General features: G+C 38.2%; 1 protein-coding gene across 3 annotated transcripts; it reads left to right on the top strand.

The window, feature by feature from the left end:
• The first annotated feature begins 62,106 nt into the window (after positions 1-62,106).
• On the top strand, positions 62,107-258,565 carry FSTL5 (follistatin like 5). 3 transcript variants are annotated; one of them, XM_040971411.1, is made up of 15 exons: positions 62,107-62,232; positions 80,396-80,426; positions 115,705-115,953; positions 147,428-147,624; positions 153,506-153,626; positions 181,114-181,280; positions 198,568-198,688; positions 210,679-210,840; positions 213,650-213,784; positions 216,147-216,173; positions 219,477-219,595; positions 230,774-230,923; positions 238,418-238,525; positions 242,552-242,676; positions 257,863-258,565. In XM_040971411.1, exons 1-15 carry the CDS (start codon positions 62,107-62,109, stop codon positions 258,563-258,565), a joined length of 2,541 nt encoding a protein of 846 aa, XP_040827345.1. The 3 variants fall into 3 exon arrangements, with proteins under 3 accessions (XP_040827345.1, XP_040827344.1, XP_040827346.1); XM_040971410.1 differs by having other exon boundaries at positions 80,393-80,426; XM_040971412.1 differs by lacking the exon at positions 216,147-216,173.
• Positions 258,566-288,358: the final 29,793 nt, after the last annotated feature.

The raw sequence follows: 288,358 nt of genomic DNA, 5'->3' as shown, positions 1-288,358 counted from the left end.
AATTTACAAGTAGAACTGCTAGGCTATGGAGTAGATGATATTCTGCTACTTAAAAATCTATTTTTAAAGTAATTAAAAAAAAAGAATCTGTCAGCTTTCCTAAGTGATTGGACCATTTGTCATTCCTCTCTGCATTGCATTTGATATCAAAGTTTTCACACAATCAGCAACTTTTGATGTTGTCCATCTTTTTAACTTCAGCTACATTTTTAGGGATGATTTTTTAATATGGTATTATATTTTCATTGGCTCCCTCCCTAGATGGCCAAAATGGACCACGTTGTGCCAGCCCAAATCCTGGAGCAGGAATTTCTTCCAGATTTCCCATCTGGATGACAGGAGGCTAAGTCATGGGCTATTTCTTGCTGCTTTTCCCAAGCATTTGGCAGGGAGTTGGATTGGAAGTGAAGCAGGCAGGATGAAATTGGCACCCACCAGGGACGGATTTGAGAGAACTCCTTTTTGTCTTTGTCATTTAAATTTTTTTTATTTACCTGAATTGTCTTTCAAATGCAGGGGAATCCAGGGAGTGAAATGGACAGATTTTCTGTCAATTCCTCAAGAGCTAGGACTGAGTCAGGCTGAATCCCTGAGCCATCCTCAGGCGTTTCCCACCTGCGTGGCAGAGATTCAAGCACCTGAAATATCATCGCCTGCTACTTCCCAGCAGGTGCACCTGCAGGAAGCTGTGCTGGAATTTACAGTCAGGACTTGTACTGGGAACTCTTGAAATGAGCTGGGGGCATCCCAGAAGCCTAGAATCCTGTGCCCAATGCCTACTACAGATACCTATGCTATCTCCCTACGGCATGCATGGCTTTCATAGTCATTTGCCTGATGAGTAATATTGTATACCAGCTTCAATATGCCAGTTGGTATTTGTCAAGCCTTCTATGAGCATTTTACAAATTCCAACTCTTCTGCCAGGCAGGTATGTATTACAAATAATTTCTTCCTGTCTGTGGTTTTTCCTGATTTTATCTAGTACTTTAAGCAGCAAAAAGTGCCCTTTGGAGCATGTCTTTATCTGTATGTGCAGATGCCACTTTTGTGGTAAGGTTTAGACAACTTCAGGATGGGTGGCAATCCAGTTTCTCTAGGACTGTAACAAAGTAGAAAAATCCACTTTGAAATGCCTCAGTTGTTTCGGAAATGCTAGAGCTTTTACAGAAGAAATGAGTCAAAAAAGACTTGGGAGCTGCTTGGGCTGTAGCCAGGAGCAAAACGATTGGGCTTTTGACTTTTCAGACCTAGTTGGGGACCGTAGTCATCTTAATGCTGTTTCATAATCTTATTAACAAAGACCGTACAGCTCATTTTATCTAGAGCATCACAAAATGTGTTTTGTGAAATAACTTCATGCAATGCTCTGCAAATATCAACTAGATCTTGTTAGTCGCTAATGTTGAAAACAGCTTCGTCTTTTCTGAAATTTTTCTGCGTTAGAGAAAAACCTCAAGTTGTAAATGGAGTTATCTGTGTCTAAATACAAACGTATGTCCATGTCTCCATGTTTTTAGTCTGAACGACATTATGGAATTCACGTTGAGCATTATCGTTGCATGAAGACTCCACGTTTTACTGCAGTGAGACAATCCTGTATCTATCTTAATAACATTACTTGAGATGTACATCCACTTTGTGCATAATTAAAAATAGCTTTCTTGTGCTTATTGTTACAGATTTTATTATCTTATAATTGAAATATGTTTATAAAAGTGCCTGGCACATAGTCAGTAATGTATCAGTGTAAGATTAGGCAAATACACAATTGTGAGTGGTGATGTTATTTCATGTAAAACCATCTTCACATCAGTCTCTTCAAATGCTCTTCTTGCTCACAAGAATATTCTTTGTATAGAATTCCTTTCTAATTGCACGTTGTATTCAGTCTTGCCCATTTTAAATTATGTTTTTCAACAGCAGCTGATTTCCCACATATTGAGATGAGCATTCAACTAAAATGTGACCTGGAAGGCAGTCGAGGACGGCCCAAAGCCTTAGGGCCCTGTACCCTCATGGGAGACCCAGAAGAGGCTCCAGGCTCCTGGCTTTAGATCAGCACAGCTTTGGCCAATGTGGCCCCTTGGGGAGTGAACCACTGGATGCAAGATCTTCCTCTCTCTCCTCCTCTCTGTATATCTGACTTTCCAATAAAGAAAAAATAATTTTTTTAAAAATTGCTTTTGAATCATATAAACTGGAATAATTTCTGTTCCATAAAAATATGACTGATTTTTAAAACTTCAGTACATCCAATTAATTCATTTCAAACAGAAACAGAAATTTTCAGAGGATGCTGTGTCCATAAATAAACATTATGATGCAGATTTTACAGATACATGTGGTTATTTTTAACTGAAAATATCCTGGATAATTGTACATATTTCTGATATACGATAACAGTCTTTCAAGCTTTACGTTTTAGTCATTTCAATTGATTAGAAAAAACAGAGATGCAGAGAGAGACAGGAAGGGGGTGACAGCAACACTCTGCTCGTTCACTCCACTCGTTCCGGCAGAAGCCACGGCGCGCCGGGCCTGACGTGAGAACTCGGGCCTTGCCTGCTTTCCCGCACGCTGGGTCAGGAAGGGCACTGAAGCCAGCTCTGTGACACACGATACGGCTACCCCGAGCACAGTGCCAACTGCTGTGCCACTCCGCACCCTCAGTGAAGATACGATTTTCTTTTAAACCTTTTAAGTTTATTTTGTATTGGAAAGTCAGATACACGGAAAGGAGAGACAGAGGAAGATCTTCCATCCATGGAATCACTCCTCAAGCGGCAGCAACATCTAGAGCTGAGCCGATCTGAAGCCAGGAGCCTGGAGCGTTTTCTGGGTCTCCCTCCCAGGTGTATTTTAAATTGTTGAAATGAATTTTTCCTAGTATACAATGAATCATCTCCATGCATCAAACATATTTTAATTTTCTTTCAAAGATTGACTTATCTTCTTTGGAAAAGATTTACAAAGAGAAGGAGAGAGAGAAAAAAAGATCTTCTGTCTGCTGGTTCACTTCTCAAGTGGCCACAATGGTCACAGCAAATCTGACCTGATGCCAGGAGCCAGGAGTTCTTCTGGGTCTCCCACGTGGGTGCAGGGTCCCAAGGCTTTGGGTCGTCCTGCTTTTCCAGGCCACAAGCAGTGAACTGGATGGGAAGTGGAGCAGCTGAGACAGGAACCAGCATCCATATGGGATCCCAGTGCGGGTAAGGCAAGCATTTTAGTAACTGTGCCATCGCTTTTGGCCCAAACATACTTTCATTAAACTGTGAAGCTGCAGATTTATTTTCCTCAGTTTATAGATACAGGCACAGTGCTACTTAATTGGCAAAGTCAGTTCTCATTGTCAAACAAATCAACAAAATTAGGGGCTTACTTTCTGTCATAAAAATAGTATGACCTTATTTCAATACAAATAACTTCGCTAATAGGCATCCCCTAGGCAACCGCCTCGTTCTGAATCCTCATTCTAATGCAAGCTTCACTTTTAGGACTTCATTTGAATGAAAAAATTCACATCTTCTATACCAATGCTTCCTTAAAACTCTTACACTCTTAGGACCTGTGCCGTGGTACAGAAAGCTAAGCTGTTGTTTTCCACACGGCATCCTCCATAGGACAGTCCTGCTTCCTGGCTTTGGGCCTTCCCAGTCCTGGTACTGCTGCCATTTGGGGGAGCAAACCACAATGGGAGTTGTTTTTTATCTGTCTCTCCTTCTACCTTTCAAAAAAGTAAATCTATTTTTAAAGTACCTTTTTTTTTTTTTTTTTTTGCAGGGGCGATCAGCTTTGGTTTGTGATCTGGAACCTTTGACGTGTGCAATACCTATGAGGAAGTTGAGGCCGGCAAAGAGCTGTCCATCTTCTGAAGGATGGACAAGCAGCTAAGCAGGAGGACACAGGCCGTCCAGGACCCTCACACAAAATGTGCAAACTGGGAACCTGTGGCGTCTCCTCTACCTGTTTGTAACTGCTTCCACTCTGGAAAGTTCGTGTGTACCGCTACAGCTTTCCAAGCACAAGTTAAAAATAGTGCATTGTACCATATCCTATCTTTTAATTTTCACTGCTAAGAACACTCTTAAATACATTTATTCCAAATACTACCTACCTGTTAAGAGTATATTTTGTGTTCCTTATGAACCACAATCATTTCCTATTTTTATTGGGAATTATCATTCTCCCCTTGTTATTTTGAGATTGACAACTGATGCTCATTGAATAGCAAAGACAAATGTTTATTTCATTGTATTACCACACAAACTCTAAGAAGTATATCGTGCCATTTTTTAAAGATGAACAGAGTTATCTGCTTGGGCCATTCTTCATTGCCTTCCCAGACATGTTGGCAGGGGCAGGTTGGAGTAGAGCCGCTGGAGCCCAAACTGGTGTTGCACCATGGGATGTTGCAGTTGCATATAGAAGATGAACCCCTACACCACAATGCCATCTCTTACATTTTAAATAGTTAAGATTTAAAATGAACTGTATTTTAAGTCGTGTTTGAATTAAAACTACATCTGAGTTCTAAGTGGAAAATATATTTACTAAGAACATGAATATTTGTGGTTTTAAAGACAATTTTTATATTTTCTTTTTTACATGTTTCTTTTTATTTCCCTTTAACAATTCTTTCTCATGATACAGTTTCTTAGGCTCAAGGATTTCCCTTCTACCCCGCCCATCTCTCCTCTCCCCTTCTCCACTGCTTTGCCCTATGTTATAACAACAGTACAGTCTTTCAACAAAAGCAACTAATGAATAATTCTTCCACTTAAGTGTGTCATGACAACGCAGGGAAAGCCTAGCATCCTATTGCCAAGATACATTTAGCAGTTTCATTGGGAGTCTGTCCTTTATTCAGAAAGAGAGATGCAACCTTCATGCAAAATGCAAGATCAATTCATACATAGGTCAGCATGCTTACACATATGTTTATCTGGATGAACTGTATAATGATGATGAGTATACCATGAGCTGAAGATACCTCATTTATTTTTGGTATTATTCAACATCTAAAACCCACTGTACATTCGACTGCAAAATTGAGAACTATCCAGCTTTCTAGAAGCTGAAAGATTATGAAAAGTACAATGCTGCTGTAACTCATCATGTTTGTGCTGGATTAATCCAGTTGAATCATCGCCTAGATAGAGGGTGCAACATGACACAGCCATCAGCAGAGTTCCAGCGATTAGGGCACACTAGTGCAGCTGTTAATAGCGGTCATTTATAAGAGCTGAGCCTCGGTGGCTCCAGAGTCCCTGTGTTCTTGCCTGGGATTTGTTAGGGGCGTCACGGAAGAGTTCAGAGGGGGCTGCTCTGATGTGTGTCAGGCTGTAACCACCCAAGAAATCTGCAGGATGAAACCTGGCTCCCGTGCCAAGTGGTTCGTGCAGATGATGAGATCTGAGTTTACACTGGTCACATGAAAATATTGTAAACAAACTTTATACGCAACCAGAAGGAGGAGTGTGTGCCAGCAAAATAAAGCAATCAATATTTAGCACCTTCTATCGTGTACAACATTCCTATCATAACTCATTTTATGCTACGAAATGAGAAGTTTTCAAGAAACGTAGTTATGCTCTAGTATAACGTATCTTCGCTTCACAGGTACAATTGACTTAATCTCTGCAGAAGTAAAAGTGTTATATTAAACAAAAGAAGTGATGTGTCCGGATTACTTATTACCTCTGTGTTTGAAATCATGTATTGAATTGAAAAGTTATATTTAAAAATTTTAAAACATTAATTTATCCATTTATTTTAGAGAGAGGTAGAAAGAAATCTTCGACTCATCCTTTACTTTCCAAATGTCTGAAATGACTGAGGCCGAATAAGGTCGAAGCCAGGATCCTGGAACTCAGTCCGGATCAGTGACCCGAGCACTGAAGCCACACCCCATGGCATCCAGACTGCGCACCTGCAGGAGGCACAAGCCACACTGGGGAAGGCTGTGAGAACAAGAAGGAGACGTTTCACAGCCACACCAACCTTCTGCTCCTAAAATGAACCTTTGATAATCGCTGTGTTTAACAACCAGCTTCCAGCATTCTTGGAAAATGTGACTATGTGGTCTCATGAACTGCACAGCTGACTTAATGTGTGACCCTGTGGTCTGTCTTTGATCCATAATCAAGATAGTCACAAAACAGAAACACAGCACAGAATTTTGTCATAAAATACTACTAAAACCACTGAGTACGTGGCGAGACTACAGCATGGATTGCCTCCCTGGGTAAGCGCTACCGCGTAGAGCCTTCAATATCCCTTATCGTGCTGGTTACTTCGATGTAAGAGTTCATATGCTAATATTAGGCGTGAGTAATGGTCACAGATTTTCGAAGAAGTAGCCTAACCCATTTGGAGAAAGTACACACACGTTTAAAGCATGGCTGAGTTTGAAAATCGTAAATCTGCCTGGACTTTGTCCTCAAAGTCAACCCGAAGTCCCTAGCATGCCCTATCAGATGTGATTATTCTATCATGCTGTTAAGATAAACGATTCCTATCAGCTCCACTGATTTCCTGCCTACCATTCATCTTCTTGATTTCTACCTTCAATGCCAATATGTGATGTGTTCAACAAGCTGAAAATTGGTCAAGGTCACTGTATAAATGGTGCTTGGAGATGAGGGCTGGGACGGACAGTCAGACTTTGGGAGTGTGCGGATGAAGCACCTCGGACTTTTAGGAGTGACTAGTGTCCAGTTAAATTCTCACAACCTTAAACTCCCTAAAGACTGTCATCAACACAAAATCTAAGTTTTACCATTATCTTTAGTTGACACATTACTGAGATATTAATATATGTCCACATTGTAAGGAGCATACTATGAAACCAAGCCCTGTTTCTATTTTACTCCTGTCAAGTACTCATGACAATGTGTCGTCTCATATAATTACATATGGGGCTATTTTTCTCAGATTTGAAAAACCTGATGTGTTTGCTGAACCCAGGTAACAAATATCAAATACTGAAAACTGAATCCAGGGAGAGGTTCAACTGCAGGTCTTTTGCCATGCTCGTCATTCATCTGCAAAGAGGTGTTATCCTTGATCGGTTAGGAGAACGTTCTATGGAGATAAACCTTTGAGTATTAAACTGTCAAATGGACTGTCTGGACTGTCCAAGCTCATGAGACATAGCCCCATCACTGGCTTATTCCTTTATGATCAAAATGGTAAGTACCAGCCCTCCTTGAGCAGGCCAGGGTGATTCCTCAAGGAATATAGATTTTGTTTTGCTTTTAGCACAAAGACCCGGGATCTCGGTGACTGTGTGAGAAAGCCTAGATTCTACAGCTCGGGCCTTCCCTGTGATGTCCACAGACCATTTCGCCATTGTCGTTTCTTGATGTTCGTTTTCCTTTACTAACTGCTGGAGGAGGTCTCGTGTAACACTACTAAAGTATTCATTTCCATTATATGAATTCACAATACTGGTGGCTGTGATGTATTATGGGTGTAAAAAATTACTAAATCAGTAGCACGAATTAGCATTTTGACATTTAAGTTTGGTCCTGTTCCCTAACACACTGCTTACTATTTCTGCTTTTCTACTGTTTATTCCCATTCATTGGATGGCAACATTGAGGGGAGAAGTGGTTGCACTAATGTGGACTTATATATTCCTGATTTTCTGGCCCTTTAATACTTCATAACTTCCTTTTAATATCACACCTTAAAAGCACTCTGCTATTGCTTGTGCATCTATTTTCATATTGGAGTTTTCTCTGAATAGATAATGAGAATTCTTCAACTTGCTAGCTTCACTTTAAAGTATATCTTTTGATGGTCTTTATAAAAATTAATAATTAGCCTTATTAAACTAATTTTTATACCTCAAAGGATTCAGCACCACTCATCACCATACAACAGGCAAACTAGTCAGGAAACTTTCGTCTGTACTTAGATATTTTGGCTTCAAAAGACTTTCTCTGTATTTTAATTTTGTTTCTTGGTTAGCATCTCAGAATTTCAGGTCATCTTAACACTCATTTTCCTCTTCTGGATCTCAAATCAATAACTTAGATCAATTTTCACAAATATAAATCTTTCAAGCAACGAAGGTAAATAAGGGAAACTATCCAGAGATGACAAGGCCGCTGCAAAGAAAGCCATGAGAGGAGTATCAGTGCCCGTGCAATGCCATTTCAATCACCCACGCCAAGCGAAAAACGCATGTGCGGCACATAGTATAGTAAAGAGAGAATGGAGGAAGAAATCATTAAGGAGGAGCTTGTAACTACAGCATGTGGACGGTCTGGTGTCTCAAATCCTGCCATGTTTATTATACATAAACTACATTAACGTGTTGTACACCACCACTATGCTAAATATAAGGAAGCAAAAGAGAACATAGACAACAGACAGCACGCACGCACGTTCCCCTGACACGCAGGGCAGGAGGGCACATCCAGGGCCAGGCGGGCAGAGAACCAGAGCAACCGACTCAGCAACAAGAAAAGCACACTTCTCAAGACAGCCCAAAGCCATCCCATTTGGGGCTGCGCCCACAGCAGGGGGTGAGCTCACCCGGAGGAGAGGGCCCAGCAAGAAAGGAAAATAAATCCTAATCAAAGACAAAAAAATTACAATTCTGCCTTATGAAGAGCAGTAAGTGATACTTAACAATAACAAAAGCCGGCTGGGTGTAACGAGTGTACCCATAACCCGTGCTAAAATCTCAGATGTATTTTATTGCATACGTTTCTTTCATGTCTAAAATATCACACACACACATTATGCTCTAGGAAATAAAATTAACAAGTCCCTAGTTGTCAAAAGGTATTCATATTTTCAGCCATACCTCTGACATGGCTTAACGTATACAATTTTTGTGAATACATAAAGAAAACGTAGAAATAAAAATAGCTTGCAGAATATAAAGTTTTAGCAAGATGCACTGCATACAACCTAAGTCCGTGGAACTGCTTTAAAAATAACCAGAATTTTGGAAAACAGCTATTTGTATTTCCAATTTAAGTGGTATGCCTGTGTGTATTCCACGGTATTGGTATAGACAGTCACAGACCATCTTAATAAAAGACGCCTTTTGGCCTTGTACAAATTACGAAAGGATATGCTATAAAACAAAAAATACTCGTCCTCCTCGTATTTACTAATGAAGCCCTCAAAAATGCAGATCCTGAAGTAAACATCTCCCTTCCAGGTGGTTTTGGGAAGGTGGTTTGAGAGAACAGAGTTAGGCCAAGGCGGAGGGGTCCTGCCACGCACGCACCCCGCTCTGCCAGCCGGGCTCTCGGGTGGCAAGGCCCTTACAGGGTCGGGAACGCAGAAAAACACGCTATCCCCCTGCCTCCCGACCGAGTCAGACGCCAGCCGCCGAAGCAAGCCCGCTTCTGTGCAGGCCAACTCAGGTGAAGTCCCTCGCGCGTGTATCGTAAACAATCCAAACCCCAAGCCCGGAGTCCCTTCTCCACTCACCCCGCAGTCCACGCGTGGATCTCGCTCGGACTCCGCTTCTCGGCCTGCGTTTTAAAGACTCGTTTCTCACTCTCAGAAGCAGGTTTCTGGAGCCAGTTGACGGCCAAGGCCAATGGCTGGGAGGCGGTTCTCAGGCCCGGAGGACAGGGCGCCGGGCAGGCTGGCCTCCTGCTCCTCCAAAGGAACACCAGGGCTGTGAACTCGGAGTGACCCCGGCGCCTTCACGCCGCCCACGGGCGCGAGCTGTCCGCGCAGGTGCGCAGATGTGCAGGTGCGCAGGTGTGCAGGTGCGCAGGTGCGCGCTCTCGCCCTGTCCGCCTGCTCCTCCGCCTGCTGAGCTGCCACCGCCTTGCCCAGGCTCTGCAGGTAAGCACCTTCGGGCTTGTTTGTGTCTTCCCTCTGAGGAAGGAGGGCCCACCTGTGGCGGGTTCCTGAGCAGCTCCGTGGAGGTGGTGCTCCCTGCGCCGTCTCCATGAGCGCAGGTGTGTGCGCCTGTCGGTGGGGCAGGCCCCGGACACGGGTGGGCCATCGTGCAGGACAAAGCCGTATCCGTGGAGGGTCACGGCGTGTCCAGCCGCCCTTCACCTCCAGTTAGGGTGGGCCTACGAGCTGCTCTGTGACATGAACTGGGTTTATCCGGGAGGTGACAGGGCGTTCCTCCCCTTCCTGGCCAATGTCTTGGCCTGAATATCCACACATGAAAGTCGAAAGGCCGCGTTTGTAGCTTCAGGTGTAAGGATTTCAAAATGCCTGTTTTTTTATGCCAAAGTTTACTGATGTTGCCAATCCACTTTCTCGGAGCTTTTGAAAAGCTCTAATTTTCTATATATCGGAGAAAAAAGAAATTAGACAGTTGTTAAACGATTAAGGATGTATATGTCTTTTTAAAACTGGCGCCCGGGATGATACACTGCTTTGCTTTAGAGCGTTCCCCAGTTCGGGTCTTTGTTACCTACTTGACATAAAGACTGTGTGAATGCTTGGGTGGTCCTACTGAAGGACGTGCAAGCTGTACATGCAGATCTGTGTCTATAATCTGTATTAGTTCTGGTCTAAATGAAATGCTAGCCCTGGCGGTTTGTGCAGTGTTGAGTGTCAGCTCCTTGTTAGCGAGGCGCTGCTGCATCTGCTTGTGGTGGGGCCTTGCTGTGCCGGCCTAGGGTCGCACATCGTGCTGGTGGAAGAATGGCAGTGAGCGAGCAGGTGCAGTGAGTGTGGGCACTGCTGGGGGCTTGTGTGCACCTCACTCCCTGGTTCTGTTGCGGCTCGGTGCTGTCACTCCCGTCGTTACCATGAATCCCAGATCCAGTGTTCTGTGTCGGCTACGTAGGACTGACACGCATTTTCGCTTTCCACGAACACATTTTCGACTCGTAAGTGAAGCGTTTTCTGGGCTGTTTCTCGGAATACCGTTGTGTTTGTTGGTTTTTCAGCCTCATTATATGTAGATATGAATATGTGTGTTTTCTGTCCACTGACCTGAGACCTTTGATCTCTTTTGCTCTATATTATTACTGAAGCAGTTCTGCCAATCTCGTCCCTCCTGACCTGGCTAATACCTCTTCGAGCCATGTTAAATGTATGCTGCCTGCTTCTCCTAGGTTGTCATGATAATTCTTCATATGCCATTAGAGAATGATTGGTATGAATACTTTTCTACTAAAAAAATTGTGTTGTAGCTCGCTCAATCCAACATTCCCAGGACTTGACCTTGCCACTTGTGCCTCCCCGGCTCCTGTCTCTGAGCTGCTGGGTTTCGTAGTCCCTTCTGCCTGCAGGGCCTTTCCGTCCTTGGCGGAGCAGATACTTTCTGGCCAGGTTAAGTTGTGAGGGGTTCCCATTTGTTGGTTTAACAGCCAGTTTATGAAATAAGGGCAGGCATGCTGAGGAGCTGACTGTTCATCACAGTTCATGTCCTTTCATAATAGGATGTGCTCACCTTTTATGCGGATGCTTAGTACTTATGTAGATTGAGAGGAATCAGGGAGATTATAAGTATCCAAGAGTGTGCTGACCATATAACCTCACTAATTAGGAGCTTCAGATTGCTGTAAACAGATTATTTAGATTAATAACTAAATCCTGCCCAACTTCCCTAGGAGCTGGTGTTGTGGCACTGCATGTTAAGCCGCTGTTTGCGATGCTGGCATCCCACTTTGGAGTCCCAGTTCCGGCCCTAACCATTCTGCTCTCTGCCCAGATTCCTGTTAGGGTGTCTGGAAGGCAGCAGCAGAAGATGCAAGCGTTGGGATGTGAGAAAGGAATTTCTTGTTCTTGCCTTCTGTCTGATCCAGAGTTACTTTTATGGCTGATTGGGGAGTAAGCCAATTGATACAAAATGTACTTTCTCTCTCGCCTCCCCAACTTCTCCCAGTCTCTCTGTTACTCTTTCAAAGAAAGAAGTAAACACATATTAAAATACATATTAAAATAATTAACACCTCCCTGGAGAATTGCTACCCTAATAAATAAGCCTAAAGTTTAGGCCCATAGATTAGAAAAAAAACAAAGATTGACCCTCTGAATCAGTTTATAAAAGTGTCTATGTGCTATTTAAAATCTCTTCTGTGTTTTACCTTGCCTTAAGTCAATGTTGAATCGTCGTTAGTATCAATTGTCCTGAGAGCCCCATTTAAAATCGCAATTCCTCTGGCCCTCTGAAATGTTTTGGAGAACAGGCTTCCCTTTCCCGTGCAGCACAAAGGCTGCAGAGGAAGAAGAGTGTGGAAGAAGCGGGGAAGGGCCTATTTAAAGGAGGAGGTTAGGGGAAGGGGAGACAGCCTCAGAATGGCTGCACCTGTGGCTAATTCCGCCACCTGTTCCGGGTTTGGCTGGAAGCAAACTCCGCCCTCCTCCGACCCCGCGGCAGCCCTCACAGGTTTCTACCATTGGAAATGTTAACTGGGAAATAACACACTGCCATTAGATTACATTGTGCTGTCATTAGCTGATCCCCAAATAGCAATGTGACTTTTTTGATCAATGGCCAGTGGACAATACTGTTACAGATCCTATTATAGAGAGCTCTGTACCAATTGTCTAATAGTTTCTGTCTGATGAACCACTTTATTAAGCAATAAATTGCATGCACAAGAATCCTCTTAGAAGTAAGCACCATAAAAAGATGATGCTGATCAGATGCAGCTCCTGATTGGCCAGAGCTTTAGTCACTGATGGAGTCAATCAGTGGATGGAAGATCTCTCTCTCTCCCCTTCACTCTGTCACTCAGACTCTTTAAGAACAAACCTTGAACAAAAATAATAGGTCTGTAAAAAAAAAAACAACAACAACAAAACAATATTATTGGAAAGGCAGATTTACAGATGAGGAGGCACAGAAAGAAAGATCTTCCATCTGCTGGTTCACTCCCCAAAAGGCCTCAAGAATCAGAGCTGAGCAAAGACAAAACCAAGAGCCAGGAGTCCCTTCCAGGTCTTCCAGGTGGGTACAGGTTTGCAACACCTTGGGCCACCGTCTGCTACCTTGCCAGGCCAGAAGTGGTGAAGTGAATGGGAAGTGGAGCAGTCGGGACGTGAACTGGTGTCCATGTGGAGATCCCAGCACTTGGAGGTGAAGGATTAGCTAATTGAGCTATCACACCAGGCCCCTTCTGTTATAATTGATAATACACTAGTTACTCTGTATTGTTCTCTACGTCAATTACAAGTTGTTTTTATGATTAACATATGTAGCAGCTGTAATTTCCAAACTTGTAGGGACAAGTATGAAACCATTGCTAATGGGGACTGTTTTTGACAAAGTACAAAGTTCTGGCTTCAGCGTAAACTTTGCTTTGCACCTCCGTCATACTTGCTTCCTGAAATACAGAAAGTCTTTCTTTTTAAACAGTTGCATTATGTTACATCACTAATTGATATAAATAAATGCTCTGAATTAAAATCAATGTTAGCACAGTAATAATGCACATTACTTCTAGTTATGATGTACTCCTGATGGACAAGCCACATCGTTTTACGCTTCTCCACATTTACTGGAAAAGGAGATTAAAAGGCTAAATTATTAAAGTTTATTTTGGTGCAAGTGAGTCTTGAAAGTCATAACGTGTTTTTTTAAATAATGTGTACTCAATTTTTGAAGACATTTAATGTAAGATTCTGTATTAGATCACAGCTTGCTTTGGTATAGTTATAATGGAAGCAGACTACTCAGTCTGATAGATTGTAAAGAATGTGAAAGAAACAGAGAAATTGGTAAAGGATTCACATATCTGTGATGCCTTGCCAGGTGAAAAATCGCAATTTTACAGTACCCAGTCAGGGCCATATTTACTAAATAGTACTGTCACCCTAAAACTAGCCTACAAACCGATTGTATCTTTTTCTTTTAATCTGCATCTGATTAATGGAAGGCTATGTCACCTATAATGACAGCTGTATGCAGTCGTACATTTTTAGTGCAGTCAAAAGGGATGTATTAAAACAAATTGTGTATTTTTATGTATTTGAAAAAGAGGGTTAGATAGACAGACAGACAGATACATAACCTTATTGACATCCACTAAGCATTCCCCGAGTGCTGGATCTGAGTCAAGTGCTAGGTGTGAGTCAAACAGAAAGCATAAACCGGAAAATCCACCCTGGTCTCCCCAGCTGGGGCTTCAGAGCCCCAAGTGCTGGGGTCCTCCTGCTGCATTCCAGGGTGTGCATGGACACCGCACTGCATCGGCAGTGGAGGTAGGCCTCCCTCCATGGCCTCCTGGTGCAGAGTGCAAGTGCCCCAAGCTGTGGCCCTGTGGCCTGGCCCGTTGAAGCACCAGCAGCGAGCGGGCATGATACCGTGCTTCGCAACGCTGTGCTGCCTGGCCGAGCGAGCAGTGACGGGAGCAGCGGTTTTATCACTTTTGTTTCATAATTGGCAGCACTGGGGTTCATAAAGTAGCATTGGACGTGGGCTATAGCCAACTTATAATGAAATTAGTGTCCAAAACCTTCTTTCATCCAAATATATTTTTTGCCACCATCTCATACCATCTATATGGCATAAGAAATAAGAGTCAAAGCTATTTTCTGCTTTAATAATGAAAAAAAATTCTTGATTTCCCTAAGATTGTTAACCTTCGACGTGAGCATGTGCAAGCTGACAGACATTCCCACTCTTGCCCCACGAGGTCAGCAGAGTCCAGCAGTCCAAATGACTTGTGGGGAGTTTTGTCACAGCCACGTCTTTCATGTACCAATAGAATCATCCCATGCCCTACTTTCCCTAATCATATTTTTTGTATTTTACTCGAATGGAAAGAACAGCCATGCAGGAAAGTACCAATTATTTTTTATTGTTTTATTTCCCCCTCATGCATCTAACTCTTAGACTAGAGGGAAAAAAAAACTGTATCTGTAAACATCAAACTTGCATTACAGTTCTGCGAGTTCCTCCAATTACTGTTTATTTTCTGAAAACTCTGGTGATTCATATCCCTATTACCCACTCAGTGTGTGCCAGCATCTGTCATCATTCACATTTATTCTGCATCCACCACCGGCTGCCACCACTTCACTCACCTACTCCGGGCCCTGGGGATTCTCCCGTTTGTATTTTTGGGCATGGGATGAAACAACACACTTAAAGATATTTTCAAATCCAAAGCTTTTTCCTTCATGGGAAAGAAGGTATGGGGAAATCTCATTTGTATTCCCATGCTCACCCGTTGCCTGCGGAGTCCTGAACAATCCATCGCGTCTTGTAGCAGTAAGAGCAGCAAAGCTCCTCCCACAGCTGGCATTCAGTTGATTGTCTCAAGAATGTCCTTGTCCCTCTGTAAGCTCTCATTGATGAAATCTTTGACCAATTGTGTCCATTTCTATTTGTTTCATTGCGTATCTCATCGTTATTTTTAAACAGCAGGTACCTTAAATTGCACATACGATTTACTCTTTGTTGATGTTCCTGTTTAGTGCTGATAGTAGTTAGTTTTTCTCTTGCTTGTTCTGATTTTTTGGAATACACTTCGATTCTGTCTAAACCTTGTGATGATTATTCAGTATGATATGAAATAAAGCACAGACCTAAGTAATCCCAGTGGGTTATTTGCACTGCCACTATGTTGGGCTAATAATACCTCACGGGGTAATTTATTTCCTCTTTTAATGAAAGAGGCAAGATTCTTCAATAGGAGACAAAGTGCGACTGTCTTTCTGGGGTTGCTGTAACATCTGTTTACACGCACCAGTTAATGTTTCTTATTCATATTGGAGAGTGTTCTACTTCTTCTGCAGTGCCATTATGAAGTCCAGTTTAACTCATGCGAACATCCTGTTTGGTGTTTAAACTGATACAAGTATTAAGGAAATTAGTACATAAGAACAATTAATTTTTATGAACCAAAGATGCTTAAATAGTAAAGTGATAATTATTTAATTCTAAAATATGGATATTTTATGATTATATACGTTCATATAATTAAAATATAAACTTGGAGAATATGGAGTCTCATAAGTTCCGTGCATCCAACTTGAGAATGCCAAGTGTGCCAATGTTAGCTTAATGTAAAGAAAATATATGGAGAATTGAGACGTGCCTTCCTTTCAGTCATTTACAAAGAAATATATACACAAAGAATTCCACTTAACACAGTGTTGGAAATGTGTCCAGAGAGAGTTATTCCCTGGTGAATGTGATAAATGACATATCTAGCAAGGTGACCCAAACAAAGGCTCATAAAACACACAGTAAACCTCAGGAATAGGAGGAAATATGCATTAGTTCCATAGAGCTGCTACAAAAGGATAGCAAACCGCATGGCTTAAGACAACAAAAATCTGTTCTCTCGCTGTTCTAGAAGCTGGAAGTTTGAACTAGAGGCCAGGTGATGCTCCCTGCTGGTCTCATCCAGCTTATGAAAACTGTCCACAATCTCTGACATTCAAACTCCATCCCTTGCTTCTCTGTAGTCACGTGACTTTCCTATCTTGTGCCGCCCTTACTTGTTTGTTTCTCCCATCTCTTCAGACATGGTTCATTGGATGGACACTCCATTCTAGCACACTGTGATTTCATTTAAATTTGATCACATCTCCATAGACTGTATTTCCACTTAGGATCTGTTTCATGGATGTTGGGAGTGGAAATTGAGCGTTTATTTTTTATGAGCTACAATGAAATTGAACCAAGAATTCTTTGGGAACTAACGATTGATAAGACACACTAATGGGATAGTTGGAAATTACACAGTTTTCCACCCGGTTACTGCTATGGTGAGAGCCACGTGCTGAAGCTGTTAGGATGAACTGAAAGCCGAGAAGGTCCTTCTGTGACCTAAGCAGACACTGACAGACACTGAGCAGAGAAGAAAAGTAAGGATGTGTTAGCATGACAACGTAGATGTGATGAAAGGAAGGGGGAAAAAAAGGGAATTGGAAAACTTGAGGCGAAAGTGGATTAGGTAGACTTTTTATACAAATCATATTACAAATGACCAGGTTTGGAGTACTAGGTAAGAACGAAGAAAAATGGTTTGGTGTTCGTTTTTCAGTACGAAGAAGATTTGAGACTTGGGGAAGATATTAATGAACAAATGTGACTTGGAAAGTCGTAAGTTCCAATCTGGGGTATAAGAAGTAATATCACTAGATTTGAATGATAGATAATTTTTTGGGATTACATAGCATTGCTCAGTGTTACTGAAGTGGGAACAGAAAACTCAATTCTATTTTCTCAACTGAGGAATTATATGTCAACATTATATATGTTCCCAACACATGTGAATATTAACAAAATAACAGTATTGATATTGCAATTATACTAACATTAAATGTAATATATTTATAAGTAATTGTTTATGGATAACTCCTCTAGAATACCTTAAACAATTAAACACATGAAAGTAATACTTTGAATAACATATTTATGGCTGGTATATAAAAATGTCTCAGTAAATGTTTTCAATCAGTATAAATAAAGATATTAGTGCATGGGTGAAATGCCCTTATAGTGTGTATGTCTGACAGGATATTGGGCTTCTGAAGCTCATGTTTGCAATGATTCTTTTCAAATTATTTTAGACTTCCAGAAAAATGTGTTGGTAATACAGGGCTCCCACATGTTCTCTCTTCTGTATCACATATTGTCAGAAAATTACATTACTACAGTACATCTGTCACAATTAGTGAACCATATGGTTGTATTATTATTAGTGTTAATATAGTTTTTAAAAACGATTTGTTTAGTCTTCCCGTAATATCCTTTTCATGTTCCAGGATCCCATCCAAGATGCCAGGCTTAATCTAACAGAGGTATTTCTCAAGCCAGTAAACTGTGAGATTTAGACTTTTCTTGTTTTTGATGACCACATGCATTTTGAATACTATTTAATCCAATGTGTCCCTATGAGGATAATTGACCAGGATTTTCTGATGTGTGTCTCATGATTAGATTGTGTGGGGTTGGTGGAGGACAAGGACTTGCCGCTTCTGTTTCATCCAGAAGCTTGCTCCCCACCTGATTTTCACGGTCATTGACTTTGATTCTGTGTCGTTTGCAATGTTTCTTCATTGCGAAGACGCTCTTGTCTGCTTCCCCTGTGGAAACAAAGGGAGTTGTTACAGGACACACGTAAGGAACACAGAGTTAGGCTCCTCTTTGAGAGCAGACTATATGGCTGGGATTTTACGGGACTTCGACCTCTTCCCTCTCACTTGTCACTCATTTTTTATATCATTATGAGCTTCCATTTGAGACTTTTTTTTGAGCACATCTTTTCCTTCTAGCACTACACTGTACTGCACATTCACCTGGTTTAATTCCTTCCACAGTTCTAAAATCAAACATTTCTCAAAGAGCTCTGGTTCGTTTGGTTGAAGAGTGAACTTAGAAACAAATTGAGGGGTGCTTAGTGTTGTAGGTTCCCCTGGCTTCCAAATGCTGTGAGAGGATGGAACAGCAATCTACATGGGCGTTTCACGACCTGTGTGCCTAAGTGCACCTGCTACTTCTGTTTGCAACATTTGTATATATGTGTGGGTAAATTTGTGTACACGCAGTCATGTGGACATTGCTCACTGTGTTTCTTTACCGCACAGACTGTTCTGTTCTCTTTCCTTGTCTACATCTTCCTAACCCATCGGTAGGACATAGCTTCCTATTTCCATCCTGCATTTATCATGTGCATACACAGTAATATCCCGATTATGCAAAACTCCTCATGTAAGCCAGATCACAAGGCTTGTGAATTTTTGTTTGTTTGTTTTTGTCTTCAGCCTGTGCAAGTTCAATCATTTTGCAAATTAGTTAGGGCAGGATAATGCATTCCTTCCAGGTAGATCATTTTGTATATATTTGGATGGATCTTAAGATTTTCACAAAAGAATCATAAAACGATTACTAAATCCACAAAATATGTGAATACGTCAATTGATTGTGAAGGCAGTCTTCTGAATTTTGCTGGTGTCCAAATTGTCTTATTTTGACTTAACACCTGGGTTGGATGCTTGGCTCTGGTCTCCAATTCCAACTTCCTACCAATGCAGATGTTCGAAGGGATCGGTCAGGCTCACAGTATTTGGGTCCCTGTCACCCACCTGGGAAATGCAACCGAGTTACCCATGCATTGCCCTGGCCCAAAGGATAGCTCTGACCTGCAGGAATTTAGAGAGTATGGCTACAGTTCAGAGTTCTGTCTGCGTCTTTCAAGGAGATAAATAACAAAACACTTTTAATTCTAACAAGCCAGTTCTTTAAAGCATATTAACATGGGACTAACTTTATGATACTATATAGGGGAATGAGTTAAAGCTGCCTTGCCACTAAAAAACGGTCCAAAACATAATTGTGTTTAAAAATGACTGGATATGGTATTCAGATGGGTCTACTGCATACTGTTGGAGCATTGCAGCATTTTAAAATACTCTTCAAAGGAAATATATGCATATGTGTACACATTTCTACAGATATGGTAAATGTTTGATGAGGAATTATGTTGTATTTTTCTACTTTGGGAAGAAGAATACATTGAATAGATTGTGAACATTTGTGTATTAAGCATTTTACTGCTCTAAATAAAATCCAACATTTATAACTGGATGAATATGTAGGAAGGTATTTATCATGAGATGAGCAGGGATGAAGCCTACTAAATTAAGAATATCATTGAGTTGTTAAAATTGAACTGTAAAAGATACTTGCAATAATTAGGCAAACATAATGAAATGGATTAAATGCCTTTGCCACAAATCTAAGGAATTACAATATGACTAGTAATTAATGCTCAACTAGTTTTTTCATGGTAAGGTAAAAGTAGAAAGGAAAAATAGGATGAAAGAAAGGAAATTTATTCTGCTAAATCAACTGTTTAGGAAAACAAACATGCAGAAAAGGACTGTTGCTACCCTCACATTTAACTGAATAAATTAAACTTGAGGAAACAGATTCTTCCTAATTTGATTTTAACCTGTGGAAAACGATGCTTGGATGTAGGCTGTATTCATAACACAGTCATAACATGATTCAAACCACATAAAATTTACTTCATGGAAGGCTATTTTCAATAAATCTATTTATTAAATAATGAAATGAGTATGGTTTAAGGAGCTGAATATCCTTCTGACATACATCAGAGCTATTCCTTCAGGCAAGGTTTCACATTTTACTTCCTAATCAAGATATAATTTAGCATGTCTGTAATTGTTCAGTGGAAAGGACATTAAATGCCATCCTTAATTATAATGTAAGCCTTTAGAAAAAAACAAAATACAAAATTCTTTAGGAAAGCGTGATGACATATTTTAAATAAATAAATTGTTCTTTCAATTTTTTTTTATATGACACTGGTAAAATAATATGTCGTGAGGTTTAACAGAAACATTTCTGTGAATTCAAAAAATTTTTATAAATGCATCTGTCCAAAAATTACCATCTTATTGCTCTAATTTTATAATGGTTACTGGATAGGAGTAAATGTTGAAAATTTCCGCAGAAGCGTATATATCAATTATTCTAAAATACAAGCTAATTGCTTAACTATGTCAACAGGGGTAAAATTACCTTCGTGGTCTTGATGACCTGTGTTCTGTGTTGAGAGGAGCTATTCTCTATGTATTTTAATAACAGTGACTGAGAAAGCATGGGTGGCACAATTAAGAACCCGCTGTATTTCTTGTAATTTATATTTTCTTTTATCCTGCCTCATTCAAACACACTGACTTACCTGTTGTCAGGGGGTGGTTATTAATCATGCATCTCTCATAACCAAATGTCTTCCAGTTTGCATGACAAATTACTTAGTCACTGGAGCACCGTGGGACCCTGATGGCATGATATGGGCAACGCTTTAGAAAGATTAGTCTATAAGAAATGTGTGGTAAGGAATGAAGACCTGAAGCAGAGAAACCTAGGAAGTGTCTCCTGTGGTCCTAGGGGGCGTCCTGGAAATCTGAATTGTGACAGGGACGTTGGAAGGGAAAAGAGAAGGAGACAGAGGTGATCCCAGCCGTGTCACCGACGTGAAGCACGCAGGACTGTTACATATTGCTGTGAGAGAGCTTGAAGAGAAGCGATTACTGCGAGGCTTGTCCCCCGAGTGACTCGGGAAGGCTGTGTTTTTGATGTGAAAACATTTTTTTTTTTTCCTGGAAAGGTGCTTAGATGATTATGGATTCTGGGACTGAGTGCTTCTCTGTAAATTACTGCACTTCAAGTGTTAAAATGACAAATACATTTCTTCACAGAACTTTTGGCTATGTGGTTAGTTAAGCAAAAAGTAATTTTAAAACTCTTTAACATGGAAATGGATATTCTCCAATATTGGTTATTCAGCTCATTTTATTTATTTATTTATTTATTTATTTATTTTTTTAAAGATTTATTTTTATTATTTTTTCATTGGAAAGGCGGATATACAGAGAGGAGAGACAGAGAGGAAGATCTTCCGTCCGATGATTCACTCCCCAAGTGAGCGCAACGGGCCGATACTATGCCGATCCGAAGCCAGGAGCCTCTTCCAGGTCTCCCACGCGGGTGCAGGTTCCCAAAGCTTTGAGCCGTCCTGGACTGCTTTCCCAGGCCACAGGCAGGGAGCTGGAAGGGAAGCGGGGCTGCCGGGATTAGAACCGGCGCCCATATGGGATCCCAGGCGTGCAAGGCGAGGACCTTTAACCACTTGTGCCACCGCGCCGGGCCCATATTCAGCTCATTTTAAAAAGTATTTTCTTGCATAACAGTTCATTCCAGAAGAGCAGTATTTCAGGTTTTTTTTAAAAATACCGATTAATGATAATGTCTGTCCTATATTTCCACATAATCAGAATCATATGAAATAATCGCATATGGATGCTAAAAGCTCTAAGTTATTACGATCAAGCCTATTCAACCTAAAAAGCGGTAACATATTTCACACTTCATTGAAAAATCATTAAGAGGATATTAAAAAGTAAACGTTGACAGAACATAATACCTGTGAATACACAATTTAAGAGTAAGACACTACTTTTCTGTAAAGAAGGGGAAAAGATGTCTTACAATTTCATCTGCAAAACTGTTCCTTCAGGAAAGTCTTGACTAGTTGGAGGGGAGTGGATTGGATCACTGAGTGGGGTGAGGCATTCAGTGGACTCACTTGATTGGCGCTGTTCTTTCATTTGGGATTTCTCAGTAGATGTGTTGCATTTGATTGGCGCTGTTCTTTTATTTGGGATTTCTCAGTAGATGTGTTGCATTTGGTTGTTTACGTCTTGTGCTAGTTCTACTTAATTTTATCAGTTGTGAACAGGGCTTTTTAATTTTAACACATGTAAATGTGTTAAACACATGAAAATGTGTTTAACACATGAAATGTGTTTAACACATGAAAACAAAAAGGATGGGATTTTTCTCGCGTCACATAGCTGAAGGCACAGGAAGACACGATTTTAAAATAATATGCTCATTTCCAAGAAATTACCAACAGTGGACTTTAGTGGGTTATGAGCATGAGCGGTCACATAGATAATGATGGTGAATTGCTGAGTGCCACAAGAAAAACACATTATGAGGAGAAATAGCTCATTCGAGGTAACAGGTAGTGTCATTATTCTAGAACAGGTTGGTGATAAATGAAATGACCTGCTAGTAGGGGACCCAGTGGGCATGGAAAGATGTACCCAGAGGAAAGATTTGGTGCTTACAATCCCATGTTCGCATGTACTGTATAAAAAAATATGTTTGCAGCATCCATTATTATACATGATAGTATTCGGTACCAGGTAGTATGATAAATAATGGTCACAAAATGCTTCATAGTGACATTAAATAATTACATTAACTTTACATTGTACTGATGGGTAAACTTTGGAAAATGCCACATGCTGTGTAAGTCTTTTTGGCTTTGCATCATACTTCGCTAGGTCTCTCACAACAAGGTGCTAAATAGAAGGGCTGGAGTTGGGACCTTAGCAAGGAAGATTTTTTTCTATCGTAGCTCTGGAGGTTGAATGACTGAGATTGAAGTGTCAGTGGTATTTTTTTTCCCATCTAGAATTCAAAATACCTTTAATAATGGCATAGGGTACGGGCTAGTTTTGGTAAGCAACTTGGTCCATTAAGTGCTTAGCTATCTTTTCGTTTTTAAGTAATAACATAATATTATTCTTCTATTGCAGCCTTTGTCTTAAAAACTAAATGTTCACTTGTACTAGAAGTATGAATTTGGGACTTATAAAAGGAAGAATGAGGAAAATAGGAGTTTTCAGGTTTTAGTTTGCAATGAAATCTTGACACGATACATCTGTGTCTGGAATCATGACAAATGAAGGGTGTATAGGGTTTCAGTATTTACAGCACTATGAATGCTCTACTTATTAGAGGATAATCATCATGAATCTGCCATTTCCTCTGTGTGTGTTTCCATGCCATGCTCCTGGGAAACAGGAAAGTGACCCCGTGTAAAAACACACAGGAATAATCCAGAAAAGCCATTCACATACAGGACGCAAGAAGAGTCAGGAGTTCATCAAAGTGATTGTAGAATCAGGCATGCGAGAGAGAGAAAACTGCAAGGTTACATAAAAAGGAAGAAAGAAGAAATGGCAGTAGGGTGATTGGAGAATAAGAGAAAATACACATTAGATTAAGAAACAGCTATAGAACACACTTCAATGGATGGAATGAGTTGAATCTGAATTAATGAAAGCTAATGATGTTTTAATTGGGGAGCATGGCTTTTACTGACAAATAATTCAAACCAGAATTTACTCTGATTTCCTAATTGTGCTTGATGTGATTAGATGTCTTAGAAGGGAAACATAATAGAAAGCCATTTATTCTTAGACAACAGTCTGTAATGATGGAGATTAGTAGAAGTGGTCTGGAAGTCACTGGGCATTAGCTGTGGTCACTCATGACCTTTCCTTTATTGCCTCCGTCGTCCTGAAGTCATCGCAGGTGGATGTGTCAGTGTTTTATATAGATCCACTTCAATACAGGGATGAGTGCTGACTAGGATAGAGAATACGGCCAGGGTATCAGCCCCTTCAGTTTATGGGGCTGAAAATCTCTTGCGCTCATCAGCTCCTTGAGCTCCAGCAGCCACAGACCTAAGCTGTACAACCAAGCGTGTGTGTGCACGTGTGTGCAATAGTCAAGTCCTCTTAAACTTCTCTGGACTCAAGGTACAAAACCTGGTGGGTCTGTGTCCTCATCTCTGTAAAAAAAGTAACCAATTGAAAAATAGTGCATTGGACTAGTCTATATACCAACACTTTTTTTTTTCTTTTAAATTTCGGGAGGTATCCTGAAACTCTCATTATAGATGGTAAATAAATCAGTGATTGAACAAAGGCAAAGGCAGGCATGAATTCTAATTTTTTTCTTCACGAAATTCTTAAAAGTGTCCATTTGTTTCTTCAAGATTGTGATAAAGTTGATGATAAGCTTCTGAGGATGGAAAGGTTGACAAATTCTTACCATTTAAAAAGGTTTTTAACGAACATTACAGCGGGATGTGTCAATTATATTCACACTATTGTACACCAGACCTCTGAAGCATTTAGGAGACTGACACTGCGTCTGTGTTGAACGCTGACGCCCGATCTTCCCTCCTGACACACTCCCGGAAACCGATACTCTACTTCATTTTCCACGTGTTTTACTACTTTCCATGCCTCAGATAAGTAGAACCCAGTGCGTATGTCTTTCTGTGATTGACTTGGTTCGCTTTACCCGAGGTCCTTACAGTTCAGCATCCTAGGATTTGATAAGCTTTTCTTTCTGAAGCCTGAGTAATACCCATCGTATGTACATAGCACATTTTCCTTGTCCATTCATTTATTGGAAAACACTTACGTTGTTTCCACTCCTTAACCATTATGAATGATGCTTCGGTAAGCATGATTTTGCGAAGAACATTCGTTTTTTAATTCTTTGAATATACTCCTTAGATTGGGGCTGTTGGATCGTATGGCATTTCGTGGTTCTTCCGTATTTGCTTCAATGACAGCTGCTCAGGTCTACATCGCCAATGAGAGTGTACAAAGATGCTGGTTCATTCACGTTCTAGCCAACACTTCTGCTTTTTGCTTGTTTTTGTTGTGGTGGTGGTCGCTCTTACATCTGCTTGAAAGAAGATTTCTATAATGGTTACACTTTTAAATAAATCATGAAATTTCTCTTTTGTTTTTCAAGTCAAATGCATCGTCTATTGCCTTACTTTAGCTTCACTGATATGACAACGTTATTAAATGTATTCCAAATGTTTATTTTAGGCATAAAGTCTGTCTGTTTTGGAGCCCGTTCTGCCATTTGTAGGCTGTGCTTTTTAGATTCGGAAAATGGACTTCAACGTTAGTAAAGTTGAATTACAATCTTTGTACTCCGTCAAAGTATTTTATGGAAGTGCTAAGTTGGAGCAAATGCAATGAAGACTTGTAGGAAAAAATATGAACTTCTGTAATAGATGAGGTGGGGAAAGTAGAGAATATTCAGTTCTGGCTTAATTAGGATTGATTAAATGTTAAAGTGATAATGAAACAAGGGAACTGGAACAATTCGTTGAACTCAAAGATGGGCAATAAGACAAGTTAACTTGGACTAAAACTGAGAAAGGAGCTCTTTGAAATCTCTTTAGATTATTCAGGAATATAGATTGCGTTACTGAGTGAACTTAGTTGTGTTTTAGTGTGAGTACATAAAATAGTGTGCCAGTAATAGGAGCTGATCGGAACTAAAATATATAAATAACAAAAGGATTGCAGTATGTCTGTGCTGAATTGTTACTCGAGTCTAAGGCATCTGAATACTTTAATGCTTTTCATAAATTTTCTTCCCTGGTATGTCATGATATTTTATGTTTAAATAGTAAGCTTAGCAAGGAGAAGGCATTCATCTTAAAAATTCATTTTAAAATGTGTTATTTCTCTTTGCTTATAACTTTTAATTTCTTTCATTTCACTGGCTAAAAGAACACTTTTAAAGAATATAAATGTTCGTAGACTTTTCGGTAACTTAAACAACATTCTGTAAAATAACATGCTATAAAAGTGTGGGCTAAGGTTTTATGAAACAATTTAGTAGCGCAGTATTGCTATTCATAATTGCTATGCACCATTGAGGATAATTTAAATATAATTATTTTATTTACTCTAAATTTCTTTTTTATAATAAAAGCACTATTTTAGTCTTTGTTTTGAGGGAGAATAACTAATCTTTATGCAACGCATAAGTCCTACAATACAGAAATAATTATTTGTCCTACTATTTATCCTACCATTAAGTAGGGTATTGATTCCTTGAATGTATCAAAAATATATTTTGCCATTGCCTTATTAATTTTTAATGAAAATTTTAAGGCATAGTTACAGACATAGAAGGAGGATGAGAGAGAGTGCTCTTTCAATCACTTGTTCACTACCCATATAGCCGCGCTGGCTGGAGATGGGCCAGACCGAATTAGAGCTTGGAACCTGAGCCGGGACTTCTGTGTGGATGGAAGACATCCGGCCCTTGGCCCCTGCTCCCTTGCTGCTCCTGGTACATTAGCAGGGAGCTGGATCAGAAGCAGGACAGCTGGGCCTTGGACCAGCGCTCATGGTGTAGGCTGTCGTCACAGGCAACAGCCTAACCCATTGTACAGCAGTCCCCTCTCAGTTACCACCTGCTTAAAGACAGTTCTTTCTTTATTTTTAGTTTCCCTCTGAACTGTTTAAAACATTTTTTTTTTAATTTTTAATTTTGATGCTTTTTTTTACAAAGTTGATGAGGGTGAGTAGGGTATAAACTACATGAAGGTGGGTGAGATCATAATTTCCACATTCTCCTTTTGCCTTTCTCTATCTGGGGAAAGGGGGAATCAAGGAGAGAAGCCACGCCCAGCCTTCCGAATGCCTCAGCACCCTGGGATGGAGGGCAGCCACCTGTCACCACCCCGGGGTCCCGGATGTGGGGCATGCTCTGAGGGCCCTGCTCATGAGGTTTTGATAGCTCAACAGTTCTGAATTACTGCCAATCTCTCCACTCCAAGCACGATGAAATCTCTCCAGAATCCGCTGATGAACAGTCCAACGTAGAGTCTCTGATTGCCCAGATATTCACTGCCAAGACTTGGCTAGGGTAGTTGTCACTCTGGCCCACCTGCAAGCCCACGATTTGCCCACCGCTTGGCAGCAGTGGACGCGGAGTTAGGAGTCTCAGCAGGAAGCCTGCCTTGGCGTGAGTTCTCCCAGGACAGCCCTGTGGATGGGAGATTCATTTACCCGCCCGGCTGACTGCACTCCTGTTCTTTATGTGATGCTAGTCCTTAAGTAAAAGATATATAAATCAACCAGCCTGTGCATTTTGGTTAACTTATTAGAAACGAATGTATAAACAGCTTCTATGTAATAGCCATATGTCCATTAAAGATCAGTTTGAAAAGTTAATCTTTCAAAACAGTCAAATTTCATGCCATTAACAATCTAGTGTTAAAGTAAAGCTTAATTTGTATTCCTTTAGGATTGAAAAGTGCTGGTTTGCAAACATTTTCAGAACGAATTTAGTTACGTTTTTGTGTTTCAGTCTAGCATTCTTGTTTCCGCTTTCTCTCTACGTTTACCCAGAATACATGCAGACTGACAACTGAGGAAAGATGTTATAGAGAGAGGAAGCACTTCAATGGCTGCCTAAAAGCGTAAACGGACGAATCAAAGGCTGTACTTCTTACTCTGAGATAAAAAAAAATTTATATCAAAACTGCTCCAGGCCAGGCATGTAATTTTCCTAAACATTAATGAAGTATTAATTTAACTGTTCTTCAGATAACTAAGTAGGCATAATTAGCATTCCACTAATCTCTGGACATTGCTTGATAAAATAAGTATTTTAAATTATTAAAGCAGTCTTGAAAAGATTTTAGAAAATGATGGTAAGAAGAGAGAATAGAGGGCCCGGTGCAGTAGCCTAGTGGCTAAAGTTCTCACCTTGAAAGCCCTGGGATCCCATCCTGGTGGCCCCGGTTCCCATCCAGCTCCCTGCCTGTGGCCTGCGAGAGCAGTTGAGGATGGTCCAAAGCCTTGGGACCTTGCACCCACGTGGGATACCCGGAAAAAAGCTCCTGGCTCCTAGCTTTGGATTTGGCTCAGCTTCAGCTGTTGTGACCACTTGGGGAGTGAACACGTCTCCTTCTCTCTGTAAATCTGCCTTTCCATTAGAAATAAATAAATCTTAAAAAAAAGAGAAAGAAATCTTTTAAAAGAAACAAAAAAAAAGATTGTGTATTTGCTGTGAGTCAGAGATTCTCAATAAATGATAGATGTCACATATGTGCACGTGGGCTATTTTTTCCGGAGTGTCACTAAAAGTTATATAGAGGAATTAAAAAAGACCTTTGATTTAAATATGTGTAAATATAACGGTGCAATTTTGCAGTGACTTAAAGGAAGGGATTTTCACGGCCAGTTTGCAGGTGAGAAAAAGCTCCATGAAATGCACAGCATTAAATGCACTCTCGAGAACCGGCCTCCTGTGGCGCCTGTGCGTCTCCAGTGTGCGAGCTGCCACTCTGTCACGTAAGCATTTGAACTTGTGCAATGCAACACATCTAATACAATATGAATTATTCTGTACTGTAGGCCTGGCATGGACTACCATCTGAGGCCCGATAATGAAATTTCTCGTGTGGCCTATGCCTTCAGTGAGCTTGGAATGCAGCAAGCAGGAGGCAGGCTTAAATGTGTAATCATATATGATGTAACTAATGCAATAATTTTGGGGAAATGGAAGATGTAATTGCTATTATGTTGGGATGTCTGATTATTTCTGGAGGAATGAAATTAGAAATTCCTTCTGAAGACTGTAACATCTAAGCTGATATACAAAGAGGTAGAAAAGTACAGAGGTATTGGTCTTGTTCTGATAGATGAAGCTATAATTCAGTAAGAAGAAAAGTAAGAATATTACATTCCAGTGGGCCAGAAGGGTTCAACCCGGGCCATGTTGTGTTTGAGGTCCTCGTGAAGAGTTTAACTGGAATTGTTTGACGAGATGTGTGGCCAGGAAGCACTAAAGAAGGTCAACAAAATATAAAGGGTTATGGAAGCAGAAAAGATAACATGTGTGAGAAAGTGGGGGGGATGTCATCTTATTTCAGAATGGGTAGCAAGAAAATGAGATGCATGGTGATTTCAGATAAATTAACTGATATTTCAGTTAATCCAGGATTTCTCTCATGTAGGAAGCTAGAGGACTCAACAGATGGGATACGGCTCTGTTGGAGGTATTCATGCTAGCTCAGCAGCCAATCTGCAATCGCAGGGGTGTAGAACAGCCTGGATTTGTTCCTCGCTCGTGTCCTAGGTACATAGTGTGTGTGTGAAAGAACCTCGCTTCATGGCTGCGCCGCAATGCATGAGACTCACTGGACAGCCACATCTCAGCCGTGCCAATTTCTGTGAAACAGAGTACAGTCTGTGGCATGTGCCAGCAAATAAAATCTCACCTCAAAGTGGTCTGTCTCACTTCTGCTCATAATTCTTTGCAACAAGTAAGCGTGTGGCTCTGCGCAGCTACAGGGGACCATGGCATACTAAGACAGCCGTCTTCGCAGAGGTAGATCCCGATGGATTTAAGAATCCAGAATGAATGCAAAAAGAGTACGTCATACATTATAAACTCTGGCCCGTTACATAGAATTTGTTTACGTTTATTTGTTGTCAAATTTTACCTCGCTTAAGTACAAATGCTTTGTACATAACAACAAATGATAGGCATCTAAGGAGTGAGACTTCGCGAAGTAACAGATAGATTTGCTCTGGAAAGTTCCACTGCCATTTGTGGATTTGCCTGTTTGGGGAAATAATGCGGTGGGAGACTTTCTATAAAGAAAGCAAAGTAACTAAGTAACTAGGTAAATAGTAGAAGAGGAAGAAAAATCAGCAGTTGTCACTTCTCCAACCTCTTTTCTATAGTTAGGTTTCAGGATTTGTCACTTTAAACACCCGATGTTGCTAATTGTTAACTGTGATGTTTTCTCTGTTACTGATGTTTTTTTAGTTAAACCTTGATTATCTCATATTACAATTTTAGTTGTGGAAGTATTCATTTGTATTGCTTAACTTATGCTATGTCCATTTATATGTCACACATAGAGATATGAGACTTTAAATTCCACAGTAAATTAAATTCCCTTATCATTTTTTCTTGTTTTTCTTTCTAGTAGTTGTAAGAATTTTGCAAAAGAAAAGTAACTTTAGCAAAATATATCAAATCATTTCCACTTACACGATTTTATTTTGTTACACATTCTGATTGCTCCGACCTCAAGTTTCAGTTATACGCGCGATACCCTTTCACCTCCTTCTTTCAAAGAATATGAAAGATGCCCCTTTCACCCTCTTTTTGAAATAGAAAGAAAATTAGTACCTCTAATACGTTTCAAGTTTCATTAAAATGCTGATAGTGATATATCAGATTCTAAGAGACAATGTAAGTTTTTAAAATGTTGAAATGGACAGCGCGTCAAACCATTCTTTTACGATGCTGTCACCATGGCATGGTTTTACAGGTCTAGGGACTCTCCCCTCCACGTGGGTCCCTCCACCGCTCCCCATCCCCAGCACACACCGTTCTTCCTCATCGTATCACAAGAGTCACAGTTCCAGCCTTCTGCTGGGGAGGTACAGCACGGCCTTGGAGAGACACACAATGGTACCAGGAATAGATTCCTGCTGACAAGGAATACTTAACCGTTTCATTGGGAGTCCACCTTTTTGGGGGAGTGGAGCTGCAAACATTTTAGAAACCTACTCCTGTATCAAGATTGCTTTATCTTTGCTTAATACTTTAAATTCAACAGGAAGTGTTAGCAATCACATAATCTTCATTCATACGCATTTTAAGCGTTGTGAAAAAATAGGCAACTCCTTGTAGGAACTCAGATTCTTGGATGCAATACTAACATTGGCCAATAGATGCCGTAAGAGCTCTCTTAAAAGCAAGAACCTGGAAGAAGGAAAATTGAGTGAACTGCACTGTTTTCATGGTTCAATTACAATTGCGAAATGGCTCTATATTTTTAGATCCCAAAGATTCTTAAGATTACCAACTCAAAATTACTTTCCCAAACACTGATTATTAAAGTAAGAGAAAAAAAAAGTAAAGGCAACTTTTAGCAAATTGAATTTAAAAACTACGTGCAGGCGGCAATATATTTGATCTATAAAAAGCAAGTCATTTCTACTTTTGTACATGCAACCTACAGTGTTAGCAGTTACTGTGGCAAATAAATATAATGCCAGGGTTAATTTAATCACACAAATAGAACAAGAGGTAAGCTATTTTACTTAGTTGATGCATTTGGGATTTCCTGATGTCGGTATAAATCTATTCATTTCATATTACAGATTTTAATTTTTTCCCCGAACATTTATTTTATTTTTATTGCAATGTCAGATATACAGAGAGAAGGAGGAGAGACAGAGAGGAAGATTTTCTGTGTGTTGATTCACTCCCCAAGCAGTGGCAATGGCTCAAAGTTGCCTTGGAAACCAGGAGCCAGGAGACTCCTCAGGGTTTCCCACGTGGGTGCAGGGTCCCAAGGCTTTGGGCCATCCTCGACTGCTTTCCCAGGCCACAAGCGGGGAGCTGGATGGGAAGCAGGACTGCTGGTTCACGAACTGGGGCCCATATGGGATCCCGACACGTATAAGATGAGGACTTCAGCCACTACGCTATCGCACTGGGCCCCAAAATACGGATTTTTTTTTTTTTAAACAGAGAAAAGAAATCATCTTTTACTTTCATTTTCATGAACTTGTATATCAGTATTGTAGTTTGGATTCTTATGTCCCAATTTTTGGTCCACGTATGCACGAATCGGCTTTTACTTACTTGAGATAGAACACCCAAGAGGAGCTTCTTGTGAAGGGAAAGCTTATGTTGACGTGCTGTTTGGAGTTTGACGATTCAGGATCAGCCATTCCCATCAGGTGTCTGGTGACGGCCGAACAGGTGCAGAGCAATAAGCACATTGTACATCCAAACCGGCAAGACGTCCGGGTTTAAATGTCTTCGTTAACTTGGGGAGCTAAGGCCTGTTCCATCCAAAACAACGTTGCCTAAATCAATCATTTATTTTATGTGTTTCCAAGGCGGAGAGGCAAGGGGAGGAAGAGGCAGGATGAGGGAGCCTGGCACGTCATGTGGGTGTCCCAGCTCTGTGTCGGCCCTGTGGCCTGCCAGGTGCGTGAGAGGAGGAAGCGGAGCTGGAGGCAGAGCGGTGGCTTGAATCCCGGTGCTCTGATGGGATGTGTTATCGACCTATAAACATGGACACTGTGTTCTACTCAGTAACTTAATGTAAGAGGTAAATATTCTATAGCATAACAGACATGTATCTTCAATATTAAATGTTTTAAATAGAACATGAAAGCAAAATAAATGATAGCTAGAGGGTGTGGGAAGAACCAAGGATCTAGAGACAAAAAAAAAAAAACAAGCAAGAAAAAAAGAAATCCGAGGGGAACCTAAGGAAATGTTTTCAAATGCCACCTATACAATGATATGTACAGATACGTTGCGAAATCATTGGCAAAAGGCTGCATATAAAATATTTTGCTGCAACATTTGGAATCATGATGGAAAGACTAAAACGCTAAGATCTCAGCTATTTTTTGCCGTTCTGTTTCGTTAACCTGGTCACTGCATGCAGCATCCAACCCCAACAGTGTCATGTGCGCATCTTTGACCAGGAAAGGCCATGATCACCAACTGCTCACCTTGCCATAGACGCGAGCGTTACATAAGTCACATTGGTGTCTATATTGCGAGCCTTCTGCCCTCTTTGGTTAAAGAAAGCTTGGTTATTCAGAATTATGACCCCCCCCCCAACAACCACGCTGTCTGTTTCCAGAATGAGAAGGGGATCTTGTAAAGGTTTAGTCTATCTTGCCTTTTCAAAATAAGCGTGTCCTTCGTTCTGAATATGCCTTCAAAAATGGACTCCGAGAAATCAAGCATTCAGGGTTGCTATCTTTATGTATAATTGAAAATGTACACATGCACTTAAGTGGGCATAATTCAAAAGAAATTCTTAAGCTTTGAGGACAGCGCAGGAATTGTGCATGCTCCTAAGACAACAACTTAATGAGCAATACAGTTTGGTGCATTATATTCTAATATTTTCATGCAGATTATCTAAATTAAAATCCCTAAGGAGATGTGGTTCATCCATCTTAAAAGACATTTACTTACTAGTTTTTTAGTTACCTTTTCAGCCACAGGCTGTTTCTTTTCATGCTTTAAATGTTTTTGGTTACTTTTGAAATTACCTTTAGTGTCCCGAGAATGGGGATAAATATATATATATGCTTGTTTGAAAATGTTATACTATTGCTTATATTAAAATGACTGCTTTAATAGGCCTGTCTTACTTCTCTAATTTTCAGCTTGAGTAGGAGACATTTTTGGACTTCTCTTATGCTTACGGTTGAGCCGAGTCATGCCTCTTCTCTCTATACGTTCCAGCGTAAAAGGCACCTTTTGCTAAAGGTCTTAGGAACCGCACAACACATATTCTCTCTTAAGGGGAGTTCTTAAAGCCTCCAAATGTCATTCAGAATTCTGAACCCTGAGTGTGAAATTTCTTAAATGTCTGAATACAAACACAGAATCACAGAATGCCCAATACCTGGAGAACGTTAGAGATGGAGTGTACTCCCTGTAATTTTATCAACAGCTCAGTGTGTTTGCCTTTAGTCCCCCTGGACTTGGTACAGAAAATAGAAAGCCTCCATCCCCCCAGGGGACACAGCCCCCGGTGCTATCCACATGGAGACAGCATCCTTGCGCCTTGCTGCCAAAATCGCTCTCTTTGAGTTCATCCTCTGTTTTTCTCTCTCTCATGAGAAAGTGCTGTGCTTTCCCTCTCCACACTTGAAAGGTGCTTGTTCTCCTTTTGTGTCTGTTCCATCGCCTCAGGCGTTTGAATAATATTATAGCTGCTTTAATTGAGTTCATAGCCCAAAACAATATGATCACTGGAGTGAACTAAAACAGAACAGCCATTAAACAAATGACACAGATTTTGGTTAAGTTTTATAAGAATGCATTAGTGGACTCTTAACATTTCTATAGTACAGCCATAGCTTTTCTCTGACATGTTGGCGTGACTCAGACCAAGGAGGCTGTGTATTGCTTCCAAAAGGAGCATATGGCATGAGTTTTAGTCAGCCTAAGTATAGGTTTTTCAGTTTCATTATAACTGTACAGAAAGCCCACCTGCCCCCATGTGTCATCTTTCCTGTTCTGTGATGGTGGCTGGAAAAGACATTATTAAAATCACCATGGGAATTGTACTCTTAACACATGTGTATTGCTTGATTATTGTGTATTGAGCAGCAGAAAAAGGCATGGCACTTGTTCACATTTGTGAGTGTGTATGTTTGCACATCTGTGTATGAATGTAACAGAACCAGTAGCTCTAGAGAAGAACCCATTCAGTTGAGTAAGAGATATTCCAGGGAATTGTATATTTGGAGAAGAAACAAATTCTGAAGTAAAACTACAGAGAAAGTTTTATCAGGGAGCAAAACAAAAAAATGCATATACCTGTCAGAAGCAAAAATATCTTACTTTTTTCTCAATTTCCCCATTTAAGTGGCTATATAAAGAAGGACTTTGTATGTGTTTCTATACAAAACAGATATGCTTCCTTGAACAGTGTCGTAAATGTTCTAGAAAACCAAGTTTATTAGTCATCTTCTTGATGCAGAAATACACATGTATATTTGTTTCATCAGAGTTCATGGAAACCTTGATGGCAGATCCAGCCGTAATTCATAAAGGGCTCCCAAAGAGAATGGTAGGGCTGCCTTCTGATGGAGCAAGTGTTGCTGACTTTTTTCTAAACACAGGTTTTTTCTTCTTCTTCAATGCAAAGTGCTTTACCCAACTTAAGACAATGTAGACATCGTATTAGCAAGTCTTGGTGGCTGCAGGTACGCCCTGTGGCTGGCTTGTGATGATCCATCTTTCCAGCTCCCTAAAGCTGTTTGTTTACAAGGTGAAGCAGCAGTGGGCCTGGGCAGGAAAGGGCCCCTTTCCCTTGCTGCCAGGGCCTCAGAGCTTCCCTGAGCCCAGGGGCCCATCTTTCATAGAATGCCTTCAGGATTCTGACAGTGGGAAGTTGACGCTAGCCACGATGTATTTTCACTTTTTAAAATATTATTATTATTAAATGATTTTTTTTAAACCCCGGGATGCTTCCACCTCATAGAACTTGACAATACATGTAAATCATGAGAATTAACAGGGAAGGCTTTGTGGGTTATATAGGAAACCTATGCAAAGTCTTTTATGATACCACACAGCACTATATAGGTAATTTATATATAAATAGAATAACTTAATATATCAAGTTATTATATTGTATAAATATAATATAATATGTCTCAATACATAACTTAATATACATATTAAGATTCTGTTGACGAGTAATGATAACCATAGCAGGTTTGCGTTTTTTTTTCTCCAGTAACTAAATCGTTTTTTCCCCTTTAGACAAGTTTCCTCAGCAGCAACTCCCTCCAGCACCTCCATGAACCAAGAGAACCTCGCAGAACACTAAACTCACATCATTTGCAGTAACCAATGGCAGGTAGAGGGAGCAGAGTTTGGCAGGGAAGACCCAAAGGATCTGGAATTTAAAAAAAGGACAGAGGTTGCATGCACGCCTCCAATTGCTCCTTCTGCTGCTCTCCCTGCCGGCCGGCTGGAGCGTGCAGGGGCCGGCCGTCCCAGCCAAGCAGAAAGCTTCTGCCACACCGACAGCGTTTCGTTTCCTCCGGACCGGCTGGGAATGTATGTCCAAGTGCAGCGAAGCCCACGCTGGATCGGGTCTGCTGGAGTGACCCGAGCACAAGTCCTCACCTCGCAGCCAGTGGATGTGCAAAGCAGTGACGTCAGGGGCGGGGGCGGGGCGCCGGGTTGAGTGGCAGCAGCTTTTGCCCAGGGAGCAGACGCGAGCATCAGCCTGGTTCAGTGACTGAGAGAAACTGGAGGTGAGCGGAGCTGGTGCTGAACCTGGGACACGAGTGGACCTGGCTCCATCAGCAGGAGGCCACGCCCTCTTGCACCTGCTGTGCCCGGTGGGACCTGTGCCCTCAGCTGGACCCGTAGCAACTTGACAAAGGAGTGTGGTGTCGGACGTGGGAGAGAGTCCTCTGTTTGCAACCTGGGCGCCCATTCAGCCGTGACTTCGGAGATTTCCTTAGTTTCAGACCAAACAAGTTTGATTGTGTTTTTCCCGGCTAAAACGATCTTTCTGGAGGTTTTTCTGCTTTTTAAAGCTGTGATCTATTCATCTGCACCGTTCAGGAGCCTTTCGGAGGGGGGACTTCCTTGATCAAAAATAAGGTAAGGAAATGATTTTTTTTTCCCTAAATAATTACAAGTGCGGAAGAATTGTAGAGGCCGCACCAAAACATTTAAAATAAGTTATTTCCACAACGTGCAAAGGACTTTCGGCAATGACTGTCAAATATTTTTAATAATAACCATTTTAGTGTTTCTTACAAGAGCATCGGTGTGATTTTGCACTGAATTCTAGAGGGAAGTTGAGAGCTTTGTTTTGATTTTTGGTGTGTGTGTGTGTGTGTGTGTGTGTGTATGTGTGTGTGTGTGTGTGAAGTTAATGTCATTCTGTAGCATTTGCTTTAAAATGTCAATATGTTTAGAGCAACAGCTCCAGTATGGATAAGAGACAGGGAACACTGAAGGAAAACTCTAATATATATTAGCAAATGGCATTGAACAGATCAACCAACAAGTTGTTTTAAGCAAATGTGGTCTATACACATGGAATGAACTAAGCTCTGATTTCTCAGTGTTCGTCTTGTGTCTGTTGCAAGGCTGCAAAGTCTTCAGCTCCCTGAATATCTTCTGGAAGGGTGGCAGAAGGGATGGGAAAATTTGCACCATGCTGGGTTCATTTAGATGTGTTGTTATGCAGTAGATCAAAATAAAACTTGTGAAACTCGGTCTCTTAGAATTCCACACCCCAAGGTCATGTGCACTTCCAAGTTGGGGGCTGTTTGTTCTGCTGTGGACTTCTTAAATGCCATCCCCTCCCTGCCCTCTCAGGTTAGAGGTGAATGTAAATGAGAAGCTCTGATTTAATAATACAGTATTAGCTTGTATTATTGTTGCTGCTGCTGTTGGTAATTGAATGAAACTGGAAAGCGTGGGCTGAGAAAATGTCTGGCTATTTCAGCACTGCTTAACCTCTTGCATGCTTAACAGAAAGCTCTTCACTACTTAAGAGATTTTCTTTTGAAGCTATGATCCCTTCGTCAGTTGACTGTGTTCTGAATGGGTGTGGAAAAATAATCCTGTTTGAAGAACCACTGAACAGTACTTCTCATAATGAGCCATCATTACGTGATGGAAGGTGTCTGTTGCTCCTGGAATTTCTTGTCATTATTCAGGACTTCATCGACAGGAGCTGTGTCTGCTCTGATACACAGAATTGTAAAGTTTGAGTTATGTCATCTACATGGCTTTAGATTATGTGTAAATGACAGGGGAGTGGTGGGGATCTCCATTGCAGTTCAAGGAGAGTTTAGGTTGCAACCAGTGTCCAATGTTGACAGAAATTTGTAAGATGCAAAGCTGCTTCATACATAACAACTAGCATTAAGCTGATTAGGGATATGCTTTTGGCAACTGAAGACTACATTGAGTTTAATTTTTTTTTTTTTTGCATTTTAACTACAAAATGTGTACAGTAGCTACATTAGAGTTAGTAGGATGAAGTTTCATTTTGAAGTTTATGATTTAAAATAGTTCATCTGATTGATAACAGAGCCCCACCTGACACTGATTGCTAAGAGAAATGGACCTTGTTGCAAACACTAGATATAAAATTTAAATTCTTTTTAGTTGGTTCCATTCTTTAAGCATGGGTTCTTTTTAGTCATGTGATCTTACCTGAGAAATGTATATAGATAAAGATGGAAAAGATAGGCAAAAAAGAATATACACACTGCTAAGGAAGTTTATAGCAGTCAACCTCAAGTATTCATAAAATTATTGCTCAAGGCTATCAATTTAGACATTTTAGTATTCAGTGTTCAAACTGTTGAGCACCATTCAGTTACAAATAGTATTATGGGTTTTTACAGTTTTAACTATTTTGCTTGAAGTGATAATGCATGTGTTATAATAGCAATTGAAATACATGTGAGTGTCTCACTGGCCTATTCTTGCTGAGTTGTCTATGCAACTTCTTCCAGGAGAAGCAGTTCCTCGAGCTGCAAATATCTGCAAATCTTTTCAGAGATCTTTAGTGCTGTTATACTGAGGTGATCAGATACTGAAATCAGAAGATGTGGCCAGTTATGTTAGCGAGAGTCATTTTGATGAGGCTCTCCATTTAAAATAGGAAAAGGATTTTTCTCATTTTTCTACACGTTAGGTATTTAGTTGTGTAATAAGGTCACATTAGGTCTCTATGAGCCATTTAGCATGTAAAGAACAGTATTTGGACACACAAAGGATTTCCCAATGTAAACCAACTTGAAAACTCTCATGAAAGATACACCAATGTTGTGACCATCCGTTAATGCTTTACCTTACAGCCACATTTTGGAATTATGATTTGTTCATGTGAATTGCAAAGACATGTTCAGTACCAGCATTAATATTGCTAGATTGTTAAAGCATTAATTCATGTAATTTTTTCTCATAGTACTATGTGCTTCAAGATAGTGGATACTGACAAAATGTAAAGGAAATTACTAAGATAACTTCATACTACATTATTTGCTGAATTTTTTCCAATTATTTCTTAATTTTTAAGACATGTTTACCAGTGTTAAATAGAAATGGAATTAGTTGTCAAATTACTTTTCATTACAGACATTTTACATTTGTTTTGTGAAAATTAGGATAATTTTGAAACAATTTAGTTTTTTGTTATCAAGTATTTTTTTCTTTTTATAAGGGCAATATAGAATGCAGCATATAATAAACATGTTTGGAAGCATGAAGATAAATTTAAGGTGAAATCTGAGAGATAATATGATCAGTAGCTTATTGAGAATTTGTGTTGTATGATACCCATTTTGCTTGTCATTTTTAAGATTGTTTAAGAGACTCAAAGACTTTGAAACATAGTTTCCGTCATTATTTCACATGTGATCCAAATGGTCATACTAACTCTAGTATTTTTGTTACTTAGAACTCAAAACATCCAGATGAACAAACAAGCTAGGAAAAAAAAAAAAAAGCTTTCTGTTGTTTGCAGCACTCTAACAGGTGCCAGGTGGCCAATTATCCATTCCAAGCTGGCTTATCCACCTTCTGCTTCAACACATCCGATGCCCCTTGGGTATAGTGTACTTGAGATGAACCGGCTGCCCCTTAGAGGAAACATCGTCCAATTCCCATCAAGTTGCTGACCATGCAGTAGAGCAATTGATCCCTGTGTGCTCTAAGATCACCTTGATATTGAACAATTAATACTATGATAATAGATTAGACAGTGTTATGATAAACCCAGGGTTCCGAAGAGTCTCAATATGGGTTTCCTGCAGCAAGAATTAGAGAATAGTGTAAGGGCATGACATAATAATTGTATGTGTTTGTGTGTGGTTTGCTAGGTTCTACAGAAAACATGGCAGTGGGGTGATCTAGAACATGCAAGTTCAAGATCCGGCCTGATACAAAAATAATTCACATCATAAGATGTAACATGATATGTAAATTTTAGTGGCAAATGCATCTTCTAAATATTGCTACTTTTTAATTTTGACTGTCACATTTGAGCACATATTGATTTTTTTTTTCTTTCATGAAAATGCAATTCAGAACCTCTCTTGCTGATTGACGCAAGAAGGGACCATTGGAAATGACAATCTGCCAGGAAAAAAAAAAAAGCTGAGTATGTGCAAAATGGGGAGTTTACAGTAATACAAATTTTTAGAAAATATGATTTCTCATAATGACTTTGGAATGAATGTCTCCAAAAAAGATAGATCAGTTTCATTTTCTGCATACCTTCTGGTAGTAATTCATGCAATGTTAAGGAATAGAGACAGGATATCTACAAATAAAATATTCGTTCCTTATATTTTCATGTATAACATGGTAAAAATATAGGAAGAAGACTTAATTCTGACCTTTGTTTGCCCTCACACATAATAATTAATATTAACTTAATGTGGCTTGTGGTATCAGATTATGTAAATCTCTAAAGGAAAGAGGTGGCTTGGTGAGCTCATTTGCATGTCAATACAGATAATATATTCTGACTGCTTCATAGCAATGTGAACAGCTCCAAACCATAATGCAAAAGTTTTAAAAACACTTTTAAAATGAGTTTTACTCACATCCATTCATTGAAATAGAAAGTTAAAAGAAAGTTACCTTAGTGATATATTTTGGTAAAAGTACCACTGTGGCACCAATTAAAACACACAACTAAACATTATTCCCAAAAGGAGATGATGAAATAGAAATGATTTTCCTTTAGCAATTGGACTGGTTCCACAAAACTCATTAGGTAGTGTCTTAATGACCACCAGGTTTTATTTATTTATTTATTTATTTATTTATTTTGATTAGCAAAACCCTGAAAGTTTTTGCTCAGCTGGGCACACTGTGCCCACATGTCCACTGGGGTTAGGTACTGCTTTCACACAGAAAATCCTGTGACCCTTATGCCAGTTGTACTCTGGGATGCTTGTTTTAGAATTAAGGAAGGAGGCCCCTGACCTTGATACGTCGTAAAAAACAAAATAACAATAACAAAAAAACCTGACCTATTGGTACAAACTCCTTCCTCACAAAGTATCTATTGGTAGTAGAAATGGAAGAGGTAAAGTAACAGCTATTTGACATTCACCCAACAAGTAAGATGTATAGTACATGATAAGACGTAGTCCACCATCTATGTGTGTGTGCAGGTCACATATTTAACTGGATGTGTCTTGTCCCAAATGAAGCCATCTTCTTATGCTTTTTTTTTTAGTAAATGTATTTACTTCTAATTGTTTCCCCATGGCTATTCCGTAATTGCCACATTGTAGCCAAGTTGTTGTACTTCATCTACTCTTTTATAAATACATCTTAGAATACCTGAAACAAAGTCTTTTTATTTAAACACTGGTGTCATGTTTTCTCTGATACACTGTAGTTAACAGAGAAGATTAAAAATGTATCAAAATGAAATTTGCATCATTTCAAAAATATATTGTTTTCCATGTATGCTTTTATAATTATAGGGATTCTCTCTCTACTTTCCCTCCCTCCCTCATGTTTGTCTGCTCTCCTACTGCTTGCCTTCTCTTATAATAATGTAGTCCTTCAGCAATAGTTATAAGGGGTATTTCCTCTGTATTTGATGCTATAAAGATGCTATATTGTCTAACCTTATAGTCTATTGAAAATATTTGTAGTGGCTAATATTTCCTTTGTATCTAAAAAAATATGAAACAATAGAATACAGTTTAGGTTTTCTCTCTCTAACCGCCCCATTCAGACAGTCCTACTAGATATTAAAACACTAAATTCACAAACATTTGATCATCTTAAGCCCACTCTAAGCATTCATTACTTCTATGTCAACTTCTACTTATATGGAGACCATCAGACTACTTAACTGCTAGTAGTACATAAAATGGAATACAGTAATCTAAATGAAATTACCACCTTTATAATCTGCTACAACGGTGGTTTACTAAATACTTTATTAAGTACTAGCTGCTACTCTCTATGTTCATGTTCCATTTAGGTTGAGAGGGAGAACAGGTGACTGCTCTTGGCTGCAGTTACAACACAGATCCCAGATGGGCCAGAGTTGCATCACATTCCCTAGTGAATTCCCATTGTGTGGCTCTTTAGTTGACTTTTCCAAGTGAAACCCAAGAGACAAAGTTTGCTTTCTGTGTAGAAAGTCTAATTCTAATGTGGCAAGATTACAGAACCTTTTGTTTAATGTTTTACATATTGGATAGCAGTGTCCAGTGTTTCACGTTGGAAATGGATACAGATTTTCAGTGTTGACATTTGTGCATTATGTGTATTCTGTTGATTTTTACTCGGCATTTCTCATTCTCCATGGAACTGTGCAGGAAGTCCATTCATTCCGACAGCTGCAATTATCATCCCGTCCCAGATCTCTTCCAAACACGGTGCTGACCCGGATTTGTACTCCGTTAATACACTGGCAAGTTTCTGCTGGACATTTTAGCTCTGATTGTAAGGTGATACCACATATGAACTCATCATCATCCATAACAGGGTCCCTATGCATCTTTTTTTCTGCTTGCTAGTTAATGAAGCGTTATTTCCTCATTAATTTTGGTTTGCAAGGTCTTATGACATGGCATCATTCTTTCTATACTTTGTGCAGTGAATCCACAGATTTTGTCACTGCTCCACCATTTGTAATGTTGTTTTACCTAATTCTCTATTATTCGTTCTTTGCTGGTATTTACTCTACCTAGATTTAGACTGTACAGTCTCAACCAGAATTATTTTGACATTATTTCCATTGTCATCCTGTTTTTTCCTGCTATAAAAATAATTAGTAGTAGTGATAGCAGCTAAACCTTCTGCTGACTCATACTATGCTGTGTCTGGGTGTGACTAGTCTATAATTTCCTTTCAAATGTACAGTACCTTGTGCTATATGTTGAACACAACATGTACAGTTATGTCACCAACAGAGTTAGTCTGTAGACCGAGTTCCTTCTGGCATCAGCCATAGGAACAACTTCGAATCATAGTGCTTTGCTCATATAGACTCTGTACCTCCTCCACATTTTTTTAAAATTAAAATAAACTTTGTGTTAAAATTACTAATGTGTTTCTAATGGTTGTTATACTGAATTGAAATCTTCTGCTCCCTTTAAGATGTTATAATTGGTTCTACTCATTGTAAGGAACCAATTTGATTTTTAATTTTCTCAAAGGTCCAGGGCACGCATGGCTACATAAACCAAATGCAGGTAAAAATAGAAAGCATGTTTCCTCAACTCAAGAAGCGCATTACCCTTCCTGAACTGCTGTATTTCAATAGTTTTTTCTTTGATCCCACCTCTGTCTATGTAGTTGAATTTACACTATAAGAAAAGATTTTTGTGTCCATGACTGCTTTTCAAAATCTCTGTAGTTTTTGTCTTCTGTAAATTTCATGGCAATATCATTTTGAATATTACCAAGTTCTCCAGTTTTTATAAATATATGTAGGGAAGGTTTATCATTACATGGACTCTGACACAAACTTAGAGGCTTAAACTTTGATTTACCCATGGTCTCTATGAAACCTCAGGTTAAGTGGGCTTCTACTAAGAACCACACAATCAAGGTTTCAACCATGGCTGAGTTCTGATTTGAAGCTCAGTGTCCTCCAGGGTCTTGTCTTTCTTGGCAAGATCTGCTCCTACAGAAGTTACCGCTTGTAGAGCTTTGTTCTAGAGTGGCGGAACCATCTCTGACTTCTTCAGTTTCTGACCTTTAGATCCACTTTTAAATAGTCTTACTCTTGCAAGTTAGGCTTAGGAAAAATGGTTGACATCACAACATATGCGGAGTTACAGATGTTAGATGCCCGTTCCATCTCTGAAATCCCTCTTTGCCGTATGATGTGTTAGGCCACAGTGGCTGTGCCAAGCCGCCTTGGCTGTGTTCTATTGGTCAGAAACAACTGACGAGTCTACACACGCTGAGATTTTTAGACAAGACTGTGCGTAGCTGGGCATCATTGTGCAGTGGACAGCGTGTGCTTGCTCTTGAGTTTATAAATGTATCTGTGGCTGTTTTTTGTATTTCTAATATTTTTGTAGGAAAAAAAATCCAGGCTTTTTTTCATGTGTGAAAACCTGCGTAATTTAAAGTAAATGCCTGCAAATTTCAAATATCATTGAATTTTACTCCTCATTTTCTGTTTGTGATGTAGAGGTTTTTTTCGGTATATATTGAACTAAAATAGATTAATGCTAATGAACTTAGTTAATGTTTTTAGGTGCTAAAATTAGCAATCTATAAGATTTTCCCATTCTTCTCTCTATTCTCCAAACAGTCAAAACCCATAAATGGGTGTTTTTATTATTATTGTTACATTATTTCACGCAAGATGGGATTCTTCCATGCAAATCAGAAATTTGTATGTAAAACTATGCTCTATGGCTAATATAGAAATTCTATAGAAGGTAAAATATATTGTTTACTATTCTGTTTATGAAAATTAAAAGCATGTATTTTACTTTTACTTTGAAACAATAATTTAATGTTTTAAAAGAATGTATTTTGAAAAGAATACCGCCTGAGTGATACTAATATTTTTGTCTTGTTTATTTGGTCTAAAGATGGTAAATAATTGGACAGTTGCTTTCACTAACATAAGTTAAACAGCAAAATGCAATTACACTCTCATCTTTTATAGTTTATGTTTGGTTAAGGAAATATGCTCTTGATGAACAGTGAACAAAATTAAATGATGTAGAATTTCAGCCTTTAAGTTTCCATAGGAATTACAAAATTCTTTTTAAAAAGTTAAACTGATGTAAGTGTGAGGATGACAACAGCATACTACGTAACCACCTTGTCTCAGGTGTGCTTTGATGCGCTGGTTGAGCAGAGAGGAGCGACGTGAAGTACCTGCACTCCGTGAACTTGGAGTCAAGTCATGGGTGAAGACAAGAGTCTGGTATCTAGCGCTGAAAAGTCTAAACATGAAAAGTAGAAAAGTAAGAGATTTACTGGCACCAAGGACTGTCATGCGTGCTAATTCTGTCATTTGAACTACCCATTAATTAGATGTTTTCAAAGATATTGTTGCTTACCATATTTTCAATGTATTATCTTAAAAAGTATTATGGTTTTATTAATAGAGACCTGTAATGCTTAAGGGTGCACATCTGTCCTCAGAAATGCTACATTAAGTGATCATTTCTTTCTTGTGCAAAATTCATATCACATAATTGTAACTATATAACTTAACACAGACCTAGGTCATATGCTATATTTTGTTGTGCATATTTATTATACATTTTTGACCAAAACTTTGTCATGTGACATATGATGATAGAACTTTGAGGAAAAGAAACAGTAAAGTCTAATCTGGGATTTTAGGAAAAGAACTTACCATCCAGAAGAAAGGCAGTGAGTTTTTTGGAAGAATGTTGAATATGGAAATTGAGGTTTGTGGAATGTTATTGAACTATAATTTATTTACTTGGTAAGACCCTTAAAATCTTCTGGAACAAACTTTTATTTCTGAAATCTCATTTCTTCTTGATGTCAATTTGTTAGCAAAAAAGAAGTAGTCTTAAAGACTTTGTGATTTTCTTGATAATCTAATTGGCTTCCATTTTGTTTGACACTGCTGCATTATAATCAAACTATGTTATTTAGGTTAATTTGTTCTTTATTTTTTAAACCCACAATACAGAATATACGCAACAGAATTCTTGGACTCAAAGCAAATTTCTGAGAACAGATTCTAAATCTAAATACATTTATTCAGAACCTCACATTCTTTCATAGAAGATTTAAGCATTCAACTGTGTATTAATTCAAGGCAGTGGTGGAGTTATGTGGTATTTCTATCAAAACATCCATTGTCTCAGACACTATGTCATAATTATGGAATGAGAAGTATTTAGAACACATTTTGGGCTTGTGTGCATGCTGGAGATACAAGTACTTATCAGTTAATCTGTAATTATGTTCATTTTAAAAAAAGTATAGGGCCGTGTAGGAAAATTCAAAAGAAAATAATGGTAATAAAAATACATCTACTTCTTTATAAAAATGAATGCAGTAATTAAAGACACTATCTCAATCGTTTGGCAGAACATCAAAATTTAGTGTATTGTATTTACAAAGAAGTGTGGCTGGCAAGAACTAGGCACAGTGGGCCAACACTTTGAGTTATATCCATTTGTGATTTTTTTTTTTCACAAAACTATAGTTGAGCTTAAAAAAAGGTAAAAACTCAAGAGAAAAAAAATTGTAAAACACTTTGCTTTTGAAATCTGTTTATAAATAGACACATACATAAACATAAATTCATATAGTATTAATTCATGATCATCTCAAATAAATCCCACCTGAGGGACTTTGTTTAATTGTTTCCTAAGGGTTGAGAAAGGAGAAATGATTCCATTGCAATCGTTTCTGTGTTTGTGCACACATGGTATGATTTAATTGATAATATCTGAAGAGGGATTGCATGCCCCACTGTGAAAACTGTACAGGGTGCTAGAAGGATACTGGACATCTCATTAGTGGTACATGCTTTGTTGGACATCTCGGTTAAGTTAACAGCCATCTGAGGATCAGTAGAGAGACAGCTCACGGAGGCATTAAGAATATTTTGATATCGGCTTTTTAGAATTCTTGTGTTTTTTCCTCAAAACTGATTTTAAGATACAGGAAAATGAGATTTTGAAAAATAAATAATGCCTTTGTCATCAGAATTGTTCAAATACTGGGAAAAGTTACCTTTTTTTCTGTTTGTGCCCTATTCATTGTACACTACAAATATGTCTGATGTAGAACCTGATAGTAATCTCACTATGTATACCAAGGCACTTACTGCTTTGGCTTTTGATCTTAGCACCAGGTTCATGATTAAGAATAGAGAATGTGAAAGGAGATGTCTAATACTCAAGAAAAAGTATATGAAACATTTAAATTAAATGTGGAATAGAAGAATATGGCAATTGCATCCTAAAATTTTGTTGTTTACCATACTGAATGTAAGCAGTTCTTTGTCCCAGACCAGCCTCTTTTTAACTTTAACAATGGTGGTACAAAGCTCTCATACACTGTTGTGCATATTTGATGTTTTCAGCTGGAAAGCTCAAAGCTTCATATCTGATGTTTTTGGTGTATGCATATACTGGGTAAATCACAGTATGAATTAGAGTGTGCATTAGTTATTATGTAATTGTGTTCATTGTGTAATCTGCTAATTGATATAAATTATATCAGTGCCCATATATATGTATATATATGCACAGTTTGATCAATTTACAGTGACATTTAGAAAATTAAAGGTTTATTTATTTGAAAGAATGACAGAGAAAGAGCAAGAGAACGATAGCATGAGAGAAAGAGAGCCACAGAGAGAGAAATCTTCCATCCACTGGTCCACTCTACAGTTAACCGCAATGGCCATGAGTGGCCAGGCCGAATGCAGGAGACAGTAGTGTCCTTTGAGCTCTGACGGGAGTGCCAGGGGCCTAGAGCTCTGGCTGTCTTCTGCTGCTGTTCCCAGGCCATCAGCTGGGACTTGCATTGTTGGAGCAGCCTAGACACAACATAATGCCCAGGTGGGATGCCACTGTGACATTAGCAGCATTACCTGGCACTCCACAACAGTGTTCCCTATATGAACGTTTAAGTGAAAAAAACCATTTGCATTGTATCATTCAGTTATGACATAACTAAAATGAAGATATTTCATTTTAGCTGCAGTTAGCACAAACCATGTGTGGATCTCATTGGAATTACTTCACATTTCCAAATTTTTGGATAATCCTGAACACATATGTTCAACCACTTCATCTGTTGGGATATTTCTATAATATTTGGGGGAGGGGGAGGTGAGGGGAAGCTGTAGCTTTATGAATCACTGGCTGTGAACACGTAATGAATGATATGTATAAAACATTTTGGTTTTGAATATCTAATAATTGAAAATTCGGTTGCCTTGCTTATCTTGTATTAATTCTCTCGTCTGCCTACTAAATGTGGTTATTCACTTGGAACCATCATAGCAGTTAAAGTTCATTTCATGTAGCATAAAGTGCCTTAATTTGTAAAATTATTTGTCAAATTATTCATTTCTGAAGACAAATTAATAATGCCTGACAGTAAATAACATGCATTTCAAGAAATTTCATGCACTATTAATGAGAGTTTAAAGAATACATCTATATGTTTAAGCTGAACACGTTTATCATTTTAAGGTAGTGACCTACACTGTTGATAACTCATTATTGCTGATTCTCTTGTTGTGGTTACTGTGAAATATGCACTACTGTGTTTTTGTAATGTACCATGAATACCTCAAACGTTCGTGGAAATAGAACTGTAAAATACGTTTATTTTTTTTATGGGAAGAATCTTTCAAATTGTTCATACAGATCCAGAAATCACTCATACATTTAGAAATATCATGGAAATGCCTACTAAGAGCAATCTACGAATAAGTTGCCAATATTGAAACCAAACCAAGTTTCCCTTGTCTGTGAGATTTGGACGTACCCACACATGTGTTATGTCTACTAATTGAAAATGTCTCAAAGGTGAACATTCCAGACATATGAAATAATCTAAGGTGATACCATAATTGTACACACACACGAGTTGTGGACTTAAGTATTCAGGGAAATATCTGATCATTAGCTTAGAGTAGATTGATTCATTGACAAACTTACCCTACATGGGAAGTCCCTGAAAGGTTTAATGTGTTTATGTAGTTGTTCTAGACATCAATTTCATTATGTTAAATTCCATGTAACAGAGATTGTAGATTAGATAACTAAGATAGCATGGTTGCTTAGCCGTAAATAAATTTCTTTCATCTTGCTACTCTACATGCTTAGGATGCTAATTTTAAGAGAATCAATAAATGACAAATTTATTAAGAAAACAATACAAATGATAAAAATAATTCTAGAACGTGTTTTTAAAGAAAGGTTAGTGCACTGTTATTTAGTAGAACTTTAACATCGTGTACAGACACATGAATCTGATTTGGGTTTACCAGTTCATTTTGTATTTACTGATAATAAGAGAGTGGATGTTCAATTTGGTGCTACCAAAATCTTACGCCCTTATCATGGGAAGCATGTAGAAAAATCAAATATCAAAGAATGATTATAAATTTAAAATCCACTTTTTACTTTTGTCATGAAAAGAGCTTCCTGTAAGTTTTTTCTTTTTATATGTGTGTTTCATTCCCAATCATGTCATAGAGTTTGAGTGTACTATGGAATGATTAAGTAAAAAAAAAAATAATTAACCTATCCAGCATCTCACAATTTTTGACATCAGTTTGTTTAAATAACAACATAGATTTTCTTTCAGTATTGCTGAAATGTGCAGCCCTCAATTATCAGCATTACTCACGGGAGTGTGAACTAAAAAGAAATGGAAGCTAAATTTATAAATGAGTATATGCATTAAAGTGTGGGGAAAAAAGCAATGAGATCACAATTAAGAAGAGCCTGCAGAAACACAAGGACTAAACGCTTGGTTACATCCCAGTTTGATAAGCATTGGTACAGTAGATAAATCTAGGGCATTCAGAATAAAACATGGACTTTACTTAATAATAACGTTGATTCATTAGTTTTGGCAATTGGGTCTTAATAATTTAATATGTTAACAGTGAGAAACCTAGGGGTTGGACATATGTGAACCAACTAATATTGATGCATGAACTATTTTACCTACACTTCTGTAAATCTAAAACTTACAAATTTTAAAAATCATTCAAGTGAATGAGACATAAAAACACTGGACAAAAATTCCACTTTTCCTGGATGTCTATTTTGAAGATAATCAGCGCTTTATGCCGTAGATTTGCCTTTATTGTTCTCCTAACTAAATTATATACCTTACGGAAAGAGTGCAGAAAGAAAGCTCTGTGTTCCATCCCCCCATGAGAGTAGCTTCAGCTCTAAGCTTTACAGGTGCATGTGCTATATAAAGAAAAATATCAAATCAATAAGCTTTTGTAAAATTTCTTTTTTTGTTAGATTTTTGTTTCAACAAAAGATAGCTGTGTAAATTGTAGTGTAAAAACTTGGCATGTATGTATGATGTGAACACATTAAGCAAATTGATATATTCAGTACTTCAAATATTTATTCTTTCAATGAGAATATTGCAGAATGGATTTCTAAGAGATATCAGAATTCACATGATAGTTATTAATGATTTATACTGTATTGTACAGTCGATCCACATATATGGCCACAGAACCCTATTCTTTCTGATTCGTTGTACTTAATCAGTTTGCAAAGAATTCTGGTGTTCACAACCCCATCACTAAGAAGCACACCTTTTATATTTGGTGTCAACCTCTGGAGCTGTTGTTGTTTAAAAAATTAACTGGAGTCTGATTCCATACTAACCTCACACTCTACACTTAAGTGATTGTGAGCAGCATAGCCTACGCTAACGTGTTTGATTGTAATGAATGGAGTATAGTTCAAATAGCAACTGAGAAATAAATTTCTATTTGGGATAGCCTTATGGGAGAAAAGTTCAAATTAAATCCTCTTAGTGCATTAAAATGCAAATATAAGAAGGCAATCCAATTGAGTTACATCGATAATAGAACATACAACACAAATGGAAATTCTTCCCAAATAATTACGTTATAGCCATATAAATCACTGATGTGTGCATTTGAATTCTGTTCCTTTCGTGCGTGCTTGAAAGTTCATTAACTTTGGATCACATTAGAATGTGTTTTGTTTATCTTCATCACGCCAGCCACCAGGCAAAGCCCTTTCCCCAGTGAGACCAATGAAGGCTCTTTACTGCTCTTCACTGCATTCTTTCCAACCAAGGCATTAAACTATGACGGAAGGTTTTGTTCCAGGCTTAATTATGGAAACTCTAAAATTGAGGCATCATTGCAGGAAGGTCAAAGGTTACCACTTTTCCAGTGAAGTGTGTACAGTCTCATAAGAATAGTGACGTTCATTCTCAGTGTTTAGGAACGACAACAGTGAGGTTTTGGAAAGTTGTGCTTAGCAGCTCTGTGAGAGCAGGTTGCTTGTGGAGTGTGTATTTTTGAAATCGGGTGTGTTATCATCTCAGCTGCTGGGTTTCAAAGTTTAGATTTAGAATTTAAATCTCCATGTATCACCAAAAATGACATATCATAAGATAGGTCAACTAACTTCAGTAAAAGTTGTAAAGTAAATGGAAATATGCTTTGGACATTAAATTGGTAATGAAGCCACTTACATATTCAGTTTGCTTGAAGCATTGATTGTCTTGATCAACAAATGACCGTTAAACTTCCGAGAGATCTTCTGTGCACAGACCCTGATCCTCAAAGCAGTCACCTTCTTGCAAATTTAAACTACATACGGAACACAAATAAGTAATGAAACAAATTCATTGTTAAAATATTGAACAATATGAAATAATGTCAATATAAACGTAGGTAAATTCAGAAGGCATACAAATACCTGAAAGACTATCTAGCTAAAGGCAGTAGTTATGAAAGTGATTCTTTTGGATCATTCGTTTAAATATGAATGACAAATGATTAATTATGGAAAAAAGTGAAATATCTAACTTTCCTATTGTAATCTGTCATTCAATATATATTGTCTAGCAGAAAAACACTCATGTTGGAAACAAAACGAAGCCAAGACATATCAGAACTTACGGAATATAACAAAAACGAGAATCAGAGGCCTACATCAAAAACTACAAACCAAACTTCAAACTAATCGAAGGAAAGAAATAATTAAAGAAGAAATTAAATAGCAGTAAAAGCTCTGTTAAAGATCAACAAAATTAAGAACTACTTTTTTAAAACAGTAAGGAAATTTGCCGAATAATTGTCCCAACAAAAGAGATGGGGGAGACAGAGAGGAAACACAAATTAATAGATTCAGAAATGGCAAGGTATATATTATAACTGATACCTTAGAAATAAAAATAACAACTGGGAATTGTAACAGTTATATGCTAATACAATGGAAAACTTTTGAAGAATTTGATTTCTGGGCATATATAATTTATGAAAATTGAGTGATGACTTCATTTTAACTGCTGAATTGAAAAAAAATGTATTTTATTGTAAAGTCAGACATGCAGAAAGGAAGAGAGACAGAGAGGAAGATCTTCCATCCATTGAGTCACTCCCCAAGTGGCTGCAATGCCAGAGCTGAGCTGATCTGGAACCAGGAGCATCTTCTGGGTCTCCCAGCAGGGTGCAGGATCCCAAGGCTTTGGGCCATCCTCATTTGCTTTCCTAGCTTTCCTAGGCTGGGGGGCAGGGAGCTGAATGGGAAGTGACACAGCTGGGATTAGAACTGGCGCCTGGTGCGTGCAAGTGGAGGACTTTAGCCGCTAGGCTCCAGCACCAAGCCTTTCTTTCTGCTTTTTAGATACCACTGTTTCCTTTGAACAAGACATCACTTCTCCTGGATCACATTACATTTTTAATACTGTTCTAATCTCCTTGCTTTTTATCTGTCCTCTGGATGTATTATCAAAGTTGTGTCTGAGTGCCAGCTGCTCCAGCAGCGTCCTGTTTTATAGAGAATGAAATCAAATGTGGAAATGAACTGTGATGATGTACTCTAAGTGTTCCTTCTGTCTAATTCTGCAGCCTCACTGGGCTTTTCTACTGCAGTGAATCTGTGGCACTTAATTAATGTTGGTCAACACTGCATGGTGAGAAATATACACCACGGTTTTCATATTTACTAATAAATGTCTCCAAGTTGTTTCCGACACTTTAATAGTAAAACCATGTTTCTAGAATGATCCCATCAATGTACAACTGCTGAGTACCAAAGTATCTCATACTCTTTTGAAAGAAAATGCAATCTAAAGGAAAGTTTGTGCAAAAAATGTTAAATATTCAGATAATTCATAATATAATTGTATATTAAAGTTTTAAAGACCCCCCCTCTTATGTAAATGTTTTATTGTCCTGGCCAGGCCACACAATCCTCTCAAATAGTTCTGGCAGTTTCCGTCTCTACCAGCAGTGTATAATATTTTGCTTGCTTCCTGTATTCACCAATATTTGATAGAGTGGAGGCTTTTATGTATTCTTTTCATCAAACTTTTTGGTCTCATGCTCTGGATGAAAAACCTTTGCTCATGACATGTGAAATAAGAAGTCTTCTAGGCTTTGCAGATTTTTATTTCTTTGTGATGTGCTTTGATTTAGTGAAATTTTTATCTCTGTCACGGAACTTGTAATCAATTTGCTCCTTTGTGTTGCGCATTGTGGATTCTGGTTGGGAATCTCCCACGACCTAGTCCTGCAGGTAGTATCAGACATGCTCAATGCCTTTACTTTAACAACTCAGAATCGACACACCATGATGAAGGGAGAAGCACATTGCAGTCTCAATTGGAATTGTAATGATTCCATAACTGAGCTTGAGGAATTCTGATACATTTATGATAACAATCTCCAAAGGTATCACTGGTATCTCCATTGATTGAACTATGACTTATTTTTCCAATGAAATATTTTAATTTTCTAGAAAAGATTCTATTGTGTTTTTTGGCATTTGTAAATATTTTATTAACAGTTAATTTAAAAATAAATGTTCTCAACTAAATGTACTAGTTTAATGATTTCATTTTTTGTTGCATGGCAGAATTCCCCTTCCTTAGGTCAGCTTATTCAATACAATATCAAACATACATGTAAGGCTTTTCAGGTAAACAGTCACTTCATTTAAAATGGCTGTGTTTTAACTTTTCAATCACTATACCTTGTATTTTAATTATTTACCCTGCAATGAGTAGGACAGTGCCTCATGGTATTTGATATATTCTATTTGGAAGAAAAATGAAATTCGTTATGTAAAAAGGAATATTTTTCTAATCACTTACTCTTGCGTTTTACATAAGAATGAATCATAGGATAAACATAAGAAAGTAACACAATTGTGTGAACAAATAATTACAATAACAAAACCTAAGCAAATCCACTTTGAGAACTTCATTATTCTGATTAGCTTCATAATGACCCAATTAAGCTGAAAATCATGAAAACTTCAGTTGTACTGTGCTGACAGTACAAATACACCCAGCTAAGAACTACAGGAACTTTTTAAACCTGGAAAGAAAAGTTTTAATTTATGTAAGTTCTAAGCACATGCTAATGCTCTCAAAATGTGGAATAGCTCCAATTCGCACCAGTTTAGCAGCTGATATGATTATGTACATGAGTACTCTAGGAAATTGAGGCACCAGCAATAACAAGCCCAGTTAGCAAGAGAAGAAAAGGACTGCCTGGCTGACTACAGGCGTCCTATGTTTACACTGATTGTAAACATCAGTGGTGGTAAACACAGCCATTCCAGGAGATTGAGCTGTGAACATTTAGGGGAAAATGAGATGAGCACTTGTGATTCCGACCATTAGAACGATTCCTTGGAGGACGATGTAGGATAATACCTTTGTTTTTTCTCTTTCCCTCTGGCATGTGAATGGGACTGTGGAATTATACTCTCTCTCAGAGCTAAATGGTTAAAGGGTTAAATGAATTGCTTCTGGTGTTATTATATTGTTAAAAACTGCATTTTCGAAACCAAGAAGCTACTAAGCTTTCTTTTTTTTTTTCCCAGATACCTTCCATAAACAAATCAAAGTCTTTTTGATAGCTTCTCCCTTGTCATTTAATATGAAGCTTGGTGTAATTGCCAGCCTGAAGCCCATCAACCAGTTACAGATTAAAATTCACCTTGTACAATGTGAAGAACTTCAGGGGTAATGAAATCACATAGTTTCTTTTTTTTTTTTTAATTTTTTTTTAATTGTTGCTTACATTGTATTATGTAGTACAGTTTTATAGGCGCTGGGGATTCCCCCCACCCCTCCCATACCCCTCCCCCCATGGTGGATTCCTCCACCTTGTTGCATAACCATAGTTCAAGTTCAGTTGAGATTCATTGCTTGCAAACACATGCCTGGATTACTCTGAGCTACTGAGCGTACCTTTAGGTCCTCTGACTTAAAATGATTCTCTCCCATTGCACTAGTATTTTGTATGGGGGCTGGTTTGTATCCCAGCTGCTCTACTTTGCGTCCAGTTTCCTGCTTCTGTATTGGGAAAGCAGAGGATGGCCCAAAGCCAGAGTTTAAAGATCAATAATTTTGAAGCCTGAAGAACCTCCACATTTAACAGATAATAGAGTTAGCTCTTCCTGGAGATCAGATGGAAAATCCCAAGGAGAACTTTAAATGCCTGTGGTTTTCTTGAAGGCAGCTTCTCCATTTCTGCCACTGAAGAATATTTCAGGTCTTGTCTGTTATAAATGTATTCTACTCCGATTCATGAGCAACAGTCACAGGGTACCCATTTCTAGTGCTGCCAACCATTTCATGTCAAGGTGGAAAGATTGGATTTTTTTGAGTTGGAAGTATGCAATATTTTTCCTCCTAATGGATCACTATGGTACCTATTTTTTTTTTTCTGATTGTTAATCCGGTAGGTGAGGATATTTATATAGAATGAAATTTTAGCCACTTCTGCTCAGATAGAAAACAAAAACAAGTCCTCAGGCATTGAAATCCCATTATCTGTTTGTTGGATAATATTCTAAGAAGAAACATGATCAAACACAACTATTCTGTTAGGGCATTGTGTACAAATTTTAATCAACAATTTTTTTTACACTAGATCACTTGACTCGAAATGATGTGTGATTTCTGTTTAAAATGCAGCTTCTTGGATGTAAGGTACTTGAAGGAGAATCTGCTCAGCTGCATATGAAAAGTTTTAACAGGCGGTCTCGACACCTGATGCTCTGGCCCAGTAAAATATAGCAACTGTAGGGATTTTGTAAATTATGCAGATCCAGAAGAACAGAGAAATGGAAAGCCAGTGAGATGGAAAAGCCAGTGAGATGGAGATGGGTATAGAACCGTGTTGACTCAGCCTCCGTGGGGCCTTTGCTTTGCCTGAAAAGTTTGCTTTTCATTGTAATGCCGTTTCTGTCCTTTCAACCCAGAAAATCTCCTCTCAGTGAGCTGTGCATGCTGTAGTAGGCGCCTCCAACTGCATAGAGTAATGTCATGTCATTCTGACATTTGATTACTATAATCTCTGCAAATAGTTCCTCCAGAGCACCACAGCATATGCAGTTGGAAACAGTCCACCCAAAGGTTGATTTTAGAGACAGTGAACATGTCCCTGTGTGACCAGTGGGTCTTGCTAGTTTAAAATTTGCTGACTTATTAAATCCTTCTCATGTTGTTATAACCATCATCTGTGTTTCTTCATTGTGTGTATATAAATAAATCCAGTGTCGATTCATCTATTTTACATAATATATTTAGAGTTTATTAGGATCCTACACGTTGTAGGAGATTCTGCTGGATCTCCAGTGAGAAATAACATCCTGTGATTGCTCACATCACTCAATTTGAGGTTATTCTGCTATTCAATTTAAAGGGTGAATGTTTAGCAATATGCTCCTGCGAGCTTCAGTACACCGTGGTCTTCTAATGACACATATGGTTAACACACTAAGAATGGTCCATAGGACCACTGAAGAATCACATGACAATGAACAGGTTTAAGCTGTGTTCTAATTAGAATGTTGTCTATTTGGGCCGTATGTCTTTGGGTTGGAAAAATGTGGCTTTTAAAAAATAATGTTTCTTAAAATAATTTCACTGTATTCATGTATCTGTCTAGCTCTGTGTTAGGTGCTGTCACGTGGAGTGATGGAGGGATTTTTACACGGAGTATCCTAAGATTCTGAGAGTATAAATCGCATCAATGTGGACAGAACAGATGTTAAATCCAAACATTGGCCATTTTTAGTGTTTCATACTAGATCTCTATGATAACATGAAAATATGAAAGATGCACAACCAGTGTCTACTCAGTAGTGAAGCGATAATTGTTACAAAAATCCTGGGTTTTGATTATTTTGGATAATAAACTGCAAATGTTAGTTTGGTCATCCAGGCAAGTCACTACATATTTGTGTGTCTCAGGTTTTTTTTTTAATTATTTTTTTAATCATTGAAACTAAATTTAACTATTCCTGCAAGCTGCTTACTAGCCAGCCTGAGATAAAGTCATCCCTCAGGACTGGTTGTCCTTTTTTAGCTTAACTCTTCAGGGTGGGAGTTATCTGGAAGACAGTTCAATAATTCTCTTTGAGCTAATACAGCTTATAGAAACGAGATAATCAAACATTTTTTCCTATTTTGCATAATCTACTGGTTTTGGGAAACAAAAAAATGAATTAAGGACCAGAAACTTCCAATTACATTGGTTGTACATATTCAGTGTATGTGTCTTCCTAAGCAGCTAAATGAAAAATGCTTATAATATTTGGACTTGAATGAGGTTGTGTTAAAAGACTGTAGTTTCAAACCATTGACTCTGTTTGAGAGGTGAATTTGTGCTTATACTTATTTATACTTGTTTATACTTATAATTGCACATTTAATGTAGGTCATACTGGATTTAGGAGCAGAACTCCTTCCCGAAAATGAACTCCAATAGACAGTGAGAACAAAACCAAAGGGCGAGTTTTTCAACTTTTAGATTTGGATTTTTTTTTTTCTATGAAACACCCTGTGAAATGTTCAGAGACAGCAAAATACAATCATTTCACAAGACCTTCAGTTTGTTGCTTTGAATGATGGCAATTTCGGAAAAATGCTCAACACGTCTCACATGGGAGACCTGGAGTCTTTAGGATTCTGAGTTCACGATGTTCAACGTTCTGGCTTTCTAAAATGTGTCTATAGTAGTGGCGCCTTTAAGAGGATCACATAGTCACTCCTGTGATAGGCAAATCTAAAGGGAATTTACAGACTCTTCAGCCGAAGCTGTCCTATCTCTGAAGTAATAAATTCAGGGAAAATGTGCTTGACTTTTTAAAAAATGTATTGTTTCCATTGAATGTCATGTGAGAAAATTATTTAGTTTTGTTCATTAGTATTTAAGAAGTTATTCATTCTTATTTTCATTTTGTATGTATTTTAAATATAAGAGCTTTGCAATACCTCTCTCACTTATAAACACATTTTTATAACAATTTTCAGAACTATTTTAATTCCATGGTGACATGTAAATGTGTGACATTGTCCTAAAACCTAAAATGCAAATGATAGTTAGTGTTAGCACTGCAATATGCAGTGTATCAAAGCTTAGGTAAAAATGTGGGTTGAACAACCAAAATTAATTAATTAAGCATAAAAATAGCCAGATTTTGAGCTATTAGAAAACACCCTTTAATCTGTGGCTTATTTTTCTCCTTGCACATATTGGTGTGAGATAAAATGAACATGTTGTATTGATGCTGGCTGAGTAGCACCTCTTGCTGTGTTGGCTGTTCATGATTCTTTCACTGCATTAACAGTATGATGAGATAGAACAGTTCTAACAGCTTTGGGACTTTCTTTAAGTAGTTTATCTATTGTTGTGTGTTTTGCTTCATACTGCTGAGAATGCCTTAGATTTTTAATTGAATTAGCATAAGTTTTATCTCAAAGAGTGGGTGATTGTCTATTACCCAAGAAAACAGGATTTTCTTTCTGAGAAACTTTGTTTAGGAATCCCCATGCAGTCCTTTCCTCCATAATAGACTGAGTTTTGGATTCTTCTGGAAAAAGTCTTGGATCCCAGTGACTGTGTTCACCGCAGGTTCCTGTCTCAGACACTTCATGCTTTTCTGAGAATAAACTAGGATCCCACAGAGACCCAGCTGACCCCGGTGAAAAGGAAAGTTTCCCCAATGGCACTTTCCGTTTTAAATGCAGAGGTTAACCTGCTTCCTGTGCAGCATTTCATTGTTGGGCTGTGACAGATTTTCTTCCTGAAATAATAAACGTAGTTCCAAATTTAAAGAACACAGCCTGCTAGAGAGCTTGGTATGAAATAGGTCGAATTTAAAAATCTGTCTGACATTGACAAAGTTGCAATGATTTTTTTTAATAGCAAATAAAGTCCATAACATAGTACCTCTGGGACTTTAGGCAAAGTCAGTTGGAGGAGCTGCATTCTTCCTTAATTTACATTTTAAGTGCTCATCAAAGCAAGAAGCTAGAATTCAGAAGACAGAACTTGTAATACTTCTCTCTTCTCTTGAACTAGTACGTGATCATCAAGGTCAAATAAGATTGTTTTAAAACATGTTTTCTCCCAAAATAAATGATAAGCTGGTACCCTAGTAAGTTGATCAAAGTAGTAGTTTGGAATTAAAGTGGCTCCAAAGCTGCCAAAAGCTGCTACTATAGGCTTGTTTAAAGCATATTAGGTAAATCTTTGTAGTTCATACAGCTTTAGCAAGGAACGCATCTGTGATTGACAAGAGAGACAAGTCAAGAGGAGCTTAGGTCAAAACCCCAAGTTTTTATCAGGTATAAAATAAAAGATTTTACTGATAATTGCACCTTTATTTAGTGACTGATTCAACAGTAAATAAAATGACAATTTGCACACACGTAATGAATATTAAGATTCACTTAATGTACATGTAGAATTTCAAACATTTTATCTTCACTAAGATAGTGATGCCAGAATATTCATTGAATGCCTTCTGTCTTTGAAGTACTGGCTGTTGTTCACACAATGATGGTGATGATGTTGTCTTTGTGATTCGGTCTGGAGAATGTGAACCAGCCAGTGAACAGTAACGTGTCAAGTGTTGAGAAGAGCTGTAGCTTCCGGCCATCTCGTTGGAATTGTGATTTTCATTTGCCAGGGTTCTACAGTCGCCATCTCACTGTTGTCATTTTCTCTCCCTCCTAGACACATTGGACCATCTGCTCCCACTAAGCCGGCCTCAAGGATTAGTCTCTGGACCTAATCTCCTTTCTAATTGTGCTTATGTCATTCCTAGATTGTGTTATTTATAAGAGGACTAAGCTTCCTCGAGAATGATATCTGTAGCACATGTTTTGTTTCCCCAATGCCACGCTCCTGTGTTCAGTGCCTAGCTAGCTAGTATCACCATTAGAACTACCAAAAGACATGTCAAGAAAGAGGAATGGGCTCTCACACCTGTTCTTTCATCCTCTTGGTGAGATACATGCATGTGCTCAGACGTTATACTCGGATAAAAGTGTCAGAGTGTAACTTTGGATTACACAGACAGCAAGTCATCTAAAGTCAGTCTGTCTCGCACATTTCCGGGGTAGCAGAAAGGAGCACATCTTGGAGCTCGTTGAGGTCATTGCCCTGCTCGAGTGAGGCCAGGAGCGATCTGCCGGCGTTAAAAAACTTGCGGGAGTCAGACAGTATGACACAGCACACACCTGCTATATTTATCTAGGGATATTAGCCTTTCTAAAATCAGCCAACACAATGTCAGTTGAAAAGTCATGTAAGGCAAATATCTCCTTCTGTCAGCCTTCTCTTGCAGTCCTAGGAAATACCTCTTTGCCCTGTCCAGGAGGAGCCCAACCTTCCTTGGGGTTCTGCATTCAATATTGTCAGAGTTCTAAGAAACATCTTTTCTGTTACCTGAAGACGTATGGTTAACTTATTCATTTGTTAAACATCTTGTAGGTACCAGGTTATTGCTAAGCCCAAAAGAGTTAATCCTGAAAAAAGAAAAAAAAGACCAAATAAACAAAAAGAGATAAATACCATTACTAACGACAACAAGATGGAAAAACCTACGCAAATTCCTCATTGCATGAATTTAGCAGGGAAAAACACATATATTATCTCCTGGGAGGACCACGTTTCTTTAAATAATCATATTAATTGTGTGTAAGTAAAGGAAATGCTCTGAAATGAAAGACAAGTGGCTTATGGAAATGAATAAAACAGAACTAAGCTGGGTGACGTGGAGCGGGCTTCTGAAGGATGTGTTTGACATACAAAGGTTTTTATTAAACAGAGGTACAAAGTTACCCCTGTCAGAATAAAGGAATGCCAAGAAAAGTCATGTAACAAAAATGAGCTATAGAAGTTCAAATTCATAAATACAATTCATGTGTGGAACTTGGGAAACTTGCATAGAAACTGGATGTTGCAGAAGTTGGTGACGAATTTAATGTAAGCGGCAAATGGCAGGAGAATGTACAGAAACGTCTCCCCTTTCCTGGTTTGTGTAGGTAGGTGAACAGGAAGGCGGGGGGATCAGGCTTGATATGGGGGCATGATACGACAAAGTTTTTACAACAAAAACAGAACTGTTAGTCAACCTTCCTGTAACAGTGTAGGAATTAGCTGAGGAGCAGATTACGTCATTAAAACCATGAACCAGGTTGAGATAAGCTGGACTGAGTGGACAGGTAGATTAAGAAAGTATCAATGACAGAGTTTGCCAAGTCACATTGCTTACTGACAAAATAAACAAATCTGCACAAGCCCTGAGGAGTATTCACAATACCCCAACACGGAAAACAGAAGTATCACAGACTGAAAGAAACTGATGCTGTTCTGGCAGAGATAAATAAGCAATAATCCCAAAAGAACCCTTTTATGAAAAGGGGTTAGGAATGCCCACTGATTTTTGCGACAACAATGTCCCTGGTTATTAATGGAGAGTTCAAAGTTACTTAGGTAGAATCACAGTGGCAGATGCACCATGGAATTATCTTAACAATTGAATAGAATGATATTCAACTTTTAGAAAATTCAGGAAATAGAGCAGAGAAGACATCTTAAAACATAGGCAAGTCCAATGTGTATGAAGGAAACAGTAAGGAGAAGTTAGTTGATTATTAAATTAAATGCAGAAAAAAAAGCTTCTCATTATTATTGAGAAGGTGGAGTGCTGGTGAAAGTAGGAAAATTAAGTTAATGCAACTCAAGGCATATATAATTTTGTTTTGAAAAAAGAGACTAGTATTTGTATGATAATTGGCATGCGTCATTTTACAACTTCTCTGGAATATTCCCAACAAAGGGCAGTGGAAAGAGACAAATTTTTAATTCAAAGCAGTTGGAAAGCAATTTTCTAAGAAACTCTGATTAAACACTATCATGAATGTGCTTTTATAACCCACAACCCCCCTTCATAAATTCTATTGTATGCTAATATATATATGATAAAACCTACCTTATTAGCTTTTCATTAGTTATTACTGGTGGGTTTCATTTGCTATAATTTTGCTAAGATTTATTCATCCGTCATACTTAAAGAGGACTAAGGTTTATAAATATCTTAACAGTGGTATTCTGCACTGACACTTAGAAAACCAGGCATGGTTTAATGTTTTGTATATATTTTTCTGTCTTTTAAACCTGTTATTAATTTTTCCTCAGTACATTTTTATTGACTCCTGTATTTCTTCTAGTTTGTGAGTCTGGGTGGATGCGTACAAAGAGCACAGCATTTGTTATGATCCAACGGATAATCTCTATTTAAAGATACTTGCCTGTTACAGATTCAGCTCACCGCTACTGCCAAGATTTGACTAGATCAACGGAAATTTCCGTGTGATATTGAATGTGTCTTGATCTGTTTATTTGACATATATAATGCAATCTTCTAATTACATGCAATTCTAACTTTGGCAGGTGAAAAGTGGTAACGATGCTGCAGTGTTGGCCAGCTGTTTTGGTTCTTGGATTCATTCTGCTGAGGTCAGAAGGCAGGCCAACCAAGGAATCTGGATACAGCTTGAAGTCCTATCAACCTCTAATAAGATTGCGACATAAGGTACAGTTACCATTCTGAACGCATTCATGATGCCTGCCGAAAACCAACCAAGCTTTTGGCTGTCTCACTTACTGTTTACTTAGAAGTATGCATTTCAGAAAATTCTTTCTGTAGTTTCCATATAATTAAAAAAATACACATCTTAAAAATATAGGAATATGCCCTTTGGGAGTTGAATATTTTTCACAAAGAATAAAAATGTCACATTTAAAAAATATAAACGAAGTTTGTGTGCAATGATAGTAATGGGTAGCTAAAGTCAAAATGTTATCTTTGTAATTTTTCATAAACCAAGCATAAATGTCTTGCACATGTCCTTTTGAAAGGACTCTGATTTTGTTCCCATTGTCAACTTTTATTTCATAGTTGTTTATGCCTTGAACTCTCACATGTACTGTTTTATGTAACAATCTTATGAAAATGTACCTACTTTTATTCCTTTGGCAGGAAATTTATCTTAGAAATGTGAAGAAATGACTTGGGAATCGTTAGAATTTATGAATTATTAAAGGAAGTTAATGCAATGAATCTACAGCGCTAAGCATATAAGAATGTTAATATTTGGGGTTTGGGACAGGGCTATCAGCAGGGAATAGTCAAGCCTGTGAGCCACCTGCAAGGCCAGAGACAAAACCCGGGAGAATTGTATCCCAAACGACTATGAACAACAGAAACACCACAGGGAAGCTTTGACTCATCCCTTTAATTAGTCTGTTTGCCAAAGTGAGGTTTAAAAACTTTTAATGACAACTCGTGATGAAAGCAATCTGAAAAGGAGCTCTCAGCACTCTTGGGTCTACTCATACCTGTAAGAAAACTGTACTAAAGACAGAGCTGATCAAAGTTGGATATTGTGAAGCGCCACGTCTATCGCATGTTTAGATAGTCAACATTCTCCAATAGGATTATATTTCTAATTTTAAAATGTATTGATGCAAAGATTTCTACAGTATGTAGTAATACAGAGAAATAGTTGTAACAGGGAAAGGAGATAAAGTGGTGTGGAGTGCATAGTGCGAAGGCCGGTCCTTTTATCCAGGCTTTGAGGGGGAGGCAGAGTAAGTAAAGAGGACACTTGGCATAATGGTGAAGATGCGTTGGAGGACGTCCATATCCCTTAGTGGAAGGCTGGGCTCTACTGTATGATCTGCTTCCAGTGTCCACGTCTTGCTCATGCACACTGGGAAGCAGCAGACAATGACTCAGGTGTGGGGGCCACTGCCCCCTCAGGAAAGACACCTGCTCCTGGCTCCAGATTTCCTCCTGGCCCCACAGGGAAAACACATGCTCCTGGCTCCAGGTTTCCTCCTGGCCCCACAGGGAAAACACATGCTCCTGGCTCCAGGTTTCCTCCTGGGCAAGTTGCAGCTGTTGAGTGTATTTGTTGAGTGGAACAAGCAGATGCAAGATTTCTCTCTCTCTATTTCTCTTGCTCCCTGTCTTCCTTTCAAATAAATGTAAAATAAATTAGCAAAGGTTTTTTTTTTTTTAATTTGAAATTCAAGAACGACGTTGCAGTTGTTGAGGAAGATGCAGGAGTAGACATGCTCCGAATAGGGTTCCGACTACAGATCCAGGAATTCCGGGACTGTGTTCAGTCTCTTCAAAGATCAGAGACAAATGCACCAGTGAACGAGGCGTGACTCAACTCTTGTCCATAAGGGTGAACCTTTGCAAGCTTAATTCGGAAAGCGTGTCATTTTGATGTTCATTCTGTTATTCAGAGAAGGTCCTGTGTGCCTTGGTGATGGATTACATTGCTGTGATGATGAGAATTGTAAAGTCTAGCAAAGGGCTCTGTGATTGCTGCACATGTGTATCCGGTGTGTCAGTTAAGTTAGGTCTCTCTGGAGTGTAAATAGAAGAAGTTATCCATTTAGGAGCAAGTTTTAATTTTCAAATGCTCAAGTCATTTTTATATTCCTGGGAGGAAGGTCTAGTCCTAAAATATTTCTTTTCTATTTTTAACTAATAAATTTATTTTATTTTTGATGATTTCCACATAGGCATAAAGGATGCTTGCCCATGTGGACTGCCAGTTAGGGTACGGAGAGTTGACAAATGGGTGAAAGTGGATGAGATGACCTCCTCCAGTCTCCCTTTCTCCATCTCTGTCTGGGGAAAGTGGGGAGAGAAGGGAAAAGGGATCCCAGCAGCCCAACCACATCAGTACCCAGGAACTGGGGACTGCCACCCAGTCTTATCCCAGCATTCCCAATGTGGAGCGTATTACCAAGGTACTGCTTAAGTGATTTCAATGGTTCTGAGATGCCGTTGAGAAAGTCCTTCCAAGGAGTTTGAAGAAATCCTTCTAAGGTCCATTGGCTGACATAGCCCATCCTAGAGGCTCCACTCGCTGTCAAAGCTTGGCCGAGAAAGCTGTCCAGTTTGTTCTGCCCTCCATGGTACTAGATGTCCTCTGCAGGCTTCAGTGAGCTGGTTGTCCTGTCCCCCATGTGCATCTGGGCATGCCATCTGCTGCCCAAGCTTCACCAGCTGAGGAGACCCAGTACTGACATTTGTACTCCACGGTCAGACCACAGGTGCTGTAATTTTCCCTGTGGTTGGTTTTCTGAGTCCAATGAGCCACTCGTTGTGGGAGAGGGGTCCCCAATGAAACCTTGCTGGAGGTGACCCCAGTCCTGACTCTTGTGTGTGCCAGCCAGTGCGGAGTCGGCTCAGTATGTCACCCACATCAGCCTACGCATGCAGTGGTGGTTGTCACCAGATCAGTTCTGTTCGCAGCCCCGTCTCTTACTTTAAAACCTTGATCAAATTACTAGATACATTTAATTTCCTGTACTTTTGAGCATTTTTTAGGTGTTTAGTTTTCTCTTTTTATTATTAAAATAGACTGCCACTTTCTACAGTGGTATTTTTTCTTGAGTACATAAGAGTAAAGTTTTATCTCTGAAAACACATAAATATCTGTACCTGAGAAGGATAAACAGTTTGAAAGATAGTGAAACCAGAAAAGGAAAAATAAAGCCACCTGACAAAGTATGTTGGAAGTAAGTCATGAAGACTGCGACAAATACAGCATTAAAAAGTAATAAAAAAGGAATTACATTTTAGATAGTGTCAGTTTTTTAAAGCATTGCAGAGAGATATAACACTAAATGCTTAAAAAATAATAGCACTATACAACATATACATTATCTAGAACTGAAAGTTTTAAGAATGCGCTATATATTATTAACATTGCCATGGAATTCTAAGTCGGGAGAACTGAGTAGATAGTATCCATTTACAAAACAAAATATTGAGAAAGAACAGCACAAATAAAGAGGGGGGACAAAAAAGGGGAAGGGAAATGAGAGAATAGAGAGATAGTGGGGGCAGTACGGCAGGTGAAATTAGATGAAGACTTCGGAAGGTACATTTTGAGTAATCTGAATACCACAAGTGTTAGTTCCAGCCTTAGAGTCTTAAGAAATTACATACTGAAAGAATGCAGTTTTATATTGACCAGGTTAAAAAAACAGTGTTAACTTTATTAAATATTAAGGGATGACGGATGACAGGGATGCTAAATACTGCATCTGACTCCACGCTGGCCTTGTGACGACCACCTAGTTCAGCTACAGAGACCACCTGCCCAGCATGCTGTAATCTTTTAAAAAATGCTGATTATTTTTACTCTTCTATCCTACTTGAGACATCCCTATTTAACTGTGATGTAAATTAAATCGTGATGTTTTATAGAAAGAAATCACGTAATACCTGCGTCAGAGACCTCAAGGACTGAATGGCCAGAGTGTGTATTTTAGTACCAGGGACTGACTCTGGAGTTGCTTCATAGCCACCGCGTGAAGGGCGGGACTTCTCAATGCCAGAGCCACTGAAAGGACAGGAGTTCTGTTCTCACCTGCCACACAGCAACAAGTATTGTTACCATATTTGCCATATCCACACTTAAGATATTTTCTGTTAATAATAACATAATCTACATTTAAAAGCTTAAATATATGTTCAGAATATTTAATAGTTTGTACTTTTTAGTCCACGTTTGTAACAATTATAGGCTTTCTTCAAATAGCTAGTAACTTATTGACATATTTCTTGTAAATGATTTGTAGTTTTGCAGCTTCTGTTTACAGTCAATAAGTCCTTCACCAAGTTCCACTGTAAACATGATTCTAGGAGGTGGTACTCCAGTTTTTTTTAGCAATAAATGTGATATATTCAGTAATCAGTGCTTTTTTGAGTGTGTACATTATGTAACAGGTAGCTTGGCAAAACTTTGTGTCTATAACTTATAAGATTAATCCTTCTGTTTATTTTAGCATGAATATTGCAACTTTATTTAACAAGGCCTTATGGTATACTTCAATATTTGAGTGAACATATGTAGCTTCCAATATAATTAACTTTTCAGGATTCTTTCTGTCCAATTAACACTCCTGAGTAGTGTCAAATTGCATTAAATTATTAACTTATTAATTCCCCGAGAAGTTGTAGACCGTTAATTTGACTTGGACGAAGATAAGTTACAATGAATCAAAAATCTCCAGTGTAGAATAAAGTGTGTCCATAAATCTTTGGTACCTCTCAGTAGCACTTCACAGTTGTTTTGCTATTGATTCTGTGTATTTTAAATGAATGTTAGAGAGATGTGTTTGTTTTGCTCTTTAAATGGTTTTGTTTTGTCACACCTGGGTATCAGTTCTTGCCAGTGCATAAAGGCTCTAAGTCTTATTGGCTAGTTTTGTGAATAGTCAGCATCCAGTTCTCTGGTATTTTCCTTTGGTGATTCTGTGTATTGCAAGGAGGAAATCTCTTCCAAAGGTATGATTTTTCTACGTTCTTCTAGCATTTCCTGCTCTGTAGTTTTGCGTAAAATGTTTGGAAAGAGAAATGTTGTTCATCTAAACACGTGCCATCTCAAGCCAAATCCTGTTTTTCAAGAAATTGGCAACATTCTGAAGTTTTAGCGTCTCAGTTTCTATCATGCTAGGAGTGAAGTGTGTACAGCATTCATCCCCATGGGAACTTGTGCATGTCAAGTGGAAATGAGTGCTTACTGGTTTTTTGTGAATTCAGCCTTTTGAAGGCTTTCATTCTATTTCCTTAGCCATTAAATACGAAAGCATGCTCAAGTGTTGTCCACATGTTCCCTCTACATTTCCGGTGATGCCATGCTAACGCATGTTCTAAAGGTCAAGTACACCCATTTTTGTTCAGTGTTTAAAAGGGACAAAGTAGGACATTTTCTCTGCTATGCATATTTAGTAATCTATTTTTTTAAAAATATTTTTATTTATTTTTATTGGAAAGTTAGACACACAGAGAGAATGAGAGACAGGAACATCTTCCATCTGATGATTCACTTCCCAAGTGGCCACAATGGCTGGTGCTGAGCCAATCTGAAGCCAGGAGCCAGGAGCCAGGAGCCTCTTCTGGGACTCCCATGCAGGCACAGGTTCCCAAGGCTTTGGGCTGTCTTAATTGTTTTCCCATGCCACAAGCACTGAGCTGGATGGGAAGCAGGGCTTCCAGGATACAAACAGATGTCCCTATGGGATGTCGGCATGTGCAAGACAAGGACTAGTTGCTAAGTTACCGTGCTGGGCCCTTCAATCTATTTTTTTAAATTTTAAATAAATATTTATATGAAAGAATTACAGAGAGATAGAGAGACAAACATACATACATACATACATACAGAAAGAGAGAGAGACAGATTTCTTCCATCTGTTCTGGTTCATTTGCTAATTGACTGCAGTTGCCTGGTTGGTCCAGACTGAACCCAGGAATCAAGAACTTCATCCTGGTCTCCCAGTGGGTGAAGGGACCCAAGCACTTACACCGTCTTCTGCTGCTTTCACTAGTGCGTTTGGAGAGAACTGAATCGCAAGTGGAGAAGTTGGAACTTGAACCAGGCGGCCAAATGAGAGGCCCGCTCTAGAGGTGGCATTTAACCTGTGTACGACATCTCTGGGCCCTGGATAGCTTTGTTATAGCTAATTTGTAAACAAACTTTTCTAAAAATACTGCTTTGATGTACACTGCAAATATCAGCCTTTGCTTCTACAAACATCATCCATTTGGCAAACATAAAACCCAACTGCAAGATGCCTTCAAAATTTTATTGAGTTGTGTACTCAATTTGATTTGAAATTCTAATATATACTAAAACTCTTCTTTGGTGGCTCATCTCTGTGTTTGAATGCCACATGAAATTTTAAAAAGGTGAGATTTATATGTTGTTTTATCTTAAATAAAAAAAAGAGTGGAATTGAAGGACATTATATTAAATGAAGTAAGCCGGATGTGAAAGGTAAATGGTACATGCCTTTGCTCCTGTAAGAAAGCTGAGAATATTGGCTTCCTGGAAGTAGAGAGTAGGTGGTCGTCAGGAGAGGTTGGGAAAAATAAGTAAGGGATGCAAGGAGTACAGGTGACAAAATGCAGTTATTGGGAGGGATAAAGGTTAATATTCTACAGAAAACTAAGAGTGAATTCTCAGTCCAAGTAAGAAGAATTTACCGTATGTTTTACAAAAAACTGAAACAAAGGATTGTGAATTTTCCTAATATAAAGAAATAGTAAATACATAAAGAAGAGTAATCCTAAACTACATAGACATTTCATATTGTATAAATGTATCTAATTATTACACTGTATCCAATGGGTATGTGTGTGTGTACATATGATTACTATATAGGTCAATAGAGAAAAAAGAAAAAATCCTGAATGAGTATTTGTAGGTTACATTTGGTATGATTCTTAGATCAAAATGTGTGTATTTATGTATTTAGTCTGCTATGACTGAATGCTTGCACAGGTTGATGTGGTAATATTTAGAGATTGAAAACTCATGGAATTCCGAGAATCAAATAGCATAAGTTAAAAGAGGGATCTGGAAGACATAGTGGGAAACTAGAATATTCAAGTGAAGAGTATCAAGGTTTAAATATCATCATCACTAAAAAAATTGGAAAAATAGGTAAGGTTATTTCATTATCTTAAGATTGGATGAGGGATACTACTGTAAAATCCTGGATAAGGAATTGATAAAATAAAAAGCAGAGACCAGAACAACAAGGAAAAAGTCAAGTGAATGCAGGAGCTATTTATTTTTTATTTCCAAACTATTGCTTTAAAATCCTAATAAAATGCACTTAAGAACATCCTAGAATATATGATTTATAATAAGGATTGTCGGGAATCATCAGCAATTCTTACAGCAATTTCAAAATTTAGAAAACATACATAACTTTAAGAAAATGCGAAAGTGGCAGTTCTATTTGCACTGCCACAGAAGACACTGCACAGGCTAGAGGTCAATGCTGATGAATGGACCAGAACGAGATGGCTCCATGGTGAAATATCGGAGAACACAGAAGCTAGCAAAACAAATTCTCACGTTTAAATACTGTATGAAATACTTCTATCTTGAGCTATTGGAATTAATTCAAATTTTCTGATGCACGCTAGGCACAATATGATTGTGCAGATTTCATTGGCCCGCTTGTTTGAAACGTTGTAATAGACTCTCGGTGCCTGAAGTATATAGTCTTGTAAAACTGTGTCCCCTAAGAAGGTCGGGATGTGTTTGTATGTGTTCATGGAGAGATCAAGACACAGACAGGGTCGGCATGATGGGCAAGGATCAGGGTAATTTTCTGTTTTGCTCTTTTAAATACCTTCTTTTATTTACAGTGTCTATGGACAAGGTGCTCTTAGCAAATTATTTTATTGACTCTGTATATAATGATATTAATAACAGGTGGGATGCTTTTTGAGTGCCACCCTTAGAAATTAACAAATATCTTTACCAGTTTTCTACTGTCTGACATGAATGAGAAAGTAGTTGGGAGAACAAAAACACAAGATTCAATGTATTTCTGACAAGCCAAATATCAGTCCGGAAATAATTGAAAAATTAAGTTGTTTTGACCAAATCTTTACCTCCCATCTGCTTCCTGAGCAGGAGGGCGCCCCCAAGTGGCTATTAACTCTGTGTTGGGCTTTGAGCCTTTTGTGCCCCGTCAGTTCAGGTCAACCATAAAAGACTTAGCTTGTTCAATGCACTCTGCTGCCTCTAACCAGGGAAAATTTCTCTCTCTCTCTCTCTCTCTCTCTCGCTCTCGCTCTCGCTCTCGCTCTACTTTAAAACTGGCCATCACTAGTTCTAGAAATGTTGGCACTGGATGGAAATTGATTAAATATTCATTATTAAAATAAAGTGGAGTTTATTTAGAAGGCAGCCATATAGATTAAGTCCTGAAAGGAACTATCCAGCTTATTCAACCAAATGGTATGTTTCAATCTTGAAAATATCAATTCTTCTTCCAGAAAAAAAGGGCATAAACCCCATGGGTATAATTTACACAGAATAATACTGATTAAACAACAAGGCTTATTAATGTTTACTTTACAGCAGTGCTTTCAAATTTTGGCAATTAAATACACTAGGGGCCTTTTAGTCAATTCACTTAGAGCATGCTTTTTAAAGAAATTGTGCTTTAGAAGTTGTATTTAATCCAATACACACACTTTGCTTTCCAATTCCCATGAGAAAGTGAAAAAGAACACATAAGCAGATTTGAGAGAAAGGGAAATTTTGTTCAGGTTTAATTTCAAATTATTGAAATAATTAGAAACAAGATGACGAAGTGAGAAGCCGTTGCTATGGGGTGCACCATAAAAGACCACTCATACCAATTTAGAATTTGGGGAGTCTATTAGCCAAGCTCGAGGCTGCCACTACCTAGAACAGGTCTCAGCAAAACAGCCCTGAGCTGTCAGGGCAGTGAGCTTTTAAAGGAAAAAATATATCCATATCCTGGTGGCCTTTATGCTGACAAGCAGCAGGCAAGGGTACGGAAGCTGCAAGAAGCAGGTTAGAGCGAAGAACCCTTGGGGCGTGCGCCACATTGGGACCCTGGGTTGATCATGGGTGACCATTCCCTGTTTCTGAGTCCTGGGATGGTAGGGAGATTGGGCGTGGCTTTTCCACTTATCTTCCTTCAGCCCCCAGAAATGGAAAGAAGAAATAGAAACTTTTGAAACAGTGATCAAACCCACTTTTCCTTAACACTCAGTCTTCCCCACCCTGATCAAGTAAGTTAGCATCATCCAATGTAAGAATTTAAAAAAAAAAGAAAAAGGAATAGTAATTCAACAAATTAAAGAAAAACTTTACCTTATGCCAATATTTACACATGCACGTTTATGAGAAAAATGTGAATTTATTCTTATTATATTTTAACTTGTATTCAGTTTGTTCAATTATATAAATATTCACACATAATGGCAGCAAAAAAATTAATACATATTGGAAACTCGCGAATGGCACCATTTGAGGAGATGTTCAGGCCTGTCATTGACGTGTAGCAGATGAACTCATTGCTTACAAAGCCAAGAGAAAAAGAGACACGAGAAAAATCTTGAAGGAGACATTCTCATTTTGTAGATCGTTTTCAGAAGTGCAGAAGAAACCGCTGTGGTTTTCTCATCATTCCCCCACAGCTCTGCCTTACATGCAGACGTTGTCTTCCCTTCAGTGATAAGCCCAGATGTAGACATGCCGAGTGCAGTTGCTCATGGCGCACATCCCGGGGTGATATTTACTGAGTGGGTCCAGTCATACAATCTCACTGGTATATGCTGTAACCTAAGAACCAAATTATAAAGTTAGCCATTATCTTATGTAAACTGTATGAACAAGATAAATATTACAAAAGTGGTTGATATTTGTACATATGTAGAGCAGAGAGAGAAAACATAATTTATTGTCTGCAATTTTCAGCTGATCCTCATGTCTTAGTTTACAAATTTCCTACCTTTGTGTGTTCTCGTTGTTTTTTGCAGTGAGACATGGCTTGATTTTTGCCGCCCCGAAGCCCTGAGTTTTTAGTGACTTTGTTGGAATAGATTTCTGTACCTGCCATCATGTGCCCCCATGCATGTCGGAGTGTTGGAAGTCAGTCCAGAGAGTCCTCAGAGTTGCAGACGGGTGCTTTTTGCTCACAGTTCTGTTTCTGTTACAGTGATTGCTGTCCCTGTTTGCTTGATGTGTTAGTTGCATGTGGGTACTTCAACGCCTGTTCCGTGAGAACCTTCATGGAGCCACAGTGGGACTATGCCTACACTGAATGCTAAATTCGCATATTTGAAGTCAGAGAGAACAGGTCCCCCACTCCCGCCTTCTAGTCTCCGATGTACTGATATGTAAGAATGCTATCGTGTAAGTTAGCAATCTGTGTCTTTTCAGTCTCATATTGCACTGTGAACTTGCAAGTCATCATTTCTCCTAGCTGCAATATAACTGAATACTCAAAAAAAAAAATCATTGTAAAGTCAGCTGCTTATGCTGATTGGAATTTATGGTAAAAAGTGAATTTCATAGTCATGTGGATAACTTCGTATATGAAAATGAGTTATGTGGCCCAAAAGCAGCATTGTGTGCAGTAGATGGTAAATGAGGCATTTGATAGATCCCAGAAATATTACTGACGAAAGAGGCACATCTACATTCAAATTACTGTCTATGTCAGGGTGCAAATTTACTCCTGAATCCACAATGGAATCTCAGCAATGATACCAGTCTGCCATGAGTAAGTGGGCAGTCCCCCCAAGCACTGGCGTTTACCTAGGGTTTAGAGTTGATTCCTGTTGTGAAAATCACAGTGCTTCTCTAAACCATGTGGGTGATCAATGCCCCAGTGTCTTTATAGATGTGTTACAATCTGATGTTGCATGGGACATCAGTAAAGGGCTTCAATGTGTAGCTGAAGGGAAGCCTATCAACTTTACTAATACCTTGAGTCTTTCATTTAATCTTTTTGCCCTTCGTGGTGAAAGTTCAGGTCTCCCAACCTTACTTGATTGAAGGCACCTTTGAGTATAGTAGTTCAGTCAATAAAATCCAACCAAAAAATCAACTCCATCTAAAAGTATTCCAATAAAGCCAGAACACTCGTAATTCCACCTGGATTAATAGATGTGCCTTTCTCAGTACTCCATTACTCTTTATAATAAACCCCACATTTAGTCTCTGCTGATATTAGTTATTGAGATCATGCACGTATTTTTGTGTGCTGGATGTTGGACTCCTCCTACAGACTGTGCTGGAACAGGGCAGAGAAAGGTGTTGGCACATTGTTGTGAGAGAACTGATTGCAGTGAGCTCGTAATCAGGAGGGATTTTCCCACCTAAAAGGACAAGCTGGCTCCTCCTGCTCTCACGTTCTCCTGCCCATCCGCTGGCTTCAGTGTACATCCAGTGTGTGGTCAGTATGATTCTGAAGATCTGTAGTAAAATAAGCTAGTATAGTAGTTAACTTGCACCAGGTCGGTATCATAACTTGCACTGAGTTATGAAAATAAAAGGCTTAGATCTGAGAGAAATTAGCAAAAGCAGAAAGAAGGAGTGAATTTAACCCCAAACACACACGTGAGAGCAGCTTTCAAACTTCAGTTATGGTGCACGGTGTGTGCGTTTTTATTTCAAATGCATACTCTTTTCAGAAAAAAAAATATATATATATTAATTCCCATGACAAATTTGTGCTAAAGATACTTTAGATGAAGCATATTGAATCAGTTCTCTTTGGGAGGAACTGAGAAATTCGGCAGTTTAACAAGTTCCCCAGTGGCTCTTATTCCACACTAAAATTTCAGAAATACTGAAAAACGTTTTCCAGACCGGTGCACTTTATCTGGAAGTCAGGCATCTCCATATATATTTCTGATTCCCTAGACTTGATCTTCTTTGCAACTCAGCTTTCCGTATAGAGTCCACTTATATTTTGAATGGGCTCTTGACCTATTTTTTTTCTTCTGTTTAAAGGTGCAAACGTTTGCCATTTGTGTGAGCTGCAGGTTATAATACTTATGGACTGTGATGATCGTTCCTCCTCTGGGCCTCTTGAGGTTACCTGACTTCTGTCTGTGCTGTTGGTGCACTGACTTGGTAGCCTCATTGCATTTTAGCGTGCCTTGAAATTGAATGCCATTTTTCACATTGTGCTTGAAAGTACAGATGCTATTCCACTGACCCGAAGCAGTAAATGTTTTTATTTTTATTTTAATTTTCTTCTCAATAGCCAATGCGATGGTATGGTTTTGAGCTCCAGTTGTAGCAATTCTATTATAAGCTAATTTTTATTGGACTATAAAATAAAATCGAAATACTGTAATCACAGTGTGATATGTAAGGGTATATATTTTCTGTTGTTCTATGGCTAGTATTTGTGTTTTGAAGAAATTTCTGGCTGTGAATAAGAACGTGGTCGAGAATATCTGCATTATTCTTCATTTTGTTTGACCCCTTAGAGATATCAGCCTCGTAGCGTGTGTTGGAATTTAAATGTCAGATGGTTTCAGATGGTCACGGAATTTTTAGATTTTTAGAAATTTGGAGTTTTTCTTAAAAAACAATATATGAGTAGTTTTTTTTAAATGTGAAAATTTGAACTAATTTTAAAAGTTTCCTTCCTTGTTTTGAAATTGCATTTTTTTTTCCTTAAATTTGAAACGAATTAAATAGTATCTGTTAGGAAACTTAAGAGTCAGTGAAATTGTACTTCCAATACAATGATATCAATATTTGGGATGGAATAATGTACTAGAGCATTGGAAGCCTTTAGGATGTTTTTTCCGTGCGAGTTCAGCTCACCATCTTCTGCCTTTGTTCTTTGGCTAAGAGCAGGTACTATAAGGGATCTGCAGAAGTCTAAAGGAAAATGCATATTACATATAACTGCCTGCCTTTCAAAGTTTCTTAATATCAACACAAGATTACATTTTTCCCCAAAAAGTCTTTGAAAATATCCCTCATAGTTCCTTGCGTGAGTTTAGAAATCTATTTTCACTTAAACTGTATGTCAAGAATAAAATATTCCCTTGGGATAGATGACAGGTTGAACAGATCAGCTTAATTCTCACTTTTTGGAAAGTGGCATTATTTTCTGATCTATCTCCTGTCATTTGATAGCCTTGCTTTCCGTCACAGGCAATGATTCAGATGAAATATCAGTATTCCTGTTTTAGCTCTAACTCTTGAAAACTGAATGTGTGGCTTCTCCTCTGTTGACAATAGAAGGAACAGATTTCTTCTTCTCCGTCATCCTCACCTTCTTTGATCTCGTCTGAGCCTGCTCAGCCTCACAGCCGTTGTATCAGTGCTGTTCCTTGCCGATAATGTCAGTGCAGTTAAGCAAGTATGAAAACATGAGAATTGATTAGGTTTTATTTCTTCTTTCCCACGGTTGGCACCATTTTCAAGATGTGTTTATTATGTAACCTTGCCATTTCCCGATTCTTCAATAATATATCTTTCACATATAAAATGGTATTGAATATGTCATGAAGTGAAAGCTACTTTTCCAAAGAACAATAGTAGGAATGCTTAATAAGTTCATGGGTGCAATTTACTTGTCTTGTAAAGCAAAGTAGTCAAAAGAGTTTTAAATTTGTTTAACTTTGTACTCTCACGTTATGAATAACGTAAAGGCTTGTTAGTTATAGAAATACTAATTTTTCAATCTGTTAAGAATAGCTTATGGCAGTATGGATTCTTGCTAAATTGTTCCTAGATATTTTTCTGCTTTTTGTTTTTCATTTTATCCCAGGATTTTCTATCCCATAATAGAATGGGGGAAGCAGAACACTGAGTGCATCAGAATAGTAGCCATCTAGGAGTTCAGCTCTTGAGGGAATCTAGATTAAAGAGGGATAATCAGGGGAAAGCTTTGCGATGCTTCTAGACAGCTAAGATTTAATGAAACAAGGTTCCTGAAACTTGAAGATTAGGTAAAAATAGAATTGGCTTGTCATCTCATTTCATCCCTGCTGCTAATTGGGCAGATGGAGCCCACACCTCCATCGGGATGCTCTTTCCCCTTAAGACCTCTCTCCAACCTGCTGAGCACAGGCCTTCCAACAAAACTAACCGTTGACATCATCCACCTGGGAAGATACACAAAATCAAACACCTCCGTGTTTTAACACATTTTTCTCTGTGGTAATGGAGTTAACAACTGTTGGTTGAAGTGCAATAAGTTTTATTTTTAAGAGTTTGAATGTGGCAATGAGAAAAAAATAATTTGAAAGAAAATATTTGAGATACAATAATATATAGAGATAGTTTAATTACAATATGTGAATCCAATTCAAATGTCAGAAATAAAATATTGATGATTAGGCTCAGCATGTTGGCTCAGTATCTATCTCCTCAATGTCCAATCCACTATGGGCGACAGTTCATGTCCTGGCTGTTCCACTTCCCATCCAGCTCTCTTTTCCAGTCTGGGAGAAGGTGGAGGATGACCCAAAGCCTTGTGACCCTGCACTCACATGGGAGACTCAGAAGCTCCTGGCACTCATTGACTTAATGTAAATTAAGTAAATGACTTAATGTAAATAAGAATAATGAATAATATGTCCCACTGCTTGAATAAAATGCATCTAATAGTTCAACATGAAGTGAAATTTTCAGATTATATTGATGAGTTTTCAAATGTTCTAGAAAAAACTTCCATTAGTTTGCATGCTAATTACTCATTTTTCATTAAGCAGGTGTTTACTTGTTCATATTATTTTGGCATGTGATGGATTATATGTTGGATAGTGAACATCATTAATAAATTTTCTAATATGATCTCATACTTAGCACTTGCAGTTAACACAGTGGAAACACGATGCAGGTGTGTTTGCTGTAGATGTGTGTAATTGAACTTATGCACCAGTAAGTGGCATCCCTCCCGGGCCCAGGGCAATGGGCATTTGGTGTGTGGGTAGAATCAGTCCTTGCTCCACGTGTCCCTCTCCTGGATGGCTCATTCCCCAGGCGCACCCTCCCCAGTGGCTCAATCCCCAGTGGCCTGCCCTTCTCGGTCAGGGGGCCATTGATCAGGTTGTCTGGAGGTTTTTCAGCTTTGCCTTCCTTCACCACAGTTTTATGGATATTTTTTTGCCTCTCCCTCTCTCTCGGGGGGACTTCCACTGGGCGGGGGGGGGGGGGTCTTCTTGTTCCTGCTCCCTCCCCCATACTCATTAGAAACTCACCATGCTTTTGTGTGGGACTTTGAGTGCCTTCCAGTAGCTCTTCTGAGCTGCTGGCTGCAGCTGTGGAATTATATACGTATATATGTGTGTGTCTCCAGTGCTTCTCCCTTTTCAGCTCTCTGTTCCACCTGTTCAGCTCCAGAGCTCTCTGTACTCTCAGCTAGTGCTGCCTCCCCTCCTGGCCATCCTGTCATCCTCAATGGTTTCTCCTTGGGACCATTTTGTTGCAAATGGTAGCATTTCATTCTTTTAAAAGGCAGGGTAGAATTCTGTCAAGTAGATATATTGTTAGGTTTTAAAATACGGTTAAGTTCTTACGTGCAGCTAATTTCCGCAGTCAAGTCCGCTTCTCAGGATTAGTTCACCGCAAGGCCAATTACCAACCGTGATGAGGTTATTAGGAGGTCCTTAATTCCAGCAGGGTATGAATGGGAGCAGGGGCGGAGGGGGAGAAACCTAGAAGGGACATGTGTCCTGCCATGGTGGCAGGGTGGAGGGCTGCCAGGCCAGGGGAAGGGGACCATCCAGGTAAAAAGGGGAGGGAACAGGAAGTGAAGGGTAGGCACCTGTGAAGGCTCATTCCTGCAACTTGCAGGTGAGCATGCAAGGTGTGGGCTGTGTGGGGAATTGGTGGGAGGGGCTGTGGGCGGGCCCCAAGCAATTGTTGGCTGAGATAATCTGAGCCTTTAGTAGGTGGGCCTGGATTAGGAGGAGGGGCTGCAAGAGATTGGGGGCTCGGGTTCTCAGGTAAGAAACCGTGAGGTAACATTTCATTGGTGGATCGCCGGAATGGCGCGAATTTCACCAACCGTGGGGAAGGGGAGGCAGGAAGGGCGCCGGGTCCCAGACGGGATGTTTCAATCACTCCTTCATTCCTGTTTCGATGGGCACGCTTATTGTGTACTTGTCTTCACTATTGTAGATTGTGCTGGTATAAATTCAGGGTTAGAGGTCACATTTTCATGGGATATAGCTATCCCTAGAGATAGGATAGCTGGGTCATTTGGTAGATGCATTTTTAAATGTTATTTCTTAATTAACAAATGCTAGGAGTTTATTTTATTGTTCTTTCCCAAGCAGCTCTCTCGGAAAGACCTACTTTTTAAATGCCATCTTTGCTATCGGTTTTACACATTTCTGATACAGTTGTTTTTCCCTAATTTAATTAGATTGTTTCACTTGCAACTAAAATTCTGTGTTCCTATCTAAAATAAATAAGTGCATAAGCTTTACTGATTTTAGTTGTCTAAGTTAGGAACAGCTATTACTTTGAAAAACACTTCAGTGATTCTCTTCAAAGAATTTGGCAGTAAATGGAACATTTAAGCCTGAAACTCCTTCTCAACTTAAAAAACAAACAAGCAAACAAAAATACAATAAAAAAATGTTTTTTTTCCAGTCCATTCTTTAATTCTTAATTTGTTCTCTCTAATGGATTCTATTGGAACAGTTCCTGTTTGCAAAATATGAAAATATGTTGCTTTGGTAATATGATTATGTATATAATTGTATTTAACCGAACAAATAAAAGAGAAGTAACTTCAGCCTATTTGGCTCTAGTTAAGCTAAGGCGAAAATCAGTTTCCCACCTTTATGATGGTAAAACTCCTTGAGGATTGACTAAATTCCAACCTGTAGGCTGTAATTTTTTTAGCGACTTTCCCCCAAAGAAGCACATTCAGAATTGCTTCTATTTCCAAATTTGTTAAGGAATACTCTAGGGGCCAATATTGCAGTAGAGCAAGTAAAGTTTCCTCCTGCGGCCCTCGTGTCCCATACATGACCATTTAGAATTCCGGCTCCCTCATTCCCGATCTAACTCCCTAACGAAGATTCTCAGAGAGCAGCGGAAAATGGGCCGGGTATCCAGGCCCTGTTCCCGTGTGGGAAACTCAGAGGAGTTTCCTGGCTCTTGGCTCCTGGCTTTGGTCAGGCCAGCCCTGACTATCGCAGTCATTTGATGAGTGAACCCTCTGATAAATTATCTGTCTCTCCACTCCCTCTTTCTCTTTCTTACTGCAGCTTCCGAATGAATGAAAGGAAATACTGTAAGCTAAGCACTCAGCAAACTTCTACTTCTGTTATCTAAAGAAAGTAAAGCTTTTTAATGTGTCAAACCTGCACAACTCCTATATATATATATATATATATATATGAGCAAAGTATCATGTACCATTTGTTATGTTAAAGGAATAGATGTTTTATATATGCACATATACATTTGTGCATATTAACACTGATGTAATTAACTCTGAGGACAATATTGTTCAAGAACAGAGGCTGGATTCATGATGATGAGAAAATTGGGAAGTGAAGACCTACAGGATATCGTTGATCTAGCTTGTTCAGTAAATACACATTTCCATGCTCAAAATCTGAATACCGTGTTAGTGATCGTCACAAAGTCCGTTGGTTTTGTCTGTAATGAATTTGTATTGGAATTGACTGTGATTGACTTTTTATTTTAGAGTTGTATTTCAAAGTCATTTTCATTGTGAGACCCTTAAACACTGAAGGTAAACTGTGTTTGATTATTAAATATGAAGTTAGGGTGTGCACAATATCTACTTTAGAGTGTGAAAGCGAGCTGATTCTTACAGAGTTGCCTGGTAACTAATAAATATTATATCCATTTGGGAGACAGGTCTGGGCAGAGCAGAACTCAAGACAATGGGAAGATTGTTGTCAACTTTAGCCTTGCAAAGCTAAGAATGGATTAGAATCCAAATGAAATTGAAGGACAGCAATTGATGAAAGTTTCTGTCTTTTTGATGCAATTCTTTGCCAAGTTCACTCTTAAAACTTTTGTTTTCACCAGCAATTTCTGTTCGATGTAGAGCTGTTGACAACAAATTCTAAAAATATCATTTAATATCTGTTGAATTAAAACCGAATGATCCAGGGCATTTGAGAGGCTGTATTATTCATTAAATATTCATTAACTTTGTGATTATGTATAATTTTTTCATATAAATTATTATTTTTAGAGAAAAAAATGTCCATTAAGAGTTGTTAGTTTTAAGAAAATATGTTATATGATTTTTTATACTGTTGTGTTTCATGAGTGTGTGTGCAAGAGCATATCAGATTGTTGGTCAAATAGTTATTTAAGGATTTTGATCTATTTCTGTTTTAATTCCAGCAGGAAAAAAACCAAGACAGTTCAAGAATCAAAGGTAAGGAATTATTGTCTTAAATAACAGTTATATAAGTTTGTAGGAGATAGAAAATGCTGTGGTGTTCCCTTGAAAGTCAAGCGCACTCTGAGGACACAGTGACTTACAGTCCTCAGAGCGGTTCTTGTACTGTCTTGAACTCTTGGATAATTGTCTGGAACAACAGGGGTCTCTCTGGAGATCTCTTTTCAGAGACCCCTGGGGAGCCTCTGCATGATTTCTGGCGATTCCCATATATTCTGGCGGGATTGTTGTCTCTGTGAGTTTGTATGTTGTCAGCAATGTGAGTAGACAGATGCAATGTGCAAAGCAGACCTCATGGAGAATCAGGCATTGAGGCATTTCCACCTCATTTGGTTTTCCTTGAAAAAGCCAGAAGCTATTTATGGACTAAAAGTTTTTGATACTTATTGATAGAGCCACATTTGGTGAGACATGGGATGATTCACTTCCCTACAAACTGGATTTTTTCCATTTCAGTGTTGGATCACTGAGATAATAAAGGAATGTAATTGGCTTGTGACTCTGAGTGGGTGCTGGCATTGCCCTGTGGTGACCGCTGCATTCACGTGTGGCCCTGGTCCTGAGTGGGTGCTGGCATTGCCCTGCGGTGACCGCTGCATTCACGTGTGGCCCTGGTCCTGAGTGGGTGCTGGCATTGCCCTGCGGTGACCGCTGCATTCACGTGTGGCCCTGGTCACTGTACAGGCCGCTCCCCTCTCCCCGTCCCCTTACCAAAGGCTCTTTAATCCCAAACCTCACTGTGCATTCGCAAGTGTCCACTCACTATTTTCTGTACCAGAAAGTGAATGCATTAGTTTTTTTTTCTTCAAAATTCAACAAATTTAGATGTTACTAAGCCTCTAAATGTTGCAAAAAAAAAAAAAGGATGAAATGACAGTTACACGTTTCAGTGCTCAGGCACTGATGCAATCTTGCTTAATAAAAATCAAAATTAGTATTTTCTGAATGTTTCTCCGCGATAGTTTTGTCTGTGCTTTGTCATGGTATGTGCTTATTTGACCGAAGTCTGAAAAACATACACGGGTTGCCATTCCAGGTACTCATTTTCAGCAAAGTGAAGTAGAGCTTGTTATTTTATATGTAAGATTATTATTCATATTTATACTTTATTGCCTCGAGGCACATAAATCATATTAATTCATGTAGTAGAAATTGCGTGTTTTTTTTTTTTTTTTTTGCAAATGGTGCTTTGAGCATGTGTTCTTTTATAATGGAATGAAAGTTCCCAGAGGAAGCCCCCGCTCTGCACTGTTGTCATTGTCGCGCGTTCCAGCAGTCACACGTGGCTTTCACATTGCTTGCTTTGGTGTAAATCAGAAATGTGTGGTTATAGTCAGATTTGATGTTTGTGCTGAAACGTTCCCTGCTCTGCGAAGCATTTTGAAATGCTATCACACTGGCACTTAGAAACGGCTGTTCCAACATGATTTTAGGTGTTAATAATTTAAAAGGAAATGTTCCTAGCCATTAAAACCATTGCTTACCTACTGAGGGATGACAGCAATTCAGAGAATCAAATATTTTACCTTCCTTGATAATGAATTATCAAAAAGTGAATTCCATTCTCATTTAATTGTACAGCCCCTTCTCAACTCCCATTTTTACAGACCCTTAATTGTTAGTCTTACTTCTCAGGTCATGTTTCTGAAAGTGTCAGGAACATTTCTAGAAGGCTCTGATCCTCTCATCTTGTGCATGTGGCACCTTGTTCTGTCCATATCAGTGTTGAATCAGTGGTTCCTGCGTCATAATGCAGAAACACAGCATCCCTTTCTCTATTTATTGTTGCCATCATCCAGCAAATTTTGCTTTTCCAAAGTAACTGGTTATGTCTCTTTATACCAAGAAGAACTAAATAGATCATATAGTGAGATGAACTCTTCCTCCTCCTCATTTCCTAAAATTCAAAAGTTTGCCTACCCATAAATGGACTCACCTGCTGATGTGGGATTTACGGTGATTTCTTTTTCAGATTTTTGTTGCTGTTCACCAGGAGGTAGTGCTATTGAAAGATGCCGTGGCATAGCTGGGGTTGGGGGATGTTGAGAAAAAGTGGCCAAAAGCTGAGACTAATTATATTTATTACAAATAGCACTTTATTGCCACATGTAGTAGGGGATGTCATATAAACCAAAATTCCGGGGACAGTACAGAGAGAAGGAATGGTTCGTGTTGATTAGGGTATCAAGGATGCCAACTGAGGCACAGAGTGAAGTTAGCTTCAGGGAGATCGTTGGTGTCTCTTGGTCACCTAAGATTTGGGGAACTCTCGGGATTCCAGTTTGTCTGTCAGGCTGTCCAGGAGGTGTGAGATGTGGAGTTCACAGGGTTCCTAGTGGATCTGTTGTTTTACTATCATAACTAAGAATTCCTCAATCTGATGGAACAATAATTAATAAAACAATTTACTCCAATGGTATTGAGCATAATTATATATAATATATATATATATATAACCACATCTCTGAGGACTAGGATATCAGGTCCTAGGGAACTTAGCCATTTCTTCTTTAAAAATCCTTATCTAGATTTTATACATATACAAATATATACATACACATATATATATAAATTACATGTATACTTGTAGTAGGCTGATATATTTATAATATTACTTATAATTTATGTATACTATATAATATGCACATATTTTAATTTTGATTATATAAACAGCATAAATTTAAATAGTGTCCATTTAATACAATCACAATATTAAGAAATGATAGATGGAATTTGTTTCTGTTGGAATGTTAATTTTATTATTGTTTTGTGTCCAAAAGTCTTAAGAGGATGGATACTATTTATTGATCTCCCATTACATACCACAAATCTATTTATTTCCTGTGTTTCTTCAGTTCCATTAAATATTGAAAAAATATAAGAAATATGCACAATTTTCTATGTATCCAAAACAAATTCTGGAAGACTAAGTAACTTTCCTGAGATCATAAAGTTAATAAATTCCCGAAGCAGCAATAATTACTCTACTGCTTTTACTTGGAATTACTATCCCTAAATCTTAATCCTGGGCAACTTTCTACAGAGACATTGCAGTTAATTTTCTCAGGGGAAATCCATGCTTAAAATTATGACCATCATTTGCAGCCCTACAATAATCAGTATAAATTAAATTTTTTTGGTAAGATGAGAAAGTTCTATTTTATAAAAATGAATGAATCACTTATTTACACTTAAAAACGCAAATGAACGGTGTAACCATGACTGTTAGTAAAACTGTAAACTGTAAAATGGGAGACAGTCTTTTCCCCCCAAATAAATTAGATGATTATTCTTTAATGATAGCAAATAAAGCAGTAATTTGACTCGCTTCAATTTTAATTTTTAAAATTAAAAAAAACTGAAACTGTTCATAAAACCTAGAGTAATAATTGGTGTAATCAACAAAGTATATCTGATAATATTTGCTAAAATCATGATTGTTATTTGTAATGTTTTAATGTTGGCATTATTTGTGTCTCTTGATGGGGAGTCAAAGTCTGGATTAAAATCTGATATTTTTCAATGGACATAAAATTGCATGTATTTATGCTGTACAATGTGATGTTACTTAAATAGATATACATTTTAGAATGACTATATGTAGCTAATTGACATAAGTATTACCTATATAGATATAATTCTGTAATATAGGCACTGAACATGTGTTCTTTGATTTGTGAAACATTCAGTGGAAGGGTCTTACAAAGTGGATAGAAAATGTACATTGTCTCTTAATTTCGTTCACATGTGTTTTTGGAAAATTCTTTTGTCTTGTTCATAGCCATAATCACCCCGTTGTACAAATGATCTTAGCAGTCGGGTAGGGCCATGCAATGCAGAAAGCCAGGACCTCTATACTGGTCTTGAACACCTGTACCAGGGACTCCAGGACTTGGGTCATATTCCGCTGCTCTCCAAGATGTGTTAGTAAGAAACTGGATGAAAAACGGAGCAATAAAGTGTCCACCTGTCTTGGGATACTCTCCTGGGTGCCGGGATCCCAGGGGTGGCTTCATGTGCCGGGCAAACCTTCTCCTGTACCATCAGTTGTATCTGCGTGTCTTACTAAACACCCCTGCAACCGCCTTCTTCCTAAAAGATATTCAGAAAATATTTGTATTGAGTGATGCGTTAACCAAAATGTTAATCTATCAATTGCTATATATTTGTATACAAAAATATTTAATGCAAGCCCCATGAATTAGCTATATGAAAGTTGGTATAAATATATTACTGTTTTCTTAAAATTAGTTTTCACAGAATCCTGTATTTAAACAAGTACAAGCATAGTCCCTTTTCTGTCATCTTTTATGATGTGTCAGCTAAGAAAATAGTGTGGCATAATTTATAATTAACTTTTTGCATTTATTGTTATATGTTGCTTTTATTTATTTGTGAGGGTTGCAGTTCTCAGCTATGGAAGCACATATTTTGTTAAAAGTGACTTTATAGCTGGATTATACGGTATGATCAACTAAATATTCCGCACATATATTATAATCATTGTAAAGTGGTTTTGTTTTATGAGCAACTTTAGGGAATATACATGTGTTACAAAATTGCATTTCCTAGATGTAGAGTAATATATGCCTATCATAAAATCTAGCCAGTATTAGATTTAGTGAGAAAAATCCTTTCCTAGTGCTGGAGGAAGTCCAATGCACAGATACAAATAATTCTGAGTAACTTTACCAAAGGACTACAGAACCTCCAAACAGAAGCCACTTCGACTTTTGGCTAAGGTGAATGGAAGTAGAATAGCAAGGGTGTGAACTAGTCTTGTGGTAGCGAATGTGGCTGTCACGAGCTGGAACTTAATCTGAATAAATCTGTGTAGCTATTACCAAGCTAATTTTTGCAGCCATACAAGAAAGTACCTCTGTGTAGTTGCAGATCTACTTATACTGTCTATCCAAGTTAGAATTGAGCATCTCATTTACTTAGTTTTCTATTTTACAAGTAATAATATTGTTCAGTATAAAACTGAAGGAAAGGGGCCTGGTATGGTAGCCTAGTGGCTAAAGTCCTCATCTTGCACGTGCCAGCATCCCATATGGATGGCCGTTCTAATCCCGGCAGCCCCATTTCCCATCCAGCTCCCTGGAAGGCAGTTGAGGATGGATCAAAAAGCCTTGTTACCCTGCACCCATGTAGGAGACCCGGAAGAGGATCCTGGCTCCTGGCTTCAGATCAGTCAAGTTCTTGCCATTGTGGCCACTTGGGGAGTGAATCAACGGACAGAAGATCTTCCTCTCTGTCTCTCTTCCTCTCTGTGTATATGACACTCCAGTAAAAATAAAATAAATCTTAAAAAAAAGAGAGAGAGATGGAAATACCGAGGAAAACACATTTGCCTGAGATGAAGAAAGTCAGGCTGACATTTTAGCTGGGAACACCGAGAGTCCTTGAAGTAGGTCAAATCTTACTTTGGATAGAAGATTTTCTGGAACTTGAAAGGAACCTCTTACTTAACAGATGATAGTGATTTCTTTTAATACGTAAAGAAATGTAAAGCTATTGGATACAAAAACGGACATCGTGTAGCTAGGCAGAAAAACAATGAAGTGAGTTGACTTTAGGGCAAATCTACGTTAAAAGGGAGATTTTCATCAGTAGTGAAGGAGAAATCTTCTAAACTGTATTTCTGGTTTCCATGGTGTACTTAAATGTTACCCGCAGGCAACTTACAATGACTCAACTATTCTGACCAAAATTACTGCAAAAAAAGGAAATAATTATCCAGCAATTCAGATCACCTTCCCTCATTAACCACATGCTACGTATCAGTAGGGACTTTAGACATTGAGGGGAAAGCGGGTTTTCACCTATACGTGCGATTGAAATCGTTTGGATATATATTAAATTGCATAGCCTTGTTTAATGCATGTTTTACGTTTAAAATGTCTAAGAGTTTGACAGTTCAGAAAATAAAATACTATGCCCTGTGTCGTCTGCCCTCCCCCCTCTTCTAACAACTACACACTTGCTAACTCTTGGGAAAGCTAACGGCAGGCACATGAGCACTGCCTGTCCCAGAGAGGCAGCTGCGCACGCCCCGAAAGCAGGCTTATGGATCCCACCAAGGTCTGTCCTTCTGGAGATATCGTGAGCTGCGAAATATAATAAGTAAAGCCTGAAACATAAAGGAGGATGTTAGGAAGAATAAGGGTTTACATGAGAAATAATCACTTTGGAAAATTGAGCATTTCAGGAAATTGTAATTAAACCTTTATATGCTGGACAAACAAGCCATCTATCTTGTCATCTGATTCTGTTATCTATTTTTAGTGTCTTCTGACTCCAGGCTTTCCTGATCTTATTATTATACTGATTTAGTAAGTGATCTGCTGGCAGTAGAAAAACAAAGAGGGAGACCATATGCCTGTAGTGGACTCAGCTGCAATGTTTAAACTGCTCCTCACCACGGCCATGAAGACTGTCACCGAGTCCTGACACCTCTGTGGCCGATCTAACACAACTTCCACCTGACACAGCCATCCTGATCACTTAAAAACAAAAATTCCAGTGTGACGAACTAAAATCAAAGTCACTTTTATTTTATAGATATGGTAATTTGGATAGTTTATTTTTAAAAAAATCAGGTAGAGAGTTGCAGAGTTTGGCATTTTTCCGGGCATTCATGGAAGCGTACGTTGGTAGATATTTGCAGAATGACATCATTTAGCCCATCTGCTCTTTGGTCTGCGCCCCAGGGCTCCTCTGAGCTCACTTGCAGCAGAATGTTGCCTGGATAGAGGATTGCAGGGGCCCTTAGAAAGAATGACTCAAAGGTTTGGTTGCAAAAACAGCAACAGAGTGGAATATCTACCTTCACATTTGCAACAACTTTTCAGGTACTTAGTTAAATGGTTCAGTATGTGTTCAATCTATAGCATGTTCATCCTTAGAAATTACTTATAATTTTAATAGCCTAAGATTCGTCTAGTTGCTGATAATTAAAAATATAGATTTTTATCCCTAAAAGCTTTTGATATAGATTGCAAAAACAAAATAACTTTAATCTTCAGACTATTTCCTGCTAACTGAAAAACCATTCCAATTCTCTCCTACTTTACAAAACTATGTCCAGCAGGTTGCAAGCTTAATATAAAATTTTATCCAAAATTCTATAGTAAGGTTATATAACTTTGTAGATACTTTAAAGTGCTAAGAATGTCTCTAAAACACAATTACAAAACTCATTTCTGTTTGAAGCCTGGAAATGCCACTAACTAAATTTAATCAGAATACTAAAACCCTGTGCAAATTAAAATCTGAAGACACTGAATTTTAAAGGGATTAAAGCTAAAATGGATAAAAACTGTCTAGGCCCCATAAACCGCAAGAAAACAAAATGTCCCCCTTCTTGTTCAGCTCAGTGTGAGTCATGGGGAATGTCATGGCCTGGCCGTAGCGTTGCTCCGTTTAGCCGCTGCAGAGGGGAGCTGATCTTCATGGGGTTAGTACTCAGACTTTATTTCTCGTCTTTATCAACTCTAATATGTCCCTCAGTCACCCCAGAATATCATTTGCTATGTATTTGGCATTACAGAATGTCTTTAGTTAAAGGGGGGAGGCAAGTGAACAAGAGACAGAGGGAGAGACAGAGAATAGAACAAAGTAGAATGGAATAGACTAGATAGCATGGCATGGCATAGCATAGCAGAGCAGAGCATAGAACAGAATAGATACAGATAATAAAGTAAGCATACAGTCAGATCCCCTGGCTCACTTCACGAGTCCACAACAGGAATATGACTGATGGGTAGAAATATTTTTGATATACCAGTGAAGCTCCTCCACATTAAAGGGACCTTCACTTTGCAATTCTCTCTGGTCTTCAACACTGTCATGTCCAAAAGCTCAGGATTGAATGGATTGACTATTGAAGTGGCTTTTGGCAATGTGAAAGCTATAATAGAGACCTGTGTTGTTGTTATTGTATGCTATTATTAGTGAGTGAATTTTATAAAACTTACAAGCATCTAAAATTCTAATGAAATATGGAGAGGAGGGTTGGGAAACATGATTGTAAGGAAAAAAAAATCTTGAAGCTACCTCATCTCCAAGTTAATATGATTTAAGACTCAAATACTTGATATTCACATTATATGCACCTAATAAATCTGTATTTCTTCCATTTATTTAACTAAAAGCTGTATAATTAAGGAAAGCTATCTTTTTCACCATTGATAGCTGAGATTTTTTTTTTCCAACAAAAGTTTATGAGCAGCATGGAATTAAAATTCAAATGTTTAGTATCATTATCTTTTAATTAAAATTACAACAGACTTTCTTAATTGAAAGAAAATTAAAAGAAAACTTGAATTTAAATTCAGGTTGCATTATTTTGTTTTCAAATTATGATTTTCTATTTTCATTAACAATCCATGTTCACTTGAAGAATTTATATATTGTCATCTGATATCCAAGCATACATCAGGACAAGAGAAACGAACTTTACCATGGAAGTTGGAAATATGATTATTCAGCAATTGTTCTGCTTGAAAAACCATGTAGATATTTTGTTGGTAACAAGCTCTTCAGGTTAAATCTTAGCCTTCCCTTTGCCCTTGCTTGAAAGGAAATATTTGTCTATGTCACTTCAGTCTCCTGCCTAAGGGATATCCCCAAAGTAGGTTCATAAAGGTTGTGTTTCAATTTCAGATGCCGATTAGATAGTGTGTCCTTGGCTGCTACCGTTGGAACAAAGCACCTCTCAGAGTAACTTGGAATTCTACACACTTAGTGAGGGCAAGTGTAGAGACTCAGCTAGCATAGCAAGAATGTAAAAGCTTAAAATATGCTACCTTTCTTCTGGACGTTTGCGATCAATTAGCTAAGTCCGAAAAACACAGGGAGAGAAATATACTAACAAAATAGACGAAGCTCTGGAGAAGAATAATAAATGATAGGTTTCCTCTGAATGAAAGGAATTTAAGATAAAGTCTTAAATGGGTAATATTTGAAAATTCTTTATATAAAAGGGAAACACATCCCAAGACTAAGGCAGCGATACAAAGAGGAGAGAGAGGCAGAGACCTTCCATCTGTTAGTTCACTGACCACATGGCCACAGTGGTCAGAGCTGAGCCAGAGTGAAGGCCAGGAGCCAGGAGAGCCCTCTGGGTCTCCCATGTAGATGCAGAGGTCCACAGACTTGGGCCATCCTCCCCGGCTTTCCCAGGCCATGAACAGGGAGTTGGATTGGAATTGGAGCAGCCAGGAGCTGATGCCCATGTGGGATGCAGCTCAACAGGCAAAATCTTAGCCTCCCATATCACAGAACCAGCACTGTATAGCTATGTATTTTTTTTAAGAAAATATGAGTTAATATTCTACCCCATTGTTGGTCAATATACTTCACCTGATTTTCTGTTTTAGCTTTCGACAATTTTGTCTCTGGACTAGTGATACATTTGTAATTTTTATTACCAAAGTTCACTTGTAAGTGTTGGCACATACACCAGTGTAAGCCTGGCAGTGCAGTTTTTAATGACTAGTGTATATGGCTCAGTTGAAAAGTGACAAGAACGACGCTGAGCATCTGGCCTGGGGGTTTCGTTAAGTCTGAACCTTAGACGTCCAGGCACCTGTACACGCCACATGCATCAGGACCGCCAAGCAAGAAGACAGTCAGATGCTTTCTCTTCTTGGGGGCTTTTCTAACTTGTTTTGTGGTTTCTGTTCATCGGTTTGCTTACTTGATTTCTTTATTTTTTTTCCTACTTTTTCCTGTATCGTTTTCTTCTGTTGTTGGTTAGCTTGTTTTCAGTAAGCAATATTCCTGTAAATCAAATCAATTTGTCTTAAATATGGAGTTACCACATTTCCCAGCAATTTAACTCCTCAGCAATGTGCTCAAGAGAAATAAATACGTATAGCCACCCAATACTTGGACACAGGTGTTCATAGCAGTGTAATTCATAACAGGAAAAATAACGCAAGCAATAAAAATGCCCAGCAAGAGGTAAACAGATATTGACACAGTGATCTATCCTTCTTTAGAAGAAGTAACGAAGTATTGATGACATGCAGTGACACAAATGAAACTTGAGAACATTTTATTAAGTGAGAGTGGCGAGGCACAAACCTCACACATTGCGTGGTTGGATCTATAGGAAATGTTCACAAGTAAATATCAGTGAGTACAAAAATGATCTTTGTGGCTTCCAGAGCCAGAGAAGTGGCTCTGGTGGAGAGTCAGGTGGAGAGTGACTGGCAAAAGTTGTTTTTTTCTGTTTTGGTGGGGGGAGGTGGAGAGGGTGACAGAACGATACAGTGCTGGCACAGTTCTATAAACATCCTGCGATGGCTGAGCAGAGTGGTGTGTGGATCTTTTCTCATGTATCCTTCTGTCATTCTTTATTCCTAGCATCGTAATTATGTCTTTATGTAGAGCTACATATCCTTTTAACTTCTCTGTGGTCCTGAACAATTTTTTTCTTTTTTGCTCGTTTCTTAAGACATCTTTTCTATGTGATTAATTTATAATGATTTGACAAATATATAATTTAATTGATATCTTACTGTATTAAGACATAGAGAAAGAAGGAGTGCGACATATATTACGTGACACAAGTAGGTTGTTTTGAAGTATTGTTTCTTGAACAACTAGGTTCAGTATGCTGAACTCTACAAAAAAGCAAAATAATTGACAAGAACAAAGCATCAAGGATTCACTCAGAATTATGTTTAAATGCTGCACTGGTGAAGAAGTAGGGGAAATGTGGAAATATATGATACTATTTCTTAAAGTGAAACAAAACAAGAAAACAGGGACATTGGATAAAACAGCATGTCAAAAGTGAACACCAAGCGTTGAATGCCACTTTTCATCCTCGTAACCCACCATTACTATAACTAATTTCTGGAAAAGTCACCAGAAGTTTATTGAGTTGAAAGATTATTTCTACAAAGTGAAGAGAAAAACTGCAAAATGTTAAGTGATGTTGAGATCTTTATGCACGCACAAAAGAATGTGGGAATAAAATCATAATGTAACCCTTAGATTCTGTTAGCAGTTTTATTATTTTTGTTTTACTGCACCTATTAGCTTCAAGTCTATGAGTTAATGCTTTTAAATATTATCAATTATATATTAAGATGTATTATTATCTCTTATACTTTCTCCTGGAAATTTAAAAGGCCATCAGACCTCATATAACCTTGAAATATGAATCCGAGGAGTGTGTTTTGGGTGACATATTTTATAATTGTAGACTTTTTGCATTATTCAGGATTCCACCAAAACAGTTATTTTATTCATTTTGTGCTTTTGCCTTTTCAAGCCTGTGCTGCATCACATTAACAATTAAGGTCATGTTCTGCCTCGCTAGAGCTCGGTCTTTTGCCCCGTCCAGATCCTAGCATGCTATTAATAGTGCCAGCTCTGCTTAACATTTATCACAGAAATGAGAAGAGATATTACAGTGAAGTACAAATTAAAGCCTGTTAAGTCACTGCTGTCCAAAATTACACTGGGACGCTGGTACGTTTTTCATCTATTTCAATGGGTCAGATTACTATGGCTGCGTGCCATATTCTTGTAAAAGGTGCAGTGAGCTGTCCGTTTGGGTTATTGTGGAAGGAATGGTATTCACAAGGAAGCTTTGCTAAAAGAGAAGACACCTCTTACTAAGAAGTAGTTTAAATGGATGTAATTACAGACAGCTCTATAGTACGTGAGCAGTTTCTGTCGATCAAAGGCTAATTTTCATTGCCCTCTCCCATTTATCCATTTCTCTTTTCAACTGTGTTTGTTTCCCAAATTAAACGTCTTTACACAAGCTGAATAGAAGAGAAACTTTTGTGCATTCCAAAACTAGCTTAACTTTAAATGTCATACATTGGCTTATCTTCTTAAAGGAGAAATATGTGAATTGGATCCCGACTCAGACATCTCATGTCCCTAATTCAATATTTTAGCAGAAATATCTAGAATCATGGATGTTAAAGGAGGATAGAGGTAGCATTTATTTGTCTAGTTGAATGTGTTTGGTTTATTGGTGCCTGTCTCCTGGGACATTATCATTTCCTAAATCGTGTAAGCAAACACCATGGTGACAGTGTCCATCAGACTTTTTTGTTCATTGGCTGAAGAGAATGTGCGTGAGCTCTAAACCATTTCCAGATTAAGAAATCAGGAGCTTCCAGTTGTGTCGTCGTGTGTTCATAACCACCAGAAAACCATTCCAGACTTAGCAGGAGACACATGTAAGTAGAGTGTGTTTTTACCGAACTGCATGAAATGTTTCAGGCCTAATTCCTGTCCTAAACTTCAAAATAATAAAAAAGCTGGTACGTATATATACTTTATTGTAATATGTGTGTCTGTCTGAGTAGGTACTATTGCTTAACAGATTCATTTCTTTGATCTTAAATTGTTTTAGTGTATTATGCATGATAAGTATGTATTACATATGATACTTACAAGGGGGTGCTTCATGAAAATATGTGGAAGATACGTCAATTTGAACAGATGTTACTGACTTTACTACTGAAGGTTCCACTTATAGAAATGAACGCTGTAAATGGATTGAGTGATTAATTAGTCTGAAAGTAGTTCAGTTATTTTATTCATCTAGATATGCTGAATTGCTATTATAAAAGAAGAATTTCAGGAGGCAACTGTAAACCTAAGGAAGTTGTCATTTAAGCATTTCCAGGTGGTGGGGTCAATGCTGCAGCACGTACGAGAGAGAAGCAGATCCTGGCTAGAGCAAGCTGAGACGAGCTGTGGAAGCATTACAGGAAGATTTCCGATAAGTGGGTGGTGCACCCAGGAGATTGAGCCCTTGGTGTTGGTCACTCCGTGCTTATTGAAGCAAGGGTCTCATCCTCCACAGAGAAGGAGCTAGGCATACCATATTTTGTGACAATTGCCAAGTTAGAGAGACAACTTCCAGACAGAAGAAGACATTCACTAGTCGTGAGAGATTTCTGTTTCTGGAGGAGAGGAAGAATCTATAATTGGGAACATTCTAGAGAGAACCCTTTAGGAAAACGGAAATGAAGCTTGTTGTGAGGGAGAATCCTGTCTGACCCAAACATGGACGGAAACATAAGATGCTCTTAGACACTGAGATCCAGAGGATAATGTAGGAATCCTAAAGAGTGTGCAGTTAGAGTTGGCATGGTGGATGAAGTATATAAACTACCACATACTTCTGTTCGGCAAATGTGCATTAATATTATTGGAGAGGGGGTTTCACACTTTAAATATAATTGCCCACTAAAAGACAGCAGTTATTTTTACTACAAAAATAAAACCTTCCAGTTATCTGTCTCAAGAGAATGATTTTCATGACTCTAAACATATTTTCTAATAAGCAACAGATATTATTTTTGAAGTACAAATAGATTTCCTCACTTACAATCAAACCTTTAAGAGATGCACAAATGCAGTCATTTTGCACAACTACTATAGGAATAAAATCAGTTTATGTATGATACCGTCACCTGAGCCAGTGGTAGCAAACGGGGGAATAGACACAGGTGGTGCAAAAACAGGATGTATTGGGAGACAGGAGAGAGTGTGATGCTGAAAGCAGAGGAAAGAGAATGACTTCAAACGTGATCCGTCTCATATTTCAGAAAGGCAGCCATGACAGCAATGTGGAGCAGGGATTAAACGGGGAAGACAGGGAAGACAGGCTGGGGGGATTTATAAACAACGTAAACTATGGCAGTAGACGTTAGGTTAGGATGGTGGTGAGAGGACAAGACGCATGAAGCACTTGGGATTGACAGTGAACATTTAGAAGTCCAGATCACTTACAAGTGCCTGGATCATTTCTATGTCTTGTGAAGGTGTGTCCCCAAAGGAATGCCAGTTCTGGAGGCTGAAGGGTTTACCGATAAACAGCCTTTTGTTAAAATGCCTGCAGCCACTACTCATTGAAGTCATGTAGTCATTTGCTTAACATAGGTAAGTCTCAGTTCCCTGGTAGAGGTTGTAATAACTAATTCATGGAATTATTTTTGGTATTGAACCATTCCCAAAAGTCATCTTTTTCTAAGCTGTGGACTTTGCCACTCTGGTTTTTTCCGGCTTCAGATAATAAAAAAGATTATAATGTTTTATTCCTACCAATGACTTCTGCCTTGGTAACCATATCATTTATACCCTTGTGAGGTGACTGCTGTTTTGGGGTTGTTTTAGCAAACACATATTGAGCTTATCACAGGTGTTCTGAAGGTTAGTGTGTGTTTCCAGGTACTTGTCTTCGTTGGAGAATTATTGTATTTTTCTTAGATATTAGAGGAAATATAAATCCATCTGTCAACAAAATGTGATTACATATTATTAGATATTTTGGAAAACTGTTCACTTGTTTAGGGTGCTACACAACAGAAATTAATTATTTATTAATTAACAACATAGTGACTTAGAAACAATTTGCAATACTGATGTGATCTAGTATCTTCCACAAATGGATACAATTACTGAGGACTAAATATTTTATCCCTGAGTTCCGCAAATGAATATCCCTAACTGGGGAATTGGGGATGATTGGAACAATCTCTCTCTGTCTCTCTCTTAAATTTCTGCAGCAAGAGGGCATTTGCTCAAATTAGGTCATTTACCCAAAGGTCATAGGTGATACGCAGAGATTTGGTACACCAACAGCAATCCAAGAACAGGTTGTAGTTTTAAACATGTTGAGAACACTGATTCCAATGTTTGCCCACTGTGTGGCATCGGACAAGTCATTGCACTGCTGTGTTTTCTTCTTTGTAAAATGAAATAATTCCACATTACAACTATAGATAATTAAAACTGGACATGTGAATATATGTGTAACCTTCTGTAATGTGCCAGCTATTACTTTTGACTACAGAATGAGTATTTGATTCTTCTTCTGAAATTATTACATCAAAATGGACCACTTTTAATGACATGAAATAGTATTGTGAAAATTCTGCAATTCGGAAGAAGCAAATTTTTATACATTTGGACATAAACAGGTTAACCAAAGTTGAAAACCGAATAGAAGTAGCATTGGGGCTAATTCATTTACTTTCATTTCCTCCATCATTCAAACTACCCAAGCAGGAAATCGCTGCAAAGTCTTAATACAAATGTCTGGTTCTTTAGAACAGTTACTTTGTCAGCCTGTGGCAGAGGTAATCTCCTTATTAATAATGTTAAAACCTTTTAATTCAGTATACATTGAAAGAATGAAAACATTTTTTCTGTTTGCTTTTGGATAACTTACAATTACAATAAGTAAAATTAAGTCTTTCTTTTGAGAAGGGAATGTATTTCTGAATAGAGATTATGCTCTACTTTTTCAAATTAAATGGCTTTTATCTTTATTTTGTATATTTTGAAATTTTATCTATGTAAGGTGAGCATATATCACAAATTTTGCAATATGAATTTGGGGCAAAACAATGTTTTCATTTATTTGCTGCCTCATAAATATTCAAATATTTCATCCTTTTTAGTTAATCTTCTGGATATTTAGTTATAAGATTGATTTAGATGCTAAAAAGTTTTTTTTTTAAAAGACTTATTTATTTGAAAGACAGAGTTACAGAGAGAGAGGAAAAGAATGGAACCTTCCATTTGCTGGTTCACTCCTTACTGGGGCTCAGCTGTGCCAAAGCCAGAAGGCTGGACCATGCATGCAGGGCCCCAGGTGTTTGGGCAATGGTTCACGGCCTTCCCAGGTGTGTTAGCAGGGCTTGGTCCGAAGTGAATTAGCCATGTCTCCAGCTGGTGTCTACAAAGGATGAGGGCTTCTCAGGTGGCAGCTTCACGGACCACACCGCAATATCAGCCACACCATATGATTGCTTACACGAAGCAATATCTATTAACAAGGGCCTCTGAAAACAAGTTCTATTACATATGGTATAATGGTGAGTTTGAGCTGTATAACACATCACAGATGAAATCTTGAAAAAGTGAGATCTGATGTTGTGATGTGTTAGCATCTCTGTTATTTTTATAAGCTATGGACTTTCTTGTCTAATTTCATTTCCTATTTTATGTCCTTAATATGTTATTACAAATTTTATACAAGGGAATGTAATTTCTGTACACCTAAGTTTGCAACAATAGAATAATTTTGTTTACTGTATTTTCAGGTATATTGCCACTATAGATTTATCATTATGCATATCATTTAAAAATAGTATCAGTTAATAATTCCTTCATATTTAGAAGGGCAGAAATTAAATGTAACTTTTTAATGCATGAGATTGTGTTAATTTACACCTTAGAGACAAAAAATAGTACATAAAACGTGTTTAAAGATAAAGTATTTAAAATTGAGGCTTTGTCCAATTGGATCTCTTGACAGTTCTGATAACGTGAAGCCTGTTTATTTCCTCCAAGTTTTGGTTGTGTTGGTGAGGTGTATGTATCCTCTGACAGGTGTCCACTGTTGAAAGTTTATGAAAATCAGGGATTCAAATGGAATTCACCCTTGGCACAGAGGGCGTGAGGGTCACCACAACATTCTACGAAGGGATTATAATTTTCCATCACACACGTTTTCAGTCTGATCCGCTAGCTATCAGAAAAGTCAATATTTGCATTCTTTTGAATATGCATGACCACTAGTGTTTGAATAAAGGGCTACTTGATGTATGCGCTGCTGTGATTATCTTGTTTGCATTCACAAGAAATTATATGACAATCCTCTAATGATTCAAGACCTGCTATAAGGCGTAATTTCACTCTTAGAAGTAGTTTGACTTCAAATTTAAATTAAACTTATTTATTATTTTGTATTTTTCAATTAAGCAGGAAAGAAAAAATATCTAAGAAAATCTACTTCGTTAAAAAAAAGCTTGGTTTATGTGTGTAAATGCATTTTCATTATATTACTGATTTATTAATCTCTGTGGTCTATGCATAAAAGGAATTGAACTTCCCTGGGGTTGTTTACTATTTGAATAGCATCCAACTAGTTTCAGTTGAAAAATGCAATTATGGCAATTTTTAACTTACACATAACTTGCAAGTTTTATTTTTAAAGAATTTTCCCCTGAGATTTTATTGAGGCATATTTTTGAGGGAATATTGACTCTTAGTGAGGTTATTACTGGTGTTTTTCTGTTGTCGTTTTTATTCAGTGCCCACTGTTTGCTCTTTAACCTTGTGCTTGCATTCATTTCCTTAAGTCAGACGCGACGGAGATGCTTTTGTCTGCTAGGCCGTGCATGAATTTCTCACTTTCACCCTAGTGAAAATACCGGATGAAATCAAAATACCCATGTTTGCAGAAGACATGATATTGTACAAGGAAAAACCTAAGCATTCTACCAAAAACTGTTAGAATTTGATAAATCAAGGAAGTCCCAGGTTAGGAAAAAAAAATGGACAAAAACATTAACTTTTTAATGTGCGAATTCAACAATAAAAAGCAATCAATCCAGCTAATAGGCAAAAACCTATTTGAGAAGCTTGTGGGAGCATTCTTTTTCTGCTTCTCAAATAGGTTTTAACTCTCATAATTTTTATTTCAAAAATCACTATTCCACTGAGTTGGTGGAAAATCGTTCTGGAGTCCCTCCCTCCTAGAAGCACCTGACCTAACTATCAGTGCTTTGAATCCCTGATAGCAAAATTTAGGAAGGGAGCAATTCTGCTGTCTTGACTGGCTCAAGAGGCTGTTGGTATAGACAAGCGCAGCTTCCATCCTGTTTCAGTGAAAGTCCTAGTTCCCCTGGAGTCTGTTGTTCCAGCAATTATCCTTCTTAAGGGATGCTTCCCTAAGCCCTGCAGGGTTCCTCCCACCATCCCTTTGATTAATTTAACTCTTGCTATAAAACTCTTTTTTTTTTTTTTGGTCTTTAAAGATGAAAATAACAGAATAGCGTTTGATTTGTGTTTTAATAAGGTGATGTTGCCCTAGCTTCTAAAACCTAGGAATGTATTGTGTGTTGGATGGTAATTATGTTCATTGTAGTGTCTATTATCCAGTGTTACAAAAAGTTAATACATTGTATGCATTATTAAGATATGCAGAAGTTAAAGCGAGCACTGTATGGTCCGTGAATATGAGGGAGCAAAGACACTGGTGGGTTCTTTTGTAACTTCTTAAAATTAATTTTCAAAGCAGACCATATTAGAATATGAAGGACACAGTTGTTGCGCATGTAAATGAACTCCATTCTATGTAACACGAGTAATATAGGCCCAATATTATTCAGTACATTAAGGAGATAGTTTTTTACAAGTCTAAAGATTTTTTTTCTTAAAACATATTCATACCATGAATATAACCAGAAATACATAAGGATGGTAATAGCCCAGATTTGAGTGGGTGATAGTCCTGTTTTTTTGTGGCGCAACCTCATTTTCCTTGTCTTTAACTTCATGTTGCAGAAGAAATAACGCCAGGCATAGGTAGAGATTTAGTCATCCTTATGACCGCTAAGTCCCTTCAGAGGGGCCGTTTTGTTTCAAGTTCTGAAGCTGATTGGTGGCTGGAGTTCCCATGGCGATCTCAGACACAAGTTCTAATCCAAGGTACAAACAGGGCAAACCCCTTTTGTGACTTGATTCCTACAAGGTGACTACCTAACCCAAACTTTTGCCATTATCTGGACTAAGTCTCAGTTTGCTGTTTCTATTCTTATTTCTGAAGGTGTGTATAATTCCTGAAAGATCATACGGTAAAAACCCACTATGCTGCTATAACTCAGCTTTTATCTCTAATAACCACTAGAACCATAAATAAAATAAATTAGATTTTACAACCCACAAACCAAGGATAAATACATCAGAATTAAGTAATTGGATTTACTGAAGATTTTAATTGCGTAAATCTACCTTAATCCGAGATTTATCTATTTCTAACTGAAGAAAACACAAGAAATTTAAGATATCTCTATATTTTATATGATCCAATTATGTTCACAATTGCATACTTGTACAGCTTAAATGTTTAAGGCAAATATTAATTTTAAGAGCTATTGAAATATCAACCAGTAAAGTTTAATCCAAATGTGCATTTGCTGCAAAATATCTTCAAGATGAGCTAGTTCCATGTTGTGAAGGCAGATGAAAACATAATCACATTATAAGTGAAGGAAACGCATTGAAACGCATTTTACCGATTTGAAGAATAGGAGAGACGTAGGGGAAATAAAATCGTTAGGTCTATAAACATCTGAAAGTACAAAATGCTTTTCATAACTGGGACCTACATTTGCGCAGCATTCAGTAAACCTTCCAGAATTGAACATCATTAGACTAGGAACATTTTACTTGTTCGGCTTGTATATAGTTAAAGATAAAACATTTTGTCAAATAATCGCTGGAAGCCTTCTGCTTTCTTATTGGAAAATTAATATACGATGCACAATCATTATATCAGCAAAGCATTTTCATTATCTTTTAATGGATCTATGTTCTAGTATAGAATGTGTGCTGTGGATGGTAGTGCATTTCAATTCAACAGACTACAATCCCTTTGGCTATATCTTTGGCTATATATATACATATGTAAGGATGTAGCACATGTGACTTAGGTGGTCTTCTCATCAAAATTTTTTCTAGTACAGATTGTTTAGAGTATATGTATTTTATAACTAACCTGCTCATTATAGAAAAAAAAGATGGAGGGTGTGCTTATGCACCGCTTTGCAAAAATTACTCGAAACGAGTACAGTTAAGTAATGTTAATTACTATATCCCTGTAATGCTTTTCATTTACTTTAATAGAAAAGATTGGTGTCTTTAATAGGAAAACATTGTGAGGCTACAAGATAAAAATATCATTGACTCTCCTATAATTTCTACATGATGCACATGACAAATAGACACAAAGACTAAACTGACGACTATATGTGGAGAAAAAATACAAAAAAGAAGATGAAAATGCAGAAAGAGGATTTCAGTAAGCAAGGAGAAAGACAGCTGAGGGGGAAAAAAGCCAACAGCCATACTTTGGAACAAGGAACACAAAAGAACAGGTGCAGGGGTAGAACTTGTCACTCGTTCATCTCCAGCAGCTGCTTTGCCAATATCCCTTTTTGCAAATCTGCCTGTCTCTTCCGGATTTATTCGGTTTCCTTAGCTATGATGGTTCCTGCTTTCTTTTTTGTTGGGAAATCATCCAAATATATTTTGTTGAAAACGCTGTAGGCTTTAGATGGAAAACATGTTGTCTAATATTGGGTTAGTTGTTGTAAAAACAACAACAATATCATATCATATATGACATAATTGTATGATATATATGACATCATATATATAGCATAAAGTTGTCATATGTCAATTTACACAAATGATGTGATTTCTAAAATTTCATTACGATATTGTATAATTAATAAGATTTATTTTCCATGGCTGTTATCTACAAACTACATTAACCCAGCATAAAGTTGTTTCTGAATATTTACAATTTAATTCAACAGGGAAAGGCCCAGTGCCATTAATATAATTTTGACGCCATGAGAACAATGACATGAGCAATATTCAATCCCTGCTTGTTATGACAGCAACAGAATAGCCCCTAGATTTTCTGTGCGAATTCATTGGGTGTTGTATACATCATGTAGGATAATTCCTGTGGTATTGTGTAAAGCTGCCAGAGCGCTATGGAGTCTCAGTGCCCAGACTCAGAGATGTATGGAGAATATTTTATTAATGGAGCCTACTGGTCCAGTTCTGCCTTGGTGACTTGTAACCAAGAAGGGATGATGGGTTCACTTACAAATGCATTAACATGCAATGCCTTGTTCCAGTCCATCATTGGCTCAAAATAACTTGATGAATTGGATCAGTTAAAATTCAAGTAAAACAATTTAACATTGTAACAATAGCATCAAAACATATAACATAAAATTAAACAGGGTTTTTTTTTTTTTGCAATATGGAGTTCTGTAATGTAAATTTCTCTTACAATAATTTGAGTGAAGTATAAAATGTGAAAAAGCACAGATTATTTATCAGGGCTATTTTAATTCTCTGATAATTTACATATACCTTGGAGAAAATAACCATTGTGTCCTGGCAAGACAATTCATAGGCTCATATGGAATGTTAATCGTGAATCTATTCTCTTTCTAGGTAATCATATCCCTTACCCAGAATGCACAAATGAAATCCATTTGAGGTATTAACTCTGATTTTTGTATGATTCACTCAAATTCCATTGTTCAAATATCACTGATATAGTTACAGCGGCTGAGAATGTGAATGAACTTCCAATCATCTGTTGAAACCACATTATTCTTTTTGCATTTCAGGGACTCGTTGCTGGACTCTTGGGCACTTTGTAGTAGAGATTGTGTGTCTCACCTTCTGCTTTGAGTGTCCTTTTTCTTAAGCCAGGATTAATTTTTCTCTCATTTTTGAAAATTCTGTTCAGTCTTGAGGCCTCAGAGACTTCTTGCTGAGAAATCTGTCGCCTCTTTCTCTGTAAAGTGGAGTTGTAATTATTTTTCTTAGCTCCGTTTGAACACTAGGATCCTAAAAAGCTATGAATTCTAAGTGAATTACATATCTTGCCCAAGCTATACTTCCTGATGACATATAAAAACTGTACAGTTTTAGGGGAAACCATGTTATATTTCATGATATGTATGTGTTGTTAAGTGTTCAGATCAGCACAAACATATCTATCTTAAAGATTTTTCATTTCTCCATGGTGAAAACATTCAAAACCCTTTCTTCAGGCTCCAGGATATGAAGCAGCAAGTTGAGCTGCCTGCAATGCAAGCGTTCCATACAGGGGGCTGTTTGTGTATAGGCGATTCTATCTGCTGTGTGGATCCCTACTAAAGGCATGGCGATAACGACAGAAAGTGGTCCCAGCCATGCACAAGAAGGAGCTAGAAAAAGCTCCTGCCTACCAACTTTGACCTGGCTCAACCCAGCTGTTGTGTTCATCTGGGGAGTGAATCAGTAGACAGATCTGTGTGTGTGCTTCCATGCAGCTATATTTAGCTCTGCCTTTCAAACAAATAAATCAAAAACTTAAGCGCATCTTAGAAAAAAAAGAACTCATATAGAGATATTAATTGTAAGGTGCCCTTTGCAAAACACAACAAGAAACAGACAACAAAAAACCTCCCTGGTTTCGTTGCTCTTTTTCATTCCAACTTAAACTTTCCTTGACATTCAGAGTACACTGGGCTATTTTCATACTATTATTGCTCATTTTTCTCCCTGGAATATATTACTCTTATATTCAAGATGTACTTCCTATATTTTAGAATGCTTAATGTTTTGTCATTTATAGAGACAGAGGTAGCTTTTTGGGGGAAGTTCACTCCCCAGATGTGTGAGTCAGTATAGCCAAGGCCAGGAACTTAATCCATGACTCCCACACAGGGGACAGGGATCCAAGCATATGCCCCAATCACCTGTTGCATCCCAGAGTGTACTTACAGCAGGAAGCTTGCGTCATGAGCTAGTGCTGGGTTTTATACACAGGCACTCCAAAATGAATGTGGACATCTTAACTAGTGTGTTAACCACTCTTCTACATGCTGTCTTACCGTATGTGTGTGTGTGTGTAGAAACACAGATTTTCATTTTCTTGTCCTGTTTCATATTCCTGTTATATCTGTGTGCAGTATTCAAATCATAGAAAGCAATAATTGATTTCATTTCTTCTCCCTGCAAAACATCTACATTATCATGCCTTTGAACAAAAGAACCAAAAATATTCCATAATCCTTCTCTAATGCAAAATGTAATGAATCCAAAATCAGTTCATATTTTTATTTTAGCCCCGAAGACAGTATTAGGGTCACCAGTGGGCTCTTGAGCTATTATACTCTCTCTTTGTGTCTCTCTCTGTCTCTCTGTATATGTGTGTGTTTCTTGCCTTTTCCCTATATCTGTATAACTCTGCCATTCAAATCAATAAATACATACTTAAGGAAAAATAAACAGTTATAACTGGAAATCAAACTGAACCCCTTGGAGGTGGGGCCGGTGTGTCTGCACTGGTTGACCAAATACCTACTATCTACTCCACACTATGATTTTTTATTTGCTCTAATTTTGCCTCATTTTCTGTGTCTATAATGGTAGCCTTATTCATTTTTCCTCTTGATTTTTTTTTATGATTGAGGTTGTAATTTCTCTGTTAAAACACATTGCTATCCCCCATGAGAACTGATTATCCCTGCTATATCTTACAACATCGTACAATAAATGTTATCATTCTTAGTTGCATATGAAAGTGTGTCACACGATCAACTATAGTTTAGAATCGAAAAACAGGAAGAGACTGTTTAGTGGCAGGAGAAATGTTTTATAACACTGTATCTGTTCCTTCAGGCTAACTTTCCACTCCGTGGGAGGCATAGTAGCTTGATTTTTTTCCAAAACTAAACAACTGAATTGATATGTTTCTCTTTATTTGCACACTAACAAATTCTGCTCTTTATCCTTTTCCACTTAATTTTCTTACATGAATGTATAGACAGACTGCTACGTTTATCAGGGCACTCTTGGTTTTCATTTTCAATTTTTTTTTCAGATTGTTGAACATATTAACGTATATTTTAAATATTTAATATTTAATTTTAACATTTAATATTGTTATCAACCTTTTGGGAAGAGGGTAGTAACCAAAAGAAAAAAAAATAGGTAATCAGGGCAGAGGAATGACCCCAGAGACATCATAAAACAAACATCACTTAATATTTTGATCCCTTCCACAACGTTCTAGCCGGGCAATCATATCATCTGTGTTTGCACACCTGTTGTGAGAGACATCACGACACACCGCTTGCCAAAGCTTTCTCAAGCATTTCCATTATTCAAAACTAATATTTGGTTTACAAAAGCCAGATATAACTGCATTAGCCTCTACTTATTAATCCTTTCATATATTAAAAATGAAGGCTTCAAAAGAGCAAAGATGTTAGGATACGTCCTATTGCCACCCCTACGCTTACACACACCCACACCTCTGAGCCTACAGACACCTGTGTGAGGACTTCTGGTCGAAAGCAATTTACATTGCTCATAAACTCATGATCTGGCCTCTCCATCTGCACTGGGTAACCGTTATTTTGGAGAACTGGAGTAGCCTAACCATATGAAGGAAAAATGGCTTTTCCCATGTTTGCTAGACAGCCTATTAATGTATTCTTTTACACAACCTGTTAAGTTTGTACAAGTATGTTTAATTCATGTTTTCTTCTGGCTACCTTGCTATTGCCTTCACTTACATCTTTCGGTTTACTGTTCCTGAACAGTTGTTGCAAGTAGCACTTTTTATCTGCTCCTACTGAAGTCACGTTCCCAGAACGTTGACCTGATTTTAATGAACAGAACGGTCATCCAGTCATGCTTTATAACATTTCTAACTGTAGTGTGCTTTCTACAGAGGAATACTGGAAAGATCATTACCTAAAGTTGCACACCTGGTAAATCTGAAGTACAGATAAAGTAGAAAGAGACAAATAGTATTTTAAAAAATATTTTCAGAAAAGATTTATTTATTTTCACTGCAAGTCAGATAAACAGAGAGGAGGAGAGATAGAGAGGAAGATATTCCGATGGTTCACTCCCCGTGCAGCCTAAATGGCTAGAGCTGAGCTGATCCAAAGCCAGGAACCCAGAGCTTCTTCTGGGTCTCCCACACAAGTTCAGGGTCCCCAGGTTTTGGGTGGTCCTCGGCTACTTTCCCAGGACACAATAAGGGAAATGTTTGGGAAGTGGGGTTGTCGGGATTAGAACCGGTGCTCATATGGGATCCTGGCACATTCAAGGCGAAGGCTTTAGCCTCTAAGCCATTGTGCTGGGCCCCAGTGTATACATTTTTAAGGCAGGCTGTTCAGCCAATTACAGGTTCCTTACAGAGGTTTCCTTCAGTGTTTATAAATATGTCTGTAAAGGTGATTTCCTAAGCAGTTTATTTAGTATTTCTTTTGCAGTGAGCCCTCAAAAAGGAGAAATTTAATGAACATGGATGGGCAGCTAGAGATCAATTTGAGATTGAGACTTCTGCAACATCACCAATGTTCATGTCAGTGTTATGAGCCTTTCCTGTCAATTTATATATATATATATATAATATATAATATATATATATATATTTTAAATGTTGCACCACATTTCCTTTTTCTAAAGTTTCCCTGAAGTCAGAATACAGAATAAGAATGAGACAGATTGTCTTTCATACGCTGGTCCACTTCCCAGATGGCTACAACAACCAGAGCTGTGGTGGCCGGTGCTAGGGCCAAGAGAGCTGCTTTCAGGTATTCAATACGGGCAGCAGGGGTCCAATCATTTGACTATCTTTCACTGCCTTTTCCAGACCGTTAGGAGACTGGAAGAGGACCAGCTTGGACATGAACTAGTGTTGATATGGAAGCAAGCATTGCAGGTGGTGGCGTTGCTCATTATACCACAATGCCAGCCGATATTTTATTGTGATACAGCTGTGCTTGTGGCAGTGAAAACATTAAACACTTCCACACAAGAGTTAGAACTTACAGACATACATATGCTGACTTCCATGCACTGGGTACCACTTGTTCTGCATATCTTTAATACTGTCTTGGTATTCAACAGTGCATAAATTAATAAACTAATTATGTGAGAACTGGTAATAGACCACTCAAAGAACCAAAAGAATACCCACACTATTTTCCAGCATCTAAATTAATTTTTTTAATGGACTTACAAGTGGACACCAGTAGAAAGTAACAATCCTTGGAAATCTCTCATTCTGCAGATGCGTCTGTCCAGGTTGTATGAACAAGTACCTGTTGGACTTTGCGCTCCATATTGACCAAGTTGTGAGTTATCACCTCTGAAAAGACTGAAAGATCTATGTTAGTCCACATTTTGTCACTAAAATTTTTTTAAAATGGGCTTGTTTAGCTCACACTTATGGAGAAAGAGAGTCAAATAGATGACAGAATCTCCAGCAAGGGACGTTAAAAATCACGCAACAAGAGGAAGGAGCCCATTACAGATACAATGTTTAAACTTGTATGGGAATAAACATGTATTCTGGAAAAGTGCATGTTCACTTATAGCCAGTTCTTGTTTAAGACACATGGTTTTAGAAGGAATTTGAGTCATTTGATATCAGCTCAGAATGTTTTCTTTTAAACTCAGTAAACATTATTCTGTCTAATAAAATAAAGCAATGAATTCATGAGTCATCGATAAAAGTCATCCATTCTAGTAGAATTTTTACATTTTTCCTGGAGCCCTTTTATACTAAGGAATCATGACCATATCTATGTATTGCAAAGGATGGAAGTATTTCATTCTAAAATGTAACTGTTAAAAATAGAAGGCAAAAATTATGCTTCACAAATTTCTATTACTACCCTGCTGTGTTCTTGAGGCTAAACACAGGAAGCTATTAATATTTATACCCTAAGAATGAGGCAAACACTATAAATTAAATATTACCTGTTTTCCTAGGAGAACACAGTCCATTGACCAAAAATCTGACAGAATCTTTCTCATGGAAACAGCAAAGGAAAAGCTGCGGGGAATGGTTAAGATAGTTAACCTTTGATACTGCTGAATATCTCAGTTTACTCCATGCAAGGGCCTGAGATTGCTTGCATTGAATAATACACAACTGCTCATATTTTAGCTTCAACTGTGTATTTTTTTTCATTATAATGAAGCTTAATTGTACCGCAATTTCGAAAGGAAAATATCTTAATGTGTTTAAAGAGATGCTGCAAAGGTCTGTACAATCTGGCGTAGGATTTGATTTATTGATTGCTAATTAAATAACCAAAATTAATGAAGAAGTGGAAGGGCGATGAGCCAGGAGATATGCCTAGAGGTGGTCTTCATATTACGATGAAAATCACCTTCAATTTAGTGTCTTTATTTAATACAGATCATATTTCAGGATCATTTTGAAATTCAGTAAGGCTCAGATCATTGTAAGTATGAACACCTTTTCTTACTCATAACACTTAAGTAAAACCTAAGAAAAAAAGATATACTTAAAATTCTTTGTTCCAATAATTCAGATTCATATATCATTCAGAATTCGTGCATATGTATTATTACTAAATGAAAATCTCTCATAAGATTGCTATTACCACTAATATCCAAATGTTTTTATAGGTTCAGGAATTAATTAAACTACTACTCTCAGGCTTTTACAATTATTCATATATCCCACTTGAGAAACAAAAAAATGCCTTCTGAATCTATCACCATAACAATATCACGTATTAATATCTAGTGATAGTCACTGATTGATAATACTAAATATGCATGAAGCAGCAATAGTTGTGCAAACTTTTGTGCTGTCGAAAAGTAAATTCTAGGAATTCTGTCATCAATTGTTCATAAATGTTTATATTTCTTTGAAATGGAGGGCTAACGGAAGCATGCAATTTAAAGAATCCCCATAGTTTATGCTAATATTTCCTTGATCTATATGAGTGTCCAAGCACATACCCTGATTTAATTTTCTTTTATGTAGTGTTGGGATTTCTTCAAAATGGAAATGCATTGGTAAGAGGATTAGCTCATCTGAGAAGCAAGTAGACATGCTGTTGTATTTCAGTGGCAGTAATTATTCACAATCTTGCAGCTTTGGAGCTCATTATGGAATGTGACCACTTACTACATAGTGACTGATGATTAAATGGAGAAATTTGATTTCTTCTAAAATAGTAGGTAGGTTCTGTTTGCATGATGTTCTAGAATAAGAGAGATGTGGGCTTGGGAGACATAGCAGATGAAAGTTTTAAATGAATTTTCCTCATCTGGAAGATGAATATGTTTAAATGAGTTCTTAAAGTGCCTTCAGAAATAAAAGTTCTTTATTTCTACGAACATGCCTAAAACTTCAATTAGTGATTATTGAAATAGTGGTTTAAATAATGTTAGGAACCAAGTTAATAAGCAATCTCAGTGACAAAATTAAATTCAATTCATGGTGCTTACCCTAAAGGGACTTAAAATGCAGAGCCTCGACTGAAGAAACTTTAATGTCAGTAGAAGACTGAAAAAATAGAAGATGCTTGCATACTCCAATGCTGATGATTCAGTTTCCAAAGTAGCAGAATGGGAAGTTACTCATTTAAACCTCTAATGGGACCTGACATTGTGGCAGAGTAGGCTAACCCTTCTCCTGGGGGGCCCTCATCCCATTTAGGCACTGGTTCACCCCCAGTCCCCTTTCCAGGCTCTTCTTCAGTGTGTGTGAGATCTGGTAGGTCTGTAGTGTTGTGTAAGTTCTATGTTTTGTTATTGACCTTCTGTTTGCTCCATTATTCAAAGTGAGGTATGCAAGTCTCCAACTGATATCTTGAAATACACATCTCTCTAATCTGTCAATGTTGGTTTCATATATTTTGGAGCTCTGAATTGTGTGTGTGTGTGTATTTTTTTTTTCTTTTTATGTCTTTGCCTTTTTATCAACATATAACTCAGTGTTTTTCTCTTGTAATAATTGTAGTCGCTTCCTTTTTCTGCCTAATGATAGTATTACCAGTCTTTATATGGGATATTATCCCATGCCTTTGCTCTGTCAATTTGTTTCTTTTAAATTATCTGTTTATTTGAAGAGAAGAGTTACACTATGCGCACACACACACACACACACACACACACACACACACACATTGATTTTCTATCTCCTGGGTCACTTCCCAAATAGCCACAGTGCTAGGGATGAAACCAGGACCCAGAAGTTCCATCTTTCTCCCAGGCAGGTGGCAGGTGGCAGGTGGCAGCTGGCAGGTGGCAGGTGGCAGAGTCCATATACTTGGACCAGCTTTTACGACTTTCCCAAGAGTGTTAGTAGGGAGTTGGATCAGTTGTTTTCATTTTTTGGAGCTAGAATTTTTGGAGACACAGCCTGACATCTTTTTAAAAATACCACTATCAGGAATGGCAGAGGATTAAGGGAAAATAAAAATCACAACAAAATTTTCTATAATGATTAAGTTACTTTCTGCCTGATTCAGTATTCTTCTGATTTGTATAAAACTCTGTTTCCACAGAGAGTTCTTCATCCTGATTGATAGTTGCACAGTGTTTTAGAGTTTCTTTAGAGACGTAGCCCTGCAGGACCTTCTGCTCCACTATTACTGCTCATAATCTTGCCCATGCCACTAAAAGGTACCTTTCTGATTCACTGTTATCCTCATGTTAGTGCTTGCTCAATAATCCAGAATGACACTTTGTTTCCTGTCAAATGGAGCCAGTCTTTCCCAACTGGCTGTGAGAACTGATACGCTTAGCCCTTTCAGAAGCTCCTCTTGCAGTTTCATTACACGACCATTTTCATGCCTGAGTTGTGAAATGCGTCAGCCAGGTTAAGGAGCCTGAGTGGAAGCAATTGGCATCCTCTGTAAGTTATCAAGCAAAGAATTTACTCAAATCAATGGCTGCATTACCCTAATGCAGAACTCAGTTTGTCTTCCTTTGGCGTCAGAGTAGACAGAATATCTTGGAGGAGTGGTATATCTTTGGTAGAAAGAAAAACATTCATAATCTCAAATATTTCCAACATGATTATAAACCACAGATCATCTAACATCAATGAGAAAATGCATTTTAACAATCTGTTGTAATTTCTGTTCCTTGTCCCAAGCTAATATACATACAGTAATTGTCTTACCTTCATTATGAGCAAATTAGAAACATATTTTCAAAATTATTCCATTTATTACTGAATACTTTCACAGTTTTTCTAGATAAAATAGAAAGTGAGGGTACTTACTACCAAATGACAGTTTTAACCGTGACTAGTTTCAGTTGAAACTAGGAAAGTAGTCTATTGTCCTCATCTGGGACCACGTCTTGTGAATGTTTTTATTCCATTAATTGCTTTACTAGTTGAGCCTTAAAGCAATGAATGAAAACTTTTCAATTATTGATCAATAAAAGGGAACCAGTGACAAATATTTATTTTTTGTTTTAATAATTTATTTTTTAATTTGAAAATCAGATTTGCAGAGAGAAGGAGAGACAAAGAGAAAGACCTTCTGTCCACTGGTTCACTCCTGAAGCTGGCCGCAACAGCCAGGGCTGAATGGATCAGAAGCATGCAAAGCTAGGACTTAGCTACAAGGCTATCGCACCAGGCCCACTAACAAATATTTTTATGAGTTGCATCATCAACAAACTTAAATTTAGTGATAGCCTGTTCCCTATACATTACAATTTAAAGTAAATTAATACTTAGTCATAAGCATGCGACTATTAAATCACTAAAGAATCTTATAACCAAAAGGTTCAACAGAATAAAACCAAAAGAAACATTTTAATATACAAGTTGAATCATAATATGCATTTCTATGTACATGTGTATATGTTGCATTTTATTTAATAAACAGTTTTTAAAGATTTACTTATTTTTATTGAAAAGGCAGATAACGGAGAGAGGGAGATATAGAGAGAAGGATCTTCTGTCTGCTGGTTCACTCCCCAAGTTGCCAGGATGGGCTGATTCTCAGCCAGAACTGAGCTGATTCAAAGCCAGGAGCCAAGAGCTTCTTCCAGTTCTCCCACTTGGGTGCAGGATCCCAAGGCTTTGGGCCGTCCTCTAAGCCCAGGCCACAGGCAGAGAGCTGGATGGGAGGTGGAGCAGCTGGGATAAGAATCAGTGCACATATGGATCCTGGCACATGGAAGACAAGAATTTAGCCACTAGGCCATTGCTCTGGGCCCCAGCATAATACTATTAAACATTACTATTGTACCCTTCCAGTTAGCCAAAAGCTGTCCTACTCAAATAAATCATTATACAGTAAGTGATGATGTATGCCAGTGTTCTGCATGACATGTTTCCCTTTTCAATATTTCTCATAGCAAAATTTTTGCGAGACTTTTAAAGATATTTTTACTGAGAGTATGTATATAAATGCAGCCACACACAATTTTTGAAATGCTTTGTATGTGTGGAGTATGTTTATGTATGCATCTGTGTTTGCATAATTAAGTTTTTCCTGTTGCAATGCAACTGCATGATGCATTTTGATCATTTTTTGCAAACAATATAAATTTAACAAATCAGACACTTATTTACTTATTATGAATTTTACGAGATCCTTTGCCAAGTTTGGATGGTTCCGTTGCTGAATCAAGACATCATAGGTTTATGGAGATATGGATGTAATGCAAATATTTAAACAAGTGGCTCTAATCTCAACTTCATTTAGATGTCATGCAGCAAATACAGAGATTTTATAAAAGTGCCATTGTAGCGATGGCTGGAGGAAATGAAGAACAGTGACTTTATTGTAATAGAGATGGGGAGGCAGGCAGAGGTGCAGAGAAGGGCTGTGGACCACACATCACATGAGCCTTCTGTGAGTGCAAGGCCATGAGGAAACTGGGCACTTTGGTAGAATGGTAAGTTGGCTTTAGTGGAATCGTCATGTTGATAAACCTTATGGTATGTGTATTTTGCAACAAGTTGGGCAATTGAAAAAGACTTTAGTGTACATAAGCTGCTAAGAATTACAGCAGACCTAGAAGGACAAGGTGAGATCTGCATCGTTGCTTCCACACTTACCATTGCCTATTTGCCTTTTCAGGAATATGTCAACGTGTAAATATCTTTACACAGAGAAGAGTACGGTGGAGGTAGGAGCAGAGTGTGGGGAGATGAGAGTCAGAGAAACCAACACAGGTCCTTAGCCTTCCAAATTTGCTATACATTTGTCTCCTGCGTGCTTCCACCATTGAAGCTGAGAAAAGAGAACTGATTTTAATCCCTAATTCATTTTGTGAGACCGAACATTTTAGTATTCTCTTCTGAAGCTGCTAGAAAAATAATTTTGTCCTTACTATTTTTAAATTTCACAACATGTCATACCATGAGCTACCCTACTTCACTTTATTGGACACTGGGTGATCACTCTCAGTTTGGCAGTGCATGTGCATCAGTTCTGGGAAGTATTTTAATAATTTTATTAATTGTTTCCTACCATCTGTTTTTGCTCTGCCTCCATCTGGTTCTTCTTTTATTTGGACTAAGGAATTCTGAAAGTGATATCCATGCTGTTTTGTATTTTCTATCCTATGTTTTATTATTTTATCCTAATTTACTCATCCATTGGACACAGTCCAAATGGCCCCAGTGACCAAAGCTGAGCCCCAAAGCTGAGCCAAGCTGAAGCTAGGAGCCAGGAGCCAGGAGCCTCTGCCAGCTCTATCCCATGGGTGTGGGGGCCCAAGGATGTTAGCCGTCCTCCTCTGCTTTCCCAGGCCGTGAATGGGGAGCGGGATCAAAAGTGGAGGAGCTCCAGCCATTGCGAACACCGCAGAGCCAGCCAGCAGATAGACCTTCTCTGTCTCGCCTTCTCCATATAGGTCTGCCTTATACATAAAAATAGACAAATCATTTTTTAAAAAAGATCAATCATTATGTTCTACAATATTAAAAGTACCTATCAAACTGTGATTCTTCCCTCTCACTAATATTGTTGTTTTAAATAGAATGTCAGTGTGTGTTGTATACCCTGCTTATATACCCTTCTGAACTAACTCATTTTCCAAGAAAACTGCAGCTGTGACTTGGTAGATTGTGAGATTGTAGTTGATATTAATCATGTCCTTTGTCCAAATCATGTTCTGCCCCCTATAGGGCACTTGAAGAAAATGTGTTGATTCTTTGACTTAACACCACCTTACACAGAAAAATAAAGGTTTGGAAGTAATGTTGATCAACTTTATGTTAAGTATGTACATAAAAAGTGTAACAAGAATGGACAGCCAGCTAAATAATAAAATAGGAAGACAGAGAGAGATGGTAGGATTTCTATACATCCCCAATGAGAATTACATTAAGATTGAAAATCTAAAAAGGCCATCACTACAACAACAAAAAAAGAGCTCGGGATATTTATGCTGTCATATGTTGGATTTGTGTTAAAACAGCTTTGTAGTTCTCTAAAGGGATAGAAATTATAAATGGTGTACTTCTGAAATAAATAGCCAAGTTTTTGAGGTAAATTCTATTTTGTCAAGTATAAGCCAGCAGGAACCTCTTATTGATTAAAATTCCTTTAATATATTAAATAACTGAGCATATTTGAAACAAGTCTTTGACATACTGATCATGTTCATTTGGTTTATTCTCAACTTAAAGTTTAGCATTAGTCATGAGTAATTACTGTCAGCCAGGATATGTCTAAGCCATGAGGCTTGGCGTATACTTGCCAACTCAGATATGATGAATCTGGAAGAGCCATGTTGTAGAAAAACTATCTGTGTATTTCAAAATATTTTTTTCTCCAAAATAAATGTATCTTTTCATTCAATGTTTAGGAAAATTGTTTGAGGTACTCTTGTACTCTCACTGTGACCCTATGTTATATCAGACATTTCCCCAAGGCAAGGGGATTCAACAGATTCAAACCACGACCTAAAGTCATAACTAAAATATAGACCCAACTCCTTCTATGGTAATAAGAAAATAAATAAAAATACTATTTTGGCAAATATTAACTGATTATGTGAATTCAGAAAATATCAAATTCTATATTATTATTATTACCGCAGTTTCTGTGTTATAATAACAGCTTGGTTGTGGACTCTAAATGAATTGATTGGATAATCTACATATGTGTCATACAAGGTTAAGTAGATATTTTTTCTACATTCAAATCAGTCATTATTTGATAATCATCATTTACATAATTCTGGACTCTGACCTTCAATGTTTTCATTTGTTTAAAAAAAGCAATTATATAAATTAGATTTAAAAACATTTACATTAACAAGTTAACTAAATGTATTAGTCAGCATTTGGAATGAAGAGCGATTCAGAATGGCCCTGCCCGGAAGTCTGAATCAAGAACAAGAATGGATTGATTCACAAACAAAAAGGAAGACGTCCACTGATTGGGTGCAGGTGGATTTTTGCCATACTAGGACATGGCGTAATGAGGCATTCGCTCTCCTTGTAGATGCAGTATTTGTAAATGGGTTTTGTCTGATCACTGATATGCCAGTGCTTGGCTGAACCTCAGCAACTTGTGAAAAATCAAAATGCTACAAATTCATATATATATATATATATATAAATGATTATATACACACATATGTATACACACACATACGTATTCAGACTAATGATGTCCTTCCTATCTAATTTAATACACTGACTATTAAAACCAACATTGGTAAAGTAGAAAATGTATCCAATATCCTGTCAATCCACATAATAAATTTTGCTGATTTTCCGATGTCTTTTCCCACTATCTTCAAAATATTATTATCTTCTATGGTTCTTATCTTTGAAAGATCTCTTTTCAAATCTATCTGAAAATTGTTTCATGATTACTTGTCTCAATTTTCCTGACTATTTTACTTGCTCAGACGAAGCGCTAAGATCTCCTATCAGAGGCAGGAAAGTGTTGTCCTGTGGCTTGTGATACTCATTAGCTGGGTCTTTGTTCCCAAAAGAACTATGGGCTGAAAGCCAGGTATCCTGAATCAGAAACAGAACAGCTAGAAGCAAACAACATCACTTTGACTTTCCAATACAGCCCAAAGTTCAAGAACTATTTAGTGGATTACATATACTTATATATGTAATCAAAATTTATAACTACGTTTAAAGAAACTACCTGGTGTCTGTTCTTTCAGATAACCTCACTTTTGTCCCTCAAATTCTATGTTCTTTTTTGGTTGAACTTCATTCAGAGCTTTCTTAATCATTGGAATACATCAGTAAATCTTGCAGTTATTATTTGTTTTTCACAAAAGCAGTTGATAGTGTTGGTCTTTGGTATAATTTTAATGTTATTAATTCAGATTCCATTTAGAAACACATGACTAAATGTTAACACAAAGTTACTACTGAATCCGATTTTCTAAATTGTTTCTATTTACAGTTTTGTGTCCTTTGAATGATTTATTAAATGCCAACCCCTTTTGCCTTCACAGTGCTTTGAGGATGTAAGATTGCCCTCATTTTATAGAAAATAAACAGGTACAGATTTTTGAAGTGCCTGAAGTTTGCAATTACCGGAGATACAACAGAGCGCCGTATCAGCACCTGTCTTCTCAATCGCAGCGGTGCCATTGTGTAGACATAGTTTATTTCCTTAAACATTCCACTAACCTGAGAGGGGAGAACAGAGTTCAAGAGAATGGGGCTGCCTGGCACGAATGTTGTTTTAGAAAAAGCCCGATCTGTGGGTCTGCATGCAACCCTTCCTATTGAAACAATGCTGATATTGGATGAATACTGTTGATGAATCCGATGCTACCGGAACTGTGTTGAACAAGTGTTTCCTTTGATGCTTTGAGTTGCCTGAGTTCTGTAGACATATGAACAGAATGATATTCTGTTTTTCTTCATCTTCAGGGTTTCTCATTGAGGATGACCCCTTCGGATCTTGTGAAAATAAGTACTGTGGTTTGGGAAGGCACTGTGTGGTCAGCAGAGTGACTGGCCAAGCCGAGTGCACCTGCATGGACCTTTGCAAACGGCACTACAAGCCTGTGTGTGCCTCTGACGGAGAGTTCTATGAAAACCACTGTGAAGTGCACCGAGCCGCTTGCCTGAAAAAGCAGAAGCTCACCATTGTTCACAATGAAGACTGCTTCTTTAAAGGTAGGTGAAAGTTGTTCTGGAAGTGCCGGCCTACCTCAGTCCTTTCCTATTCTCAACTGACGCCTTTCATTTCAGACTGTAACATTAAGTCAGAAAATGTTTAAAAAGAAACCAGATTTAATTATGCCAGTAAGCAGCACTGTATGGAAATTTACATGAACAGAATTCTGAATTCTGATATGCACTTATGGGAATAAAGCTGGCCAAACTATGACTCAAAATTTAATATAGCTTTTGGCATTGAACTGTATGGCTTCCCAATCGTGGATACAGGGTGCCCAATGCAGTCTGTTGGGCCAAATCCACTCAGTGCGCAGCACCTGGAGTGGAACTGAAGGACTTGTGTGTGCCAAACCTGCTGTGATGTTATCTCACTTCTTCCTAATTGAAAATGGTTTCAGTTTATACAGAATAATTCAAGTGACATAGATCCTGTAATTGCTTACTGAAATAACTATAAAGAATTCATGGTAGACTCAGATAATGAATCTGAAGTGACCACTGCTTAATATCTTAAAATATTTGCATTTACTTTCATATTCTCGAAGTCATTGACTTCTGGAAAGTATTGCCAAATCAGTAATTTGAAAGAATATTTCATGTTGTTACATAAATAAATCATTGAGTCACTTTACCATTGTTAATGACGAGTTTGTAATGCCTTAGAAAGATTCTCATTAACAGTCATGAACAAGTGACTACATTTATGGAGTTACATATGTAGAAATCTCATCAACATTATTTGTAGTCTTACTCCAGTTCCAGATTTCAGTTTTGAAGAGTGATCTTACAGTATGCTTTCCTTTCAAAATGTGATTCATAGTTTTATTGTGAAATTTATGGCTACATTATCTTTGTACATTTTCACTTGCCGAGAAGTTGAAAATTTAAAAGTTATATATGTTTTCAAATATAATAGAAGAAAGTATTATTTCAAATAATCATAAATGACACACAGGATTTTTCAAAGGATGCAAGGTGCAATATTGCATACTACCAGAGTCCCTTTGATGAAATCAAGCAATATAAACACAGTTATTTATGCTGGTGCCTTATGTATACCTGAATTCTGTGGTGAGTTAGTTTATTTTGGTTAATCAAATGATCTGTTTCAGTTTCAAGTTGAATTTATTTTTTCTTTCTATCGAGTCTACTTTCTAAATAGTTGAGGTTTGTTCTGTAATGCTTCAATGTGTCATTCTAATCTGACATGGTACAGTAGAAATTAATGCTATTTTGCTGATATCATAAATAAGGTAAGTAATACGTGAAATATGGACATATAAATATATTAATTTGAAGTAATACTCTAAGGCTGAAGTTTTGTTCATTTGGTATCCACAAAATAATCATGAAGCAAAGATATATTAGATATTAGATATATGTGGGCAAATAAGCTGGTGTTTCTACTGGCTGCAAACTGAGGCATAATTCCACTCACTACAAATATCTTCCTTATCAATTGACTTTACCACAACTGCTTTAAAAATTTATCTCTTTCAAAATTAAAATAGGTTTCTTCTCAAATAGGATCTGTGCTTGCTTTGAAATACCATCTTATCATCTCAACTATTGAACTTCCATTTACATTATCCGAGCTATTTATCATATGCTAGCATGTTTCCCAGCTCTCAGAAATTGTTTAATTTTATGTTTGTTCCTTTTTTTAAGTGTTTTGCCTAAGAGCTAACTTATAAAGCAACAATTTCAGTAGGAGAAAGAATAAGCAATTGGTGAAACAATTTGCCTGCTTTATAGGTGTACGTGTGGCCAAATTTTAGATATAAAATAGGAGGCTGTAAATCTGAAGGCTGTAGTTTTGGTAGTGAAAATTAATCTGTGGTCAGATTTTGATTATTTTGCTTGGAGTTTCAACAATTATGTTGCCTTTTAGAGTAATCCAATGGAAGAAAAAATAAATTCATGTTTAATAATTCCAAAATCTGATATTCAATTACATATGTGTGTGTGTATTAAAGATTGATTTAGTTGAGTCATAGAGATGAGGGAGAGACAGAGAAAGAGAGAGATTTGCATGTTCTTTTGGTTTTTTCGAGATTTATTTATTTTTATTGGAATGTCATTTACAGAGAAGAGGAGAGATAGAGAGGAAGAGCATCCGTCCACTAGCTTACGCCCCCGAGGAGCCTTGACAGTTGGAGATGAGCCAATCCAAAGGCAAGGGCAGGAGCTTCCTTCAGGTCTCCCACGTTGGTGCAGGGTCCCAAGGCTACAAGCCTGGAGCTGGGTGGGAAGTGGAGCAGCCAGGACACAAACTGGTGTCCATTTCTGATCCTAGCAGATGCAAAGCGAGGATTTAGCCGCTGGGGCCATTGTGCGCCAGTCCCTTGAAAAAAACAATTTAGAAATTTAAAGAAAAGAGCATTATTCACATGTTAAGGATCAGGCTAAGTAATTTCACATATTAAATTGACCCTATTTGTCTTTGGCATGCCTATTTAAACTTAATAAAATAGATTACAGTTGTATATCTCCTGCATTCATTATTCATTTTTTAATTAAAAAGATTTTATTATTAATAGATGGAGAGAGCTTCTACCTGCTGGTTTGTTTTCCACATGCATTAACGGTAACACAGGAGTCAGGTCTTGCATCTGAGTCTTACCTCCTTGAGTTGGCCGCTGGTGCCTTACCAGCACATGGGAGCTCACACTCGCACACTCCAGTGTGAGACCTCAACATTCTCAAATAGAACCTCTGGGCCAAAGGCACAAGCTTGGCTCATTTTCCAGTTATGATTAGAATCCAGATTAAAATATTTTCGTCTAAGTCTCTATTGGAAATATTTGTAAATATCCACGTCTATCTGCAGTTTTTCTCTGTTAGATATTGAAATGTGCCAGCGGTGTTCTCAGCACTTAACATCATTGTCTTTGAAGTCCGCACATGAATTTACCCAGAATTTTTTGAGGAATTTGTCTTTTCTGGAGCAGTTGATAGAACAATATGTTTTGTAAAGTTTGTCTTTTGTATTTCTATTTCTATTTGATTCTGAAATAACGGACTATGCTTAGATTGTATTATTTGTTTGCCATCATTTTTTGATGAATATCTTCAAAATATAGAATGTTCTATTTTTCTGTAACTCCCAGCTTTTGTGATAACGGTCACTTTTGTGGTAAGTTAGCTTGGCCTGTGCCAGAAAGAATTTTCTAACTGCTGCAGATACAGTAAATATCCCATCTTTTCAGACCAGCATTAGGTCAGCTTGTGATACAAAACATAATTAGCTGACTTAGGATGTACGTGTACGCTGGAGGAAGACACTTGAGACCAAAGACATAACTGATTTTAAAGACGTAAGACATGCAACCTGTATGAGGAAATCTGTTGGTTAGAAACCGTTTTACCGTTTGCTGCGACTGAAACTACTATAGAGGCCGATGTTCTTTTCACTTAAATGTACATCGCAATCAGTAGCAACTTGGGAAATGCACTTGTTGCAGCTGTGAATAATTCCAAAAGTATCTGATTAGCTTTGGTTATTTTTATGTTTATTTTCTTTGAGGGTAATCTGAAGTGACGAAATACTTTAGGACACTCATAGAAATAATGTCTGTACATTTTTGCTTGAATTCTTGTCGTAGTCATTGTGCTGCTATCACGTCTCAGTACCTTGAGGTTCATCTTGTAGTATTGTCGTATGATTGAAACAAGAGCTGCGATCAGAAGGTTAATAGAGTCCATCGATGACACAGGACATTAAGTCTTTGGCTATTTTTGAAACTTTTCAAGCATGCACTCAAAGATACATGTGATATTAAGGTGCTTCAAGGCAATTCTTTAAAAATTGTTTCTCTAAAATTCTTAGTATAACAACAAGGTATTTTGATAGGGACTTAAAAGGGTAACTTTTAAATGATCTCTCTGTGCCAGAAGGAAATGAAAATTAACTTTGAATAGAATATTTTGTACCAGTCACATGAATAACGTCTTTAAATTTGGTAAAAGTGATGGCATATAAAATGTGGAGAGTGATTGAAAGAGAGCTTCATAACTGAGCCAAAAAAAAGAAAGAAAGAAAGAAAGAAATGGTCAACAACGTAAGAAAATGTTGAAGCTTGAAATTTGAAATCGTGTAGGAATAGTATCTATTAACAAAATCGTGAAGAAGTGGACTCAAGTCCACTCTCCACTCTGTCTGCAGGTGGAGTAGCCAGCATGTGTGACCTGTCAGAGCCCTTCATCCTGACGCCCAGAGGATATGCACAGTTGTCCTCTTAGCAGGCAGATGTGGTCCACTAAGCCAAAATGTCAGACAATGGGCGGGTAGGCAAGGACGCTTACAGCACTAATGTCGGCAGAGAAGTGTTCTGTGCTAATCTCGGCAGCTTTTTGGAGAAGGCATGGAGAGTAGGGAGCCAGGGGAGTCACTGCTGTCCTCAGGATTAGCTGTTTGATCTTTATCTGTATTTAAACACGTATCTGTTGCCTTCCCTGATCATTGGAAACATCATGTATTAAAAAAATAATAAGTTAAAACACTGCTCTCCACAACTGTAGCAAAGGATTCTCCATTTTCCCCTTGGAAAGCTTAAATAACCACAAGCTTACCTATTAAATTGGGTATCATATAATTTTAGATATTAAACTGATTTTGCAAGTATCACTCAACTAATTTAAAAGTTGGCAAGATATTATTGTAGATAACATGTGAGTGGTAATAATACTCCTTTGGTAAACATTTTAAAGAACCAACTGTATTTCAATTTGTCATAATATAAGTAACAGCATATATGCAAATAAACTAACAAGAAAAAAAGACGATAATTAGTAATGTTGCAATATACACACATCTTCATTTAGGTCTTCATTTGTGTAAGCCTGACCCTAACCCCGTCCTTGATTTTTCCCACTAATTATGCATCCATTTGGAAGATTTGAATGGATTTGAGAAAAGACAAGTAAAATTGTGTTACTGTCCTTCAAGTGCCTAAAGTGAATTTTGGGACCCAAAACAACATGGAGTGTGTCAGTCACAGCTGAGAAAGCATCCTGTAATCCAGCTGTCCTCTGATCCTAGCTATTTTTACAGTCATCCTGTTTCTGCTCGCCCTGTCGCCCTCACGTTCTTTCTCACTGGTAGGAAAACTAGTTCATTCCCATGAAAGACCCTGTTGCGGCCATGGGTGTGCTCATTGCCGGAGCTCTGCATGGCTCATTTCCTCCCATCATTCAGGCCTCTGCTGCTCAGACAGCCTTCCTGGGGGGCGATACACTTTTCTACATTTATCTTCAAAGTGCTTACCATCACTAAAAAATGTTGCTTCTAAATTATATCTTCCGTTTCTTAGCGTTACTTCTGATGAAAGTGTAAATGCAGATTTTACTCCATTTTACATATTTTAAAGATTGCTATCTACTCAGTAATTAAAATTAATTCCTAATAGATAAAACCAAATTGAGGACATGAACTTTTACCAGTTGTATTGGGCTGTTGTATTATTGTGTAACTTAGGTGTCAAGGCAGAAATCCGCTTCACTTGTATAATCTTTCTTGACATCCAACATTATATGCATAGATGTTTTCAGCACAATGTTGAGCCCATGCCAAAGTGGATTATAAACACTGATATTTTATTTCTGCTACTTGCTGTGGTATTTCTGTCCTGATATTTCGTACATAGCAACACAGTTAGAACTGAAGCAGCTAGAACCATCACAGATAACTCTAAAAATATAAGCTCAACTCCCAAACAAAAACATCTGTATAAAAATTCAGTTTTATTTTTCTATAGCTTAAATAACACTTAGGCTTAAAATCAGAAGTTTGTGTTACAGCACTGGCAAATCTTGCGGTTTGATTGACCTCGTCAGTTAAGTGACAGTAATCAATTGGAATTTTTCTTTAAATATTTACTTATTTCATTGGAAAGGCAGGTTTATGGAGAGGAGTGATGGAGAAATATTTTCCAAACACTGGTTCACTCCCCAAATGGCCACAGCTGCTGGGGCCGAGCCAGTCCGAAGCCAGGAGCCAGAAGTTTCTTCCGGGTGTCCCACATGGGTGCAGGGTCCCAAGGCTTTGTGTCACCCTCCTCTACTTTTCCCAAGCCACAAGCAGGGAGCTGAACAGGAGGTGAAACAGCCGGTTCTGGCACCACGACCAGCAGCTTGGGAAAGACATGGAACTTGCAGTCAGAGCCCTGCTATGGACGTAAACTGTTTGACATAACACAAACACTGAAAGTCTGTATGTTCACGGTTACAAACTAGACCTGTGTGACGACCTTCAACTCCCATCGTTCTGTAGGATAACATATCGAGATGTGATGTTGCTCATTTCTATGCTTTTCTAGAATAGATAGCATTCAAAATCCCCAGGCATTCCCTTGGAAAACTTGACTAATACTGTTTGCAAAAGTTTTAAAACAAACTAATAAACAAGAGGAAAAAAAATTCATCAGTTCCACCTTCCAGTCTGGAGTACAATTAAAGTATTTTGGCACAGGTGTGAGGAAGTCTCCAGAAAAAAAGGAGGGACATTGGTTGATAAGGACTACTGATGATGTCACTTTAGAAAAGTATCGAAAAGATTACTGGTGATAGTGTAAGTTAATAGGCAGAATGCTGTGTTCATTTATTCTGCTTCGATAAACCTAATTTAACTATTTGGAAGTTATCCTGTTATCAGGGACTACAATAAATATTTTGTTTTCAAAAACTGTTTTGAATTACCTGGTAAGAAAATAAAAATATGTATCTGCTTATTTTCTTAAGCCAAAGGCATCCAGTAATTATTTTCTATTGTTCTATTAATTGAAAGTAATATGAAACATTCTGATGCTTCTGACAGCTTAGCTGTTAAGGATGAAGCGATGGTTTTAATTTACATTGTTGGCAACAATAGGAAGATTAAACAAAATCACAAGGATGACAAGTGTAAAATATTAGAGTGGGGTGTAAAACTGAAAACAATCCTTCTAGTGTTAAAAGCTAATTATTACTTGGAAGTTCCATTATCTGTCTTAAATGGAAAACAACTGCTAAATGGATCATTTCTTGTTATTTAGCCATTCGAGCTTCTCTTTGAAACAGGCCCACGTCATCGAAATGGAACGTACAGGTTTTATTGGTCCCTAATGAAGCTGGCTACAGCTGTACGATGATCATTTGAGAGTCCAGGCTCTCCTGTTAGAGCCGCTGTCACTTGAACACGATTTCAGATGTAATCTTAAGAGTGTTTGCTTAAGCAGATGGCAAATGGCTGAGCAGGGAATCCAACTCTTTTTTTTTTTTTACTATATGACTAAGTGTTAAAACAGAAATGTTAGCTATAGTGGGAAAACACAAATGTATACCACTCCCCCCCATCCATGGATTTTCAAAAACTTATTTATGGCAAGAAAGAGATATGATCATATGAACTAAGAGAATATAGCATTATATTTTTCAAATGTGTACTGGAATATTTGAATAATGTTGGATTAAAGTTAAGCATGAAACAGTGATTAAAATGTTATAAAATTATAACACATCTTTCAAAAGAAAACATGAGGAATATTCATTTGCTGTGTTCTTCAACAGTTAAGTTAAAATAACAAATCTGGAAATCGAAATATTCATAGATATTTTGGTAGTCTGTAGTTAATGATATTTTGGGTATGTAAAAGTGATACAGTATGAGAAGTATTATGCTTACGTGAAACAATTTGGGTTCATTTGGGAGTTCAAATTGGAAAATCCGTGAATGGTATTTTCAATATGTGTAACCAAGCTTACCTTTAGAAGGTTTGCATATTTATAAACAGCTAGAAGTAAAATTTCATTCGTGAGAAATTTCAATAGTATTCTCATTGTATGAATTGTGAGTATAAAGTGTAAATGACAGCAAAATACTGAATTGACTCACAAATTTTCATTCTTGCTTTTGGAAACGTGGACTCATGGAAGGATGGTGTGTTTGGTAGAAATGAGTTCATCTTGAGTTATTTGCACACAATTGCCAGTCATTTTTCCATCTTCTGTAACAAAATAAACATTTTACTTTTGTGAGACTTTGCTAGTGTTTCTCACAATTATGACATCAGTTTATAAGACACAGTAACAATCTTTAAAATGGAAGGAACTGTTGCTGCATTTTCTTCCCTAAAATATTCTTGTGATCATGAAAAGGGTCTAAACCTTACAGAGGTTATTAAAGAAAATCTCTCTGAGAAAGTGGGCAAGGATGGCCTGTCCTCACTGGCCATTTAATTCACAAGTTTCTTTCCTTAAATTAGTTGAGCTACAATGACACATACTTGAAGAAGGAGCAAGTTTACTTGATTTACATGCGAGTTTTACATTTACTAGATCATCACATCATCATGTGTTTTTAGAATGTGCAGGAGTCCCTTATCATCTATGGCTGCTAGTCTATTTTTAGAATGCTGTATTCTGCAGCTTTAAAAAGAAGGAAGCTTATAATTTGCAACAACATGGATGGAATAAGAGGTCATCATGCTGAGTTAAATAAACCAGGAACGGAAAGACAATTATTACATGATCTTGCACATAGATGAAGCCTCAAAGATAGATGATCTCACGGAAGTTGGAACTCAAAAATGGTTCCGTGCTGTTGAGTGAGATGTGTAGGGAGAGACAGGACGGGGTGATCAACGGGATTAGGTTACAACTAGACAGCAGAAGAGCTGATAGGGCTCTGTTTCACTTGGGTAACCAAAGACAATGTCATAATAGTGCATATTTCTCTTAAAAGAAGCTCTGAAGAGTTTGGATATATTCTCCATTAAACAATGTTAAGTGCTTCAAGTATAGTTGTATATTAACCAAGGATGGATATTATACAATGTATGCCTATAATACAACATAACATGTTACTCAACAAATTTGCATGTTATATCCATGAAAGACTTCTCAAGAAATGTAGGGTAGAGTAGAGAAGAAAAGAACATTTGTCTCTTAAATTCCTCTTCCAATCCAGTTCCCTGCATTTGACCTAGGAAGGCAGGCAAGGATGGCTCAAGTGCTTAGACTGCTTCACAAACATAGGGGATCTGGAAGAAGCTCTTGGCCCCGTGGCTTCAGATCAGCTCAGCTTGTCCCGTTGCGACCACCTGGGGAGGGAACAAGTGATAGAAGGTCTCTCTTTCTCTTTTTTTCCTTTTTGTCACATCCATCTTTAAAGTAAAAAAAATTTTAAAAATCTTTTAAAAATCTATTTTGCATACCATTTTAAAGTAGTAGTCATATGGTCTAAGAAGGAAGACACTACCACTCTTTGTGATATTATGTGCTTTCCAAACAATTGCAATGCATGTTTATTTGATTTTATACACAATGAATTAGGATACATGTTCCATAGCAGTAACCACACTGAAAATCACTCTGTCGTGGCTGTCTCAGTGTGCATGTTGGAACAATTTCTCTTGGAGTAAATTATATGCAAAGTACTGTTCAAGCATTTGTGGAGTTTAGGATTGTTTAGCCAAATGCTCATGCATGCGCAAATCTAGGAAGAGAATTAAAATTTTGCAAATGGATTATTCCATCATAAGTGGAAATGAAAATGCAGTGCACGAGGAAAGAATTAAGAGAAAACATGCTCATTCTTATTTTAAGCCGCCTTTTCTCCACTTAAATAGGAAACATCATAGGTAACAGTTGTGTCACTCATCATTTACACTTTTTGTTTCTCCCTAATAATGAACTTACCATGGTTATTTTTGATTTATAATACTAGTGTTAGGCTGAAATGTATAGTCTGGATTTATATATAATGACATAGGAAAAAATCATGTGTGACATATCCAACCGATAAGAAAATTTGTTGGCTAAGAGAAATGCCAAAATTGTAAGAATGTTTTCAATTTTCCAAGTCAAACAGATTCATTTTGGCATAACAGATGAACTTTCGAAATAATCCACTGTGTCAGGAATTAGTTGGGGATTTCTGGTTTTCAAGTAGTAGGTCACTGGCGATTTGAGAAAATCCTGAATTAAAGGAGAACAATTTAAGATAAGACAGGCAATCAGCTTAAAGTTCATTATCGCTGGCTTAGGTTTTTTAAGAGGAGAAAGATATTAGTGATGCTCAGAGTCTGAGAGGGAATTGATCAGAAAACTGAGAAAAAGGGGAAGTTGGGAATGATGGACTTTCAGGTGGTTAAATACAATTGAATTGAATAGAATATAGCAAATATCAAAATAGCATTTTGACCGTTTGTAAAGCCATTATGTGTTGTTGTCTTTTCAATATATAAATTTATATAAATTGTTTTTCTTTATTTAGTTAGAGAAATGCTTTTAAAGTTTTTGTTAATAATTAGCATTAGCAGCAAAGTAGATAGGAAGCACAGCAATCGGGCTGCCAAGGATCTACACTACGCAGTGACTGAAATTGCTGTACCACAACACCTTGTCCAAGCATATAGTTTAAAACAATGTTGGCTCCCATACGACAAATAATTTGCAGACTGAGGAGACCGGCAATGAAAGAAAGGAGCACAGTGAGGAGAAGGCTATACTCGTGCAGGTTTTATTTAGGAAATGATGCCATGGAAGCCAGGTGGCAGCAATGGTAGTGAGGGGGAATTGCCTGGGATTTAAACATGCCTGCACAGCAGAACCAGTGGGATTTGCTGCTGATCTAATCTGGTAGAGATGTCACTGCCAGCTTCAAGGTTCCAGATCCCAGGAATTCCCATGCATTGCCCAAAATAAAATTAAAGGAGTCTAATCAGGGAAAGGAGAAAGCAATTTGCAGGAAGTGGATATTCTGAGTGGGCAACAAAAATAAAAATACGTTATTGCAGAGAAGGTCATCAACAAAAAAACAGAAATAGATGATCCTGGTGGCATTATTGGGATACTAAAATCCATTCTAAAAAATGGATGGAAAGATTAAGTATTTTATATAGAGGGAAAGTCTCTAGAATTTGCTATCATTAGTCTTTATTTAAAATTAATCTCTATGGGGTTGTCCATTTCAATTCATTAAAGTGTGATAGTTCCAAGTAAATGTAGCGGTCCATTCTTAGTGTCGATGGCTAGGAGCTTCTACAATTACATCAATGGGATTATTGGAATTTTGTGAGTTTCAAAATCCTCATTTTGTCTTTGTGTTCCTATTTTTTAAAATATATATTCTTACATATATTCTTACATGTGATATTATTCCTTCTGGGACTGGCTTACTTCAGTAACCATGATGCCATCCAGCCGGGACCACTTTGTTACCAATGATAAGAACTCATTGCTGCACACAGCACTCTGTAGCACAACTGGTTTGATCTTAAGTGAGCAGTAATTTTGGCATATGTGTAATTTTTCTGCCCAAGATTACTATTCAGATAGTGCTATTTGTTGACTCAACTATCATAAATATCTTACATTGGCATACAAGCTCCAGTAATTATCATTTGAAATTTTTTTCTCTGTATTAGATCTCTTAATCAGTGAATTATAATTAATGGCTGTTCTTGGTAATGTAGAAAATATGGTCAAAGTGTGTTTGAAAGCTATATACATATTTTGTAAATTATTCAAAAATAAAGCCATAAAGATGGCTTAAAGAATTACCATTAGGAATATTTTTGATAATGCAATTCATAATTAATTGCCCACTTCCCACATGTAAATCAGCCATGTAAGCAATATGTTCTTTTGCTGAGATCGAATCTAATATATTTTACATTTATAAAATATTTAATATTATTATTTTCAAGTAAGGAACAAAATTAACCAAATTCTAAAGTGGTGTCATTTGTACCTTTTCCACTACATTTCACTCTCACCAAAATGTATTGGTTAATTATTTATTTACAGTTTTATGAGTCTTGTACAGTACACGAGGAAACACATGACTTGAGCATTTTGTTAGAAGAAAAAGATAATACCTGTGTGACTGTGTGATGTAGCAGCTGCCATAAACAGTTTTCATAATGAAAACACACTGGCGAGTAAAGCTACAACACTTACACAAATCAGTTATTGAGGTGGATAATAAGGGGAATCTCCAGAGGTCAAAAACAATGTGAAAGTGGGATTCCAAATCCAAAAACTATCAGAAGCTACCAGCTCTCAAGGAAGACAGGAGCACACGCTCCATCTTAGCAGGAGGTAGAGGAAGAAAAAAATACTTCCCAAAGTAATAGTTACAACCTGTCCCTCCATTGAAATCTCAGCTCTTCGTACACACAAAATCCACACTAGGAAAACCTCACAGGGGTGTGATGTTAAATTGGATTTGTTAAATAGCACCTCATGAGCACCAGTAAAAAGCAAATAAAGCAAAACTAAAAAGCAAATACAACAAATTAGACGGTCTCAGCTTCCTTCCTGAGAACAGCTTCTGCTCACAGCTTCCTACCAAAGACTTTCCTGAGCCTTAGTGATGAATCGAACTGCTGTGTCTCCAGCACATGGGCAGGAAACCCCACGTGTGTTCCTAGCTCGCGACTGTGGCCCCAGTGTAGCGCCGTCATCACACCCCATGCCCTACAGCTCTTCGTGTTAGAAACACCTGTAGGGTAATCAAAACTGTGGTGCATATATGGAAGCCAAAATATTTTCTGTATGATTTCTAAGATCCAAATGATTGTTTTCATGCAAATAGCATGTAAGAAATACACTACAATTATTTACATTTTACAGATGCCAACATTGAGTTGTGGTGATATTTCTTTCCTGCCTAAACTCGTGTTGTAACAGGAGCAAGAATCATGTCACCAACCACTTACTTCACTATAACTCCAACATCTCTATATAGTACATTAGCAAGGAAGTCAGTTCGGAAAGTTGATAGTTGCCTGCAGATGGTCACATAAATCTATTTTCAAGAATATTATTTGCACTTTATTTACTTATTTATTTATGTATTATTTATTTGAGACACATAGAGGAATGCCCCATTCACTGGCTGAGTTTCCATTGTCTAATGGCCAGACCCCGGCATGGACTCAACCCAGGAGCCAGGAAAGCGATCCAGCCCTCCCCTGTATGCGCCCAAGCCCTGGTCCTGCGAGTCTTTATCTGATGCTTCCTAAAGTGCCAAAGACAGGGAGCAGAGCTAGAGAACAGAGCCAGGACCGGAATAAATCCCTTTTGCGGCTTATGTGCTGGGTCAAATGCTCATGGCTGAAATAGTTCTTGATTTTGCACATTCTAGGCAGGAAAAGTCGTCTGTGGAGAAATTTCATGACTTAGAATGCAAAAGAGTTGAGCATTTGGAACCCCTGGGAACACCTGTGCCCCCCAGCTGAGTGTCAGGGACCAAGCCCTGTGTGTGCTTGTCATCTGCCTTCCTGTTAGAGCAGAAGCTGAGACACAGTGGGTCATGGCTCAAGCATCCAGTCCCCTCCCTTGGGGCAGAGAGCACTGGGTGAAGTCCCAGGTTCCAAACTTTAGCCTGGCCTAGCCTCAGCCATTGTAGGCATGTGGGAGTGAACTAGACATGTGTCTCTTTATTACTTCACTTCTCTCTCTCTCCTTTTTTATTTTGTTTACAAATTTTCTATTTCTTCTTACCTCTGGAGGAAGGGGAAAGGTAAAGGGGGAAGCCCCGGCCCCCAGCTTCCCAAATATCCCAATACCCAGGGATGGGGAACAGCCACCTAACGTCAACCCAGGGTCCCGCTGTAGAGCCTATTCCGAGGTTTCTGACCGAGTGATTTGGGTAGTTCTGAGATGCTGTCCACTTTGCTGAGCCAAGGTTAGGGCAACCTCCCAGTGTCCATGGGCTGACATAGTCGACCTCAAGTCTCCATTCACCCAGATTTTTGCTGTTGCTATTTTCTCGGGTGGTTGTGTAATTTGCTCTATTCTCAGGTTCTGAGGCCCACCTGCGAGGTGGATGCCAGGGTTCGTGAGCCTCGGGACAGGGAGGTGGGGCTCACGCTGGTGGGGCTCACGCTGCCTGGCTCTGGTGCAGGGACATGTCCATGAGTGAAAAAGGCAGAGTGATGGTCGCAGATCCTAATGCATGTGGAGACTATGGCAGCCCACTTGGTGCTTTAGCAGAGGCAGGAGAAAAGAGCAAATTGGACATCTATTTCTCTATTTTCAAATAAATTCTAAAATGGTGACATTATCTAAAAATTAATTCAAAGATGCAAGGCTTGGTTGATTTGCATCTATGTTATGTTCTGTTTATTTAAAAAATACATATCAACTTCTGTAGTCTGTATTAATGAATCTTTATGAATTTTACAAGATTAAAAACTATAATGTACTCCTATAATATTTCATTTTATTGATTAGATAGTTGCACATTGTTTGAAAAAATAATTTTATATAAAAATCTAGAATTGCCCTTGACTTGGAAATGCATTGTGAAGCTGGTATTTGCACATTTGCTGGTCTGTGGCTTTCACAGATGCATGTATTTTAAAAAGTAGAAATGAAGATACAGTTCATCTTAAAATAAAATTACCGATTTAAAATGTACCTGCCTATTTCTAAGGTACTTTTATGCATCAGTGGGCTTCATTCTCCCTCCTGCCTGTCACTCCTCTTGCGCTTGTTTCGTTATGTAAAGAATTTGAACCACTTAATACACTTGATCATTACCCATCTGTCTGAGATCCCTATAAAGCAGAAAATTGTTTGGAAAATTAAGACAGGAAAAGAATTAATGTGTACTGAACATCTGCAGTGCATCTAAGGCTTAGCTTTATTTATTTAATTGAATCCTAAACAAAATAAAGAATAAAATAGAAACTTTAAGGTGAATATTATTAACCCTTATTTGCAGAAATAATTATGGCTCAGAGAGGTTAAGTGATATTTAGTTGTTCATTAGCAATTCACTGAGCTCTACTTCTACTATAGATATCCCTTATTCCAGATATTTGGAATACATTGTTACGCAGAAAACACATTCTTATGTGCTCAGAGAACAATGCAGTGTGATAGAAAGTTTGTTGTGTCAGGATCAGAAGTGATTAGGTAGATAGATAGATTTATTCTAAAGGTAGTTACAGAGAAGAAGAGGGGAGAGAAAATATCCTTTTACTGAATTACTTCCTAAAAGATTACAACAATCTGAATTAGACCAGGCCAAAACTAGGAGCAGGGGACTTGACCTGGCTCCCCCACAGGGGTGCAGGGGTGCAGGGGTGCAGGGGTGCAGGGGTGCAGGGGTGCAGGGGTGCAGGGGTGCAGGGGTGCAGGGGCCTGGTCTAATTCAGATTGTTTAATTGATAGCTATCTGTCTCATCTCTGTCGTTGTTTGACCTTGAGGAACTCACGTAGCACCTGTGCGTGCTTCCTTACCTTAAACATGGAGAGAAAATGGCGAATACTCTCATAAATCCTGGCATATTTGAAAAAAAAATCCCGTAAACGTGTTTAGAATAGTAGCTTATAGTTTGAAACTGCTTAACAAATCCTTTAGTGTGCTCCTAAAAATCAGCCATTTGGGGCCAGTGCAGTGGTGAAACAAGTTGATAATCTGCTTATGCAGTCACATCCTTTATAGTCACTGGTTTCTGTTGCAGCTGCTCCACTTCTGATCCAGCTGTCCGCCTGTGGCCTGGAAAAGCAGTGGAGGATGGCCCAATATTTGCCTGAAATTACAGAAATGTAAGACACGCTGTTAAAACACTCAAGGATTGATTGGCATCTAGGTCTAAGTGTTAAATATAGTTTTCAGATTATGTTCAAAGGATGTAGGCTCGCATACATATTTGTATTCTTAAAAAAAAATTATCTTTCTGTTAAAGACCAGGTAAAAAAGAATCATATTAGCCTTCATCAGTAATTAGTGACTGCATGGTTGAGGTGGCACAAGCGTGCTTAGGTTGTAACACTACATTCAACTCAGAGGACCTGCCAGTCTTGGTGGACGCTGAGACTCTCAGTGCCTCCTTTTGTGTCTGGGACGTGCTGTTGGTGCCTGTGGTTTGGAGAGTAACATCAAGTACAAAGAGCTGTAGAGTCCAGCAGTTACAACACCTGTGTCCCATATCAGATACAATACCTGTGCTTGAGTCCTCCTTCTTGCAAAAGCAGATCTAAGCCTCAAAAGCAATCACATGCAAGAACAGAATAAAATCCTCAGCAAAGTTGAGTGCCATCCGTGGATGGATGCGACTGTTTTTCACAAAAATTGATGGAAACGGATCAGTTTCAGTATTTTCTGCATTTCACACATAGCATTGGAAATATTCATTGCTATCATTTAGAAAATGAAAGCTTACAAGTTCCTTAACCAGTTCCATAAACTAAAATAATTTTACATGCAGATAAATAAATAATAGTGATACTTTCAAGGAGAAGTGAATTATGCTTTGATTCAGTGTATGTGCACAGAACAGGTACAATTTACTATTGAAGCTCAAACACAGATAATTGCAAAGAATAGCATTACATATTCATGACATAAATAATGAGCCATATTATAAAATAGTCTGCCTCAATTATCAGATGAAAAATCTAAGAATGTCATTTTTTTCTGAAAATGTGGCTTCAGTTTCTCTTTTGCAATTACATTGAGATCTTAAGGCAAATGTTTCCGGTCCTCTAGTTGTGGTGAATAAAGAGGCTGTTTTGGAAGGCAGATCTTTTTCATGCCTGGCGAAAGTGAGTAATGAGCCTTGAAAAATATCACCCGCAGTCACAAATCCAATTGTCTATTAAAGAATAAGTTAGATTTTCAAGTGACTCAGGCACCGTTTTAGAAAGCAGTTCCTGCATTCTTGGAAGACAGCAAAGACAGTGTTCAAACTTGTTTTAAGAGTGCCTCACATCCCCACACTGGGAGACACAGAACAAGCAGAGAGAAGCAATTTTGCTCATAAAAAAAGAAAAAAAAAGATGAAAAAGGTATCCTTGGCTTTTAAGATATATATCAAACATTTGTTAATAATTGTAAACTGTAAATGAGTTCAAGCACATTAAGAGGCACCGTGAGTTCTTTGAAAGTCTAGACACTTAAATAAAAGAATGTAACATGCTTGCACTGAAAGGAAAAAAAAGTGTTGTTTCCTGTTTCCCTTTATAATATAATCAAAGGGCAACTTTCTTTTGTGTTATTATCACCTAATTTTTAAGAACTCGGTGGAAGAAAGTAAACAGAATTACAGCTAGCTTGAGTAATGTGATATTTATTCATCCCTGGAAGGGAATATTTATAAAACATATAACTTCTCATAAGTGCTACTGTTCAGCAAGCATAAAGCAATGGGCCCTAATTTGCCATAGTTTTAGAATTTAAGACAAACATGCAAAATTAACTGAAATAATTAATAAATTGTAAAAAAAAATATAGTGAAGCTGGCCTGGCACAGTAGCCTAGTGGCTAAAATCCTTGCTTGGCACCCTCTGGGATCCAATATGGGTGCCAGTTCTTGTCCTGGCATCCCTACTTCCCATCCAGCTCCCTCCTTGTGGCTTGGGAAATCAGTTGAGGACTGCCCAAAGCCTTGGGACCCTGCACCTGCATGGGAGACTCGGAGGAGGTTTCTGGCTCCTGGCTTCGGATTGGGCTCAACCCAGCCATTGAGGACACTTGGGGAGTAATTCAGTGGCTGAAAGATCTTCCTCTTTGTCTCTCCTCCTCTCTGTAGATGTGACTTTCCAAAAATAAAATGAATCTTTAAAAAAAAATGCAGTGAAGCAAACAGAACCAAATTGAAAATTATATGTTTCTGTTATGCTGATTTTGGCTAGGCAATAGCTATTGAAAACAGTGGTGATTCTGTTGCAGATTTTTACTCATGATCAAAGTGACTAAGTATCCAAAAATCATTGTATCTTACAGTAGGTGGCGTTTATCATATAGTATTTGAATTCCCATGCGGGGCAGGTTACGCTGGAATTGACAGAATAATCCCTTGTATTTTTTTTTTTAATTGAAGAAGAAATAACATGAAGAAGGTGTTTGGTGTGGATGATATGACCCTGGTATTTTTTGTCATATTTATTGTTATTATCGTTTTATTTCCCTTAGAACCTCCCCAAATTACTCCCTCTAGATTGAACTCTCCTATTTTATTACATTAGTATAGTTCTTCATACACAGTCATGAGTCCATCATTGCAGGCTTGGACAATGGCAGAGAGTCCTGCATCCCATTGTCAAAATATATTCAGCAGTTTCATTGGGAGTCCATCTTTAATCTGGAAGTAGAGATGCATACCATTTTATATCCTCACATCTGGATATGATAGTCTCCATTACACAGTTACTATACTTCCCCTTAAATGAAAAGCCACAATACAAAATCAACAACAGGAAAAAAAAATTTACAGTGCCATGAAGTTAAACAACATGCTTCTGAATGACTAATATGTCGCTGAAGAAACGAAAAGGAAACTCAAGAACCTTCTTAAAGAAAACAACGCTATGGTATTCTATAACAAAGGGCAATTCCTGTGTCTCAGTATCAATATGAGTCCTGGTTTCTCTGCTTCCAATTCAGGTTTCTGTTTTTGCATGCTGGGAGCCAGAAGGCAATGAGCTAAGTGCTTGGGCCCCTTCACCCATGTGGAATACCCAAAGGATTTCTCTGGGCTCCAAGCTTCAGCCTGGTTCAACCCTGCTTGCTGTGGACATCTGCCTAGTGAACCAGCAGATGGGAGATTTTGTTTCTGATTCTCATTTGTTCTTGATTGGTTTTTGGTTATTTTGTTTCTCAATTACAAAAAAAAAAAAAACAAAAACAAAAAAAACTAATGCTTAAATAGAGAAGCCATTTGAATTAGTCAAAAATTGATATAAAGGAAATCGAAAAAGCTCCCAGATTCAAAAATTTCTGTGGGTTAAAATATGTTTGCATCAAAATAAACACATTTTAATTCTATTTCTATGGATTTTGGAGTGCTGTCATGATAAATTACTTATTGTTTATTTTTGATAGGTTGATATTTTTAGAGATGATTAATAGGCTATATTGAAAGTGGAGATTATAGAAAACAATTCTAAGGGAATATACCAGATCAGAGACTTTAATTAGAGTAATTTAAAAGTTATATTTAAAACTGAAGTTAGATATTAATTTCAAGGCAGCATATTATTAAGTAGAATAAGAAATATGAAGAGATGAATATTTTATCTTACATGAGGCTGCTTATCTGTTACTTTGGATTATTTGTAATTTGAGAAAAGGCGTGTCAGAGTGATTACACCGATGTTAGTTTTCAGAAGAATGCTTTTACTCTTCGAGTTGATTCTCTGTTTAATGGACTCGTAGATAAACCGATGTTTGAAATTGTATCAGCTAATATGGAAGCCCACTTGGTAGAGCCATACGTATGAGCTGACATGAGCCCACTGGATTTATCACTCACACAGCCTTCCTGATTACACACAGGGAGCTTTATCGCTAGTACCCTCAATCATCACGTTTCAGTACAAATTTAGCCACCTGTTTTTGATTACCTGTTACTAGCCGTCAATTTGCAGCTATTTATCCTGATGTCACAAGGTGTCTTAGCTCTGCAGGAGTCCTTCAGCTGACACCATGCAGAAGCTCGCTGTGAAAATCAGGCTCATATCCTTCAACGCCAGCACAAACTGAAATCTGAACAGACACGCAGCTCAGCTGGGAACAGATCTTATAGCTCATAGACAAGACGGCAAAGCATCATCAGCATCAAAAACAGCTACTGAGAGCCAAGCAGAAAACTAGGCAGTGAAATATTAAATATGCTCTTATACTGCACTGTCTCTATTTCAATTAAAACAAGCGTTGAGTACTACCTAAAACAGTTTTTATAAATGTGTTTGTTTTTATCTTTGTTATTTGCTTTCTGCCATCTAAATGTAAGATCGGTGAAAGCAGTTCCATTATCTGTTATGATTGGGTATATATCTCCAATGAAAGCTAGTTCAATGTTCACTTGTAGGATGGTGATCCCAAGCGTGAAATAAGAATGCTTCAGAGGATACTTATCTGTTATCAGATAAGATAAAGACATATGTGACCCCACACAATATGAAGGCACTTCTGAAAGACTGTGGGGAATGGAATAAGCATAAATGTGTTTATTGGTTGGAGTAAACTTGGGGAATCTGGGTATAGTTTTTCAGAAGATAGGTATCTAGGAAACTTCTAGAGGTTTTTTTGTGTACAGTATAGACAAACTTGCAGAGACACACATGGAATTCTTGGAACAAACTGACACTATACCATGCAGCTGTTTATGTAAAATTCAAATCGAAAAGGTTATCTGTGCTTTACCTGGAATCTTAATGTGCATTTTAAAATATATTATGCCCATAATACTTTGCTAAACATTATCTTCTCCTAGCAAAAATATTACAAGGTGGGAACTGACGTTGAGGATAGGTGGATAAGCCACCTTGTGCACTACTGGCATCACACTTGGATACTAGTTTGATTATCCCATTTCTGCATCTCTGGTCCAGCTCCCAGCTAATGCACGTGGGGAATCAGGGGAGGGTGTCCTAAATGCTCCAGGCACTGCTAGGCAGCTGGGAGACCTGATGAAGTTATTGACCCCGGCTTTGGCCCATCCTAGTTCTGGCCATTGTGGCTATTTGGGGAATGAACACACAGGCTGAAGATTTCTCTCTCTGCCTCTCCCTCTTTCTCTGTAACTCTGCATTTCAAATCAGTAAATCTAAAAATATGTTTATTAAGCGGAAAATAAAAGGTAGCCAAGCATTTTAATGCAGCAATCACAGAATCATTCCAGAAATAAAAGATCATTCTAAGTTAGTTTAAAGTGCAATAGTCATAACTCATATTTCCTACAGAATGTATTCTCATTTTATTTGATTATCTGACATCCTCTTACCATTCAAAATCTGTTTTACTTTTCTACATTTTGAATGTACCTAATTTTTCTAATTATATTTTCATATGCAAATATTTCATTTTTCTAATGAGTGTGCAATGAATGTTACGGTTGCTTTATATTCCCATGTCTGGGAACGTAGTGAGTTTATTGTTTTACAGAGTTCCAAAAAAAGATCATAATTTTCGCCAGTGTCATATATTGGTATTCTTCTCCTAAAAGGATAATGATTTGGAATAAGGAGAAATTCCAGCATGAATTAAAACGATGTCTCATATAAGCATTATAAAAAGATAACCCTCTCAAACCTATAGAATTTATCATTTTTATCAGCACTAGCTTATGCCAAGGAAAAATATCATTTTATTTCTTTTGCTTATGTGTTTCCTTACTTTAAGATTTTATCTTTTAATTTTTTTTTAACTTGAGAGGTAAAAGGACAGAGAGAGATGTGTTTGTCTCTTGTCATTGGTGCGTGCAGCCATGGAGGAGAAATTGGCAGGATATAGCTGGGAATTTGGCTGTGCAATTTGAAGACATATTCTATCTGCTGATGGAAAGGCAGGTGGCAAAATGTGAATCCAAATCTGTATCCATTATGTTCATTTGCTTTAATGTTTGGAAAGCACAGATGTGAACTCCATAACAACAAGGTGGTTTTTATTGTAACCACCTGCTGTGAGATTTCCTCCTGGCATGGTAACCAAATAGTTTCTTGTTTCTTTCTCATTTACAAGGTATTTTGTACAGAGTGGATCAAAACAAAATCACAAATTATTTTTCATTCATAAGAAACACATAAAAACATAATTTTGAAGAAAAGTCCAAATGAACTTGAATTTCCTGCTCTCATGTTTAATTGTATGTGTGTATCCTACTGCGATCTCTGTTGGTTTTTAGCCTAACCGTCTCATCCTTGCGTTGTTATCCCACTGTTATTTTTCAATTTACCATTTCTTTAGTGAAATTTTTTTCTGTTCACCTATGATCATGAAAAAACATTACTTGTTTTTCTTCTTTCATCTCTTACAGAAAAATGATACTTGCTGATATTATACCTCTATCAGAATATGTAGGCATATATACTCAAGTGCATGAGGTTACATATATGCATATAAACCTGTTGTAAAAAATATTTCATTCATGTACTTACCACACACATTAACATGAATGATTCACTTAAAAATCTTCCTGGAAGTACTTCTTTTCTACTTTTCATCATGTCTGCTGTGGTTAATGTTCTTTTGCAATAATTTTCCCTCTTTGGGCAATCAATCTTTCAAGTTTTCTAATGATACTGATATGGCATCAAATTTTAAAAGTTTATTCTTCTCACAACTTTTTCTGTTGATAAGATTTAGCCAAAAAATGAGTTTCTGGAATTTTTTTTTTCTGTATCCAAGCCAAATTGGATACCTGTCTCTAGCTTGGAGTTTATTTCTCTCTTCATAAAACTATCAGATTTATCTGCATGTGCGTATAAATACCTGTTCTTAAGCACTTACTTTAATGTAATAAAGGAGATTCTCATTGGTATGAGTATATTTGGATATCTTCACATGTGGAAGTTTGCCACTTACCAAGGAATCTGTCGAATGATATTTGGTCATAGATGTTTTGCACGAATAGATACTAATAACCATATAGGATAAGTATTCTTTGCCAATGGGAATTTCCAACTCAAGAAGCACCAATGCTGTGTTTACAAAGCATATTTTAGATAGATTTCAAATATCAGTTTGAAGTTTAATACATTGGAAGGTTCATTCTATCCAATTAGTAAATCATGAAATTGGTGCTTAAACACAGAGTGCTGATATTCATATACGTAGAATAAAGGCTTAAGCAGTGTGTCACTCTGAAGAAGTCATATTCTTTTAAACATAGCAATAAATTAATTCACTTTTTATTTTTCCACATGAAAGTATTAAATATATAAGATTTTGGTATACCGAGAAATATCAGAACTGAATGTGATTCTTTTATTTTATAATCTTATCCTGATAAAAGGAGAGAAATAACTTTCAAAGGTGGTAAATCAACGATATTTTAAAAATCTCTCTTAACCTGTTCCTGCAAAATGTATCCAATTTAGCTGTCCTCATGTGCAGAACTCCAGGATAGCCTCGCTTCAACATCATAGTGAAAGCCATTATAAGGAACTGTTCAAATGTCTCATACACATATGAATGCAGTTCCTCTGTTGAACAGTAATATATGTATTTTCTGTCTCCCATGTTCTGGGAGCTAAATATAAATTGAAGGTAGACTTTGAGACATAGCATGTATCAACCAGTAAATTTCATTTAAAAAGTGGGTGAGGATCCTAGGTTTAAACCTAATAGTAAAGTTAATGATTGCTTTGGAATTTTGAATGGTGGAACACATAGTTTGTTGGGGCTGCTCAAATAGAAGGGTTTGTTAGCTTTTCTTCTGACTAGAGGGCTGGAGGTGCCGGCATCTGGGTACACATGACAGCTGTGGACTTGTGCATTCCCTGTCTTGCTATTTGCTACTGTCATTCAGATTGGGTAATTTTAGATGTTTTCATGGTACTAAGTTTAGACAAGTGTTATCCTCTCTCTGTGAATGTACAGGTACATACACACATACAAACATGGGTCCTATAGTTTCCTATTGAGCAAGGTGATGAGATACTTGGAGTTGGTCTTGGAAGATTCTCCTGTAGGGGGCAGTGATTCTTCATTTTGTGATGGAAGATTGAATCTATTTGAAGCAACAGAAGTGACACAAAATGATGTAATTATATCTTCAAGCACATTGAAGAAACACTATATTACTACCTATTAAAGAAAATAGCTACAATCAATAGGTTTGTTTTTTTTTAAATATAGGGAACAGTATACTCACAAAATGTTTTCAAAAATATGCACAGACACAAGACCTTTAGACAGCACCATGAGAGTATCCGCTGTTGTGGCATATTTAGCACTAATTAAGATTTTATCTTCGAATACAATGGCAGCAAGGAGAAAGACACTGTCAAAGAATAACACATTATGAATCTTACTTGAAGATAAAGCAGGAATCTCTTTTTAATCTGCCCATCACATATGTCAATCAGACAGCATCAGGAACTGCAGAAACTTGATGGACTGCCTATTATAAAAAGAAATTTTTTTTCTCAGAGAGTTGTATTATTTTTATATATGCTATGTTAGCTAGGTAGGGTACTTACAGAAATTTAGTTACTAATATAATAATAGAATGATATATTCAGCTTCATTTTCATAGTAAGCTGGGTGATAACAGGGCCCACTAGAATTAGCAAATGAGAAGTTCATGTGGCAATCCAGTCTGAATTAAAACCCCGAGAGGAACAGATGGTCATTACTCTGAAGTCTGTCTGTTAAACTCAAGACCTATGTCCCAGCTTCCCCAGCAATATAAGTTATCCTAATAGGCATCGAGCGAACAACCTGGGCACACTTACAAAGCTGCAGACATTCACTTTTCCCTGACTTCTCTGCCCACATTCCATTACTGTTAGACCTCACCTCTCCTGGGACTTGAAAGTGCACAAATTAGAAACACAAAGCATCTTAGCATTAACATCTTTACTGTCCCGTCCAATCAGTGAACAGAGGTGAGGAATACAGACATAGAGGAGTCACACTCAGATTTTGTTCATGGGAAGCCAGAGAGCAGGCAGGTACTCGGAAGCCACCCTCTATCACGAGGCTTTATGGGAGCTTGTGGGGGGAGTGGTTATGCAATAATACAATACTGCCCCATCTCAGATTCTGGGTAATGATAAGTGGGCATCACAGGTGGGCAGAAGGGATCACATAGGTGGTGGGGGGAGTGGCTTTCAACCCTGTGACCTTGAACTAGCTGGCTACTCCACATAATCAAACAGGCAATGTGAAAAATGACAAAATAATTTTATTTCAGTAATGAAAATTAACTATGCAATTAGTGTTTTAATATTCTGCGTCACTATTTGGATCATCAGTTAACACAATCTAATCCTAGCCATCTATAGTATTCTGTACTATAGCTGTAGTTTAAAATATAAATTTGAACAGATGTCCGGATTGTTATGTCAATATTTGAATTGCTGTTATGGCTAGGAATCAATATCACTGCATAAACATCCTTATCTTAAGTGCCTTGAATCTTGGCCCAGTGGTTAAATACATGGGCGCTTCCCTTTAATTACCTGAGTTCATCACCCAGCCCTGGCATTCACTACTGCTCTTCAGAAAACCTTTACAGCATCGCATACCATTGCATAGCCGTTCATGAGAAAGAGAACATAGCTGTCTCATAAATGCGCTAGTCCTCAGATTTGGAGCTTGGAAAGCAGTGACATTATGACACTGTGTTTATTCATTGATACAGTGAATGAACTGCCATATGGGTGCAGGTCCATGTCCCGGCTGCTCTACTTCCCATCCAGTGGAACAAAGCCTTGGACCCTACACCCACGTGGGAAACTTGGAACTCTTTCCTGGCTCCTGGCTTCAGATGGTGTGGGTGGAAGATCTTTGTCTCTTCTCTGTAAATCTGCTTTTCCAATTAGAATAAATAAATCTAAAATAAGTGGACCTGGTTATTATAATAAAATCTAGATGATGTATATGGTAATGATGTAAGGAAAGTTTTAACATTTTATTGTTATTTGATTTGTTTTATGATTATTTATTACAACCTTTACATACATCCTTCAACTCACCTAATTTAATTCAGATTTATAATTTCTATAATGTGAACAAGTTATAACCAGTCCTGAAGGCTCAAGGCATCTGGTTTTTATTCGGGGGTGGGATTCATAATTTGCGAGTAAAGAGATTTGAGGCCTGCATTTAGCTCCTGAGTTCATGTCAGGTTTCAGCTGTTCTTCTGAAAGAGCAATGATCTTACACTCATTCTAAAGTCGGAAGCGGACAGTCACCACCTTGGCTGTGCGTGTGAGTCTTGTAGAGTACTCTGACAAAATACCAATGCCCAGGTGCCCTGCAGATCGAAGGAATCAGAGTGGCAGGGAGTGAGGCCTGCTCTCCCACTGCACAATCTCCCTACCACGCCTTCTTGGAATCAGCACAGTGGCTTTAAATCGTGCCCTCAGTACTCCGTGTGGTCTGGATTAATCTGGGCTTTAAATCGTGCCCTCAGTACTCCGTGTGGTCTGGATTAATCTGAGTATCCAGCTTTGATGACTATTATCACTAGTAACTGATAGAACCTTGATTGATTCACCAAGAAATATAATACTCATTTTGCTCTGATTGTATTAAAAGTGTTTCACCAGAGGCAATATCATGTATTCAGGAGATTCCTTCAGTAAATGAGCAAGCTGTGGACTCTGTTACTTTCTTGGATTAACTGTGTGGCACACCTCTTCTTATTCTAAGAAAATTAACTTCCTTGGACAGTACATATTAACTTCTCACATCTCATATAAAAGGCATATATATTACTTCGCACTTCTATAGTGTCATTTTTCTGTCTTCTTACTTTCTTTGATTATTAAATGCTTAGCACTTTTATACAGTTCAAGTGCTAAATTTATCTTTGCTTCTAGAAACCAAGTCTGGGAAACATCACTTAAGGGTAATTTGAAGAGTCATTAAAATGAGATCGAAATGCAAACCACGTTTTCTATGTTTTGCCACTTGCCCTCTAGACTGGCAGACTTCCAATGAGGTGGTTTTGTGTTGGGGACTTGGTTCTAAAGGAAATCTGTGGTGCCAGCTAAAATCCTGACTGTTCTGTAGGGAGCTATGATTACAAACCCACAGGGACCCATCAGCAGCTTCAGGTGCTCCTGTCCGGAGAATGTCAGTGCAATGGGCATGCTATGAATGTTAAAGTCACGAGATTCAGAAAGAAGACCTCCTGAAGTGAGAAGGATATTGGCTAAGCATGACACCACTTCCTTTAAAATTACATTTCTGGTTTGTCTCTCTGCCTGATATATATATTTTCCTTAATAACTATTTTAAAGCAGGGTTTGCACAGTTTCATCTCTACTTTAGTATTATTGTTTACCTGTTTACGATACATATGAAGAACAACATCAAATAAGATATAGGATAGTGTAAAACATTGGATGTATCCTCATGAAAAACAGCTCCTTTTAGAATTCATGATGTCGAGTTTTCTATCTAGTACATTATTGAAAAAATAACAGTTATTCTAGCATTGTGTGTTGTACAGATGCAGAAAGCCACAGTAACGGATGAGATTCAAGTCCGTCTGGTTCCTCATTCAAACTGGGAACTGTGGGATACAGTTGCAATTACATACTGAGAAGCAGAAAATACTTCCTTCTTTCAAGAAAGACCATATTTGCTTGCCAGGTTATGTCTACAAAGTGGTATACGCTCAGATGTGCACATGTTTGTGGAAAGGGACAATAAAGTCGGAACCATTCTGTTACAAATGTTTCGCGTTTTAAAAAACTATATATGTGGTTTTGATTTGAAAGATAGAGAGGCAGAGCGAGCTAAGCAGAGAGGTCTTCTGTTTGCTGGTTTAATTTCTAGTTGCCTACAACAGCCAAAGCTGGACCAGAGTTCCCCTCTGTGAGTGCAGGAACCCCGATATTTACTGTTTCCCAGTGTGCACATGAGAGGAATTCCATGGGGGCAAACAGAGCTGATAGGACTCAGAGCAGACACATCAGAATGGGGTGCAGGCTTCCCAAACCTCAGCCTGAATACTCCAATCATTTCAAAATTCTGTCAAATTCAATCTAGTGAAATTTTGTTATCTTCGGGAAATAGTATAGGAGCAATTCTGGCATTTCTATAGATTGTATGGCCTGGCAAAATACCTGTTCATTTATTTCTTAACTACGATGTGGAAGGGATAGAATTTTAGCCTCCAAGTGCTATTGCAATGATTAAAAATAGTAAAACAGGGGGCTGGCGCTATGGTGTAACAAGCTAATCCTCAGCCTATTGCACAAACATCCCACCTGCGAGCCAGTTTGTGCCCCAGCTGCTCTAATTCTGATCCAGCTCCCAGATTCTTACCTGCAAAATTGGTGGAGGATGGCTCAGATTCTTAGGTCCCTGCACCCTTTTGGAAAGAAGCACCTGGCTTCGTACCAGCTCAGTCTTGGCTGTTACGGCCATCTAAGAACCAAACAATTCTCTGTGAGTCAGCTTTCCAAATCAAGAATAAATATATATTTTTTTAAAAAAATAATAAAATAACTACTTAATTAAACTGGTGACCTAAACTATTTAGGAATGTGGAATATTGAGCACAGTGTGGTGGCCCAGTGGCTAAATTCTCCCCTTGCAACAGCTGGGATCTCAGGTGGGCACCAGTTCATGTCCCAGCTGCTCCACTTCCCATCGAGCTTCCTGCTTGTGGCCTGGGAAAGCCGTCAACGATGGTCCAAAGACTTGGGACCCTGCACCTGCATGGGAAACCTGGAGGAAGCTTGTGTCTCCTGCCCTCGGATCAGTTTTGATCCTGCTCTTGTGTCCACTTGGGGAATGAACCAGTGGATAGAGCTTTTCCTCTTTCTCTCTCTATAAATCTCCCTTTCCAATGAAAAACAAATAAATAAGCCTTAGGAAAAAAATGTGAACTATTAATTTAGTTAATAAGACATTTCTTTTTAATACTTATTTCCATGGTTATAAGAAATGCAAAAGTTATAAATAAAAGGTATTTTTTAATTTCTATTTCCAGTATTATTTCTTTGTGTGTTCTTAAGTCTGAAAGTCCATTGAGTTGAAATCTACCTATGTGAGTTTATGGACATTTTTGTAATATACGATTCCATACTATTTGTCTGAAGCAATCATCTGATTCTGATCCAGGTCCCAACTCTGTGCCTGGGCAAGCAGCTGCACATGTTCCACTGACTCAGGCCCTGTCCACCTGCTTTGGAGGCCTGGATAAAGTCCCAGGTCCTAGCTTATGCTGGCCTTCTCATGACCATTCTGTCCATTTGAGGAGTAGCCCAGAGATGGAAGTTTATTCCCAAGTGTTTTCGCCCCTAATTCTCGATTGTCTTGCCTGCTAAATAACTAAAATAAAATTAGTTCATCATTTCATTTTAATTTGAACGTCTCTTAAATCACTCTTCCGAGGAGAAGGAATCGTGTGTTTGGAGTTCTGAAGGACAGCATTTTAACGCAAAAATCATGGCTATGATATGATACAACACGAACACATTGAAAGTGTAATTAGCTCAGCATTTATAAAAACTGGTCAGATATTAGAGTTAGTTCAAAGACAGAAAACAGTTACAAATTTATGTGGAATAAATGATGATGGAGATCAGCCGACAAAAACACATAAGCCTGCATTTTTCCAAAAAATGAGAAGTTAATGAGTCTCTTTCAGTCAGCATTAATTTGCAAACCAAACGAAAGGAATTAATGTTCACGGCCTCCAGCTATCTGTAATTTGTGCAATAGCAGGATACCTTAAAGGCAATGAAGGCTGGAAGGAGATACCCGAGAAAGTCTTGCTCTCAGCAATGGAAACTTCTCCTTGGCAATTTGTAGCAATCTGCTGGCCACTGCTGAACATAGCCAGATATGTTGGAAATCAAGCCTAAACAACACGAAAATCACACATAATGACAGTCAGTAGGCATACATGATCAAAGCTGTCATTAATAAAATTATAAAATGACATACATTTTATAAAATTGTACAAATTATAAGAGCTATAATTAATAAAGCTATATAATTACATGTTATCCTGTGGAGTCTAAGGAGAGCTAGATGTAACATAATAAAGCAAAACAGTATTGGATTATTGAATGCATCCATTTTTCTTTGCTATTTAAGCATTCATTTAAAAAATCAGGAAGTGAATATTATCGATAATTAAAACAATAAGTGACAGATATTTTGCAGTATATGGAAAGGTAAAATCTTGCTTTTTCTGTTTCACCAAAAGGTCAAATCTGGGAATCATTTCAAGGTGCATTTATTTAGTAACCACACCTTATTTGAGCATGCCCCTTATGTGGATTTCTCAGACCCCCCACATTGCCAGACAGGATTCCTGCCTTGATCACTTCTCTGTTTTGGCAGTGAGTTCTCCACTATTATGAAAGCATATCCTTATTATTCTTCAGTGAGAACAGAATAATACAAAATTGACTTAATCTACAGCCCAAAGTTTACGTTTCATCGTAAGGAAAGAATTTCTTGGCAGAATTGCTAAACACAAAAATTGCTGAACAACAGTTATCATCTCGCTGTCTTGGAAAAATACGATCATCTCTCATCTTCCATTTTTTTGTTGAAAGAGAATGAGGCTTCAAACACTGTTTTTCAGCTGCACGCCTCACAGACATTTTCTGAAATATCTTTAGAGACGTTTTTAAATTGTGTATACTGCCTAAGCCTAATTGTCACAGCTGACTACATTAATAAAGTTTTTCTATCTTAAAAAAAGTGCTGCGAAAAGTTTTTGGCAATAATATAGTACTCATGGTTTCATGTGAAAATTACATTATGTACTGTACTTTTTGTAATATAGTTTGTTACATTTGCTATCAACAATATATTTTTCACTTAAGTATTTTACTTCTAAAGGAATTCTCATAGATTGATTGTGTGTGTGTTTGTATCTATCTTTCTATATTTTGAAAATGGATCCAGGACCCAGTGTGGTAGCCTAGGGCTAAAGACCATGCACTGAACGTGCCAGGATACCATATGAAGACCAGTTCTAATTCCCATCCAGCTCCTTGCTTGTGGCCTGGGAGAGCAGTCAAGGACGGCACAAAGCCTTGGGACCCTGCACCCGCGTGGGGAACCCTAGGGAGGCTCCTGGCTCCTGGCTCCTAGCTTTAGATCTGCTCAGCTCTGGCTTTTGTGGCCACTTGGGGGGTAAATCAGTGGATGGAAGATCTTCCTTGGTCTCTCCTCCTCTCTATATATCTGACTTTCCAATAAAAAGAAATGAAGCTTTAAAAAAAGAAAATGAATCCAGGTAGCTAAAGCTATTTCGTTGAAAAATGTTATATAATGAGGGAGAGTCACGATAAATGAAATAAACTGTAAAGAAAGGCAAATACCATGTGACCTCCTTTGTATAGAGTCCAGAAAAACAAATGATGTAGAAGTGAAAAACTGTGATGGTGGTTAACAGATTTAAGAACACATGCGGAAGTGTTGATCGGCGAGCACTAGATTATGGTTAGATGGAGAAAAAAAAAGCTCTGGGACACTCTTTTTAATCTATGTTTATTAAAAAAAAAAAAACTAGAAGATTGAATTTTGGATGCTTGCACTGTAAAGAAATACCAAATATTTGAAGGGCTAAACATGTTTAATTGACTGAACATTATTCAATGTGTGCATGTAAAAATCTCAAATCATATCCAATATGAAATCAGATTTAAATAAATGGAAGTGTGAAGGAGCCGCTATGTTGAGTCGTTCACTTCCCTCCCTTACTGCCTTCCCTGCCCCTGGGCTAACATGAGCCTGTGCAGCACGGGGAGGATTCAGGCAAGCACAGTGCATTCTGACTCTTGGTGTAATAGGAACTGCCGTCTTTAGCTGGATTCTCCTGGCACCAGCGTCTTTCCCTTGGCTATGTGACGATCACGTTGCTCTTAAATTTAACCAGAATGAGAGTTTTCTATCTTACTCTCCTTTTCTTTGTACATATTGTTAAATACACAAAATCATAAATGGAAAAGTTATGTAGAGTGTGTGTTGTCCGCATAACAATTTCTCAATGATGATGGATAAAGTTATTTAATATAACTGAAAACAAATCTTTTCTTACAGGTAGTAACTGCAAGACTACGGAATATAACAAGATGAAAAGCATGCTTTTAGACTTACAAAATCAAAAATACATTACACAAGAAAATGAAAATCCTAATAGCGATGACGTGTCTCGGAAGAAGATATTGGTGGATCACATGTTTAAATACTTTGATGCAGACAGTAACGGACTTGTAGATATTAATGAACTAACTCAGGTACGATTAATTATTATTATATCAACAATCCTCATTAAATGTAGCAAACACAATATATTTCTATTTTGCTAAATCATTCTATAATAATAATAATAAATTTGAACCATATTATTAAAATCATGGAATACAATATCTTAAGATTAAAATTTGACAGCTTAAAAGCCATGCTAATGTCAAATAGCACTAATATATTTTACAGTTTAAATCAATGTATCTGTTTTTGATAGATTTCAATCATTAAAATATGTAAAGAAGTTCAAACTTCTTGTCTTAGACAACATGTAAAATCCCTTCTGATATATTTGGGAGACTAGGTATGCTGTAAATTTTTGTTAAGTCAATAAAGCTAGCTTTCCAATATTAAGAGACACTATTAACTGATAATTGAGCAAATCTGTAACACAATTCATTTACCTAAATGATATGAGATGGTATTGAATCTGACATATCTAAGAACACGTTAGTGATTAAGGATCCACTATAATATATTCAATCGGGTTTTATTGTTACGTCTACATTATTCTGTTGCATTTCTTTGAGAGGTTATCAAATAAATGATACATGTCAATATTATTAAGGAGATTTTAAAAAGCAGCATGTTTATTATAAGAGCCATTTAGCAAAACAGAGATATCACTCTGGGGGTTACTGAGCTTAGTTTAAAAGAAAGTGTAATATCTGGATGTGAGAATATAAGCTTATTATGGTTGGTAGTGGAAATGTACAAGAAGAGAATAAAATTCACCAAAAATAAATACATGGTTTAGAGAATAATGGAGACAAGAAACCAAATTAAGATAATACGAAAATGGCCATCACGCAGATGCATTTATCTAACTTATTTCCTTAAATGGTTTGTGTTTCTGCCCTTAACCGTGAATATAAATTTGGGTAGAAAATGGGCTAATTCATTAATATCATGCAAACCATGGTCAGAATCTATTTTTTGTAGAACCCACATCTAAACCTAAAGGGAAGGTTGTTAATTACTGGGGAACAACAGTGCACAGCGTGCTGTCCAAACAGTTGCATTTAAGTTTCTTGGTGCTGTCATAAAAAATACTTCATGCCTGAAACAGTAAATTTATGCTTTCACTCTGGAAACCTAGATGTCGAATCAAGAGTTGATAGGGCCAAGTTCTCTGTGAGATCCCTGGAGGAGGGCGCTCCTGGACTCTTTCAGCTTCAGGGTCAATCCCAGTCTGGTATGACCACAGTCTGGTTTCTAATTGCATCAACAAAGACTGTTTCCTAGTAAGACAGAATTCTGCAACTACGGGGTTTACGACTTTAAAGCATCTTTTGATGGAAACAGTTCAACTTATAATGACATATATCCAAAGCACACCTTGGTAATTTTTACCATCTATTTTCTTTAAGATTTATTTATTTTTATTGGAAAGGCAGATCAGATTTATAAAGAAAAGAGTCAGAAAGATCTTCATCCACTGATTCACTCCCCAATTCCAGACCCCAGATCTCAAAAATGCCAGTGGATGCTAAGCCCTTATGCAGCATAATCTGCCCCCTCTGTCTTGGCCATTGGGTGTACTGGCCCAACACTCTATCCCTGGGTGCTTTACATGTGCTGCAGCCTGGACCAACCAGGCCTTTTCCCATCACAGTACCCCATAAATGTTGGAAGGTTCCATGATAATGCTTAGCTTGACCTGTCTCCCATCCCAGCTCTTGAGCAAATCAGAGAATATTACAGTTCTATTTGGGTGGACCCACATATCCACCACAGAATCATCCCCAAGACCTGATTCTCTCACATGCTGGTTGGTGTCATATCCCAGCCTAACGTTATCCATCCCCTGTTCCGACTCTCACTGGTGGGTACTGTGCGATAGTACTGCCAGGTAGCCCCCCAACCCTAACTTACAGTGTGCCAATAGGTGGTGGTCAGTGGTGGTCGATACTGACTAGCCCAGCTCAGGTCTCCCATGTACGTAAATACATCTGTCTGATGTCCACTGCTTTCCTCCATATTATTACAATGGTATACTCCTTTAGCAACAGTCCAACATGCTGCTATTTAAGTGTGTCAGTGTTTATTTTGCCGTGTTTGTAAATATCAAATATGTTTTTATGTTATTAGAACTCTCACTACAGGCAATGGACATTTAATCTTTATTGTGAGTTGATAAAGCCTATTACGTTTTAAAAGATTTTAAAAGACTGTGATTGAGTCAACATATTTGTTTACTGTGAGATTAGGAAAAATCACTTTGTCTCAGGAAAAAAAAATCATGTGGGCAAAGTAATACAAACAAATAAGCACTTGTAAGGGGGAGAGAAGCAAAAGAGTGCCATGGTAATTAATCCTGTTTAACATAGAAGAGTATAAAGCACACATCATCCCCTGGAGGAAATGAATACATGTGCCTTGCATTTGAAAGCTCCTATGTCTGTCCAAAACACAAAATGAGGCAACAGGGGCCAGGTGTTGTGCTAGGATGGCAACGCCAGTGCCTGTAGGTAGATTCTGAGTAGCAGTGGAACTTTCCTTATTGCAGCTAAAGATTTCAGGATAATCATAATAGCAATAATTAGTGCTGAGCAGAGAAAGATAAGGCCTCTAGCTTGGTTTCTGTGCAGCCCAAAGCTGCAATTAAAAGTCTGTACTCTCAGCTGTGGCTTCGTAAGATTGGTAACTAGTTCCACATACACGTTTTTAAGTGCTGTTCATAATACGCCCGGGGCAGCTTAATATTGAAAGTTAAGTTCTTATAAAAGTTTAAACGTGTATTGGTAACATATTTCCTATAGAATAGAAAGATGCATTTTAAAATGTAACATTCGTGTCTGAAGAGACTTTGCGAATGGTGTAATATGTCATAAATATAATAATTAACTTTCATGATGTCTGAAATGGAGAGTCCAGAGTGCTTATTGAATAAATAATTGAAAAATAAGAGCAGAGTATTATCAAGAGTAGTTTACTTTGGGGCAAGAAAGTTTGATTTTATTGCTTGGTTTGAAAAAATAATAATAATGATGACAAAATCCCTAATCCTGCCTGAGCTATGACAGTCCTTATTCAACCATGACAACTCCATCTCAAGATAAACATGTACCCTTAGGACGCACAATAGAAATGACGTCTATTCTGCAAATGGAGGAGCATTTTGAAAAGTAGGCAGGGAATGGAATTAAATCTGTTATGACTAGTATTTAGCTGGTGTTTATTTATTATTTCTGTGTAAAAATGCAGTATAAAAATAATCATGCATTAATTTTTTTTTTTGGTAACAAAATTTTAGTTCAAAATTTTAGTTCCCTTATTACATGAATATTTGGCATTCTCTTTGTGGAGTTTAGTAGACAGGATCATGAACTTTTCGAGGGCATATTGATGGACTCAAAGCACATTAGTTGAATTTAACGATGACCAATCATGAAAAGTATGGGAAGCAGCTGTATTAGCCTAATACATGAGCTCAATTTGAATAAAAAGGACATAGAAGGACATATATATGTATGAGAAAGAAAATGAGGAAAGTTTTTTTTTTTTTTTATCCACCCTGCTACATTTCTGTTTACGAATAAATCTAAGAATAAAAGCCACTAGAAATAGTGTTAAAATACGGGGCTGAACCTTGCTGCTGGTGCATTCTAAATAGAGCTGTTCCAACACTACAGATCTTTAGGGAGAACGTAGTGAGATAATATCAAATACACAGCTCCCATTTCCAGCCCCCAGGAAAATTCATTGTACATGATCTTCCCAATAACAGATGGAGAACGACTGAGAGTTCTGTTCTTTCCTAAATACAAAAGCTGTATTCTCTTTTCCCATTTGGCTTAAAGGAGAGATGGCTTCAGCCCTGACGTGATTTTGTTAATCCTCCCAGCTGGACTGTGCAAGAGTGCGTGGCTTAATATTTGTCATGTACAATGTCTATTTATATGAAACAGTTAATCCAAATAAGCCCTCTGCCTTTTTTTTTCTCCTCTAAAATGACATATATCGGCTTGCCCAGTACCATGTTAATACTACACACGAGTACAGAGCACTCATTGTGTTAGAGAATCTCTTAGCAGATGATGTGTGTGGCTGTCCTTGGCAGTCACTGCTGACTGAGCTGCAGAAGGTGCTGGGGTCTCTGGGGACACCCATACTAGCACCCACCTTCAGTGCTCTCTCCACAGTCAGAAATATGCCAATTGTTAGCATAAGGGGATTCTAAAGAAGATGAAACATCTAGCTAACATGCAAATCAAATCTAGAGACTGGCCGCACCAATCTTCCATTGACGTAATCAAGCTTTCTGGAGGACTGGTCTCCTGCAGGAAGGGTAAGCCTCCGTGCCCCTCAGCGGTAGTGCCACAAGCCATGTCTCAGGACCTTCATGACTACTTGAGGGAGAAGCAGATTGCAGTAACGGTTATTGTTCTGGAGGCTAACATTGTGGCATAGTAGGGCAAGCTGCCTTGGAGCCTGGCATCCCACAAGGGTGTTGCTTTGAGTCTCATTTGCTTTACTTTCAATCAAACTCCTTGCTCATGTCCCTTGGAGAATAAGTTGATGAAAGGACGTGGGTGCCTGCAACCTGATTCATAAATCAGATGGATCCTGGCTTTGGAGTGGCCCAAGCTTAGCTATCAGGATCATTTTGGTACTGAACCAGTGGATGGCAGATAGCTCTCTCTGGTCAAAGTATATTGGTCAAAATGAATGAACCACACCCATCCTTTGAATCCAGATTATCTCCGACCCTTCTATTCCTCCAAGCTCTGATAGATAATGTTCTGTAGACTGAGGTTTGTTTGGGTTTTTTTTTTTTTTTGTTGTTGTTGCTGTTTTGTTGTTGCTGCTGCTGTTTTGTTGTTTTGTTGTTGTTGCTGTTTTGTTGTTGTTTTGTTGTTGCTGCTATTTTATTGTTGTTGCTGTTTTGTTGTTGCTGCTGTTGTTTTGTTGTTGTTGCTGCTGTTTTGTTGTTGTTGTTGTTATTTTAGCTCCCACATATCAGGGAAAGCATGTGGTGTGTATCTACTTGTAAGAGACTGATTTCTGTTTGTACCACCTTAAAACAATCTGATACACAGCTCCAAGCAATGTGAACTACCACCTCTGTATGAAGTAATTTATGAAAGAGTATAACTCTGTGGACATAGCTAACCAGTTAGCCACAATGAATATGAGTGTCTGGAAAATGGTGGGGAGCTCTGTAATATATGACAGATTACAGTTGGACTCAGAAGAGTATAAAAATGAAAAAGGTGGTCTCAGTGAAGAGAACGGATGCAGAGAAGAAAAAAAGCTGATTTTTTGTTTTTGCACTCACGCTTGAATGGCTTTGTATCATCAGTTGGTGCATTACTTCTGTCTGGCGCTTGGAAACAGTCATTTGCTTAATGACTCTTGTGACCAAGTGAGTCATGCATATTCCCAAATGACTTAACTTCCAGCTGGGGAGGAGTTTAGGCAGAGTAGAAAAGTCTAACTGCATTTTTCTCCGATCATATGAGAAAAAAGGTTGGCGCGAGCGGTCTTGCTGTTTTGGTTGGGAAAGAGCACTATTTTATTTTGGCACAGGTCATTGAGATACAGAAGGGATTCTCATGTGGGCACGTGTTCTTGACTCACTGTAAATGGAGCAAAGAGTGAAATACTAAATGTTCTTTTGATGTTCAGAATTGTTGTAAGACGTTGTGTTAGAGAGTCTGCACCCAATTCTAAGTATGTTTTGACTTTCTAACTTTGAAAGGGTTAAAAATAGGTACCCATTAATTAACCTCAATTTTTTTTCCCCACGGGTTGATTTCCTTACCCAACTTCACATGTCAAATGAGCTTTTATGCGCTTTGCACAAATAATTAACGATATGCCTATGTTAAGATACAGATATAAAGGTATGGTTGTTTTCTTTGTCAGGTGATAAAGCAAGATGAACTTGGGAAAGATGTTTTTGATTGCACTTTGTATGACCTGCTGAGATTGGATGACGTGAACAGTGACAAGCTCCTAGCTCTTGAGGAATTCTACAGAGCATTCCGTGAGTACTCTCGTTTCTCTTTGCCCTTTCCCGACTGCTTTGCACAATCTGCTGCGTTCCCTTGATCTCACAGAACAAGCTGTTTCTAAAGAGGAATGGCAAATTGGAGAATTTTAAGTCTTTGGCTCTTTTGTGATATGTGCAAAACGGAGCGGATTTAGTAGTTTTAAAATGAGCAGAGGCAAATGGCATAAATTTGAGTATCAGCTGGTTTTTTGTTTTATTTTTTTCTGATTATAATACAATACTTTAACTATGCAGTACTGACTTTAATGTCATTTTAGGGTAGGAACTATAGTTGGCCAGTTTGGGTCATGAATCTAAGTGGTGAGTGAGAATAACTCAGTTGTTTACACAGTGACTATTTTAAGATTTGCACATTTCTTTGAAAAGTAGTTACAGAGAGAGAGAAATCATAAGATGTCTTCCGTGCGCTGGTTCACTTGCCAAGGCTACAACAGTCAGGGCTGGACTAGTCCAAGGCAGGAGCTGGTGGCTTCCTCCAGTCTCCCACAGGAGTGCAGGGTCCGCAGCTGTGGTCGTCTTCTGTAGCTTTCTCACATGCATTGTCAGGAAACTGGGTGAGAGGTGGTGCCCTCAAGGCATGAACTACTGTCCATGCGGAATGTTAGAACTGCAGGTAGTGGTATTAACACACTACACCACGATGTCCACCTTTACATGGTGATATTTGAAGACTCACCGAGAGGCTTTGAACTAACAGATGGAATATTGCAAGTATTTGAGCCATCCTCGACTGCTTTCCCAGGTCACAAGCAGGGAGCTGGATGGGAAGTGGAGTGGCTAGAACACGAACTGGTGCCCGTATGGGGTCCATGTGGACGCAAGGCAAAGAATTAGCCATGGAGCCATTGCGCTGGGCCCTGAACATTCTGAAGTAGCATTGTGTGTATGTGTGTCTGCCCTTCGGTAGGAAAGGAGATAGAAATTACACTTGGTATAAAAGCTCTTTGCCAATCATTTATCTGCCATTTTGGCATTAATTAGCTTCCTGGTGATCAAGGAAGTTACTCAAACAGATTATTATTTTTATAAATTCATATACATGAAGATGCTAATCCTTTGCATGATATGTGAAGCTTATATTACAATATTGTATCAAATACTTTGTATAACTTGTAAGAGACAGAATTGAGAATTAAATTTTAAGGCAAGATATCAAAATGATCTTAGAATTTAATCAGATTAGATTTTTGGTTTGAATTATGAGGTGGGATGCGAGAGAGGATGATTCCTTTGCTTTTGATCCCCCAGAAGGGTATTGTAATATCAGAATATGTTCCTGAAAGAGGAAAGCCTTTTACTCACTGTGTATACGGAGAAACGGAAACAGAGGGGGAGGAAATCCAGGACTGACAGTTTATCATCAAATGCTTGTTAGACTAAGCATGAAGTGCTAGTTCCCTCGCAATAAATTTCAATTGGTAGTAACCATTATTTGCAAGATAAAAGGGGGTAGGTGACATAGAAAGGTCTATACCACCTTTTAAGTAAGTGAAGAATAATCTCATTGTGAAAGCAAAAGAGGATTTGTGAATGTGAGAGGTAAATGAAAAAGACTTCAGAATGAAAGAATTTAAACTTTTGGAGATAAGCAGAAGGTAATGACCAAAGAAGAAGCACTAATAGGCAGTGAAGGGTCCAGTGCGATAGCCTAATGGCTAATATCCTTGCCTTACATGTGCCAAGTTCCCATAAAGGTGTTGATTCTAATCCCACCAGTCCTGCTTCCTATCCAGCATCCTGCTTGTGGCCTGGGAAAGTAGTTGAGGACAGCCCAAAGCCTTGGGACCCTTCCCCCATGTGGGAGATCCGGGGGAGGCTCTGGGCTCCTGGCTTTGGATGGGTGCAGCTTCGGCCATTGTGGCCACTTGGGGAGCAAATCATCGGACTGAAGATCTTCCTCTCTTTCTCTCCTCCTTTCTGTATATCTGCCTTTCCAATAAAAAAATAAACAAATCTTAAATAAATAAATAAATCTTTTAAAAATCAGCTGCAGATCTCACTGCAGATTCTTTGAAGGTAATGTGCATTTTTCATGTATACCTTTTAGCATCTAAATTAACTTTCTTTTGAAGGTTGAACCATAATATACCGTGATAAAGAGCTTTAATGGTCATTTCTATTAAGATTTTTGCATGTTTGTTTTTCGCCAAACTAAAGGATTTCTTTGTTTTCGTTTTTCAAAACGAGCCTTTTGATTCATTCTGCCATTCTGCACCTTCAACACGTTTAGCTGAATATTTGATAGCATTATATGAATCTTGCACACTATTCTTGGTAATGAGATAACTAAACATACTTGGATTCTTCGAGGTTTTCTGACAGGGTTTGTATGATGACATGATTTAGTAAAATAACCCTGCTGTTAAAATAGTAAACTTTCATCAATAACTACATCCCATGCATATATATATATATATACGTATATATATACATATATATATGTATATATATATATATATACGGTGAGACAACTAATCTACCTGAATCGTTGGTTCAGCACCTTCTTGAGCAGGAGGCTGGCAGAATAACTTACAATTTAGGCTTTCATTTCCTTAGGAATAAATAACTTAGACGCAAATGATAAAGGTGACACATATACTAAAGATAAAACCATTTTTTAATATTCTAGATGCATCCCACCCCCACAGTTTATAAAGTGAGCCTCTATAAATTAGCAGAAGCCCTAAAGACTGTCCAGAAGCAAACGGCTGGGTGCAGAGAAGCCAGGCACTCGACAGGAGCACCGATTTCTGGCCGATACAAAGATGGACAGACTTTCTCATTTCCTTAGGTGCTTGTTTCCATGAACAGAATCAAGGATTGGTAGCAATCAGGGGAAATTAGTGACAAAGCCCAAGGTGTTATTACACTGTTACTGTGTAATGATCGTATCTTTAAACAAAGGAAATAACATTATTTCATTTTTATGGATAAGACATTATTCATTCTGCTATGTTCCCATAAGCGTTATTCTAAAAAATAATCTTTTAATTTTAATAAGATATTTGAAAAAATTCTTCATGCGTGTATTAAGTGTTTTAATATTTACTTCAGCGATTAGCAACCGTGTAAAACTACTTAGTGGGATCTGATAAATCCTAAGTGAGGTCAGTGACATCGTTGTGGATATTTAAAGGGAGCGCCAAGTCCTTGGGTCAGGAGATCTAAACAGCTGCCGGGCGTTCTGCTGGCCTGAGCATTTTCAGGAAAGGTTGTCCGTGTTTCAATGCAACCATCCCTTCTGGAATTAAGATGAATTCATAGTTCCATATTTCATGCAAAGCACTACGTCTTTCCATTTTCTTTCAACTAAATTAGGTCAGAATATAAAATTAAGAACAATTTGTATGGCTACCTGGATTTCTATTTGAAATCTAAGGGAAAAGTGCGTTATTTGCTATCAGACAAGATAAGATAACCCTTTACAGAAATCAGGCCTTGAATTTTAGCAGTGATATCAAGATATTCCTGATAGTCGGTATTGATCGATTTTTAAAATTGAACTAAATTGAAATTTTGAAGTCATTTCATGAGGTTATCAATTTTATGAGTGATATTCATTTGGATTTTCCAAATAACCCAATAATTGACTATGCACAGAAAGGATGCTGGATTTGAAAATTACTTGCGTGTAATGGTAAATCTTAACATTTTCTGTAATAAGGTGTTTTGGGATAGTTTTTGAAGTTTCGTTACATTTATGAGTTGTAGTTTCCCAAACGAATACAGGCCTCTTATGCTGTATATTGTGGGCTGCTCTTGTTTGCATTGTCACATTAAAGTGAATTTCTATTACTTCAAATTATCCTCATGTGTGGAAATAACCTACAGACTCATCTCTACTAAGCATAGAATAAGTGCTTTTTGCAACAATAGTGCATCAGCTCTGGATGTCTTATTTACACCAGTTGTAAAATAGTTCTATTGTTGCCCTTAAAAAAAAAAGAACTCACCACATTCTAAAATTCTAAGCTATTTCTTTAAATCACATGATTATGTTCAAAATCTCTTTTTTATTTCTTTTCATAAAGCAGTTCTTAGTGGATATAGTGGATATAAATATTTGATAATTACAGTATAACCAAAAAAAATCATTTTCTTAAGGATGTCAGTTGCTATACTCAAATATTACAAATTCTAACCAAATATTATGTTGACCTTAACATATTTTTAATCATTAGCCTGTGATCACTTTATTTGGGAATAAAAGGAGTACAGTAATCAGATGTAAGCGTATTTTCTCTAATACCGATAATGGAGCAACAGAGAAAGCATTAGTCAAAGTGAAAGGAGGTGAACATCTCTGGAAAGCCGTTTTTAAGAGCAATCGGCATGATGGCTCGATGATTCCATAGCTGCGGTTTTCTTTTAAATGGTTTACTAACTTTGAAATCATTTTATATTAGCAGCAGGCTTATGATATTTACAACTAAAAGTAGCACATCTTCATAGCTTTAGATGAATAAAATTTACAATCCAGATAAATATTTATATGCAAGTTTATGCGCTTCTCTACTTCATATCTTTCAAAATTTTGTAATGTATAAATATTTTCTTCAGAGTTATTAATTGTCAACATGTTAAGAATTTAAAACATTTTTAGTAGTGTATGGAAATAGTGGCATTATTCAGTTTCAGCAATGATTATTCCTTCAAAAACAGGTTATATAATCAATAATTTTGTTTGTTTAGCAAGCTTTTGTTGTTGTCCCAGAGACAATTTACTTATGCTCTGATAGAGAAGAAATGAAATCCAAGATTTCATTATAATTTTATTTTGTTATTTGCATCAGATGGCATTTGTGCCATTTTTAGGTTTGTTTGTTTTGCCTTTACTTGGGAGGGTGGGAGGAAGGGAGAGAGAGGAAGCCAGGAAGCCTCCCGCCCGTTGGTTTTTGCCCCACATGCTTGCAGTGGATGGGGCCGATGTATGTCAGGGCTGGGAGGACAGAGCTGGGATGGCAGCGAGCCAGCTCCTCCAGTCGGCACTGGCTGCTGCGTCCCAGCGTTTGTGTTCTCATGAAGCTGAAGTTGCAGACAGAATCAACCTTTGAATCCAGACACTCGAAAAAGGAATGTGGACATTGCAACAGTGACTTCACTGCCAGGCCGTGTATGTTTCATGCCTACACAACTACCCGAAGAGTAATAATAACACCTTAAACATCACTGAAGCAATAATAATAATAATAAAATTAAGATAGCGACTTCTGCTTGCAAGATAGCATGGTTTTACAAGTGGTGGTGGTGGATTTGAATTGCAAAACTGTAAGCAGGGTTTTATCAGATATTGCTGTGTTTAGCTGTAGAATGATTTGAGTGTTGAGAACTGACCTGTATCAATTTGATCTTGAAGAGCAACTATTTCTTTTAAAGGCCGATGTTATTCTTGACGTATTTCCAGGAGTGGCAGGTTAATCCCCTTGCCCTTCTCCAAAAGACCCACACACACCGACACTCTCCAGGTATGAGGCCAGACCTGTGTATGCACAGATAATATAAACTCTCACATATGAATCTACTCCCTACTGCGTCTAATTTGCAAGAAAAATTGTTGCATAATCTCCCTCTTTTTATTCCCCCACTTCCCTGGCTGTCTAGAAATAGTAGAAGCGTGCTCATAATGACTATCTCTTGGTTATACGCCACCAAAACAAAAAAAAATGAAAATTGGTTTCCATGATCATAATTGTTTCCTGTCCTGTCTTTTGGAGGACAATATGGGATTACATTTCCAGTTACATTTGACTTTCCCAATGCTAAATACCCTAAAAGGTTTAGAAAGAAAATAAAACGCAGGTGCTTTATGTACTGCAAAATAGATTACACAATGTTAACAAGGCCGACGCTGCTTATTAGGACGTAGATTCACTCCATTAAATAGAGAGCTCCTTGGGGAGCTGCATTTTATCTACCTGGCCAATTTATTTCATAACAATTCTTTCTGCTAAGCAAGGAAAAAATTTACTGATGTGTATTTGTATTAATAAAATATGGTAGTAAAACAATGGAATAAATGATGTGAGTAAACCCTTTTCTAATATTCTTCTGATTGCAATTGTGCTTCGGTGGTTTAAACCCGGCCTGTGACGATGGTATCACGTAAGAACTGAGGACCTGCTGCCTTCCTTGGCCTCCAGCTCCCTGCTATCGAGGCTGGAACAGCAACGTAGAATGGTGCAAGTGCTTGGTTCCTGTTGCCTACTTGGGAGAACTGGAATGAGCTCCTGACTCCTAGCTTCAGAACCGGCAAAAGCTTGGTTGGTGGTTCAGGCATTTGGGGAGTCAAATAATGGGGGTTGAATCTAAGTGGAGGGACAGTAGACCCAGCCAAGCACATATCGTGCTCCCATCTCGCCAGGTTTCTGTACCTGAAATACCTCGGAGTTCAATTTTCACAAAGACCAATTTGGATCACATCACTTCATCATAGATGTAAAAATAAGTGAATAATTGTACACAGAAAAGCAACGTTGTAGTTCCTTTCACTTCAAGGCGGTAGGGGGGGAGGAGTGTCTTAAGTATTTTTTAACATGTTTTCATAATTCAGAATTGCCTTTGCTTAAAATACCTGCTTTTTACTCTTTCTTCCAAATCTTTAAATCACTGGAAAAGATCAAAAGGAGGCAGGAATCGTATCTCGCTGAACATGATGAAGTGGTAATTGCCATGCTTGTGCAGGCTGCTGGTCTAGAAAGATCAGGCATGAGGGCAGAGCTTCCCAAGTACGGATTTAAAACTCATGAAGCTTAAAATTTGACATGCTCAGCATCGTAAAATATTCTCAAGTGCCTATACCTCTTGGCCTCAAATACCACCAAACTTTCACTTACAGAAAAACTATAGGGGGAAAGGACACTGAAAGATTTATGTTAAGACAGACGCTTTGGAATTATAAAAATGAGTTGAGTAGGCTAAAACTTGAAAAAAATTTCATTTTTAAAAAAGTTTTGCTATGCAGTCACAGTCCCTAAGAGGATACCATGGTTTGGAGAGTGGCAGCAAGGGCCGTTTGGTGAAAATGAAGGCAAAATGAATGCCCCAGTAGAATCCACGTGCTGCTGTCTGCATTGAAGGCCCGCAGGTGAGGTATGACAGCCCCAGTGCTGGCTTCTGTGGTGCTCGCCACAAGGTGATCTCAAGATTCATCTCCGAGCTTCGGAGCCCATTCTCATATAGACGATTGAGTAGATGCTAAGACAGTTAAGAATGAAATGCAGCAACAGCAACTTGAACTCAAAACAATAGTGTCTTTAATTTTGGAGTAAAGAAAGAAAGTTACATGGAGGTACACTTGAAAGTTGATTGGCTCTTTGTCATTTAAAACTGAGCCCATATCTATACCCACCTCTCCTCCCAGATGTGCTTCATAAAGATAAGAAAATGGAATAAAGGGTGTATTTTGGTATAACATTCGAAAAAATTATGTGGAGGTTTTTCATAATTTTTCTGTTTTGCTGGGATTTTTGAAAAATATGCAGACACACACATACGCATCTCCAATCAAAAGTTAATAGAAATGTCTATTATGAAAAAATTGTGCATGAATCTCAAAGCTTTTGAACCAAGTAAAGTGCCCTCATTATATGTATTATTAAATAAATTGTCATACATTACCTGGACTGCTCTTATTTTAAAAACAGTAAGTCCACATCTCATCCTCTCTGTGTGGCGTCACTCCTATCTGTTTCCACTCTAAGGCAAGCACTAAATTTCCATGGCCAAATTACCCCACCTTGCCATCCACATTTCTAAGATTGGTTAGTCTTTACGACTGTTTCCCTGGGTTATGTCAGAAACTCCAGATGAATGTATCTACTTGAAGAATTCTCCATTTCTGTTTTCTAAGCTGCCAACTGCGTGATACTTGTCAATGTCACAAGTGCCGAAGTTCTAACCCACTCTCCATGTCTGGATGGAGTGCTTTGACAACAGACTCAGGCTCAGGCTGTTTGTGGGCTGGACTCTTACCATTCAAGCACATTTCTCTTTGGCTTGCTCCTTCCTGTTTACTGAGATTCCATCCGCAGAAGCAATATCAAGCTTGTCATATTTGTATTAATCCACAGTTTAAAAAACTTGCATCTTTAGAAAGATCTATTTATTTTTATTGGAAAGGCACATTTACAGAGAGAAGCAGATATAAAGGTCCTCCAGCTGCTGGGCCACTCAGGTGGCCACAATGGCTGGAGCTAAGCTGACCCCATAGGTATCCATATGATTACAAGGATGCACATATGGAATCTTGTTTTCATTTCCACTGACACATTTTATATTTTCATGAGTGCACTGAATTACTGTCCCCAAAATATTGCTGTCACTGCATCCTGTAGAAATATTTTAAATTCTAAAAGATTAAATTCTACAATCTTTTTTCTTTTTTTAATATTTATTTATTTTTATTGGAAAGGTGGATATACAGAGAGGAGGAGAGACAGACAGGAGGATCTTCCATCCACTGATTCTCTCCCCAATCAGCTACAACAGCCGGTGCTGAGCTGATCCGAAGCCAGGAGCCAGGAGCCTCTTCCAGGTCTCCCGTGCAGGTGCAGGGTTCCAAGACTTTAGGCTGTCCTCGACTGCCCTCCCAGGTCACAAGCAGGGAGCTGGATGGGAAGCAGGGCTGCTGGGATTAGAACCTGTGCCCATATAGGATCCAGGCGTGTACGAGGCAAGGACTTTAGCCACTAGTTTACTGTATTGGGCTCTTTTTCTATTTCTAAAATAATACATACACATGCATAGTACGGAACTGAAGAAGTTGTAGACCCCACAGAATGGAAGTGTTTTGCGAGTAGATCTGCTCTCAGAACAACAATTTGTTTCTCTGGACATATTTTCAAACCACAAAAGTGAATTTTCCAAGTTATTCTAAAACATGCGCAAACCAATATGCGTAACATCTGTTTTACTGATCTCAGTGACAATATTTTAAAAGATGCTTTATGAAATCTTATGTTTTTGTCACTTTTGGAATGAGTCCAGTATTTTTTATGAAAATGACGACTGACTTGTGATTCATGCTGTTTGCCCAGGATATAACATCCAGAAAGTTTGGCAGGTGGAACATGGGCCAGTCGGTCCTTGTATATTATACACGCACAACTGCTGACTGATTGCAGTCACAAAAAGTCAAATTTGTATGTAACACTAGTATGTAAAATGAAGTGTCTCATTGTCTCATCACTTGTAATACCTTTTACATTTTTCTATTGTGCTGAAAATTTTTATTTTATAATCTATTCATCCAAAAAATACTTGCTGTGATATGCAAATGCATAGATTTTGGCATATGTCTACATAATGTATATATATGAATATTTCATCTATGCATTTTCACTGGCTTTTTCATATGGTTTTTTTTGGCTAAAAAAATGATGAATTTTTATGGTTTATGTGAACAGCGTCTTTTTCAGTTCCCAAAGACCCTTTTTTGCTCTCAGTCACAGGGTTGCTTAGGTGTAGTTACACAGTAGGTTAAGCTGTCATTTGGGTTACCCACATCCCATATTGGAGTTCCTCTGATTGTCTTTAATTAGCATCCAGGATTGTTTTAATGTGTCTGTGGGCCAGACGGTAACAGCGTATGGATTGGGCCATGCCGACTACATGGAAGACCTAGATAGCGCTGTTGGTTCCTGGTTTCAACCTGGCCGAATCCCACCTGTTGTAGGCATTTGCAGAGATAGTCAGTGGATAGAAGATCTTTCATTCTTTTTTTCCCTCCCTTTGTCTTTTTCTGTCACTCCGCTATTTAAATAAATAACACGTTTATAATATGCAGTGGCATGTTTTTTGAATCAGGGAGATTCTAATCAAACGTATTTATAAACCCTGCGTTTCAGTTAAAACGGCATTTATCTGTCTTTTCACTGGTGTAAGACTTTTTGTTTGTTTCTTCCAAGGATCATTTTGATATTCTTAATGTCATTTGTGGGCCACACAAAATTATTAAATTAAAAATCATGCTGCTGTGTTTGAACTTTAAGTCCTCCCTGCGGTTACCCTGAAAGGGCCAGAGCAAATGGTTTGGTGCACCTTACACAGTGTGTGTGCTGTGCATCCCCCCTGCCCAAGCCTGTGTCTGCTTCTAAGTTTGTATCTAAGCTCAGGTCTATGCTCACACCTCCTTCTGTTTTTGTGTCTGTATCTATATGTTCCTTCGTGACTTTATCAAGAGCATCTCAGCAGACAAAAGCAATGAGTTAAAAGGATGCATTGTTATTTCAGAAGTACGGTTCCTGACTGTTCTCACAAATAAATCTTCTTTGCAGGCTTTGTTCTTATAAAATTAGCTGTTCCCTAGAAAGCAACGTCATTGGTACCCTGTATGTGAAAGAATGACATTGTAAAAAGACACATAGGGATCTCAGTACTTTTAATAAGGAAATGTTGTAACAGTAGGTATTCTGGTCCCAGAATCCTCGATGGCTTTTTAATGGACCAAATTCACATGCTTTGTGAGTCCCGTCTAGTGACATTTAACATAGATAGTTTCAGAAGGCAGTCAATCATGTCTTATGAGTTAGAAGTTTAAAAAACACTTCGACTAGGAATATCATTCAGTATATTTAAGGAAATAAAACCTCTGAGAATGATTAAAATGGAAATTGTCTTGATGGAGGATGTAGCTTGCTAGGTGCCACAGGGTTAGTTCTGAATATAGAGAGATCAGCGGTACCATTATAAGGAAATACATCATTGCAATTTACATACATCAGAATATTTAAAGGTGCTGCAAATGCACAAGTACAAAATCATCTAAAAGTAGTGAACGACAAGGAGCTAGGCAAAATGTGATCCCAACATGAAATGAGATTCTTTTGTAGAACAGGAGAAAAATTATCAGAAATTCAGTACTCTTATAGCTGAAGGGAACTTGGAAATCAAAATTACGAAGAGAATTAGATGATCGAAACGATTCATTTTGAGTCAAATGCATGTTGTGAATTTGTAAAACCTTAATGATAAATGTGGAATAGGATTCATGCTTAAAACAAACGAATGCAAGTGGTTTTTATCAGGGTAAAAAGAATGTGGCTAAGAGAAATGTTTTCATTTGCATTTAATTCCCTAGCTGTGTCTTCACATCATAGAAAGGATGAAAATAAAATAATATTAACATTTCTGGGAGCTAATCCCACATACCCACATAATCCTTGAGGCAAGAAAATAGACGCTAGGCATGTCATTGACATGAAAAGTGAAAGACGTTGTAAAAGTCTTCTCATTTATATTTGTATCCATGTTATGGATAAAAAGATGTCATCACTGTAATTATAAATTAATTCAGCAGATAGCCTTGGTGTGGTCTTAGAGATTCAATTACTTTGACCTCTTCCTGCCTGCTACAATGATACCTTGTTAAACTCCTGCAGACTATCCCTTTGCAAGCTGTTTTAAAATCCACTCAGTATTTCTTGTATAATCTTTACCGAAGGAAGACTTTGAAGAATTTCTATGCATTTAAGTAGCTTTATTTCTCCAAAATAGTTTGACTTCTTAGGCTAGTCATTTTCATGTCTTTCTCTTTTTTCTTCTGGAACACTATAACAGTACTGAAAAGGAAGTTCATGAGAAAATACAATCAAAAGATCACTTTATGTTGCTGCAGAAGATTTTTTCAACATAACTTTTTCACCATGAACGTTTGAAAGTCCTTTGTGTTTATTGTATCCAAGCTCACAGGATCAAGTTTTCAAAAACATGATTACTGGAGACATTGCATGATGCAATAACTCAGAGGGTGTTCTAGGGCTTGCGAGCAGTCTAGCTCTTGGGGCTTAGACTCCTAATTCATAGTTCAATATGAGCAGCCGGGACAATCACCAGCACCCGTATGATGGTGATGTTACAGGAAATGGCTTTACATTCGATTTCACAAATCCAGACCCTAATATTTTAAAAAGTAAATATGATGTTTTCAACTACAGGCCCTGTGCAGTACAGTGGATATCTGGACTTTACAGCTCTTGCATTACTCAAAGTTTGTGCTCTTGAACAATCCAGTTCTTCCTCCACTTATCCATAGTAACTGCCATTCTCTTGTTTTAATGAGTTTGACTGTTTTAGATTTTTTTCCTATAAGTAAAATTGCATATTATTTGTTCTTTTGTGTCTGATTTCTTTTGCATAACATGATATCCCCCAACATCATCCAAATAGTAAAATAATTTTAAGTATTTAGTTATTTGAGAATCATGGAGATGTGGGGCAGGAGAAAGTGGAGGTGAGATAGAGGCAGAATGAGACAGAGATGATAGCAATGTAGACGAAGAAGGAATTAAAGAGAGAAAAGGAGAGAGAGAGAAGGGATCAGCCCTCGATCCAATCCAAAGATTTGTTGAAGAAAAGATAATTCACATTCACACAGACCTGCCTAATTCCCTGAGCACAATTTAATTTAATTCTCTGTATGAATTACACACATTTTTGGGTGATGTCACTAAATTTCATTTCATAACCAAGAATTTAAAGACTTACTAAAAATAATTTCCGCATCAGAAGGAAAAATGCATTCCTAGAAATGTGAACTAAAGAATCAGAGAGAACGTCAGTGCTTCCAGGTTTAATGTTGCAGCTTTTCTGTTTTAACCATGACAGGCATCAGTCTCATGTAGGCACCAGTTTGTACCCTAACTGCCCCCACTTCACCTGCAGCTCCTTGTGTGTGGCCTGGAAGAGCAGTACAGGACAGTCCTACAGCCTTGGGAGCCTGCACCCGCATGGGAGATCAGGAATTTCCTGGCTCCTGGCTTCGGATCGGCTCAGCTCTGGCTTTGCAGCCACTGGGGGAGTGGATCCTCGTGTGCATGATCTTTCTGTCTGTCTCTCCTGTTCTCTGTGATTCTGAGTTTCCAATGCGAGGACAAATAGATCTGTTTAAAAAGATAAATTTGTGTGAATACCCTCAGTTGTGTCTCTGTGTGTTCTATCGAAGGGCTGGACATGTGGTGCCATTTTTGAGACTCCTAGGGAACTTGCACTGAATAATGGGCTGTGTAGCTCAGCCTCAGCTTCTTATATGGCTTCCTGTTAACGTGCAAAAATTGCACCCTGACAGACAATATGATGGCTCAGACAATTCAGTCATGAAACCCAAGGCAGTGACTTGGACTGAACGTCATTTGGACGCAGGGCAGGGTGTTTCAGGCATTTGGGAAAGGATGAAGTTGATGAAAGACCTCTCCCTAAATATTGCAACATCTCCTTCTATCTCCCAGCAATTCAAATGAAATCAAAAGACTTCAACACACTTATAAATACAAGCCAGTAAAATGAAGTGCGTATCACAAAAAGATTGGGAACAAGTGATGAGTAAAATCGGAAACAAGTAAACAAAATTACAGACTGTGTCATTTAAGAAGCCAAATGTGCTGAATAACGGCGTTTCGCTCACCATGGACAGTGGGTATCGCCATGGTCCCACTTGATTATGTTGGAGCTAACAGATTCTTACGACTTGTGGTTTTGCTGTGATGTTGTAACACCTTTGTATTACAATTGCTGACAGAATTTCAGCACACACACATATTTTGCTGTTCGTTGTCTCGGAGCCATAGGCGTTGCCAGCTTGGCTGGGCATGTCGTGGGCTGCATCTTTCCCTGGTGTAAGTGCTCACTCTATAACGCATGCCCAGCGATAGAACTGCCTAATGAGACGTTTCCCAGAATGTTCCCCATCATTAAGCAATTCATGTGTATATTTCATTAAAAGGGAAATGATAAACTTTCATCAAATGCATGAGAGTTCCACAAAAATACCCTGATTTCTGATCTGTTCGAATTTGCCCTTTTTATAAATGAATTAATGGATATATATTATTTGCATCACATGGTTAAACATAATGAATATTCTGCCCATGGCTTTCCATTTACATATGGGGTGGGAGCATATGTATAATATACATATATGTGTGCACATTTTAATTGCTTCACAAGTTGTAGGTTTAAAGCACATATACTTTTTATTTCATCAAGCCCTCTTCACACATTTGTTTCTTATTTGAGAAGAATTGGTACTATTCAGCAAATAGCTATGTTAACTATTTCAAATAGTTAAACATTATTAACTATTTTATATTATTTGCTTCAGTACAGAATAATCTCTTTGACTTTATTAAATCCTTTTCATTTATTCATTTTTTAAAGATTTTATTTATTTTTTATTGGAAAGGCAGATATACAGAGAGGAGGAGAGACAGAGAGGAAGATCTTCTGTATTTACTCCCCAGGTGACTGCAATGACTAGAGCTGAACCGATCGAAGACAGGAGCCTGAAGCCTCTTCTGGGTCTCCCAAGGAGGTGCAGGGTCCCAAGGCTTTGGGCCGTCCTCAACTGCTTTCCAAGGCCACAAGCAAGGAGCTGGATGGGAAGCAGGGCCACTGGGATTAGAACCATTGCCCATATGGAATGCTAGCACATTCAAGGAAAGGACTTCAGCCACTAGGCTACCATGCCGGGCCCTTGTATTTACTCGTTATTAAATTGTCTCGAACCCAGAAAGGAAAATTGCATATTAAGACTGACATTGAATCACTAGTCCTTAGTCATAGTAAATACTAGAGAAAACGGACTGCACCTGTTTATCTCTGTAATCAAGCACTGCAAAGTGAAATTTATTCCCTTCTGTATAGAAATCGTGCTTTTTATCGAAATCTGTATTTGTCATAATGGCTGATATTCTACTTGTTTCCAGATGAAACTAGTGAATACAGAAGGGTGACTTTGTAACGGCAAAAATAAGCCAATGGTAGTTTCATAATAAAGGTAGCAAGCAAGGATTTGGTCCCCAGCACAGCAGGTCCTGCTCACAGGATGAACATTCCTTACAGGAGGCAGGGCTAGCGGATTAGAAGATTTGCTAAAGGATTAGGAGATTTGCATTTCTTGCTTTTGTTTGCCTACTTTTTTTTTTATTCCTCACAATAGCTTGCATTGTATATATTGTAGCTGATGTTTCATGTCTGGACATTAAATTAAAATGAGTATAGAACTAAGTATAGTTCATGTGTTAGGAAGATAGATGGGCTTCACCATGTGCTATTCGCATGCGGCTCCTGGTTCTCAGTACGTGGGACGAGAATTTCAGCTTTGCATCTACATTCTGTTTGTGAGAGAAAGTGAGTCACGAGGTGACCTCGGATCGGGCGCACGGTTCGGTGAGGTCCTATCTGCTCTCTGGGTTGTCCTTGTGGCTGGGAAGGTCCTGAAATAACTTTCCCACTTGGGAAAAGAGGCTGTGCAACGCAGTGGCAGTGCAGTGGAGCAGCCAGCAGGGAAATCCCTCAGCTCAGCAGTGATCAGAGGAAGAGGATGAAAGGTGACATGATTCATGAAGATGTTGCCTGATACGATGGGTTTGGAAAACGGTCCCAAGAGTGTAAAGAATGCATTTTTGAAGACCAGTCCGAGACCAACTGTCAAGAATTTAGAATGCAAACCTTTTCAAAAGCTACTGTAAGCGGTGAAAATGTACAATCCGACAAATTCCTTTTGGTATCCGCAGTAATCAAAATATCAAACTCTCCTAGACTACCAAAGATGAAAATAATCATGAAAATATGTCTAATTTGTAATACTGAGAAAAAAAAGTAAACTCTGGAACACCTGAGGAGAATAATAAAATGTATGGAGAACGGTGACGTAGGAACGGTTCCCTGAGATGTAGGTGTGTGATTTGGGAATATAAGCAAGTATTTGTCACTATTTTTGTTGGATTTCAGACAGTGTTTAATTCTTCATTCCTACTGTAATGGGCGTTTTGGTTTCGCACTCAGAATAATTTAAGCGTGTTCTCAGAAAAGTCTGTGTCACCTTGTAAGAAAGTCGTGGTGAACGTCAGTTCTTCAAAGTAAAGTCACAAATTAATGAAACAATGTTTTATTAGCCAACTTTTTTTCCACTTTACTTAGGAAACTCCCTCCTACTGATGATGGCTTGAACTGGATATTCAAAAGCACTCTCAAAAGCCTTCATATCTCAGTTATTCATGGAGTGCCAAGCGCAGTTCCATGCAGAATTAGCAACAGCATGGACATGTGCGAAATATATTTTAATATTTTGTTTTCTGTCACTTTCTTAACTATGATTAATTATGAATTACAGTTATTTTCTTCTTAATGACAGTAAGTCAACCAATAAGAAAGCGGTCCTTCACGTTACAAATCATTGAATGGAAGCTCAGAGCTACCGTCCAGGTGAATTAACAGTGATTTCTCCCTGTAAACGTTGACAGCGTCTAGCATGGAAAATGTGTATGGTATCCTAACTACTATGTTCCAAACATTAAAAAAAAAAAAACAGTGTGGGCAACCACTTGGCATTGATTCTCTTGACTTCGGTTTTAAATCTCCTCAGTCTTGCTATAATCTGTGGATAAGACCTTCAGCGCTTCCAGGATTCGGCTAATAGTTCTCACACTGTCATTAGTATTGAAAGGAGTAACTTAGTGATCAAATGACTTAATCTAGCTAAGTCGCAGGATGCTTGCCAGCATTTAATTAATTTTCCCATGAAATAACAAGACTTGCTATTTTCTAGAATACTTCTTAAGAAGTCACATAGCACACAGTACGATTGATTTATTGAAAACATAGATTTCAGTGGCCTTTGTTATAATCAAAAAATTGAACAATCATCCAGACTTTTTTTTTTAAAGATCCATTTATATTTTATTGGGAAGACTGATGTACAGAAAGAAGGAAAGACAAAAAGGAAGATGTTTCATCTGATGGTTCACTCCAAAAATGGCCACAAAGGCTGGAGCTGAGCTGTTCTGAAGCCACAGTCAGGAGCTTCCTCTGGGTTTCCCACGGGGAAGCAGGGTACCAAGGTTTTGGATCATCTTCTGCTGCTTTCCCAGGCCACGAGCAGGGAGCTGGATGGGAAGTGGAGCAGCTGGGACATGAACAGATGCCTAGATGGAATATTGGCATCTGCTGTTCAGAGGATTAGTCAGTTGAGCTGTCCTGCTGCCCTGATCCTGGCAATTCAGTTCAGACCATTGCTGCCACCTCAATGCCGCTTATTGGACAGTCACTCCAGGGTTTTGTATAACAATGAAAAGAAGTGGCAGAAACAGACCTACTTTTTCTCTCCTGATTCTAAGAAGAATTTGTTCAGCTTTTCCAAGTAAGAATGCTATTTCTATCAACTTAAAGATGCCCTTCACTATGTTTAGGAAGTTCCTTCTCTTCCAGCTGATGAGTGTTTTTGTCATAAATTTTTTAGATTGTACTGCACACTTTTCTTCACATATTAATTATACACTTCCCTTTATTTTCTTAATTATTTAGAAATATACAAAATGAGTATACTCTACACTTTATTTTATTAATATGATGCATTACATAAGTTGATTTGCACTTATAGACCAATCGGAGGTTCATGGGATAAATTTCAGTTAGTCATATTTTTTTAATGAATTTCTGGATAGGACTATCTGTATTGTTTTTCAAGTTCATTTTTGATGATGTCTTCATAGTTAGGGTGGGAAGGGTCAAGAATTAGGGGAAAGTGGGTGAGACTGCTGTTCCCAAATTTCCCTTTTCTTCTTCCTGTGTCTGGGGGAAGGGGGAGAGACAAAGGGAAAAGCCACAGCCAGCATTGCAATGGCCTCAGTACCTAGGGATGGGAAATGGCTACCTGATGTCATCCTAGGTTCCCCAATGTGGAGCATGCTCCAACGGTTCTGCTCAAGTGGTATCAGTAGTTCTGAAATGTTCTTGATCTCATTGAGCCAAGGGTGAAGAAATTCTTCTAGGGTCCATTGGCTGACTTAATACACTTGAGAGTCTCATCATCCTGAATATTTACTGTCAATGCTTCCCTGGGGTAGTTGACCAATTTGTTCTGCCCTCCTTCCTCTGCTATGGTACCAAATGTCTTCTGTAGACCCCAGTGGACTGTCATATCCTTTATGTGCATCTGACTATGTTGTCCACTACTCTGTCTGAGCCATTGGGGAGGCTCATGGTCAGACCACAGTTCCGTGATTCTCCTCATTGTTGGAGTTCTGAGTTGAGCAGCTTAGTAAGGGGGATCCCTAAAGAAACCTCGTGTGAAGCGAGCCCAGACCTGACTCTTGTGTGTGTTTGCCAGCATGGGATCCAACTCTTTGTATCACCCACACCAGCCTATGCACACACTAGAAGTTACAATTGCTGGGTTGATACTTTCTCCAGCCCTGTCTCTTATGTGAATCAGCGGATGCTATGGCTCAGCACAACCCTGTCCATCACACACTTGGCCCTCACGTACACCAGTGGGAATTGCAGCCTAGTCGGAGTGACTCCCAATAACCCCCGTTAGGCCTGCCTCCTGTGCTGGCCAGCATGTGCAGCAGACTGGTCCATTCTGTCCCACATCCCCGTCACCTCTTGTACATGTCAGTGGGCGTTGGAGCCTTGTTCAACCTAACAGACCAAACTATCCATCCCATACTCGTGCTGGAGGGTGCCACCACCTGTCTAGTCAGGTCTACCTCTAGCCCTGGTTCTCATGCTCACCAGTGGGAGTTGCGCCCCCCAGAGAGATGCCCACACTTTCCTTACTGGAAGTACTTTCAGTCCCAGGTCTTACACTCTCCAGGTGGTTCTGCAGATCCTGATAGGATTTACCCCCCAGTCACAGCGCTTGCCATCAGATGCTGTGTCAAAACCCAACCAGCCTTCACTTACTCTGGTTTATGCATGCACCAGTGGATATAGTTGGTCCATGTCCAAACACAGTTCTCATGTGGTTCAGCTGGTATACCAAGACCTAACACCAGTGGGTGCTGAAATCTAGCCCAGTCTGGCACACCCCAGACCCAGTCCACATCCATGCCAAGTGACAGTGCAGCCATGTCCAGCTGAGATTGCAGCCACAGATCTGTGTGTGCATGCCAGTAGTTTATCCGACCCAACCCCATATGGCCCATTGCCCATCTTGGCCTTTGCCATTAGATGCTGCATCCTGACCTGTGCCAGCCAGCCCCCAGTTCCTACTCTCACTGGTGGGTACTGCAGCCCAGCCCTGCCCAGTCTGCCTCCATCTCTGGGTCATGTTTACTGGTAGGGGTGCTAGCCTAGCCAAATCACTCCCCTCGACTTCCCCTGTATATTACTTTAGCTCACCCTTCATTAACTGTCATAAGTGCATCATTCTGCTATTTAAGTGCATCCTGACATTGAAGATACGGACAATGGCAGAGAGTCCAGCATACTATTGTCAGGATTTACTTAACAGTTTCATTAGGAGTCTATCTTTGATTTGCAAGTAGATGCATGCTGTATTATATCTTCATATCTGGATATGATAATCTACTACATAGCTACATTTATCTAACAAAAACACATACCAATGAAATAAATGTTCAAGCAAATATGTTAACTGAAGTACAAAGCTTTGTAAATCTGTACCATAAGTATGATAAAAATGGGTGATATGTTTAAACAACAAGCATCTTTAAACACACCGTTAATCATTGCGTTAATCATCATGTATGTGATGGCATTATTTAGTAATCAGATTTGATTGTATGTATAATTTATGCTGTATGTTTTGTATATTAAGATCTTGTAAATCTTTACATATGGTACTATCCATGTTTTATTAAGTTACTGCGCAATGCCCATACCGATACCATGACATGTGTGTGTATGCATCTAATGCATGTATAATTCTCAAGCGACGTCCCTCTAGTTTTAACCTTTGGATTCTTGTTTGAGCTGGAGTTTGACAATGGACGATGAAAACATAGAGGCATCCATTTCAGTTTTCATTACACTGAAAATAATATTTTAATAAGATATCTATGCCACATTATATGGTCTGATGATTTTAAAGTCATGATTACAAATAAGGTTTCTGCATGTTTGTAAATCCTAGATGTTTCCCCGACTGATATGGGTCTGACATCATTAGGTCTCCCAGGAGCTCGTGACAACAGCCAATGTCATACTGGTCATGAGATTTTTTTATAGTGCACCTTGATTGTGATGGTGAAAAATAAACTTAATTGAAAGCTACACATATCCATCATTCATTAAAAAAACTAAAAAAATAATTTTCCAAAATGCTGATATGTCTACTAGTTATAAATTAAACTGATTAAACTCTAGATTTCTCAGTTTGCAAGTGATGTAGGATTTTTGAAAAAAAAATTTTTGTAATATAAGAACAGCAAGCCAGTGCTGACCTGAGCTATAGTTAAATATACTATGTGGAAGAATTTCTGTGTTTTGAAGACCATCTTCAAGTCACTCACAGACTTGCACACACATAGCCGCACTCCCAGGCTGTTTTGGGTAGATCGGCTCAGGACTGGATTTCACTGCTTCATTAATGGATTTCCATAGCTGCTGTCTCATGTAGTGGAGCTTTTGCTTGAACTCTATAATAACTCAATTTGATTTCTAGACTGCATCTTCACATCATTATCATTTGCCAGGTTACACATCGCTGAGCAGGGTGATTTAATGTGTTTTATTTTAATGACAGAGAAGAACTTACAAACAATGGAAAGCAGAAAACTGGTCATCCCTTTGTATCCTACTGTTTTTCGTCTGTTTTTCAGAGTTTTCAGTCCTTCATATTTTGGCTATCAGTAGCATGGCACCTACAATTTTTGTTTCATATTTTGTCATTTCTTATTATATAGTTTTTCAGGCATCTTTCTCCCTGTGGAAAAATTTAAGTGCACATTAAAAAAAAAGGGTTTTATTACAATCATCCCTCTATGTTGTTACTGTATAATAAAAAGAGAAACCGCTAAGACCCAATTCTGCTCTCCAAAACGGTGATGAAATTTTGAATATTTTTGGAAACTAAAAACTGTGCAACATCTTTGCTTTCCCACGCAAAGTTGGCAGAAGGTCAAGATACACAACAAGAAACAGGAACACAAGAGTTTGTTAGAAGTTTGTTTCACTTCAGCTCTTTGCAAGTCACCTTGTCTTAAGATGAGATTGTGAATCTTAATCTAAACTTTAGTAGACTGAAAGATGAATAGTCTGGAGAATAAAACAATGTGGTTTGGAAGAATCAAAGAGCTGATCAATGACAATAAGTCACATAGATTTCTAGGTGGTCCCACACTGAACTTTCTAGGTAGAGCTGGAATTCAAAGCATGAAGTGATAAGCAAGGTGTATGAGAGCGCATCAATATGTCTGACAATAATTCATTTGGATTTTAAAGTATTAAACTAATATGTCAGTTGTATGTATTTTAAATGTTACTATTTTCTTCCACATCTAAATGCTTATGTTAAGAAGATATTTGTGCATTTAAGTTACATGTTTTAATTGTGTTTCATATCTAACTGTATACCATGAAATTATATTCGATCCATGCTAACCAGGATGATATAATTTGGAATGGAAATGTTTGAACCTAGTAGAATATTGTTTTGTACTTGCTTGAAAAGATTATTTTTAATGGAACTGTTTTTAATATTAATCCCTCTTGATATATATGGCCTATTTTTGAAGGTTTATACTTCAATTTTTCAAATTTTACCACCTTCTTAATTCGCTATTTATAACTGTACAAGCTTGTATGTTTATTTCTGTCTTGTACGGCAGAATCTCCCTCATTAAGATGGATACAATGAGAATATCTTTTCCAATGTTTGCTTAAATGTTCATTGTTAAGATAAAGAATTTTAGGGTCATTCAATTCATTGTTCAGTTCCTTGTGTCCATACAAATTAGTCATGTGTTTAAAGTTACTGTTGGCTAAAGCAATCTGCTTATACGTGGTTGTTTTTTAGCTTATTCATTGGTAGCTTTCTTGTGATGCTGTGTGGTTCTCCAACGGAAAGCCTATCGCCGGTGCTCTTCAGTTTGTTCCTTGCCTTGGTATTCCTTCTGCGGAGGTACTTTACATCTATCTCAATTAAATCTCATCCTGTATTACCGCCATCCTGTTTCTCACTTTCCATTCATTTTGAACCTTTCTTCAACTTCCACTGATTTTGCAGTTCATTTTGAAAATATGTCTGCTGTTCTCATACTTGTAGGCACCAGTCACTCCCTGTGGGTCAACGAGAAGGTAGAGCTCACTCTGAAATCCAACTTGACTCATTTCATTGCAATCCTGTCTTTCTACATGTCTCATGTTTATCTGTGTGGTTTATACTCTCAGCAGTCGTAGTATTTATAACAACAAAGCTTGAGTGAAAGTGTGCCCTGAACATTGTAAATATTTTGTTGCATTTCTCTGAGTCCAGAAGTCTGCAAAATAGAGACTAAATAGTTTTTACATCATTTTATGTCTTTTTTTAAAATTTTGTGGTTTATTTGAGATACAGAGATAGATTTTCTATCTAATGATTCACTTGTCAAATGTGAGCAGAACAGATAGAGCAGAGCTAGACTGGTAACAAGAACCTGAACATCAATCCAGATCTTTCACATGGAGTGGCAGAGTCCCAGGCACCTAGGCCACCGGGATTAGAACTGGTGCCCACATTGGATCCCAGCACATGCAAGGCGAGGACTTATTAGTAGCTAGGCTATTACGCTGGGCCCTACTCTGCACAAATTTTGAGTCAAATCCACTGTGCTCAAACCATTTAATGTTTCTTCCTCATTACTGCTCCTTACCACTGAGATTTTCTCGCCAAGGAATTCCACTGTATTACAATGTTAAGGCTGTAAAACTATGCGTTAGCTTCCTATAAGAATGTATGTTTCCATGTGTAAATAGGGCATTTGAAACTTAGCTAATGTCTAATTAGTACAATCATGAATATAGTGACAGACTAAGACTGATCTGCATATGAATTTGACTTTCTGTTTCATCTCTTTCACTCAAAATTTCTTTTGTTTTTTATAGGACACTACACAGTTTGAACTTTGGTTTTTCATTTAAAACTTACTAAATTCATGTTGACTATTCTAACACATTTTTAATGCAGTGTGTCTAATTTTTGAGGTATACTTGTTTGCAAAATTTGTTATATATTTACGAAATATATTGTTTACACAATTTGTTTGGAAATTGTTTGCACTGTTTGCTGAAATAAAAAGTAGAAAGGGTTCGTAGGTATACTGGTCTTTTCACTCATACCTGGGATTTTGGCCCAATTCGTGGTTTGAATTTCAGATTATGGCTCATTCACCCTGAGGAGCAGTGGAGAATAGCCCACGTGCTTGGGCACTGCCACCTGCTTGGGGCACGGGAGAGGCGGGGTGAATTCTGAGCTCCTGCATGTTGTACAGTTGTTGTGTCACAGGCACTGACAAGTCATGAACTGGATGGAAGTCCCCATTCTCTATGTCTCCATCTCCCTTTTAAAAAGAAAAATCCAGAAAATATATACTCTCATTAAGATCTCCACAAAATTGAGAAACTTAGGACAAATGCTTAGCAATTGCTTCAGACAACAAAGACTAGGGACATTTTTGTGTTTTAACAAAAGTCACAAAATACACTTTATAATATTCATTCTAAGTAAATTTTTGATCTATACAGGGAAGACCATTTCATTGATTTTGTTCATAGAATCATAATTCATACTCAGTCTGTAATTTAAGTCTGGTATATTTTAAACAATAAATGTACAGAACATCTACTCACAATTACTGAGTTAATTGCACAATTGCTCATTTCTGTGCTTTGTTCTGATGGGGAAGACAAATGACCTTAAATCTGAATTTCTGAGCATGAGATAACATGTAATTAGCTGAAAAGATTCAAACTATACTGTATTTACCTAAGATGGTTTCAAAAACCTAGGGTCTTACAGTATAAAATTATGCCCAGAACGTATTAAGAGATGCTCATACTTAAAGTAATGAGAAATATATCCATATGCAAAGAAGATGCCCCCCCCCTTAGCATTGTGTGACTAGAAATGTCATGATATGGCAACAATTGTAGAATTGTAAAAAGTATTAAATTAAGTCAACTGTGTGTTTCTCCAACTTTAAACCTAGGCAGGTATGACTGATCTTCTCAATGGTTTACAAACATCCTCAAGAGCAGGAATGATGAGTGAAGTAGATCAGCAAAATATCGATGGTTTATCAGACAAAACCTAATTTCTGTCAAAGAAATAACAGACAAGTGAAAAAGGCATGGAAACTTTAGTTAACTTCAGTAGAGACAAAGTGTTTGAAGGACAAAAACAACAGACACAAACAAAACGTAAGGAGAAAGACAAAGCACTGGGGTTAGCAAGAGAATAACTGCAGAGATATTTCATACTTGCTACTGCTGACATGTGACCCGGGAGGCAGCAGGCGCTGGTTCACGTTCCCATGCTGTGTCTCAGACCTAAGCGGAGTTCCTGGCTCCACGTTGCCACCTGTCCCAGCTCCAGTGACTGCAGGCGTCTGGAGAGTGAAGCAGTGAATAAAAGAGATCTTTCTTTCAACCAACTGAAAATAACAAGAACAAACAAAAATTAGAAGAACTTTGTCTACATTTTCGACAGAGGCATATTCCAATATTTACAGAAATATCAGAGATCTTTAAAAATAAAATGGTAGTTTATTAACTACATGATATATAAATGGAGCAATTTTCATGCATTTATGTATAATTATTTGTGCCTAGTTTTCTAAACAGAATAAGGCGAATAGATCACGTTTTAGTAACTTAAGGATTGTAAAAATGGCAAAGTGGTCATTGCCAAAATATGGCAACAAAAATGGCAATTTATTGTTGTTATTATTAGCACAAAGGGTCCCAGAGTATTTGAAACTACTCAACCGTTCATTTGTAGTTGAAGGCGGCCAGACACATCAGCATATACAAGAGAGCATTAAACGGGCAGGGCTGTGTTCCAATAGACTTTACAGTAGATGGGGTTTGGTCCATGGGCCCAGTTTGCCAAGCCCAGAGCCATGGGAACACTTGCAGATGTGAAGAGGGCCTACTGTACTTAGTTTTCACCAGTGGAGCCGAGTTAAAATGCTACTTGCACATGGATGTTGATAGGCAGTGTGTTCTTTTAAAAAAAAGAACTAAGGATTTGTCAGTAAACTTGAAAGTGACAAGAGAAAGAAAAGCTCTCGAGACAGAAATGTCTTTACAGTTGCAAAGGGCAATTCATTAGCTGATGAGCGTCGGACGGCCTGGACTCGCCCATTCCCTTTTTCGTAATTTTCTCTTAATCAATCTTGTGAAGCTTTTGACCTTTGCGTTACAGGAGAGATTCCCAGGCTCACAGCTGACCCTGGTAACGAAACCTAGTGCCTACCCTATTGTAAGTGAATACATTGGTATTCCGGTATAAACAAAGGTATCTTGTGATTTTGATTAGCTCAGTCAATCCCAAACAGCCTAATTAATTCTGGTGGAATCGTTAAATTTGTTTCTGGATTTGCACAGGAGAAATGCAGTCTTTGGACCCTTCAAGGAGCTGTCAAAATGAACAGCCAGGGCTCGGGTCCCCGTCATTCATGTCTGTCTGCTCTAACGTAAGAGAAAGCCTAACTACAAAACTTCACAGGAAAGGCAAATGTTGTTTCATCAATGTTCACCCAACATTATTAGGCAACAAATTTTTAAAAAATCCTTTTTTAGTTGAATTGTTTTAATTAGGCAAACGCTATTACCATATTTTTTAGTCTGAAAGGCTCCAATACAATTACACCACTTGGAGAATAAAATGTATTCATTTACTGCTGACTGTCATCTAAAAACGAGTTGAAATTCTTCTGTTTATTGAAGGCTACAAATGGTGTCCTTTGGCTGGCTCTAACACTAACTTACTGCCTCAAGATAAGATGAAAAAATAGCAACTGGTTAGCATGCTTTCTTTACAGACATAATAACTTTTTAACATGGCAGTGAACATTTAGTTAATGTACAAGACATTGGTGGCAACTGAATCGCTTTACCCTAACCAATGAGAATTCACGGCAAAAGGCTGTGTCGGGGCTGATGCTGTGGTGCAGCAAACTAACTCTGAACCCCGAGGTGCTGGCATCCTTTATGGGTGCTGGTTGTTGCCCTGGCTGCTCCAGTTCACATCCAACTCCGTTTATGACCTGGGAAAGAAGTGGAGGTTGGCCCCACCACATCCGCGTGAGAGACCCGTAAGAGGCTACTTGCTCCCAGTTTTGGATCAGCTCAGCTCTGCCCATTGCGGACATTGGGAAGTGAACCAGGAGACTGAATATCCCTCTTTGCTTCTTGTTCCCTCTTTGTATGTAAATCTGCATTTCGGATAAATAAGATCTTACAGAAAAGAAAGACAGTTGTGCACCAAGCAGTATTGATAGCCCAGTGACATGTGCAACCACATGTGTGAATTTACGACAAATAAACAGAACAGGTCAGAATAATGAGGCAACCAAAAGCCAAGTTCTGTTTACTGAGTAGTCAGAATAGGTAAAATTCTCTTGATGGATGTCTCTTCTCAGGAGGAAGTCAGGATTAAGAGAAGCGGAGATCTAAAGTGGTAAAAGGGAAGAAGATATTTTGTGGTGGACACTGCGGTGGATGCAAATGCAAATTAAAAGACAGCATTTCCTCCACTCAACTCCCCAAGAAAAACATCACCTGCCACAGCAGCCTCTCTGTTTTACCTTGGAATTGAAATGATTTGCAGTAATCATTTGTGATTTCCATGATATGGCAAGACTGAGCAAGAAAGCAAAACCCTTGTTGTAGAAAAGTGAGAGTGTCCACTGGAGACCAAAGGCAGTTTTCGTGTGGACGTAGAATTAATAGACATTATGCTTCTCTCTTCTGATAATTAGCAATAGTTTAGTGGCCACTGTCTTGGCTGGTAAAGACTGTTTGAAAACAAGAAAAGAAAAGTGTAACCTTATTTCACGTAATGTTGTTATTATTCAGCATAATTGTAATAAAAAATGTGTGTGTTGGTTAGTTGAAGATTTTATATTTAATATCAAAGTTTAAAGATTGATGAGTAACTGTAACAAACCCATACTGGAAAAGAAAGCTGACAGAATTTCACTTAATTGCATTTTGTCAACTTAATATCTTCTTTTTGTTATCTTTCCAAACAAATCTGATTCCTTTAGAGTCAATGTATGCTTTCCAGCAAAATGAAGCATTTCACCCACTCGGCTGTGCTGTGCTAGCGTTTTATGAAGCCAGCCAGCAATGAGCTCACCTCACCTGCAATATAAATCTATCAGTGAATAAACAACATCATTTTTATTTCAAAGCCGCTGACACACTACATGCCGATTTGGCAGTTAAATAATTTATTTCTCTTTTGGGTGCAATCTGACAGACTTATTATAACTCTACTTCTGATATTCATTTCATGTTTAATAGTTCTTTGCCTCATAATGATGCTTGTCAATCAATTAAATTGAAATGTCATTCTGACCTTTTATTGGAAACAATTTACTCTTTCTTCATTTCATCACAGGCTTTTCTTCTTTTCGTTCAAATTGAAAGACTTAATTACCAGTATTGAGAAACTTTATATTCATTAACCTCATGAAAATACATACTCATCAATGTACTGACACTTTATTTGCAGAGGTGATCCAATTGAATCTGCCTGAGGACCAGAAGCTAAGCATTACTGCGGCAACTGTGGGACAAAGTGCTGTCTTAAGCTGTGCCATTCAGGGATCTCTGAGGCCGCCCATTGTCTGGAAGAGGAACAACATTGCTCTGAATAATTTAGACTTGGAAGACATCAACGTGAGTACATACATGGAGTCACTTGCAGAGATGTCTGCTTCAGTCTATATAACAGGCTTGCTAAGTCTGATGAGCTTACTAAATATTGCCTGTAGGGTGGAAGACAATTATTAGGACATTCATAGGTCTGTTGTATGGCCTGAGAAATGTACTATGGACAAGTTAGAATTGTGGCTCATTTAGAACTATCTGAATCATTTGTGCTGTTGGGATTAGCAAGTTATGACACAAATAAGATAATGAAGTTTTCATAGGAAAAGTATCCATTAATGAAACTTTAGAAGGCTGTCTGAAGAAAATCTGATAGTATGTGTGTAATTGAATTTTGTATCTCTAAGAATATAATTAATAAATGAGGAATATATACATTTTATATGAAAATGCATTTCTGTGAAAACATACGCTACTTTTTTAGAACGCCTCTATTAGTGTAAATGTGATAGTATACATTGACATCAACTTTAGGAACCAAATCTCTGAAATCGCTTAGAGGATTTGTTACAGGAATGAAAACAGGGTTGGAATGGTATATGCATTGATTCCCAACAATATCCTGGTGTCCTTTTTTTAATTTGTAACATGTACATCTATTAAATTCAAGAGGAAAACTATTTTTAAAGTAATGTCATGAATTGGTTAGTTAATACTGTTCTGGTGCCTATGAGACGCAGTCTTTGAGGAATATAATTTCAATATTGCAGTATATGTGTGAAGAGTTGACATCACGTGGAATTCACTGAAATAATAACTTGGTACAAGAGTGGACTGTAGATTGGCCAGAATGAAAAAAAAATAATAATCCCACTTCTCAAAACGCAAAAACCAATATTTAGGAGACAGAGGTTAATGGAGGGAAATCAAACTTATTCATCAAACAGAAGCTTGGGCAGAGTAGGCATTTTGTCACAGATAGTATCTCCGTTTCTCAAGTTAGCAGGAGGTGTTTTGAAGAGGGCCACTTAGAGGAAGGAGGGGGGATTGTTGGAAACGAGGGGGAGCAGCTGCACTGTAGCTGCCAGCTGACAGACTCCGTCAGGGATTCCTGGTGGTTAGCTTCAATTTCTAGTTGTAAATACAATCTCTGGTCACAGTGACCAGATCAAATAATTTCACAATTCTTCTTCCAATCCCAAACACATATTCACAATCTACAATGTGAGGCTTGGGCTGTGATTGCCATTATTATTTTTTTTTTCTTTATAAGCCAAGTCACCAACTAAAGCAATTATTCTTACAATGGGTGTGACAGAATTTTTACTCTAATTGATTTCGGAAATTTCCTGCTGTCTCCTTCCATTCAATTTCTTTGCAAAAAGGAGAATTGATCGTATTCTGACTACTTTTCAAATGGAGATGTCCCAGTGGCTGTTGGAATGGAAGAGAATGTGACAGAATGAAATTCATATGTTCTCTCTTGGGGAGAGAAGGAGATAGTTATCACTAAAAGCATTTCTGGCTCCAGAGGTCCGTTCACAGAGATTTTGCATGTATTTAAAAATAATATTAAACCCTGATGTCCCCTTAATATTATTAGAAGAATCAGTCACAAAATTTATGTGTCTGTTTATGTATTTCTGTGTATAAAGGTGCTGATATAACTACTTCGACAAAAACTGGCCACTATTTTTACATCCCTGTATTATCTAAGTCCAAATGCTGGGACAGCACTGGATGTGCTAACACTTGTCAACAAGTGGAGGGTCTTGTTTGGCATCTTATTGTGAGTGTTTAGTGGTGTTTGGGCTGGAGGTGTGAAGACACCGAGAGCATTTCTCTCTTGCAGCGGTGGCCATCTGCATGCTGCAAGAGTTACTGTCACAGTCCGATGGAAGTATTCTTTCTTTGTTAACCGTTGGCTTTGTCTGCTTTTCCATCACACTGACACCACTGACATCATCTTGATTTTGATGACTTTTATTCCCTGTCTTATAAAAAAGATACTTTTTTTGTAAATATCACTAACCAATCATATCATAGCTGAGTTTGGTTTCTCCCTCATTGGTAGGATGGAATTATTGTGGCAGTTGGTCTGATTTGTTCCTACACTTGGTAGAAAGATTGATGACCAAGGGCCAGTGTCAGAAACTATTTCAACGATATTGAGCATTGATGTTCCTGCTGTCAGTTCTGTTTGGTGCTCCTGTGGAATTCAAGTTGAATCCAAGAGCTTAGGGAGAGCTTGTGAGTGCCCTTGATCTTTGGAACATGTCACATAGATCATTCAGTATTATCACTTTCTTTTTTAGCCCTGAAATCACAAATATGAGCTTCCCAGTCAGCAAGATTATGGCACAGAGGTGATTTGGGAAAGGGCCGAAATTTAGTCGTCTATATTTTACCAAAGATGATGAAATTATCACACAAGTATGTTGAACACCAAAAGCAAGCTTTAATTTCTTCCTTTGAGGCTATACTCCATGTGGATCTAAGTTCTTTTTGGTACCAGCTAGTACAAGAGAAGAGTTTTAGACTATGCCTCCAGTGTCAGTACAAGGAGGATTGGTTGACTCTGCTTGCTTCATTTCTTACTGAAGATATAAAGGTTGCTTTCTGTGTGTTTCTTGAAGATAAGGGTTGTTCATGTGGAACAAGATCTTTGATTGGAGAAGAGCAATCTGGTTGTGTTCTGGCACAATGTCTGGGGAGATAGCATTCATTCATCCATTGCTCTGTGTTAATTATAACTGTAGGACTGGAAGCACTGTGATTATGAAGATAATAAAGGCATTGCCCATTGCTGGAAAGGATGGCTAAGAGGAGACAGAGTTATTTTGGGAATATTTCCTTCGCACTTCCACCTCCCCTTCTCTTCTACCCACATTCAGTTCCTTCTCTTACAGCATCAATGTATTGGTGTAAAAACAGAGCTCTTTTCCCTAAAACAAAGTCATCCAAAAGTCACTTGACTGGGTGGGTTGGAGGGGTGGAAAGGTAAGTTAGTCCAAGGTGTGGGACAAATGGGTAACAGGAAAAGCAAGAATGCGAGTCCCTGTCCAGTTAGTGGAAGGACAGATGCATGCCTAGTTGTGGCATCAAAAAAGTGTTCCTGTTTTATTCAACGTGTATGTGTTGCCAAAGAGCAGTGGGATGGAGTTAGTCTGGCCTGTTTGTAATCCTGGGTTCACTTGGTGTCTGAGAACATAGGACCCTTGGCAGTTGCTGGGAAATCTTAAAACTCACCTGCAGCGTCAGCTTGGCCTAAGCAGCTGGTCCTCGTGACCTGACTGCTTGCTGCAACGCTTTGAGATTACACACTCTGCACACACTCTGATGCGTTGTTGTTGGCTCAATCTGTTGAGGAAAAGGATAATTGCTACAACACTTGCATATGCTGCTCCCGACCGGCTTGCCAAATTCATTATCAAGAACAAGTTCTTTATACTTGCTACTCAACAGCTAGTATTTGGGATACAAGAAGTGGTGTGAGGAAATCAGGTTTATTCAGTAGAGTGTGAAACCACAGCTGATGTTTGTCACAAACACCGTTCCTGAATTAGAGGGAGCTTTGTCAGGGAATGCAATAGGAAGGTAAGAGGGGAGGTGCCTATCCTGGACAAACGAAGGCTGGCCTCACCTCCATCAGGGTCTCTGGGTAGGGAATAACAGTCCCTTGTTGTCTTCAACATGAACTCCAGATCCATCTCTGCACTCCTGCAGACCAGAGCCAGATGTTTTGTCACCAGAGTTTGCTTTCCCTAGGCCAGTTCCTGGAATTGTCAAGCAGGTGTTTGTATTACACAGAACAACATGCAGGCTATCATAGTACATTTTTAATTGCTGTGATCAGATTCAGCAACTGCTCTTGTACCTGGGGCAGGAAGAAAGAACCAGCTTGATTTTGGTCATATGTGGTACTATGCCACTAAACCAAAAGGGATTGCACCAACCAGTAGTTAGTCATCTGGGTTATTTTTGAAAAAGGGACAAGCAGTTTCTCAACGAAAGTACAAATTAGGAGGAAAAAAATGATAAACCCTGAAAATTTTTTTTTTGTTTTATGGCCTTTGATTCATCGTTGCTTAAAATATTTTTGTTTGCTAACATACATGCTGTGATGAACAATAGCTTGTGAGCAGTTAAACAAAGTTTAAGGGCAGGTATTGCTTCAAACATTTGATGATATATTAGAAACAATAGGCAAAAGAGGATTTCAAAAAGTTTGTGGAAAAATCAGAATTCCTCCTCTCCCAAAGGAATTTTTGTAGAATTCCCTTCCGGTAAGCAACACAAGGAAAGATCTGTTTTTCTAAAATAAAGAAATGCTTTCCAATGTTCTGTGTTAACCATTTAAAATGAACAGCAAAGTGGATATCACCCTGAAAGATGAGAAGAAGTAAAAATGTATGCTTAGAAAGTGTCTGAGGAAATGAAGTAGGGCAAACATTTGCCATCATTTTGTGGTATTTTGATAATTTCATTCTGCACTTCACAGCCATTACTCATAAGAGCATCGCTGCTCACTTACTATTTGCTGCTTCAGAAAGAAAGGCTAAAGTACATTCCCAACTTGAGATTCCAAACTCCCATCGGTTACATCTTCCTACAGCGATCATGGACAATCCAAGGCTGTGTCCGTATTGTACTATTTGTAATTTTGAATTCATTGTTCTAAACCTCCCTACCTGGGATCTTTTCTCAGGGTCCATACTAAAGCTTTAAAAATATTCAGGACGTTGTGCCATAGGAAATTTATAATCTCAGATTTCATGACATTTTGAGAAGCAATTCAAGATAAAATCATTGCTGATTTACTTCATGGATGATTGGAGCTATGCTTGGCATTTCTTCCTCTGTCTTCACCTTAGTGTCACTAGAGCCCTATGTTCTGTCGGGGATATTATTGGTTAAAAACCACACACACACACAAAAAAAAACAATAAGTAAATGCTGTGAATATATCCACTTACAAAAGTGGACATATTGTGTCCACTTATTTTGGTCTACAATTTTCTCAGGCATGGAATTTTTACATATAATTCCTATCTCTGTTCCATGAATTCTAATTTTCTTGAAAAATCTTTACAGATCAGTTTAAAAGAAATGGAAGTCTTTTTTTTTATGCTCTGACGTCTATGTATTCTGAATAGATGAAAGTATTTTAGATAGATGCCATGCAGCCAGTGTTGAGATTGTTTAAAAAAAAATCAGTATTTGAAAGTCCAGTTTCATTTCAAGTTATTTTTACTTAGGCCGAATAAACATTCATAATCTATTCTGCACAGAGAACTCTCAAGCTTTCAGTATTAAAACAGAAACCGCTGACCATGCTCCTACTTTTACAAGATGGGAAATTCATTTCGGTTATCATTATGCTGCTGGTATTTTAAGTGCTATACTACCAACTGTTGAATCACTAAAATATACTTAAATGTATTTACCAGGATCACTATAATTTGAAATATCATTCATTGCATTTCATTTTGTCGTCATTTCTGCTTGAAGTATACCAATATTAAAACTTCACCATGAGTAAACACCCGCGCACGCGTGTGTGCGTACAATATCTGGTGACTATCTCACATGTTTTCCGACTACACACTATCTTGTGAACACTGTTTCAGTATTTTGGCCCCTCTTGCTGAATGGTGTCTGTTTCCTTAAGTTGGGAAACGGGTCTTTCTAGCTTTAGGCTTCCTTGTTTCTAAGGAGCAGTTATGTGATAAAATCTCTCACAGACTCATCAATGCAGTTCCATTCTGTGAACATGCACCGACTTTTACAGTGTGCTTAAAGCATTGTTTTCCTGCAAGTTCTGCTGGCTGAGCACTGTGGCTTTGGATACTACCTTCAAAGACAACGATGACAAAAGCTCTGGAATCCTGTAGTATTCGACACAGCAGATCATCAACGGGCCAGACTCAAAACAGCTTGAGCTTCTTTTATGATTCTCAGACTCCAAGAATTACGCTGTTATCTTAAATATTGAATATCTGTTCTAACATTCTTTTTTTTAAAGATTTATTTTTATTATTTTTTATTGGAAAGGCAGATATACAGAGAGGAGAGACAGAGAGGAAGATCTTCCGTCCAATGATTCACTCCCCAAGTGAGCGCAACGGCTGGTGCTATGCCAATCCGAAACCAGGAGCCTCTTCCAGGTCTCCCACGCGGGTGCAGGGTCCCAAAGCCTTGGGCCGTCCTCGACTGCTTTCCTGGGCCACAGGCAGGGAGCTGGAAGGGAAGCGGGACTGCCGGGATAGAACCAGCGCCCATATGGGATCCCGGGCGTGCAAGGCGAGGACCTTAACCACTTGCGCCACCTCGCCGGGCCCCTGTTCTAACATTCTTTGTTACATTTCTTTCTTACTCAAGAGTTTGCCCTCTGATTAATATAGTATTTTAATTACGTGGCCAAAAAGAAAAAAAAATTAGCTAGGGGTAGTGTTTTGGATAATGAATAGATGGATAGCTGGGTTCAACTTCAGGTACCACTGCTGATGCCAGCATCCTGGTGATGCAGAATCTGCTGCACATCAGGTGGCTGCGTGTCTGCCTGTGATGCTGGACACCGAGACTGAACTCAGAGCACCTGGCTTCAGCACAGCCCACCTTTCTGGCTTTCTGGGAGTTTTGAGAAGTGAACCAATAGAAACGCCCCCTCTCCTGCTCCCTCTTCACATCCCTTCCTCTCTCCCTCTCAAATGAATATACAAAAACGCTTTAGAAAGAACCATCCATAATTACGTGTGCATTCGATGAATTTTTCATTGTTAAGACTAGACACTTGATGAATTAGAGAGCAAAATGACTCTTCTCTAGAAAGATGCATTTTCACTTTCTTTATAAGCAGATGGTCCAGAATTCAATTGTGTTTTTCACAATAGGGTATCTCATTAACTTACACAGCATTGACATTCTGCATCCTTTCATGTCAGCGAGAGACATCGGACACATCCAACATTTTTTCTGATTCTCAATACATATGTTAGATGGGATGTAATATCGCTTACCTTAGCCACTTGATGAATAGATTAGGGCTGCAAAATTAATACAGATGTATTTTAAAAGCACAGTCACCGAATATTACTTGTGCTTACCAAGTCCCATTCTAAAATTCAGAAAAAAATACTGTAAGTAAACTAATAATCCCCATTTTGCACACTGTGTATGTAAAGTTCACGTCTTTAGTGGGATGGGATCATGTCACTTCTCATTATCTCATTACCTCATAGTGTAAAAACATGTCCGTGAAGGATGAGCTTGCATGCATAGTTGCATTTGTGGAGGATTTTTTTTAAAGATTTATTTATTTGTGCTTGAAAGTCAGATTTTACAAAGAGAAAAGGAGAGAGAGAATATAAAGAAGTTTTTCCATGTACTGGTTCATGCCCCAGATGGCCACAACAGCCAGCACTGAGCTGATCTGAAGCCAGGAGGTCCTTCCAGGTCTCCCACATGGAAACAGAGTCCCAAGGACTTGGGCCATCCTCCACTGCCTTCCCAGGGCAAAGACAGAGAGCTGGATCCAAAGTGGAGCAGCTGGGAAAGAGAAGACCCTATGGAATGCCAGTCCGCAGGACCAAGGATTAACACGCTGCACCGTCATGTCAGCCCCACGTGTAGAGTTGCAGGAGAGGTGCTTAGTTGCTCAGCAAGTCATTTTATTTATACATGGTGCTTAGTGCTCAGGTTTTTAATGTGTTCTGATAGAGTCTTGAATAAGAGTTTTAAGGACTGTGTGAAGGTCAGTTGTTCTGAGACTTCTGCTGTCTTTTGGAAAGTGTGTTCCAAGTAAGTCTGTTTTTCAACGTATCGCCAATGATATCTCATACTCGGCCATTAGGATCAGGGCTCACTGGGCATTCCAGGGATGTTTGAAGCCCCCTGTTAGGCCTGGTAACTCTGTTGCAGCAAATGATTAAAATGAAAACCCCGAGCACACATTCTAGTGTGACAGTGACTTGCAACATGGGCTGTGGATGCAACATTTCTGGATTCAAATTAATCTGCGGTCACACCGGAGGTTTGTGACACCAAGCTAATTACTTTGCTCTTTGTACCCCAGCTCCCTAATCTGTCAAAGGAAGATAAGGATAGAATTGACTCCTGTTTTTCATTGAGAGCTAATGAGATAGAACGTTTTTAAAACTGTTAACCCTGATGCACACTCAGTTGAACTGTGGACGTGATTTCTCTTCCCTGTCTCCCTCCTTCTTTCCTTCCTTTCTATCTTATCCGTTTCCTGTTACATATGTTTCAGGAAACATGGATGCTCTCAGTCTGCCTAGGACAACAGAATTCCCTGTTAGGATGCATGCTCACAGTGCTAAAAGATTTGGTATTTCAAAGAGAACTCCAAAACCAAATTTTATTTAATTATCATGGCTGGTGAAACTAGAAGACTTTCTGCTGTTGTTGTGGTTGATTGCAAAATGTAGGCATTCTATCTTATGTACTGATGAGAGGAAGCAAAAGAAGAGAGACCAAGAGTGAGAGGGTAACAGAGGAGAGAGAGAGAGAGAGAGAGAGAGAGAGAGAGAGAGAGCTGTCTCCCAGATGCTAGTTTATTTCCCTAAAATCATGACATCCTCCCTGATTTATTTGGTCTTACATTTATTGCAGGAAGATGGCACAGAATGAGTTCTACTCACTTAGCAACAGTGCAGAATACAGTCAGATCATAGTCACACTGTTTTATAAAATTCCAAAGGAAATAATGGTTTATTCCCAAGACAGCAACTGGCACAATAGGGTGAGACACTTTCAAATGGAAGTAGGATTTGTGGAGGACAAGCAGAGAAGTTATGCTCCAAGATGATAGGAGTGGGCAGGCACACGGTGGAGGAACACCGGAGGACCCATGGACACAGGGAAGCCGAGATAGTGAGCAGTGCTGTCGCACACCTCAGCATTCATCAGGGCTTCATGGGCAGAGAGATGGGAATGGGAGACCACCAAGAACACAGGAGGTGAACCATGGCATGGAAATGCAAGTCCTGCTGACACTTTGACCCAGTCATGAGCTGCGGCAGAGCAATGGAACCCTTGCTGATCAGTGTGGAGGAAGGGTGCAGTTCACAGCTCAGCCCCCCATCAGTGCCACAGGTGGGACATCCATTGTCCTTTTGAGCACGGCAGAAAACCCCGTGGGGGGATAATTGTGAACTGCGCATGTACTGAACCCTAAGTAATCAATACTCAGAATTCAGTGCCATCGCCAAAGACCAAAAGTGTTTTTCTCAGATGTTGAAAAAACTCTAACATTCTTATGAAAACACAAGGAACCATGAACAACTAAGGCAATTTTGAACAATAAGAACAATCCGGGAGACAGCACCTTAGCAGCTTTTAAGACATTACAGCACAAGTATAACACAACAGCCTGGCACAAGCCCAGGAGCAGAACAATGAACCAATCAAACAGATTAAATTCGTACAAATAAAAGATTAGCAACAAAACATAATACAATGTATAACTTGCTGTGCATTCTTCTTGATAATCAAATAACCTCTTGAGAAAAAAAAAATAAAAGAATGTATGGATCCTGGAGATTTGTCCCTTTTATTTGACTATTCCTGCACTAGGCAGAATTTTGTAACTGTACTTTAATTTTTGAACCTTGACATGAGAATCAGTAAATGACAAATTGTGATCGAGAGAATAATGTTGGCGAGAGCAACCTGAAAAGAAATTAAGGAGAATAAATTACTAATTAGAAATGAAGATTTAAGGCTGAAATGCATTGTAAAATTCAAACTTAAATTTCATCGAGATTTAATGTTCCACTTAGGAGATTAATGTGATTACAAATGCCATTTTGGCAAACCTCTGTATATTAAAACTAATAATACTGTCATTCATCTTTGGCTAATCTTAGAAAGTAATTATACTCTGATGGTCTATTTAATATATTAATTCTTCCTTAGATATAATTTTTAAGTGGGAGTGCCGTTTTTTCTTTAAATTGATTTTATCATTGCTATCATATCCCTGTTTCTAAGATAACATTATCGCCTAGAAAGACATGGACTCATCAAAATTCTCTTCATTTTCTAAAATCCAATACGTTATTGATTTATTACAGCTTTCCCAAATTAAGATGTCCTTCATAATTTAAAATGCAAAGATTATGCTTATTTATACTTTATGAAACAGAGATGGGGGGTGAATATATTTGAGTTGTTATCACATGGCATTAGCACATTATCATAGTGCTAATTTATTATGTTAAGTGGCATGCTCCCAAATACTGCGAGATGAGGCATTTGGACACAGCACTTGGAGTCAGACTCAGGACATTTGCACCATGTCAGTCAGAATTTAACCCATCTTATTGTTTGCATGTTTCATTGAGTTTGACATGAGTCTTACACATCTGACATTCTACATTATATCTGCTTCTTCTGAAGAATGGTCCGCTGTATTCTAACATGAGAACTGTGTGACTGTAACCAAGTGGGGGCCCGGGAAGGATTTCGTGTGCTAGCTTTGGTCTGTGTAGGCCTGGGACGTTGAGGCCCTTGGGGGAGTTACCAGTGTGTGGAAAATTTCTTTCTCTCTCTCTCCCTGTCATTCCACCTTTCAGTTAAATAAATAAATCCTAAAATATCACATACTTTATACTTCCAATCTCCAAGTGAACTATATGAACTTTTGTCTTTGTGGATATAATCTGTAAGTCTTATCACAAATCTATATTTAGTGTGCTAAGAGGAGCTAATTAATAGTCGAGCATGGTGTTTGAGTGCGGTCGTGTGGATTTCAAATGCCAAATTAATCTCTCTAATCTTATATTAGTCATGTTGGAAAGCAAAATAGACAAGCTGATGTTTCATATCCTCTAAATTTATTTTCCTTGCATGTATAACACATCAAGTAACACTTTCATTGAAATGAATCATTGTTCTTTTACTGCTTTGCTTTTGAACTGTATCCTGAAGATAGCAGGAATGCATTTCAATTTATTATCATGAGCACAATGCTTCCACTTATTAACTCAAAATTTCTTTTCTGTATATTTTATTTTATTGCCTTCTCTTCATCTGAAAGTAATATTAAAGTTGCACTTTGCTCTTTGAATTCTATTTACTTTCTTATGCTTTACAACTTGTTGAAGTTCTGCAAAGGGAGTTCTCAGAATACAATAAGAACAAACTTCTGCTTCTTGACTTCCTACATATTGCTGGTTTCATTTTTGCTGGATCAGGTGCTGCCGAGCCCTCTCTGGCCCGTGCACACTCCATCAATAGGCCCCAGAATGTGGACATTTCAGCCTCAGCCTGCTTCCTTCTCCCCACATGAATTAAGTGAATCCCATTTGCAATCGCTCCCTTTCAGACTTTACTTAGGTGGCAACCTCTCGTGGTCTTTCCTTACTCCTGCCTTCTATGGCTGCTTCATTACCAACATATGCATTTCTCCGTCTAAGTAACTTTGTTGCTGCCGTAATGTTTATACTATAAATTAGCTTCTCTGTGTGTTTACTACATAATTATTCTCATTACAGTGGTTCCTCCCAATGGAAGCACATTGTTGGTTCACTTCTAAATAACCAATATGTTCATGGTTTTTATTCCCTCATGGATGTTTCATAAATACTTCTATATGAATGTAAAAACTTCATTAGCATGAGAACATTTGCAGCACATTGCTAATTCTTGACTATTGGGTATTAAAGACTAATAGGTGCACGGAAGATGGTGGCTAAACATATTTTATGTAAATGCATAATAGAAAAACACATTTTTAAAAATGTGAATATATTTATGTATAAATGAATATTCAAGTTACAGGTAACAAAATAATTTTATAGGATTAAAATCTAATCTACTGACAAGGTAGATTTCATTTTTTTTTTATCTACTCTGACACATTGGGAAAATATTCAGGTCTTCTATGTCTCAGTTAATTTTCTTGATGGAGTAAAGATGCTGAATTGAGTTGTTATACTCAATAATGTAAGAGTCTTCAAACATCCATGAGAAAGATGGCCTGTGAATGAAAAAAATGTGCAATAAAAGCAATAGATTTGGAAATCCAGGCTCACATAGCCTATAGTCATAATACCAATACCTAAAATGAGCTGCTACAAAGTACGTCAAGTAAAATCATACATGAAAACTTCATCACCATCCAAGTATAAATGAAAGAAAAAATACATAAGAAAGCAGCTTAAATGTCTTGGCAATTACCTATGTCAGCAAACTGTGTGATGATTTCCAGAAAAGAATTAAAGAATTCTAGCTGTCAATTCTAATGACTCTTCATTTGATTTGTGACGTAAGGTTCTGCGACCAAAGGAGAATGTTGACTCTCCTGAAATCTCCTGGCTGTCTGGTTTACAGCACTCTTATCAGATTTCAGAAACCTACCTTGTGTATACTGACCTGTCTGCATTTGCTTTAGGTTTCTTAAATTCAAAACCAGGTTGGCCTATAACAGAGCTAGGATCCATTTCTTCTTAGAGTATCCACATTGGGGATGGGAGATGAATAGCACCGATTTTTTATGTTAAACCCTGTTGTCACCTTTGATTAAACTTACTTACTATCATGTGGAGTAGTATACTGGAAATACCAAGGGACTACATTTGTAATTCCCTTTAGGAAATTTGATAGAATGCCTCAAGGTCATGTACAAGATATTCTGGATAGGGTATACCCTGTAAGACATATGACATGATATGGGACTTGCAACTCTTCCCCAACTAGTCCTAAAATGTGTGATGCAAAATGTTTCTATATGTTGGTTGCAATGTAGATTAAAATCACAAATTCTCTCTAATTACGCTGCACAATTAGAGCACAACCCTCATATTTCTTTCCCCTGCATTGGAAAATGTGAAATAAGGGCAAACGGACTAGATTTTATGGATGCATTTGTATTAGCTTGGGAAATTATAACATAACGCCATAAAGTGAGTGACTTTACAACAGAAATGTGTGTTCCCTTGATTCCAGAAGTTGGAAATGCCATATGTGGCACTAAAATATTATGGTCTTAGTGAGGGCTTATTTCCAGATTTATAAATCGTCCCCTTTTCTTTGTTTTCCAATTGTAGGTACTCATAGAGACTAAGGTAAAAAAAAATACTGCATTAGGTATGCCTCATACGTTGGTGGATATTTACTGGAGAATGAACTGATCTGAAGTTTTGGTGCTGTTGTCTTGATTGCAATGTACCACCTACTTACTCCTCTCGTCCTTTGCATGCTCACAGTGGGGACAAAATCCTGCAGTGCGAGGAGGACCTTCCCTGTAGCCCTGCACATCAGAGAGGCTGGTTCTCTGTGTGCCTTCCTCCTGCCACTGGCTCTCCCTTCCTTGGTCCCTCGTGGTGTGGAGCAAGGATACCTTCATTTCTTTCTTGGTCAGCCTCGGGAGCTTCTGAAGCTGTCTCCCCGGAGATGCCGCTCTGTCTCCAACACTATGACATGTTGTTTCCTGACACAAGCATTGTCGAGTTTTTCTCCCTTTTGAAAACTCACTGGGTTTTCACCCGCGTTCTCAAAGTGACAATCTGGTCCACTTTCTCAGCAACATAAAGCCTATTCCACTGGGGAGAAGAGCGGCAGTCAAAACAGCTTTGTCTAGGTGCTTGTTGTTTTGTTTTGCTTTTTGTCTTGGCGGTGACAACCATCTCAGACCAGGCTGGAATTTTGAACAGGCTTTATCTGATTTTTTTCTTCTTATGAGGTCCGTGGAGGAGACACTAAAAATATGGATTATCACTTTCTTTAAGTTTTATTGATTTATTTGGAAGGGTGAGAGGGAAAGAAGAGAGTTTGCACATAAATAAATAAATGAATGAATAGAACTGCCATTAAACAGCCAGTTTTGAAGTTTTCGTTGGTTTCAGCTCTTCATGTTGTATTTGGAGGCTATTTTCTCAGAATTTTATTCCTTGAAATGGTGCTGCTTATGAACATAACTCTGTCTAGTATTTTGGTTCCAAGTACATGATGTGTGTGTATGTATGTGTGTAATCTACACACACACAAAATGTACCTTTACCATGTGGTCTAAGTATAGTAAATGTTCATAATCAATTTTGTATTTTTAATTGTTTTCAAGGTCACATATCTGCACTTCCAAATTATGATTATTTTCCCTGATTTAAACACGTGTTGTCAGTCAGGCTTTCCCAACTGTATCTTTTCCTTCCATTCTGCTCTCTCATAGCAGTTGTGTGGAACACATGACTTGGCCAATTGTTTTCTATCTTCTCAGGCTCATTAACAGAAAGCTGAATCAGAATGGAGTAGCCAGGTCTAGAAGTAATAGTAGCTTAATCTACTGTGCTACAATTCAAATTCTTAGTTTCATATTTTGACATAAATATCTTATGCCCTATGCTGTTGACTTTGGTATATGGTTATGACGTAATGTTTCTGCTGAACAATATGCTGAGTTCTCCGATTTGTGACTTTCCACTGACACAGGTCTTCTTGAATGTGTTTTGATAGGGTTATATCACTGTTCTGCGACAGGATGTGTATAACTCCTTTAAGCATTATTACGCATACTCTCATTTTGTCTGATTTCCTTTCTGTAAGTGAAGTAATGCCTCTTGGTGCTCCTTGTACTCTGCCAAAAGTACCTGTGTGGACCTCACTCTATGATGACTAGTTTAGGCACACCTCTAAAAAAACCTTCAAATTACATTTATGAAATCTCTTTAAAACTCAACAACTACTCACAGACAGTGGGGAATCTCATCAAAATTCCTTTCTTTCCTTTATTATTTTGAGAGGTAGATATACCCATAGTTTTACACAAACGATAATTGCAAAACACGAGATTAAAGCAAGAGTAGATTAATTAAATTGAAAATATTATTAGACTCTTTTAACAGTATTTTCTTAAGTAAAAAAAAAATGTGATTATTTGTTTCATGTGTCATCAAGCAATTTTCTTACAAATATCCTGTTTTTGCTTTTGATTTTCCGTCCAAATAATACCTTTGCTTGATTTATTCTTTGCTCACACATTTGAAACAGTAAATTTAATCCAAGCTAGTTGGGTTTTCTTTTCTGTTGTGTCTTTTTAAAATGATGCATGAAATTGTTTTAGGAAATAGAGGTTTTAAAAGACTGTATTAGGTACATTGGATATACGCAGCTCATGTTTATTGGCAAAACATCAAGTGTGTAAGTAAAGAGGCATGGAGAACACCCGTATTCTCTGCAAAATCACGTAAAACATTAGTTCACAGCTCTTTGATTACAAAGTCGAGATGTTTTCTTAAATATTTTATGAAAATATTTTTATGTACATAAAGTCTTGGAAAACTGTTTACACATATCACCAACTTAAAGCATAGTAAAATAGCCCGCAGTCAGAATAAAATAACTTTAAACTCAGCATGTATCAAGATTTATATTTTATATAGAAAACTGAATTTAAGTTTGTTACTCTGGATTCTTGCAATTTAAAACAATGAGGAGGAGCATAATATGGAAAATAAAGTGGAGCTATGTTTACATTTTATACTAGATGGATTTTTTTATACCATAGATTAGAATAAAATCAGTAATCCTTGTGGTAAAATGCAGGCTTGACATGCAGCAAGTGCAAGCTGGCTTTATCACACCTGCTCTTCACTGCCTTATATATTCTGATTGACTGGTTCTTACTATTTATAGATTATTAAATGTCTTGATCTTTACCATTTGATCAATGTCCCTTGGCAGTTGTCTTAAAATGGTTCAAACTTTTAGAAATACATTATATGGGGTTACCACCATTGGCTCCAATAGGGGTGCTGACATACCAGGCAGTAGCTTAATACACTGTGCCACAGCGCTGTCCCTGAGCTGTGTTTTAGTGGCAGCCTGTAATACACCAAGGAGGCTCATCTGGCAGTTGTAACACATAGGTTGTTGGGGTCCAGGTTCCACATTGTCCTTTTATAATGCCGGGCAGGGGACTCTTGTCCTTTGTCTCTCCCCCTCACCTTCTTCCTCTCCCCACTTCCCTGGCCATCTCTCCCCTAATGTTTCTCCTCTCTCAAATTTTTTTTTTTGGTTTATTTTCAAGCCAAAGTTCAATAATCCTGTGGTAATTTTCTTGATTGCAATCAATATAGAGTATCAGGGAGAAGCTATTTTTAACATAAATTCCTATGACATGAATATAGGTAAAGTTAGAAATGCTAGCGATAATCGAAGAAATTTATAGAAAGTGTGTTATGAAAACAACTATGTAAAGATTTCAAAGATGTTTTATCCTTAAAAAATCCTTTTTAAAAGTTGTATTTATTTTTTATTTGTAAGATTTAGAGAGAGAGATCTTCCATTTACTGGTCCACTCCCCAAACAGCCGCGATAGCTTGATTTGGGACTGATGCAGTCAGGAAACAGCAGCTTTCTTCCAGGTCTCAATGTGGGTGCAAAGACAGGGTTCACGCAGTCTGCCGCTGCTTTCCCTGGCATCTTAGCAGGCAGCTGGATGGGGAGAGGAGCGGACCAGACTTGGACAGGAGCTTATATGAGATGCTGGCAGCCCAGGCAGAGACTCAACCTACTAAGCCACGGTACTGGGCATGTCAAAAATCTTTTCCCAGCTCCATTGTTTGTTTGTTTAGCAACTCTTTGAAGTCCTTCGTGTAAAGTATACTTTTGTTATATTTTTACAATTCTTTTTGATATAATTTCTATTATAGCCTTTGGACTCGGTTTTTTTTTTAATTATTTATACAAAGTAAGAAAATTTCACGTATTCTATGATATCGATTTGGGAGTATGGTGACACTTCTATCCTTGTCTCCCTCCTGCCCAGATTCCCCACCCACTCTCCTCATTTCTTATTTCTTTAAATATCTCCTTTTGCCCCAAATTCTGCCATAACATACTTTCGTTTTACGTCACAGTCAGATACTTAACGCTCCATCAGGTAAAGGTGTCAGTACATAACAAGCAGGGATTAAAACACAACAGCACTGCCATTCTTTAAGACTAGGGACCAGTCCTTGAATGCCAGCAGGCCCTGAGACCAGCAAGACCAGTGAGACCACCGGGGGTGAGGGGTCGCCATTCCTCGGCCACAAAAAACACCAGAAACAACCCGGTGAGCCATGCTCACTCATTAGGGAGGACTTGCAAGTTTATCTAGGGAAGAAAAGGGAAGGCAAAAGAGTGGTCCCAACAATACCCAACCCAGCAATCATTGCGATTGGCTAATCGGCTTGCCTGTCTGTCTGGACCCTCCAATCACAGACACGTTCTGCACGTTTTCAAGCAATAATTTGGCCTATTTAGTTTACTTCTGAGAGTACATTCTAAAAATTAAATGATTAAAGTGTATTCTTATTCATACACTTAGCTATTTCATTTCACTCTCGTACAGGACTTTGGAGATGACGGGTCCTTGTATATCACGAAGGTTACCACTACCCACATGGGCAACTACACGTGCTATGCTCAAGGTTACGAGCAAGTCTACCAGACTCACATCTTCCAGGTGAACGGTAAGAAATGTGCTGTTTTTATACATGCTTTTTGATTTATATTTCAATGCTATTTGGATCCTTCTTCACTTCACTATGTCCCACTGTGTCCCACCTTGTAGTGTATCTTGGGAAAACGTTCAGTGAGCCAATGAGAAGATTGTGTATTCTAGAGCTGTCGGATGAAAAGCTTTGCATACGCGTCTTCTGTTGCATTGATTTGGGGTATTCTTCCATCCTGCTGTTTCTTTTGTTCATTTTCTAACCAGATGATGTATGCATTTCTGAAAGTGGGGTATTAAAGGTCCCTATCAGTACAAAATTCCAGATCATCTCTCCTTTTATGCGTGTTAATGTTGAGTTTATGTATCTGGATACTTCAGTAATAGTGCATGTATACACAAGTGTTATTTCTCTTCTTGGATTGAGCGCTATATCATTTTTGTTTGGTGACTATCCTAAGGCTCAGGATATCTTACAGCTATACAAAGGTTTCTTTGAATAAAAGTTACTTCACATAGATTATGAACAGAGAAGATTAGACAAATGGAAAGATGTGAGATTATCGTAAGGAATTTGCACAGCTGAGGTGTGACCTGGCTGAGCCGCATCTACCTAGTGACATTGGGACTTTCGGTATCAGGTTATCGATCTTAAGGGTTGAGAAGTTTTCTTCCATTTTTGCTTTGAATCTGCCCTTTTACCCCTTTGGCATTCTGACCGTCAGCTCTGTGTACCTTCAGCATAACTACCCTGGAGCTGAAGAAAGTGACTAGCCTGCTGGTAGAAAGTGGAACACCATTAAGGAAATGTCATACATAGCTTAAAGAGCCTGATCTGATTATTGTTGACACTCGTCCAAAGCTGACACAAACCTACCTGACAGCTAGCTGTAAATTAAATCTTGATGACAACCTGAATGAAACTTGTGAAGAAAGCATGTTAAATGCAAAGGAGTTGATGCCTCCCATGTTCGCGTTTGGACTCTGGGTTACGACAGCACCTGCAGATGCACAGCATTGAAAGGACAGGACAAAGCTGTGTTGGGGAGGATCCCCGTCTCCATGCTGTGTCCATGGGGACATTTTGGCTGCCAGATACCTTCTCTTGTAAATACTAGAGGTTGCAAATGCCCCTTTCGACAGTTTTTCCTGCATCTCATAGGTAATGATGTTCTGGTTTTAATTGCAATTTCTCTAGAGTCACGTGGATCATGCAGTATCATCAATTTCTACAAGAAGGTTTTTTTGTTTTATTTTTAATCACACTAGCGACACATTGGTATTTTTATAGCATGGTCACTAACTTCATCTTGCTGAAAATTTCCCCCTTTTCTCCATTTTGTGGACCGTGTTCGCTGATTCTGTATTTAGGAGGGTATTTAATAAACGTGTAGCAGAGAAAGACTTATATGTGCAGATGTGGAGACGCAGTGCAGTATGTCTCTATGCATCCGGACCAAAGACAGACTCCCAGCGAGGCAGCTGAAATTGTCCTAACAGTAGGATGCTGGACTCTCCAACACTGTCCATGCCTGCAGTGTCGGGAAACACCTCAATGATGGCCGGGTATGGACTTATGACTCTTCACAAAGAACCACGCATGGTAATACGAGAAGGGAAATCAGTGGAGGGGAGCAGGGAAACTTGGGGAAGACAATGGGAAATCCCAGAGCCTGTGAAAATGTATAATAAAGCAATAAATAAATAAATAAGATACCTTCTTTTTTGTGGTAATAGATGGCTGCTGACCTATTCCATAAACTTGATGTGTTGGTTTTGGTATTGATTTGTTGTTTTAGATAAAGAAAACTCCTCCATTTTTTTTGGTTTGTTTTTTGACTAATAACTATCTCTGATCCTCACTCTTGGTATTACCAATATATCATCCGTGTAAGAACAGTGCACGGTTTGTTCCCCACCTGTATCCAAGCAACATGAAAAAATAAATTAGGAAAAGTCTGGATCGTTAAGCTTCACCAGTACTGTCTGGTAGTTTGATTTGAATTATGTATTTTGATAAGCTTCCAAGGCAATTGCGATGCACGGTAAAGTGTGACAATCATTCCAAATGGCTGCTCTGCAGGGGTTTCTGCTTCTCATTCATGTCTGCTGCAGGTTTATTTCATAATTCACTCATTTGCCACACTCCAGCTGGGACAACCAGGAAGCAGACTTTGAGCCAAACTGCTGCCTTTCATGTTGCAAGGTGTATGCTCAGCAACACTGTGATGTGCATCTTTTCCTGTGAATTAACTGTTTAATCTCTGATCTCAAGCTTTTCTGAATATGGAATGCACAAATTAAGGAATAATGAGGTTCCAGTAAGTTCCTCTTCCATCAACCTTAGCATTGTGAACTTAGAAGAAAAGTTCAATGTAACTTGTGACCACTGTGCCAATGTAAGGCTCTCACTTTCCTAGGAAGCCTGTTGCCTGAACCGGTGCCTAAGCGAGAGCAAAACCAGCTTACTCCTGCTTGGCCCTGTGCCATTCAGTTGTTTCAAAGCCCATGGCATAAAGTTGGTCACGAAAGGTTGGGCTTTTGTAGAAAAGAAAGACTAATGGAATGTTTGTTCCTACAATGATAAGCATGATGAGGGGTTTTAATGTAATCATGATGTAGCAATCATTGGGGTGTGGTTGTTAATCTTTGCAAGATGAGGTTTGGAAGTGTTACAGAGACAAAATTTTGATTAAAATCAGTTCAAGAGAGAATGGAGCGTACTAAATGTGTGGTGGCATAGTCAACTGTTGTGTGGAATACACTGGGAATAAACAGAGACAATGTAATAACCAAAATGTTTCGAGTGGTTAAGGGAGGGAATTATATAAAATTACACCAAAATAATTTTTTCATGATGCGAATTATATAGTATAGCAAAAATTAGACAACATATAGGGAAAAGAGTTAAATTACTTAAAGTAAATTACTTAAATAAAAATAAAAATAAATTACTTAAATAAAAATAAAATTACTTAAAGAGTTAAATTACTTAAATAAATTACTTAAAATATTTGTATGTCTGATGTGGAAAGGGTGTAAATAATCTTTGAAAAACAGTTTATGTAATGAAACAGGGAGAAAAATTAACTTGAGAAAGATGTTCATTGTAGTCTGGGGAAGCAATCGAGGATGGCCCAAAGCCTTGGGACCCTGCACGTATGTGGAAGACCAGGAAGAGGTTGCAGGCTCCTGGCTTCAGATCAGTGTAGCTCTGGTCGTTGTGCCAATACTGGGCTTTTTTTTTTTTAAATTTCATTTTATGACACAGTTTCATAGGCTCTGGGATTCCCCCAGACTCTCCCCAAGCCCTCCCCCATATTGAATCCCTCCATATTGTTACATTATCATAGATCATAACCAGTCATGATTCCTTCACTGCGGGCATGGACCATGCAGAGAGTCCAGCATATCATTGTCCAGACATATTCAACAGTCTCACTGGGAAACCACCCCTGGTCCAAAAGTGGAACTGGTAGAATATCATCCCCTTCAATGAGATGTCACCACACAACTCCAACAACCATTTACAACATCATGAAGTTAATTGACATGGTATTGAGTGACCAATATGTTAGAATATGCAAGTTCTTAACTGCATCCTGCAACTATTTCAATTTTAGTTTATACACAACTGGCTGCTATACACCTTAAAATGGTTATAGGGTTCTATTCAGCTGTCTCATCCCTATTTTCATTTTTATATTTAGGGGCTTATAGTATTCAAGTGTGGTTTCTACTGAACTTTGTGAATTTTAGGATAGTCCAAACAGGCTTGTAACTCTAACAAATCATGTGTGAACAATTGAGGAGCAGAACTGGATTAACTCATTTTCCATTTTCCATCCACTTTCAGAAAAAGTTTTAAAAGACCTTTATAAAAATCAGATAGTTATTATCTATAAGTCAGGGAAGCTTGAACCTACCGATGGAATTCCTTTCATGCTTTTTTTTTTAAATTTTAATGTAAAGCAAACCCTCCTTAGATTATTAGTTTAGCATACAGAATGTTTGATTTTTTTTTTAAATCACTCACAGTTTCTACTACCCTCTGGGCAGAAAGCGTGCACATACTCACAAGGGAATCATGTTTATGCATTTACTTCTATCTCGTTCTAATCGTTTAGACTTGAACACATAATATTGAGTGGATTTTTCCTCTCTAATTCTGTCCAAAATATACACTGTCTAAAAACAGTGGTTTATGGGGCGATTTTAATTCAAAGTACGGAAACATCTGAAGGAAAGATGTGAGAGGCACAGTTGCACACATGAAAGCATTCCCTGCAGTGTGTTGACAAAGATGTTCCAAGAAAGTAACTGAAGTTGAGTGAACAATGGACTCCTTGCCCCAGAAATCTGAACCTCTTCATCCAGGAAGAGCTAACTTTGGCGTCCCTGCAGGGGGATAGAGCGTCCCCGCCACGCTCTCTGCCAAAGTGCAGAAGACAGTCCTTCTGTAAGCAGCGAGATCCTAAAGCTTAGAGGACACGCTGCTTTTCTCCTCTTCTCCTTTCCCTGTAATTAAAGAAAGGGCAGAGGCAGAAGTTCTAAGTGATTCTGGCTCTATGATTTCCAAACTGTGGTGCATGGATAAACACTTCCAGGCACCTATTTTCAGTGCAAATTCTCCCATCATGTCTTTATCTGATTCAGAGTTATGTGTGTATTAAGCAACCCAGTGATTCTGATGAATAGGTTTGAAAAATGATTCCAAGCAGTGAACCCCATAGGAAAACAGCAACAACAAAGAGGCAAGGATGCCTGTGAGAGTGGTCCCTTGGGAGATGGTGGTCGCCAGGTGCCCTTACAGACCTCTCCTTCATTAAGGCTGTGGTCAGACCACGTTCATGTCCGGCTCCTGAAGTGTCTGGGCCAGTCCCGCTGCAGGAAGCATCCAGCAATGATGGCTATCTCTCTACTGCTGTACCTAAAGGTAGTACTGTAAATGGATACTGGGCTTTTATTTGCAGAAAATTCTGAAAGATGATCGGTTGTTGCACTTGGGCACCTGAACGCAGGCTGCAGACCCGGGAGGAGCGCCTGTATCTTTGTTTTTGATTGGCGCAGCTGAGGCCATTGAGAAAAAAATTATAAACGAGTATCAGCCTGACTTCTCCCCATGTTTCATTGAACCCTATTCAGTTTCTGTTTCTTTTCCTTGGCCTCTAACTTTGTCCCACTTTCTGTTTAAATAGATTTTGTTGCTGTCATTTCAGGGTCTGGAATGCATTATTTTCTACATATCGAATCTGACTTTATGATGAATGTCAACATAAAAAAAACTCATTTCAGATACTATTTTTAAAAACTATTATAGTGCTAATTAAAATAATTCCCATTTATTTTTATTGTTTACATTTTTCTCTAAATCTTTTAATATCTTTACATTGCCATCATTACCATTTTTAGGTTGTAGTTCCATCATATCTGAATTTTTTTTCTATTTAGTGATATCTTTATTTTTCATGTGAATAATATTCTATGCTTCCTCTGCTACTTTTTCTAATTGAAAGCTGAACATTACTGAGAATATGTATTTGATGGATTCCTTTGAGAGGTGTTAAAAGTTCATGTGGCATTAATTTAAAAAACAGAAATAATTTCAGGTGAATATGCACAGAATAACCTTCACTGTCCTTCTAAAATTTATTTCATTATCTTTGTAAGATCTAATGATTCTGTCATCTCGATGATATGTTTCATTAAGACCCTATCTTATTTTTAAATCAAGCCTCTTGAGATAATCTGACTCATATGCCATGGATCCTTGTGCAAGCTCAGGTAGATTTTACTTTTCTCTTTTAAAATTTATTTATGTATTTTTATTGGAAAGCCAGATGTACAGAGAGAAGGAGAAACAGAGAGGAAGATCTTCCCTCCAATGATTCACTCCCCAAGTGGCTGCAATCGCCAGAGCTGAGCCAATCTGAAGCCAAGAGCCAGGAGTCTCTTCTGGGTCTCCCATGTGGGTGCAGGGTCCCAAGGCTTTGGGCCGTCCTTGACTGCTTTCTCAGGCCACAGCAGGGAGCTGGATAGGAAGCAGAGCTGCCAGAATTAGAACTGATGTTCATATGGGATCCTGGCATGCTAAAAGCGAGGTCTTCAGTCACTAGGCTTCTGCACCGGGCCCTTTTTCAATTTAATCATCGTCTTAATTGGGCTATTTGTTTTTTCTGTGCTAGCATAGTTTTCTGGAAATCTGCCTTTCTTTTTATGACTTCTCTTTCTAATCTAGGTGTTTTTGGTGATGAGTTCTTTCTGTGTTGCTCTATGGGGTCTGACATGAGAAAGTTAAAGCGTCCTGTGCTCTGGGTGTTCACACAGCCCAAGCACATCTTTCAGCCTCGGCTTAGTGGCTTGGCTAATCCCACCCAGGGGTTGTCTTCAGTGTTGTGATATTACAAGGTTATTCTTTCATTAAGTTGTAAGCGGTCACAAACGCACATGTTTGTAAATCGGCATGGCGTCATTACTGATTAGTTTCCGGCAGTCAGGAGGGGGTTTCAGAGATGACTCCTGTGTACTCAGGTACTGGATGATGTTATGACGTACTCATCAGGTGTCCAACACTTAAAAAACAGGATAATGACTAATTAATGTAATGATACTTGTATAACAAGAGAGTTGCAAGGTTAATGTGATAATGAGGTTTATTTGATCTTAAAGATTTAGCACGAGGGCATTCTTAAGATAGCTTAATTAGATTTTAAGCACCTTTTGCAATTTGTACGTGTACTTGTTAATCCATAATGTTTAAAAATAAATTTCGTCTCATTTAAATTAATGGATTTGTTGAATCTCTGCGTAGGTTATTTTACTCTTATGGGTGATGACATTTTCACAAAGTTTTCATTTGATGCGTATAACTTTTCCAGATTAGGTATCTTTATGTGATTTCTTTGTTTATATGACTTCTTATATTTCTGAGTACATATGAACATTTGCATGATTTTTAGTGCCTCTTTTCCTAAGATTTTTTAAAAATGCATTTTGTCAACTTGAGGGTTTGGGTGGACAGAGAAAGAGACAGAGGTTTTGCACCTGCTGGCCTATTTCCCAAATGCCCACGATGGTGGGACTCAAAATGTTTAAGTCTGTCATTGCGGTGGGAGGACCCAGTCGTCACTCGCCGTCACCCAGGATGAGGTTTAACAAGGAGTTGGAGTCCAGGAATGAAGCTGTTAGATCTTATCAAGTACCCTTTCTACAACCACCGAAATGTTAGGGTTTTTATTCTTCATTTTGTTGATGTGAATCTTACACTTGCGGAGTTATAAATGGAAAACCCTCCTTGTATCAGCGTGGTAAATCCCTGCTTGACCGCGATGTGTCATGCTTTGATGTGGAGTTGCATTTTCTTACTTATGCTTTCTTGTGGTATCTACGTTTGTAAGGATATCAGTCTATAATTTTAGTTTGGCAGGTGTATTTGGGTTTCTGTTTGGTGGAGTGAACCAAGTGATGTAAGATTCTTCTTTCACACACACACACACACACACACACACACCCTCATTCAGTGCATCTGTCAACTCCGTAAAGCTGACATCCAAGGAAATATGCAAATGTAAAAAAAAAATTCCTGTGCACTTTTTCTAGAGAAAAGAAAAATAATGATGTTCACACACAAGCCTGTACATCAAAGTTTTTGCAGCTTCATTGAAATTCACCGTAAGAATCACTGCGTGTGGAACTATTTATTTAATATACAAAAAGGTACAGGCCTTTTTTTGCCCTTGTCAGCTATTTCTAAACAACAGTGTAACAAATATTTGTGGATATTATGAGTAATCTGGTGGTGATTTAAATCATATAGGGAATATCCAGAGATTCTATGTAAATATTTAGTATTTATGTAAGAGAATTGAGCATTTACAGATTTTGGTCTTCCCAGAGTTCCTGAAAGCAATTACTCACAAATATCAATGGACAACTGCATACAAAACACATGTTTTTTTATTAAACGCAAAAAAAGAAGTGTATAAGCAAAAAGTAGAAAAGGTAAACATTATAATTTAAGAAAAAACGTAACACTTTATTGAATGAAAATAAATGGAGCATCTATTTCTAGGTAAGAAGATGCTATGTTAAAATAATTATACACCTTTTAAATGACAAATTTAATGTAATTTGTCAGAATTTCAAAGTACATGCCTTCTAAAAATATTACCTGTGTTTCTGTCTCCCCTCCTTTCTGCTTCTCCATTTCTCCACCTCGTCCCTGTTTTCTTTTTTCCTTTCACTTACTCTTCTTTCGCTAAAAGAACAAATGCTGGAAATTCACAAAAAACAGTCAACAGGCAAAGCATTGATCACTGCTTTGTTGCTATTGGCTAGTGTAATTACATACATTTACTACTCTCTGGCAAAGTTTCATACATGACCTTTGTCGCAGTCAAAAATTCATAATTTCTGGATAGCAAAGTATGGAAGACACCTAACGTGTCTAATATGGGGCCCCCATATTAATACACTGATATTAAATAATTACTTTTAGGTTTCTGACAAATCACTCAAATATATGTAACCAATGCAAAATCAGTATTTTTAAATTCTTTTTAGAGGCATTCCCCTTGGCTGAGCCATACATTAATTTATTTTGTTATTTTTATTGCTTTTTTTTTCTACATTTGTTTAGAGAGCAAATCTTAGTGATTCCTATCTGGTTGGCTCTTGTAGTATTTTCCGTTGCATTTTAGATCACTCTTCTGAAAATAATGGCTTTTGACATTGACATTGGAGATTAAAATATTAAGTTCAGTTGATCTAAGATTAATGAATCTAAGTTAATTACAACATGATTAACTGTCCATTTCCAAAGAGTATTAAAAAGCTGTACTAACTTACAATGCCATAGGACAGACAGGCAGATAAAATACAGAAGTCAAGAGAACACGTGACCATAAGGATATTCTTCTTAATTTAAATTTGCCTCCAACATTTGTGGCAGCCTCTACATTTTCACGAAGTCTACAGTAATGTGATCATAAAGTTCTGTAATATTGACAAGAGGCAGTGTGCAAGTCATGAATGTAAAAAGACTGCTTTGGGACAAAGTTAAAGAGAAATTGATGGCTTTAATAATGTCAGAGACAAAAGGCACTGGGCAAGCTCAGTAGCATTTAAAATATTTATTAAACGGAGTCTGTAGTTTTTCATAGGAAAGTTGCTTTGGCAACAAGGGGAAGCACAAAACAAACAGAGCAACCCATCGCCTCTGTGACTCGGCAATACTTCACAAATTTATATTCTCACCCTCAAGCTCTCTCCGAATCCTTTCTAACTCTGCAGCTGTGTGAATAATTTGTGGAAGAGCCAGCGTAGAACTCTTCAAAGGAATACACAACGATGGCATCAAGAAAAAGGGAAAAATAGCCAGTGTTTTGTTTGTTCAACAATGACCTGATCACCTTACCTACATTTTTGGTTTTAGTCACAAAGCAGTCACTGTATCGGGTCAACAGCTCCGCCTACGGTCTCAGCTAACTCAGGCTCTCAGAGCGCCCGAGGTTATAGAGTTTCTCTCTTTTCTGGCAATAATGCAGCAGCTTCTTTTATCATAAACATATTTTATTTTGATCATATTTACATATCATGAGTAGTATCTATTACCAGTCAAATTATTAATACCTCACCACAATACAATTAATCCATTGATTGAATTTACCTAACTTGACCTGCAGTATACCTTAGATATTAAGACCAGATATGTAACACAGAACTTAAAATTGGATGCCAACTAGTCTATTTGCAAGTGCTCCCTCTGTGGAGGTGGTATGTATTTTATGATTAGTACCGGATGAGTCAAGGCACGTATTTCTTTTAGTGTTTCATTTGGCTAATTTTTAAAACTGAATGCAGTACACACTCAACATGCTAATTAAGACACAAGATTTGTAAAAATTAATAAAGGAACTCAGAAATTCAAGAAGGGGACTTCACCAGCACAATATAATGCGATAAGCAATTGTTCACTCAATGTTAGTAAATTATTATCATAAAGCTAAAAAGTGAATATCTGACTTTATACTTCTCTTAAATTTTATCTGTGACATTAATCAATTTGTATCCTCTATTCTTTTTCATTGCAAACAAGAAAAACATTTGGCTATGTTCAATAAAATAATGTGCCGGCATGTGTTTTTTGATTTAACAGACTTGTGTATGTTTACAAGTATATGCATGCTATGCATACATCTTATTATTTGACATTGCTATTATTTCACTTAATTTGATATTATATCGAAATATGCCAAATGAGTTCAGCTGTGTCAGTTGAAGGCATCCTGCGTTACTTTAGCAAGTGAATCTTGAAGAAATGTTCAGTGTACAAACGCTTCCCTTTAAATATCACCGTTTGCATAAAATATGAGAGGCCTGTTTGGAGGTGTTAGCGCCAGTGCATGTCAATTGGATTCTGCGTGCGCCCTGAAGCCCTTCGGTGGTCTCCGTCAGCGGCTTTCTCACACATTGCCAACAGAAAGGAAGAGACAAGTTCAGGGTGCACTTCCTAACTGAAAACGACTGTAACAAAAATGGTTTAAGATGTTCTCTGGAGGATTATTGACTTTTTAATTTAGACTGCCATCCATCCTCATTTATATTTCATAGTATGTATCCTGGGAAAAGTAACCTACTTTTCAACGCAGAGCTCGTCATTGAGGTTAAACAGTTGTCATGCCAATCACTTCTGTTTCAGATCACCACTTACTGCCAATATACCGAACGAAACACCGGTTATATAGAACAGTATTCTTTCTAATATATGTATGTTCTTGTAATAAAGTCGATCTAGGAATCATCCTTCAAGGAATTTCTGCCAGTGATGTGATTCGATAGAGATGAAGTGCCTAGGAGAGCAAAGGACAGTTCTCATTTGGACAGTATCAGGGATGGAACCGGGAGCCCATTTTATCCTTATTTTCTGAGATCTTAAAGGGCAAGTTTTTATTTCCTTATTAAACTGATCGATATCCATTTTCTAAATCAATTCATGAGTATGTCATGCTGTCTCTTTGTTTCTGTTTGGTTTGTTTATTATTGTTCTTTGTTTTTAGGTTATTCCAAAGAGTCTTCCAAAAAACATTGGTCCTATGTGCATAAATGTTGTGAAAAGATATACTTTAAAAAAAATATTTCTCAAAAGTGTATCTGAAAGACAAATTTACAGTGCCTGTGACCTGGGACCAGTTAATGTTTCTCAATTCATATATTGAAAGTATATTCCAATTTATGAAGTTTTAAAAAAAATCTTTTCAACATCTTGCAGTGTTCAATATAAACATTTTGCAATAGTTTAATAAAATATATTGCTAAATATTTTGTTTTAGATTCTTTTGTTTAGTGGAATTACTTTCTTCCTTTCCAAGCATAACATAAGGGCAAGCTTTCCCTGCTCTCCATTTATGTATTGTTTATTTATTTAGACAACAAAATTTAAGGAATTTTGGCTCCCTTATGGCTAATACTTCTCTTTGTAATAGCTAATTATTTAAATACCTAACTTGTCAAATGTTGACAAATATTAGCCTTTTTCACTTTTTAGAGTTTTAGATTACTTTTACTCTGAAAGGCAGAGAAATTGAAAAAGGGGTTGGCAGAGAGAGTTCGTCAATCTGTTGATTGATCACGCAGGTACCTGCAGATGCTGTGGCTGACAGAGCCATTTCAGAGGCTAGAGCCTCTCATTCAACCCAGCTCTCCCATGTTGGTGACATAACCTCTTTGAACTGGTTCTTCAGCAGTTTAAAATGTCTCCAGTATTCCTTAAAAATTCATTGAATTTCTGAAACAATATATCTCACACTTGTCTTACAGTCTCTGCTGCAGTTGCAGGGTAATATTTCTCCAAATCATAGTTGTACACTTTGTAGAGTAGAAGCTAAGATTTATTGGAAATAATTAGCACATTTAAAGGTATAGTTTAATTTCTCTTATTTTAATTTCTGTTTAATTTAGCAAACCAGATTCTGAATATGAGTCCTTAATTCTCTTTTTGTTTCCTTTTAGTTCCTCCTGTCATCCGGGTTTATCCAGAGAGCCAAGCTAGGGAACCTGGAGTAACTGCCAGCCTCAGGTGCCACGCAGAGGGCATCCCCAACCCTCAGCTTGGCTGGCTCAAGAACGGAATTGATATTACCCCAAAGCTGTCCAAGCAACTCACACTTCAAGGTACCTTTTCCTTGCATTTATTTTCAGTTCAGAGACCATGTAGAAATGATTCAGTGTATTTCTGAATCATTTTCCATTATTTTTTAACAAAAAGCAGGAGAAGGATTCATTGTGGTGAAAAAATGTCTTGATTGTGGGAGAAATGGACATTTTTAATAATTTATATTTAAAATGAAAATTTTTAGTATTTTCAAAAGTAGTCTTGTCATAGTGATTAATTTATCATTGTTTTGGTCAAGTAAAATACTGCATTTTGGATCATTTAAATGTTTTTCATGTGAATTATAGCAAATATATTGAGCAGAATAATTGGATTTCATAATAGAAACACATTTCAGAAGTTACTTTTAGCAGTTCAAATAGGACATTAAATAAGTGTTTTAGAATTTTGTAGTGCACCATTTTTTAGTGAATATTTCCCAACTCATTTTGTAATGAAGCAAGGAGAATGTAAAAAAAAAAAAAAAAGAAAAGCAATGATTATGCTGCATTTTTCATTGCTTTAAGGTTTTAAGCTATTTCATTCTAACATGCAAAATTTTATATTACAATATTCTGCTGGTTATGCATGATCAATCAGATCATTATTAAGTTTTAATCATCACAAATATGTGGAAATGAAATAAAATAGGTAATTTTGTATGGTCAAATAATTTAATAGTGCAAAAGCAATTACATAGAATATGTTTATTATACTAGCTTTAAAATTGCGTGAATCTGCTTTTGAATATGAGACAAAGCACACCAAAAAGACACATCTCTAGAATGTCTGTTGTATAGGCATTGCCTTCCTAAACCCATGCTTTGAAATGTCTTCAATTTATATTGAGATAATCAATAGAGTTCTTTTTGTGGCATAGAATTTTATTCTTACTCTATATCAATAGCAAATGTATCTGATTGGTACACGTTGTTTTGCCTTTCAAATATATGGAAACATATGTAAATTAAGTAACAACTTAGGGACATGGGGCAAAGCACTGGGGCACATAGGTTAGGAAAACATGATGATACTGGAATATAGTATAAGCAGATGAGATAAATGGGTGTGAAATTTCAGAAAAATGAGAGAGTTCTGGATATTAATATGTGGATGTGGATACAAAGGATATGATCTTTGAAGGAGGCCAGAATGCACGTAAAATCAGAAGTTGATATAAATACATCATTCTCTCCCTATCTTTAAAAAAAAGTCAATTTTTAAATTTTTTTTTTCACTACTTGAGAGACATAAGGCGAAAGAGCAGAGAGGTTCATGTGTGTTGTAGGTGAGCCCCAAATGCCCGCAATTGCCTGCTTTTTGCTGGGTGACTCCCACACATCCAGCTGAAGCTAGGCCCAGACAGACAAAGCCGTACACTTGAACACACCCTGGGAACCCTGCAAGAATGACAGAGCTCGGTTACTGGAGCCATTGCTACTTTCCTGTACAGCCAGGAAACTAGGATTGTGGGCCAGATCGCACAGTCAGATACAGACACTCCAAGGCAGGCTGCAGGGATCTGTGTGTCGGCAGATCTATCCAGACAGCTAGGTACTGCAGTGTTGCCATGACCTGGCTAAGGAGTTGATAAGCCACAGATTTATTTGTTATGGGCTTTTTATTTTCTGGAAGAAAAAAAGGGGGAAAAAAAACAGAAAATCTGACGACGTTTTTTTAGAGTAGTGATTCTCGACAATGGTTGGGGTGATGTGGCATGTAAACATTAGTAAGTTGAAAATCGATTCAGATGGTTGAGATGATTATCATCCGCAAATAACCTGCGTTTTTCCACGTCTCATTCAGCATGCCTTGGGAGGCACAGACTGGTTGGCATGACATCCAAGCCATTTTTCCCCTCCCTTCCTCAAGCTAAGCTTCACCAGTTAGCACAGACAGACACGCTCCATTTTGCAGCATATGCTGCTGTTGCAATGGAACTCTTGGACCTCACGAGCACTAAACACAGAGAAAGTATGCAGACCTCCACACAGAAATAAATGAAGAGGAAGAAGAGAGACCTAAACAATGAACATAACCAACACTAAGCTGTCGTTAGAATGAGAACCCAGCTTCACCTTTCAAGTGACCTGGAAGAGCTCACTGCAGTCTCAGCTTCCCAGTACATGAGTGAATATTGTTTGTCATTGTTAAGGAATAACGCATATGAAATACTTAGCACAATGTTATATCGTAAATGCTTACTGATACCCTGATTGGGGAATACACATCATTTCAAGACTTAGCTTAAGGTATTTTCTCATGGAGAAATAGAAGTTGAATGAAGCGCCCTCTTAACCATTAGGTTTTATGCTGACTGTGTAAACTTCCATATCGCGATAGTTTATATTAGATGTGTTTTCATCATAAAGACTGCTACTCTGGTGAACAAACATGTATCCTTATCTTTCTTCTGTTCACACATCATAATTCCATGGTCATAAGAACTAGGGAATGACAATAGTGCATTTGTATTTAGAAACAGTTAATTTTTCCATGAAATGGAACTTCTTGTCAATACACATATAAGTGAAATTATGATTTTCAATATGTGACACTTCATAGACAACTTATGCAGTAGGAAATTGTAGAAGTCGGTTTTACAGACAACATTTTATATGCAGTATTGGGCTTTCAGAAGTAGGATAACAACATTTACAAAACACTGGAAGACTTCTGGAATAATCTGGCATGCCTCCAAGGTATAGAAGTGAGGAGGAAAGTAGTTTAATTAGGACAGACTAAGGAGGGATGTTAACTGTGTAACTGGGAGGCGTTGTACCCACACTGAATTGTGGTTGACAAGTTGCACTTACCGTCTGTTTGCAGCAAATGGCAGCGAAGTTCACATTAGCAACGTGCGCTATGAAGACACCGGAGCGTACACTTGTATTGCCAAGAATGAGGCAGGCGTGGACGAAGACATCTCCTCTCTTTTTGTGGAAGATTCTGCTAGAAAGACGCGTACGTACTGCACAGACACGCGGGCATGCCCTTGCGCACACTGTATTTGACCGTTCATATTCTTGCAGCCTTTAAGGCATGGAGGGAGTGAGGGGATGCTGACACCAGAAAATGCGGTAAAATACCCATTGCTTTACAACAAATATTTATTTATTAATATTTTCGTATTTGTAGGAGTGCTACCATTCTAGAATACTGAAAGTATTTAAAGATTTAGAAAAAAAAATACTCATGATATTTTCTTTGCAATTCTAGAATGATTTTATTTCTTTTTCTAAGTCTGCATAAGATGTTTCAAAGGATATCCTGTCTTCCCCCTTTGCACAAGCAGGAATTTCTTTCCCTTTGGCAGTAGTCCCAGCAGGCACTTGGAAAATCCAGATACCTGAGTTACACACAAGGTGTACCCTAGGTGATCACTATGCAGTTCAGAGCTTGGCGTTTCTGTCAGTTGCATTGTGGTAACTAACGGTTGCCCTTCTGTGGGATGGGCATGTATCCACGTGCAGAAGGTCCCACTTCCCCAAGAAATGTCACCACTCCACTTCTAGTCGAGTGCTAGAAACCCTTTGTCACTGCAATGCGTGCCATCTGCCTCCTGATGTTATAAGAAAAATCGACTGACAAATGGCATTCTTATTTGAAAAAAGGGACATGCTAGAGATGAATTAGCATTGTCCACTTTAAAAATGTTTTATTAATAGAACAGATCTGATGTGTTTCCTAAGTGTGATTCCGTGAGAATAACCGTCTTTCCTCCCATACCTCTCTCTGTCCTTCAAATCCCTTCTTTACTCTCATTTTTAAATTTTGCAAATTTATGATTGTATTACAATCTATAATCACAGGCTTAAATCACCACTAACCATAGTATTTGAAAAGTAAAAATGGAAAGACCAGTATTCTACAGAAGTAAAAGTAAGGGCTAAAAGCAACAGTTAAATTGTAAGAGGTCCATTTCATTTCTATGCTTTGTTTTTTCTGTTTTATATTACGTACCATGTATAACAGAAAATATATGTTTGTATCTTGGGAACTGATCTTTTTCACTAATCATGATAGTTTCCTTTTGCAAAAGACAGAATGTCATTCTTTTTGTATGACCTAATTGTGGCCTTAGTATGTATCTAACACGTTTTCTTTATCCTCATTTAATGGACATCTGGGTGAATTCCGTCTCTTAGGTATTGTATATTATCACAAACGTGAGAGTGCAGAAAACTCTTCAGTATGCTGATTTGATTTCATTTGAATAAGTTCCCAGCCATGGGACGACTAGGTTATGTGGTAACTGACGTGTCAGATTTCTGAAGAACCTCCATACTATGTTCTATAATAGCAGCTTTAGTTTACCTTCCCACCAACAGCATGGGAGGGCGTCTTTTAAACTACATCCTCCCCAATCTTTATTCTTGTTATCTGTTAGCTCGCGTATGACGGCCATTCTCACCAGGGCAGGGCGGCACCTCATTGTGGTTATTAGCGTTCCCCTAAGAACTGTCTTTCGTCTATTTCCTGGCCACTTGAATCTCATCCTTCCGAGAATGCCTGTCGATTTCCTTAACCCGGATATGGATTCTGTGTTGCAGAGTTGGCAGATATTTTCTCCCATCCCCCTGTTGCCTTTTCACTTTGTTCGGTGTTTGTTTTCAGTGCAGAAACTACTTACATTGGCATAACCCTCTCCATCTGGCTGCTTTTGCAGTCTATGCTTAAGGGCTTTTCTAAGCTGCTTTCCCAGCCCATTAGCAGGGAGCTGGATTTGAAGTGGGGCAGCTGGGGCAGGAACTGGCACCCATGTGGGATTCCAGTGTAACAGGCTGCAGTTTTATTTGCTCTGCCATTTTATACTGAATGTAGTTACATTTTATTGTACCTAATTTAAAATAGTCAAGGCATATATAACTGAAAAGTACAACAGATAGGATTCTTTTGTGTTCAGAATTTTGTGTTAGCAAGAACAAAGAATATGTTAGATTAGGAACATGCATAATGCAATTACTGAGATTTCTTGTAAATATAATTTTGCTTAGTATTTTTAAGTAAACTGTCAATTAAGTAATTTTAACTACTATTGCTTTTTCTAAATATGTTTCAGTAAAATTGGTGTACGTATCTTAATTTCCAATGATGCGTAAAATGCTTTCATTTATTAACAAAATCTTTATTTCAGAGAAAAATTGGCTGTTTTAAAAAACATTTAATCATTCTGCTAAAGTAGTTTTGTTGAATTCACTACTGCTGCTTCTATGAATTTTTACATACTCTATGCTAGAAATTTTTATGTCTTTAAAAATTATTTGTACTATTATGCGGTTACATTTCCCTTTGCTTACTTCTCTTTCTTTTTAACATGCTGCAGTAGCTAACATATTATGGCGAGAAGAAGGTAATACATTCAATTATATTTCTTTCATCATGTGGTTATGTTGTTGATTTTATTAGACTTGTTGCCTACTTTTTTGAATAATTATTGCATTTTATATCATTTTGATCTACTAGCTTTACACTTGATTAATGTAAATATTCCTTTGTTAGTTGCTCCATTGATTATATCCTGTCTTTCCATTACTGTCATTCATCATTGATACAGTCAAGAAGTTTCATTACAACATACTGAAGTGCTTTCAAGAGCATAAAACTAAGACAAAGACATACAATCTCTCTTCACATAGTTGACATAATAAATGCCAACTTAAGATATGAGTAAGCATCAGGAGTACCTCCTTATCCATCAGTATAAGTCAAATAATAATTCGAAATGTAAACTTGAAAGATTGGGTTCACATATAGACTTGGCAACACATAATATAGAACAAATGATTCAATGTGTTTGTTTCATAATCTTGCTTTTAACAGCAAATGCATTGTAATGCTCAGTAGATCTTACTGTTCTCTAAATACATGTAGCACTCAATAAATAGTTCCTAGTGTTATTATTGTAATTCTTACAGATAAGCCTGAGGATTTTCTGTATATGCACCTTTATCCCCTTGAAATAATTAAGACGCTAGCTAAGCATCCAAAGAATAAGGTCTGTATTCTTGATTAGAATCCCAATGTGAAGCATATGTTCCTGAGGTTCAGTTTTGTTTCCATCCCAGCTGTGTCTTGTCTGTTTACCTTGACCTAGTGATATTTTATATTTAATGTAGAAAGCATCAGAAGACTTCCAGACACTTTAACAGCAATACTGAAAGTAGAAAATAATAATGCTTCTTATTCGAGCACTTTCTCACTTACATTAAAGATGTATTATTTTTAAACCGAGAGCCATAGAAACTACTTTTTGAAGTATGCACATCAGGGCCTAGTAGAGCCTGAGTATTTATTTTTACTGGAAAGCTGTATTTACTGAGAGGAGATAGAGAAGATCTTCCAACTGCTAATCCATTCACCCAGTGGCTTCAACTACCAGAGACAATCTGAAGCCAGGAGCCTGGAGCCTCTTCCGGGTCTCTTCTGCAGATCCAGGGTCCCAAGGCTTTCGTTGCTTTCCCAGGCAACCAAGTCACACCCCCACTGAAAAGATAAATTGAAAAAAAAACTAAACAGTGCATAATAATGCCTTTCTTCTCTAATAACCTGAAAAGTAAAAGCAATTAATTCATTAATTTTTTGATTTATAAAATCTGAGGCTGATTTGAATGGATGAAGTGGTTTTAAAAAAATACTGCTTAGAAATTTTACCAGAGCAACAAAACACAATTAAATCCCACTGTCTGTTGGGTGCAGAATATGGTAAAATAACCTCATGAGGAAACTGTTTCAAGGAACATTGCAAACATTCTGGGCTCGCCACAGCTGTCAGGTTCAAACACCTTCAGCATTTGGAGGAGGTAGATAGTGTAGACATGCTCATTTAAAAATATTCAGAGCTTTATAATAAAAATGAAATGTGGTGTGTAATTGACACAAGGAAAGTCAGACACTACATGATTGTTTTTGCTCACTGTTTTCAGCCGCAGTGTTCAGTAATCACTAATGTTAAATTGACAGTTATTGATAAAAAACACAAAAATCATTCTTATGTTACCATTTACATAGAGGCTTGGCTGATACAAATCAAAGATATATTTTGGTGCCAGTACTCATGTTGTTTTTCTAAGCTTTATCCTTTGGGCATAGAATTTACATTCTGTTATACACAAATATAGTTACAAATAGCAGCTAAAAACGAATAGATTTGTTTTATAAAAAACATGTGACTTGAGTATACTTCTATGCCATTTCCACTAATTCCAAAACTATCCCGTCTGTTGTAACGCTGTCCAGGGTGATGATGCATAATTAGGTAATAAAATACATCCACTAACATGAGTGCTATGCTTCATGTGCAAAACGCCTTGCATGCCCGGGATCCCATATGGGATCCCCACTTCCCATCCAGCTCCCTGCCTGTGGCCCGGGAAAGCAGTCGAGGACGGCCCAAAGCTTTGGGACCCTGCACCCGCGTGGGAGACCCAGGAGAGGCTCCTGTCTTCGGATCGTCATAGCATCGGCCTTTGCGCTCATTTGGGGAATGAATAATCGGATGGAAGATCTTCCTCTCTGTCTCTCCTCTCTGTATATCCGCCTTTCCAATAAAAATAAAACAAATCTTTAAAAAAAATACGTTTCTCCATGATAAAAATGTGTTTCATAAATGTTTTTGAATTTAGATAATCTTTCCTGTAACACATTTGTTTTGAAATTTAAACGTGTTAAACAACATTCATTTGACTTTCCAACTACCAATATTTTAGGATTATTGATTATATTTTGCGGAGTAGGTGTTATTACTGAATTATGTAATGTATATTTGGACCACATACATTTGTATAAACCAAGGAAAGCCAACAAATGGACGTGAAGCCGGAGAGTGAGGCATCCGTCTTGGGGCTGGGCTCTTGGGAGCGGGGCCGAGTAGAGAAAGTGGGAAAACATGTATGTGAATAACTGAACGCTCCCTCGACACAGTCCTGTGCTAAGCTCAGCTGCACACCTGCTTCCCAAGCTGCAAGGCTGTGTTGGGGGACACATTTCTGAGATGCCCCAAGAATAGATCTGCAGTGTAAAAGCAATTTATAGTATGATTTAAACCCTTAAACGGTGAGATCTCTTAAGACCTTGCGTTGACTTTTATTTAAAGTACAACATTAGAACAACCCTGGGCTCAGACTGTAGGATAAAAATGAATACATAAGAACACTGAATAGAATCATCGCAACAGCATTTAGCATATGAAAACATAAGTTCTCCAAAATCTTGAATGCTTGGTTTTTCATTGCCATCTTTATATGAACTCAACTCGTACCAAGAATGAAATCTAGTTTTTTCTTAGTGCTTTATAATAAAAATCATGGAACGTATATTCTTCAAAAATATTTTTTATTTCTTTATTGGTATGTACATTTAGAAAAACTCCCATCTAATATATGTATCAAAATGAATGTGTCAGAGTATATGAAGCATTTATTGGATTGCATTCAAGATACTACTGCATCGCAGATGAGGAAGAGGGAAGCAGGATGCCTGTGTTATATCAAAGCGTGCTCAGGTGTACGTAGGGCCCCCTATGGCTGGCTGTGTTAAGATTACATGGCTTCAGAAATTGATCTCCTGCTTGGGGTGTGAGGGACAATGTGGTTTTTTGCTGTAAAGGTTGCTGATAATTTCATTTTGAACTTCTGACTATGTTTTTATTCCTAAGGTCTGGGAATTGGGAATATGTTCTATGTTTTTTATGAAGATGGGATCAAAGTGATACAGCCCGTCGAATGTGAATTTCAGAGGCACATTAAGCCGAGTGAAAAGCTCCTTGGATTTCAGGCAAGTATCTGAAAAATTCCTCTGCGGTTTCATGCAGCAATTTTGCTAAGAGAAATTATGTTTTAGAAATACAATGAAGCCTATACACATTTGAGTCTTGTGTTGAGAAGAAAATATTAAACTTGTAGTGTTGGCTGTGACTTTATGCAGGTTTTATACCTCAGGAGGTAAGCAAAGCAACAGACTGGATAATCTCAAGAAGTTGTTTGTAATTCAAATGAAGATAATAGAAGTGAAATACCAAGAATGAACGCCACATGCCTGCTTATTCCTTAATTTAGAATATCTCCCATTTTTGTAGGTCAAAGTTCATTGAATAAAATAAAATAAAAGTTTAAATTATCTGGTAGGCAGTTGGGGTATATTAGATGCTCTAGAAATACTGGTATTGTTTTGTTCCTTATTTCAATTTTCATGAAATCATGAAGTGGATGATTTACAATTTTATGGTTAAATACAAGTTCCTTTATTTATTTACTGCTGTTTTGTCTTCCCCATAACATATTTTGATTTGTAAAATATTTGTAACAGCATTTATGTATCAATACACTCATTGGTTAGATATATTAAGGATTGCCCTTTATTTTGGCAGCATAATTAAACCATAATAATTATTTATATTTGCCTGAGTATGTCATTCCCACACTACTGTCATCTGTTAATGTGCAAAGACAAACCTTTGCACTTTAAAGTCATGCCCTGGAATGGAAAAGAAAGAAAATCCTTTCAGAGTGAGATAAGGTGGGTGAGCTTGCCCTACACCTACATACTCTCTGGGCCAAAGCAAGTCGCTGCTGCTTTATGTAATGCAGTGTGCAAGTGATGTTGCCTACAACTGTTTCAAAGGAAACTGTTTTCAATGTAAAAGCGTCTCAGTTATAGACTAAGTCAATGGAAGTATTAAAGTCCCTTTGTTTCTAAAGCTTCAACTACAAGCATGCAAACATTATAAGTGTACATGCGATATTATTTTTGTACCCTTATTTTTTTTAATTAATTCATTTGACTCATCTGGAGAGCAGGAACTGTACCTCATTAAGTCTATATTAAGTAAGGTAAAATAACCACATGAATAAAACATAAATAGAAACACAGGTTAGTAATGCAGAGCAACCTCAAAACTTGGTTTGGGTGTGGCTACAGAAACCTTCCCAAGCTGGGTCCATCGCCCAAAGTACAGAAAGCCTGTCACAAACTGCGGGATGATGGAACGGAAGTGATGATCAGTGGCGTAGAACATGGCCTTAGGCACCTGATGCTCCATTCAGAGGCTCTCCATGGGGACAGGAGTGAAGGTTCTTGTAGGCTTGATGACCAAGAGTTGTATGTTCACCTCTTGTCCAAATTTCCACTTGGTTGGAAGCGCTGGTGGGTTGAACCGGAGGATTAGGATGATGCTGTATTCTTCAGAAAATCTTTATAATGGCCAAGGGAGTATCATTCCAATTAGGGGATACATGCAGGTGGGAATTCCTTTTCTGTCCTCAGCATCAAATTCTCCAGCCTGGGTCTGGAAGCTCCAAAAATACATCTCTGGAGACAACACAGTATGTTTTCCATCGGAGAAGCAAATGACCTCATGAGTTGAGTGACTAGAACCTTTAAAGGCCAACTTTATATCACTCCCTCACTTCATGGAGCTAAGTTTAGTAAGAAGTACAGATGCTTTCCAAAGACAGACGGGGATCCTTTATGTTAAAGGAAGCTGGAGAGTGGGAGTGGATGGTGTCTGACGTCTGGCATTTGCATTCAAAATACTGTTTGGGGGCTTGGTGTCGTGATTGCTTATGACAGAGCAATTGATTTAATTTTACATTAAACTCATGTGTTTATGTAATTACGAGTGATAAATCTAGTATAACCTGCCAATATAGGAAACATGGTGTCAAAATGATTATTTTCATCAAAGCAAAGTTGATTTTGCAGACAGTTGTTTCTGGATCCAGTCGAACCAACGTTTTGAAGCTAAATGACACCAATGACTTGATTATATCACACGATTTGAGACTTTAGTCTCTAATGCAATGAAGATAACCTGCAAATTTTATACTATTGGTTACAAAAATTTGCCTTGCATTTCTCATGCTGATTCAAAGACTAAGGCATGTTCCTATTGCAATGCAGCTGTGCTTATCCACAGGTCATTACCAAGTCAGTGTTGTGTGGCTAAAGCCGTCAAGAACAGGTGTTTCAAGGCCATCTCTGGATGGGTTAATTGAACCAGTTGACTCTAAAACTAAAACAACAAAAATTTGTATGTGAACTTTACTTGCATGAATTTCTCTCTTTATGAATTAAAACATATATGTTTTAGACATCCGTCTAAAACAAAGAGAAGTATAGACATGTAGAATCAAGTTTTTTTTCTCCCTACAAATATTACACATGGAAGAAAAATGAAGATCCATAGCACATATTCAGGAACAAGTCAGAAATAAATATATATATGCCATTTGAATAAAAATTAAACAGTAGTTGGAAAAAATTGAAGAGTAGACGGAAGCCAAGCATTCATGATGAAAGGCGGTCCTTTCTTTCAGTCTGTGAAGCCTTGTGTGTATCAACTGTGAGAAAGCTAGGGTAAGTGACACAGGAGAGGGCATTCAGTTCCACCTGCGGGTCAAACAGCAGTGAACAAAACTGCATCCTGTATCCAAGTCCTTGGGTTCAGTTCCCTGCACTTTAGCCTCCTGCTAATGCAGGAACTGGTAGGCAGCAGTTCAAGTGATGAAGGCATGAATTGCATTTGTGACTCTTTAACCTCAGCCCAATCCGACCTCCGACTGTGTTGTAAACAACACAGGAGATGGGAGTGTTTTTGTTTCTTTCTCTCTCCTTCTTTCAATCAACCAATAAATAAAGGAATTCAGGTTTTTTTTAAAATAATCTATATCATATAAATTCCTAAGTTGAAGTTCCTGAAAATGTACTGTCTTCTTACATGTGGGCTAACTCTAGAAATCTTATATTTATTTATATTTAACAAGGAACACAACATTTTATCATTATACTTTATTTTGTTGTGTTTTCTGGGAAACAAAAGACAAATATCCACTTCAGTAATGTAAAGCTATTACTTGCTAAATTTCACTGCATGTAAACTTTGATTTATAAAATTATATCAAGGTTCCATAACAAAAACAATAGGACAGTATTTCCTCTCTCCATTTCTATTCCTTCATGTAGCAATATTTATTTGAAATAATTTTCTCACAAAAGTGGGGATGAGTATGAATTCTAGAATTTGTACAACTGGCCAGCAGACAGGAAAATTAGATAACAGTTGACATTGTAGTTGTGAGTTCAAAATCTACAGATTTGGGGCCCAGCGTGGTAGCCTAGTGGCTAACGTCCTCGCCTTGCATGTTCCAGGATCCCATATGGGTGCCAGCTTGTGTCCCAGCTGCTCCATTTCCCTTCTAGCTCTCTGCTTGTGGCTAGGGAAAACAGTAGAGGACGGGCTAAAGCCTTGGGACCCTGTAAGCACATGGGCACCCCAGAGAAGCTCTGGGCTCCTGGCTTCGGATCGGCTCAGTTCCAGTCATTACAGCCACTTGGAGTGTGACATACAAAGTCAACCATTGAAATCAAGGATTATGTGAAGTTAGTACTTGTATCGCCAACCTGCTCGGTCGAGTGCCTTACACACTTCAGGCGGCCACAAAACGTGTTGAGTGCATGCAGTCCCCATTCTGTCAGGCGAATGTTGGCTGCTCACTCTTTATGCATTCTTCCATTTGCGTGATGTGTATGTTGGATTCCTTCCCTGCCTTATTGTTATTACCTCTCACTTTACAATTCCCACAAAGCAATCATCTTTTTTGGATGTTTGTGAACAAGGTCATATAGAATAACACATCAACGCATGAACTATTTCATGGTAAATAAAATTTCAAGAAAATGTTAATTCAGAATAGTATAGTCAATGTTCGTTAAGTGGGTCTGCTGCGTATTGTAGATTTTGTTTCTAGAGAGAAAAAGAGCAGGCTGATTTCAGAAGACAAATGGGAATGGTAGTGATAAATGCTTTAGGAAAATTCTGTCCAAAGAAAAGAGGATTAAACGCAAATATGATATTGTTAAAGGCACTTTATGTTAAAAGCCTGGGAATATTGGGGTTCGTATGGTGGCGTCCCAGGCTAATCCACTGACTCTGTGCCAGTGTCCTGTGTGTATACCAGTGTGTGCTTAGGCTGCTCCACTTCCTGTCCAGCTCCGTGCAGAGAATGCCTCAAAGCCATGTGCTCTGCACTCAAGTGCAAGACCTGGAAGAAGCTCCTGGTTCCTTGCTTCAGGGAGCTGGATGGGAAGTGGGGCCACCGGGACTAGAACTGGCACCCATATGGGATCCTGGCGCATGCAAAGCGAGGATTTTAGACACTAGGCTACCGCACCGGGCTCTCCTTTTATCTAGATGGAATTCAAGATGCATTTATCCTGATTTTACATATAATTCTGTACTGTCACTTGTGATATCATCTTAAATAGGTGTATATTAAAGATATGTATGAGAAAAAATTGGAAAAATGTTTTAAGTTATAGGGTCAAGGATGACAAATTTTTCCAGTTTACCAATCTTTTCCCTTAAAAGTTTTTCAAATACCATGTCGTCCTCATCTATCCCTTTTAATCCTTATTTTTAAAAATTAATTCAACCTATGTATGTTTATGTAACTCCAGCTGCTATTATTTACAAATGCCATAGTATTCCTTATAACTTAAAGGAAACTAAAGACACTTCAGCAACAGATTCAAATATTTTGTGATGTGGACTGATCCTACTATGGGGCGTGAAATTTTCGTTTCCAGTTTTAATGTTGATTCAAATGTTGTTGACCTTTAGACCTGAACAGATAATGCTTTCTATGGGAAATTTAATGTGACCTTTTCCTAACATGCCTGTTGTTCTAGGTTTGAAATTTTATTTTTATGGGTACATACTGTTAGTATTTCATTTGGACAGAATTTGAATGTGGAATCAGCTTGTGCAAAGAATGAAGATACATGAATATTGAAAAGAAAAATACAGATAAAATCAAAAAAGCTCTGTCTCACCTCCAGCAATGCAATCAGTGCACTGAACATTTCCTTCAGTAATATTTTTATTTCCCTTTCAGTATTCCATTCTGTTTCTAATCTAATTACTGCTTTACAAACCTATTCCACAAAAATGCTCATTTAACCATCAGCTCTAGCACACGATGTGGATAATTCATGTCCCCATGAGGCCAATGAGAAGCATTTTGAAATTAAAATCATTTGTATTTCAGAAAGCTAATCTTCCCCCATGTATTTTTTTCTCAGTGGGTCTCTGTTTAGACATGGATTAATTTACAAAGAGTTATTGAATGATAAAAATTTAAGCCATGGTCCAGTTATGCTTACAAAGATCTCCTGCAAAGTGTTTCCTAAAGAAAGTAATGTAAACTACTTCTAACCATTTCTTAGAAGATTAATCTGCAGATTTCAAAAGCAATAGATTGAAGAAATTGGCCTTTGAAATCTTCGATTGAAAGAAGTCTTCTAATGTTTCATTCACAATGGCACTGCTTGACAGCTTCCACACCGTGTCTCTGTCAGATTTCAGATCATAGAGCCTACCGTTAGGATAGCCACGGGCGCTTGGGAATTGTGCAACAGCATTGCAGTGGAGTTCCTTAGCTTTGTTAACCGAGTCGAATATTTCTGTCTAAAATAGTGTGCTAAATGCTCTGTAAGAAATTATTGATGAGCATAGCCAAGCTTTTTTGGAAGAATACAGGTACTCGGATGCATGCTTCAGCAACCCATTAGTGACAGTTTTAAAGATTTTGAATTGAACAGTGAGGACTCGCTTAGCCCACATATAAAAATCCATTACACATACTTCAGAAAGAAATGTGCTTTTTTTGTTTTTGGTGATGATGGGGGCGGATCAACAGAAACTTCTTAGGAGAAAAAATATATAAAATAGCAGCTTGACATTTTCTGTGAGCATTATAATATACAGTATTGTCATTCTACATAATATATTTTTATGGAAATTAGGAGATATTTCCATAATGACAAAATATGACAAAACCATTAAAATCTCAAAATTGTGTTTTGTATATGCATGGTTTAAGTGACTGATACATTTCTCTTTTCAATTTATTTTTCCCTCTTTTTGTAAGATACTTTCAAAGTTTCATTGAAATAATTTTAGAAATTAAATTGCCCATAATTCACTCAACTGTTGGCAAAGTGAATTGCTTACATGGGATTGGTCAAACAATGCAATTGTACTTTGAACTATACCAAATTTTAGAAAACAATAGAACAATATTAGGTACAACTTTATATAAATATACTTTTTTGAATATGTAAATACCTGTTAACATAACATTATATGTTTAACAGAAGAGGTATATGAATTTATGTTTCTGTCCTTTCAGAAAATTTTATTTACTTATTTAAAAGGCAGTTACAGAGAAAGAGATGTAGAAAGAGAGAAATCTCCCATCTTCAGGTTCATTCCACAAACGGCTGCTGTACCGAGGCAGTCTTTCACCGAAGTCAGGAATCAGAAACTTCTTCCAAGTCTTTCGTGTAGAGGCAGGAGCCCAAGGACTTGGGCTTCCGCAGGTGCATTAGCAGGGAGATGGATCAGGACGGAAGCATCAGGGTTGAACTAGTGCTCATATGGGATGCTGATTCGATAAGCCCTGGCTTAGTACCTGTGCCAAAGCATCAACTCCTTCTGTCTGTATTTTAAAAATAAATATTCCAGGGCTGGCGCGAGAGCGTAGTGGCTAAAGTCGTCATCTTGCACACACTGGGATCCCATATGGGCACAGGTTCTAATCGTGGCGACCCTACTTCCCATCCAGCTCCCTGTTGTGGCCTGAGAAAGCAGTCGAGTTCCGCCCAAAGCTTTGGGACACTGCACCTGTATGGGAGACCCGGAAAAGCTCCTGGCTCCTGGCTTCGGATTGGGCTCAGCTCCAGCTATTGGTGGTCACTTGGGGAGTGAATCATCGGACGAAAGATCTTCCTCTCTGTCTCTCCTCCGCTCTGTATATCCACCTTTCCAATAAAAATAAAATAAAAATCCTAAAGAAAAAATGTCCCATATTGGATAGCTTATTACAGTTTATTTATTTGAAAGGCAGTGTTAGGGAGAGAAGAGACACAGAAACAGAAATCTTCCACTCACCAACTGGCTTCATCTAATCAGAAGGTTCGTAAGAAAATATAAAGTAAGGCACAGTTGGTGTGATATCTGTCTTCCTGTTATTTCTCTCTCTGCTGCTTTGCCTTTCAAATAAATAAAGCAAATCTTTATTATTTTTTTAAACAAAATGCCACAAACAATCTTAGCTCTTTCTAGAAATAGGTAGTAGGCCAAATTTGACAAGATAATCCTTAGGACCTTATTTGCTGATTCCTCCCTTACATAAATGAAAGAACATGTACTGATGAATCAGGATTCTGAAATGCTCAAAAATTCAGCAGGAATTTTAAGCAGTTTGAGAGCAGGTGTGTGTGTGTGTGTATAAATAAACATTTAATTATGTATATGTACACACACATATATAATTCAAACATGGTTCTGTGTGTACAATCTTGCATACACTAAATGCATAGTAAGTACCTCTCAACAAAAAGACTAATGACTGGATATTAATTGTCCGTCTCTAACTTTAAAAAACAAAAAACTTTGCCTGGTAGACAAAGTAAGAGAGGGAGTGAGTGAGGGAGAGAAGACCTATCCAGGGACTGTTCATTGACTGATTCATTCTTAGCACAGTTTGGGTTTGACGGTCAAGGTTTAGAGCTGGGAGTGGAATCAAGATCTCCCCAGTGAATGGCAAGACGCAATCACTGGAGACCTACTGCTGCCTAGAGTGTATTAACAAGAAGTTGGAGTCAGGAGCCAGAGATGTGAGGTAAACCAGGCCCTTCCTTGTGGGACACAGGCCGTTTAACCATGAGGCTAATGTCTGCCTCAGTAATTGGAAATTCTAAGACCTCTGGAGACGTTGAACATATGTTTCAGTAAAGATAATACCATGAAAGCCGATTTGAAGTGTAAGCAGTTTAGAGTGAAGTGCCATGAAATGGAAGTAATGTACCAGAAATCTTATTTAAAACTCCGAACAGAATTAGATGGATGGTTGCAAGGGAAAACAATGAATTTCGTTCATATTAACAGTTGCAATTAATTATTAATATAATCTTATAATATGTAAATGCAACCTGCATTTCTCTCCAACAATTATCCTGTCCTCTAGTTAGAATGTCCTCCTTATAATTTCGCAAAAACCAATGCTGCTGCTTGGCTACTGAAAAATGCATAGCATTTAGTAAATTATATGTTTTTGGTTAAAGTTAGGGGCAGCGTACATGTTTGACTACCTGAAGACCTAACTGAAGTTATTAACTCAAAAGCATGGTGGATCCTTCTGAAAGCAGGAAGTGTCAACGGGAATAGTGGGAGGAGGGCGACACGCAAAGGGCCTTGTGGAGTGAGGGGAGTGGAGATTCTGTTACTAAATACCATTTGTCTTTGTGAGTGATGCTGGCCACGCTGAGCAGCAAAATAGGAAGAAGAAAAGGAGGAGGAATGCGAATTTGGATATTTGTTGATAGACTAATCAGTATTATAAGTAACAATGTCTTCTGTTGGATTTGCTGAGGGATAGCAAGCAAGGAGGTGATGACTAACTGGGTGTGTTCATATTTCGTGCTGATACGTCTTGTAGTCTGAAAATTTGGTGCCAGGTTAAGCCATTTGCAGAATATATATGATTACATGTGAAAATCATCCAGTAGCTATAAGATAGATGGTAATCATGCGATAGAATTGTCTTTTCCTTATTGGCTCCCCTTGTTATTAATTATAATATCTTAATAGTGCTTAAATAATACTCCAATATTATTTATGGTAACTTCTTGCTCAATATATAATCTCTCAAACTCTATTTTGCATCTTTGAGAGTTTTATAAAGTTCAGTTTATCTTATCAAATGCACAATACCTGTGAAAAATGTTTCTTTACTGTTGGGTTACACTGAAATGAATGTTATTCTGTGTCATCTGATAAAATTAAAATTCCTTCCCAAAATGGGACATGAAGGCTATTATCAAAAGAGATAATGACACAAAGGAAGGCATAGACCCAGGGTTACTGTCAGAAAATACTCAATAGGCTTGTAGAAACGAAGTTGAGTCCAGTTGGAGGTGTGTTATAGTGACAGCGCACAGAAAGAAAATAGTCCCAGTAATGCAGTTATTTTAGCGCTGCTCTACAGCAAGCAAGCAGGTGGAAAATGTTCCTGCTTCAGCAGTTGTTTTGCTAACTGTTATCGGTCAGGTCACTCACACTGTTCATTATTTTGTCAGTGTTTGTCAGTAGTTTTTACACAACAGCCAAGAGTTTGGGGACAATTTTCCCATAATCAGAGATTTCTGTCAACGTGAAGTCCTGTGCTTTTATTTATTTATTTATTTTGCATTCCTTCATGCCACTCAAGTACAACTTTTATTTAATGTTTATTGCTCACACACACACAAAGAAAAACGTGCTTTTCAGTGCATTCGGAGTATTTCTGAAGCAAAGTCTGGTGTCGAAAACATTGTTTTTGTGGAACTCAGTGGATTAAAGCTGAGTACTGTGTCGGTTCAAGACAGCCTCTGGTTCCTCTGCCTCCAGAAGGCTGACGGGCATGCTGCTCAGGTGGATCTGCAGGGTATCTCATGCCATGTCCGGTGAATTCAGTGAGTTCACGTCACAATCCAGAGATGATTGAACACATGCATTCCCCGAGTGCATAGTGTGTTTTCCCATGGAGCAACCTGTGCTGTGACGGATGCCATTGATGTAAATTTCTGACCCCAACAATGCTGGACTGGCTCTTACTCATGAGTGCCTGTGTTAGGATTTTTCTCGAATTAGATTTGCATTCCGAGGAATACAGCAGCAAGCCACGCACTGCGTGTTTCGTTCCAAAATACTCTGATCTTTATGTTCTTTTCCAAATTTTTGAAAATCAAAAACACCTCCAGAGATTTTTACATTTTTTGGTGTTCAGTGTAAATACTAAATGTCATACTGTGGCTTAATGTGCTGTAAGTTCTATGTTCAAATAAAATTAGTGGTTAGCAGTGTTGGTCAGGAAAATGTTGATCTTGGCTAGTGATCATTATACACAAATATATGTGTATATACATATACTATATATATATGGGGTGGGGTCTCTTAAGAAAACTATTTTTATACAAATTAGAGAATAAAGAACATTCTACTTTAGCAAAATAATGACTGGAGTGTATAAATCAATGACATATTAGTTTATGATTATGAGTTATAATTATCAATTCTAAATAATAAGCCTGATAAAACATTGGGTTGGTTGTTTGCCCAAACCAATAGAATACTGCGTAAACAAAAGCCTTTGGCTAACTGGCATTGTTCATGTACTTTTATTAATGATGTCTCTCAGTATTAATGAAAAAGGTTTATGTATCCCTTCAAGCATGTCCTATCAACAAATCACAAGAAAAGAGAGAACAGATAATATGGTTTGTCCCTTATTAATCATCGTCTTTTTCACATGATAAGGTTTTCAAATTACTTAGTTTAAGGTAAGGGAGACTTTAGACAGACTGAAAAATTATAAAATATCATCTACAATTTCTCTAAGTTTGTAAATCATTACGAATTGCAAGACTGCTGCTTTCTCTTTCAGGGAATCAGCAGGCTTTGGAAAGAAGTAAATGTGCCTTGGGGTTAGCCGCCAGTGCTCGGAGCAGCTGAGTACAGTGGGGAAGAATAGTCAGATTCTTAAGTATTTCTGAAGTAACTGAGTTAGACAAATAACAACAACAAGGAAACAAGTGTAGTTAATGTGAAAAAGTATGTACCTAAGGCTCTGAAAATTAAACTTTAAATATCATTTGCATTGAATTATGCATCTCTAACGAACTTACATATCAACTGCATTCTGTTTTATATACATATATATTCTATATATGTCACATATGTCATATTTGTATATGTATGTCACATTTGACCCTGATGGTTGTAAAACAGCAAAGGTAATTTAGCTGTGTGTATTTATGTACACATACACGCTCACACATGTATACACATATTTATGCGTGTATAGGTGTGTGATTCACTCTGTGGATTTCATTTCCTGTTTTTTTACGTTGCAGGAAGAAGTCTGTCCCAAAGCTGAGAAGGACGAAGTTCAGAGGTGTGTGTGGGCCTCAGCTGTGAATGTGAAGGACAAGTTCATTTATGTGGCACAGCCTACTTTGGACAGAGTCCTCATCGTTGACGTGCAGTCCCAAAAAGTCGTGCAGGTATGGATGATGTCTGCCTCTGAAAGTAACTGTTCCATGTCGTTTGAAATTGGGAAAGTAGTTCACTATGCCTTCAACAGTTAGGAACATAGGGGCCCGGCCCTGTGGCATAGCAAGCTATCCCTCCTCCTGTGGCATTGGCATCCCACATGGCTGTTGGGCCCATGTCCCAGCTGTTCCTCTTCCGATCCATTTCTCTGTTGGAGGCCTGGGAAAGCTGCAGAGGGTGCCTTAAGTGTTTGGAGCCCTGTTCCCACATGGGAGAGCAGAGGAGGCTCCTGGCTCCTAGCCTTTGGTTAGGCTCAGTTCCAGTCCTTGCAGCCATTTGGGGAGTCAACCAGCTGATGGAGAAGCTTTCTTTCTGCCTCTCCTTCCCTCTATAAATCTGCCTCTTAAAAAATTTTAAGCAGGTCTTTAAAAATTGAATTATTAACAGAACTGCTTCTGCATAGGTCAGCCTCCCAGCTGCCTATGCAGTCCAAATCAAGGAAAGGCCCTGAGACCAAGTAAGATTTCCTTAAAAAAAAAAAGGTATCTATAGCTATCATAAGGACTCATATTTAATATTTAATGATATTCTAGTATATAACTAAGATAGATATTAAGTTATAGAATAATTCCTTGCTTTATTCTGAACAAAGAGTTAGTATCACCAAATAATAGTTATTTAATATCATTTTCCAGTTTAGAACAATGAATATTCAAGGGGGTAAGTGACCAAGACAAAATAATGCCTGATGAGCATTGCTGTGTCTGTGTGTCAGCAGTTCTTTGACCTCACACTTGTCATTTAAACTGCCACCTGTTTCAGCACTGCCTGTTTCTAGCATTGTGTAACTTCTACAGTTTGCTGAAGTTTAGCTGCAGAATAATGAGGGGAACCCATACAGGGTTTGTGTCCTGGCAGAATGAGCCCTTGGCTTGCAATGAGCTGTAGCTTCTTTGCTCAGAGGCTTTGCATAGCTTTTTAAGATATATATAATCAGTTAAAAGAAAACCTTATGCATGTTATAAAAGTACGATAAAGACAAGATGAATTAATGCATAGAATTCATTTATAGCAGATCATGGCATTTGAGAGTAGTATTTCGTGGCTCATCAAAGACGTTTGTATCCTGGAGCAGCTGCTTGGCTCAGCAGTTACGATGCTGCTCATATGCCAGTGTTTCCTATTTGTAGTAGACTTTCAAGTCTTGGCTCCTCTGATTCCAGTTTGCTTTGTGCTAATGCATACCCTGAGATGCAGAGGATCATGTCTTGGATAAGAGTCCCTTCCTTCCACGTCACAGCCCTAGACCGAGTTCTGACAATGGCTCGGCCCTTGCTGCTATGGGCGTTTGTGGAATTCCATACAATATAGAAATAGATATATGATTGGAAGTTTGCTTCCTTATTTTTTAAAACTTGTAAGAGACTTGCGTACTCTCAAATTTCTGCAAGATACTGGAACCGAGCCATTAGTTATGTTTACAGAGTTTTTGAAACAATATTAGCTTGAAATGAACATTTAAGAGCTAATAAAAAAATACTGAGAAAGTAAAAAGTAGGGCTACTTTAACAATTGTTAATATCTTTGTATGATTCCATCCACTCACTGCCCCCCGTTATTCATCTTCCTATCCTGTATTCGTTCAGTGCTGAGATGTATTTGGTTACACAAACAAGGAATTTCTGAAATACTAGAAATTCTGGGTTACAAGTTTCTGGTAGTTACTCAGTCTAATAACTCAATTTCTAATATCAAAAAATGAATAATTGTTCTGTTGGAAACCTCTAGAACAATCTGACTGATCCTTATATCCTGAACATACAATGTAATACTACCATTGCTGTTGTGAATATAAATACTGTTTATTATACTTTGATTCTCTTAGAAGCTGCTCCATGACAGGCTGCTGGTGGATTTTTTTTTTTTTTTTTTACTTAAGGTGCAAGATGAGCCAGCACAAATTATAGCTATTTTGCTTGAGATTATTCTTCGAAAAAATGTTAAAATTAGAAGTATGTTGTAGGAAAAAACAGCCTGGTCTTTAAATTCAGCTCTCAGACTAGAGATCCACCCTTACTGAATATGTAAATTGTCTAATAGATATTCAGTGCAGGCAATGTTGCCTTTCCTCATTGTGCGTATAATTCTCCCTTTGGAGAATGACATTGTTCAAAATTAGTTGAAAATATTGATAAGAAAGTGTTCAAATGCCATGGATATAATCATAGAAATTGTATTACTTTCAGCCACTTATTATAACCATGAAGTACTGGAAGAATGTAAAATATTTTACACAAAGCCAAACCGGGTCAAAGTCATATTCTGATGGTGGTAGGAAATTTTGGCCTCCAGTCTGACACATTTTCAGTCACTATAGAATTGGACTCTTGTCAAACCTTCAGACCTTTTACGAAAACAATTATGATTTGTATTACTAGTCGCCAATATTAATTAGAAAAGCCAATTATTAAGTTGTCATCATTTGTAATAATTATCTAATTTTAAGCACAGCATAAAACATTACGGTATTCATCATTGCAGTCTGGTGATTCATGATTCATACTCAACTTTATGATGAAAAGAAGATTTTTCTCACAGGGGCTTTCCATTAATATTATTTTTTCTTGTATTTTTATAGAAAAAACAATGACAATGAATTTGTGGCATGTGTGGAATTTGTCTTTGGAAATTTATGTACTTGTTTCAAATTATTCATAACCCTAAAACATATATCCACAAAACATTGTGAATTTTAACCTTCTCAATTTGCTATTTCCAGTTGAATTACAAATACCCTTGTAATGCTATTTTATACTTTTTAAAGATTTATTTATTTAATTATTTTTATTGGTAAGGCAGATATACAGAGCCATAAAGGCTGGAATTGAGTCGATCTGAAGCTGGGAGCCTGGAGCCTCTTCTGGGCCTCCCACACAGGTGCAGGATCCCAAGGCTTTGGGCCATCCTTGACTGCTTTTCCAGACCACAGGCAGGTAGCTGGATGGGAAGTGGAGCAGCTGGAATAGGAACTCCTGCCCATATAGGATCCCGGCACATGTAATGCAGGGAGTTAGCCATTAGGCTACAGTGTCGAACCCAAGATATATTTTGTTTTAAAACAAAATTTATTTATTTATTAACTTACTTGTTGGAAACGTAGAGGAAGAGAGAAAGAATGGCTTCCATCCTCTGGTTCACCAAGTCTCTGACTTGGACGGCAGGGCCCTGGATATTCGGGTCATTTTCTGCTGCTTTCCCAGGTGCATGAGGCAGGAGCTGGATAAGTTGTGTATCCAGCCTTGAACTGCTGCCCACGATGGTTGTTGCCTTTGCAGACTGCAGCTCAATCCACAGCACTTCAACACTGACCTAATATCTTCTTGTACCACCTTCAACATCAAATGACTTCGTTGATCATTTTTCTTATCTCTAAAACTTTGGGGAATATCGTATAGAGAATCTTTTTTTTTCTTCGTATAAAAGAACAACTAAACAGCTGACCTTAGTTCTGATCGTCTTGGATGCAGAAGTGTCTTATAGTAACACCGTGGGAACATTGTTAAGTACCATCAGCAGGCTCCGCCAGCCATTAGCACATCATCTCGAGAGTCCACATCGTTAGTTTAAATTAGGTCCACTTCATTAGCCAGCTGGTGCTGGCCTGTCCGGCTGATCGACAAGCTGTGCTTCTGGGTCCCTTCGTGCCCACATCAAGTCCTGAGGATCCGTGCCTTTGTGGTTCCTGCAAGTCTTTCATCTTTACGAAATGAGCCATCTCCTCGGAAGTTGGTATAATTAGTCTGTGAGCAGTGTAGCATGCTTTGTAAAATCCTTTTAGCTGTTGCACACCTTCATGATAGATTCACACATCAATTAATAGAGAGGTTCAGAAAGTGTATCTATATTATATATGATATATAATAAATTAATATTAATACATTATAATACATAAATCCAGAGTGCAGATGAAGTGTATAGTTACCATTTTAAAAGTATTTCTTGGGACTGATATTGTGTAGGACATAAATCCACCACATGCTATTCCAGCACCATTTATGAGTGTCAGCCACTGCGCCAGCAGCTGCATTTCCGATGCAGCTTCCTGCTAATGACGCAGGAAAAGCAGCAGAAGATGGCTCAGATGTCTAGGCTGCCGCCACCTACACCAGAGAACTGAAGGCTGGCTCCTGGCTGAAGCCTGCCCAGTTCTGAATATAATGGCCACTGAATGAGTAATAAATATTTTTAAAAAATATTTTAAATGCTTTAATCAGCATCTTTTAGGGTTAAAAAGGCTACAATAACTAAAAATTCAACCACTATTATATTATTATATTTCATTTTAAACCTTATTTTTGAGTAGTATATTATTGTCACTCATATGGAAATTAAGAAACAGGAAATGAACTTTTAGTGTAAGTTAATATTTTGGTGAAAGGTGCACTCATAACCAAAGATTTTTCCCAATCCCTTGTTCCACAGTTGTCTTAGCTATATCAATGATCTTGAATTAAACCGATATTGACTGCAAGGTGGGCAGTGGTGTCCAGAGTGCAGTGTGTGCAAAGTATGAAATGTGAAAGATGATCCATGTAACGAAGGCTAAGTCATCTATTTATATTTAAAGTGTATATCTATTCACGTACATAAATAGCATATGGAGTAATATTGGAGATCTGGTTATATCTGTATAGTAAATGGTCATATAACACAGCGTATACTCACCATCCTAACCTACATTTGTGAAATCTAACACGTATTTATACAAGCTGGTGGTGTAAGTGGAAAGCTGCCTACTTTTCATTTAAATAGGTTAGGAAAAGATAATCCCCCCAAATGCTCACTTACAAATATGTCTAGCATTATTATATGATTCTTTTGCTAGAAACCTGCCATATTGCACCTGAATGCATGAATAGACATTTCCTAAGATTTAAAATTTCTCAAACTATCATATTGATTTTCTTCATTGTGACCTGCATGTTGGTTTTGGATGTGATAAATTTTAGAGCTAAACACCACATCTGAATATTCCAAGGCACCAGCCCCTTGGAATGCTGAAACACAAAATATTCAAACCTTTTGCAGATCTTTGGATTCATATTTTTTAAAGAGAAGTCAATGATTTTCTGATCCAGCTCCCTGCTTGTGGCCTGGGAAAGCAGTCGAGGATGGCCCACAGCCTTGGGACCCTGCACTGGTGATTCTGGAACATGCAAGGCAAGGGTTTAGTCACTAGGGTATTGCACAAAGCCCAGTCATTTAATTTTAAACAAATAGTCTATTTTAATGACACATAAATCAAAATTATTATACAGAAGAAAAACATGAAACCTCAAATTATCCTATTGCTTTATAATTAGTGTGCTTATTTTTAAATATTTCTTTATTTGTTTAAAATAGTGACAGAAAGGGACCGGGAGAGATGAATACAATTGCTGGACCTGGTCCAGGTCCAAGGCAAGAGCTGAGATCCCATCCAGGAGCCCCATGTTGGTTGCAGGGCCAAAGTACGAGGGTTATCATCAGGTGCCTTCCCAGATAACTCGGCTAGGAGCGGAATCAGGAGTGGTGCAGCCAGGACTCCTGCAATACTGGGGTTACAAGCTAGGTTTTAACTCACTGCACCCTAACCCAGCCCCTCGTATACTTATTAATATCAATTCCTTTGTCAGGTATGAGTAACTGAATATATTCATTCAAATACAGTAAACAGAACACCAGATGAACTGTCCCCATAGCAGTATAGGTATGTTATCACCATAGCAACACTTACGCTAGTGTTAGTTGTTCTAGATTCATGCAGCAACTTAGTGATCAATAATTCAGTTTTACTTTTCTCTTGCTAAATTCTCAAATGATTAGCTTTCCCTCTTGAATCCTGTAGTTTCAAAGCTTCAAAATGGGTTTGGAAATTTGAAGCTTTTTTTTATCTCCAGGTAGTAACATCAGAAGCAATTGAGGTAAAAGGCTCCTGCTATTAATATTTTTGGGATGGATTGTGATATATTCTCAGATATAATGCCAAAAACATTTTTACTGGAGAATGTTGTATGTGCCATGTGAAGGGGTTGGTATTTGTCAATGTTTTAAATATTTGGAGTCCAGTTGGGCCAGCACAATGGTTGATTGGCTGATTTCCTCCATGCTTAGCGCCAGAATCTCATGTGGGAGTTGGTTCTTGTCCAGGCTGTTCCACTTCCCATTCAGCTCCCTGCTTGTGCCCTGGGAAAGCAGTGGAGAATGGTCAAAGCCTTGGGACCCTGCACCCATATGGAATACCAGGAGGGAGCTCCTGGCTCCTGGCTCCAGATAAGATAAGTTCTGGCCATTATGGCCACTTGGGGAGCAAACGGACGGAAGATTTCTCTCTCTCTCTCTCTCTCTCTCTCTCTCTCTCTCTCTCTCTCTCTATCTCTCTGTAAATCTGCCTTTCAATAAAAATAAAGAATAAATCTTAAAAAAGAATCCAATAATCACTTTCAGTTATGCTTCAACATCAAGAATTTTAAGTAGGTGAAAATCAGGCTTTTGAAAGTGATATGTATTTGGTAGGTGAAAATCATGGTTTTTGAAGAAATACATTAGAAAGCATAATTTTCCAACTTTCAAGTTAAAATACAAATTTTCACATATTCAACTGCAGTTATGGTTTTCCTATTACCAGTCCACTGGGAAGAACATTCTATAATGAATTAAGGGTTTAGAGAATTCTCTTAGAATACTCAGCTATGCTTTGGGAAGAACGTCTCTCATTATTGGCTACAGGTTGTTTTATTGAATACAATTTATTTTGTGTTACAAAATTAGAAAACGTGTCTGAGTAACTACTACAGGTAACTACCTTCCAAAGCCATTAGCTTCTAAAATAAATAGCTTGAAATTAAGGTAAGTAAAATAACTTCCTGGCAGCAATATTTTTTTTCTGTGTGTTGTTTATAAGTAAATGCTAAATATTATAAATATTAGCAGAAAAGCTCATTTACTCTAGTATACAAGCATGATGTAAAAAATAGTGCCTCCTTTTGTTTCTGTGGTTTTAGATTTCTCATTAAGGAAATTAAATTAGGCAATTCATTTCTGCAGTTAACAATCATATATCATGTTGTTGGCATTTAAACATTATAGATAAACAAGTCTCATAAATGGGCGTAGGGTGGTAGATAACTAACTGGATAAGCGTATTTCTCACCTAAATCCAATATCTGAGTAAAACGAGCATCTTAATTTTTTATGTCTTCAATTTCTAAATGCCTTCCCTTTAGCTTCAAATTTCTGTAGGTGACAAATGAGTGTTTAAAATTAATAATATTGTGGAACTCGGCGATAAAATGCTGGAAGTAGAATATGCTTTCAACTTAATCAAAAGTGTTTGGAAAATTAGTATGAAAAACAAATATTTAACCTGACGTGAAAATTCTTGCAAGCTTTCATAGTTTTAAACCTAATTTTAGACTAATGTTTCAAGCTAAATGCATTTTTTCCCCAACCGTTTCTTATTGTAGGCAGTGAGCACAGATCCTGTTCCAGTTAAACTGCACTATGACAAATCGCACGACCAGGTCTGGGTGCTAAGCTGGGGCTCCATGGATAAGACTTCACCCACTCTGCAGGTAAGTATATCTCTGTAGAGATGAGAAAATGACACGTCTGCTTTGATATTTATGTCCGTTTAACAATGACATTTTACTGTCTGTCAATCAAGTCTCTATTTCGAAAGAGAGAGAATTAAAAAGAAGTTGCTATTGAATTACTTTTTTTTTTGAATGGGGAAATTATAGGTCACATTTATTAATGTCACACAGAAAGAATGACCAAGGAGGACAATGCTAAAGGTGTTAGAGAAACAGTCATTGTGCACCTGTCTTGGTCAGGTCTCTGTTGCTTTATGAGAACAGAGGCGTGTTTTGATCTCAGGACTAGAAGCTGGGACTCCGAGGTTGGTGGGGCCAATGGAGGACCTCCTTAGCTCATCCCAACAGTGGCTGGCAAGACTGACAAAGTATAACTGAGAGATCTCACCATTGTAGCTAAGACATGTGTGAAGGCGTTAGTGCATTCACAAGGACACTTCTGGAACGTTCCCCTCCTAACACCACAGCATTGAGGTTAGCACATTGAAACTATAGCATTGCATCCCCCAAATTTCCTCAGGATCTTTAAGATACCAATGGAGAGGGGGAGACCTGCAATAACAAAGGTTCGGTTTACTCTGTAATGACAGTTTAGTTATTTGCCACTGATAAGACTTTAATGTAGCTGAGGCATTTCCACAGCAATACAATATTTACTCATAAGTGACAGATCAACTGTGATTGACTATTGCAATTACATACCATATTGATACTTTAATTTATCGGCATTAGGGGTAGATGGTTTTTGAGGCATCTAAAACATGTTGTTTCTGTTCTTTCTTGTTTCTATAAAACTTGATATTTCAAACAAGGGTAAAAAATATTCATACGTCACAGCTCTGTGACTTGACTTCTGAGCCATGGTGCTGGTATCAGGTGGGAGCAATCATGCTGTACCAGTGGCCTCATCACAGCTGGATAGCATGGAGGTTTCCTCCTCCTGCCTGGGGTCTGGTTGTGGTGCTCAGCCATCCATATGGCTGTTGTAAGCTGGTACTATTACCTGATTTATTCAGATTGCAGGATAGTGGATATTCTAAGGCTTGCTAAGCAGGAGGTTCCAGAACAAAACAGTGCCATTGTTTTCCCAGGTGCAAGAGGATGGGTTGATAGAACCAAACTCCTGTAGTGAAAAAGCACAGTCTTAATAAACGGGAAATTATTACCATTCCAATCGTAAGAGAGGAATAGCACCAAATGATTTGAGATTTTGTATTTCTTTATGAACTTGGGACCAACATTGTGGTGGTACACCAGGTGAAGGCTCTGCCTATATAAAACCATTATCCCATGCAGCTGTTACTTCGGGCTGGCAGGTTCAAGTCCATTCCAGCTCCCTGCTAATACTCCCAAAAAAGCAGTAAAGAATGTCCTAAGGTCAAGGCACCTTCCAGCCACAGAGCCCAATGGCTTGAGCTGTTGCTTTCCCAGTGCATTCTCAAAGAACTGGATGAGACGTAGAACGGCTGAGACACAAAAACCACCAAGAGGGGATGCTGGTATTGCAGGCAGCAGGTTAACATCTTACACTGTCATATAATCCCCTAAAAATAGTTTTGTTAAAAAGGAGTACAAAGCTTTGTGTAATATTGTTGTCGTTACGATTAAACATAGCTTAGTGACTGGTGGTCAGAGTGGATTTTTGATTGACTCTAACAGCATTCTAAATTGAAGTGTCAGTTCAAGAGAGAGTTGCAGCTGCTCCTCTTCCTATCCAGCTTCCTGTTAACACACCGGGGAGAGGAACACAGGATGGCCAGAGTTCCTAGTTCTAGCTCCAACGAGGACAACCTGTTATTTCAGACATTTGGGGAGTGAACCAGCGGTTGGAAAGCCTCTCCTTGTATTCTGTTGTTACTCTGCATTTCAAATTGATAGTTTTAAAATACGTTAACATACAAAAATAATTTATTTTAAGAATCATTTATTTAGGAAGCAGGAAGAGAAAGAGTTATAGACAGAGACCAAAATGTCCTCTCTGCTAATTTGCATTCTAAAAGCCCATGACTGGGCCCAGCATGGCAGTCTAGGGGTGAGAACTTTGGTGAGGGGGAGAATCCTAGACTCTATAGAATATTACCATAAATTCAAAATTAAAATAATTATAATTATAAAAAAGTTATTCCCAGGGACGGGCATTAAGGCACAGTGATTAACATATTGCCTGGGGCAGTCATATCCATATTGGAGTGTCTGGGTTCCTGATTGAGTCTCTGGTTCTCGGCTTTGGCCCAGCTGTACCTGCTGTAGCTTTTTAGACAACAAACCATAGATGGTAAAACTCTGTCTTCTTCTCTCTCTCTCCCTCCCTCACAATTTATCACGATCTACTCAATTCTGGCAATATGAAAAACATAGAACAAAGTCCACACTGAGGAGAGGTTGGGGAAAGGCAGATCTGTCTTAGAACCTAGGAGAGGCTCAGCAAATATAGGTTTACTGGGATGAGTAAACATCCCATCAGTAAAGCTGGGATTTTAACATATACATTATTGTGCTATTTGAATATTTACATGTGTGATGGCTATGAATGATTTAGCTCATTACTGGCATATGTAACAACAACAACAAACTCCCACCCAGTATCATGATTGCCATGGTTAAGCCATTATCTTTGATTTCCAGTACATAAAAGTGTTTCTGTGATTTGCACAATTCTACACACCCTATAGGGAGGAAGACTCGTGCGGTTCATGTCCCATTGCGCCCGCTGATATTGACTGGATTACTGTAGACCTTATGGATGTCTAAGATTCAGTGATAACTTTCTTTCTGATATGCTTCACAATAAAATAGATGGAATGCCCTTTAAAGTTTTCAAAATTGTATCTTGGTTCTTCACTCCTCTGGAAACACGGCAACCTCATTTGGTAAAGCAGACACATTTAATTGGCTCTGACAAATGAGATGCATTGAAAATGGAAACACACAAGATAAGCACTTGTTCGCTGAGCTTGGAATGCAGCGGGAAGCAGCTTCTGTCCAACCAGAGCCTGCTGGTAGAGAGACGTGGATGAAACGAATCTGGGATTTCCAAGCCACTTAAGTCATTCACGATATTTCTGCTTTTGCTTTGTTTTTCAACTCCCGCATAAATTATCCTATACTGTCAGCATAATTTAGTTTCAGAGGACATTGTAATTGCCAATGGAAATCAGTGAAAACACACGAATTTGAATGAAGAAGTACCCTTTTTGAAAAAAGCAAATCCTACAAAAAAATTAAAAACACTGTGAGTTTTTGTCAAAAGGACTAAAGGGACATATGTGATTCGTGAGGATTGCTATTCAACTAAGAGAAAGGAAGGTCAAAAGTTCAGGAAGTTAATTTTGTGACCAAATGGACAAAGTATTTGAAAAAGGAAAATGTCGAAGGCAGCAAGGAGGGACTTGTGAAAGGTTAACGCAGAACAGCGGTTCTGTGACAAGGACAATGAAAGGGAACATGGGCGTGGAAGAGCCGAGAGAATTTTGAGTAGAATTGGAGATGAGGAATAAAAGAGTTCCAATGGAGTGAACTTTTCTTTAACGAACTATAAAGGCTTAAAGCCAATTAGTGTTGAAAGAGGAAATCCCTTTGATTAAAACTCCCTAAAAGTCATTTTGAATTCATTTTAAAAAGTTTTAAAATATGACTTTTTTGTATGTGCTCCAAAACTTTTTAAAGCTACTGTGTTTCTTCTGGCAGTTTCTAGATCACGGAGAGCATGTGCATTATTATTTTTTTGCTTTTCTCATGATGAAATGTTGTCATCATGAGAAAATAAGGCAAGATAAGCACTGAACTAACAATTTTAAATGTGTATACATCTGCTGTTTTAAACAGGAATTGTTCAAGATACATGTATTTTTTATTTACTTATAGGACAGCTTTCTGTATTAAATAAAAAGCAAAACGGTTCTAGTAGTGCAGTTTGTGTGACATTGCACCACGTTGGAGGATGGCAGTAGAGTTCACAGTGGTTTCTGTTGAATCTCTGAGTCCTAAAAAGTGTGTCCTGTCCAGGTGATCACGCAGGCCAGCGGGAACGTGCCTCATCACACCATCCATACTCAGCCAGTGGGAAAGCAGTTCGACAGAGTGGATGATTTCTTCATTCCCACCACGACACTCATTATCACACATGTGAGGTAGGTGTGAAATTCCAGCTGTTTAAAATCCTAGTGTAATTTAATGGTTTTGTGAAGTCATGAGGGCTAGTTGTGAGAAACAAAAGCTCATGTTTGATGTAAACATCGTTCCACCTTGTCGCTTCTGCTTGATGAGCCTTAATTTATCAATAATCACTTGTAGTTGTCCGTCATCATCGTAATGGCTAAAAGTGTCGCTGAGACTGCGATTGTTTTGTGTTAGCGTTAGGATTAGTACTGTCCCAGTTGTCATTACAATTCGTACTCGTTTCTTTCCTAAAAAGTAATGTGAGAGACTGTTACCGCTAAAACGGAAAGGATTTTCATTTGGACATGGCTTGATAATTATAATATATTTAATGGTTTTATAAGACTCTTGCATCATAGAAAACTGCATTACAAATGTGGTAGGTTGACATAAGCTCCGTACACTCTGTGAAAAGACTTGTTGGTGTTTTCCATTTCTCTTTGTATTCACAAATGAGAAAAGCAACAGTTTCTACTATCTCAAACCTCAAGAAAAGCACTTTGTTAAAATGGAGAGAATTTCCACATATCGTCGTTTAAAGTTTCTATATCTTGCTAATTAATTGAAATGATTTTATATTTTGTTAGCCGTGTTCAGAATACATCTGAACCTAATAAAGGATTCATGTTCTTAAGTGGATGCTAATGTGTGTGAGTGCTCTAGCTTGATATATGAGTCATTATTTGGCTGTTTATATGTGCTCTCCCTGGAAAACATTGTTATCTAAAATATGAAATTGTAACAATCTTGAGAATATATACAGTTCAACATTGCAAAAAATAAAAGGATGATTAATAGATTATAGTTATTACTCATAGCTGAAAACAGTTTATTTCTTGCACAGTCATTATATTTTCAGAGTTCAATGTCTGTTTTAAATAATTGTTTTCACAACACACATATATGCTCAGAAATAAAAATTAGCTTCTCCCGTAAGACACACTGGCAGCACTGCTTTTAGCTTGTTCATTTCATCTCCTTCTAAGGATTAGAAAAAAAAAAAAAAGGACCGTTGAAGTATTAAATTCTCCAGTATAAAATTTGTTCACTTTATGTGAAAAAAATAGTTTAGAAGATACGTGTCTCAAGCATGCTTTTCTGTATACAATATTCATAAACTATACAGGTGTCTGCAAAAGGTGTGTCTGTGCAAGTGTCTGTGCAAGATGCTGACGTATGTGATTAATATAAACTTTGCTAACCTGTTTCTCCACGTATCTTCTCCTTCTATGCTCCGTTCACTGTTGGTAGTACTTGTTTCTGCACCTCCAGTTTCCAGGCTCCTTTTACTCAGTCTGTAAAGGAAATCAAGATTAAGGAATTTAAGAAAATCAAAATGGATTTGTTTGTTAGGTCGTTAGCTCTGTAATGGCTTCCTCGTGTAAATATAAGTTATGCTCAGAACATCAAGTCACGTATCATAAATACAGACATGTCATAACTACATCAAAATAGGAGCCAATAGTTTATCAAACTAATTCTTGTGATACTTGGAAGCTCACGGAATGTTTGAGATTGAGCACTTCAAAGAATCTTGAATTGTCTTCAGAATTTGAAAATCGGGAAATCAGTGTTTCTTTTCAAAGTATTTGGGAGCGAGAGCCTCGTGCTCTCTACACTCTGTGTCCCACCCATTAAGTGATGGACAGTCACAGGAATTCTAGTGCCCCCTACAGGGACGAGCTGTCATGAGCAGCGTGCTCAGCTGACGTAACTGCTCTGCCATTCTGCAGTGAAATTTGAAGATCATGTGGTCATAGGAACCCTGGGCTGGGGTTGACCAGATACACCAACGCCTCACTATATTTAATTGAATCAAAATATTCTGCAACTGGGAGGCTCTGGTTACTGAAGCAAGCTTCATTTCTTGCCTTTGCTGAAGAAGTTTCACTTAATGAAATCTCCTGGAAGATGAGAAACTGTGGATTATATTTCTAGTTCCCAAATATCTCTGTGTACCTGCTGAACTTTAGAGACTCACTAAATAAAGACTAAGTAAAAAGCGATTCTTAAAAAGTTTATAAAACTCTGTTTAAACACTTTCTTTTTTCTTTTTTAAAATTTTTTTATTATTTCATTTTATGACACAGTTTCATAGGCTCTGGGATTCCCTCAACCCCTTCCGATCCCCTCCCCTCATATTAGATTCCTCCACAATGTTGCAGTAGTGCAGTTCATAACCAGTCATGATTCCTTCATTGCGGGCATGGACCATACAGAGAGTCTAGCATCTTATTGTCCAGATAAATTCAATAGTTTCATTGGGAGACCATCCTTGGTCTGAAAGTAGAGCTGGCAGAATATCATCCCCTCCAATGAAAAGCCTCTGCACAACTTCAACAACAGGAAGAAACATGGAAATTTACAAAATAACTGACATGGTATTGAGTGACCAATATGTTAGAAAATCCAAGTTCTTAACCACATCCTGTGACTACTCCATTGACATCTCAATTTTAGTTTATACACAACCGGCTGCTATGAATCTAAAAATGGTTATAGGGTACTATTCAGCTGTCTTGTGTCTATTTTCATTTTTATATTTAGCAGCTTATAGTATTCAAGCGTGGTTTCTACTGAATTATGCGGATTTTAGGATAGTGCAAACAGGCTTACAGCTCTAACAGGCCATATGTGAACAACTGAGGAACAGAACAGTTTTGGGAGGGGTGTGCAGAGAAATCTTCGATACCTTAGTGAGGAGTAACTGATCTTTGTGTCCTACCTAGTGAGGTATTTGGGAGTCCAAGCTTTTTCCTGTCTGTTCTAACCTTTCTAACCTGTTCTAACCTTTCCTTATTGGTCTCTGTCTGTCTATCTGATCTAATTTTTGGATTTCTGGAGCAACCCTGATGGTCATTGCAAGAGAGGGTGGGGAGCCAAATTTGGAACTAGGTAAGGACCAAAGAAATCTCCTTTCCCGAGTCCCAAAGGAAGTTTACTGTTCTGTTTCTGGGGACTGCTCAGGGTTCCTGGCTGTTGTTTCGATGACATTAAATCCTGTGAGGAAGGATCTGGGCTTCTTCCATCCGGTATGGGAGATCTGATAGGGAATTGTTGACCTCAGAGTTCTCGGCCTACAAGGGCACTCCAATTTCTTGTGATCTCCTTGGCATTTGGTGCCCGTACTGATAGTCCTTGGTGAGGATCTGGGAGTGTCCTGGGTTAGGATACAAGCCTCCCCCGTCCTCCACTTTCTTTTTCAATGGCAGGATTGTAATTGGTTAATTTCTCTTTTAGTTGTTGAAGGAGAATTTAAATGACCTGAACTGTGTTAATAGCACAGAGATGCTTTACCTGGATTTAAATCACTCTATAATTTTATGTATAACAATATATTTTTGTATTTTATAATGTGTTAATTTACACAGAAGTTGCCTTAAATTGTGAATAAATTATACAGTTTTTCCAAATGGAAATTATTCCCACTTTCAATTAACTGAAATATTAAATGCATACTCATTTTCACACTTGCAAATAGTAAAGAGTTCTTTAAATAACTCAAATTTTAGAGACAATAAATCATGAATCACATGTGCAAAGTAGAAGAGATTATGGGATTAAAAGTATATTTTATAATAACATAGAAATGTGAATTCCTTATACTAAAATTTTCTATGAATAATTTTTACAAAAAATATACACAAGGATAAAATCTAAAGAGTGTTAAAAATGAACACGTTTTGCTTTCATAAGACTCAAGTATATTTAATATAATAAAATGAAATAAATTATTGGTGTTCTAACTTACACTGATTCATATTTTAATCTAAAGCATCTACAAAATAAGGCAAAATATTTTTTAACTATTTTGCTCACAATTTATAACTGTAAGTCTAGAATCTTTCAGAAGTAGCTTCTACAGTTCTTGCATTAAACCTCCAAGCGTAAACATTTGAATCATTGTTTTATTTTTGATGCCCTTCAAAAAAGAAAGTTTAAACATTGATTTCTGATTGTACTATGTGAAAACATTGCAGCTTATTGTGCAGTTCCTACTGGAAAGAAAAGCAACAGTTTTGGCACCTGCATGCCATGTTATCATATATTTTTAATGTTTTTATTGTCTGCTTAAATTATAGGAGCAAGGAGCTGAGAAAATAAGAGGAAAGCTAAGGTGGTGACAGGTGTCAAGCAATGATTGATGAATTTTTTTCATGGGCCTTTCCTCAAAAGAATCTTCAATAATTCTTCCTGAGAATGATTTATTTTTGGTATTGATGGGAAGAAAAATGAGAATTATTTGGAGGCCACTGTGAAGCAGAGCGATGAAATATGAGCAAGCTGCATGCAGGATCCCAGGAAAGCCAGGATCAGTAATCTGTAACAAATGCAGAATGAGGTGAAACCTTTCCTAGGACCTTTTCCTCATCCTAATAAAAAGCAGTGTACAGAGAAAAACAGCAGAACATATTCACCCTTCTGGCGGAGAAGTAGCTAACATTGGGGTGATATGGCATTGTATGTAAAAGTTTTTTTTTTTTCCTCTGAGTAAAATAGTCCTGTAGATTCCTTTTAAAATACGTGCCATTCAATGCACAAGGGTGTGTTCATAACCTCTCTTTCGTAGAATTTGTGAATCGTGTCACTGCCAACTCTTTCCCCTATCTCTTGGAATCAGAATTCAAGTAGAGACAGCTAGTGTGCAAAAAAAAAAAAAAAAATTCTTGTGGTCAGTGTTGAGGTGAGTAGCACACTGGGGTACTGGTGTGGGGACTGAGCTGTGCTGCTTTCCATGCGCTAAGTACGTGGGCCTCTGCCGTCCAAGTGGGAGACCAGGCTGGGGGTCCTAGCTCCAAGCTTGGCCAGGCCCATCCCTGGGGAGTGTACCAGCATAGAGAATAGTGCTCTCTCTCATTCGCTCTCACTCTGCATTACAAATAAATAAATCTAAAAACATCTTTTCCTAACACTCTGTCCTTTCCCACACCATGCTTCCTTGGAATACTGGTCTGCAACACATTTGTGAATGTCATGGAAAGGGAGCTTAGTTTTCCATTTGGACAGCCTGGAAAGGACCTCTTGATAGTTCTGCAAAACCCCATGGATGCTGAGTGTGTGAGAGTGCGTGTGACCGCCAGGAGGCGGCAGCGTCTCAGGACTTCGCTCTCACGATGCAGTCATGATCCACCATGCCACGGCCATGGACTCAATACAAGCTGTGCAATCCACGGAAATAGTTCTTAGTGGCCATCACTCTGCCAGTGCAGAGGCTGCTCCGTGGAATGTTTTTACTCTTATAAATAACAGCAGGGAAATGATTAAGAAGACGGTGGATTTGATGTACCTTTCCTTAAAGCTCCTCAAAGGGAAAATAAACATCCCCTGAAAGTGAAACTTAAGTAAAGTATATCATTCTCCCCATATTTTACCAAATCTGTGAAAGCAAAAATTATTTAGATGTAGCTCACCATATATCAAGATAACTCCACTCTTGTGACTTGATTCACGAGCAGGCCAGGTGTATGGAAATGCAATTTTAGCAATAAAAATCTCCTTACATCAAAATCCTGGCACATAAGAAATTGAAAGCATCGATGTGCCAATGAAATTTTAAGGAAAATATTACCTGCGATGATAAAAAATATATAGAATTGTGTCAAAATATGTTTTTAGATGAAAGTCTCACTAGGCTACAGTTGAGGGAAACATACTATTCACTTTAATCCTGTAATCTTAATATGCTAATTTTCCCACTTACAGAAATGAATTAACCAAAGTGAAGGATTCCAAATGTCCAAGTAACTACAGACCAGCCTGTACTTTCTGAAACATGTATTAGTTGTATGACTATGATCCGTCTTCTCCCTGTTTGTCCACACTTCCTTACTGACTTCCTCTAATCCAAACTCACAATCTGGTGTTGCTCCTTACGTTAACATGATGTGGAGAGTAGCCAAGTCTCCCAATGTGTTGGAGCCAAGTGGCATACCACATAGAGACCCTGAGAATGAGTGGAAGTATTTAAGCATAAGGCATGCTTCTATCTGTACTAGCTAGATCTTTACTTCCATGTTATCACCAACACTTGCATATTTTCAAGGTGAAATGAGGGCTAGGTTAATTGGCCTTCCTCCAAAAATGGTAGCATTTTGCTATGTTTCGTGTCAAGAATGTTGAATTTAAATAGGCATGCTCTTAAATATTTTGCAACTCTACAACCAATAATTTTTCTTTCTTCATCATTGCCCCATAATAATTACACAAAGTAGCGTGATAAGAGCTTGTCAGCCAATCAAGGCAAAAAATGGGAAGCGATTTACAGGGAGAGGAAATAGCACATACAAAAATAGGTATAAATGGGGAGAAAAAGACGCTTGGTGTATTGAGAAGGTAAACAAGTCAGAAAAATCATTGTTGAAAGAATTAAGACATGCTGTCGTCACTGCCCAGGCAGAAAAGTACTGTTGAGCATTGCCAATGGACAATCTGGTTTGATTTCTTACCAGGAAAGCCTGAACTTCTTGATTGAAAAAGATAATTGATCGTCCCCGTTGAAAATTTGTCAGATTCATGATGTGTCTTATTATGTCCGATCATTATTTTAATCAGGCATTGTCTTATGCATCATTTATGTACATATGTCTTTCTCTGGTCTCTTTGATTAGACACCAAGCAGATTGTAGGCAATTTATTAGGAAAACCATCTGTGAAGAAAACGGGGTCGGATCCTGTGAGTCTGACACTGAATGGAAAGGATGAGTCTGAGTAGAAATATCCAATTTCTATAAATATTAGCGATGCTATTGGAAGATGCAGAGGGAAAAAATGTTGACATCAAGAGAAGCCCCACCCCAGTAATGGCGTTATGATCAGGCACTGACTCGGAATAGCCAGCGGGAAACATGGTCATGTCATAGCAGAGGTACAAATCTCAAGGCACAGCCACTTTGGTCAGCTACGCTCTAAGTAGCTCTAACAGGCTCAGTATCGTGCTTTATGCATCATGTAACAAAACTTCAACAGAAATCAGTATTTAGCAAGAAAATTAATTTATTAAATTAAGAGCTATCATAAAATGGGGGAGCATCTTTTTTTTATTGTTATTAACATTGTATTATGTGATAGTTTTATAGGCACTGGGATTCCTCCCACCCCTCCCATAACCCTCCCCCCAAGGTGGATTCCTCCACCTTGCTGCATAACCACAGTTCAAGTTCAGTTGAGATTCCTTCATTGCAAGCATATACCTAGCATAGAGTCCAGCATCTTATTGTCCAGATAAGTTCAGCGGCTTCTTGGGGAGACCTTCTCTGGTCTGAAGGTAGAGCTAACAGAGTAAAGTCCCGGTCAGTTAAAAGCCCCAACAAAACATCAGCAAAATTTATAACATTATGGAATTAATTGACATAGTATTGAGTAAACAATATGTTAGAAATAATGCAAGTTCAATTCTTCAAAACACATGGATTGAGACAGTATCAATGACAGGTTCAAAAACAAACAAACAAACAAAAATTACAGGTTAAATCAAGGCAAACATGTGGTATCTAACCTTTTGGGATTCGCTCATTTCCCTTAGCATTATAGTTTCCAGGCATCAAGGACTTTAGCCACTAGGCTACCATGCCGGGCTCTTCTGTCTATTTAATTATTTTCAATACAAACTAATTTAATTGCACTTCAAAAATCCATATAGTCAATGAAAGGAACACTGAGAAATGTCCACATGGTTTTCCAGAGAATATTTTCATGCATTCCTTAAGGAATTGTGATATTTTTGTGCTGGACATAGTTCCCTTTTTTATTTACTTCTGACAATGTAAGATATACTTTTGAAAAGAACTTTTTCATATTAGGGATGATTGCCCCATATGCTTTTGAAATCTGTTTTAGGTAAAGGCGTGGAGTTTGGAGTCTCATCAATTTTTAAACACATAGGGAGTACTTGACATACAGTAGTGAAAAAAAAGGTATAGTCTCATTATTAATTCACAGATCAGCTGTTCAAACAAAATTGTTTCTGAATTTATAGCGAACTAAAAGGAGCATAAAAATTATTTCTTTCTTGTGGTCTCCATAAACAGCTCTAACAGGTATAGTAGGTAATAAGTGCAATATAAATGCCTTCCCAAACAGATAAAGTGAAACTATAATCAGATTGTAAGGTTCTATAAAATATTTTTGGTTCACGGGTCTGTTCTATGGCAATACATTGGCTTCTTTCATCATCTCCATTTCTAGGAAAGAAATATGTTGCTATGTAGTGTGATTTATTTCAGCAAAGTAAAGCCAACTCCCGAGGGCTCTTTGACGAGTAGAATTGAGCAGTTCTGCAGGGACTACTCCATTCGCTCACTACGTGTGCTGTTGTTTACGCAGTCTGAAGTGGAAGGCAAGGACTAGCAAGATGGGAAACCTCGGAGCCCAGTGTAGACCCTTAACTCTGAGCTGTGCTAGAGCCTCCTTACATTCCCAGGAGACCTCTTGGTACCCATGCCTGCCTTTATCTGTGATCAAATAATTTAATCTCAGCCAGAAAATCTCTTCTAGATTTGTCTTTTTTCTATTAACTCTGGTGGAAAATGGATTTTTGCTATTCATGAAAACGTGATAAATTCAGTACTTCTTATGTTGTCTGTTAAAAACGGAAATAAGAGGAAAGGAAACAGATATTTGAAGATACTTTTTATTATATATACACACATATGTTCTTACACATATATTTATTTTTAAAAAAAACTAAGAAGAAAATTATAACAGTTAATCCTCTTAGCTTTGTGGGTATTTACATAATCCTTCCATTACCCGGCTTTGTATTCCGTTTGTCTTTAGCAAGCACCATAATTTTTTTAACACATTAAGGCGATGCTAAGCCTCATTTCTTTATTTCTTTTTTTTTAAATTTTGTATTATTTGAACAGCAAAATGACAGAAAGGGAGAGACATACATACAGATATGTTCTACCTCCTTGTTGATGCCTGTAACTAACCACAATGGCTGAGGCTGGACCAGGCTCACACCAGGAATGGAAACTCCACCCAGATTAGCAGAGCCTAAAGCTGGCATGCGAATGTGGGATGCCAGCTGCAAGTGGTGGCTTAGCATGTAGCACCATTGCATCAGCCCCTAATGTTCCCTTCTGCAGGGTCTGCATCATGAATAGTTGTACCTAGAGTTCATTGTTGCCGTTTCTATGGTCTTCATCATACTTCATGGTAACAAGCCCAGGGCCGTAGGGAGATAACACACAAAGTCATTCTCTTCCGTATTTCCATGCTGTATGATAGCCTGACTCAATCGCTGCAGCCAGAACCCAGATCCCCCGCCGTAATTCCCCCCATTTTTTTTTTTCCTATTGAAACAGACACATGAGGAGCTGAAAGAAACTTGGAGGCAGTTTTAGCTGCCAGTTCAATAGAATTATTGTTGTGTCTCCTGGTGACTTTACCCTCCAGACCTGCAGAAAATAAAGTCACGGCAACAAGAGAGAAATGTTTTTACCAGTGTGTCACAGGCCATAGCAGCGTTTGGTGTCACCCTGCTTTCTTGTCTTGACCCTTGGAAGCAGGGATCCAGGCTTTTTAAGTTAGAGGATGTGTTTGCAGAGACCAGGATAGCTGGGTTGCATTTAGAGTTTGTACGGAGCACTCAGAGTCTTGATAAACAAATGATTTAGTCACATTTTTAGGGGAAAACTTGTGATTCCTGTTGGATGGTGAGGAAGCGGCTCTGTGAGCAGTTACTTAATAAACTAATATAGAAGTACAAGTGCAAGGTCAGGGCTCACGACGGTGAGTCCTTAGTGTGGGATGAACTGCTTTGTGGGAGCCTTGTCTTCACGTGACAATATTTTATTTATTGCTTGCTGGAGCTTTTCAGGCTTTTCCCAGTATATATTTTTTAAAACCTTCATATTAAAAAATACTAGGCAGAAAGGATACATGTAATTTTTTTTAAACTCTGTCCCATTTGTGTACTTACTAGTTTAGCTAAAGTCCCTTTTGTTTCTCTTGTCAAAGATACAGCTTTTTTGGTTGATTTTCTCTATTTCATCTATTCTTGCTCACATCTTCATTATTTCATCTTATTGACATGAAATTCCATTTTCTCTTTCTTTGTAGTCCATTAGCTTGAAAGGGATGTTGTACTTTCAAATCTTTCTATTGTTTTATTTACCTACATTTATGTCTCTCATCCACTGATTTATCTCAAACTTTTTGCACCACAATGTACTTTTGTTTTCATTTTCTCAAAATATTTCTCAAGTTTATTTTTCCTTTCTTCTTTGTCCCAAGAATTACTCAGAATATGCTGTTTCATTGCCATGTTTATGGATTTTCTACATTTCCTTCTGTGTTGACTTGCAGTTTCAATTCACAGTTGTTGGAGAAAATGCTTTGTGTAATTTTGAATGTGTTGTGATTTTATTTGTGTCTGAACAAATAGCAGTATTAGAAAATATTCCACGTGTTACTAGCAAGAATGCATCTTCTGCTCCTTTCATAATGGCATGTTCTCAAAATGTGTATGGTGTCTGCAAGGGTACTGAGCTGCCTTTACAAAATCTCCAAAACTACACTTATCATCAGCTATCCAGGTCTCAGAGTCAGCCACAGAATCTACCATGAATTTTAGCTGGAATTAATGCATTAGTTCTAGTGGATCTTCTAAATGTCCCTGTCTTTGTATGATCCGTGCTGAGAATAAGTCGACTTCCCAGTACCCTGTGACTCAGTGCTCCCTGCCCTCAGCCAGAACGGAAGCATGCACGGACTCAGCCAGAACGGAAGCATGCACGGAGCTGAAGTCTTGATCCCTAACGCAGTGAGAGATGCTCATCTGTAGTTTACGCTGCCCGAGTCCCTGCGGCAGTCTGAAGTCCATAGCTTGGAAGTTGGTCCACGTCTCCCAGGTGGCTGTTGGGGACCCAATTACTCTACCGACCACTTGATGCCTTCCAAGATACACATGAATAGGAAGCTAGACTTAAGTGGTGCCAGGATTTCACCTCCAGCAGTCTGCTATGGAATCCAGGGACCCCAGGTGGTATCTTCACTCATGTATCAGATGGCCACTTCTGTACATTGTGGGGATGCTAGCTGCAAAGGAAGTTTATGCATAATGAACTTGTTTTCATTTCTTCTGTCATCTCATGAGAAGTATTTCATTTGATAAATGATAGGAAAATTGTGCTGCTTATGGTGTAAAGAACTAAAGTTCTCTACTCATTCACAGTAAGTGCTGATAACGTTTATGAATGCATTTACTCTCACTCTTAAAGTCATATGTTTTTCCTGTCCCAGCTAATGAGAAAGTTGAGATTCATTGAAGCCCAAGACTGCATATAGGTCACATTCATGCGACGTCTACCGAACTGAAATACCAGATCATGGAACAAAGACTACCAGAGAACTACTTACAGCATTGAAAACACCAGATATCTGTATATATAAATCATTTTAGGACCTTGCTTTGAACCATAAATTTGACCTTTTAAAAACTTTATCATTCAGAAAAAAATGATATAATTTAGAAAAACAAATCTTTACTTAATTCTTCCCACCAAATCTGGAAATTCCACATGATACCAAGCTGACCAGTGGCATTCATTTCCAAGTAAAATAATTGATGGGCAGTGAATTTTAACTCTCTTTTCTCCATCTGAAACCTCTATACACATGCTAATAAAATATTAGACAAACCGTGTTAGGCCTAGTACTGTGCAAGATTTTATTATACTAAGCAGGCATAAAAGTTGAGAGCATCGTAAATATTAATCAGTAACTAATGAACAGTGGGAGACTTGTGAATATTAATCTGTACTGGGGGAAATTTTGAATTAGAACTACCACTTCCTAATCAATAAATCACTGGTGAAAACTTGAAGGCATTCGCATACATCTGCTTACATCGCTATATCTCGGGCCCTAAAAGGAAGTACGGGATGAGTGCTACAATAGATGTAATTTTATCACCATACCCAGAGCTTCTACATTTTTCACTGAACCATTTATACATATGTGAGTGTGTGTATATATATATATATATATATATAATTTTAATTACCACCTAAAGAGGCTGGACTTATCACAGGAAACTTCAGTCCATTCCTCAGCATCAGAGCTAGAGTGATTCCAGACTTCCAAGCACTTGTTTCATTCTTCCTCATCAGCATTCAGAAACCATTCCCCAAAGAGACTTGGAGACTCAAGGTTAAGAGGAGAGCTGAAATGACAAAACTTTATTGGATTATCGCTTTTATTAAATGAGCCGATTAATGCTTTTTATCTGAGACAATGTACGATGTATAATAAAGGAAAGTATATCTTCCATCAAAATCCATGACTTCCTACAGAATACCAGTATTTCTGCATACCTAACTACCCTTCCTGATTATCCAACATGTGCTAAACATTGCTCTTTTTTATAGTATGTGAGACTCTATATTAGGACAGTATGAGAGTGGACAGTGACACTTATGAATTTATGATTTTTTTGATTCTGGGACCAAAATGTAAGATTCATTTGACAGGTGAGGATCTTTTTCTTTTTTTTAATATTCAGAAATGACTTAAAACCTATGATATATTTCTTCACAACCATTAATGAGAATATTTAGAAGTGCAAATTGCACAATGAATGTTTCTTCACACTACTGTGATGAAAAGTAAAATGCTAGTCCAACATAGGTATGGTGCCAGCTATGTTTACTAGAAGAAACCAATCATAGAAAGACAGAAAAAAGACAGAGATGAGAATGTACGAGAAATGGTGAATGCCTTTCAGAGATACACTGGGAATGTGAATTCATTTATGATATTTCAAATATCTGGGAAAATATTAGCAAATTAGGAAATAGCAAAACCAAATGATACCATCAAGTAGTAGTCACATCAATAGTTTCCAAATTTTTATGACTCAAAATTTCTACACTGATTAAAAGAAGGGAGAATTGTGTTAACCACAAATATATGCCCGGGGCCCTGTGCTTAGTGGTTGTCCAATAACTATTTTAAAAAGCCTCTTAAAGTAATTATTTATAAGTTACTGTTTTTCTGTCGTATAGAAGAATATGCACTTCTGCTGTTGACAACAGTCTAACCATGAATATTGGAACAGAACTGAAGGTATCGTGCCTTCCCAGTTACATGCAATGTAATAAAAAGGCAAACTGTACAATTTTACGGCAGTTTCAATAAAGTGTGTGGGTTTCTTCTGTTTCCAGAAGTATGACCAAAAAAACCTGAATTTTTGCAAAATGTTTTCCTTTTCCTGTGATGATCAATATGAGTTTACTTAGATTTTGAGTTTGCCAAATGATCCAGGCAGGCACTGTGTGTACCCGAAATGCTTGCAGTCCCAGCTGGCTCTGCCTCTGATACAGTTCCCTGCTAACGCGCCTACGGAAGCTGCAGGGCTTGACCGTGTCCTTGGTCCCCTACATCCATATGGGAGACTGGGAAGAATTTCTTGGCTCCAGACACCCGCTTGGCCCAGCCCCAGCCATGGAGGTCGTTTGGTAAACGAACCCAGAAAGCAAGCTCCCCTCTCTCTCTGTAACTGCCCTTCATGTAGTAAATAAATCTCTTTATAAAATACTTCAGAACTGTAAGGAGTTGTTACCTCAAATTTGTTGTATTTTATGTTACTCGAGGGAATAATTTTTACAAAAATAACTCATTGATGAATATAAAGAAAATGAAGTACACATATGACAGTAACATGACTGAATGTTACATGTTTCCTTTAGTTATTCTCAGCAGGATCATGCTTCTTTATGTAGGATCATGCTCCACGGAGGAATACTTCTCTGAGCTCTATTATTTTAAATGTTTAGAATTACTGTCAGGTGATTTCATCAATCTTATTAACAAACGGAAAAAACTTGCTCAGTTCTGCTGACCAGCATCCTTTCTGAGTATAATTTTGTTTTCTCATTTCTGTCTTATTGCCGCTTATTTCATTTTTTGATTTTTGTTAGAACAATGCTGTGTTAAATGTCAGGGTTTCAGTATCTGTCTATACTTGCTACAGGGCATTCTGATCATTTTCAAACAATAGTTAGAATAAATACTCTGAAAAATTCTCAAATGATTAGAAAGACCCACAAAACAACATAAATAAAACTTTGATAGAAACTTGGTATAAATCTCCAAAATTTTTCATCGTTCAATATAAGATAACACAGTCTTAAGTTAAAAATTAAACAATATTGACATAGCAAAGTTTAAAAATGGAAACTTATTTTTAAAATTTACAATACAGGGCCAGACAGTAGCCTAGTGACTGAAGTTCTCACTTTGCACGCACTGGGACCCCATATGGGCACCAGTTCATGTCCCAGCAACCCTACTTTCCATCCAGCTCCCTGCTCATGGCCTGGGAAAGCAGTTCAGGATAACCCAAAGCCTTGGGACACTAAATCCTGTGTGGGAGACCTGGAAGAAGCTTCTGGCTCCTGGCTTCAGATCAGCTCAGCTCCAGTCATTGCAGTCATTTGGGGAGTGAACCATCAGGTGGAAGATCTTCCTCTCTGTCTCTCCTCTTCTCTATATATCTGACTTTCCAGTGAAAGCAAATAAATCAATATTATTTTTTTAAATTTACAATATAATAGTTATTAACATTATAAAGATAATTAAGGTTACCGTAAGACATAATACTTAAAATGTAAGAGTTCTATGTCAAAATTATAGCGATATGCAGCTATATGTATATATGCATATCTATGCATAGTCTTATAAACTAAAATGCAAAATAGTCTTATAAACTCATAACAGTTATGAGTGTCACATTCATTTGAAGGCCGAAAGACAAGAAGCAAATTAAGTGAAAGACATTGATTTCATGTAGGAAGAACTTTCATCTTTCTAGGATTAGCAGCAGTTAATTAAATTGATTCAATATCCCAAGGTGAGATACAAAATGCTTACATTTTACTCTATGTTGAAAGAACAGCTTGCTACTCTGGTTGTAGGCTGCTTTGAATTATTTTGCTTGCTACAGGGTGATTTATCATTGGAAGTTAAAAGAGAATGATCTAGAACAAGAAGAAGGGAGGCACGCTCTATGGATTAATCCTGAAACAACTGTACCATGAGTTGTCACGTCCTGACTCCCGATGCCCCGGACACGGAGGGGGTTACCCTTAGTCTGCTGTGAATTAGTAGTCCATCTGTAGTTTCCTGTCTGATTATGTTTTCGTCTTTTTCAGATTTGGATTTATTCTTCATAAAGATGAGGCTGCATTACAAAAAATTGATCTTGAAACCATGTCCTACGTCAAGACAATCAGCTTGAAGGACTACAAATGTATACCTCGATCGCTGGCCTACACTCACCTGGGAGGATACTACTTCATCGAATGCAAGCGTGACAGCACTGGGGCAGTGCCCCCACAGCTGGTGCTGGACAGTGTGACCGACTCAGTCCTTGGGTTCAATCGGGATGTCACAGGCACCCCCTACACCTCCCCGGACGGCCACTATCTCGTCAGCGTTAGTGACGTGGGAGGTCTTGTGCGAGTGCAGTACATCAGCATCCGAGGAGAGATACAGGAGGCGTTCGTCATCCACACAAACCTGCACATATCTGACCTGGCCTTCCAGCCGTCCTTCACGGAGGCCCACCAGTACAACATCTACGGCAGCTCGAGCACACAGACGGATGTGCTGTTCGTGGAGCTCTCCTCTGGGAAGCTCAAGATGATCAAGAGCCTGAAGGAGCCTCTCCAAGCGCAGGACTGGCCTTGGAGCCGCAAGAACCGGCGCATCCAGGACAGTGGCTTGTTCGGGCAATACCTGATGACGCCTTCCAAGGATTCTCTCTTTATCCTGGATGGACGGCTGAATAAGTTGAACTGTGAGATCACCGAAGTGGAGAGAGGCAATACAGTCGTCTGGGTTGGAGAGGCCTAGGGGCCCTCGAGAATCACTGATTGAAGAGTTTTGTAGTACACTGCATTAACTCATTGTTTAAACTTACAACTTATCTTTCAGAGTTGATGTCCTAATCAAATATAATTTACTTGATTGGCTTGATTTAAAAATGTATATTTTTAACAGACACATAAATTCTTGCTAATATTGTTTGACTAAAAATATTTAACACAATGTTTAATGAAGATCACATCCATCATCAGATTCAAATGTGCAATTGTGTTGAAAGCCAGTAAAATAGCATTTTAAGTTACTTAAAAAGCAACCAAACTGCAGGGACTGTCAGATGACGAAATACGATGTCATTTTGAGGGTGCTTTATTTTTCTCATCCTTTTGGTGTTCTTAACCTAGAAATAAAAGGCATTGCAAAACCTTAAAGATCTTAATTCAAAAATCTTTGTGCTTGTCCACTGTTTATAATCTTTTGTGCCTTGAAGGGGATGTACAGGACGAAAGGGAAGGTAATAGCTGCACAGTGAACACCCACCTAATTGTAGAAGCCTCTTGTCATTAAATAAATATATACGCATTGAACATCCTTTGTACCAAAACCTGCTTTTAGGCATTGATTTGACCCTCCGTGAAATATCATTTGGAGGCTTATGTTGACCCTGCGTGGTGTACGAGCTGGCTAGTTGATGTTTACTGTGCAATTTGCAGCATGTTATAGAAAATGTGAAGAGAGGAAAAATAATTAGGATGAAAATGTTTGCAATGTGTTACCCACTTTGTCAGTCACCGGAGTGTGTTATATTTTCATGCAAATTTCAGATGTCAACTCTTTTACAAGTTCTTATTTTATTATCAGAGTGGATTTTTAATAATATCACCAGGATTGCATCATCAAGAATTTCTAATTCCTTCCCACCCCCCCAAAAATGAATTACTGTATCTGCTTAAAACAAATCGTCTATAGGGAAGTTAAGATCGGGAAGGAAAGCTGATGAGATATGCCGGTTTGGGAGAAATGGGAATAGAAACTGCAATTTAACATGTCACCTACTGAGTTAAGGTGAACTTGTGCATTTGCGCTTACTACTGAAGTAGAGCACATCAAAACACATCTTGTCTAATAATTTTCCTAAATGATTTATTCAATCAACTCCTGTATCATCCTAAAATGATCTCTCTTTGATTACAAGTGCAGTTGGCAACCTCATTAATCCTCTTATTTGAGACACAGCAGAGAAGTTGAACTCGTTGCTTTTTTTCTTGTTTTAAAGGGGAAAAGAAGGGGTCAGTAGGAGATGAAAGCTAGACATGTTCATTTACTGGAATGAGCAGATAATTATCCAAGCTTAAAATGAAGCTGACATGTCTTGACAACCTAGTTACTTATATGTTTTGTTTGTATTATTGCTAAAAATGCGAGCGGGCTGTTGAAATGACCTCCATTTACAGAAAGTAATCCAATAAGGTCTTTTTTAAATAAAACTTTTGCTCAAGTTTAAAATGCTGTAAAACATCTTAGAAACCTGAAATTTTATAGTGTCTAATATCTTGTGTGTGTATATAGCATCCTGAACTCTGTTAAACAATAGATTTGTTCTTAGCTTAAGGAAACATTATGAGTTGTAGATTTAATAAAAAGCAACAATCAGATCTTGTTTCTACACAGTAAATCTGCTTACTTTTTGGTAATTCTCTTCCTTGCGAACATGAACCCCATCAGGTGTCTGTGAGTTAATGATTTAATGCCGGTCCGTCACACACATCTTTCTTTGGGAACTTACACCATGCAGATGCTCTGTCTGTAGACACTGCTTGTTAAAAATATAATAAATCACTTAAATTTTAACTCTTGAGAATTCAGTGAGTGATTTAATGTACATCCTGCATGCTTTATGATTAGTTCCTAACAATGTTTCAAATACAATTCTGATGTTCTGTTTTAACTGGGATGGAACAGAATACAATAAATTTAAAGAGGTAAGTAATGTGAAATCAATTAAGGAGGGGTATTTTAATTTTGCCTTTGGAGGAATAATATAAACATATGTGTTCATTATTGAACATTCAAAGCAGGGCATCTATTTTTTTCTATGATGTCTAGAATTCCTTGTGAAATCAAAAACGAATATCAGAATGGAGTATATAGAATATCCACAAAGGAAAGGTGCACATTTTTCTCAGTGGTTTATATGTCTGGATTCAAATCTCTGTTTAGCGCCTGATCAAATTTCAGCATGCTCTGAGAGGCTGTGTGTGATGGCGCAAGCATTCAAGTACCTGAACCCCCAAAAGAGACCTGAACTGAGTTCCAGCGTCCTGGCTTGGCTTGGCCCAGACCTAGATATTACAATGCAATATTTTCTTTCTCTCTCCCCCTGTCTTTCTCTATCTCTTTTTCCCCAGGCAGCCACAATGGTTGGAGCTGAGCCAATGCAAAACCATGAGCCAGGGGCTTCTTCCAGGTCTCCCACACAGGTGCAGTCCCAGGGCTCTGTGTTGTCCTCAACTGCTTTCCCAGGTCACAAGCAGGGAGCTGGATGGGAAGCAGAGCAGCTGCTGGGAGTAGAACCGGTGTCCCTATGGGATCCTGGCACATGCAAGGGGAGGACTTTAGCACCTAGGCTACCGCGCTGGGCCCCATGATGTCTTGCTTTATTCTTTAAGCACAGATTCTGTGAAGTCTCAACCCATTCTTAATCTGGGCCATCTTAGAGGCAGTCTTGGTGCTTGCTTTCTCGTTGCATCTATTATAATCTTTGTTGAGCATGAGACAGTTTAGACACAATAAAAGAAGCGCTCTGCACCATCTTCCTCTGATCCTTGCTTCCTTATTCACCTGTAATTGCTTGCCTAGATTTGTAGTGAAACACACATAATCCTCAATGGGAACAAATTTTGTTTCATTTTATTTGTTTGAAAGAGTTACAGTGAGACAGGCAGAAATAGAGAGAAAGGTCTCTTGGCCACTAGCTTACTCCCCAGGTGAACAGAAGAGCTGAGGAGACCCAGGCCCAAGTTGGGAGAATTCCAGGTCTCCCACACAGTGGCAGCGGCCTGCCCTCTCTGAGGCTTTCCCAGGCACGTTAGCAGAAAGCTGAATTGAAAGTAGAGCAGCCAGGACTAGAACCGCCACCCATATTTTCTCTATGTGAATCTTGAGAACGCCTCAAACTGAGCATATGCATAACTGAGGGATGATCCTGGTTTTCTTTAACAATTTTCCTGATCCATTAAGTCCCCAATCTCAGCTGACATGACACACACCGGTTAAGCACCACTAATTAACTACCAAATGCATTTACAGGTTTTTTTTTTTTTTTTAATGTCCTAGGAAATCAATTGCTCCAAGAGTCAGCTCCAATTACGTTCAGACTCCGATCCCAGGGTGGTTGGAGGCTGACCGTAAAGGACTGCCCTGAGCTGGCATTCTCTCTTGTCTGCGTTGGTGCTGTTTCTGATCAACCAGCTGCCCCACCACTTAACCTGTAGCTCACATAGCTACACCAGCCTCCTGTTAATTAATATCGCAAAGTCTCTGTTTTATTTAAGAGACCAAGTAGGCTTGGATTTCTTCTCTTTAAGTAGAATTCAGATTCACATAGAGACATTACATGTTCCCTGGCCTGAGCGCTTGCACACGCTGTTTCTCACACTTCGTTTGCACACTCCTGACTATGCCCATGTAGGCTCTGCTTATCTGCTTCAAATACTTGCCAACCAATGAGAAGTCCCCATTATCCTGTGTGAAGTTGGCAATTTTCACAGGAGTCAGAAAATGCCTACTTCCTTTTGCTCATTAGTTTATATCTTATAGGCTTCTAACATCTTATATGGCTTAATATTTATGTGTTACCTAGTATGCATCCTTCTATACCATAAACAATAAAACCTAATAAAAAGATAGTCCGTCTACTTTCTTTTTAAATATAATATCTAAATAGGGTTTGGTGTTGCGTGGGCATACATTAGTCAATTAAACATACATGAAGTGAATGGATCACTCTTTTCCAGATTTTTTTTAAAATATTCGGTGCAAGCAGTCCACACAGAGCACAACAGTAGCATTTTGAGAATCTCAAATAATTAGTGAAAGAGAAAATACAAGCTTTGAATATTGCTAACCTGTCAACACTAACACTTGCATCACTCAGGCAGGTGTTTCTAATTCTCTAGCACGCTGGAGCTAATAGACATAATGAACACTCGGGTGGAGGATGTCTTTAACACATCTGACTTCCCCATTGAAGTGTAAATGCTGTGTAAACATAGCGTTCATTAAAATGCATTTATTTTATGTATTATTAAACTTTAATTAATACTCATAATCTTGTAGTTATTTACAGAGGTAGTTTGTATATGTTAGCCTTGTATATATTAGCTTTGCTGCAAGAAGCATGAATACACAAAATAAAGAATACATTATATACATGGTGACCCACAGAAACAGCGTATTAGGAGGCAATGATTGATATTTCTGCATTGAGACTTATTCAAACTCTATCGCTGTATGAAATCTCACTTTGATTACTGGGTGGACTTGTGTTTATCACAATATCCAACATAGTATTACTTAGCTTTGACTTGCCTCCCTGTCATGAGTTATTCACTGAGTTATCCACCTCTATTTAATGAGCTTTCTGTCATCAACAAATCAGTTTCTATTTCTGCTAATAATATTAGTTCTGATTATTGGGAATTAGTGTCACCACAAACTAAAATCATACTGCTTTAAATAATGTACCAGTAGAGGGCCCAGTGCTGTAGCCTAGCAGCTTAAGGTCATCAGCTTGAACGAGCTGGGATCCCATATGAGGGCCGATTCTAATCTCCACAGCCCCACTTCCCATCCAGCTCCCTTCTTGTGGCCTGAGAAAGCAGTTGAGGACAGTCCAAAGCCTTGGGAGCCTGCACCTACGTGGGAAACCCAGAAGAAGCTCCTGCCTCCTGCTACCATTTGAAGAAGGGAATCATCAGATGGAAGATCTTCCTGTGGGTCTCTCCTCCTCTCTGTATATCTGACTTTGTAATGAAATAAAATAAATCTTTAAAAAAATAATATACCAGTAGAAAAATGAATATACTTATTACAGTTGCAATGTTGAGGTTTGCTGTTAAGAAATTGTGTTTTTAATTGTCTCTGAAAATTATTAAGTTCAACTTTTTATGCCATTATTCTGATCGTCCCCATGGATTTTAACTTATAAAACACATTATAATCATATAGTTTATAATTTGCAAAGCCCTAATTCAAATAGATCATGAGGCCAAGTTTAGGTTAAATGTAGGTAATTTGGATTATAATACATAATAAGGAATAGAATAGAACATGAGTAGGGTTCATTTCTCAGTAAGGTATGAAGAAAAGATCTGTCAGCCATAACGTAAACGAATTTAAACTCAGAAATCGATATTATAAAAGTTGAAAAAAAGATCTGCTAATACGGAGACACGTTACTCTTTAGACTTATTTGAGTTACATGCATCATTTCAGGAGTATTGGAAGATCCTCCATCAAATGCTGGAGTTTTGCTCACCGGGAGAGGAAATTCAAGAATGCAAGAATGCAAGGATCTGCAACTCAAATGGAACACCTGCTCCTGAAGCTCCCACTGCCATCAGATCCAGAGCTGCCCTCCAGAGAAAAGCGATTCAAAGCTGGTGTCAAAACAACGGATCACCTAAAACAGTGTGAAGAAAATCAAGGCTGTGGGGACTTTTACAAATGGTGAGCATTTTGGTTGTAAGCAATTCAGCAGAAGTCATACATCCACAAGAATGACAAGGGAAATTGTGGGCCAAATAGTTTACTAGAGAAAGCTATGGGAAGAGACGGTTTAAAGGAGCCCTCTGGGTGTCAGAATAAACGACAAAGATACACACCAAAAACTACCCTTGCAGAGGAAAACTGAATTTAATTTGAACAGACGGTAGTGCAGTTTGTTCTCCAGGGCATCGCTGAAAATAATAGCAAATTCAGTCAGCAATTAGTGGAGCCTGACAGCTGGGTGTCATATTAATGGAGACAGACAACAGAGAGTTTATTTTTAAAATAACAGTGAAAGAAAGATAACCTTGCCAGAGCCAGCCTTATTCCACAGTCATGGAAATATCATAGGCCCCGCCCATAAATAGTTACGTTAAAGGCTAAACAGTTCCAGGGGGATAGAATGTAGTAAATTAGTTTAGCTAAATATCTAAATAAATTAACAAGTGAACAATAAGTGTTATGGTACTGGTTGGGATGCATATCTCAAGCTGGGCTGCAAATTTGCATGCCTGCTCCTCTGGTTCTTAAATTTTCTTTCTTGGCTGTGTGTGTGTGTGTGTTTATTTTTAAAGATGAGAGAGAGAGAGAGAGAGAGAGAGAGAGAGAGAGAGGCAGACTGACTTTCATCTACTGCTTCACTTCCTAAAAGGCAAGAGTATTTGCGACTGGTCCAGGTACAAGCTGGGAACCCAGAGCCACACCTGAGTCTTCCAAGTACTTGCACCATCATTTGGTGTCTTCCCACGCACATGATCCAGGAACTGGTTTAAAAACAAAGCAAGCAGAATTTGAACAATCACTCCCATATGAAATCCATGGCATTGCTCCAATGGCTTAGACCCCTCGGCCACAACCTTTGCACCTATTCCTCTAATTAAGCCAGCCAGCTTTTTTTTTTTTTTTTAATATAATGGGTGGAATGAAAAATAATGGCTTAAACAATCTTAATTTTTATGGAAAAAATTTTAATCTGCTCATCCAAGGAAATCAGTAAAAATGAAACAAGTATAATTGGCATGTTATTCACACTGAAGCATGTCATAATTAAGCTTATAGAAATCAGCAAAACAGAGAAAATCATCACACCACTTGAGAGAAAATGATTTGTTATTTCTGGGGATATCATGAAGGTTGAGTGCATCCACCATCATAAAGTATGTGATCTCAGTAACTCATCTAAGTCTCTATGAAAAAAAATAATAAAGAGCATACCAATGATTATGTGACTACAAAGTCAGTATATGTCTTCTTTTAAAAAGTTTTTGCCTTTTAAAAAGGCAGAGTGGCAGAGAGGGAGAAAAAGAAAGCCACGAAGAGCAGGGAGAGACCATGTGCTGTGCATTCTGCAGAGGGCCAAAACAGCCAGAACCGAACAGGACCAACTCAGGTGTCTGGAATGCCAAGAAAATCTGCTCGATTAAAAAGACTTGGGTCACCGTCCACCACCTTCCAGAAGCATTAGCAGAAACCTGAATCAGAAACAGACACACTAAATCCCAAGCACTCTAATATGGAATGGAGGCATTTCACGTGGCAACACAAGCTATGTGTTCTTCCTCTTAACTGAAGATGTAAAAGAAACTTAACAATTATAAGCTTGCCATCGTGTTCTTGAGTTCTATCGCATATGAACATGAAATGTATCTCAGAATAGTAGAAAAATGAAGATATGTAAAAGCTTAAATACTCATGAAAAAGATTTTAAATGATAAAAAGACCATGTATGAAAAGAATAGAGCTGGATAGAAAGTGCAGCAGAAGGATATCAAACTAGTACATACGTGGGATGCTGTGTTAACACGCTATGCCATGACGCAGAGCCCCCAAGCTGACACAAGGGCAGAGCAAAGGGAAAGACGGAGGGAGGTGAGATGACAAGGATTTAGCCACACCAAAGAATGTCAAGAACTCCTGACGCCCAAGGAAGCTAGAACTTTAGTTTTCAACATACGGAGTCAGCGTCTACCACACTGAATGTCGGCAGGCTTCCAAGATCTCCAAGTTCGTGGCAGTAATTATTTTAATCTACCATATAGCATCTATGGTTTCTATTTGTAATTTCATTAACACCATTACTTACTTTCATAAACATCATCAGTCCATGATCTCTCTGCGATTGTTTCTCTTTAAAACTGAAGAATCAGAATACTTTCGGACTTTGTTTCTATGTAGTACTTCATTTCTCATTGCTACCATTTTTTTTATATGTCTGCTTCTTGTCTGGTGTACTATTCCTCCTAGTTTCATTTGTTTCATCTAGATAATATTTTTCAACACAAATCAAACTGTAATGCAATGGATTAGCGTGTAGGCTCTCATTGCCCGGAAGCTGTACTCTGTTAGAAGTTGTGGCTTTTCGGAACCAATTGACTGAATCATCAGAAGTGCAAATGCCCCTTCCCTAAATGAGCCGCTGTGTACCAGGAGGCTCACCGGCAGCGGGTGGCAGCAAACTGAGAAGGCAGCTTGGCACTGCACACCTCGAGTGATGGAATTAGATAAAGGGAAGTCTTTTAAAGAACCAAATCAGTGTCAGTGTCACGGTCTTCAAAAACAGAGACGAATGTTTCCTGATGTGACCTATTTCAGACAAGAGTTCATGAAGTAATGACCTTAATATCATTTGCTTTCCCAGATTAAGACAGCGTTTATTTGATCTGGCAGCATCTCTGTTTTGCTGAGAAAGTTCTCTGCGATTTGGTTCCATTGAATTGGCAGACACATGATCCCTCTGAACCAGATGCGGAATGCTATCAGGACACACAGGTGAGCCACAGGCTACTGCTTCTGTTGGATGTTGTCAGCTTTGTGATGAATCAACAATGAAACAAAGCAAGCATGTTGAAATCTTTGTTTTATCGATTCGATTATTGCGTTTGTATTTCTAACACAGCTAGGTTGAGCAGTTGCTTTAGTCAGGATGCTGTATTTAGTAACATAGTTTCCCCCAAATTAATAAACCTTTACTCCGGGAACAGTGACATTGCCTAGATTGGCAACCTGATTCTTTGCAGAAGGGTTCTCCGTATCCTTGGCTGCATTGATCCTCTTAACTTCACAATTCACTCTGTATGCGTTACTTTGTTCATTTATTTATGAAGTATTCATTAGAGCTATTGCTAGGCTCCGCTCCTGGTATCGGTCAAAAAAGGAAGCACAGACAAAGAGCTGCCTTTCACTCCCTTTCTCCTGAGCAGAGCGGCAGGGAGAGAGTGGGACAACATTTCGGTTGTTGTTCCCGACCTTTTTCATTTCGACAACCTGCTCTATTCCCAGTGCCAGGCTTTGCTGCTTTTCAAAGGGATGCTTCAACCAGCATCCCTGGGGAAAAGCAGAGAAGACACACTTGTACACAAATAAATACTGATATTGAGTGAAAACAAGGAGAAGAATTGAAATCTGAGAGCTAGCCTGCATACTCTCTTCCATCCTCATCAATAATCTCTTAGTAAAATTGTCCTACTGCCTTTTATTCAGAGTCTCTGAGCAGCTTTCAAGGGCATGTGTCATGCGCTGGTTCATTAAAATCCTTACACAATAATTTACACTTCCATTTTTTATGGGATTTCCAGAACCCACAGTGCCTTTGTAAGTACGTATAAACAATTTGATCACATGTAATAATTTCAAAATTGTAAATTTCAAAGTTCATCTTAAAAATGTTATCAAGTGCTAAACACAGATCCCATGGGTCACATGGGTTGTTTAAGAGTCTATGAGGCATTTAGTAATACTTGGTTCCATGACCCTTGCTGAGCTCTACAGCTTGGAGGTCAAGAACGCACATGTGCTGGGCTCTGTGGTCTAGGAGGCTACAGGCAACAAACGGGGATCTGTAGTTCTCCCCTCACTCTGTGGCCAAATGGCTATCGTGCTGCCCTTTGACTGGCAAAGTACACAGCCAACTTTCGTTTCGTGCCGTTACCTTCGCAGCCTCTGATTTACGACGCTTTGACTGGAGACTTTCTGGCTTCCCAATGGTGCAAAAAGGACTATGAATTAAGGGCAAAGTGTATTTCTAATTTTGATTTTTTTTTTCCCCTCCAGGCAGCACCTATTACAGAAACTCTCATATAATTGGGTAGCAGCAGGCTTTGTAACCACTCGGTCAGGAGATCAGGAGGGTTAGCCAACAAAGCTCTGCTGGTACCTTGTAATGCTGTGATAGGATGCTCAATGCATTTCCAGTATGACTTACAATATTCCCAACTTACAGTGGCCTGTTCAGGCCTTGTAAATAAATTTAAAAAAACATTTGTAGGAAATGGAGACTGGCTTGTCTGAGCATCTGGGAGACGAGATTTTCTCTCTCATTGCATTATTTCTAAGATCAGATGAACATGTTTCACCCATTTTACCACTATTTCTTATAAAGAATCATCGTCTCTGTCATTCCACTTTGACCCTCTCGTACTGACATGTATTTGTAAGGAAATCAGAGGACATTTAGGGCAAGTCTCAGTGGAGAGACTTCCAGGTGATTGAGAACAGTGCCATGGAAGAGGAATGTAAAGCTTGATTGGGCTGATTAGCTCCTATGACTCCTGCATTACGATGTGAGCTGGTAAGAGAATTCCCAGTGGAGTCTGAGAAGTGTAATCTTATATCTTAAGGGGCTCACTCATTAGAGTATATTGTAATTTTAAACGAAAGAATTATTACATTTTCCTGGTTACTGGCTGAGACAATAAAGTTTTCAAAAGCACTGTGGAAGAAAATCCTAAGCACATGGACGTGTGTGCCCCTTCTTTCATCCACTAGAGAAGTGGAGTTCATCAACGGTAGCAGAGGCTTTCACTGCTGTTACTCTCACTGAGGTCAGCTGCCCCATTCTATTACAGAAGAACATCGAGACAGTTTGCATTTACTGGGGAAAATAATTCAATATAACTTGAGCACGTTGTCCTGGAAATAGGTGAATTCTATTTTAATAATACAAATATTGCATAAAAAGAAGTCCTCTGCCCAGAAAGTCTGTTACCATCACCACCTCTGATCAGTTGTGTGGAGGATTCAGTGGGTAGATTGGTGGATCAATGATTTATTAGTTCAAGAAGGTACATGACATACAAAGACATGAGGAAGCTCATGACAAAACGAAAAAAAGAAATACGTCTTCAGTCATTTGTGAGATGACTTAAAAGGTCTGAAAATATTTGAATTTTAGCAAAACAATATTTTGTCTGTATATTTTGGGGGGACCTGTATGTTAAGTTAATAATAAAATTCATAATGGTTCTCTATTACATTTTAAAAAGATTGATTCATTTTTATTGGAAAGGCAGATTTACAGAGAGAAGGAAAAACAGAGAGAACGAGCTTCTGTCTGCTAGCTCACGCCCCAACAGGTTGCAAAAGCCAGGACTGAGCTGAGCTGATCTGATCTGAAGCCAGAAGTCAGGAGCCTCTTTCAGGTACAGGGTCCTAAGGTTTCATGACATCTTCTCCTGCTTTCCCAGGCAACAGGCAGGGAGCTGGATGGGAAGTGGAGCAGCCAGGACATGAACAAATGCCCATATGGGATCCTGGTGCTTGGAGGGGGGACTTAGCAATTGAGCCGTGATGCTTAAAACATCACCTATAAAGACCTATACAGACACTGAAAACCACAGAATAACAACAAAAAAAAGAGTGTGCTGCACAATCCATAGTTCATAGACACAATATTCCATAGAAATTGTTCTTTTTTTTTTTGTAAAAACTCAACTATTGGGGCTGGCACTGTGGCATAGCAGATAAAGCAATTGTTTATGGCACTGGCATTCCATATGGGCACCTGTTTGTATCCCAGGTGCTGCACTTCAGTTCCAGCTTCCTGATAACGGCACAGAAAAACCAAAGGATGAGTCAAGTGCTTGGTCCCCTGTCGCTCGCGTGACAGACGTAGCTGAAGCTCGAACCACAATTTCATCAGCATTCGCATGTACGCTACAAGCTTACTGAGCATGTCTTTATCCCTATTTTAATGCCCAGGCAGTACTGGTTTAAATAATTGAAATTCAGTGAGAACTCAGGGTTTATTCAAATATTATTAGTGGTTCTTGATGTTCTTGTATTACTTTCTGGTACATCAAACTATTTTACTGCTTTGTCTGAACTCCTTGATTTTAAAAAAAAACCTTGCTAATTTACTCAGTGTTTGGATAAAGCTCGACTCAAACTTCCAAACATTGCATTAGGCTGGTTAGAAAGCAGGGGCATACTTCATGATGTTTTAAATTAAGTAGCAGACATCCTGCTTTGCATGATCACATAATTAGCATTCAGCTGACCTGGCTTTGAACACAGGCACTCTTTAGAGTGAAGTGCAGGACGTTGGTACTAAACCAAGCATGATGATAAGTCCCAACACAGCCTTTTTACCTTTTGAAATGCATGATTCCTCTCTAGGGGGTTTGAAACAAAAGTAACCTCTTCAAATTTGGGTGTCATACAGCTGTTCAATAAACGAATGTTCTGAATGCTCAGGAGAATGAGTACCTAGAGTGGGTTAAATGCCTGAATTTTTTTATGTTCTCAAAAAATAGCACATATTTTGTTCTTGTCTATGCATTTCTGATTCCTCAGAAGATGAAATAAAAAATGGAGAAACGTAAATTTTACAATGTAATAGGAAACGAACAACATTTACTAACAAACATAATCAGTACATGTTAGAAGATGATACATTTTGTGAAAAGAAAATCTAAGACCATCTAAGTAGAATCATGGAAACAGTTGTTTATGTGGTGTGAGAAACTGGTTTCTGTTCTTGTAGGGACATCTCTTCCTTCATCTGGACTTCAGCTGGACCTCATCATCTGGCCAAGGCTCTGCGTCAAGATGCAATCATATTGTGGAGCTTAGCTCTTCAATTTATCATCTGGAGGTGGAACACAGTTTGATCCACAATTGGGTTAGACATTGCAAACCACTCACACCACTTTATCTCTGACTTTGACTCAGAGGGCAATGGGGTCATTGCATGGCCTGTCCTAGAAAGGAAAGATTTAGTTCCCATGTTATAGGATCCCTGCAGCGTCACGCCTCGAAGTCAATAGGAGGGCAGGAAGAAGAAACCTAACAATTCTTTCAACTGTCGTGACTCAACAGGACAATGCCATAGCCTGCGTTTTAGAGCCGAAGACGTTAAGAAGCTGAGAGAAATCACTGCAGCATAGATGATAAAAGAGCTTTTGTTGGGTAAGCACTGTGGCACATTGGGTTAAGCCACCGTCCGTGATGTTGGAATCCCACATGAGTGCTAGTTCCAATCCTGACTGCTCTGTTTCAAATCCAGCTCTCTAATAATGTTCCTGGGAGAGCAATAAATGATGGTGCTCAGGCCCTTCCTATTCATACCATGCAAGAAAATTAATAGCTTGAGTTTATATGACATTTGAAATTCTATCATATAGAATGTGATATTCTGTATGGCATTTGAGGGTTACAGGAATATAATTCAGATAAGATTCAGTCAAATACATACGCACCACAAAATAATGTTTTAATGACTACATAAAGGAGACGAAAGCTCTATTTCTTTCGTGTCTCTGCAATAAACCCTTAATAAACTGTAGCCTATATAACTATAAACAGCATATAATAATTGAGAATGAAAATGACAACCGTGCTATGCGGTTGTACATATTACATGGTATTCTTATTTGAGAATATAAGCCTTCTACTTAAAAATTACTGTAAAGAAGATATAGGCGCAGTGGCCTAGCGGCTAAGGTTCTCGCCTTGCACGTGCCACGATCCCATAGAGTTACTGGTTCTAATCCTGGCAGCCCCACTTCCCATCCAGCTCCCTGCTTGTGGCCTGGGAAAGCAGTGGAGGACAGTCCAAAGCCTTGGGACCCTGCACCCATGTGGGAGACCCAAAAGAGGCTCCTGGCTTCAGATTGGCTCAATTCTAGCCATTGAGGCAGCTTTGGGAATGAACCCTCAGATGGAAGATCTTCCTCTCTCTTCTCCTCTCTATATGTGGCTTTCCAATAAGAATGAATATATGATTCTAACATATTGCTACATTTTCCAGTTGCATTGAGAGGCTTATGGCATGATGGGGCAACATCATTCGTGTTTGGGTTAGTATATTCTATTAATTTTGGATAATGACAGAATTCTTCAGAATAAATTCCAATCATTCAAAAACACATTTTTATTAGTCCTTGGCTGATATTGAATCACAAAGATGATTTTGAGCTTGTGGTCTAGATATATCTTCTTCGAGGCATTTTGAGGGCTCTGGCATGTAATACAACCTACATGTCTGCAAACAGCACCACCTTCAATTCAAGGAGCAGCAGAAATAGACGCTGACAACCTACAAGGTAGACCTTTGCATAATCTAGTCACTGAGGTGTGTACAAGAACCATCTGCCAGCGTCACGTAGGAGACGTTAGCCTGGACATGACTGATGTTAGGATTTGAACAGGTGGACAACAGAAAGATACCTACTTCATTCAAGAAAGCGGGCCACATGGAATCTGCCTTGAACACAGACTGAAAAGAACAAAACCACGAGCAAGGGAGCTCCCATGAAAGGATGACTTTGAAAAGACTAGTTGACACGGTGAGATAAAATGTAATAAAGAAAAAAAAAATGGGTCAGATGACAACGTGTAGATGGATGTTTCAGAAATTGAGTGTGCTTTCCTGGCAACGCTACACTATCTGATTGAGACAGGGATTAGAGAACCCAGGTAAGAAGCAACCTCTTTAACACTACAAGAAAAAAATACATATATAAATATACATTCCTGCATGGCTATCTAGCAGCAAGTAAGTCGAGAAATTGTTGATTCTTAAATAAACACCATCTTTATCTCTCCATCTCTGTTGCCGAAGATTGTTTACTTTTATTGCATTACACAGCGTTTGCTTCATGTTGCTACAGCTTTCCTGTTTTGACTCTGCCTGTCTCATGTTTGCACTGTCAGATTCCAAGCTTCAGGGCAAAGACTATCAACTTCTCATTTCCCACTTTGTTCGGTGCCCTAGATCCCAACAATGAAGGGAAACAGAAAGCAGGGGGTTTTTTTTTTGTTTGTTTTAAAGTAGAAGCTACAGAAGAACAGAATTTTACCTTCCAACGCATTACAGACCATTTCTGTATACACACAGCAAAAATGAAGTCTGTTTTAAAAATGAAGTTTGTTAATCGATTAACATATTTTTTATTTTCTGTTGAAAAAGAAGAAAGTTACCGCTACTAGAAAGCTGACGTGTACATTACAAAGGAAAGTAGAAACACCGCAATGAGAAATGAGGAAAGGAAACAGATCTTTTCCTGCAAAAGGACTAGATGCGTGTAGGTTTATAATTTTCCTTCCTAATCTTCACACATTGTACAGATTCATTAGCTACACACTGCAGAGCCACGGATTGAAACCTACTGTTCCTCACAGAACGTGTGGCTGCTTTTATGATTCAAAAACGTACCGTGCCCCCCCAGTTCGCAAATGCTGTCATAGGAAAGCACTTGTCATTTGGATTTGCTGAAACAATAGCTTTTGCCAGGAATTGCTGTTTCTGAAAATGATTGTGTTTTAGGAGTTCTCACAAATAGATTTATTAGCTTTCACACTGAATAAACAAGGCAGAGCTTGGGATGCAGCTTGGCCCGGAAGCTGCTAGGGAGAGCGGCTTCCAACTTTCATAGCGACATCCTTTACTTTTATGTTGTATGTGCTCTCAAACTGATAAATTGAGTTTTGTTTTTTTTTTTTTTAAAAAAAAATGTAAAATAAAATTCAACAGAACGAAGCCGGATGATTTCTTTTGTGTTTTATATACCTCTTGTCTCCCTAGTTTAAATGTACACACATTTTTACAGGAAGAGAAGTCTTCACGGTATTGCTGCTAGAAATGGAAGTGAATGGAGACAGGCAGAGGCGAATTCAAGAATTAGGAACAAAAGTTTAAATATCATTTCAGCAATGTAGTTTCCCTCTGACTTCCCTCTAGCCATGGGGGTCTCTGTTTTATTTTTCTTTGGAGGATGCTGGTTGCTCTTGCAAAGAAAGAAATAAACACATGAAAATTTTATGTCATGGAAGAGCCTGCTGCTTTGTTAAGAAGAATATTACTGCATTTCATGGGACAAACACGTGTTCAAAATCTAAAGAAAACTTTAGGTAGAGACAAGATGGACGAGGAAGTAAGTGGGAGAGAAAGAAAATTAAAGAAAGGAGACAAAACATTTCTATGACGACGGTAACTGAGTCTCAGTATAAACAAGAAAAGCCATGACTGCACCTCACCCGGGGTAATGTATGCAGGTGTTACCGATATGAATATATCACCTGTAATTCTTCTTATGGAAAAAGGCCTCACATCTCTTTGCATATGTATACTTTTGGTGGAACAAACCAGAAGTCAATTATCTTGCTGTTTGTGAAATGTCTCCCTTCAGATATTGCCTCCTATGTGTGTTTCCGCTGCCTGCCTCAAGGAGTGCCCCTCCTTTGAAGCAGGAATGCTCTCACAACTAAATATTCAGTCAGTCCTTCCTTTCTCAGAGAAGTCTTAGATGGGATCAGCATAAAAGACTGAGAAACACAGAAAATCCTCTTTAACCTCAATTATTTGCAGCCCGTTTTACAAGATTACAAGAACTCATCCCAAGGAAATACGCAAAACAAAAGCCTTATTCAATCTGCAGTTGTTTCTTACACACAAATAATACATGACTTTGGCACCTGCTCTCACACTTCTTCCACAGACATATGGGGAATAAGAACTTCAGGGCAGGAGCAGACAGCATTTTCAAGTTTTATTAAAAACTTTATTAAAAGAACCCCAGGTGGGGAGCTCCCAGCCTGTTCCCTTCAGGTCTACCCAGGAATGGGTTCAGCTCCCAGCCCTGAGATGTAACTGCCCCAACACTGATGGCCGTTTATGGTGGCTTTACCAACTCTTGATCTCTTGGATTCTGAGGAAATTATCTACAGCCAGTTATCTTAAGACCCTAGAGTGGAAACTCCTGCCCGAGCTTTGCCTTGAACCCTGCAAGAAGAGAACACTAGTTTATAATGCCAGCTAGATAATAACACATTGTTGGATAATGCAGAACTGGGAGTCTGGGTGCTCAGATCTTTCCTCCCCTCGCACACACCCTGCCCTGGAATCTGGAAATTGCAGCTGTTTCTGTATGGATGCAGTGGATTGGTCTTCACTGACCAGCTGTGGAACCAATGACCTGCAGAGTCCCTAACCTGTCAGCAGGGTCATGACTCGAGCACTGCACCCACTGTGCCACGCACATGCCAAGCGAGCTGGAGAAGCCTGTGCTGCATGCAGGGTAAAGAGAGGAGTGACAGCCTGTGTCCCCTAGACATGCCAGCTGAGCAGACAGACAGACCAACTTAACCCACTGCTGGGGCAGGTGTGACAGGGAGGAGGGGGAATGAACAGACTTTTCAGGTTTCATGGGAGCATCTGATGGAGTGGAGGATCTGGGATGTAATATGCAACTTGGCACCTTTTCTGAGGTGCTCCTCCTGTGGCAGCCAATTTGGGGTAGCCACACTTGTGGACCTCCTGTTTGCTGGAAGGCAGAATGTCCCTGCCAGGTAATATGCACTTCCCAACAGGCTGATACTGCCCGCCATAGGCTAGCGGGCTTGGGGATTTATTCCTTGGGTTTCAGTTTCTCCAGCTTTTCTCAGGTCCTGCCTAAGGGACCACTACCATCCTTTATTGGCTATTTACCTGGGTTCTATGTTCCCTGAGGCTTCCAGCCTCCAGCTGCCTTCCCATTACTAAGACAAAACAAAGAAGCACCCATTTTAGCATTTGAAAGCTCTGCCCTGAGGCTGTGAGAGAGAAAGAAAAAGCAGCTTTTAACTGCTAGCACAAACAGTCAGCAAAGAGTGAGAGTGAGCCACTGAAGCTGTGAGCAACTCGCCAGTTGCCAGTTGCAGGCTGTACCTACTTGCTTCCCAATTTCTCCCAATTGCCTATCCACCTTATGTTGTAAAGTGAACAGTTGTCCCTCCACTGGATTTAGTGTAAGTTCCTGTCTCTATGAGAGATGACAATCCAAAGCAGAGACATAGGTAAAGTGCAAACCTAGGAAGGTTTATCTAAATGAAGGGAATAAAGGGAGGCATATTCAGACAGCAACGTGGGATGCCCCATGAAAATACAGCTCGTAGGAGAGCTGTGGCAGATTTTCTTTTTGCTGCATTTCTGGAAATATCATAGCTCTTTTGTGTTACTCTTCCTGTCTGCTGAGTTCTTTGTCTCATGCCCACCAAGACTTAGATACATGGATGATACAGGAATATGAAGGACGTTTAAGCTTGTGGGAGCATCGGGATAGGTCTCAGGAGGCGGTGGGGGGGGGCATGCTTTTCGGTTTGAATGTTTAAACACAAATAAGGGGAAGACCACCAGTATTGCTTGTGGGCCACTCAGTGAGCAGACGCCAGATCACGCTTTTTTTTGTTTTTTTTTCAGCAAGGTCCTTGGAGGGAGAGCCAGGGTAATTGGCTCTTGATGCAGAGCCAGGGTAATTTGTCTTGAATAAACAGGGTGCTCTAACACCCTGTGGGCAGGAGTCTTTGAGGAGACCTCCTCAGGCAATCATGGTGATTGCTTTAATCTTCCTTAGGGCCCCTTGGCCTCTTTAGGATGGACTCAGGGGTGTGGGATTTGGTTAGGATACTACAGGAAGCACCCCAGCTCCCTTGTTCACTAAGGTTCTGCCTAGCTTGTATCCAAAGGACATAAGAAAGTAGAAAAAAATTCAACAATAGAAGACCTACAGGTTTTCTTACAGATCTGCAGTTTACCAGGAAGGAAATAGATCACCTTTATACAATTACAGGTGCATATGTCATGTTAGCAAATAAAGCATAGAAGGAGTTATTAGAATACCCTACCCCGAACCAGGTGCCATTTCATCTTCCTCACAGCTCACGAAATTTTTGCGCCAGTCCAGCCGTCCACCAATCAGATGTATCCCGGCATTTCACCTAAGAATCCCATTCCCCAATCTCCCAGCCCCTTCTCCAACTCCGCCCGCTTACCAATCATTCTTAGGCAATCACCTGTGACAGTCCCAGGAACCAATCCCTTGACATTTGCCCTCAATCCTTCCTAATCCTGGCCCCCACAACTTGCGGGCTCACCTGAACGGCAGAAAGGCCCCCAGGTGCAGCTCTGTCTCCGGTCTCCTTCCGGTCTCTCTCCCCACCTCTTCTTCCTCTTCCTCTCCGCCCCCCATCTCCCACCACCTCCATCCTGTTCCTGCCCCACTGCCCCTCATTGTGTCTGGCGTTTTCAGCTCACGGTAAAGAACCAGGTTGCGGGAATTAGCTGCGTGTAATGACGTAAAAACTAGAACTCTGTTCTAAATACCTAACAAAGCAGATAGAGGACATCTGAAATTTGTCTTCTCTAAAAGGGAAGAGGAAAAAAAAAAAAAAGATACAGCCAGAAAAGAATAAAAAAGAAAAGAGCTTTTCAAAATGAGCTTTTTTCCAATTTCTAAAAACTCATCGAAAGCTTTCAGTAATCTGGTGAGCATTTAGTCAAGAGATTGTATTGACCCAGGAAAGTGCCTCCAGCCTTTTGATAGGTTAGCATGCCCTATTCCCAACATCTCCTTCCAAAAGTTGCGGATGAGTTGAAAACGAATGACTCCATCACAATAAATACCAACAGCCCACTGTTCAACTAGAGGCTACACAAGGGAATTGAAGTCCCTTCAAAGCTCTGTTTTCGGTACTTTTTTGTTTGTTTGTTATTTGACCTGGCTAGTGCTTCTGGGAAGATTTAACTCACGGTGTCAACAGGCTTTAATTCAGGAATTTGAAAATAATTAGAAGCAAGTGTTCAATAATGCAATTGCCTGCTGTGGTGAAAGACAGGAGGGAAAAATAATGGCTTAGCAAGCTGTTTAAAGGGTTGAGATGTTGGCGGGAACGTACAGCCTATTGGTACAGCTCCACAAGGCCATCCACATGCCTTATGCACAGCTGTGTGTGTTGACCTGCCAGGTGTCACAGAGGTCAAACAAGATGGTGAATCCCACGGAAAGCAACAGTCCAGGCTTCTCTCAGGTGCTACAACAAGGCATGCAGAAGCTGGGAGACAGCACTCACTTGCCCACGTCCGTTTCTCCCCACAGAAAGGCTCTGAATGAAGGTAAGGTGGATTGATACAGATGGACGATTGGGAAAATCATGGTAGAACAGTGGGAAAGGCCATCCACCAAGCCCTCCAGCATGAAAGGCTCGCTGATGACCCCTCATCAATGCCTCAGCTAAGGGCTGTGTGAGGGCGTCTTCAGTGGATGTCCTTAGTCTTGGGGTACCATTGCCAGGTAGATTTGTCTAATACTGCAGAGAAAATAAAGCTCAAAGATTCATTACAGCCTTTAAAAATATTTATAATCGTGTCAATTTTTGGGTAGGCATGGCATTCTAAATGCCAGGAGGTCAAGGTGCAAAAAGACATTCTTTTGGAAATGAGGCACTTGGAAGAGTCTCTTGAACTGTGAGTTACAATACTTTTAAGTGTCGGTGTTTATTTTCTCAGAGGCTTTTCAGCCTAATGTGTGTCTAAACAAAGGGCATAATGATGTGTTTAATGTTATAATATTCTATACAAAACAAACACTAGTGGTCAAATTTTACTACTAAAACATTTAAAATCAGTAAATATTCTATTATTCCTTGCAGGCACCTCATTCCGCCCTGATCCCAGAAGCATGTTTGTTTATAAGAAGGTTTTCATTCATGGCATAACATGAAAGCTGTGCCAACAATGCATAAAACATGAAAATTAGAGAAAAATATACAGCTTCTTTAAGTAATAAGTATGAGAAAAGAGCTGCATATTAGAGCCACATCACGAAATATTGATTAGGTCATCAGACTCACTCTGATGTAGTACAAAACCAGATATAACAGATTGTGGTGTTACTGTAGAATGGTTACCCAACTCAAAGTCCCTTGCTTTGAAAAAAGTTTAATGTATGAAAGAAAAAGTACTGCTTACAAAGGAATGAAACACTATGCTGGTCATAACCCAAAGAAAATAAAAACAATGTAAATATCTTGATAGAAAATACTTTCAGCCTTTGAATTTTTTTTTCAAAATCTTTGATTTAATTTATGAAAACTCAGTTTAGGGTAAATAGTAAGAAAATGTGTCTGGAGTCTGCAAGCAGATATTTCTCACTGCCAATATAATTATCCTTCATGTAATTTGTGTTGGGGAGAGAGCTTGAGAAAGGGGTCGGGGCCTCCTTTTGGCTTCTGACCATGCTGGTTTAGAAGTATTATTTCTTCTCTTTCTGTCTTTTTCAGAGGCAACACTCTCCTGATGTTTGTGTGGAGTGGCCCACATTCATACACGGATGCACCTTTACTCTTGCTTTTAAATTACTCCTTTTTTTTCTAGTGCAGCTTATAAAGGCCTCCACTTTGAATTCTTAACTATATGGAAGAGAAGAACCTGGATTAAAGTTAAGATGCATTAACCCAGGTTGAAACGAAGGATTTAAATCCAGAAACAACCTGTCAGTTGCCTGAGCCAAATGCAGCCAGAGTTGGATGACAGGATTTAGACTTTTTTCTTTGAGGATGAGTATATGGCTTGACTCACATTCAAACAATACAGATTTATGAGTGATTGTCAATCATCTGAAGTCAGAATATTTCATTAAAATGGGAGGAACAGTTTTGCTCATTGATTAAAACGGGTTATACTACATTCCCATCTCCGAAATTATCTAGCTATAAGCTGGGAGAGCTAAAACAGTGGAGTTGTTAATTACTTTTCTTACGATAGCTGAAAGATATAAAAAAGGTTCTTTGCTCATGGCTGAGATTTCTTTCTGATCTCTTGTACTCGAGGCCTTTTCAAGAGGTTTTATTTTCTGGGAACCATATTCACTGTGTCCTCACAGACAACAATCTAGCTGTGTTACGCTTCTGCAGCATTTAGATCCACAGTATACCAAAACAGCATGGGCTCCCTGGGTCAGAAACAAACAACAGGCATCCCTCCAGACAAAAGCAGCAGCTAGACCAGCCTGTATATTGGTGCCCCGAGTCCCAGTTCCCACACACTGACTCGATGAGATGACACTTCCATGGGCGGTGGGGAACGTTACAGGAGAGAAACCCAAAAATGAGCAAATCCTGATACCCTAACGATTCTCCCTCTTATCTTAATAAGATAGTCGGTACCACCTCTGTTGCATTCAGACTGAGTTTCTCCCCAAGAAGTGCAGCCGGGAAACTGGCAAAGCATTTTGTGCAAAAACATAAAGAGCAGGATAGCAAACGTATGCAGGCCTGAACCCAAGTGAGTCTCAGACTGGGATGTAACTGTTCAAGTCTGTGGTGTTGGTTGACTCAGCTGGAGTCTGCACAGAAGGCCATGCAAGGGCAAGAAAGAACAAGGTTCGCATGAGTACTGATGACTGTTTTATGCTAGTGGCTCCATTACACTGTGTAGATTCAAATAGGAATACATTGAGTGTGGGCACCTGGTAAGACTAAGGTATTATTGTCGAAATAATTTAGTAGGCATTTCAGGTGTCAGTCTCTCATTTAAAGAATGATTAGGATTTAAGTTACATAATTAGACGCCTTCACGTAGTGATTATCATTTGTATCTGGTAGTTGATCATGAAGTACTTGAAGCAAAAATTATATATATCAAGACATATTGAATAACATGGCATTAAATTGGAAACATGATTGGCATAAAAAAACCCTGCTGCTTCAGCGTGATAAACATACTGCAATATGTGAAACTCATGAATACAGGGAGGCTGTTGTATTCTTTTGCCATACAATGTGCCTCTTGAACTCAGAGTCCTTTATAAATCAACACAATGCAAAGCCCATGAAACTGTGTCACATAATGCAATGCAATTAATAAAAAAAAGTCAACACCATATTGGTGGAGGGGATGGCGTGTTCTTTTTAAGAATATTCTTCAAGAGTGGCCCTCTGTGATCAGATGGACTCACTTCTGGCGTCCTTTGAGATGTTTTATGATGAATTTGTTCTGGAAAGATTATGGATTCATTCAATAATGAACATAGTTGCTGTATCACCATACATTTTCTAGAAACTTTATGTTGATCACACCTCTATTAAAAATAATTTCCTTAAAATATGGAGGTAAAGGGAGTTATAGGTTCTCAAATAAAATAATGAAAATTTACAGGCCGTGTAGTGAGCAATGCACGAGGATATGTCATCCAGGAGACCAAATTCGTCAGGGAGAGAGTGGCTGCCTTCTCTAACTGCTCCCACGAATCATCGCAGATGCCTTCTGCTAAAGCTGGGGTGGAGAGGGCAGATTTCTTTTGCTCATTGTGAGAGAAGTTTCCTTCTCTGTCCTCTCCTGCAGCATCAGCTGTGGGTCTCGGGAAAATTCCCCACCATGCATCAAAATGTTTGCTGTTACACGATTCACAGTTCCACTTCAGAACTTTCTACAGCAAAAGTAATCGGATAGGCCTCAAATCAAGTTGTTAAAACCCTGGAAAGGCATTATTGTAATGTTCTCAGTACTATTGTCAAACAGCAACACGAAGAAACAAGTCATAACCAAGCCGTGTGACATATAAAACAGCAAGAAAATTGTCACTTTGAAAAATGGACAAAAAAGAAATCTGAAATGTTCTGTTAGGCTGAATTCATTCCAATAATATTTGAAAACTAGGCATGTATCAAATGACCATGAAAATTTGAAAAGATACATTTATTTTTATCATTAATATACAACATGGATCAAGAACTGAAAAGAGCAATCAGTTTTCATTATTGTTTAGTAGACTGCTTTAGAAAATGGTGCAAGATCTTCAAGTTTGAATATGACATAAATAGCATCTTACTCACAGCTATATGCTCAGCTTAAAACAGCTGTTGACCAATAGGTGTACTTATAAAAAAAATAAAATGAAAGCTATATCTTTAAACTACTGAAAGATTATCAGGTTAATTTACAAGCTATAAGAAGATTCTTTGAAAAATGGAATTTGCAATATCTTTTTTTTTCTATTATGCAATTTGTGTTTTCATTTCAGAATTAATTTTTCTTCAGAAAATTCATTTTAATCACCTGCATTGAAAATTCTGTGGCAGGTTATATGTGCATAGCTTCTTGGATCGCAATAAATATTTATAAATGAAGATGAATAGTTATTGCTTGCTATGGTTGGAAAATTTCCAACAAAAAGCATGAGTTTCTAATTTAATGTCAAATGTAACAGTGTTAGGCCTAATGACTTCATGAGAAATGTCTGTGCATTAATGACAGTGTCGTGAGTTGCCTTGTGCCTCAGCTACCCATATCACCATTTAATTTCCCGTTGATGGCCTGGAAAAAGCAGCAGCCGATCACCCACCCGTGGGGACCCTGCCCAACACATGGGAGCCCTAAGTGAACCAACCTCCTGACTCTTGCTTCAGCTGCAGCAGTTGCAGCCACTTGAAGGGCAAGCCAGGATTAAAGACCTCTCTCTGTCTCTTGCTCTGTTTCTGTAGTTCTAACTTTCTAATAAATAAAAATAAATCCTGTTTTAAAAAGAGGGAAGCATGTTTGCCACTTTGTTTTCCTACTTGCTCTTCCGTGTTCCAACATGTGATGGGACAGAAAGGGATAATATTGAGTATAAAAGACAATGATGTTTGGAAAGCCCTTTATGGCACAGGATTGATGCCACTTGAGCATGGATGTACTCAGAGGAAGAAATAAGCAAATAATATTTGGGCAGAGGTGACTGGGCATGTAAATTACTTTCCTAGGTGATAAAAATGCCACTGACATGCTTCTCTAAATGATTTATAGTCAAATACATCAATTAGTCTGGATTTACCAACTGGGAAGAATGAAGTATTCTTTTGGAGTAAACATATCTCAAGGCTGTTTAAAACTAGCACTGTGTTGTACATACATGTGTTTGTGACTCCAAGAAGGGATAAGTAGCTCTGAGCTTGAAGTCAGTAACGGATGGAGAGACTGAAATAGTGTGACATTGGTCATGCAAAACTTTCAACTTTTACTCATTATCTCTATCCCCCAAATGGGCACAGTTGGCACCAGAAGGCTTATTTGTAAAGGTTCTTTTCCTGACAGCACCTAATTAAACTCTTGGTCCAAATTACTTCCTCTTTTCAAATCCTGTGACTGGGTAATTGCTATGACTGTACACATTTAAAATGCATGGAAATATTTTTATGCTTTGAATCTTTTCTTTGACTACTGTTCTTTAATAAATGTGTCATGCAACCAACCTCTTTAAGAAAATAGGAGTTGTGATTTTGTTTTCTGGGTCTCAGCGTGATGTATAAAGGTGAATACTTTTGACTATAATCAGCGGGAGGTTGCCCAAGGTACTAAGGAACTCAGTTTATATTCCATTTTGTATATATTGAATGTTTTCTCCTTAAGTCACTGATTAGAATAAACATGGTGAGTAGGCAAGCACTGAACTTAACATTTAAATTTTCTTCACAGACATCCAGAATTAAAGAATGTCTTGAGTTTTATTAGGAGGTTTAAAGAATATTTTGGTGCTGTAACCATTTCTCTTATTTCCCATTCACAAAATGAGCTATTATTACTAACTTGCTCATTTCAGTTTTGGATAGGAGAATCAACCTAATATAAGCAACTGCTTCCTGCTTTTGTGTTTGTAAAGTTAGTTTTAATTGGCATTTGGAAGCAACATGACTCTGAAAATTAAAGCCGTAATGTAAGCCCTGTAGAGTTGAGAACACTTAAAAAATAACACAATAGATCAGAACTAGCTGAGAACAGAGAAAGCAAAGTCCCCCTCAGAGAATCTTAAAATTGAAGGCAAACAAATGTGTAAACAAGATAACGGTAATGTGTTCCAGGTCACCTGAAGATTACAATGTTTTGCTATTTTACAAAAGTTTGAGGAAGCGTGGTTTTTTAAAAAATAATTTGTCATTTCACAACCTAAAGACAAGCCATTTCAGAACTGAATTTCATCAGGTAACCATTGCTCCTAAAACTTACCCTTTGTCTTCTACAAAAGGAAATAAATAGAATGGCCTGAAGTTAGAAATCTGCAATAGCGGTATCAATTTTGCCAGCCTAGGCTCTAAAACCCTTTTGACCTGAAAAGCACTCTCTTCTACCCTTACTGATTTTACTGTTCTTTTTAAATCATGTCGTTTTTGCTCTTTGCAGGCCCACAGGCTCTCAAAACTCAGTGGCATGCTTCAGAGTCTGAAGAGCTGTGACTTGCTTGCTCACATTGGAAGGTAACGTGACTTTCTTTAGCAAAGCCTCACTGTCAGCAGGATTTATCCTTGAATTGTTTAGCATTGTCATGCCAATAAACAATTTCTGTCGATTGTGCTCTCAGCATTTACAAATTAAATGACTGCCATGAGGACATATTAAATGGAATAGCACACCATATTGCAAAATATCTAAATGAAGGTTGAAAAGGAGGGTTTTGAACTAGGAAATCCTGAATGCAGGGCAGTAATGCCCAGAATTCCACAGCCTCATAGTGACTGTAGCATGAGTGCTCTCGGTCCAACGTCCAATCAGCATGGCTTTCCCACAGCACTGTCTCCAAAGGATGAACAGGTTGGCAGAAATAAGGGTCACGTCACGCGACAGCATCTTTATTGAATATTTTGTGTATTAATGGAGTTCATATGACATCTATGTGGAAGTTACTGCATCATAGCTTCCTTTTTGGCTGTGTTTCACATATTATTTTAACTCTTTCTGCTGGGGAATTTCCCACCTCTCCCTCTGATCTAGGTTTTGTACTTGGTGGTTTCTATTATTAAGCTCTGTAACACATCTCTTGTGCACACAATATACACTCTACATTTATACATCATTTTGGTTTTACACGAATCCTATGCCTCTGTGTAAATAAATATTCCTGACTAATGTAAGAATCCCTTAACCAAGGCAATTGGGCAAGAAAGAATATAATTTCCATCCACATTTGAAAGCAAAGTAAAATGTCTCTAGCTATGTGCAACATCCTCCTTTTATATAGAAAATTCTAAGCGTTGACACCAAAACTTACATCCGAGAAGCAAATTCAGCAAGGTCAATTAATACAGTTCTAATTCATATTAGGGTGAAAATCTATTTTATGTATAAATATATACCCATATATTTATATATATGTGTGTGTATATATATGTGTGTGTAAATATATATATTTACAGGTTTGCATATTCCAAAAGGGAATTAATAAAGAATCAATTCATAGTTTCATTAAAGCATAAGATTAGTTTAGTTTAAATTTAATAGCAGTAGCACCTCCAAGGTTACTGAAAACAAGAATCTACTGAGGAAAATAAGTTCTAAATAAAAAAGAACAATGTTCCGCATTCACGTATCCGAAAACTGATCTCTGAGAAGACAGTGACATTCTCAGAATGACCTTCAACTGGTTTCTGACAGACTCACCTGACTTAACTGTCTGCATGATCAGCTGAACGTTCATAAGTTCAAACATGTCCTGACAGTGCAATTGGAGGACAGCTATGTGACGCCGTGTTAGGGTGCTGCCTGGGCCACTTCCGCCCCTCGTTGGCCTGCCTGAGTTCAAATCCAGGCTCTGCTTCCAACTCTACCTCCTGGCTAAAATCACGCCCTGGGAAGCAACAGTGGATGGCTCCAACTCTTGGAAACTAGAATGTTACTCAGTTTAGGATTCAATGTTAATATCAGGTTAACTATGCCGTTAGAAAAAGAAACTCCTCACAAAAAGAATATATATATATATCCTGTCAGAGAATTTGTGGATAATTTTTCATCTATGGTATTTTCCTTTTAAAGCATTTAAATTTCCTTTATATTTGTGGCCCAAGTGCTTTAGCAGTCAGTATTATAAATCATAACTCTATTATTATGTGTATATTTTATTCATGCACCCTACAAACATGCAATGGGTAAAAATTCATGGTGTTTGGTAAATGATTTATCTGGTTAATTTTGACAAAAAATGAGACTCATTAATGCTAACTGGTTGTGTGGCCCTTGAATTCTGAATCAAATCACTTCCCCTCTACTATAGAAACCTGCACCATTTCTCTTAGCATCTGGTTTATGCCCCTTCTTTCTTTATCTTTCATCATTATATCTATTTTATTATAATTTTACCTTACAATGAATATAAAGCTTGGAAATTTCAGAATAACTGTCTTTTTTAAAGATTTATTTATTTATTGGAAAGTCAGATACACAGAGAGGAGGAAAGACAGAGAGGAAGATCTTCCGTCCGATAATTCACTCCACAAGTGAGCGCAACGGCCGATACTATGCCGATCCAAAGCCAGGATCCAGGAACTTCTTCCAGGTCTCCCACATGGGTGCAGGGTCCCAAGGCTTTGGGCTGTCCTTGACTGCTTTCTCAGGCCACAAGCAGGGAGCTGGATGGGAAGTGGAACAGCTCGTATGTGTATGAACCGATGCCCATATGGGATCCCAGGCAGAAGCAAAGAGAGGATTTAGCCATTAGATCATTGTGCTTGACCTTAAATAATTTTATTTCTGCTTAGCTTTTTTGCTTATTATTTATGTGTTCTTGAAATCCATTCATGGCTTGAAAAATATACCTTAAGTTTAAACACAAGAGGTGCTTATGGTGACTGGTTGTACTTAGTACATTACAGTGTAGCTGACTCAAAAAACATTCTATGAAACAAGCAAGTACTACATACCAGATACCATCTGGTACGTATGTAATACTATCACTATCTTATTATATATATATATATGCACACATATATGTGTGTTTGTATATGTATGTGTGTTTCTATGTATATCTATGTATATCTATGTAAATATATATATATACATATTTTTTTTTTCCTAAGTAGAACCTCTGGAAAAGCTGTTTCCTTTGAACTAGTAGGCCAGGAAGATTTGTTAAGAAATCAGCAACTATCAAGAGCACCTGTGCTGTAGAACACCTTGGAAGTCTTTTGCATCAATTTCCCTTTTGCTGCTGGAATGTCATTCTCATACTATCTGCTGATAATTATGTTGCTTCCTATAAACTTACAGTTGTACAGAATAAAAAGCTATACAACCAAAAAAAAATCTTCAATAAGTTTTTCATGCTTGAAAGCTTCTTATCTCCCTTTGAAGAGTGTAAGATTTTATGAAATTGAAATGTTGCCGTCCTGTGCACCAGGGCAGAGCTCAGCTTTCAGACTGTGCTCTTCACACAATGGGAAAGGGAGGCACTGAAGCAGGTGAAACTGAGTCGGTGATTTTGGCACGACCTCCAGGAGCTTCTGCTGAACTCCAGTGCGTTTCTGTCCTGGGTAGCTCCGAAAGGTTGGGACCCAGCATAGCGAGGGCAGGTGCATACATAGTTCCAGGAATCAACTAGTGAATTGGACTGCTTAGGCTACGACCACTGTTGAAACATAGTTTTGGGCTGACAAAGGAACAGTGAGCATTGGGGGGTGGAAACAGCTTGCCCTGGTTGCTGTGGTGTCAGGATATGAGCTTACAAGTGCTGAGAAGTGATTTGACGTCTAATGGCGTTGATGTAGAAGCATGGAAGGAACTGGATTTTTTTTCAATACTGATTAAAGCCTGGGGTGGCTCTCGCGTGCCATTTCTGTGACAGGGGAGGCTGACCTCACCTGAGCGAAGTTCCCTGTGAAGAATCTAGACCTGGACTGCATTGCCAATATTTAACTATGATATAAGATTTAATTATTGCAATTATTATGATTTAATAATTTTTGAATGAGTTAGAAGGTAAGCTTTTAAGAACGTTTACTTTTCGTACAGCTGAAATCTTGGCATCTTCATTGAATTAGCAATGCATCATTGAAAGTTCCTAAAAGAGCACCGTTTCAAATAAATATGTACAACAATGAGTGGGCAATGAATGTGTAATTGCCATCATTCCATAATACAAATTGAATTCATAATTAAGATATTAAAGTGGTTTCAAGAAATATACAAACCAGAAGTTTGCATTTGGAATGTGATATGTTTTTCAGAAACATTTAGAAGTTTTAGATATCTCTTTCTGGTAAACTGTAACAGAGGCAATC

This window comes from Ochotona curzoniae, unplaced genomic scaffold (assembly GCF_017591425.1).
Source record: "Ochotona curzoniae isolate NIBS_2020 unplaced genomic scaffold, NIBS_Ocur_1.0 contig_21, whole genome shotgun sequence".
NCBI lineage: Eukaryota > Metazoa > Chordata > Mammalia > Lagomorpha > Ochotonidae > Ochotona > Ochotona curzoniae.
The sequence above is the reverse complement of the archived record's forward strand: the minus strand, read 5'-3'. Positions and strand labels throughout refer to the sequence as shown.

Bases quoted from the DNA above. Each gene is read 5' to 3' on its own strand.
- FSTL5 (XM_040971410.1), top strand. From the start codon at position 62,107: ATGCTGCAGTGTTGGCCAGCTGTTTTGGTTCTTGGATTCATTCTGCTG. The intron at 62,233-80,392 runs GTACAGTTACCA...TTTTAATTCCAG, and splicing joins TAATAAGATTGCGACATAAG to CAGGAAAAAAACCAAGACAG. The intron at 242,677-257,862 runs GTAGGTGTGAAA...CGTCTTTTTCAG, and splicing joins CTCATTATCACACATGTGAG to ATTTGGATTTATTCTTCATA.